We start from the raw sequence: 279,895 nt of genomic DNA on the forward strand, positions 1-279,895 counted from the left end.
GGCCGCAGCTAACTGCAGACTAGGCTGAGAAGTGTATTCTGGATAGCCAGGTGTCCAGCTCAGAACTGAGGGTTTTATTTCTTTGGAAGTAGTGAAGAATGGCTATTGAGATCCTGCTGGCAGTCACTGCCACAGCCACAGAGCTCTCTTGAAAGGAAGTGCCTTATAGTCCAGGGTAAGCCAGATAGAGTGGGGAGAGACTTCTTTCATCCTGGAATCAACCTCTTTCTACCCATAGGTGACCATGTCTGAGTCTGGGCACAGTCAGCCTGGGCTCTATGGGATAGACAGGCGGCGGCGGTGGAAGGAGCCCGGCCCTGGCGGCCCCCAGAATCTCTCCGGGCCTGGTGGTCGGGAGAGGGACTACACTGCACCTTGGGACAGAGAGAGACGGGTGAGTATCTGGGCCCAAGGGCAGCATTCATGTGTCCACTCATTCCACCAATGTTTATTGAGCACCAGCTAGGCACCGGGCCCTCATCTAGATGCTGGGGATATAACTGTTGACAAAACGGACTGCGCTCAGAGTGATAAAGGGGCTGTCTTAGATGAAGCAGTCAGAGAAGGCTTCTCTGAACAGCTGACTTTTGAGCAGAGACCTGAAGGAGGCAAGGGGACAAGTCCTGACAGAATCTGAGTGAAGAGCATTCAAAACAGAAAGAACAGCAAATGCGAAGGCCCTGAGGCCTTATATCTGGTGTGTTCAAGGAGTAGCCAGGAGGCCAGCGTGGCTGCAGTGGATGAAGAAGGGGAAGTGATAGAAGATGAGATCAGAGAGGAAACTGGGGCCAGATCATGTGGGACCTGATAGGCCTTGGAAAGAACTTTGGATGTCACTGACTGGAATTGGCATGGGGGTTTGAGCTGAGAGGTGCCAGAAGCCCCTGTTTTCCAGAGTTGTGTCATAATAGCAGCCTTTTTTGTTTATTGAGCAGTGTGCAGTGTGCTGGTGCTCTGCAGAGTGCTTTCCATCCTTTGGGTCTTGCTGAGCTCCTGCAGCTGTCCCATGAAGTAGAGCCTATGATAGATGCAGTTTTCACTAATGAGGAAATGAGTCTTAGAGGGGAAGGGACCTACCCAAAGTCACAAGTCAATAAGCTTTGGGGCCAGGCCTTGAACCCGAATCCAAGTGAGCCTCAGGCGCAGCACCACTGTGTCTGCTGTAGAGTGTCCTGGACCGGGAATCGGGAGTCGGGAGCGTCGTTGTGGGCCCGGTCCAGCCTTGCTCCTCTCCTGTGTGTAGGTGACTCACTGCCACAGCCTGCCTCCCAGGTTCTTTCTCCAGGGCCCTGCCCACCTCTAAGGGCTGTTTATTTGGGGGGGGGGGAGTGGAAGAAGATAATGGTTGGGACAGTTTCTGAGCCATAAAACTGCAAAAATCATGAAGGAAATTTATTCACAGTGAGCTTGGCTCTTGCTTACTCCTTCCCTTGGGCCACAGCATAAATGACAACACGCAGTCTCTCCTCCTTCCACACACATCTTTCTGGGGAATGTTACCATCCTCCTGCACCTTCAGCTTCAGTCCCTGAACAAGCAGCTCCCAGATGTCTTGTCTTTGAGACCCTGGCAGCCTCCTAACTGGCCAATGGACTCCTCACGTCCTCCATGTCTCCTGCTGACCTCAGCGTCTTCCTGCCAATTCTCTTCCTCCCGCTACTAGTGACGGCCCATCAGGTCTCATCCTGGTCACCCCCACGCCCATCGGGCACCAGTGCTGTACATGGTGCCTCCTGACTGTATCTCCTATCCATCCTCATCTCTTCACCCTCACCTGTTCTTTGCAAAGCACGTTCACATCCTTTGGTTTGTCCTTCGTCATAGGCCAGTGAGTGAGCAGGATTTAAATAAGTATCCTCAATATGTAGGTGAAGAAACAGACCTACTGAAGGGTCAGGACTCTCCCAGGGTTACTCAGGGTACCACAGAAGGAACAGGATTCAAACTCAGGTCTCTCCCCTTTCTTAGGCAGGTGGGGGTGAGACAGAAGAGGCGTGAAGAGGGTAAGGCATGGGAATCAGTCCGCTGACTTGGCGAGCCCGGGTGGGGCTGAGGAGCGGAGGTTGGGACAGCAGGGCTGTCAGGAGAGCAGCTCTAGATACTGTGCACCTGCCACGTGCCCAGTGCTCCGTGGACGGTTTGTGAGTCCTGTCTACTTTCAGCCTCTTAACAGTCCTGTGAGGAAGGAATTCCTATCCCCATTCGCCAGATGAGCAAATGGGCCTAAGTGAGGGTGATTCCTTATCCGTGTTCTCACAACCAACAAAAGCCAAGGCCAAGTTCAAATGCAGATTTCTCTCGCTCCAAAGCCCCAGCGCCTTCTGCTTGGGCTTGTCTAGCAAAGGCAGCTGAGTGGAGTGGCTGGCAGCGTGGTTCTGGAACCCGGCTGTCTGGCTTCAAGTCCTGGCTCCACTGCTTAATTGGCTGTGTGGCCTTGGGCAAGCCAGTTAACCTCTCTGGATCTCAGTTTTTTCATTTGAAAAATGGGGATAAAGGTATCTCTCACAGGGCTGTTGGTAGGATTGGAGGAGTTTATGTCTGAAGGCGTTTAGAATGATACTTGACACTTAGAGGGGTGTCCAGGGAGCTAGGGGAGTCACTCCTGAGTAACTGCCCTCCCTCACCACAGGATGGCAGCGAAGAGACAAGCACGGCGGTCATGCAGAAAACCCCCATCATCCTCTCAAAGCCTCCAGCAGAGCGGGTGAGTGGGGAAGACTTTGGAAGGGGAGGCTGGGAGCAGTTAGGGCAAGGATCTCTCCACTGACCGGAACCTTCTCACGCCCGTAGTCAAAGCAGCCACCGACTCCAACGGCCCCTGCCGCCCCGCCTGCCCCAGCCCCTCTTGAGAAGCCCATTGTCCTCATGAAGCCACGGGAGGAGGGGAAAGGGCCTGCGGCCACAGCGAATGCCTCCACCCCCGAGGGCACTGCCCCACCACCCCCTGCAGCCCCTGCGCCACCCAAGGGGGAGAAGGAGGGGCAGAGACCCACACAGCCTGTGTACCAGATCCAGAACCGGGGCATGGGGACTGCCGCGCCGGCAGCCATGGACCGTGAGTTGGGGCCGGGCGGGATCTGGTTGGGAGCCGGAACCCCCTCGCACAGACCGTCAGCACGTCCTTGTCTGCAGCTGTCGTGGGCCAGGCCAAACTGCTGCCCCCAGAGCGCATGAAGCACAGCATCAAGTTGGTGGATGACCAGATGAATTGGTGCGACAGTGCCATTGAGGTACTGGGGGGTCAGGGCTCTCTCCCTGCTCGACCTTCTCCGGGCCCCACACCCTCACCTCCTCCCCGCCCCCCAGCTCCTTGGCAGGCAGCACCAGACTAGACAGCTTTCGGGCAATGGCAGCAGTGAGAGAATGGATCAGAACGTTCTCACCTAGCCGGGCCGAATTTCAGTGGCTTACACTAGCTCAGCTGTGCTGGTTGCTAAAATGCTGAAATACTTTGATACTGGTTGGCGGAGAGGGACCCATTACCACCGCAGAGGCCCTGGGATCTCCTGCCCGCTCTCGCACGCAGCAGGGCAGCCTCCTGGGCCTGCTCCAGTCCTCCTCCTGATTGGTCAAGACCCATGCAGTACCAGTGTGAACTGGTTTGAATGTTAGCCCCCGGAGGTTCGCCTCCATCCCAACAGCCCTCACTGTAGTCCACACCTCACACCTCTGGACCATCATATCTACTTCCAGTGTCCCAGTCTTCATTTCCCCCCGTCCTGTTTTTTCCCTCCCAGGCTTGTCACATTACTCAGATTCTCCCAGGTATGCTCCCTCTCCTTCTCCAACAGCTTGGATTTACTAACAACATAACCAGGCCCATCTGTTACCACTCTCATGTTGATATCAACTGGGAAGCTTTAAAAAAAAAAAAAGAGCCGCTGTCCAGGCCCTGCTATAGAGCACTTACCCACAAATCCCCAAACGTGGATCGTATAACTGAGGAACTCATTTGTAGTTTTGTTTAATTTTAATTAATTTAAATTTAAGTAGCCACATGTGGTCAGTGTCTACCATATTGAACTGGGCTAGCCCTCGATAGTCTGCTTTAGTGGGTCTAGGGTTCAGCCCAGGATTAGAGGGGTTTTTTTAGAGCTCTCCAGATGATTCTAAGGTGCAGCAGCCACATTGAGGACATGACTCTTTTCCTTGAGGAGTGTCTCTTATGCCCCCTGGTGGTGAAAATCAGCAGAGCTGGCAGCCCGGAGGTGAAGGTCTCAGGATTCTGTAGGACTCTTAAACCCCACAGACAGAGCCAGGACGGGCTGGTCTCCCCTTCCTGCTTACTGCTGCCTTTATCACGCTTTCCCATGTTTTCCCAACCTGCCTGAAGCCCAAAGCCTCCCAGGAGTCTGCTCCAGTGGCCCTCAGTTACCCAGTCCTGGCTTCTTCCACCCATCCTTTTGTTCCTATGCCTCTCCCCTTCTCCCCAAAGTCAGGCGCCCCTTTTCCTCTGTGTTCCAGCCACTCTGACTTCCTAGTACCTTCTTGACCAGGGAGGCTCTTTTCTGCGTTGGAGCTCTCACAAATGCTGTTCTTTGTGCCCAGAACGTTCCATATACCCCCCTTCCCCCTCCCTTTGCCCAGTTGAGGGGATTTGGAGCACAAACGTTTTTCTTTATATCTGAGAAGGTAGGTGGGCGAGCCATGGAAGTCTTTAGGGCCCCTTCCTCACTCCCACTCCATCAACCGACAGATTTTTGAGGGTCTCATTCCTGCCTCTTCCCGCAGTACCTGTTGGATCAGACTGATGTCTTGGTGGTTGGTGTCCTGGGCCTCCAGGGGACAGGCAAGTCCATGGTTATGTCGTTGTTGTCAGCCAACACTCCTGAGGAGGACCAGAGGTGAGGGGGACGTTGGGTCTGCAAGGGAGGTGGCACCCACCTAGGTCAGGGGAGGGTGGGCCTGGATATTGCAGGTGGTGTGTGGTGTTCCCCTACCTTGACCTCAATGTCTCTGTCAGATGAGGATGGTGACCAGTCTGGACCAAACTTTCGTGTAGCTCCAAGGACACCAATCCTGTACCTCCCTCCCTCCCTCCCTTCCTCGTTCCAGCAAATGGACAGGACCAGCCAGGAGCTGGCATGGCGCATCCGTTAAGTCTTTGGATTTAGGTTCACCCCAGTCTCAGCCCTGCCGCTCACCAGCTGGCTGGTCTTGGGCAGGTCCCTTCACCTCCTGGTATCTCACTTTCTCATCTGTAAAGTGCATTTTTGGAGGATGAGACAAGATCGGGAAGGCAAAAGTTAACAAGAACTTGGCACAGAGCGAGTGCTCACAGGATGTGGCTGATGTGGCCTGGGAAACACTGGGACAGGAGACCTGGGTGAAGGGCGTGGGTTCTAGACCAGCCTCAGTCCTGCCTTGCTGAGTAAGGACAGGGTATGATTGTGAAGGTAAAGGAGGGAGTCCTTTGGGGGAGGAGGGAGCTTGAGCACTAGAGCCCCAAACTGAGGGCAGGGAAGGAAAGAGGGAAAGGCAGGGATTGGGGAGTCAGGTAGGGAACACAGACAGTCTAATTAGGGAAGAATCAAGGTGGGGGGTGAGCAGGGGTTGTGGCCACTTAGGGTTATCTTAAAGCATAGGAGTTTGGTTTTTATAAAGTCGGTGATGTCACCCTGGACACCATGGATGGGCCTCAGGGGTCCATGAACCCCCGAACGGTATATGCAGGATTCTACACACATTTACAGTCAGGCTTCTCTTCTAGGGAAAGTGTCCATAGTTCCCACCAGCTCTCAGAGGGGCCTGAGGGAAACCCGGAACAGGTTAAGAACCCCTGTGGTGAGAACGTACATCACCAGACCCCGAGCTGCGGTGCCCCGCCTCCCAGGTCGGCTCCGTCCCCACTCTTCTCTGCTCACTCATGACCTCAGCTCAGCTGGGCCCCGCTCTGGCACAGCTGCAGCTCTCTTGGCCGGCATCCTTTCCATCTCAGCTTCCACCCCCAACTAGCAAAACTTCCCTGTGGCCGTCGGCTCAGATACTTGAGCTAGAATCCTGTCGGCCTAATGTGTCCTTCTGAGGCAGGTCCGCCTGTGACATGGCAGACGTTGGTACCAACTCTTGTCACCAGGTCTCATAAGTTTTACCTCCTAATTATCTTGAGAATTCATCTGCTCCTCTCCTCCACGCCCATCTCCTGGTCCAGGCCACTGCCATCTCCCCTGGAGGAGGCCAGGAGCCTCCTAACTGGTCTCCCTGCTTCAGTTCAACAAATATTTATTGGGTGTTTACCACGGGCTAGGCCCTGTCCTGGGTGCTGGGGCTACAACAGTAAACAAAAGTGGCAAAAATCTCTGTCCCCGTGGGGCTTGCATTTTAATGGGGAGCTAATAAACAAGCACATTAGAAGATGATAATCAAACAGGAAGGGGTTATGGGGAGGTGGCTGGGGCCAGGTTCCTGTATAAATCAGCTGGTCAAGGGGCCATTTGAGAACAAGCAGACGCTGAGGAGGGGGAGCAGGGAAAGCGCTCCAGTCAGGGCAAGAACTGGGAGCCTGGATGCCCCGCACCCTCTCACCATGGGGTGGAGAGTATTCAGTGCTGTGTGTCCCATACCTGGCACATGGCAGGTACACTTGATAATTAATAGCTAGCTATTTTATATCATCGTGTATCAGGCACTCTTTTAAGCGCTTTATGTATATTAACCTCACAGTCACTCTGAGAGATTGAGACTATTGTTGTCCCCATTTTACAGACGAGGAAACCGAGGAGAAAGAGATTAAGGAACTTATTCAAAGCCACACAGCCAGGAAGAGGCAGAGCTGGGGTTTGAATCCCAGCAGTGCAGCAAAGTCCTTGCTCTTAAACACCTCAGTCTATTGATTTTGTTAAGACTTAACAGGTCTACCTATGGGTAGGGGTAGGGATGAAGTCATGTGATATAAAACACAGCCCCCTAGGCAGCAGGGGCCATGAATGGAAGGCTTTGCGGGCAGGCGGGGAATCACATCTCATGGTCTCACTCACAGGGCCACACTCTGGAGGCGGCAAAGGCCAAGAACCTGACCTCTAATGCCCCCACCTGCTCCTTTCCACAGGGCCTATGTCTTCCGGGCCCAGAGCGCCGAAATGAAGGAACGAGGGGGCAACCAGACCAGTGGCATTGACTTCTTCATTACCCAGGAGCGGATCGTTTTCCTGGACACGCAGGTGCTGACCCCCACTCACGCCACCCTGCTGCGTGCAGCACTCAGCTTCATCCCCAAATGTGTTTAAGCCAGAACCTTGCTTGGATTCCATGGGGCTTCGGCCAAGCCACGGACATGCTAGTGCCTTTGGGCAAGTTGTGTCTCTTTTTGGCCCTTAGTCTCTTCTTGTCAGATTTCACCCCCTCTCCACTCCCATCCATCCGTGTACACAGGAGCCTAAAGAATCTTATAGCATAGCAGTTGGAAGTGTGGGCCCTGGAGTCAGTCTACAGCCAGAGCTGGCCTTTAAGTAAGTTTTAACCCCCCCACCTCCATTTTTTCATCTGTAAATGGGGGTGATAGTTTTCTCAGCTTCATAGGAGGGTTGCAGGGAGTCAGTGGAACAGTCCAGGCAGAGTGCTGGGCACGGGATGGTGCGTGGCGAGCCTTCAGGCGCCTCACTGTCACAAGAGCTGGCCTGTCCTGCGTTACCTGGCAGCTTTCCTCAGCTTCTCCAAGATCCCTGTTCCTTAGCTAGGCAGCCGGGGCCTGTGCGGCTCGCCTGTCAGACTCCCTGGACTCCCCTCTCTGATGTAGACACGGGCCCCACCATACACACCTCCAAGCCTTGCCATAGTCTCGCTCCTGAGCTCTGCGACCTTGGCCAAGTTGTTTAACGTTTCCACTCCTCGGTTTTCTTCAGTGGGAAAAACAACATTGCCTCCCTCGTGGGGTTTCTGTGAGGTGTCAGTGAATTAACACAGGTGAAGTCCTGGCATGAAGTGGGTTCTCAGTACTCTTGGCTGTCAGCATCGTCACCATTAGAACATTCTCTCTCCCCTTGCTTTGTTGCTTGGCTGTTGCCTTCTCCTCCCTGAAGACTCCACAAGGGCATTGCCTCCTCCCGGAAGCCTCCCCCTCCTCTGAGCGCCCACCGGTGCCCATGTGCACCCATGTGCACCTCCCAGCGCAGCACGTGGCTTACCACAATCTGGTTCTTGCATTCTGTGCCCGCTCCTATCCGGTCTGCAGCTCCTCAGGGAGAGGCCTGGCCCACAGCTGATGCTCAATGAATGTTCGTGGAACAAAGTTCTGGCCACCGTACACATTGATGGGTGGAAAACCTTCCACAAATGTGGTGTGAGACCTGTGTGCCAGGCCCTGTGACAGGACCACCGAGACCTTGTGCCGAGCTGAACCAGCTGCGGGCTGGTCCGGGGCCCCCATGGGGCAGAGCAGAAGTTAGAACAAGACAGAATGGAAGGGACTTCCCTGGTGGTGCAGTGGTTAAGAATCCGCCTGCCAGTGCAGGGGACAGAGGTTCGAGCCCCAGTCCAGGAAGATCCCACATGCCGTGGAGCAACTAAGCCCGTGCGCCACAACTACTGAGCCTGTGCTCTATAGCCCTCGAGCCACAACTACTGAGCCCATGTGCCACAACTACTGAACCTGTGCTCTAGAGCCTGCGAGCCACAACTACTGAAGCCCTTGCAGCTAGAGCCCGTGCTTCACAAGGAAGCCACCACAATGAGAAGCCCGCGCACCACAAGGAAGAGTAGCCCCCGCTCGCCGCAACTAGAGAAAGCCCACGAGCAGCAATGAAGACCCAATGCAGCAAGCAAACAAGCAAGCAATAAATGAATGAATGAATGAATGAATGAAAAAAGACAGAATGGAACACTGCAGTGTTTGGGGTTTTAGAAAGTGAGCCATTGGATTGATGAAAGAGCAAAGAGGAAAGCCTCTTCTTTTTTTTTTTTTGCGGTACGCGAGCCTCTCACTGCCACGGCCTCTCCCGTTGCGGAGCACAGGCTCCGGACGCGCAGGCTCAGCGGCCATGGCTCAGAGGCCCAGCCGCTCCGCAGCATGTGGGATCTTCCCGGACCGGGGCACAAACCCGTGTCCCCTGCATCAGCAGGTGGACTCCCAACCACTGCGCCACCAGGGAAGCCCCAAGCCTCTTTCTTAAAGTTAATTCCATCCAGGGCAGGAAGAAGTGGATAGATGATCCACTAATTTAACCTCTTGTATTTTTAGTGGGATGTTCCTTTAAGAAAAGGTGATGAGCTCACAGATGACTCTTTTACACCCACTGATGCAGTTCTTTGTTTGTTTGTTTGTTTTGGCTGTGTTGGGTCTTAGTTGCTTCGTGCTGGGTTTCTCTAGTTGCAGCGAGCGGGGGCTACTCTTCGTTGCGGTGCGTGGGCTTCTCATTGCGGTGGCTTCTCGTTGTGGAGCACGGGCTCTAGGCGTGCAGGCTTCAGTAGTTGCAGCACTCAGGCTCAGTAGTTGTGGCACACGGGCTTAGTGGCTCCACGGTATGTGGGATCTTCCCAGACCAGGGCTCAAACCTGTGTCCCCTGTACTGGCAGGTGGATTCTTAACAACTGTGCCACCAAGGAAGCCCTGATGCAGCCTTTTAAATCCTCACTAGTCTTCACATTAACCATTGTTATTTGACCTGAGTGATTATCCTAGTGAAGTTTTGAAAGCATTTGATACTTTTTTTTTTTTTTTTTTTTGCGGTACACGGGCCTCTCACTGTTGGGGCCTCTCCCGTTGCGGAGCACAGGCTCCAGACGCGCAGACTCAGCGGCCATGGCTCACGGGCCTAGCCGTTCCGCGGCATGTGGGATCCTCCCGGACCAGGGCAAGAACCCCTGTCCCCTGCATCAGCAGGCGGACTCTCAACCACTGCGCCACCAGGGAAGGCCTGACAGCATTTGAAACAACAAAATAAGGGTGTCGCAGGGACATGACTCATTCAAGTGGATGTTCGATTTTCCAGCACTAGGAGCGCTCTTCTGGGGCACGCAGCACTTGGGAGCAGTGGGGACTTGTGAGAGGGCTGGGGAAAGTGTGTCGGCTTTGAAACTCTTTTTCTGTCACCTCCTCTCACTGACTAGTTCTTTCCTAATTAGAAACTGCCCGTGTATCTGACATTATTTTGTCCTGAGAGGTGATGTATCTGCAGTCATCGGGTGGAACTTGGTGGCCGTGTCCCCTGGGATCCTGACCCGCGGCCCTTCCCTGACACCTTGCTGTCTTCCTGCTCCAGCCCATCCTGAGCCCCTCCATCTTGGACCACCTCATCAACAACGACCGCAAGCTGCCTCCAGAGTACAGCCTGCCCCACACCTACGTGGAGATGCAGGTGAGGGGGCCGAGCCAGGCCTGGTGGTCCAGGATGGAGCGCTAGTGGATACGGGTTAGGCTAGTTTCTGCTTCATAAGAGCCCTGGGTACCCCAGAGCTGGAGGGAGAGGACGGCACCAAGAGTCAGACCTGACTCAGCCCCTGGCTCTGCCTCTCGGCAAAATCATCCCCCCTTCAAGCCTCCGTATCCGCCTGTGTAAAAAGGGGCTGATCATTGCCACCTGGCCCATTTTAGGGATGGCCTGGAAGGGAGGTGCCCGTGCAATCTGGGCGCATAGTAGGTGCTTATAGGCTCAGAGGCGCTTTTGCCCTGTGGCCTCCTCAGCTGAGTCCTGAGATCAGGGACCTCAGTCTGGGCTGAGGGAAGCTTCAACTCTGTCGTCCCTTCCTGCCCCCCTCAGTCACTCCAGATCGCTGCCTTCCTCTTCACTGTCTGCCACGTGGTGATTGTCGTCCAGGACTGGTTCACGGACCTCAGCCTGTACAGGTGAGGCGCTGTCGGGAGCGGAGCCAGGCTAGGGACGGGGGCCCCGAGACTCAGCCACTTGCACAGCTCTCACCACTTCCACACGGCAGCCACAGGGACCCTTTGAAAACGTGAGTTGGAGAGGATCACTGCCACCTAATCCTCTCTCAGCACACATACACACTTACCACCCTCCACGGACTGTGCACATCACTCAGAGTAAAATTCAGGGTCCTCCCCATGCATGGCTAACAGGGTTCTACGTGATGTGGTCCCGGTCACTGCCCTGACCTCCCCCAGCACTTGCCTCACTCCTTCCATCAGAAGTGTGGTGGCCCCACGGCTGTCCCTCGTGGCGCTTAGGACCTCTGCACGCCTCACCTCTCGGCTGGAAACACTCTCCCCGCGGCTGCCAGGCCCCCTCCCTCATGCCCTTCACGTGCCCCTGAGGCCTCCCCAACCTGCTAACTGCCTCTCCTGTGACTCTCCCGCTCTTACCCTGCTGTGTTCTCCTTCACTGCACGTATCACTCCCTGACAGGATGGTGTGGACCTTTTTATGGTCTTGTCTCCCTCGTTAGAATGTAAGCCCCAGTGGCTCACACAGTGCCTGGCACAAGGTGGATATTTAACAAGTTTGTTGAATAAATAGCACGCTGAGGAACTGCTCCTTAGAGCCTTGTGGTCCATCTCCAGGCGTAGGTGCCATTCCCGCGGGTCCCTGGTGGGCAGGGAAGGGAGGGAGTCAGGATCTGGCAGGAGTACTGCCTGAAGCAGCTGGAGGTTCCAGAAATGCCCCCAGATAGGACTGGCTCCGATCCTCTTGGCCTCAGGCCCCAGGAGGTAGCTGTGGGGAGGCCAGCAGCCCTGGGCACGGGGCCCAGACAGACAGATGGAAGGAACGGGAGCTTGTGGGGAGGGGAGAGCCGAGCTGAAGGAAGCAGATGTCTCCGGAGTCAGGCAGCCCTGTGTTTGAATCCCAGTACTTGTTAGGCGAGCGGTTGCTTTTTCCACACTTCCTCATAGGCAAACGGTGTCCTGCAGATGAAGTGAGTTAAAGAATGTAAAGCATTCAGCACAGCACCTGGTGCCTAGTAAGCAGTAGATTAAGTGGGAGCTTAAGGTTTGTGTTAGTAACTCTGGGGGTGGGTGGGAGCTGAGGGTCTGGCCAACAGTAAAAAAACAAGCTGCTGGGGGAGCCGGCTGTTGTGACCAGATCTAAGTGACTTCATTCTGAAACACCCCCTCCTACCACCGTCGTCTGTTGGAATTCATTCAAAAGACAAATATATTGGGCATTTACATAGGCTGGTCTCTGTCCTGGGCTCTGGGGATACAGGTGTGAACAAACAGGTAACACAGGCTGCCCTGTGGAGGTCACATTGTGGTGGGGTGTGGCCTCAGGCTGGCCCTTGCAGAGCCTCGGTTTTAAGCCAGAGTCTACAGGTGGCCTCCCCAGAGCAGGTGAATCCCTGGAAATTGTGGATACCATATTTGTGGCCGATTTAGGGATGGCCTGGAAGGGAGGTGCCCGTGCAATCTGGGCGCATAGTAGCTGCTTATAGGCTCAGAGGCGCTTTTGCCCTGCGGCCCCCTCAGCTGAGTCCTGAGATCAGGGACCCCGGGCTGGTCTGAGGGAAGCTTCCACTCTGTCGTCCCTTCCCGCCCCCCTCAGTCACTCCAGATTGCTTTGTGTACGTGTCTGTACGAGGAGAAGGGCCATAGTTTATCAGATCCCGTTAGCCCTTATCTCAGGTTTATTTTATTTACTTTTATATATACTTTTATATATTTGGAAGAATTACTTTAAAATAGCATAAACTGGAAACTTATATCCATACAAAAACCTGCACAGCTTTATTCATAATTGCCAAAACCGGGGGCAGCCAAGATGTCCTTTGGTAGATAAACGGATAAATAAGTTGTGGTACATCCACACGATGGCATATTATTCGGTGTTAAAAAGAGATGCGCTGTCCTGCCATGGAAGACAATGGAGGAGCCTCAAATGGAGATTATTAAGTGAAAGAAGCCAATTTGAAAAGGCTTCATACTGTATGATTCCAACTCTGTGACGTTCTGGAAAAGGCAAAACTATGGAGACCAGTAAAAATATCAGTGGCTGCCAGGGTTGGGAGGGGGAGGGAGGGGTGAATAGGTGGAGCAGAGAGGATTTCTGGGCCCCGAAACTACTCGTGTGATACAAGTGGTGGATTTATGTGGTTTTTGTCAAAACCCATAGAGCATACACCACCAGGAGGGAGCCCTAATGTAAGCCACGGACGTCGGGTGGCAACGGTGTGTCACTGGAGGATCATGGGAATGTTGCCAAGCGGGAAGGCTGTGTGTTGGGGGCGGGGGGGAGGGTCCGTGGGAATTCTCTTTGCTTTCCACTCAGTTTTGCTATGAACTTAAAACTCCTCTAAAAAGTAAAGTACTTTTCTTGATGGCATAAACTCGTTAAAAAAATACATACGTGTTGACATGGGTCCAGGGATCAGTGTCTGAGAGGGTTGTCTCTGGGTTCCCTAAAACTGTGTGAGGAATACGGTATGTATGTGGCATTTTTCTGAGTGTGGCTGTAGCTTTAATCAGATCCGTGAAGGGAGCCCCCTCCTTCCCCAGGCTGTGGGATATGGGGGGGCCGGCAGCAGAGCACCAACCTGTCACCCCAAACCCCAAGGTTCCTCCAGACAGCAGAGATGGTGAAGCCCTCCACCCCGTCCCCCAGCCATGAGTCCAGCAGCTCGTCAGGCTCCGATGAAGGCACTGAGTACTACCCCCACCTGGGTGAGAGGCATTCCGGGGGCTGCACTGGTGGGCAGGGGAGAGTGGGGGGCGGAAACCGGGAGTACTCTGCGGAGGGGGCGCTGGGAGGAGCACCTGTGGGGCTTGTGAGGAGAGTCAAAAAGGATTAGCTGCCACTTCCTCTGAGGGTCCCCCTGGCCATCAGGGCGTGACCCCCGAGTCCAGCTCTGGCCCCTCGATCAGAATGGGAGCCCCTTGGGGGCAGGACCCTAGTCTGCCTGCTTCTGGGTCCATGGCACGGGGCTCAGGGAGTGTGGCGTCGGCCCCAGTGGCGCCACGCACCCTGTTCACCCTGCTTGGGCCCCTACTCGCGCATCCTTGGTCCGCTCTGTCCTTGCCCTGCGCTCTGACGCACTGCTCCTCTGCAAAGATCCGGCTCGTTTATGACACCCCAGGCAGGGTCTTCCCTGCTTCCTCCACCTGGCCCAGCCCCTGGTCTTTCTGCCAGGCTCCTGAGCAGGTGGCCATCAGACTGGGGACTTCCTGAGGGCAGAAACAGACTGACTCATTTCTCTGGGTCCCCAGCGCTGCCCAGCACAGGGCCTGGTACTAAAGGGAAGTTACTTATCATGTAAATACAAGTGATCTGAACTCAGGGGCAGGGCTGGTCTTTGGTGTGAGAAGGGGAGTCTGAGTGGCGAGTGGCGAGTGGCAGTGGCGAGCGCGAGCTCCCCGTCTCCTCCCACCCGCAGTCTTCCTGCAGAACAAAGCTCGCCGGGAGGACTTCTGCCCTCGGAAGCTGCGGCAGATGCACCTGATGATTGACCAGCTCATGGCCCACTCCCACCTGCGGTACAAGGGTGAGGGTCCCCCAGCCCCCCCCCCAAGCTGGCCAGTGGCCTTCTGGCTCCCAATCCAGTCCCAAAGCCCCGGCCCCCAGACCCATCCCCTGACCCCAGCTTGACCACCCTGCGCATACCTCCCCCGGCCCTGCAGCACTGTGCCTGCAGCCTCACGGGTTCCCTCCGCCAGGTACGCTGTCCATGTTACAGTGCAACGTCTTCCCTGGGCTCCCACCCGACTTCCTGGACTCCGAGGTCAATCTGTTCCTGATGCCCTTCATGGACAGCGAGGCAGAGAGTGAAACCCCCCCAAGAGCAGGTACGGTTCCGCCTCGAGGGGATCTGGTCCGTAGGGAGACACGGCCCACCTGGTTGGAGGGAGACACAGGCTGCCCCGGTCTGGGGGTGACAGGGACCCGCCCTGGTCTGAGGGGAGACTCAAGCCTGTCCCTAAGGTGCTCAGACCCTTCCTTCCGTGGGAGCACGTTTCCGAGTCACGGAAGGACGGGGGGACCTGGGCCGGGGCTGAACTCAGGCGCTCCTGGCAGGCCAGGATGCTGTTGACGGGGACGAAGGGCCTCTCTCGGCGGGCTGTCCCCCTTCGCCTCCCCTCCTAACTTCTGACTTTCCAGGACCCAGTTCCAGCCCCCTCTTCTCCCTGCTCCCTGGGTACCGAGGCCACCCCAGCTTCCAGTCCTTGGTGAGCAAGCTCCGGAGCCAAGTGATGTCCATGGCCCGGCCGCAGCTGTCACACACGATCCTCACCGAGAAGAACTGGTGAGAGCGCTCGGCAGAGGAGTCAGTGTGAGGGCCCCACCTCCACCGTGTTGAGGGTCTCGGAGGTCTCTCCGCACCTCAGCTTCCCTTCCTGGAGCACTGATGAGTGCTACCATCTTGTTGCCGTTCCATGGGATTTTGAATCCCAATCAGCCGGGAGGGCGTAGATCTTGTCACCAGTTTTACTAGTGGGGAGGTTCAGCCTCAGAGAAGGAAGTGTCACGTGGCAAGGTCATGCACTGTGGTTGGGTGTCCCTTGACTGCAAGGAGTAGGGCCAGTGAGCCCAGTCAAGTTTAAAGATTTATTCTGAGGCCCTGAGTGCAGAGAGCATAGCTGCACCGGAGAGGAAAGCGGAAAGCTGTCGGGAACCACGGGAGCCGCGTTCTCCAGGCCCCCCCTCCCCCGACTAGCCCCCTCCACTGGGAGCCTCTGCCTCTGGCTTTCTCCACCTTCCTTCACAAAGCCCTGCGCTGCCTCCCCAGCCACGACTCTACGTGGCTCTCTATGCCCAGAGCCCACAGCAGTGCTGCCACAGACCCGGGGCTGCCTCATCTCATTTTCCAGAGAAACAGAAACTTGAGAAGTAGCTGCAGCTTGGCTCCCCTGGGTCTGTCTGCAGTCGGCTGTGGGCAGAAGGGGCAGGGAGTGCAGACACAGCAGGAAGCCACTCTGGAGCTCTGTTTCTCTCTTTGGTCTAAACCAGGGCCCAGCGGGGAGGGGAGAATTTGGGAGGTGGGGGGTTATGCAGCTGCTAGACGTTTCTGATCATCACAAGACTCTGGAGGGATATAGAGATAGACCCCTACCCACAAAGGCCAGCACTGAGTGGAGCGGGAAGCCGTTTGGGCCCAGAGGTGGGCGCTCGAGGACTTCACCTTCGCTTCCCCTGGGGGAGGTGAGGGGATCAGGTCACCTAGCATCGGCGTTGGCATCTTCCCTGTATCCCAGGCGTTACGGTCATGAGGGGGCCACAGCCAGGGCAGCTCTGACTGTTGACCTCCCCTCACAGGTTCCACTACGCCGCCCGGATCTGGGACGGGGTGAAAAAGTCCTCCGCCCTGGCCGAGTACAGCCGCCTGCTGGCCTGAGGCCAAGGGGAGGAACGGCTCGCAGAGAACCCCCTTCCGGGCCCCCAGTGGGTGGCGAGGGGCACCCACGTCCTCTCCCCGCGGGGCGGAGAGCGGCAGCAGGCCTGATGGACAAGGGACCGTGACTTCCTCACCCGGAGACACGAGGTGTCCAGGGCCGGTCCCCCATCCTCAAGGGAGCGTTGTTCAGGGGGTGACTTTGAGATCCCGCCCCCAGCCTGGACGAGGTAGCCCATCATCAGCCCCCACAGGGACAGGCGGCGGGAGGAGCCTGAGTGGTCACCAGGAAGCCCAGACTCCGTGTCGGCCTCCTTCTGCAGGGACAGGAGCAGCAGGTCCCTCTGCCCTGACTCCAGGCCCCTGCCTGGAAGGTGAGGCAGGGTCTGGGAGCTCTTTATTGGGGCAGATCTGGTGGCTGGAATAAAAACAGTCATGCAAGCCTGTTCTGGCGCTCATCTTCTTCTCCCTCTCCAGTGTGCTGTCCTGGGAATCCCCCCAGTTCTGGGTCCCAGCCCTTGGGGGCAGGTTAGCCATGGCCTCCCATTGGAGCCTGAATGAACTTCCCGTGGGCACATCCACTGTAGGTCAGAGAGTTGCCAGGGGTAGTTAAAGACCAGTCTTTGCTATGGAGGAAGCCTCTAGAAAGGGGTATTCTATTTCCTGGGGTGATGTCAAGCCTCCTGTCTCTGTGTGCCATGGAGAGGAAGGTACAGGGCCCTCGTTTTCTGCTCACTTGAAGACGGTGCCTTCCCTTTGGTGAAATGCCTAGTTAAATGCAATGCCTAACTCAATTCGTTAAAAAATAGAACACGTCCTTAGTTAAATACAATTAGTCAATATAGTATACTGTCACTCGGTATCCACAAGGGATTGGTTCCAGGACCCCCCGTAGATACCAAAATCCTTAGATGCTCAAGTCCCGTATATTAAACAGCACAGTATTTGCATGTAACCTACGCACATCCTTCCATCTACTGTAAGTCATCTTCTAGACTGGTTAAAAAACCTAATCCATGGGCTTCCCTGGTGGCGCAGTGGTTAAGAATCCACCTGCCGGGCTTCCCTGGTGGCGCAGTGGTTTAGAGTCCGCCTGCCGATGCAGGGGACACGGGTTCGTGCCCCGGTCCGGGAAGATCCCACATGCCGCGGAGCGGCTGGGCCCGTGAGCCATGGCCACTGAGCCTGCGCGTCTGGAGCCTGTGCTCCACAACGGGAGAGGCCACGACAGTGAGAGGCCCGCGTACCGCAAAAACAAACAAACAAAAAAGCCTAATCCACCAGTCAGTGCTGTGTAAATAGTTGTAAATACAACGTAAATGGTATGTAGATAGTTGCCAGCACTTGGAAAAGTCAAGTTTTACTTTTTGGAACTTTGTGGAATTTTTTTTTCAAATATTTTCAATCCAAGGTTGGTTGAATCCACGGATGTGGAACCCTCGGATACAGAGGGCCAACTGTACTTCCCCTTAGTCAAAACAGGTTCTACCCTTGTTCAAATACTCATATGTTATCCTTACACATGATGTTACCCTTACACATGGTGGCTTCCTTCCTCTCTAAACCTCAACTGCTCTTGCTGAGAAATGGTCCCTCCCTTTAATCCAGAACCTACCCTCAATTAAGTACACCATACAGTTCAATGTAGTACCTATCCTCACCTGCTCAGTTAAATATGGTACATCATCCTAGTTTAGTGTTTCCCAAAGTATGTCTCCAGATTGGTCTGTTCACCACACCCTAATCCCAAACTAGTCCTGGCCCTCAAATCATACCACTCCACCCTTCAGTAAAGCAGTTGGTTCCAGCCCAACCAGCTGATCTGGTCAGTCCACCACCCCCCATGCCACTTTGGTCTCCCTGGCTTCCCCCTGCCCTCTGACATACCCTGTATACAGTCCTGGTGTCCAGGTCATGGGAATCCCGGGGTCTTTTGAGAAAAAAAGCACAGCTGAAGAGGGTAGAGTGGGGGTCAGTAAAGAAAGCAGTCAGGCCAAAGAAGGTCTGGCCAGAAGTGGGGAGTCTGCAGACCCCAGGTCTGGGAGGTACGAGGCCCAGGGCAGGCTCTGGCCCTGCCACCACTGGCTGAGACCTTAGGCGGGAACCTCCCTTCATGACTCCCCAGGCCCTTGAGAGCTGTTCACTGCCCTCTTATGGAAATGCTTCTGCATCCTTTGCCGCCGTGCCCGATCTGCGGGGACACCTTTCTGGCCACTCTCTCCAGCCTGACAGCTGGCTCTTCTCTGCCTTATCAGAACTTAGCACTCCCGTGTGCCGTTCCCTCCCCTTGCTTCCCAGGGGAGTGCTGGTTGGTATGTGGGTTCACCAGAGTAGGGAAGGTGGGGGCAATGCCAGCGAGAGCGTGAGACCCAGAGCACAGAAGCACGAGAGAACACAGGCGCAGACAGGAGAGTTGCTGCTGAGTTTCTTCCTTCCCGTCCCCCAGTGCCACCCAGCCTGGGCACAGATGGAGCCTGCGTGCTCCCAGCCCCTCACTGCCACCTCCAGCTGGCCCAGGCTCAGGGCTGGGATCCTTGACTGGATTTATCTGGGAGCTTGTGTTCAGGGTTGTCGAGGGAGGCCTCAACCAGCACGCTCTAGGTGTCCACATCCAGGGAGGTGCAGAGCATCGGTAAACAGTGGCGAAGGAGAGTCCGCAGGCGGCCAGGGAGCCCAGGATGGGCACGTTGAGGGGCTCCTGGCTGAACGCCGAGGCATCCCCGGAGGCCTGGCCCAGCAGTGCCGCCACCAGCGCCTCGGTGGTCTTGGTCTTCGGGCCCTGTAGCGCCTCCAGGATCTTGTGCACGGGCCGGCCCATCTGCTCCGCCAGCCTGACGAGGGAGTCCTCGTCCAAGCTGAAGCTGTGGCGGTAGCCCTCCAGGGAGTGGGTGAGCGTGTGTGCACAGGTCACAGGCCACTTCCGGCACGCCCGGCACGGGACTCGGGTTGGCCCCGCAGGCCACCATGGCCACCAGCCAGATGTGCTGCCGTAGCGAGGCCGCCTTCCGCTCCAGCACGGGCTTGGGGACGTTCGTTGGGCAGGGCCACCAAGAACGTGCGCCGCCTGTGGCTCTCTAGGCCCCTCACCGTCGACTCCTCCAGCAGGCGGAAGGCGTACTCGCCCAATTCAAACATGGACAGCAGGAAGACTTTGGGGTCCTTGAGGCCCTCCGCTGCAGGAGACAAAAGCACTTTCAGTGGGTCCCCGCGCCAAGCCGACCCAGCTGTCCTGAGAGCTGCCTGGGTGCAGGCTGGCTTAAGACCGTCAGCCCTGGAGCTAGGCTGCCTGAGTTCAGATCCCAGCCTCGCTCCCTACGCCCTGTGTGGCATCAGGCTAGTTACCAGACCTCTCTGGGCTTTCCTGTACTTACCTGTAAAACCAAGGGATGCTTGTAACCTACCTCCTAGGGATGGCATGGTGGTGAACTGAGCTGGTGAAGGTGGTCCGTGGCCGCTGGTGAGCCCTCAAGAAACAGCTGCCGGCCGCGACGCGTTGCCAGCATCCGCCTGGGCACGGGCGGATAGCATTTGCACTGCTCTCACTTGGCCAATACATAAGCCAGTACCTACCCTTTTTTTTCCTTAATGCAAGTGACTGGTCTCCATCACAGGTGACTGAAATGGCAGCTGTAAGCAGCATTTCACCATGGGGGCCATGTGACCATGGGCGACCCCTCACCCCACTGTGGGCCTCGGTGGGAAGATGAAGGGGAAGGGGGAGGCAAGCCCTCAAGAATCCAGCCCCCCCCAAAATAAATAAAAATTAAAAAAATAAATAAGGAAATAGATAGGAATTTCCTGGCAGTCCTGCGGTTAGGACTCTGCTTTCACTGCCAAGGGCCCGGGTTCAATCCCTGGTTGGGGAATTAAGATCCCGCAAGACGCTCGGCCAAAAAAACCCAGAGCGAATCCAGCCCTCCAGAGCCTGCCCCTCACCCTCCAGCCTCCGCACACAGTCGTTCCGAGGCTGGATGAGCACCCTCTCCTCCGAGAAGGAGCTGAGGCGGCGGCTGCACGAGGCGGCGACGTCCACATCCACCTTGGAGTGGTTGCGGTAGAAGCGCTCGCCCCGCCGCCCCGGATCTCAAGGGCCAGCTGGGCATGGTCAGCGGCGAAGCTCTCCAACGTAACGATGAGGAAGAAGTCGTACCGGCCCAGCAGCGCCCGCTGGAGGTATTTGTCAGCCCGGAAGGTGTGTGCGCCTATGCCCAGCAGGTCCCAGATGATGATGTTGGGGTACTTGGGATGCGGGTATGGCGTGGGGTCCACGGTCATTTCCACCACTCCCGTGCAGACCGAGGTGGGGGTCCTCGCCCCCCCAGCCCCTGGATGGCGTTGACAAAGGTCGACTTGCCTGAGTCCGTTCCCCCGGTAACACCAATGTCCAGCCCGACGTTCTCCAGAGGATGAAGCGTAGATTGTAACGTGGCAGCTACTGCTGGCGGGTCCCCCGCCTCCTTCAGAGCCCTGGTGCCCTGCGAGAGCTCCAGTATCTTGGACTGGCTGAGGCATGATTGGAAGACTTTGCTTGCCATGGGCTACCTGACCCCCAGCTCTCCGTCTTCAGGACTTGATGACCTTGGACAGGACAGGTAAGGGAGTATTTTCACTCTGAGTTGCCTTCCCTTCTCTACTTCCCTCAGCTTGCCTGAAGTATTTGCGGCATCACCAGTAATAGCACTGAGCGTGTTACAAGATGCCAGGCCCGGTGCTAAGTGCTTTATTTAAGTTCGCATTTATTCATCACCACCAGCTTCTCCTCCTGGAGTATCTCATCAAATCCTCAAAACAGCCAGAAAAGATTCCCTCCCTTCCTCTCCACATTTGGCACTGAGACGATAGATCACTTGCCCAAGGCCTCCAGCTGATTCCTGGGGATATCGGGAATGGGGCTGAAATCTTTTGGTCCTGGAATTCAAAGTCTTAAATTTGGGGGGCATTTACCATGCACCAGGCACTGGGATCAACCATAAAGGGCAGTGATTAAGAGCTGGAATCTTCGTCATTGCTGGTAATCATAGATCAGGTTTATTTGATGTTTACTCTGGGCCAGCCACTGTTCTAACCATATACATGATTTCATCAAGTGCCCATTCTACAGAGCAGAAAACTGAGGCTCAGGGAGATAAAGGTCCCTTGCTAAACGTCTTACTGCCTGCACCAGAACCAGGATATGGGCCAGCTCCCTCTGATCCTTTAGTCATACAACCTCCCCCCACAAATCTTTGCACAGCTAAGCCCTCAGTATGTGCCAAGAGTGCTGCATTTCCAGCACTAGCAAAACAGACGGGTCTAGTGCATTTGTGGAAACATTACTCATCCTCGTTGCCTGGCTCCTGAGTACGTGCATGTGCTCGGGAGCCACAGGGCACACCTAGGCAAGCCCCGTCCTGCCTCTAGGCCTCCGAGGCCTCACCGGTGTGATGGATGGGGCAGCCACGTTCACATCCTGGGATTGCGTGACGGCGTCTAATCCCAACCGTGCCAGGGACTTGTGGGGTGACATGGGGCAAGCCATATCCCCTCTGGAGCCTTCATTTTCCCCTCTGTGAGGGGGGGTGGTGTCAGTTTCCTCACCTGTGGAGTGGAGAGATAACTCCTCCGAGCCCTCCCAGCTCTGCTGTTCTAGGAAGACTCGGGGTCTTACTGCTGGCGAGGTTCAGGAAGAGGCCAGCTTGGGAAGGGCTTGGAACATCGGGCTGGGCTTGATCTTTATCTGTGGGTAGCCATGGAAGGGTTCTGAGCAGGGAAGGGAGGGGTCCGAGGTGGACCTTAGAAAGAGCCCTCCTGGGAATACCCTGACGGTCCAGTGGTTAGAACTCCACGCTTTCACTGCCGAGGGCCTGGGTTCGATCCCTGGTTGGGGAACTAAGATCCTGCAAGCCATGTGGCGTGGCCAATAAATAAATAATAAAAATAATTTTAAAACGATCCCTCCGTGGCCTTACGGTGCATTAGACTGGGGCCTGGGAGACAAGGTGAGGGGCTGGGGCAGGACCTAGGTGTGGAGGGGGAGGCCTCAGCTGGAACAAGGGCTGGGGGTTGAGATGGGAGGTGGGAAAGGGAATGGTGGAGGCAGAAGGGACAGGACGAGGCCACTAGTTGGAAGCAGAAGACAAAAGTCACCTAGGCTGTCTCTCTTAACCTTAGGCCCAGTGTGGTGAGAGCAGGCCTGACCTTTCCATCTCAGCCATTTGGGGTTGGTGAGTCCTGTGCTTAGGATGATTTCTGAGGGTCCACAGGTATAGGGATGTGGGCTGTGTTTTTGAGAATGGATTTGGAAGGGACCTTCTTTCCTGTGCCTCTAAGGGAACCTACCATGGTCCCTCGCACCTCCTTTGGTGCCAAAAGGTCCACATGAACCCCAAGTAGTCCTTGCAGAGCCAATGGGAGGCCTTCTGGGAAGAGGGGAATCTTTTGCAAAGCACAGAGCTCTTCAGCAAAGAAAACTGGCACCGCCATTAACCCTCCAGGTAAAAGTGGACCCTGTTAGTCTGTTTCCCAGAGTCAGGGGTAGTTTGAGGCCCCCAGATGGGGCTAGAACCATCACCAGGTCCTGGAACACCCTCAGGGAGTATTAGTGAGGCCAGCTTCACAGCACCAGAGCTGCCTTCTGAATTCCCGGAAACTCGCCCTTCTCTGCACCTAAATCCCACCTTTCCCTGACCCTCATCCAAGCCCACAGATGCTCTTGGGGCAACCCCTGTCCTGTCCAAGCCCCCCAGTCTGGTGGTCCGTTTTTAAACATGCATGACCCTTGACTCGGCATGTGAGTTTTGGCTTGAGCAGATAAGGGTGTCAGATTTCCGTCTGCATCCAGCCAAAAAGCCAAGCACAGAGCCAGAGGATGTGCCAACCAGTTGGGTTCCCAGGGTCTCCTGCGCCAGGCTAATACCGTCACTCAGTGCGTTACACACCCTCTGTCGTTCAAAGCCTCGCGCAGAAATCCCAACAGGCACCCTCCCTGTCAGACCCGTGGCCTTTCAGCATCATCCCCAACATCTGCGCCCAGCCACGCAGCCACGCACACACAGACCCGGAACCCCAGTCTCAGCCAACTATTTACCATCTTAGACCACAGCATCCAAATCACAGAGACATACCAAGATTCCTCCCAATCACAGATACACCAGCAAGCTCACCGCCACACACATCCACACGCGGACCCACTCACCATATTTCTGAAACGAGACTCATTCTAGGTGGCCGGTTGCGCCCCTGCCTCTTCCCTCTTTGCATGCTTACAGAATTGCCCACCTGCCCTCTCACCACCTCCGCTCTCATTCTGTTCCCCCAGGTTCCCCACGGTTCCCCGTGGCCACCTGGCCTCCCCTCTCCCTGCCACCCCCCCCACCGTCACTCACAGGCAGCAGGGCTGGCCCAGGATGTCCCATCTCCCCCTCCTCTGTTTAACCCAGTTGCTAGGCACCATCGTGCCGATTCCGGGCACGCGTTGGCCGCCCCTCTCCCACCAGAGCAGGCCTTTGGGACTCTGGGGTTCTCAGAAAGGGACATGAGATTGCAGGCCCCAGTGCCCACTCAGCCACCCATCCAAGGTGACAGTGGGCTCCTGTCCTGGATCCAGGCCGGGCTGTCCTGTCGCCCCCAAATCCCTCATGGTCACTTGGCGACCAGGGAGAGAGAGACTATTAAAGAGCCCTGACCCCCCACCCCCCGTCCATACCTTGAACCTCTCCCTCCCAAGGTCAGTTCCTATCCCAGGTTCGGGACCTGGACTTGGGCCCACCTGCCACCCTCAGCCCTCCACACCCTGCCCCTCAGCAACTGCAGCTCTCATTTTCAGCCTTTTTTGTCTGGCTGGTAGGTTTCGATAAGGCTTGGTTTGTGGGTGAGGCAGGGGGTTGGGGGCCGCACTTTCATTTGTCTTCCGACAAATCTCGCTTCTTCCAGCTGTGGAGAATGTACTTGAGGAGGAGGCCGAGCTTCTGGCAGGTCGAGAGCGGGTCTTCCTCGCTGCTCCCCTCCCCGGATCCCCACTTTTCCATGCCGTTGTCACCAGCCGCCTGCAGGCTGACCTCAGGCTGGGACCCCTCCTCCTCCAAGGCCTTGATGCGGACCTGCTGGGCATCCTCGGCCATCTCGTTGAGGCAGCCCCGGAGCATGGTGTAGACGGTGCTGAAGCTGATGCCCCCCGGCCACCAGCGTTCCGAGCAGGGGGATGCCCTTCTCAAAGGCCCCGGCCTCCCTCATGGCACCGTCGGACGACTGGGAGTAGAGCCGCAGGACAGTCTCGGGCGAGACCTCGTTGGCCAGCGGGGAGAGGATGTCCGAGCGCAGATCGCCTGCCTGTTTGCCCACCTGCTCGGCCAGCTTGGCTAGCGAGTCGTCGTCCAGGCCGAAGCTGCGGTGGTAGCCGCGCAGTGAGCGGACGAGCAGTGCATTGTCGTAGCGGCCGCCGGCTGGGCCCGGGCAGAGCCTGGATGACGCCCAACACCAGGGCCGTCTTGAGCACCTGCTTCTGCAGCACGTCCGTCTTCTTCCGCAGGGCCTCCAGCAAGATGTCGGGCAGCGACAGCAGGCCGGCCTGGCGACGGGGCGCGGGCAGATCGTGCTCCCAGGCGGACACGAGCAGCGGGAAGTCGTGGTGCGCGGGCGAGAGGTTGGACACGAGGAAGACGCGCAGGTCGTTCACGCCGGCCCCATGCAGCCGCTCGGCGCAGTGCTCGCGGACCTCCTGCAGGGCCGCCGCCTCGCTGACGCCCGGGGGTCGCTGGGTGCGCGTGCGCACGAAGTAGAACTGTTTGCCCTGGCGCAGGATCTCGGAGGCCAGGCGGGTCTCCACGGCGCCGCAGCGGCGGGGCGAGACCAGCAGGAAGAAATCATAGCGGCCGAAGTCCACCTGCTTCAGGTACTTGTCGGCCGGGCAGCCTGGAGGGCCGGCCCCCGGCAGGTCCCACAGGGTCACGTCTGGAAACTGCGGGTGCGGGTAGGGCGAGGGCTGCATTGTGGTCTCTATGACGCCAGTGAGGGCCGCGCCGGGGTCCTCGGCACCCAGGCCACGGAGGGCATTAATGAGGGACGACTTGCCTCCCCGGACTCGCCTGTGACGCCCACCTCCAGCCGGGTGCTCTCGAAAGAGGCCAGCAACTCCCGGAGGCAGGAGGCGGCCTGAGGGATGTCGCCCGACTCGAAGGCGGTGCGCAGGGCCTCCAACTCTTCCTTGGCCATGAGGATGGTGTTCTCCTCCTCCCCGGGCACCGCTGGCAACTTCGCAGTAGCCATGGTGACCGGCGGTTCAGAGGGCGTGGGGGCTGGGGGAGAGTCTCTGACGGACGCGTGATCCTCAGCGTCTGCGGGGGAGCGGGGAGAAGGGAGCCATTCACGCCTCCCGGGCCTTGGCGTGGGGCAGGGAGAGAGACACACCGAGGATATAAGGGGAGTCCCTCTGGAGCCCCGCCACCCTCTCCTTCTCAAAAACCCGGGGTACGTTTTGGACACGAGGTAGGGGGCTTTGGAGTTTGGTAGGCCCAGGTTCCCATCCCATCTCTGCCATTAACTTGCTGTGTGGCCTGGGGCAAAACGAGGCACCTCTCTGAGCCTGTTTGTTTCACCGCTTAATGGGCGTAATGACTGACCTGCCTACTGAGGGGCTGAAGAGTCTTGGGGATAACCTAGGAACTCGGACCGTTTCATGGGCAGCTTGAGACCCATGAAGTCACACGGGGCTCCACGCTTAAAAGGCCCAGCTCTTTGCTTAATACTCTGATGTCACTGATGAAAATTGTAACTCTTTGAAGCAGGGGCCCTGCATTTGCATTTTGCACTGAGCCCCGAAATTTACTTAGCCAGACCTGCAACGGAAGGGGCTTCAGCCCAGCTCCTGCCGACCAGGCAAAGAGAGCAGCTGCTCTCCTGCTGCTTCTACTGTGATCGGAAGCAGTGTGAAGTGATGGCCACGGGGACCCAGACCCTGGAACCACACTGCCTGGGATCCAATCCGGGGCCAACCACATACTGACTGAGAGATTTGGGGCAAGTTCCTTAGCTCTGCCTCACATTCCTCATCTTACACATGAGGATCATAACGATCATAGCAGCAAACCACCTCCTAGGGCTGTTGAAAATGAAATGAGTTCGTACATATAAAGCACTTAAAACAGTGCCCGGGGAATTCCCTAGGGGTCCAGGGGTTAGGACTACGAGCGTCCACTGCAGGGGGCCAGGGTTCGATCCTTGGTCGGGGAACTGAGATTCCAAAAGCCTTGAGGTATGGCCAAAAAATAAAATAAAATAATAATAAAATAAAATAGTGCCCGACCCAGAGCAGGTGGTCTGCGTTATCCGCATCACCGTCATTGTTCTGATCATTATTAATATTCTGAGCTGTGTGACGTCCCTGCCCTCTCTGAGCCTCACCTGCAGCATCTGCACCATGGAAGATAACCTTGCCCACCTCACAGGGCTGCTGTGACCATCGTAAGCCTCATCATCTGTGTTTCTGTAGGCCATCTTTGAAGACATTCTCGGGTGCAGCCGGGCACGGGAGGTGGTGCCCCCCCACACCGGGCGTCTCATTAAACACCCAGCCCTGTTTGGCAGGCCTTGCTAGGCCAAGTCCCCTCCCACCTCGCAGAGCCCGTCATGATGGTCTCTCCTGTGACCCCATCCTCCTCACCCTGGAGTTTCCCTGGCCTCCCTCTTCCCAGTCACACGCTCTTCTTGTCCATCGCCTCTAAAATACACTTCCTCATTGACTAAGACTCTTCAGAGAACCCTGGGAGAGACGCTCAGGTCAGGGACCACTGTCTCCATCGGACGGAGACGGACTGAGGCTCAGACTAGACAAGGGATGTCCCCACTCAGAGGCACAGCTGGGACTCAAACCCAGGTCGCTCTGAAGAGCTGCTCTCCCTTCAACCACACGTCTTTGCCTCCCCCTTCTCTCCTCGGCTGCCCCTGTCCCCAGCCGCACCCAGCCTCCTACAGAAGACCGTCCTTATTCCATTGTTCCCTCCAGGTCTGATCACCCAGCCCAGGTGGGGGCATTTCCCCCAGGCTATACCCAGTCCCTCCTGTGCCCTGTCCCCTTAACCCATCCCAGGGCATGGCCTGGGTAGAGGAGAGGGGGATCCTGGGACAGGTCCCAATGCAAGGGGCGGACAGGCCAGTGGCCCCTGGGGTGGGCTTAGGGTTGAGGGAGCTGGGACTGGGATTGGACAGGGCCCAGCTGGAGAGCCCTGCCCTCGGGGAACTCACCTGCCCTGCAGGCTCTCTCTCCCCTCTCACTCTCCCCGCTGCTGGGGCCTCCCCCGGCCCCCCGTTAGCACAAGGTCAGGACCCACCCATTATAATAGCAAACCGCAGCTTATTGGTCAGCCAGCCCTGATACAATAATGTGAGGGTGATGTCAGAGGACCCCCCAGCTGCTCACGGGACCGCCACTCCACCACACAAACACAGAGACCAAGAGATGAAAAAATATTCTCAGAAATTCCCAGACAGCAAAAACACAGACTAAGTTTCCTCCCCAGAATCCACAGCACGCAACCCTGGCCCGAAAGGGGAAGGAAAGACACAGACCCTCAAATACAGAGTCATTACAGAAAAGCCAAACGCAGGCAAACGTGCAGATATAACAGCCACGCAAGCAACACACATTCAGGCACACACAGACTTGCAGACCGGAAGAGACACAATTACACACGCAGACAACGTATACAGATGGCATCCCCTGAAACCCACCACATCCATTCATTCTGCTCCAGCTCCTAATCCGTGTGGCCGGCCGTGATCCGGGGCCCCGGAAGTACATCAGGCTAGGCTCGGCCCTTGGAGGCTCCAGGTTGGAGGAAAGGGGGATGGCAGCAGCCCAGGGTGACTGTGGGCCAAGACAGCTGCCAGGCACCTGCACAAATGCATCTAATGCAGGCTGGCACGCTGCCAGGGGCGCTTCTCCCAGCTCCTGAGAGCACCAGCCAGAGAGAGGCTGAACCCATGCCTGTCTGCCAAGTCTCCTCTTCTCTCTTCATCCATCAAACATTCAGCACCTCTCCAGGCCTCATCCTGGGCTAGGTGCTGGGAACGCAGCCATGACCAAGACAGCCCCGGCCTCTGTCCCCACAGGACTCACAGTCCAGTGGCAGAGTCAGATCCATCCTCACACAGTGATGGCCCAGACGGGGCCAGACTGGGATGGGGGACCCCAGAGGACTGTGGGAGTACCAAGGGGCCACCTGACCCAGCTCAGGATTCAAGGAGGGCTTCCTGGAGGAACAGTCATCTGAGCTGAGATCTGAAGGATGAGAAGGAGTGAGCCAGATCGCCTGCTAGGGAGTTGCGTCCAGGCTAAGGAACCAACCTATGCAAAGATGCTAAGCTGAGAGGAAGCTCTCATTTGCCCAGTAATTCACTCAGTTATTTGGCCATTCCACAAACATTTGTTTAGACCTGACCAGTCCCTGTGCTGGTCCAGAGATGTGACTCACACTCACCCCTGCTCCTACACACCTCCCGGGCTGGTGGGTGCGCTGAGTCGCTCACACGCTAAGGCTGAGTGTTCGCTTACTGGCATTTATGATGCGCCAGGTGTGTGAAGCCTGTCAGATGGAGTAACTCACTTAACCCGGTCTAGAATTCTGTTCTCCCACCTGAAAAAGAAAGAATATATATATATGTATAACTGAGCCACTTTGCTGTACAGCAGAAATTAATGCAACATTGTAAATCAACTATACTTCAATTAAAAATATTTTTAAAAACGAACAAAAATGAACAAAAAAAACCTTTACTGCTAAAACTGCTAACCATCAAAAACAACAAAAAAAGAAAAGGCTGCTCCATGATGACACCCAGGCAGGGCCAGCTGCATCACAATGGCCGCCTGTCTGTAAAGCGCCATTGACTGGGTGGGACTCTTCCTGATTTCAGAATTGCTAAAATGCAGGGGGGATGAAAGGGGTGCATCTGAGAATCGATGAAGGTGTTTCCTGAGTGCTCATGCTGCGTCTGCCAGTCCGGGAACACAGCAATGACGCAGACGGTATTTCCCGCAGGGAGGAAGTTTGTGCAGTATACGTTTACTATGGGCCAAGGCCCATTGGTCAATGTTCGGGACCCAGCAGTGGCCAAGGCAGCCCCAGCCCTGTCCCCACAGGACTCAGAGTCCCGTGGGGAACACAGACCCACCCCCTGGCCGTGACAACCCACAGCGGGTGAGGTGGGGATGGAATGGCCCACAGGGCTGCGAGAGCCAGGGGGTGCTTGACCCAGCAGTGTTGAGGTGCCAGGTCAGCGAAGGGTTTTTGGAGAAAGTTACTCAGCACACGTTTTCTGAACACCTGCTGTGTGCCAGGCCCTGTGCTGGTCAAGGCTGGAGATACAGCCAGGACTAAGACGGTCCCTGGTCCTTCCTTCCTGAAGCTCCCGGTCCTCTGCCGCCTCTTCCTCCTCCCATCCCTCCTTCCCGCTTCTCATCTTCCTTTCCTCTTTGTCCTTTCTCTGTGTGTCTCTGAAAAATCCTAAAGCACCGCCTTAGAAATATCTACACATTATGACCTTCACCTTCCTGCCATTTGCCATCACCCTGGGGAAACCTGAAGCTTGTCCCCAGGGATTCCTTCCTTCATTCATTCATTCAAATACGTATTGGCTGCCTTCTGGATCTGGACACAGTTCTGGGCACTGACACACTGGTGAACAAGACACAGATGGCCTTTGCCCTCATGGACCTTATATTTTTGGAAAGATACAGGTGATAAACAAAAATAAGGTAGTGTCCGATAGTGATAAGAAAAAAGAACAAGATAGCAAGGGTACAGGATGGGGCGGAGGGTTGGTGGATCACCTGTAACTATGGCTGCCAACAGTTTCTCCCATCTCCTTAGACACATGCCACCCTTCCCATCAAGAGGGGGAGTCTCTGTCCTTTCCAGGATCTGAGCTGGCCTTATGACTTGCTTTGATCAACAGAATGTAGCAGAAATGACATTCTGGGATTTCTAGGCCCAGGCTTTAAGAGGGAACCTTCTGCTTTCTCCTTCTCAGAGCCCTGAGCTACCATATAGAGGTCCTGCTACCCTGCTGTAGAGACCCCATGGAGAAACAGAGACCATGTGGAGATGGGCCTGAAGCCATCCAGGATGTTCCAGCCCCAGCTGAGCTCCAGCTGAACGCACAGGAGTGACCCACAGGAGTGACCCTAGCCGATACCATGTGGAAGTAAAAGAACCATCCAACTGAGCCCAGCCAACCCTCAGACTTGTGAGAAATATTAAATCATTGTTTTACGCCACTTAATAGCCTAATGATTTGGGAGAGGGAGTGTGCTAGTTTTGACAGAGTGGTCTGGGAAGTCCCGTCTAAAAAGGTAACATTCTTCTATCTTAATAAAGTAAGGAAACAAGCCTTGTGGACATTAGGAGGAAGAGCATTCCAGGCAGAGGGCATGGACGTGCAAAGGTCCTGAGGCAGAAGTGAGCCTGGTGTGTCTGGCGAGAATCATGGTGGCTGGTGTGGCTGGAGCAGAGTGACAAGGGAGGGAGTTCTAGGACATGAGGTCTGAGAGGTGGTCAGGGCCCAGGTCTCATGCTAGGCGGTGAGGATTCATATACCTTTTACCTGTGGGGGAATCCAAGGCTTTTGGGGGGATGTCACGAGGGGGCCAGAAATGAGGTGGGGGATCCTTCTGCACTCAGTGACGCAGTTTGGTCAGAACTAGTCAGGACTAGGGTCAATAAGCTGGCATTGGGTGCAAAATTTAAGGGGGTGCCAAAAAACTCAGTTATCAAGATAAATGATCTTTTTACTGCAATTTTTTTTAATTTATTAATTTTTCATAAATTTATTTATTTATTTTTGGTTGCGTTGGGTCTTCATTGCTGTGCACAGGCTTTCTCTCATTGCAGCGAGCAGGGGCTACTCTTTGTTGCGGTGCACGGGCTTCTCATCGCGGTGGTTTCTCTTGTTGCGGAGCACGGGCTCTAGGCGCGCGGGCTTCAGTAGTTGTGGCACGTGGGCTCAGTAGTTGTGGCTTGCGAGCTCTAGAGCACAGGCTCAGTAGTTGTGGCGCACGGGCTTAGCTGCTCCGTGGCATATGGGATCTTCCCAAACCAGGGCTCGAACCCGTGTCCCCTGCATTGGCAGGCAGATTCTTAACCGTTGTGCCGCCAGGGAATCCCTCTTCACGGCTTCTTGACTCCAATTTCGAGTTAGGTTTCCTTAACACATTTTCACATTTCCTCCTTTTGATCAAGATCTTTCTCTGAAAGCACAGCTGATCAAAAGTTGGGTCATCTGTTCCTTATTAGAATAATTTTTGTCCTTTGGTACCAGGAAGGACCTTTCCTGGGTGTCATGTCCAACATCAGAGGGAAAGCGCATATCGATCAGAAACGATTTGAGGCCACATTTGAGTAACAAGGAAGATAGAAGGGGTGACTCTCAGGCATTCTCACTCTACAAGATCATACCTAAGCTTATAAGCATTAAAATTCACTGCAAAGCACTGAGCCAACATTATTCTATCTGGTGCATTGTTTCTGCAGAGGTTTGACAGGCAACAGATGTAAAGTTTTAAAGTAATTATGCAAAGCAGAATTTAAAGTAGTATGACAAATCCAGTTTGTATAATCATCCTGAACCGTGAACCCAGACCTGAGGGTAGTCAACTGAACAAGTTAAAGGACCATGGACATTCACATGAAATTTGTTGTAACCAATGCACTTGTTCCCTGATCTTGTGTGATTGAGTTTCTACTTCTCCAGAGACATTTATCCATGTGAAAAAGGTACTTGCTATTGCACAGATGCCTCTTTCTTCAGCAGGTAGGTAACCAAGGGCTATGTGATTGTCCAAAACTATTTTAGTTAACAAGTCAAGTAATGGTTGTTGGGCTGCTGCTGCTTTAGCTGTGGAATTGGCCAGTTTTCCTAATGTTAGGGAGAGATTGCTGATCATGTGTTTATTGACGCTAAGTCCAACTCCAGGGAGAAAGGCTCTCCCTAGGGAGGCAACCCCAGAGGCATGTATGTCTCCAAGTTGTTCATGCCTGAATCTGTGGCTCAGGACTGGAAAGGTGACAGCCACGGAGGCCAGTAAAATCTTAATGGTCTCTAGACCAAACAGGGAGTTTCATTCTTGTTATTCTTTCCTTATGTCCATTTCTTTACACAGAGCCTGGACAAAAATTGACCCATGTTTGGGTTTAACAAGAGAAAAGGAAATGGACCAGGGGGGTCTCTAGAATCACGGACAGATCAGAGTTTTTGATGACAAATCCAGCGGTCCGAAAAGTTATCCCCCTTAACAATGGCCTGAGAAAAATGGAGAATGGCATTATCTTTCCAGACCAATGCCAGAGTAAAGGAAAGAAAGGGAAGAAGAATGGAAGTGTTTTATATTTTGCTAAAGTAAGAAGTCTTTATCCGGCATCAAGGGAGGAGGCAGTCTACCTCAATGTCAGCTATATCTCTTCCTAGTCAAGTTGATTTGGAGGTCTCTGGCATTTGTACAGGACTGGATGCCAGGCAGAGCCTTTTTCAGCTGTGAGATGTATATCCAAGTTTCAAGTCCCTGAAGTTTGGCTGCCACCCAGGTAATGAGGAAGATATGGTTAGTCTCTTCCTAGGAGACCCAAGGGCAGTCTTTGTTCCTACTGACTGAAACATTAGTGTGGAGATTCATAGCCAGATATTTGAGGATACTAGAAGACTTCAGGATCCAGTCCGGTTTACAGGTATATAACAAAATCTCAGAGACTATTAACAGGATTGAAATATAGACAGATGTCTCTCTCTACAACTGCCGCCATTTTAATCAAAGATACACAGTAAAACTAAATTTATTTGCATTCAATTTGCCCTGATTATAAATGCAGCAAGAACAGTGATTGACCATATAATCTCTTTTTAAGACTGCTTTGTTGGAACTTTTTATAAGGAATCTCAGATTAAATGCTAGAAACCCCTCGAGTCCAGGAAGTCAAGACAAACTTAAGGCAGTTCCTTAAAGCTGTTTGGTCATATTTGACTCCATGCATATCTCTCTTGAATATAATATTCCAGTCAACACCTTGGTAATACAGCCAGTGTTTCTAATGGTCCTGTTACAAGGAGAACAGATTTTTATTGAACTTATGTAAATAAGTAACTATATTGCCATGAAAATAATATGCAAGAATTTCCAAATTTTGGAGGGATCAGGTAGGAAGAGAAAGTAAATGTTTCATTTTTGTTTACAAAGGTATACTTTGCCAAATTGGTATAAGTCATAGATAACTTAAGACAAAAGGTTTCAGACTTCCCTGGTGGTTCAGTGGCTAAGACTCTGTGCTCCCAATGCAGGGGGCCCGGGTTCGATCCCTGGTTAGGGAATAAGGTCCCACACGCTGCAAATAAGAGTTCGCATGGCAACTAAAAGATCCCACGTGCCGCAACTAAGACCCGGCGCACTCCCCTGGTGGCGCAGTTGTTAAGAATCAGCCTGCTAATGCAGGGGATATCGGTTCGATCCCTGGTCCGGGTGTATCCCACATGCCACGGAGCAACTAAGCCCGTGCGCCACAACTACTGAGCCTGCTCTCTAGAGCCCGCGAGCCACAACTACTGAGCCTGTGTGCCACAACTATTGAAGCCCACGTGCTTAGAGCCCATGCTCTGCAACAAGAGAAGCCACCGCAGTGAGAAGCCCACACGCCACAACGAAGAGTAGCCCCTGCTCTCCATAACTAGAGAAAAGCCCATGCGCAGCAATGAAGACCCAACACAGCCAAAATATACAATTAAAAAAAAAAAAAGACCCAGAGCAGTCAAATAAATAAATAAAAATAAATATTTTTAAAAAGACAAAAGGTTTCCTTAAATATGAAAAAAACAGGGACTTCCCTGGTGATCCAGTGATTAAGACTGTGCTCCCAGTGCGAGGGCCTGGGTTTCATCCCTGGTCAGGGAACTAGATCCCACATGCCACAGCTAAGACCTGACGCAGCCAAATTAATTAATTAATTAATTAACAAAAACACACAAAATCTTTCCTTTCTAGGCATATTGCTTAAAAAGTAAGGAAAAACCTTTTACAAGCTCCTCTCAGAAGCAGACCAATAGTAGAAGCAAACTTTGTCATTTTAGCAGGTGGAAGAAAGTTAAGTTCCAGTTTTGTTCATAAGTACACTATTGATATTAAAGCTTATTTTTTAAAAAAACCTTTATAGCAAATTTTTTCAATCTTATCCAGCTTGATCACACCATAAAATTCCTTTCCCAAGAGTCCTTTTCCACGAATCTTCTACAAATATCTATGTTCATTTTAGTTTCTTTCCCTTTCCAAAATAACCAGCTTTACTTTAGGGCAAAATCACTTTCATCTTCCTCAACAAAAATGCATCTCCATACCTCACACCCTTTCTAAAACAATAATAACAATTAAAAAAAAAACCCATATCCTAGTTTTCTTGCATACTGAGTTATTTCTCTTATTATTTCCAGTAGCTTTAATTGCATATATTAATTAGAATTCTTAACCCTTAGAAACCTTAATTTTTAGTGAAAATAAAAGAGTAAACAATTCTGAACTGTTTCTTCTAATTAGCATTCTGTGGCTTGGCAAATTTACGAATACTTTTTGTAATTTCTAGAAACAAACTTTCTCATAGAAAATTTTCTCAGTGTGGCATAAAACATGTTTACTAATAAACCCAAATGTCTAAAGGAAGCCCAAAATGGATAAACCTATGTTCCATATTTAATGTTTCACAGACTTCCCTGGTGGTACAGTGGTAAAGAATCGCCTTATAATGCAGGGGACGTGGGTTCAATCCCTGGTCAGGGAACTAGGATCCCACATGCTGCGGGGCAACTAAGCCCGTACGCCACAACTACTGAGCTCACGCGCCTCAACTAGAGAGACAGTGTGCAGCAAACTACAGAGCCCACGCACTCTGGAGCCTGCGCGCCACAACTAGAGAGAAGCCTGCACACTGCACAGCTAAGCCTGCACAACTAAGACCTGACGGAGCCCAAAATAAATTAAATAAATAATAAATAAATCTTTTAAAAAATATTTAATGTTTCAGTGTCTTATCTATTTGGAGATGATTTGGATATTCAGTGAATTCAACTTAACTCACTATTTAACTGAACTTAGCAAAACTAAGGTTTCAGGTTCCAAAAGATTTGGGGAAACTATTTTTTAAATTCACCTAAACACTTTTTATCCTACTTACATCTACTTAATTTACTCATTTTTAACAACAATGTTTAGATTACTTATGAAAATTTCATCATACCAAGTTACTTTTCTTGCTGACAAATTTTGTAATATGAACTTATTTGACTAATAAGCCCAGGTTGAATAAAAGTTGTATGTTTGCATTACATTCCATGTTTATAACTCTAAGACATGTCCATTTTAATCAAATTATTTTAACCGAACAATATTTTCCCATATCACATGAACCTGAAAAGCATTTTGGTGGAGTTCTACTATATTTCTTGAAATTTTATGAATACTTAATTTATACAAGCTCTTTATTTTCTTTAAGCCAATTAAATCGAACTACACATTAATTTTATTGATTTATTTATTTTTATTTTTGGCTGCGTTGGGTCTTTGTTGCTGCATGTGGGCTTTCTCTAGTTGTGGCAAGAGGGGGGCTGCTCTTCGTCGCGGTGCGCAGACTTCTCATTGTGGTGGCTTCTCTTGTTGCGGAGCATGGGCTCTAGGAGCTCGGGCTTCAGTAGTTGTGGCACGCGGGCTCAGTAGTTGCAGCTCATGGGCTCTAGAGTGCAGGCTCGAGAGCTGTGGTGCACAGGCTTAGTTGCTGTGCAGCATGTGGGATCTTCCTGGACCAGGGATCGAACCTGTGTCCCCTGCATTGGCAGGTGGATTCTTAACCACTGTGCCACCATGGAAGTCCCTACACATTAGTTTTTGTGATACCGTCCAAAGGTAGAAAATCCCACACATCTACAACACATTTATTGACACACATAAGCACAGAGACAGATGCAAACAGAGACCTTATAGTTTCATTTTAAAATTTACGCCATGAATCAGGTACAATCATACCAAGCACACTAGTTATAAAAGGACAGTTGGAACAAGTTAAGTTTATCTTCTCAGATGGCTAAAGCTCTCCTCCACCACCCAGGTATATTTTAGCTTAAAGGAAAGGGTCTAAAAGAAAATTCCTATCCGGATCTGTATATTAGCTTCCAGATTGGCCAAATTTCTGATCATGACGTTACTAAATCCTTTCAAATATCTTGTCAGGTTTCAGCTGGAACAAAGAGTAAATATTTCTGGCAGTATTAAATAACTCCATGGACCCAAGAGGTGTCCTCAAAGAAGGTGCAAAGGTTATTACCTTCCCGAGATCCAGAGTCACTCCTACAGATAGCCAAAAGGAGGAACCAACAGCTGCTTGTCCCGGGCAGGTAGAAAGCCAAGTCAAGGTCTTCAGATGCAAAACACGACAAGCAAGAAGGCAGTAGCTATCTCTAGGAGAGAAAGGATCGATAATGAATGAGTCTGGACCTGGAAAGAAGAGGCAACGTGAAATTTTATTTTGCTATCCAACTGGCCACTACAGATAGAGATTTGGGAGAGCTGATCTTAGTAAGAATTTTCACCTTTTGTTGGCTTCTGCCAGATTTTTTAAGGATTGCATCTACAGGTTCTAAGTGGGGTTTCAAGTGGATAGTGTAGCTCCAATATTTACCAGAATTTGGCAAGGTTTTCTTATTAATTTTTAATTTTAGTTTTCCCTTAGCAGTTTAAGGGAATAACGTAGCAGTTTACCAGGAAATCCCTCGGAGTCTTGTCAACTTTAGGAGAACCTATAGGTCAAGAGAGGAAGTGACAGCTGGAGGTTCAGAGAAAAGGGGAAGTTCAGGGAGAGGATTAGAATGGGGAAGTGGAGGGTACAAAGGAGATGGGGCAGGTACAGTAGCCAAAGGGGAAGTTAGTGCAGTGGGGTAAAGGGGATGAAGAGGCCTCTGATGCCTTTTTATTTTCTTTCAATTGTTTATTTACCTCAATTTAGAATAGTATTTTGTAAAGAGATAGGCGTCCCATTCCATTTGTTTTATTTTAGATCCACAGTCTTCAAATTTAGTTTTGAGAAAAACAAGTTTGGGGAGATCAAAAAATGCCCCGTAATGATCATTGAAGTTCTAAATTATCTTTGGTTAGGTTAATCCACATAGTTAAAAATGCGCATGACGAGGGACCATAGTTTTTAAATATAAAGCTGGCCAGGATCCCAGAAGGAGGACCCTCCTGAGATAATTTAGAGGATTGGGATCCCATACTTCAAAATCAGAGGTTCAGAAAACAAATAAATACTCACCAAAAAGACGATGCCTTCGAGAAAAAGAATCCCGAATAAAGTTAGAGAGCTCAATCAAAAGGAGGGAGCGCGAATCCAAGAGAAGACTTACCAAACCAAAAGGAAGGAGATGGTTCACAGAAGCAGAGAGCACAAGGGGCTTAAATGGGTAACGCACATGGTTCTGGGGGTTGCTAGTTCCTCAGGAGTTTGTTTCCTTCGGATCCCACTTATGACACGGATACCGAGCAGGGCCCTGTGGGGTTCCTGGGCACAAAGCCTTTCTGAGTCCCCCATTTCTTTGATTACAGGAAATAGCCTTCATTCAGCCTCCGTGACCTTCCCGGAGTTCCAACGGGCAGATTCAAGCAGCTGTTCATTAGGGAAGGGAGGGGATGCGAGAAAAGGGAGAAACAGTGGAGAGAAACAATAGTGCAGCCTTGGGGCAAGGTCCTGCTTCCCCATCAACAGATACACACAACATCTTAGAGCTGTTTTGCAGATACTGAAACCCCCTCCAGGTGGGAGAAGTTAACAATTAATGATGGTATGCCACAAGCACGTAGACACCAGACCATTTGGAACCTGAAGGTTGATGATGCCGACTCCTACTTACTCTCCAAGGGGGGACCCATAGTTTTTCAAGGCAGGAGCCTGCTGTGTCCCACTTTGCCTGGCAAAGTAATAAAGCTATTCTTTTCTACTTCACCCAAAACTCCGTCTCGGAGATACGATTTGGCGCCACGTACAGAGAAGCTGAGCTTTCGGCATCAATACCATGAAATATCAACCTTAATCAGAAAAAAGAGCAATTTTATTTAAGCAGAAATTGAGGTTATTCAGGAATAGCTGAGGAAGTGCAATTCAGAACAAGCAAACCATGGAGAACCATATGTAAATCCAGAAAACAAAGGAGGAAAGTATTCTTTTACAGAAGAAAAGAGGAAGTTGGGGAGGGGTTGTTTTGAGCAAAAGTTCATTGAAGGAAAATGAGAGTTTGAAGTGGTGGTGGCTCCTCATTGACTGCAGACAAGGGCAGCTCGCTGTTGTCAGGCACCTGCAGCTTGCTGTTGCCAACGAAGAGAGGAAATCTTCCTTCTTCCTGTTGGACTATACAAGCTGCAACACGTGACGTGCACGAGAGCCCTCCCTTTGTGGCTTCCCAGCTCCAGTTTTGAGTTAGGTCTCCCTAACACATTTTCACAAAGGTATTTTCTCCACTTTTGTCTATGTTGACATTTCCTTAGTGTTTAAGGTAGAAAAAACTTTATCTTCTGGAGTCAGACAGATGTGGGTTCGAATCCCATTGCTGACACTTATTAGCAGTCCTTTATCCCACCTGAGTCTCAGTTATGTCTTCTTCACAATGCAGATAAATAATAGTACAGTTATCATGATGATTAGCAACCACAGGAGATGACTACTTCCATCTGTTGAAAACTTAGACCGTGCCAGTCCTTAAGCTTTACATGCCTTACAATAATGGGAGGTCAAACTCTAAATATCTCCCAATTACAAATGGGGACACAGAGCCTAGAGAGGTTATGAGACTTGTCCAAAGCCACACAACAGATAATCTGTGAATCTGCACTACAAACCCAGGTCAGGACCCCAGGTCTCCCAGGTCCAGAGATCTTAACCACTACCCTACCCAAGGCAACAACGTGAGATATTTGGTTCTACCCCCAACTCTGCCTTTAATTACCTTGTGACCTTTGTACTAGTCAGGATAGGCCAGGTGAAGCTACAGTAACAAACAGCCCCACAACGCTTTGGTGGCTTACAACAACAAGAGTTTATTTCTCACTCACATCACATGTTCATGGTGGTCAGCCTGATGGACTCTGCCTTGGGGTCATCCAGGTAGAGAGAGCAGGGATACGGCAAACCACTCTTAAGGCTCTTAAAACTTCTGTCCAGAATTGACTCCTGTTGCTTCTGCCCACATTTCAGAGGCTCTGCAAGGACATCCCCATTCTTTCAAACTAGGCCTGATGACACTTCAACCCACATGAATCAGTAATCATAGATGAGTCCAGCTACTTGATGGCTGACCTTGAGATGGAGACTCAAGGACTCATCTCTCATTTGCTAAATGAGGGTCTGTAATGCCTAACTCACAGGGCATTAAATAAGATTAATTATGTTTAACACCCACACAGTGCTAATCAGAAATATTACCTCCTTCCCTCTTTCCTTTAAGTAATGTTAGGGACTAAATGTTTGTGTCCCCTCAGAATTAATATATTGAAGCTCTAACCCTCCAATATGATGATATTTGGAAGCAAGTCCTCTGGGAGATAATTAGGTTTAGTGAGGCCATGAGGGTGGGACTCCCATGATGGGATTAGTGTCCTTATAAGAAGAGGAAGAGAGACCAGAGCTTGCTCTCTCTGCCATGTGAGGACACAATGAGAAAACAGCTGCCTTTAAGCCAGGAAGAGGGTCCTCACGGGAACCCAATCATGTTGGCACTCTGATCTCAGACTCCCAACTTCCAGAACTGTGAGAAAATAAATTTCTGTTGGCTAAGCCAGCCAGTCTATGGTTTTTTGTTTTGGGTTCTTTTTCTTTTTTCTTTTTTCTTTTTTTTTTGGCTGCGCTTTGTGGCTTATGGGATCTTAGTTCCCTGACCAGGGATTGAACACAGGCCCTCAGCAGTGAGAGTGCAGAGTCCTAACCACTGGATCACCAAGGAATTCTCCAGTCTATGGTATTTTGCTATGGCCGCCTGAGCCAACTAAGACAAGTAGCCTAACAACTGCCATCTAATGAATGCTTATTAACTACTAAGTAGTTAATACTAAGTAGTTAATACTAAGTAGTTAAGTACTAAGTAGTTAATACTAAGTAGTTAAGTACTAAGTAGTTAGTACTAAGTAGTTAGTACTAAGTAGTTAATACTAAGTAGTACTAAGTAGTTAGTACTAAGTAGTTAATACTAAGTAGTTAATACTAAGTAGTTAAGTACTAAGTAGTTAATACTAAGTAGTTAATACTAAGTAGTTAAGTACTAAGTAGTTAAGTTCTAAGTAGTTAAGCACTAAGTAGTTAGTACTAAGTAGTTAGTACTAAGTAGTTAATACTAAGTAGTTAGTACTAAGTAGTTAGTACTAAGTAGTTAATACTAAGTAGTTAAGTACTAAGTAGTTAGTACTAAGTAGTTAATACTAAGTAGTTAATACTAAGTAGTTAAGTACTAAGTAGTTAATACTAAGTAGTTACTTATTAACTACTAAGCACTCTATATTCATTCGCCTTTTCAGGAACAGTTACTACTCCCATTTTACAGATGAAGGAACTGAGCAGGAAGGGACCTGTTTAATGTCATTGTTATTTACCTGTGGTCCCTCAGTTCCATATCTACCCTTCTCTGTCCTGTAATGCTGGGGCTGGGGGATTTTGAAAACTACATTTCCCAGGATCCCTTGCCACCTGACTCCTGCGAAGAGGAAGCACTCCAGGTCAGAGGGTAAAAAGAGCCTCCTCCGCCCCTGCTTGTAGCATTATCTATGGAACTGTGCCTGTGTGTGGTGCCTCCTCTGTGGCCCCAGCCCTTGCCACACAGCCCCCCACCCATGGTTCCAGCACAAGTTGCCCTGTAGTACAGTAGCAAGGGGCTCTTAGGTGTGCTAACACCACCTCCTCCCTTTGGTTTGCCTGGCGTTAGCGGTGGGACCTGCTACCTGCAGTTGCTAATCAGTGGAATACTCCCTATGGCAGATTGTATTTTTCCAAAAGTATTTCTGATCCTACATGCTCTTTTAGAGCCTTGTCACTCCTCACTCCCCATCAAGAGTGGAGTCCAGCTCCCCTTTCCTTGAGCCTGGATGAAGAGAATATGGCAGAAGTGATCCTGCCTGTCTTCATAGGCTAGGTCTCTCTCTCTCTCTCTCTCTCTCTCTCTCTCTCTCTCTCTCTCTCTCTCTCTCTCTCTCGACGCTCACCCCAGGGACTGACTCTTGATTAGGCAAAGTCATTCAGAATAATCTATCACCATGCCAGGGGTTGGCAAATGGGACGTAAGAGATGTCTGCTAGGTGATGGGGTTTCTGACAAGACAAAGATGGGAAGCCACCTCTTCCAGCTTTGGATATGGTTGTAAGAGGGCTTGATGCTGGAGCTCTGGCCGTCATCGTGCAAACACCAACATGCTGAGGACGGCAGGACAGCAAAGTATGTTCTCAATGACTCCTTGGAACGGCTGAATTAATGACCCATGGGTATGTCCATCTCCATTCTTTCTGTTATGCTGTATAATATTAGGTATTCCTTACTGCTCCTACCCCAAAGCCTTTGTGTTTGCCATTCCCTCCACCTGGAATGCCCCCCACTCACTCCTCAGACATCTGCACTGCCCTCTCCCTCAGCCCCTTCAGGTCATTACTCAGATGTCACTCTTAACCCACCCTGCATAAAAGTGCACCCCTTTGGAAGTATCCCCACTTCTCTTCCCTGCACTGTTTTCTCCAGAGTACTCATTACTATCTGGAATATCATATGAGAGGTTTATCATCTCCCCCACGAAAACATAACCTTCCTGAAAGCAGGGGATTTTGTTTACTCTGTACCCCTGGTGTCTAGAATTATGTTGGACGCATAGTGTTTTGATCAATACATGCTTGTTAAATGAACGCGGAGTGAATTGCTTCAGTTCTCCTCCTTGGACTTTCTATTACTTTCAGCTGCAAGCAAATGTTCCTGGCATTCTGCCTCCTGTGGGTTCCTCGATGTTACCTCTCTGCTCAGTCCTTTGGGTCCAGGGCTTGCTCTAAAATGACGCTCACTCCAGACTGAGCATTTGATCTTATGCCCACTCTGGCCCCCAGACATTGTCCTCTGCAGGTCCCCGAATCCCCAGAGGTGAGAGTAGACCCCATCCAGGCCCCACTTGAGGCTGCAATGTCAGAAAAAGGAAACTCAAACTTCTCGGCATGGTGCAAGGCGATTCATTCAGATGTGTGCAGCTGGGAGACTGAGCCCAGACAGAAGAGGGCCCATGGCGGGGGTGGAATGGGCTGCTCTAAAAGACTGGTGGGGGAGGTGGTATTTGGTCCTCAAGCCCCAGGTTGACTGCCCAGGACTTTGCTAGACCCTGAAGAGGGAGAGAGAAAGAGGAGTTGTTGCCCAATGTTCCTGAGAAGAGATGCAGCCCTAATCTGAGGGAGTAGCCTGGTGATGGGGACCCCCTTGTTTGAATAAGGATGCTTAGTCTTTGGGGCCCCCAATCTGAAGGAGAATGTGTAACCATGGTGGCTTCTCTTATCTGAGGAAGAAAAACAGCCTAGCCTGAGGGAAGAGGTACAGCCTTTGGGGTCCTGGCGTGAAGAAAGAGGACTAGCCTTGGGGAAGCTCTTAGCCTGAGGGAGGAGGCCCACCCCTGGTTTTTGACTTTCTCAGCAGGAGCTTCCAGGCCCCTAGAGATGCCCTAGCAGAGGGTAGCCAGGGCGCCATCTAGCGGGACAAGCAGGCGGGCTCCAGGGAGGGGGTCGGGGGTCCGGGTCGGATGGCTCAGGAGCGGGCCACGGTGCCCAGGGCGACCATCAGCACAGGCAGGGCAAGGCGGGGGCCAGGCGCTGCGCCCGAGTGGCACTCGGAGTCCAGGACGGCGCGTTGGGAAGTGCTGCAGACCGGCCAGCGCGCCAGCCGGTGGCCGGGGAGCGTCGGGAGCCCCCCGATCTGGCACAGGTCGCGGGTGCCGCAGCCGCGCACGCTCAGGTTCCGGCCGCCTGCGGAGACGCGGGTGGGGAGGGGGACGTGAGGATGCGCGCTGGCAGGTGTCCCCCTGCGCGCGCGCGCCTGGCACACGCACGCCAGCACTGGCACCAGCCCTGCGTCGCTGTCCCCAGATTCCGGGGGTTCCTCCAATCTAGCAGATTGCCCTGAAACTCCCTCCAACCCCGCGGGGTCGCCTTCCTAAAAGACTTCGACACATGGAAAAGGGAACATGGGAGCCAGCCAACCTCGGAGGGACAGCGAGGTTGGGGAAAACTCACCAAGAATGTTCTGATCCTTGATCTGGGGCTGGTCACGGCCGTCCCTTTCGTCATTCTTTATACCTTACACGTGTGTTACAGGTGTTCTTTTACTTGTGTTCAATATTAATAAAAACTATGACACCTGGAGGCCACTCAGCTTCACACATCCCTCCAACCGGTTTCCCAAGTATTTCCTATGCGTCCTCGGAGCCATCCATATACGGTATAATATGATAGGATGGGATATATTTATATATAAATGTGAATATACCGATGTAACCAGTTTGTGGAGGACTTGATGGGAAATGCTAAAGTGAAATCGTGTTATTTTACCAACAGAAAAACACCTCACCACAACTCTTGGTTATTTTCAGGTCCTTAAGTTTTAGCCATATGTGGAAATACTTATTGTCAAGTGATAAGATATCTGTGTGTATTCAAAATAATATGGGGTCAAGGTGGAGATGAAACACGATCGGCCATGAGTGGATAATTCTCAGAATTGGGTGAAGGGTACCTGGGGCTTATTAAACTGTTCGCTCTTTTATTTGTCTTTGAATTTTTCCATAATACCAAAGTTAAAAAGAAATGTAAGCCTCACAGCACTGTCTGTATTTGTCTCATCTTGACCTGGAGTATGCTGGAGTATGCTTCCTCCATAGAGCCATGTTTGTGAGTCATGGTCCCACACCCACTATCATGCACACCTACCACACGTGTACACACACACACACATCTCAGTCACAAACAGCTCCCATGATGCCCCAGAGACCAGAACACAATCCACACCAACGTGCCCAGCCTCCCTGCCCACTGTCATATCACCCCTCCCCCAGAAACACACACACACACACACACACCCATTGTGCACACAAACACAAGTTCCCCAGCACATCCGTTCGCTGGACAGTGATTGATTGAAGGTCTGTCCAGTCCACATAAGCCTTATACACACATAACAATGATGACCACTAACACTGAAAGTCATCAGTTCCAAGACTCACATTCACATCCCCCAACACACACACACACACACACACACACACATTTTAACATTCCTGAATAGAGCTGTCTTCCTGTCTTCCCATCGGTAACATCTTAGATTTGCTGAAATGCCATACACAGTCCTAACTATGTTCAAGAATTAAACTGTTCAATGCAGTAGCCAGTAGCTGTATGTGTACCTGAGCAATTGCCATGTGGCTGATTTGAACTGGAACAGGCTGTGAGTATAAAAGCCACACCAGGTTTCAAAGACTTGGCAGGCAAAAATGAATGTAAGATATCTCATTTACGAGGTCTTATATCATTTGCATGTTGCAATGATAACTGTTGGGTATATTGGGTTAAATAAAATATATTATTAAATTAATTTCACCTGTTACCTTTTACATAAGGCTAGTGGAAATTTTTAATTTACGCATGTGAACATTGTATTTCTTTTGGACAGCACTCACCTAGAAGCTTCATGGATTATCTTATTTAATTTTCACAGCAGTCTTGGGGATAAGAGACTATAATTATCCCCTTTCTCAGATGGGGAAATTGAGGTACAGAGAAAGAAAGTCCCCTGCTCAAGGTCACCTGGCTCATAAGAGCTAGGATTTGAACCCAGGCAGCCTGGCCCCAGAGTCCTGCTTTATGCCCTCCACTCCATCACCTCTCTCATGAACTAATTTCATCCTCACAAAACCCTGTGAGGTGTTCTTCCAGCATTCCCATTTATCGTAAGGGAAAACTGAGGCTCGAAGAGATGAAGTGGCTTGGGTCACACAGAGTCAATGAGGGAGATGGACCCCCAAACCCAGGCATGCCTGTATCCAAAACCAGTGCACCCAGGCTCACTTGTGCACACGTGCACACACACATACACACACCTTACCTTCTTCAGACACCAGGTTCATCTGGACACACTCTGTCTCCCCACTGGGACACTGCATGTAGAGGAAGTGGTTGCAGGGCCCTGAGTGGCCCCCAGGACATGTAGGACACAAGAACTTGCTCAAGGTGCCTGAGGCCGGCAGGGTGGCTATGTAGGGGAGAGTGACAGTCAGCCGGGAGGACTCTGAGGACCTCCCAGGGCCCTTCGTGCGCTCCTAGGCTCTACTACAAGGGAATGACATTAACGGGCTTTCCCACTGAACTGGGGTCAGGGCGCCTTAGGATAGCCTGGCTGGAGAATGGGTGTTGAGTGCACGCCCTCTTCAACGCAGGACAAACTCTCCTCCAAAGTCACCCCACCACCTCCTTGGCCACCCATCTGACTGCTTTCTGGTGGCAGCGTACCGAGAGGAGGGGGCTCTTGGCAGTTGCCTTGGCAACAGGTGGTGTTGACCCGGAAGCCAAAACCAATGCTGTAGGTCAAGGCAAAGATGGAGTTTTCAGATGTGCAGTCCTTGGAGGCCACACAGGAACCATTTCTCCAGGAAACAGAGTTACTCGCACCTAAGACTGGAAGGATATGGAGGGCAGGCTCATGAGGAGAAGCAATTACCAGCCACCACCCAACGGAGGCCCCCACATCCCTCTGGGTGCCATTGTTGGCATGCACTCTGTCTGAGATTCCCCCTCATGGACTTGATGTCATTGAGCTTGAGACATATAATCCTCTTGAGGACACAGTGGGGGGGAAGACAGAGACAAAGTGAGAGAGTAGCACTGACATATATACACTACCAAATGTAAAATAGATAGCTAGTGGGAAGCAGCCGCATAGCACAGGGAGATCAGCTCGGTGCTTTGTGACCACCTAGAGGGGTGGGATAGGGAGGGTGGGAGGAGATACAAGAGGGAGGGGATATGGGGATATATGTATACGTATAGCTGATTCACTTTGTTATACAGCAGCAACTAACACACCACTGTAAAGCAATTATACTCCAATAAAGATGTTTAAAAAAGAAAAAAGATGCAGAGTCCCCTGCCTTCTCCCCTTAGGGTTTCAATGAACAAGGTGACTCTGCACCTGTTCATTGGCGATGAACAGGTACACCTGTTGGCGATGTCTCCCCAGCCTGTCCCTGAGTCTTACATAGGCTTAGCCACAAACTTCTCTAGGACCCCAGAAACGCCCAGCACTTGGTCTGGTACATTATCCTTACTATTCCTAATTATATTGCTGGAATTCCTATCTCAGCTATTCATGTGCATCTTGGAATTCATCCCAGAGAAGAGCTGGTTTCTAATTTAATCCCTCTTCCCATTTACAGAAGAGTCCAGTTTTTCCCTTTATGATGCAGATCGACAGGGAACTTTGGGGGCTCCCTGCCCGGAATGTTGCAGTAGATGCCAAGATGGCTACAACTGTTTCTCCCATCCCACATGCTTTTTCGCAACATGACTTTTTACCACTCCCCCATCAAGAGGTGGAATCAATTTCTTCACCTCTTAAATCTGAACTGGACTTGTGACTATTGTGATCAATAGACTGTGGCAGAAGTGACAGCGTGCCAGTTCTGGGCTTATCTCTTAAGAAGCCAGTGGTTTCCACTTTTCCCTGCTCAGAAGCCAGCCGCCATACTGTAAGGAAGCTCAACTAGGCTACAGACTATGAGAGACCACATGGAGAGAGGCCTCGGAAGGTGAGAGGCTGTATTGAACATTGCAGCCTCAGTTGAGTTCCCAGCTGAGTGCAGCCACACCCCTTGGACCTCAGCCTCCACCCCTGGAGCAGAAGAACAGCCCAGCTGAGCCTGGTCAACCCACTGAGGGGTGAGAAATAATAAATCATTGTTTTGGGTTTGGGTTTTGGTTTTTTTGGCCTTGCCGTGTGGCTTGTGGGCTCTTAGTTCCCCAACCGGGGATTGAACCCAGGTCATGGCAGTGAAAGCGCTGAGTCCTAACCCCTGGACTGCCAGGGAATTCCCAAAATCATCGCTGTTTTAAGTCACAAAGTTTTTTTTATCACTGTAGTAAAAAAATACATAATATAACATTTACTTTCTTAACCACTTTTAAGTGTACAGTTCAGTACTGTTAACAGTATTCACATTGTGGTATGCTAGATCTCTAGAAATTTTTCATTTTGCAAAACTGAAACTACCACCATTCTACTTTCTTTTTGCATGATTCTGGCTACTGTAGCTACCTCCTGTAAATGGAATTATACACTATTTGTCCTTTGTGCCTGGTTAAACCTCTACATCTTGAGCTGCTTGGTTACTCAGGAATAACTATGACAAACGTGACATCGGATTTTAAGCTCACGTCCTCCACTGCCACCAGCTTCTGTCCTCCATGGCCAGAAAAGGGCTACCACGGCTGGAGTCAAGGCAGCAAACACAGGAGGGCAAGGAGAGGTCTTGGGTGTCTCAGGTCCCATTTCTTCCTCTCCTGCCCAATCCTGTCCACAGGGGCACCCACCTGTGATGCCCGCTATCTGAAGGCAGTAGTTCCTATCTTCCGTGCAGGGGAGAGGATTGCAATGGTGGAGGTCTGAGCAGGTGAAACAGACGGTGACCTTAGCCTTGGTATGGGTCACAGGTACATGGGGACCTGGGGAGAGAGGAAGATGAACTGGCTGGAGGACAACATGTGTGTGTGTGTGTGTGTGTGTGTGTGTGTGTGTACATTTCTGGGCACACAGCTATATGCCTGTGACCGTGCTGCATGGATGTACTGCTGCGATGATGCAGTTTGCGTGTACGAGCATGCAGGTCTGTTTCTCTGTGTGCACATGTGGTCACGTGGTTGTGCATGTGTACGTGTGGAATTGTCTGAGGAGGGCTGGGGATGTTTGTGTGTCTGCTTCCGTGGGCCCCTGTGTGTATAGGTATCTATGTGCATGTCTGTGTTTACGCATATATGTGGCAGGCTTGTTTGGGGGGGTCCGTGTTTCCAGCAAGGTTTGGGGTGCTTGGATATATATGTTGGCGCACAGACATGGATGTTAGTAAAGTGTTTCAGTATGTCTGTGTATATTTTGTACTTTTGTATGTTTGTGTGTTTGTACCTGTCTCTTTCCCTGTCCACGTGTCTGGATCTGACAACCGATGTGTCCCTGCACAGATATGTGATATGCCCGCAGGGACTGTATACACGAAAATTCCAAGTCCCATCTTCCAGTGGTTAGTAATCCTATTTTGCCCTTTTTCCCTTTCCACGTCGTAAATTTTAGCTCCCAAGTCTTCCTTTTTTTTTTTTTCTTCATCGTGATCATTCATTTAATCCTCTGCTTAGTTTTGAAAAGTAAACCGCCTAGCAGCTGGTAATCCGAGAAAGTGAAGGTGAGAATGTTCCTGCTTTGCCTGCAGATTCAGCAAACAGATCCCCTTCATCACAGAACTTGTCCTTGCTGTGCGGGTTTCTAACAAGAGCATCTTCTACATCCCCGGAGCTGAGGGGATACTGCTCTATCCACGTTTGAAAATTTTCTCTGCTGGTCTGAAATGGCTGTAATTCTGGTCAGTTGTCTCACTTAAAAAGCTGTTGCCCTGGTAAATACTATCTCAATTAACATCTCTCTTTTCTGGAAGATGAAAATTATTGTCAATGTTCTTTGTTAAGCTGAAAGAAGACTATTGGCAAATCTGGCTTCTTTCACAAGCAAGGAAGTGAAGAAAAGGGAAAGACAGCCAGATTTCTTATCTAAATCGAGTCTAGATGTCTAATCTCACTTACACAACAGGATGTTCGTGTTTTGAAGTACATGCTCTTCTGTAGGTGTGTTTTGGGTGCTGGGATGTAAATGTAGATGTCTGTGGAGGTGTGGATATATGCCAATGGGATTTTCTGCTTCCAGGTGTCAAGTGGTATGAGTCTGTACGTGTGTGTGTGCACGCGTGCACGCGCATATGGGTAATTGCACTCCCTGGGAGCATGATGGTAGGGGGAGGGGATACCCTGGGAACACATAGGATCGGGAAGGGCATTTGGGATCCAGAGAGGGCAGAAAGGGTAGGGTCTCAGGAAGTCAGGGTTCAAAGCACCTGGGTGGGTGGTAGGAGCCACGTGGTTGCATTCAGGCTTGGCGGTGAGATGAAATCCAGATGCTTCCGGGCCCAGGGTGGTGTTCGCCTGCAGGTGGCAGACCTCCGGTGTAGCACAGCCCTTCAGGATTTGGGGGCCCCCTGCAGACACAGGGGGAAGCTTGAGGGGGGAGACTCAGAGCTTGAGCCTTCCCAACTTGATGTCTGTCTTTCTCTGTCTGAAAGTTCCCAGCTCACTTGATCGTTCTGTAGGATTCATTTTCACATCTATCTGGTCATTTCTTACAACCGCGTGTTGCCTGCTCAGTTGGAGGATTCTAACTTTATTCCTTCATGTATGTCACATATAGCTGTGCTATGTTCTGTAGCTGCTCATGATAATAGCTGAGTTCCTCGTGGACCTCTATCTGTTGTTTGTGGCTTCTGCTATCGCTCTTGGTGGCTTGTTTCCTTACGCATGTCATCGTCTCCGGATTGTCAGCTCCCATTTGGTTGATGTCAATCTGCGGGAGTCCTGGGGGCTTTTCCCTGGAGACGATTTGCCTTTGCTTATACTGAGAGCCAGGAGGTGCTACCAACTTGGGATCATTTCAGCCTCCTTCCACGGTCCCTGGCTTATGTGGGGATTAAAGAGTCAGCTACCCAACCGTGCTGTGGACCCAAGACCTAGTCACTTAAACCAGACTGTTATCAGCATTCGCTCTTACTGCGCCTTTCATTTTCACTCACTGATCTCCTTCCTGATTTCTGCTCACATATTAGTTTAATTTGGGAAGCCGTGGAAATTTCCCTAACTTCCCATAAGCCCCCAAAATCATGGAAAAACATTTTTGACAGCATCTAGTTCATCTGTAAACGGTACCAAGGGGGATGGGTGGTGGGAGCAATCCGTCCTGGAAGCGGGCTATAAGAGGGTGTATTGTCTGCAGAGCAGTTAAAACAGTAATAAAACGAACTGAAAGTCAATCTGCTTTTTATTATCACCATATACCCGCATTTCTAAACACTGGTGGTGATAAAATACCTCTCTCCACTGGAGTGGACCACTCCCCCCATTCTTGTTCCTCCCACCTCCACCTTTCCAGCATGCCACTGTTTGTAGAAGAAAGACCCTTCCGAGAATCTAGTCTGCCAGACTAGACTACCAGGAACAGAAGCCCAGGCCATTTCTCTCTTTCACTTTGCTGCCTTCATAGTTAGTCTGTTCTCTGATCAGTTTGGTTCTATGCTAAGACTTTTGTTCAAAAAGCCTCTGCTCTAACCATTTGCAAGCAATAGTGATGATTTAAAAATACATCTGCAAATTCTTTAAGACCAAAAGGTGAGGGTCTATACCTCCTCTCCATGAAATCAGATGGACTTTTGTGACCATTTCAACCAATAAAGCATGACAGAAGTGACAAGGTGTGATTTCCAAGGCTAGGTCATAAAAGACCATGCAGCGGCCCCCTTGTTTGTTGGAATACTTGCTCTTGAATTCTTCAGCTGCCATGTAAAGATGGTGGCAACCATGATGTGAGGAAGCCCAAGTTGACCGACAAGGCGAAATCACACAGAGAAGCTTGGAGATTACATGGAGAGAGAAGGGGGCCAACTAGCCCAAGCTGCTGCCTTGTTTCTGTATTATTCAGTGTATTGGAGTCTCCGCCACCATACAAAAAGCCCCAAGGCAGCCGTGCTGTGAGGAAGCCCAATCTAACCAATGTGGAGAGAACACGTGGAAAAGCCTGGATTCTACATGTATGAGATGCTCATCTAGCCCCTAGTTGCCCTCAGCCCTGCAGTTCTAGCTCCAGCAACCCTCTGACTGTAACTATATGAGAGACCCAGAACTGTCCAGCTGAACTTTTCCTGAATTCCCAGCCTAGAGAAACTGTAAGAGTTCGTAAAATGATTGTTGTAGTTTTAAGCCACTACGGGTGAGAGTGATTTGTTAAGTAGCAAGAGGTAACCAGAACACACATGCAGATAAACCTCAACACTGATTTGTGCAGGTGGGAGGGAGGCCAGCCATGCAACTGACCTCCTGAAGGGAACCCTTACCTCCACGCCATGTCCCATTGAGAGTGAAACACACAGTCTCGTTCCCGGTGCAGTTCATGACCGGAAGGGAGTCACATGGGGCCAACTTATTCCCAGAAGAGTAGGAACACTTCACCCCGTTGGGCTGAGCTTCGGGTCTCGCTTCTGGAGGGAGCGGTCGTGGTGAGGGTAGGATGGGGCTGAGGGAGACCCCCCTCTCAGCCCTCTTTTCCCCCTCCAGCCCTCTGTTCTTGCTGTTTCCACTCACAACAACCCAGAGCAGGACTTCCCTGGTGGCGCAGTGGTTCAGAATCCGCCTGCCACGCAGGGCACGTGGGTTCGATCCCTGGTCCAGGAAGATCCCACATGCCGCGGAGCAACTAAGCCCGTGCGCCACAACTACTGAGCCTGTGCTCTAGAGCCTGAAAGCCACAGCTACTGAGCCTACAAGCCGCAACTGCTGAAGCCCGCACACCTAGAGCTCGTGCACCGCAACAAGGGAAGCCACCACAATGAGAAGCCCACGCACTGGAACAAAGAGTAGCCCCCGCTCACCGCAACTAGAAAAAGCCCGCGCACAGCAATGAAGACCCAATGCAGCCAAAAATTTTTAAAAAAAACAAAAATAAAAAAACCCAGAGCATTTTCCTCCAAAGTGGGACCAGCCCGGTCTCAGACACCCTTCTGGCCCTTGAAGATTTATTCCGAGGAGCAGAGTGAACAGAGCCAAAGGTGGAGCTGGCCCCACTCTGTTCATTTGTCCTGCACAAACCTTCAGGCTGAATCCCAAGGCTTCTTGCATTCATTACACAAACATTTCTTGAGCACCTACTGTGTGCCAGGCCCTGTTTTCAGGACACAGCACTGACCACACAGACAGAAGGTCCCCCTCAAAGACCCCAAGTTCCAAATGTGACGAAAAGGTGATCCTGTTATTTTAGGTTTTAAGATATTTTGGTGTTCTACAAAAGAGTGGTACTCCACTACCTGATTAGTTTTCAGAGTTTTCTTAGAGATCTGAAACATTTACGAGGAAGCCATTTAAGCATGTTTTTCCTGAGTCAAAACTAAGCCACATGGGCTTCCCTGGTGGTGCTGTGGTTGAGAGTCCGCCTGCCGATGCAGGGGACACGGGTTCGTGCCCCGGTCCGGGAAGATCCCCCATGCCTCGGAGCGGCTGGGCCCATGAGCCATGGCCGCTGAGCCTGCGCTCCCGGAGCCTGTGCTCCGCAACGGGAGAGGCCACAACGGTGAGGGGCCCCCGCACCGCAAAAAAAAAAAAAAAAAAGGAAAAAAACAAACAAACCAAAAAACCCCCAGAACTAAGGCACATATCGTTTTAACATGGGTTTATACTGAAACATTGGCAGATATAGAAAGGTAGAGAACTGTGCTGATTAATACGTGGCTGCTGTCTACACATGGCTATTAAGTAGTTAAACTGTGGCTGGTTCCCTTGGGGATGCGTCGTGAGTATAAACACACTCTAGATTTCAGAGGCTTAGTTTGGGGAAAGAAAGTAAAATATCTCATTAATAATTTTATATTGATTATCTCCATATTGAAGTAATAGTTTAGATATGGTACCTTAAATAAGGTCGATTCTTAAATTAATTTCGCCGGTTTCTTTGTGCTTTTGAATGTGGCTAATAGAAAGGCTTTCATTCCCTAATATGGCTCACGTTGTATTTCTACAGACAGCACTGCTCTCAGCATCTACCAAGAGACAATTACTCTAGTACACCTGAAACTAACACAATATTGTAAATCAACTATAGTCCAATATAAAATAAAAAGTTCATACAAATTTAAAACTTCCTGGTAAATTGGTCTTGTTGATATGAAGTGTCCTTGTTTATTTCTAGTAACACTTCTGCTTTCAAGCCTACTGTATCTGTTATTATAAAATTTCCTTTTGGTTTATATTTGCACAGGATATCTTTTCCAACTTTTTTACTTTCAACCTTTTTGTACCATTATGTTTTGTTTTTTTAATAAATTTTTAAAAATTAAAACAAAAACATCATGCTAAGAATTTTTCATACTAAAAAAAAATTTTAAACAGAACAAAAAATAAAATAAAAATGATCAATAGAAGAATCTGAAAGAGAATGGATATACATATACATTTATTTTAAAATAAAAAAAAATTAATAATAATACAAGAGTATTCCGAGGTTGTCCCTTCAACCTTTCTTTACACGTAGGAGTTTTGTTTGATGCAGTTATGCTCATAATTGGCATTTTATATGCTGAAAAGCATGCCCACCTCTCGGCTTGGACTTGGCTATTTTATTTGGTTGACGTGCACAGTTTAGGAGGACGGAAATCCCACGTGTCTGGAAGGATGGCTAGTAGCCCTGAATGTGGAGCTGTCTCAAGTCTCCCCACCGCTAGACCTGCCAAATACAAAATTCCTTCTCTGGAAGAAATAACCAGGCAACCAAAAGTGATCTTTATCACCACTCAGAGACAGGTCTGGAGTGAGCCAGCAAGGAGATGTTCATTGTCAAGGTCGAACAAGTGCAAAGTCAGCACCTGAAAATGAGCACCTCCCCTTACCCTAGACCAGAGCCCATCACCACCCATGACATTTCTCGTTCTGCTTGACTATCCTCCGGGGCAGCCCCTCTCCTAAGGAGAAATAAGAGTCTGGGGCTTCTCTCCAGCCCCACCGCCAATAACTGGATAAGCACAGCTACAATTTATAGAGTGCCTACTATATGCCAGCCCTGTGCTGGACGCACCCCCTGCCAAAGTTATTTCACACCCATTTTCCAGATGAGAAAACTGAGGTTCTTCCTGTCCCAGGCAGAGCCGGAAACCAAGGCCAAGTTCCCATGTCACCCCACCCGGGTGTGTGACCCCCAGGTCCCGCTGACCAACCTTGTCGGGTAAACCCGCTACAGCTGTTTTCACAACAGGCTGTGCTGATCCAGAGACTCAAGTCAGGGCCGTAGGTCAGGGAGTAAACATCTCTTTGGCATTCCCCAGGGGCCACGCAGGACCCATTCCTGACGAGAGTCCCATTTGCTGGCGACAGAAGTTGAGGAGGGGAAGTTAGAGACCACCCCCCAAGCCCTCCCAGACCTCTGCCCCTCTGCAGCAATGCCCAGAGGTCAATCTGGGGCCTCAGCTGGTGTTGAGAGCACCCCATCCCCCAACCCCCCGCGGCAGTGAGCTGAGCTACCGGGCAAAGTTTGGAACCTTCAGTCCCAGGACGACAGGTCCAGGCCTCTTCCCTCTGACCCCTGCCCACCCACTTTGGGTACTTTGTCCATCCTCCCTGCCCACCCCCTGGCCGATCCCCCACCCAGCTGCAACTGGCTTAACAAGCAGGCGTCCCGGGCTGAAGGACAGGTTATCTCCGTGCAGTTTCCTGGTAGAGAGCAGACGGGACACATCTTGGAGGTCCCTGTGGAGAGAGAGAGGTGATCAGAACTTGTGATTTGAGAAGGAAAAAAAGGGGAACAAACACACACACTCTCACGCACAATTCAAGAACAGAACCAAGGGGGAATATTCCCTGGTGGTCCTGTGGTTAGGATTCGGCCCATTCACTGCCAAGGGCCTGGGTTCAATCCCTGGCTGGGGAACTAAGATCCCGCAAGCCGCTTGGCACGGCCAAAAAAGGATAATAATAAAAATAAAGAATAGAACTAAGGGCTGGGGATGGGAGGACTGTTGGGAGAAGATCCAGGAACATTTTCCTGGTGCTGAGTAAATGGCATTCCAGGTGCGCGAAACAGTGTGGGCAAACCTTGGGAGCCGGAATCGCAGCACCTCCAAGCTGGGGCTGAGGAGAGTCTCCGTGTAATCTATCAGTTCTCACCGTGGAACTCTTTCTCGCAACGTTTCCCCCCTCCAAGTCCAGAAGTGAACAGTTAAGAGTGTCATTTCCCTTCATCATTTCTCTTTATCAGCTGGGCTGAGGACAATGTCTAGTGAGTCTTCATCTTAACCCCCAAGAAGCCCCTGAGGCTCTTCCAAGAAACCTCAAGGCTCTAAGACACAGAATCTGAAAAGTTCTGACCTTGACTCATACCTTCCTCTTACAGATGAGGAAAGTGAAGCCGGAGAGGTGGGGGGCGGTACTTAGAGTCTCAAGCAGCAAGGTCCTGGCTAGGTTTTGACCACTTAATTCCCAGCCAAAGCGGGTAGAACTAGAACCAGGGGGGAGATAGGCAGACGAGGTAAAGGAATAATAATAAGTTATGAATAATAACTCACCTTCAGGCAGGCCCACTTATGACCTGACACTGTTCTAAGCTCTTAAAAAGCTCCTCAAACAAAAGAATTTTTTTTTTAAGTTGAGGATTATGTTTTATTTCAGGCATTCCTGAGGACTTAAGCCTGGGATACACCCTCTCAGATAGTTCTGAGGGACTGTTCCAAAAAGGTAGGGGAGGAGCCAGGGTATATAGGAGTTTCTGCAAAGACAAACAAAAAACCCCACAGGTAGTCGAACATCAAAAGACTACTGCTAATTAAAGAAAACCCAGGGACTTCCCTGGTGGCGTAGTGCTTAAGAATCTGCCTGCCAATGCAGGAGACACAGGTTCGAGCCCTGGTCTAGGAAGATCCCACATGCTGTGGAGCAACTAAGCCCGTGCACCACAACTACTGAACCACCCTCTAGAGACTGCAAGCCACAAGTACTGGGCCCACGTGCCACAACTACTGAAGCCCACGCACCTAGAGCCCGTGCTCCGCAACGAAGAGTAGCCCCAGCTTGCCGCAACTAGAGAAAGCCCGCGCTCAGCAACGAAGACCCAATGCAGCCAAAAATAAATAAATTTATTAACCCCCCCCAAAACCCAGACATCTCAAGTTAATGAATTTAACGCTTTTCTATCTCTTCAAACATAGTAATTCAGTGAATGCCCCCAAGAGCCCCCTGAGGCAGAGTCATTATCACCCTCATTTCACAGATGGGGAAACTGAGGCACAGAGAGGTTAAGTGGCTTGCTCAAGGTCACACAGCTAAGAAATGGCAGAGCCAGGATTTGAACCCAGGTAGCCTGGCTCCAGAACTACGTTCTCAAACACTCCCTGCAGCTGCTTCCATTAGACAAAAAGCCAATATACAAGAAGCTGGCACTCAGACTCTCACCACCCATGTGGCCTTGGGGCCCACCCTCTCCCTCTCTGAGGGACCACACACAATGCGCCTACCTTGTGAGGCTGCCAGCGCTCCCAGGAGCGCCAGAGGAGAGAGAAGCCAGAGCATGATCCAGGCCAGAGAGGAGGAAGCAGAACCCAGGTGCCCTGCCCTTTTATTCAAGGGCATTGGCTAGGGTGGCAGCCCCAGAAGAGGGAGAGCAAATAGGCTGGGGAGATAGCAGGCCCACCCGCCATCCTGGCCACTGGGAGTGGGGGAAAGGGCTTAGGGAATGTGGAGATGGGGAAACTGAGTCCTGAGGGGCATGTAGGACAAGCTGGAGGCTACTCAGCGAAGCCAAAGAAGAATGATGAGCATGTTCTTGTTGTTATTATTATTATTATTACTAATAGGTTTGCTGGTCATTCCATAGAGATGTTAACTCACTAGATCCTTACAATAATCCTACAGGCTATCACCATTAACCCCAGGAGGCATATTCAAAATATTTTGAGCATCAGTCAGTATAGGCCTGGCTATGCAGCAGTAACAATTCGGCCCCATCACTAGAGCAATGTCCTGGTGCCCTCCACTGACCTGGTGTTTCCCTTTTAGTTAGTAGAACCTGGGGATGTCTGGGAGGACCCAGACATGCCATAGGTTAGGGGGCAACCAGGGTCTTGGGGGAGCGGATTTTTACCAACCAAAGCTGGAGGTATCTCAATATTTTTACAACTGGTACAGTTGAAATCAGCCCTGAGTTTCCGCATCTAACAGAGAAGGAAACTAAGGCTCGGAGCAGTCCAGGGCCTTGCCCAAGGCCACAAAGTGAGGACATTGGCACAATCAGGATTTGAACGCAGGCCCCACTGAATTGACATTGGGTTTCACCAAGAGGGGAGAGGGAAGACAGCTCCCTTCCTCTGGATGAGGCCTGCATTGCTCTCTTGCCCCGCCTCTGCTGGGCAGCCTTGATTTGCACATCTGTTCAATGGGAATAAGGTCCATCTCAACCACCCACGAAGGGCCTTCCAGCCCGACGCTTGGAATGTCTCTTTACAAGCTTTGAGTCCCCACCGGCCTCTCCTTTGTAGAGTAACCCTGGGGCTATCCCCTGCCTTGATTGGGGCCTTGTGTTGAACACTGAGATCCTTTTCTTTCGATTCTGGATTTTTTTTTTTTTTAATTTTTGGCTGTGTTGGGTCTTCATTGTTGCACGCGGGCTTTCTCTAGTTGCGGCAAGTAGGGGCTACTCTTCGTTGTGGTGCGCGGGCTTCTCATTGCAGTGGCTTCTCTTGTTGCAGAGCAGGGGCTCTAGGTGCACAGGCTTCAGTAGCTGCAGCACGTGGGCTCAGTAGTTGTGGCACATGGGCTTAGTTGCTCCACGGCATGTGGGATCTTCCCGGACCAGGGCTCGAACCCATGTCTCCTGCATTGGCAGGCGGATTCTTAACCACTGCGCCACCAGGGAAGTCCCAAGCCCTATGATTTTAAATCAGAATTGTTAATCCTCAATGGACAGTTCCATTCTTCTGCAAACTCAGGCTCTGACCTCAGAGGTTACGTCAGGGATCCCTGCCCCGCCCGCAGGATCCATATTAGATCTTAGGAGACCACAGCTTGGCTAGCACTTCCCAGGAAGGAAACACGTTAGGTCATCAGGCCTCCACCAGTCCCTAAGCAGATAAGATGAGTGATATGTCACTGCCCTGGTGACATTAACTGGCATCAAGCCAGGGCGTTCAGTAACCGCTCCGTAAATGTCGGCTACTCGACGGTTGAGGTGACTCACACTAGTGATGTTCAGGCTGCAAGGAAACCTCACACCCATGCAGAGGCGGATGAGCACCACGGAACCAGAAGGCCTGGGTTCAAATTCCAGTTCTGTTGCTTCAGGCTGGGTGGTCTTGGACCTTTCACCCCCCTGAGTCTCAGTTTCCTCATTTGTCAAAGAGGGCAAATGGGAAGACCTACATCCCAGGGCTGCTGTGAGGATAAAATGAACTGATGCATCAGAGAAGAGCACTGAGAACAATAGATGCTCTGTATCACCATCATCACCTTATCATTATCTCATCATCATCCTCTCATCGTCATTACCTCATCATTCTCATCGTCGTCATCTTCATTGTCTCATCATCATCATCATCATCCTCATCCTCTCATCGTCATGACCTCATCATTCTCATCGTCATCATCTTCATTGTCTCATCATCATCATCATCATCCTCTCATCGTCATTACCTCATCATTCTCATCGTCATCATCTTCATTGTCTCATCATCATCATCTCATCATCATCCTCTCATCGTCATTACCTCATCATTCTCATCGTCATCATCTTCATTGTCTCATCGTCATCATCTTCATTGTCTCATCATCATCATCTCATCATCATCCTCTCATCGTCATTACCTCATCATTCTCATCATCATCATCATCATCATTTAGCTGCGGGTATGGCAAGGCTGGGATGGGCCTACCCCCTTGGCTGAGACAAGAGAGCCCAACTGAGAGAAACGACCAATCCAAGGTCACTCCGCAGGACTGTCAGGCTTCCCAGACTCTGGGGAAGGGCCCTCAATCAGGGCGTACAGTCAAGGAGCTCTCTCTGGAAGGTGCCAGTCCTAAGGGGGAAAAACAGGAGGCTGGGGGTGGCTCTTCCCGACGGGGTGCTGTAGCAGGGACAAGTTTGTGGAGGAGGCCCACCTCCTTCCCAGGTGGGTCTTGAGCCCCTTGGTCCAGGAGCAGTGGGCAGAAGGGAGAACAGTCCCCAGGGAGCCTGGAGTCCAGGAGGAGGGAGCGGCTCCTGGGGCTTCGTGACTAGCAGCTGCTCTCGTCAAAGGTTAACTGATAACTCAGGCTGGGTAAACAGGCCATGAGCTGCACAAACATGAGGCTTTCAGGGTAAAGAGTGTGAAGGGCAGGGAGGCAGGGGTGGACGTTTCCCTGCCCTTAATTTGAAACCTGGAGGTGAGGGGACATCAGAGCAGTTCGCTAATGCATGTCCAAGTAAATATGGGCATATGCATACCCCCCTTTAATGTACAAACAACAGGATATGATACACACTGTTCTGCCCCTAGATTTTTCCACCTGACAATCATGTAACCTGAATTACATAGTTCCCTCTTTCTTTTTTCCATTGGATAATTGTACCTCTTGTACAATTTGGTGTGTTCCCATCACTCGGTATTGCAAACGATGCTGCCGTGAAAGAAGAACATAGATGCTGAGTTCCCAGAAGTGGTTAAGTGGTTTTGCAACATCAAAAAAGTTTTCTACATTTATAATTTTGAGAGCAATTGCAAAATGACCATCCATGGGGTTGTACCAATGTACACTCCCACCAGCAGTGGGGGAGTGTCCGTTTCCCCACAGACTGGCCAATTCTGTGTATCATCCAACTGTTTTATTTTTGCCAATCCGTAGGTGAAGGCATGTGGTAGGACACTGGTGGCCATCAATTCTGTGCGGCTCCTTCCATCAAGAGGCGGTCCTTGCTTCCCTGGTGGAGTGGTTACGACTCCATGCTTCCACTGCAGAGGGCGTGAGTTCGATCCCTGGTTGGGGAACTAAGATCCCGCATACCATGCAGGGTGGTGTGGCCAAAAAAATATAAAAAGAGAGAGAGAGATGGAGTCTATTTCCCTCTCCTCAACTCTGAGCCAGTCCTGGAACTTGCTTTGACCATAGAATGTGGCAGAATTAACATTGCATGAGTTCTGAGCCTCTGCCTAAGGGGAAATTGCTGCTTCTGTCATCACCTTGTTGCTGCTGAGAACCCTTTTGCCACTGTGCGAACCAGCTTGCCTCCTGTAGGATGGCAGAGGCTCTGGGCATCCCAGCCATTCCAGTTGACAACCTACAAGTGAAGCCATCCAAGATCAACCAGGCCCGGCTGAGCCAGCCTAGACCAAGATGGGCCCAGGCAAGCCACAGAATCTCAAGGCTTAATGTTTGTTGTTTCAAGCCACTCAAATTTGGGGTGGTGTAATCTAGCAAAAGCCAGCTGATGCAAATGGTATTTCAGTGTCATTTTTACAAGAGTCATTGTGTTTCTTCTTCCATCCTTTCCTAATTTTTCTATTGATTCATAGGCGCTGTTTCAGTGTCCTGTGGTTGCCACAGCAAAGTACCACAAACTGGGTGGCCTGAAACAACAGAAATGTATTGCCTCACAATCTGGAGGCTGGAAGTCCAAAATTCAGGTGTTGGCAGGACTGTGCTGTCTCTGAAACCCATCAGGGGATCCTTTCTTGCCTCTTGGCGCCTTCTTGTAACTGGCTGGCAGTCTTTGGCCGGCAACCCATAACTCCAATCTCTGCTTTTAGCATAACGTGGCCTTCTCCCTGTGTCTCTGTCTTCACATGGCTATCTTCTTATAAAGACACCAATTACATTGGATGAGGGGAACACCCTACTCCACTGTGACCTCAGCTTAACTAATTATATCAGCAACAACCCTGTTTCCAAATAAGGTCACATTGTGAGTAGGTGAGTTAGGACTTCAACATATCTTTTTCTCTTTCTTTCCTTTTGTTTTGGAGGCGGGGCACACCCTTCAATCCCTGATACGAGCTTTTTATCTATTAGCAACATTAGCCCTTGGATTGCAATGGTTATTTCTGCTATTGCAGCTAAGTGGGGAAACTTGAGCTGCTAAGTGCTAGAGGCAGGAAAACCTTTCTTTGCACAAACTCAGCACATTTTTTCCCTCTGGCTCCCCTATTCTCCCCAGTTCACCCCAGCATCATGAAACCAGAGGGAGGCATGGCAAAGAGGACTGGTGGAGGACGGGATGGAAAAAGGCTGCGGGCTTCCAGCTCCTGGTTCTTGTCCCCCGAAGGCAGAGATACTCAGTATGGTAGTTATGAGAGCAGGTGGTAGAGACAGACTGCCTGGGTCCAAACCTGACTCTGTACTTACAAGTCATCACAGGCAAGTGATTTAACCTCTTGTATTCATTTGCTATTGTTGCTGTAATATATTACCACTGACTTAGTACCTTAAACGAACAGAAATGTATTCTCTTACAGCACTGGAGGTTGGAAATCTGAAATGAGTCTTTTTTTTAATATAAATTTATTTATTTTTATTTATTTTTATTTTTGGCTGCCTTGGGTCCTCGCTGTGCGCCGGCTTTCTCTAGTTGCGGCAATCGGGAGCTTCTCTTCATTGCAGTGTGCGGGCTTCTCATTGTGGTTGCTTGTCTTGTTGCGGAGCACGGGCTCTAGGCACATGGGCTTCAGTAGTTGTGGCTCACAGGCTCCAGAGTGCAGGCTCAGTAGTTGTGGCACACGGGCTTAGTTGCTCCATGGCATGTGGGATCTTCCCGGACCAGGGTTCGAACCCATGTCCCCTGCATTGGCAGGCAGATTCTTAACCACTGCGCCACCAGGGAAGTCCAGGTTTTTTTTTTTTTTTTTAAGTCTTCTACTGAATTTGTTACAATATTACTTCTGTTTTATGTTTTGTTTTTTTTGGCCACGAGTCATGTAGAATGTAGAATTGTAGCTCCCTCACCAGGGATGGAACCTGCACCCTCCGCACTGGAAAGTCAAGTCTTAACCACTGGACTGCCAGGGAATTCCCTGAAATGAGTCTTAAGGGCTCCAAACCAAGGGGTTAGCAGGGCAGCACTCCCTCCGGAGACCGTAGGGGTGCAGTGATCTCCTTGCCTTTTTTCAGAAGCTCGAGCTGCACATCCTGCATTCCTTGGTTCGTGGCCCCTCCCTCCATCGCCAAAGCCAGCAGCAAAACATCTTTCTCTGACCCTGCTTTCCTCCAGTCTGTCTCTGGTCACAGGTCCACCTACCTCCCTCTATAAGGACACTTGTGGTTACAGGTAGAGCTCACGCACAACATCAGGATAATGAATGTCCCATCTTAATCTCCTTGACTTAATCACATCTGCAAAGACCCTTTTTTCACATGAGGAAACATTCACAGGTTGCAGGGCTTAGGACCTGGATATCTTGGGAGGCCACGGCTCAGCCTACCACACCCCTGTGAACCCCAGTTTCCTCCACTGTAAAACAGGCGACCGTGAGAAGTCACCGAGTTATAGAGAGAAAGCACTCAGACCAGTGTCTTGCATAGCCCTGGCATCCAGTCAGATTGAGACAGGGAGAGCCTCATTGACAGTCTCCCCTTTGGGCCTCAGTTTCTCTGTCTGGAAAATGATGGGTGCAGACCTCAGGGGTCTCCCAGCTCTGCTGCTCCTGAAGGGGAGTCCTCTTCTGTCCCTCGTTTGTGCAGAGGAAAAGCCAAAGCCCTGGGAGGAGATGTCCCCCAGGTAGGAGGCGGCCAGGCCAGGCTGGGAAAGCCCATGAGTGTTACCTGGCAGGCCTCCTGGAGTTGGGGAGGTAACAGCTGAAGCCCCACCCCCACTCTTAGCCCAGGCCAGAGGGGGTCACTTCCTCAGGCAGGTGGCAAGAGGCTGAGGGGGTCTTGGATGTGCGCGCGCGCACACACACACACACACACACACGCACGCACGCACGCACACACACACACACACACAGTATCTGTCAATCTGTCTCTACTTTTCTCTCAGTAAAGGCAATTGGAGGTCGTTCTCACTAACTCCATCTGTCAGTCTCTCTCTGTCCCTCTGTTTCTTGCTTGGCTCTCAGCTGCTGTTTTCTTTTTTCCTTTTTTTTTTTTAATGAAAAAAAATTAATTTGGGGGGCTTCCCTGGTGGCGCAGTGGTTGAGAGTCCGCCTGCCGATGCAGGGGACACGGGTTCGTGCCCTGGTCCGGGAGGATCCCACATGCCGCGGAGCGGCTGGGTCCGTGAGCCATGGCCGCCGAGCCTGCGCATCCGGAGCCTGTGCTCCGCAACGACAGAGGACACAACAGTGAGGGGCCCGCGTATCGCAAAAAAAAATAAAATAAAATAAAATAATTTTGATAAAATGCATGTAACATAAAATTTACTATTTTAATCATTTTACATGTACAGTTCAGTAGTGTTAAGTACATTCACATTGTTGTGCAACCAATCTTCAGAACCTTTTCATCTTTTTTCAAAAATTTTTATTTTAGGGCTTCACTGGTGGTGCAGTGGTTGGGGGTCCGCCTGCCGATGCGAGGGACGCGGGTTCATGCCCCGGTCCGAGGGGGATCCCAAATGCCGCGGAGCGGCTGGGCCCGTGCGCCATGGCCGCTGGGCCTGCGCGTCCGGAGCCTGTGCTCCGCGGCGGGAGAGGCCGCAGCAGTGAGAGGCCCGCGTACTGGAAAAAAAAAAAAATTATTTTATATTGGACTATAGTTGATTTACAATGTTGTATTAGTTTCAGGTGTACAGCAAAGTGATTCAGTTATACATATACATATGTCTATTCTTTTTCAAATTCTTTTCCCATTTAGGTTATTACAGAATATTGAGCAGAGTTCCCTGTGCTATACAGTAGGTCCATGTTGGTTATCTACTTTTTTTTTTTGGCCGCGCAGTCTGCGGGATCTTAGTTCCCCGACCAGGGATCGAACCTGTGTCCACTGCAGTGGAAGCGCAGAGTCTTAGCCACTGGACCGCCAGGGAAGTCCCTGGTTATCTATTTTAAATAGAGTAGTGTGTATATGTCAAGTCTCTGTCTCTCTCCCTCTCTGATTTCCCCTGAGTCTGTCTGTCTTGGGCCTCTGGCTCTATCTCTCTCTCACTCTCTCTCCTTCCTGTCTGTCTCTTTCTCTGTCTCTGTCTCTCTCGATCTCTCTCCCTCTCTGTCTCTGCACGAGATTCTCCTTTACTCAGCCCCGGGAAGCCCCCGAAACCCATGGGCCTCGCCCAGGACCCAGCAGGCAGGTAGGAGCTGGGTGAGGCCCAGGTGAGTCACGGGGAGGAAGGAGCTGACATTCCTGCCGCTTTTCTGGGATTGTGCACGGCCCAGCCCCCTGCCTGCCCCCTCCTGTAACACGTCACTGGACCTCACAGTGTGTGTCATTTGAGAGGGAGAGAGAGAACAAGTCAGAGACAGAGACAGAGAGACAGAAAGAGACAAAGAAACAAAGACAGGCATTGAGAGAGACAGACAACAGAGGCAGAGAGACAGAAAAAAAGATACAGAGACACAGAGATAGAGGACAGAGAGTCAGAGAGATAAGATGGAGAGAGACATAGAGAGGCAAAGAAAAGGAGCAAGACAGAGATAGAAAAACACAGAGAAACAGAAAGGGAGAGACAGATGGACAGATCGGGAGACCAGAGCAGTCTGAAGTTGGGATGGGAAGGCTCCGAGTTATTTCTCTCATTCTTCAAATAAAAGAGAAAATCGTGGGGCTTCCCTGGTGGCGCAGTGGTTAAGAATCCGCCTGGCAATGCAGGAGACATGGGTTTGAGCCCTGGTCCGGGAAGATCCCACATCCACAGAGCAACTAAGCCTGTGCGCCACAGCTACTGAGGCTGTGCTCTAGAGCCCACGAGCCACAACTACTGAGCCCTCATGCCACAACTACTGAAGCCCGTGCACCTAGAGTCCGTGCTCCGCAACAAGAGAAGCCACCGCAATGAGAAGCCCACACACCACAACGAAGAGTAGCCCCCGCTCGCCGCAATGAGAGAAAGCCCGCGTGCAGCAACGAAGACCCAATGCAGCCAAAAATAAATAAATAAATAAATATATTTAAAAAAGAGAAAATCGTGGTCCGGAGCAATGAGGCCATCCGGCCAGGAAGTGGTTGTGCCAGACCACACAGCTCCATGTGATCCCAAACTTGAACCTACCTTTCACTGAGAGATGCCTCCACCCACCCCAGATCCATGTCACAGCTGGGAAAAGCAAAGATCTGTGGTGTGAAGCCATCTGCCCAGGGTCGCCCAGGAGCAAGTAGGTGAGCTGGGTCTCAAGCCTACTTGGACCAACACCCCGACTTTCTATCTCCCCACGTCATATGCATTAATATCTCATTCAGTCTTCAGCCGCTCTTCAAATATCACCTCCTCAGGAAAGCCCTCCTGGATTACCTGGCCTAAAACCAACCTTGCCTCACTTGTACCCTTGCACCTCCTTCAATCTGGTTTGTTTTTCTGCACTTTACTTATCACAGCCTGACAGCAATAGATTAGATAACATATATTTACTCCCTATTGTCACAAGGGCAGGGACTTTCCTGCTGTGTCCCCAGCTTCTGGACCAGTGCCTGGCACAAAGTAGGTCCTCAGTAAATGTTGACAGAGATTGTTGAGCCCTCCATGTGGGCCAGTGACTGTTTCAGGCATTTAATTCAACTGCATTAAATTGTTCTGACTGGGAGGGAGAGACTATGTTACCTTTGGCACTTTATTTTCCTTTTAAAAAACTTATTATGAACCTTTACAAACACAGAGGAGATAGAATGGCATATAAATTACCTCGATATAATTGATACAGCTATTTTGCTATTTTGCCTTTCTTTTTTCCTAAAATATTTCAAGGTAAATGCAGACACCGATGACATTCAACCTCTAAATATTTCATTGAGCATCTCTGTAAAATATAAGAAAAAGTTTTCCACATAACCACAAAACCATGGTCATAACAGCAATATCTACTTTTTGGCTGAAGTGTTTTAAGGTAAATGGAGACATTGTATTATTTCATCCCCAAATATTTCAGCGTGCAGCTCTAAATGATAAAGACATTTTCCCATATAACCACAATACCATTATCCTTCCTAACAAAACTAAAGAAAGACCTATATTATCTAATAATAGGCACATATTTTCCCTCGTGACAAGTTTTAATCCGAGGGGTGAGGGCCCTTGCCCAAGGTCCCATGGCAGGAAGAGAGAGAAATGGAATTTGCACCCAGGCAGTCTGGGGAGAGCTGTGACCACGGCCGGCCAGCGTGAGTCAGAGCAGAGCCAGCCCCCCTACCCCTCGCTGGCGCGTCCTGGTAAAGGAAGTTTTTGAGGAAGGTGGGTGGGGGTGGATGACCCACGCATCTGGAGCTGACTCGCTCTTTCGCAAACCTCTGGGAGGAGCCCCCAGGGCCACATAACTGTCTCCTCCCGGAGGCCAGACTGAGAGGTGCAGGGAGACCGCGGAGAGGAGCCGCCGCCGGACATGGGCCGCCCGCTGCCTGTGTTGCTATTGTTGGCTCAGACCTGCATTCCAGGTAGGGGCTGGGTGCCCGAATCTCTGCGCTGGGGACCGGGTCAGACCGGAGGGAAGGGAGGCGGGAGAGGAAGGGAAGAGAGCTCAGAGTCTGATGACTTGGAGGAGGGCTCAGTCCCCAGCCCCTCCACCCACATTCAAATAATAATTCTCCTGCTGTCTGCAGCCTCACACGGCACGGTACCAGGCACACAGTAGACGCTCAGGAAATATTCGTAGAGCGAAGGCGCTTAACAACAGCCGCCATGTAGTGAGTACGCTCTTTAGTCCAGGCACTCTTCTAAGCTCCTTCCTTGCAACTGCCAACTGGGCGGGCGGAACTATTTTAACCTCGTTTACAGAGAAACTGAGGCACAGAGAGGTTAAGTAACTGGTCCAAGGTCACACAGCAAGTCCTTGTAAGTGGGATTCTGACCCGCAGGGGGCTCCTACAGCCCTCTCCCCTCTATCAGATCACCCCCTCCCCCCCTACACACACACACACACACACACGCACACACAGACACATTTGCAAGACAGGGAGGACACCGTCTCATTTAACAAAAGGTCTAAAGAAAGTCAGGCTCAGCGTCGCGGAGCCGGGGGCCGGGGACCCAAGGCTCGTCCTTCGAGGTGCCTTCCCTTTCACTATCCTCTAGCCGACGAGACCTCTCACCTCCTTTCTCTGGAAAATCTAAAAAGGGTTGGAAAATGAAAGGAAGTTGAGAAGGAACTGCTGTCAGGGCGCGGCAGGGCCGGGTTGGGGGTAGGGGTTGGGAGATGGTTCGGTAATGAATAACCGGGAAAGCTTTCCGGACCGCGGGAGGCCTAGAATGAGTAACGACTTGGAAGGGGACTCCGAATTTGGAGCGGGGAAGGGACCGCAAGGGAGACGTGATGGGCAGGGATAGGCCTTGGGGCGGAGCTAGTGGGCGGGGCCAGAACTTCGGGGAGGGGAAGTGGGAGGGGCTAACAGTTCCGGAGCAGCTAGTGGGAGCGGGGAGAACTTCTGGGGAGGCCACGGTAGTAGTGGGATTAGAATCTCCGCACGGCTGATACGCGGAGTTAGAAGTTCGGTGTGGACTGTTGGGTGGAGAGAGAGAACGCTGGGGAGAGGCTACGGAGGGGAGGAGAGCCAGTGGGCATTAGTGGAGGGCACCGGGAACGGGGGTAGAACATAAAGACTAGCTGGAGTTGGTGAGGCTAGAACACCCCTAGGAGAGCTCGCGAGGCGGAGTAGGCCGAGGCGGGCGGGGTGGAGGAAAGGACCTAATTGGGAGCCGGGCTAGAACGTCCACACCCGCGGAGAGGAGGGGGGTTGGAGTTTCAGGATGGGCCCGGCGCTCAGACAGAGTGAAAGGGAAAGCGAGCGAGGGCTGGACTTGGGAAGGACCTGTGGACGGAGAAAGAACTTTAGGGTAGAGGGTGGAGATAGAACGTTGGCCTAAGGATGGTATAGCGGTTTGGAAACCAGCCTTGGAACCCAGGGGCGGGCAAAAGTGGAGTCCGAACCTGAGTGCACCTGGCCTGGAGAATTGGTCCAGGTGTTGGGGCTTAACGGGGCGAGAGCGGGATCCTGGCGCAGAGCGATAACACCTCTCCTCTCCCCCCTCTGCCCCCAGTCTCCTGGGGCCTGCGGTGCATGCTGTGTAAGACTACCGGGAGTTGCAGGGTGGAAGAGTGTGCCCCCGGCCAGGACCTCTGCAGGACCACGGTCCTGCGCATATGGGAAGGTGAGCTGGAGCAGGGAACGGGAGTGACAAAGAAACCTTATTTCACGAGCCATCGGGGAAATACGCATGAAAAAGACACGGAGACCGGTTACAAGCCCCCAGATGGACAAGCATTTAAAACTCTGACAGGGACTTCCCTGGAAGTCCAGTAGTTAAGACTCTGTGCTCCCAGTGCAGCGGGCACGGGTTCGATCCCTGGTTGGGGAACTAAGATCCGGCCTACCACTTGGTGCAGCAAAAAAAGAAAAGAAAAATCTGACGATACTGAGGTCGATGAGGCTGTGGAGATGCGGGCTTTGCTGTTAGGGGGTAAATTGGTGCATCCACCAAACAGAGCCACGTGGCAATAGGCAATATCTGGTTAAAGATGAACATACCCTACAACAAGCAGTTGGACTTTAGGAATGTAGAGACCCCAGAGAACCTTGGCCACACTTGCCCAGAGACACCTGTCAAAGAATGTTCTTAGACTGAACGTTTGTGATATGGAAAACTGGAAAGACTGAAGTCAGTTGTCAGCAGAGGAAAAACGTTACAGTATAATCACGCATTATACCCCACAGCAGCTTAAATGAAGGAGCTAGGGCTGCAGGTATTAACCTGGATACGTGTCAAAAATGTAAGGTTGAAAGAAAAACAAAAAAGCACGTTGCAGAGTTTGACACCTTTTAATAGAAATAGTATCTAACAATCAAAATAAATAAACGATATACAAATAAACAATAATAAATATTCTGCATACAGAGGTGTTAGAATTACCTACACCTGTGGTTGCCTCTGGACAGAGCGTAAGGGAAGTGGGATTTGAGGGAGGGAGGTAACCAGGAGGCTTTAACTGTCTTTTAAACTTGGTTTCTTTTTTTAAAAAGATCTGAAACAAATATAGCAAAATGCTAATATTTTATAAAGTTTGGTGATGAAAGCACAGTATTTATTACATCATTCTCTTATATTTTTGGTAAGCTCGAAGCATTTTCCTTTAAAGGTTCCTATCAGAGGCATCTCCCTGCTAAGATCACCAAGCTAGGAGGGAGCGGGTAGAAGGATCCAGAAGGTCCCAGGGATGGTGTTATCACTAAAAGAAAGTAGGCTTCCAGTGTAGGGGGTTGGGGGGAGGGTGCATAGCTCTAGAACAGAGAGAGTTGGACTCAAGCAAGAGGAGAGGCCTGGCAGGGATCAGCCCTGGGAGCGAGTGACCTTGTAACCAGGAGTGTCAGAGGCTGGTTGGGCCCAGGGGAGCCTCTGCGGTGACAATGAGACATTCCTTATTGAAGGTGATGAGCTGGAGGTGGTGGAGAGAGGCTGTACCCACCCAGAAAAGACCAACAGGACCATGAGCTATCGGACTGGCACGCAGATCATCACCCTGACAGAGGCCGTGTGTGGGTCAGACTTGTGCAACAAGCCCAGTCCTGGTGAGTAGGGCAGCCCTCACCATCCCCAACCCCAAACCATCCCCAGCTCAACCTCCATCATCATCCTGGTCCTATCCCTCATCCTAGGCCACCCCAACCCCAGCTCCATGCCTTACCCCGGCCCAAACCTTTCCTTATCCTAAACACATCTCCAGCCTGGCTCCAACCCCAACTCAACCTCACCTCCAATCCCGTCCCCAACTTCCTTTTATCCTCAACACGCTCCAACTCAAACCCATCCTCCTTCCAAAGACATCTCTCATCCTATCACCTAATCAACCCCACCTCATCTCAACTGTCCCCAATCCCACTGCCATCTACAAACGCATCCCATCCCTAATCCTATCCCATCTCATATGTGTTTGTGGGGGTGTGTGTATGTGTGTGTGTGTGGTTGTTATTTATAAGATGCAACACCTGCCTTTAAGAAGCCACACACACACACACCCACTTGAGAGGTACGTGAGGTATCTCACTGATGTTTTCGCCATGTAACTTTTTTCATGGGACAGGAGATGATTCAAGCAATAGATGCTCAGCAAGGGATACAAAGACCAGAGATACCAAAGACTCAGAGTTCTTAAAGGAAGTCAGAATAGGAGGGAATCAGACAGGCTGCCGTGGGCTTGGAAATTTCCCTAGAATCGATGATTCTTAAGTTGGGCAACAAATAAGAATGTGAAGAAACTTGCATAAGGCTTTTTGTTGAGTTTCATGCCTTTAGGCTCTGGTCAGCATAAGAAAAAGACTTAGAAAGGCTCAAATTCCCCAAGTTCTCACAGCAGAGGAAGGTTGGGGAGCGAATGGACCCATGGTGCACAGTCAGACAGATTCCTCTTTCTGGCCCTGGTGAGGAAGGAAATGGGTTCAGGCCAGTCTAGTCACAATGATGTCAGGAAGCAGAGCACCTGCCTCTGCACTGGGTTTTTTCCCTTGTTCTTCATCCATCCCGATTACACTAGATTTTCATTTATCCTGACCTTGAACTTTCATCTGTTGGTGGGGACTGAATCAGAGATTTATTTTCAAGGAAATGACAAGAGAGGATGCTGGCTTCCTCTCTCTGTTAGATGGCTTCCTCTCTCTGTTAGATGTGCTGAAGGAAAGCACTTGTAATTGAGTCTAAATAATACTCGTAATCAGAGATAATAGTCAAAATATTTAACCATATTGGTCAGTGCCGCAGAATAATATTGACCAGTCAGAACTGGAGGCCACTTGCTGGGCCTGGTGTCACCCCTTTAGTGGATCTTGAGGACATGAGAGTTCTAAAGCCAGGTTTGCAGGGAGTTCCCTGGTGGCCGAGTGGTTAGGATTCTGGGCTTTTACTGCCGTGACCCAGGTTCAATCCCTGGTCGGGGAACTGAGATCCCACAAGCTGTGCAGCGTGGCCAAAAAAATAAAGTACAGAGAGGGTTGGGAGCGGTCAGGGGTCCTCTTGGGCAGCAGCTGTCAATTCAGTAATTTAATAACTAATATATCTATATCAGCTTCCCCCCTTTTATCTTTTTGGCCGTGCCACGCAGCATGTAGGATCTTAGTTCCCTGACCAGGGATCGAACCCATGCCACCTGCATTGGAAGTGCTCAATCTTAACCACTAGACCGCCAGGGAAGTCCCTATCAGCCCCATATCTAACACCATTTTACCCTGTTTGTGATGACTAGAATAGTTGGTTAAACCACATCCTGTTCTTCTGTGATACTGGGGACACAGGAGTGACCAAGATAGCCTTGGGCCCTGCCCCTATGGGGCTCATAGTCTAGCGTGTATGTGTATGTGGGCGGGGCTGGGGGGAGGCGGACGGACCCATCACCTGACGGTGACTGCCCTGATTAGTCGCAGCTGGGATGCGGAAGCACATGCAAGGGAGTCAGGACCATGATAGGGGAAACAGAGACCAGAGAGGTCAGAGCTGTAATAGGGAAGCACAGTCCAGAATTGTCAGGGCTGAGACAGGGGAAACAGAGGCCAGAGTGATCAGGGCTGAGATAACTAAGAATCAAGAGATACTTGACTCAGGTCAGGGAAGGTTTCCTATACAGGAAGCAACAGCTAAGCTGGATCTTGAGGGATGAAAAGGAGTCAGACTGTTAAAAAGACAGTAGAAAGGCTTTTCCAGACAGAGGGAGCAACAGATATAAAGGCCCAGAGGAGGGTGAGAGTAGCATGGCTGGAGGAAGGGCGAGATGGGGCAAGAGGAACTGCTGAAATTGGCAAGGTCACATTATACAGGGCCTTCTAGGCTATGGTGGGGCATATAGACTTCATCTGGGAAACACTGGGAGGTCATGAAAGCGTTTCAAGTACAGAGCATCACTATCAGATTTTTTTTTTTTTTTCCTGTACGCGGGCCTCTCACTGTTGTGGCCTCTCCCATTGTGGAGCACAGGCTCCAGACGCGCAGGCTCAGCGGCCATGGCTGACGGGCCCAGCCGCTCCGTGGCATGTGGGATCTTCCAGGACCAGGGCACGAACCCATGTCCCCTGCATCGGCAGGCGGACTCTCAACCACTGCGCCACCAGGGAAGCCCTCAGATTTGTGTTTTTTGACATGTTATTCTGACCTCAGAGTGGAAGAGAGATAGGAGGGAAGGAAGGATGGAGGGAAGGTAGATGAGGTGAGACCAACTTGGAGGTGCGTGAGGTTGTCCAGATAAAGAAGAGAGTGTAGGGATTTCCCTGGCGGTCCAGTGGTTAGACTCCGTGCTTCCACTGCAGGGGACGCGGGTTCATTCCCTGGTGGGGGAACTAAGATCCCACATGCCGCGTGGTGCAGCCGAAAAAAAAAAAAAAAAAAAGAAGAAGAAGAAGAGAGTGTCTGCTGTGCAAATGGAGAGAAGTGGTTGGAGTTACGAGCTATTTAGCAGGTAGATGAGCAGAGTGTGATAATGGATTAGATGTAGGGGTGGTTATGCAGTTCTGGTCATGTGGAGTCACCTGTATCAGACCAACCCCCCTGCCAATGACAGTTATAAAAGCTGGACAAATTATAAACAATGATTAAAGTCACTCAAGAGCAAGCAAATGAAGAGAGGAAGTTGAGGTGCTCCAATCTTCGAAATAAGGGGAGCACAGAAGTCGAATTCCACAGACAAGCTGGCTTTTTCCTTGAATGCACTTGCCAATTCACTGCTCTGGAAGGGAACTAGAACGCAAATAGAAAAGAGATCGTCGCTAGACTGACAAGGCAGAGGTTGGAGTCTGGGGTTGCCAGAGTGTCTGGAAAATGAGAAGTAAAATCCTGGAATGCATGGAACTACAGAAAAGGGAGTCCCCAAATCTGCAAATTTCCTTCAAGTCATTGGCAAGCCGTGCATGCATAGGGTGAGACTCCAAGGAACTCTACAGAAAATAGTATCTGGGAAGCTACAGCACTGAGCAGGAATTCCAGCAGGCATATGACGCTGGGGGACCGAAGTTGCCACGCTGGAAAGAGAGGTCTCAGGCTTTCCCCTGGGACCACATCCTAGGAGTAAGGGCAAAACTGAAATAGACCAGCCCTAAAAATGCATACGTCGGATCTTAGACAGAAAGAAAACCTAATCCTCTCTGGCAGAATATAACATCATTTAGAGCTTTTACAAATAGCCGTCTGTGTCTGGCATCTAGTCAAAACGTACAAGGTACCCTGAAGAGAACAGAAAGGACCAACTGACCGGAAACCAAGAGAAAAATCCCACAATAGAAACAGACTTGTCATGAATCATATTTTTTTTTTTTTTTTTTTTGCGGTACGCGAGCCTCTCACTGTTGTGGCCTCTCCCGTTGCGGAGCACAGGCTCCGGACGCACAGGCTCAGCGGCTATGGCTCACGGGCCCAACCGCTCCGTGGCATGTGGGATCTTCCTGGACTGGGGCACGAACCCGTGTCCCCTGCATCGGCAGGCGGACCCTCAACCACTGCGCCACCAGGGAAGCCCATGAATCAGATATTGGAGTTACTAGACAGGGGAACTTTAAAAGAGCTATGATCAATATATTCAAGAAAATAGAGGAAAGGTTACTTTTTAGCAGAAATCTGGAAACCAATTTTTAAATGATTCCAACAGAAATAAAGAACAGGCACTAAATAAAACCAAAAAAAGAACAGGAACTAAAATTAAGAACTCAATAGATGTACTTACTGGATATCAGAAACAGTAGAGCAAAAGGATTACAGAACCAGAAGACAGGGCAGTGGAAGTATCAGATGGGTGCCTAGATATGGAGGATCAAGGAGTCTGCCAGGATTCTACCCTAGGGGACCAGATGGGGCCATCTCAGAGATGTGGAATTCAGGAGAAGGAGCAGTTTGGAGAAGATGGAGAGTCTTGTTGGGGGCAGGTAGAGATTCAGGTGTTTGAAGGGCCTCCAGGAGGCCCTTGGGTATACAGCTATGGAGCTGGGAGAGAAGTCTTACCTGGAGAGAGATTTCTGAGTTCCCAGCAGATAGGTGGAGATAAAACTCTGTCAATGGATAACATCCCATGGGAGAGAGTGTGTACCATGAGAAATGAAAAAAGGGCCTAAGACAGAGCCTGAGGATCACCCACATTTAGAAGAGTGACATAAGAAGAAGAGCTCACAGAGGAGACCCACGCGTGGTATGAGCTATTTTGACAGTGATGGCAGCTCGTGTTTTCATTTTCATGGTGGTTCATATTAGAAGATGTGGGCTGTCAGCCTTCTAGTTATTTTTCTTTTGGGAGAGGGTGGGAAAGATCTGGCTTTGGAGGTAGGTGATTCGCCTAATTACAGCTGCTGGCCTGCCCGTGGAGAGCCTTGGCTCAGAGAGCCCTCTCATTTCTCTAAGACTTGGCCCAAACTCAAACTCGGGTATCTGGGGTCACGAAGGGAAGGGCATGCCAGGCTTGGGAATGGTGTGAGCCAAGGCCTAGGCAGAGGGATGACTCTGGTGTTTCCAGGGAAAAGTAACTCATCCACTTGGCCTGGACTGGAAGGTCCGTGTGAGAGGCCAGTTTATCACAGATCGATCAGATGAGGCTTTGACCTCTGACATGATTGGGTAGTGTATTAAATATCTATCGCCGCATTAAAGATTGCCCCAAAGCTTAAAACAAAAGTAAGCATGTATTCTTTCACAAAGTTTTTGAAGGTCATGATTCTGGGAGTGGCTTAGCTAGGCGGTTCTGCGTCTTTCATCATGTCGTAGTCAAGATGACAGTGGACTGCAGTCATCAGAAGGCGCCCAAGGTAGCTTCATTCACACGGATGACCAGCTCCCATGGCTTTGGCAAAAGTCTCAGCTCCTCACCATGTAGACCTCGCGGTGGGGCTGCTTGAGTGTCCTTACAACATGGCAGCTGGCTTCCCCCAGAGCAAGTGGTCCAAGAGAGAGCCGGGAAGAGATCTCAATGTCTTGTGTGATCTAACACAGAAGTCACACACCATCATTTCCACAGTATCCTACTGGTTCCACAGGTCAGCTCTATTCTTTATGGGAAGGGACTACACAAGGGACAAATACCAGGAAGCAGGGATCACTGGGGGCCATCTTGGAAGCTGGCTACCACAGGGAACAATAGAAGGGTTTTAAGTAATTGTTCATTCATTCATTCATTTAACAAATATTTATTGAATATCTTCTCGGGCCCCAGCCTTGTGCTGGGTTGTGTTGGGACATAATAATGACCAAGATAACCCTGGCCCTACCCTCCTGGGACTGAATCCATAGAAGGAAACAAACAAGCAAACAAACAAAAAGAGTGAAAAAAAGAAAAAACAGGGAATTCCCTGGCAGTCCAGTGGTTAGGACTCCATGCTTCCCTGCAGGGGGCACGGATTCCATCCCTGGTGGGGGTACTAAGATCTCAGAAGCCATGTGGCATGACCAAAAGCAAACAAACAGTGAGGGAAACAGACTTGTCACCAGACGGGGATGACCCAGAGTGGGCAGGGCTGGGATTAGGGAGCCCCGAGAGGCACCTAATCCAGCCTGGGAGGTCAAGGAAGGCTTCTCGGAGGAGGCAAAATTGGAGAAGATGGCCTCTGAAGAATGAGTAGGAGATAGGGAAAATAGGGAGCAGGGATAGGGTTCTAGGCAAAGACCACAGCAGATGCAAAGGCTGGGCAGGAGTCAGCATGTATACTCAGGGACTGAGGAAAACCGGTGTAGAGTCTGAGTGGCTGGTGGAGGGAGATGAGGCAGGAAAGGTGACCAGGACCCAGTCTTTGATGGAACTTGAAAGCCACGCTGAGTTTCTTGGATTTTATTCTGAAGGCACTGGGGACCCATGGAAGAGTGTTGAGCAGAGGAGAGGCAGGGTCAGATTTGCGTATTAGGAACATACTTCTAGGGCTATGTGGGATGCACTGGGGTGGGAAGGGCAAGAATGGAAACCAGGAGGCCAGAGAGGAAGCTGGTATTGAAGGAGGTCTGACCTGGTCATGGAGCTGGAAAGGAGGGGATGGATTCTAGAAAGATTCAGGCGGTGGGATGGACAGCACTTGATGATTGGCTGAAGGGTGGGATAAGGAAGAATTGATGCTGAAGTGAGTCCTCAAGGAAGCTGGGTCTCCAGGACTCTCCCCATGGAGTCTCACCCTCCTAATCCTCCCTAAACAGGCCAGGTTTCTAACTTTCCCCGAAGCCGTTACCTCGAATGTGCTTCCTGTGCCTCGTCAGATCTGAGCTGTGAGATGGGCCGGGACAAGACCCTGCAATGCCGCAACCCTGGAGAACAGTGCCTGGATGTGGTAACCCACCAGAGCCTGGAAGGTGAGCCCCAACCTGCCAGCAACTCCCCCTCCCTGCTTTGCTCCTCCCCAAGGCTGCACTTAACAACAACCCCCAAATAACCAGGATTTAAGCAAGGTAGAAAGTTAGTACTCACACAGAAAGTCCAGTGATGGGAAGTCCAGGGCCACTAGGACAGTTCCACAGTCACCAGGAACCCAAATGTCTTCTCATTTCTTACATATTGCTTCCATTCTCAAGATTGCCTCATAGTCCAGGATGGCTGCCTGAGCTCCAGACCTCATGTCCAAGTTCCAGGAAGAAGGAGGGGAGAAAAGAAGGGGCAAAAGGGGGGCACCCCTCCTTCTGTAAATGTTCTCCTTTCTAGAAGTCCCATAAAATCTTTCTACTTAGATCACGTTGACCAGAACTTAGCCACTTGACTCTACCTATGGAGGCTGGAAATTGTGTCTTTTGGCTAGATATATGGTTGCTTCCAATAAAATGAGGGTCCTATAATGAAGGATGAAGCAGAGGATGGACAGAGGACTGCTACCATGGGCAAATCCAATCTCAGCCCCTCATCAACAATCTGACCTCCTCCTCTGCCCCCACAGAGAGTCCAAGGGATGAGCGCCACTCCCGAGGCTGTGGCAACCTTCCTGGCTGCCCAGGCCCCACTGGCTTCCACAACAACCACACCTTCCACTTCCTGCGGTGCTGCAACACCACCAAATGCAATGGGGGCCCAGGTAAGGGGCAGGGGACCTGACGTGAGGACTGGGATTGGGGTGGGGAGGTGCACTCAGGCTGACTGCTGCTTGCTTGAAGGGAAACCCTCCTCTCTGTTTCCTTCTCTGAAAAGTGGACCTATCAAGCCCTTTCTCAAAGAAGGATTTTGTGGGAATTCAATGAAACTAGCAAAGCTTCACCAAGACCTGTGCTTTATGCTTCTATATCCTCTTGAATCCTTCCACTGCTCGCCATCCTGGTGCAAGCCACCATGGCTGCGCACCTAGATTCTTGCAATGACCTTGCTTGTCCTCCTGCTACCCTACAGCCAATGTTCAACACAGCAGCAAGAGTGATTTTTTTTTTTAATAGATCTTCATTGGAGTATAATTGCTTCACAATACCGTGTTAGTTTCTGTTGCACAACAAGGCGAATCAGCCATATGCATACACATGTCCCCATATCCCCTCCCTCTTGAGCCTCCCTCCCATCCTCCCTATCCCACCCCTCTAGGTCATCGCAAAGCACCGAGCCAATCTCCCTCTGCTGTGCTGCTGCTTCCCACCAGCCAACTATTTTACATTCGGTAGTGTATATACGTCGATGCTACTCTCACTTCGCCCCAGCTTCGCCCTCCCACCCCATGGCATCAAGTCCATTCTCTATGTCTACCTCTTTATTCCTGCCCTGCCACTAGGTTCATCAGTACCATTATTTTTTAATTCCATATAGATGCGTTAGCATATGGTATTTGTTTTTCTCTTTCTGACTTACTTCACTCTGTATGACAGACTCTAGGTCCATCTACCTCACTACAAATAACTCAGTTTCGTTTCTTTTTATGGCTGAGTAATATTCCATTGTATACATGTGCCACATCTTCTTTATCCATTCATCTGTCAATGGACATTTAGGTTGGTTCCATGACCTGGCTATTGTAAATAGTGCTGCAGTGAACATTGTGGTGCATGTCTCTTTTTTAATTATGGTTCTCTCAGGGTATATGCCCAGTAGTGGGATTGCTGGGTCATATGGTAGTTCTATTTTTAGTTTAAGGAACCTGCATACTGTTTTCCATAGTGGCTGTATCAATTTACATTCCCACCAACAGCTTACTGTAAATCAAATCATGTCACTCTTCCTCAACCACTTCAACGCCTTCCCCTTGCTTTTAGAATGCAATGCAAAGACTCTACTATGCCCTCTCTAATCCAGCATGTGTCTGTCTCATGGCCTTTGCACATGCAGTACCCTCCACCAGGAACACCTCTCCCCCAGGAGTTCACCTGGCTGGCTACTTCTGATTCGTTAGGTCTCAGCTTTAAAACATTGTCCTCAGGGAAAATTTCCCTAACTCTGCCCTTCAATATAATCTAGATCCTTTGTGTTATTCTGTCTCTATAAATCACTACTGTCCAACAGGACTTTCCATGGTGATGGAAATGTTCTGTATCTGTGCTGTCGGATATGGTAGCCTCTACTATATATGGCTTTTGAGCACTTGATACTTGGAAAATGTCTCCTTTTTATTTTTTAAAAATATGTCCACATGTCGTGAGTTTTCAAGTTTTCTTTTAAAATGAACTAATACATTTTTTTTTTTTTTTTTTTTGCGGTACGCGGGCCTCTCACTGTTGTGGCCTCTCCCGTTGTGGAGCACAGGCTCCGGATGCGCAGGTTCAGTGGCCATGGCTCACGGGCCCAGCTGCTCCGCGGCATGTGGGATCTTCCCGGACCGGGGCACGAACCCGTGTCCCCTGCATCGGCAGGCGGACTCTCAACCGCTGCGCCACCAGGGAAGCCCACCAATACATTTTTAAAAGTCTCTTGGTTTTCATTTCCAATGCAGTAAATATCCATAGATATGACTAGCATAAGCAATAATTTTTTATTATTTAATATTAATTTCAATGTCAATGTAAACAACCACATGTGGCTAGTGGCTACCATATGGGACAGTGTAGCTCTAAATCGTAAGTTCTCTGAGGGCAAGGACTGTTTCGTCTTACCCTGTGTCTAGGCAGGTGGGGGCTCGTGGGGAGCTGAGGGTTGGAATTTCTCTCGCAGACCCTAGAGAACCCCCCCAAAAGAGGATGCTGTTCCAATTCCTGACCACAAGAGGGCTCCACGACATCTAGGGCTGAGAGTTGGGAGTCCTGGGGATGTAATGCTGTGAACCGCTCATGCTAATTTCTTTGGTGTCTGTGTCACTTGGTCTTCTTCCAAGTCCTGGAGCTTCAAAACCTGCCACTGAACGGCTTCCAGTGTTACAGCTGTGAGGGGAACAGCACCCATGGATGTTCCTCTAAAGAGACTTCCCTCACTGACTGCCGAGGCCCCATGAATCAATGTCTGGAAGCCACTGGCACTAATGGTGAGCCATTAGGAGGCTGGGAGAGGATACTTATGGGGGGGATGGGGGGTTCTGCAAGAAGTAACTTCCCATGAAGCTGGACTTAATTGAGGTGGATCATCCTGTTGGAGAAGGTGGGACTTCCTTCAGGAGAGTGCAGAGTGCAGTAAGAAATTAGGACTTGTTCATTAGGAAATGTATACTTGGGCCACAGAAATGTGGATTTCTTTGGGGGTGGGACTTCCGTGGGTGGGTGGGACTTCCGGTGGACCTCCCAGGATCCTATCCTGTGAAGTTCTGGGCAGGTTCCTTTATTCCAGAGGTTCTCAAACTTTGGGCTCTCAAAATTCCTTCTCGCTCTGAAAAATTATTGCTTACATCAGTCATATCTATAGTATTTGTTCATTTTAAAAGAACAATTGAAAACGCACGACATGTGGACATATTTTTATGAAAGAAAAAAAGGAGATGTTGTCCAAAATGAAAAAATTGAACGAGAAGACTGGCATTGTTCTACCATTTTGCAATCTTTTTAATATCTGGCTTAATAGAAGACAGCTGGACCCTCATATCTGCTTCTGCGTTCAGTCTGTTGCAAGATCACATGTCCTAGGGTTTCTAGGAAACCCCTTGTGAGAGCACAACATATTTGTGAGAGCATGAAAAGGCAAGTGAGGTTTTAGCATTATTACAAAAATAAGCTTGACTTCACAGATCCCCTGGAAGGGTCTGAGGGAAGGAGCCCCAGGGGTCCCAGGACCACACTTAGACCTGCTGCTTTCTCTGGGGGTACCCACCACGAGGTAGTATTCTACCTGGGCAATTCTCACTGGGTACCAGTATTCTCACTGGTACCCAGTGAGAATTCCAGTCCCAGGCCCGAGAGCTGGGAGTCTCACATGGTCTTCTCTCTCCTCAGGACTGGGGAACCCAAGCTACACCATAAGAGGCTGTGCCACCCCCTCCTGGTGCCAACGCCTCCCTGTGGCTGAAGCTTTCAGCCTCACCCATCTCAACGTCTCTTGCTGTACTGGAAATGGCTGTAACCATCCAGACCTGGTTACCCAGCCCCACACGGGGGGTGCCCCCCTGCCTGGCCCTGCCCACCTCAGCCTCTTTGTCACCCTGCTTATAACTGCCAGACTGTGGGGAGGTACTTTCCTCTGCACCTGAACCCCAAAATCCCACTGCCCTGGCTGGATTCAGGAGACCCCTTTGCCCTTCCCTTAGCTCCCAGACCTACTGACTTGCTGTGTGACCTCAGACCAGTGTGCTCCCCTCTCTGGGCCTTAGTTTTCCCAGCTGCCGAAACACCTATCTCAGAGAACTGTGAGAATCAGAGGAGAAAAACTAGAGGAAGGCTACGGGCCAGCAGGCGAGAGCTCTTGTGATATTAATATTGTTGCCGCTGTTATTATTAATTAATATTTGTTTTATTTAATATTTTGTACTTAAATAAAGATTTTTGTATCAGTGAACAAAGCCAGATCTGCCCTTCTCCAGAGAGGACGATTGGGGGACACGTTTCCTCAGGCTCCTGGAATTAGGGGTCATATTGTAGGGCCCAAGCACTCGAGGTCCCAGCCTTGGGAGCTGTCCCATGCAGGCTTCCACCCTAAGCCACTTCCACATCTATTTCTGGGCTCCAAATGCAACCTTCCAACTCACTCACCCAAGCACTAACCTTCCAGTCTCTTCTCCCACATCCAAAGGTCCAGACTACTTTGTTGGTCTAAGGAGACATGTCTGCATTTCCTAGGGGGCTCTGAGATAGGAGATGACTAGGAGATGACCCCTGGATGCCCTGCAGTGAGGAGTAGAGACTGGACCTCATTCCCCTGCTGCCCTGGGGGCAGGAGATAAAGGCTGGGCTATATTTCCTAGGATACCCACAGACAAACTGAGAAAAAGACAGAACTACCATTTCAGTGGGACTGAGTACCATGGCAGAATTCATGTTTTCCATGGTTCGCTGAGGCAAGCCCACAGACACAAAATTACGTTCCCCTGGGGCCCTATGGCTGATGAAGAAAAAGGGCATTTTCTGTGGTATTTGGGGGCAGGTGAAGGACAGGGTTTCTTTTCTTTTCTTTTCTTTTTTTTTTTTTTGCGGTACGCGGGCCTCTCACTCTTGTGGCCTCTCCCGTTGCGGAGCACAGGCTCCGGACGCGCAGGCTCAGTGGCCATGGCTCACGGGCCCAGCCGCTCCACGGCATGTGGGATCTTCCCGGACCGGGTCACGAACCCGTGTCCCCTGCATCTGCAGGCGGACTCTCAACCACTGCGCCACCAGGGAAGCCCATCTTTTTAAAATATAGTAGTGTGTGTATGTCAATCCCAAACTCCCAGTTTTCCCTCCCCCCCTGAGGGACAGGATTTCTTTTTAGGATCTCCTCAAATCACATATCAGCAACTGTCTCTGTGGTTGCCTAAAGGGATGGGGTCAACGTCACCACCCCTTGAGCATGACTGGCTCCGTGACCGCTTTGGCCAAGAGAATGTGGTGGAAGTGACGCCATGCCATGCTCTGGGCCGGGGGTTTCAGAAACCGTCCAACCCTGGGGAAGCTCGTTGCTGGGTCAGAGTCCTCCTGCACTGAGACTGCCATGCTCTGAGGACACCCAAGCTACTCGTGCTTGGATGCCACTTGAAGACAGAGCCCCAGATGTTGCAGCCATCTCAGCCCACACACCAGCCAAGTGAGTGAAGGAGCTACCCTGGACACGGCAACTCCAGCAGATGTAATGTGCAGGAGACCTGAGAAACCCAGCTGTTTTCATTTCCTAGGGCTGCCATGATAAATTACTACAAAGTTACAAAGGCAGTGGCTTCAAACAACAGAAACTTATTATTCTCTCGACTTCTGGATACTAGAAACAAAAAAATCAAGGTGTTGGCAGAGCCATGCTTCTTCTAAAGTCTCTGGGGAAAAATCCTTCTGGGCCTCTTCCTAGCTTCTGAGGGTTGCCGACAATGCTCGGTAGTCCTTGGCTTGTGGCTGCATCACTCCAGTCCTTGCCTCTGTTGTCACGTGAACTTCTTTCCTGTGAATAGGACTGTGTGTCTCCAGATCTCTCTGTCCTTATAAGGATACCAGTCATTGGATTTAGGGGCCCACCCTAACGCAGTTTGACCTCATCTTAACTTATCACATCTACAAAGACCCTACTTCCTTATAAGGTCACATTCATGGAACCTGGGGGTTAGGATTTCAGCATATTCTGGGGGGACACAATTCAACCCACACCACCAGCCAACAGTCAGCACCAAGGTTTCAGATGTGAATCAGCCCATCCATCTCCAGCTGTTCAAGCCAGCCCACTTTGGCCCCGGTCCACTGTGGAGCAGATACGCACTGATCTCACTATGCCTTTTGCTCAAATTCCCAACCCACAGAAACATAAAATAAAGAGGTTGTGGTTTTACATAGCTGAGTTTTGGAGTATTCTGTTATGCTGCAGTGGTTGGCTGAAACAGTCACTTGTTTGTCTGTTTTTTTGCTCACTCTCCCCACTAGAATCTCCCTAAAAGGCAAGCCCTTCTATTTGCTCTCTACTGTATTCTCAGTACCTAGATTAGCGCCCAGGACATGGCAGGTGATGAAGAAAGGAGGGAGGGAAGGAAGGAAAGACTACATCTTCTGTGGTACCTTACGACAAAACCTGGGCTAGGGCTATATCTCCCATGATGCCCTAAGGCAGAGATGAGGCTAAGATGACATTTTCTAAGATGCTTCATAATTAAAATTGAGGCTAGTTTCACCTTTCCCGTGATGCCCTACAGCAGAAATTGTGTTACTGAATTAGATGGGAGGCCCCCCCATCGTGGGGCCCTAACGGAACCAAAGCCCCGCCTCCCACCCGACCTCAACCCCGTCCTTCAGGAAGTTCTTTCCCGCTCAGGTTCTGCCAATAACGAAATTGAGTTTGGCGCGAGCAAGACAGGTTTTTATTCAATGGCCCAAGAATGGAGAAGGGAAGCTCTGATTACAACCGGGGACAAGCTTTTTATAGAAAAAGGTGAAAAAGGTTATTGGGGGTGGAGGTCTTTTGTCATCCTGATTCATGGAAATGGGTGGTGATTTCCCAGAATGCAGTTCATGCCTTTTTATGCCCTTGTTCGGCCCTCGAGTGTCTGGGTGGGAATTGGGTTGAACCAATATGGCCCAGTGGGCAGAGATCTTATTGTTACAGTGAGATGGTAATGAGCTGTAGAGCAACCTTTATCCCAGTTTTGAAGTTCAGTCAGCTTATACCGATGTCTTATGGTTAACGCTCTCTTGTTCCTGTCTTGTAAACACAGCTAGAAAATACAGATACAGTCAGGTTTTTTGCAAGTTTGCCCAGAGTGAGGTTTTTATTAGAAATGGGAGGGGTGGGGGGTGGCTTCCTTACCTCCTTGTGTAAGATAGGTGTACATGTTTTATAGAGAGAGTTTAAGTGTGGGTTAGGGACCCTCGGATTGCTCCCCTGGGTGACAAGTGGAGGCTAGGATTGCATTCATCATGATACCCCACGGCAGAGATTGGAGGCTAAGGAATACATTTCCCGTGATGCCTTACAGCAGAAATTGAAGCTACGGCTGCATTTCCCAGGAGACCCTATGGCAGAGATTGGAGTCTAAGATTGCATCTCCCATGATGCCCTACTGTGGGGATCAAAGGTTGGAAATACATGTCCCATGGTGCAGATATTGAGGCTAGAGATAAATTTCTCAGAATGTTCTACACCAGACCTTGTGATCAGGACCTCATAGTAAATGGCTCCCAAGTTTTTGTTCAGGGATCTCTGTTGCAAGAAATAAAATCTGTTTAAGCTGACTCAAGCAAAAACGACAGCTTTATTGGAAGTTTAGATCCGAACAAGAGCTAGGTCTCTGGGCTGCACCAGGGACAAGAAACAGAATTGAAAAGCTGTGTGAAATCAATGTTGTCTCTGTTTTGCAAAATCTCTCTGTCCCTCTGTGTCACTCTCTCTCCTACCCTGAGTGTGTGGTTTCCCTCATGGGCTGGGCTTTCACTTTATTTTTGTCTCTTCACAGACTACCTTCTGCTTCAAGCATAGTAGCCAAATATGCCCTTGAAATGTCAAGAACTACTTTTGTCTGGTTCTAAAATTTTAACGGACAGACTCTTCTCTGGTGGGGTCCAGTTTGGGTGAGGGCTCTGCCTACGACCTCCACGGCTATGGCCAGGGAAGTTTACGTCAGAGCCACCACATACAGTTGTTCAGGTTGTAAACAGGCATCCACTGGTCAGGCAATTCTCATGATAAACAACCCACTTGGCCAGAGCTGAGAAAACCACCTCTGTGAGAGAGATCCTATCACAAGGATGGGGGAGCAATCGAAAAAGAAAACTACCACTTACAGTGTTTTAATCTGCAAGCAGGGCTGCCTCCATGTATTCTATGTGAATCGCAGGCAATATGGTAGCCAGGGCTGTATTTAAGAGTACACCCAACTCAAAAGGGTTGAAACAAAGAGGAAATTGATTATCTCACAGAACAAGAGCTCAGGAGTTAGGGCGGTTCTTGGGTTGACTTATTCAATGTTTCCATTATGTCCTGAAGGATCCATTCAAGCTTATCTACCTCATGGCCTTAAGATGGCCACTGCAGTTCCAGACATCACACCCACATTCAGAAGCAATAACAAAGGGCCATCTCTTCTTGGGTGTCTTTTTTTTTTTTTTTTTTTTTGCAGTACGCGGGCCTCTCACTGCTGTGGCCTCTCCCGTTGCGGAGCACAGGCTGCGGACGCGCAGGCTCAGCGACCATGGCTCACGGGCCCAGCCGCTCCGCGGCATGTGGGATCTTCCCGGATCGGGGCACGAACCCGTGTCCCCTGCATCGGCAGGCGGACTCTCAACCACTGCGCCACCAGGGAAGCCCTTGGGTGTCTTTTTTAAAGCAAAGAAAGCTTATCCCAAAACTTCCAGGCTGACTTGCTCTCCCCACATTTTATTCACCTGATTTGTTTCATACCCCCATGCCTATAGCATTCACAGAAAGGGGCATGGAACCACAATATTTGGTGATGTATATTCAGACCCTACTCCTAGGGCTTCCTACACATCATCTGGCTATTAAAGAAAGGTTGATGCCTGAACAAGATCAGGATTCTTTTAGGAAGCAACAAAGGAGGAGGGAATGTGTATTAGGAAAAAACACCTACCCAGTCTTCCTCCTGTATAGGGAACAACTCAGTTCTTCCCTACAGTGTCTTTCTCCTGTGTGTCTCCTTTATTCTCACACTACTACCACACTCACAACACTTCTGGTCACCAAATGTGGGGGTGGGGTTCCCCCCCCACACCAAGCAATTCTCTGTGACACCTTCTGGTCAATTCTGACACTACCTACCTGGAAATAGCATCAGATCCCACAGATTAAGGGCTCAGTCCCACAGTCCCCACTTCAGATGACAATTGAAAGTCCAGATTGTGCTCCTGACCAATCAGCTACAAATCAGAAGTTCTCATGACCCCCCTCTTCAGGTTTGATTAACCTGCTAGAGGGGCTCACAGGACTCAGGAAAACAATTACTTACATTTACCAGTTTATTATAAAAGGATACGATAAAGGATACAGAAGAACACCCAGATGGAAGAGATGAATAGGGCAAGGTATGTGTCAGGGGGCACACAGCTTCCATGCCCTCTCTGGGCATGTCATTCTCCCAGCACCTGCACGTGTTCACCAAACTAGAAGCTCCCTGAACCCCATACTATTGGGATTTTTATGGAGGCTTTATCATGTAGGCATCATGGATCATTAACTCCATTTTCAAGAGAATGGGGATCAGGGCTGAAAATTCCATGCTTGTAATCACAGTTCGGTCTTTTCGGTGACCAGCCCTCATCCAGAAGCCCACCAAATATCACCTATTAGAACAAGAGACACTCTTATCACCCAAGAAATGACAAGGATTTCAGGATCCTTGTGTGGGGAACTGGGGTCAAAGACTAAATATTAGAACAAAAGATTCTCCTGGTGTTCTTATCACTTAGGTAACTACGAGGGTTTCAGGAGCTCCGTGCCAGGAACCAGGGGCAGAGACCAATATATATTTTTATTATCTCGCAGAATAATGCTGAGAAAACAACTAACAAAATCCCTGGACCTCAAAAACTCAAGAATAGTCAACGCACGGTGTGCAGCCCATCCCCCCAGAAGAGCAGGCACAGCAGTTGTCTCCCCAATGTCTATTTCTGCTTGAGAAATCTAATTTCACCTCTGACCTCATGGTAGGGGGAGCCTGTGGCTCATATCTAATTTAACCAGCTTAATCTCATCCCCTGGCCAGTGATATTGGTTCAGTGATAGGCAGGTGGCATCATCTGGACCAATGAGACACAATGGAAGGTTTTTGGGGGGCTTCTAAGGAAAAATGTTTCCTCACTCTGCTGAGGGAGCTTCTTCAAGTCTCTCCTCTGCTCAGTCTCCCACAGTCTGACTCTCTCAGTCTGTCTTTTTCTCTCTCTATCCCTCTCCAAATGTGAGGGAAAAGTGTGGCCCCAGAGGTATTTGCCAGCCATCCTGCAACACGAAGGGACTATTTACCCTTAGGACAGACCATTTTGAAGCCAGTCATACCCAAGAATTTTTTTTAAATAAATTTATTTATTTTATTATTTTTATTTTATTCATTTAATTTTTTTGGCTGTGTTGTCTTCGTTGCTGTGCGCGGGCTTTTCTCTGGTTGCGGTGAGCGGGGGCTACTCTTCGTTGCAGTGCGCGGGCTTTTCATTGTGGTGGCTTCTCTTGTTGCGGAGCACGGGCTCTAGGTGTGTGGGCTTCAGTAGTTGTGGCACGTGGACTCAGTAGTTATGGCTCATGGGCTCTAGAGCACAGGCTCAGTAGTTATGGTGCACGGGCTTAGTTGCTCCGTGGTATGTGGGATCTTCCCGGACCAGGGCTCGAACCCGTGTCCCCTGCATTGGCAGGCGGATTCCCAACCACTGAGCCACCAGGGAAGCCCCCCAAGACTTTTTTATATGTGAAACAATCCTCTTTTTCTTAACCCAGTTGGGTTGGATTTTCTGTCACTGGCATGAAAACCCTAATGGATAAAGTACCCTGAAGTAGGATAAGGACAGGACCACCTCAGGTGGAAGAAAAGGTGGAACCAAAAAAGACAGATGAGGGCTTCCCTGGTGGCGCAGTGGTTGAGAGTCCGCCTGCAGATGCAGGGGACACGGGTTCGTGCCCCGATCCGGGAAGATCCCATATGCCGCGGGGCGGCTGGGCCCGTGAGCCATGGCCGCTGAGCCTGCGCGTCCGGAGCCTGTGCTCCGCAGCGGGAGAGGTCACAGCAGCGAGAGGCCCGCGTACTGCAAAAAAAGAAAGAAAAAAAAAAAAAAAAGACAGATGAGAACCAAACCAACATCCCACAGGGTGCCCTGCAGCTGCAGCAGGAGACATTGGTTAGAGCCATGAGCAGGGGACCTATAGGTTCTTGGGAGGAAAGATAACCCTTAGCTAACCCCTAACCCAGTATCCCAAATCCAGGTTGGACACCTCTTTCCCACTTATCTTAACACAGAGAACATGAGCCATGGGAAGATTAGAGATTATCCAGCACGACACCTCTTTCCCCAGTTTACAGAAAGGTAAACTGAGAATTGAAAAGGAAAGGAATCACTTGGAGCTGTGGCCCTGGGGACATAGAGGTTGATGGGAGCTTGGCTCCCAAGGACAGAAGGGATGCTGGGAGCCATGGTCCTGGCGATACAGAGGTTGACAGGAGCTTGGATCCTGAGAACTCGGCACTGAGGACAGAAGAGGTGCCGGGAGCTGAAGTCTGTTGGAGGACCTGGATATAGGAGTTTTTGGTAGTGATGGAGATAAAGAGCAAGGATTTTCATAGTTGGCATATCCCAGTTTCCCTGATTGTCAAATGGTGGTGGGAGAGGTTGAGGGCTCCTACCTTCCATGGTTTCTCGCTCTTCCTGGGTCCTAAGGGTGATATCCTGCACCAGGTCTACAAGGTCCCACAGAAGTGGGCTCAGGGAGACTAACGTCCCAGGAGGGAGAAGGGACTCAAGTCTGGAGAGGTGAGTCAGCACCAACAATGGAAGAGAAGCAGGGAGAGCACATAGAGAGACAGGGACACAAAGAGAGACTGGGGCTGGAAGAGCAGAGAAGCAGGTTGGGGAAGTTAGACGCTCGGGCCTGGGAGGGGTCCACCGGAGCCTCTCCCTCTGGGGAATGATGCAGAAACACGGAGTTTCTGGTGAGGACAGGAGGGAGGGTGAGACCTGACCCCAGGGCAGCCTAGCCCTGCCCTGGGAGATCCTGGACCTGCCCAGACAACAAGCTGCTGCCTCCCTCTCAGAGTGGCTCAGCTCACAGCCTGTCACATGACAGTTTCACCCTCACACTCACCTGTCCGCAGAATACCTCTCAGAGTCACCTTTCCCATAGCCCACTCCCGTTCCCTCTACGCTCACACCTTCACCTACACTCCCCCTCTGGAATATGTGCACGCCCCCGCCTTCACCTCCACCCACCTGTCCACGGAGCACCTCCACCTGCCCACTGAACACCTCTCACACTCACCTTTCCCACCAAACTCCCCCTCCCTGGACACTCAGCCTCACACACATCCTCACTCAACACTCTCCCCTCCACACACACCCGCACCGTGGCGCACCCTTCCAACAGCACCCTCACCTTTCACGTGACACACTCCCCCTCACACACCCCCTGCACGCGCTCCCCTCTTCTCCATCACCCACCCCCTCTGCCGTCACCCAGCCCCCGCACTTTCCGGCCACGAGTCGAGCTCGCACACGCCTCCTGCACGCCTCCGCCTGCGGACCCCCAGCTCTCCGGCGCCTCCCCTCAGTCCGGCTCCCCCAACCCTCTCGCGGCGCCCTCTCCCCCATTGTCTGGGGTCTCCCCGCGTCTCCCTGCCCCTCCCTGCGCCGGCCCCGCCCCGGCCTCGGCGCCCCGCCCCCCGGGCGGGCAGGGGGCGGGGCGAGGGGCGCGGGGGCGGGGCGGGGCGGGCTGCGCGGGAGGTGCAGGTGCCGGCCGGGAGCGAGCGGCGGCGGCGGCGGCGGCACCACCATGGGCCGGGCCCGGCGCTTCCAGTGGCCGCTGCTGCTGCTGTGGGCGGCCGCGGCGGGGCCAGGTAGGGTCAGGGGCCGGGGCGGGGGGCGCGCCGCAGTGACAGCCCGGCGGCCGCGGGGCCGCAGAGGCGGAACAATGCGCGCGGGGCCGGGCCGGGCCCCCTCCCCGGGACAAAGCGCAGCGCGGGCCGGGAGCCGCGAGCCGGGAGTCGCGAGCGGGGGAGGGGGCGCGGGCCCCGGCCGCCGTGCCGCAGCACCCCCCCACCCCGCACAGGCCCTGATCCCGGCGGGACAAAGGGCCCGAGACCCCCAGTCCAGCCCCAAGCCAGCCTTCTCGGGGCCGGCCCCGCTGTCCTTCTGTCCGGTCTCTGGGTCCCTCTGTCCGCCTATTTCTGAGTCCCTCAGTCTCTCTCCTTGTCCCCCTACCCTTGTCCTCTGTCCCTCAGTCTCCAAGGCTGTCCCTCTCTGTCTGTCCCCCTTTCTCCTTGCCTCCCTGTCCCCCAGCTCTCTATCCTGTCTTTGTCCCCTACATCTGTCCCTTGGTCTCTGTCCCTTTTTACTGGGTCACTCTGCCTGCCCCCCATCACCCTCTCGACTCCCTTCTCTGTCCCCCTGTATTTTTGCCCTCCCTCTCTGCCCCCATTCTCCTTCTCTGTCCCTGTCTTACTGTCACCTCTGGTTTTCTGTCCCCCATCTGTCCCATTCCCTTGTCTCTCTGTCCTCTTTCTGTCATTTCTGTTTCTCTAGCCCCCTCTATCACCTATCTCCCTCATTCCCCACTCTCTCCCCTCTCTCTGTCCCACTGTCTCCCTGTTCCCTGTCTCTCCGCCTCTCCTTTCTACCCTTGCCTCTCCTTTCTACCCTTACATCCTCCATCCTGGGCTCCCCCATTGCCATCTTTCGTTTCTCCATCTCTCTATCCCTCTGTGCCCCTGAAGAGGAATTGAGTCAGGGAGGGCATCCTGAAGGGCCCTGGAGGGAAAATGTGTATGGGGAACCTTGGCATGTGGACACACACGTGGATTCAGCAAATGCCTTCCAAACGCTGCCCCTCCCCACCCGTTCACACACCCAGGCCACGACCTACAGAGACGCCCCCTCCAGGACCTCCAGGGAGCCCTCCACATACCCTTATCACGCACAGTGAAAAGCTGGAGACCTCCAAGATAGGGTGACCCTGAGATCCAGGACAAGGTCAGGAAATGTCAGCCCCACACTCACACTCTCACACTGTGTGTGCCTGGTACCTGCCACAGGTCACCCTGTCCCCGGTGCGGGAAGCCACTCCTGGGGGGAATGGATGACTGGGAGGTGGCTGAGCAGAAGTGGGAGGGCCGTATGTCCTGTAGAAATTTGGGAGCTGTGACCAGATGGCACAGGGCTGGGGGCCTGCCTGGGTTTAAATCCTGCCTCTTGCCATTTGCCAGGGTAGCCAATGGCAAGCACCCTCCTCTCTTGGGGCCTCAGTTTCCCTTTCTGTAAAGTGGGGATGTTGAACTCGGTGACCTGAAAGGAAAGGAACTGCAACTTGGACCCCTGAAGGGGTTTCTGGCAAGCTGGGTGCAGTGACACCTTCCCCACTCGAGTCTGAGGCAAAGCCTCCCTCTCCTCTCCTCGGGGCAAGGTGAGGGGCAGAATGGACCTGTCACCCTCCACCTTGCTTTCTTTTATAGTCTTCTGCCATCGCTTCAAAACTTTCACCATTACCTCCTTTCTTTGTGGCGGACATGCCACAATTTCCCAGATGAGCACTTTGGTACCTTAGCTACATCTCCATCCAATTTTGTCTTTCTTTCTTTCTTTGTTAGGCACTAAAACCCAGGCTCATAGACTCCTAGAACCAACGAATCCAGTAAACAAAGAACCTGAGGGTATTTTAGAACCGTTGACATCTTTAGGCTTCCAGAATCCCAAAGTCTTTAGAATCTTGACACCTTTCAAGTTCCAGATCTTTGCTGGCATTAGCATTCTAGCCTCCTGATATCTTCACAATTCTGAAACCTTGACCTCTTGGAGATCCTGAATCTTGACACCTCTGACATCTAGAATCTTGACGGCTTAGAATCGTAGGAATTTGGATTCTCAGAATCAGAGTATAGCCTAAGATGACCACCTTCCCAGTTCGAAAATCCTTTCTCCAGCACTTCTTGTGGCTTGTCCGTTGTTTGGTTTTAAAGTCACTGCTTCCTGGTACACTAATCCCTTCTATAAACTTTCTCTAAATAAAATGGTGTGGGACTTAACAAGTTGGGAGAGAGCTAGGTGTCATGGGAAGCACTCTGGAACCAGGCCTCCCTGATGTAATTCTGGGTCAGCCCCTGCCCTTTCCCGCTCTGAACCTCACTTCCCCTTCTGTAAAGCATGGAGTAGGCAGCTGGAGTACCTGATCTCAGAGGACCCTTCATGCTTTCCTTTTCTCTGGTTATCTCTGAATGGCTTTGGCCCCCAGATTTTAGGAGTTGTCCATGGTCCCCACGTTTCCCTTTTAGTCGCTCCCCTTCCCCTCTCACCTTGCCCAGCCAGCAGGAGTAGGGATGGAAGATGGGGTTCATTTACACCCTTTCAAAACTGTATTCTCTTTTTCCTGGCTCCCTCATCTACCAAGAATACCAGCAGAGGCTGGTGAGATTTATGCCAAGAGAAAGAAGGGGTCCAGGGTGGGTGGGCGAGAGGAAGTGAGAGAGAGATGGGTTGCCTGCCCAAAGATACCCACGGGCAGAAACAGAGACCCACAGGCCAGGAACTGGATGGAATAGAAAGGAGCAGAGGAAACAGATCTCCAGATCCAAAGAAAAGGTAAAGAAGCTATGAAGAGTTGGGGGGCTTTGTGGAGGGAGCGTTTGTTGATCCCGAATCGTGTTTCCCTCCCAAGTGACTCAGTCTTCCCTCCCTCCTAAAGCTCTGCCCAGCCACTCTGAAAACAGGCTTCTGTCACTGATCCTTACCCACCCATGAGCCGAATGCCGGAGTCCCCAGAGTGGGGGTCAGGTTCCGTGATGGATTCCAAGACCTTAGACGCAGCGGGGCTGGGGCCTGGGGTGGGTTAATGTCGTGTGAGCCTGGCCTGTCCCCGTCTTGGGGAACACAAAGGCAGCTTTCTCTCTCTGGGTGGGGTGAGGGGCGGGGGGTGCCGGGAGACCGTTGGACTCGCCAGCACCCATTGGCCTGTGGCACCAGGACACAAGCACCCACTGGTTCCTGCCTGTGCAGACCCCGGGCCCGTAGGTCCTCTGGGAACCGGGCACCAAGGCTCCTCAGCCGGCACCCAGTGGGGCAAGAGGGCGGCTGCAGAGCCCGGGCTCCTCTGGAAGGGGGCAAATAGAGGGCGCTGGGGGTGGAGGAGAGGACAGTGGGTGCTCAGTGCAGGCTCACCCCCTTCCTGGAGCAGGAATTCTTCCCCTGACCCCACACCCAGGGGGAACCTCTGGAGGACTCCCTTACCCCCTGGCTGGGCTTGAGGCCCGGAATCCAGGGAGCTCTAAGTATCCCAGGAACGTGAGGACCACAGGGGGAACTTTGTGTGTGAGCTGCTGACTCACCCCTACGCCCCCACCTGATGCTTGCTTCGCAGACAGGAGGAGGACAAGCGCGCTGCGGAGCCGGGCTGTGTTCTAGGGGTTGAGGACTGTGGAGCTGGAGTCAGAAGTTCCCAGGAGGGAGCTGGGGGCCTGGACTCTGGGTCTGAGCGGGGAGGGGCGGGGGGCCTGGATCCGGAGTCTGAGGGGGGAGGGGCCGGGGGTCTGGACTCTGGGTCTGAGGGGGGAGGGGCCGGGGGCCTGGACTCTGGGTCTGAGGGGGGAGGGGCTGGCGGCCTGGATCCTGGGTCTGAGGGGGGAGGGGCCGGGGGCCTGGATCCTGGGTCTGAGGGGGGAGGGGCCGGGGGGCCTGGATCCTGGGTCTGAGGGGGGAGCGGCCGGGGTCTGGACTCTGAGGGGGGAGGGGCCGGGGGTCTGGACTCTGGGTCTGAGGGAGGAGGGCCTGGGGTCTTAGACTCCTGGATCTGAGGGAGGAATGGAGCTTGAACTCCCGTGTCCAGAGGGAGAAGGGGGCTGGGGTCCCAGACTCCTAGATCTTGATGGAGGGTGGGGTGGGTACAGACTCCTGAGTCCTGAGAGAGGAAGGGGCTGGGGGTCCCAGTCCACGTTTCTGAGGGAGGAGGGGCTGGGACCCTGATGCCTAGGTCCTTCGAATACAGGCGCCTTCACAAGGCTGAGTTGGGGAAGAATTGATGCTTTGTGCGAGGATGTTCGGACTCCGCCATTGATGGGGGGCTGAGGGGGGGTTCGGTCAGGACGCAGGGATGTACCACCTCCCTAGGGGAGGATGTGGGGGAAGGAGGCATGATGCCACGATCCCCCTGGGGAGAGGATATGGAGGTGGTGGCTGTGACCTTCCCGGAACTGTGACCTTGAGACTCCCTTGGGTATTCGCTGACTCAGGACCCAGGAAGTACTCCCCCCACTCGGCTTAGTCTCCGTGGAAACATCCACCAGCTGTGTAGTCTGGACCCCTGACTCCTGGGTCCTGAAGGAGGAGGGGGTTGGAGGCCCAGAATCCTGGATTTGAGGAGGGAGAAGGCTGAGGGCTTGGGGCTTCAGGATTCGAGGGAAGAAGATGCCGAGGACCCCGATTCCTGATCCTGATGGAGGAGGGCACTAGAAACCAGGGCTCCTGGATCCTGGGAGAGGAGGCAGCTGCGGGGGCCGGATTTCCAGGTCTAAAGGGGAAGAGTGCTGGATTCTGGGTCTCTACATGTCACCTGTTCAGCCACTCTTCCCCAAACCCCCCCCAGTCCCTTTTCCAGTCACCATCCCCATGACGACTCCAGGCTGTCAACACAGTTTAAAGGGCCAGTGCCCCAGTCCCCAAGCTCAGCCCCTCTCTGACCAGAAAGTCCTGCCTCACCACCCCCCAACCCCGAAACAAAAGCTCCTAGGACATTAATATTCCAGGCACAGACACTGTTGGTTACTGACTCCTCAGGAGGGGGAGGGAATAAGACAAAAGCCCCCCACCCTAACCCCATGTGCACCCTCAAGCAGAGAGCAGGGGACACATTTGAGGGGGGCAGACCCAGAGGTCCTGAGGGCTCCCAAGAGATGTTGAGTTTCTGCCACTGACTTGCCTGGGACCCCTGAGCCTCGTTTTCCACATCTATAAAATGGGGGCTAGCATTGGGCTAGTCCTGAGGTCTAGGATCCATGGATAGGCTTCAAGATGTTTTTTTTAAAAGTACCAGAATGTGCAGGCAGGCCAGTTCTCAGGTGGATGGGCATGTTTCCGGAGGTTATGATAACAGCAGCTTTGCACAGAGGGCTCCCTGAGCCTCAGGTCCTGGGCTAGTCCTTGTCAATCAGGCATTGGCATCATCCCCACTTTACAGACAGGGCATCTGAGGCTCAGAAAGGTTAAGCCAGTTGTCCCAGGTCACACAGATGGCAAGTGGTCCAGCTGGGATCCACCCAGGTGTTTAAGATGAGAATAATGTGATGTCACAAAGTTGTTGTGAGGATGAAATGAGATCCTGCCTGACACGTGCGATTCATGCATCAGTCTCCCCAGAGACATCCCCATGCATGTGCGTCCCCAGGCACACTTCCAGGCGCCAGGGTGCAGCAGTAAACCCAAGGGGATTACATCCCTGCCTTCATGGGGTGTATGTTCGAGTGATGAGGGACAAACAGACAACAAACAAGTATGCAAATTAATAAAATAAGTTCAGTGAAATTTCCATAGAGGAAATAAAACAGTAGTGATGAAATAGGAAGTGTTCTGGAGGGAAGGCCCAGGGAGTGAGCAAAGGCGTCTCTGATCTGAGGCACAGAGGCCTGAATGAGAACAGGAGGCAGTCCTGGGATGATCAAGGGGGAAGAACATTCCTGGCACATGGAAGAGCCAGTGCAAAGGCCCTGAGGTGGGAACAAGCTCAGCATGTTTGAGGGACATCAAGGCCAGTGGGCCCAGAGTGAAGGGAGTAGCAGGAAGGTGGTCAGAACTGTGGTCAGAGAAGGGCTACCACCAAGCACCTTGAAGACCCAGGGAAGGGGTCTAGATTTTATTCTAAGGACGGCCTTCGGAGTGTTGTAAACACTCTGGCTGTGTTGAGACTTGCCTGAGGGGAGGCAGGTGGGGAAGAAGGGAGACTCATGAATAGCTCTTGAAGGACCAGGTAACAGATGGTGTCCTTGGACTAGGTGATGGTAGGTGAGGTAGCCAAAGGTGAACAGGTTTGGGATATATTTTGGAGATAGAATGGATAGATCTTGCTGATGTTAGAGGTGAGGGAAAGGGTGAAAACTTGCATGACTTCTAGGTATTTTGGTCTGAGCCACCAGGTTGTGACATTTACCGAGACTGAGAAAACGTGGGAAGGAAAATATTTGGGGCAAGGATTGGACATGTTAAAATTGATATTCTGGGAAGGACTAGATAAACCCCTAGTAGTGGCTTAAATTCACGAAGCATTATATTCAAAGATAAAAGAAGCCAGAAGTAGGCATCCAGGCCTTTTATGGCAGCTCCACATCATCACCAGAGACCCAGGCACCTTCCAGCTCTGGGTTCCAGAATTCCATCACATCCTAATTCCATAAAGGTGACCTGGTGGAAAAAGGACTTAGCCCCTTTCTTTAGAAAGTCCTCAAAATTATCACATGACACTTTTCCTGATACCCAGTCGGACAAAATTTTGTCACATGGCCTCACTTAGCTGCAAAGGAGTCTGGGAAATTTCTCTTTCTGCTGGATATAGGGCAACCGTAAAATACAACCAGGGTTCTTTTTCTAAAGAGAAAGGGAAGAATGGATGCTGGGTAGGAAGCTTGCTGTCTCTGCCTCCTCTCCCCAGAATTAATCTTTTCCACCCCTCAGCCCCCAAAATCAGGTTACCTGTCCCTCTTACAGGGACCATAACACTTCTGATGGGATTTTACAGTGATCTGTGTCTACCTCCCCATAAATATTGAAGGCCTTCCAGGACAGGGACCTCATGTGACTCATCTCTGGGCACCCAGCCCCTGAAAACCTCCCCGCTGCTCAAATGAATGAATGAGACCGTATGTAAGAGACATGAAGCGATAGTTGTCCAGCATTTAAAGGTAAATAACCAGATCTGATCATGACTCCTTCCTGCTTCAGTTGCTCCACTGGCCTTCAGGATAAAAGCTAATCTCCTAGCCTGGCATTTGAGGCCCTTCATAAGCACATCCCACAACCCCTCACCAATGCTGGACACTTTTCACCCAGAGAACCAGGAGTGGATGTGGATGCAGGTTACGGAATCAGAAAGATTTGGAGGCAGACCCTGCCTCTGCCACTCTCAGGCTGTGACCTTGGCCAAGTCATTTTCTCTGGACCCATCTTCTCATCTATAAAATGGGAACCGGGAAAAAAACAACAACTGGAGATTGATAATAATGCCTCCCTTGTTCAGGTATTGTGATGATTAAACGGAAATTATATAGGTAATGCCCCTAGCACAAAGCCTGGAACAGGAAGTGCCTAATAAACAGAAGCTATTTGGTTATTGTTGTTTTGAAGATGACGGTGACAATGATGCTGTTGATGATTAATCTCAGCTTTGAGCTTTACGCTGTTTCCTTGGCTGGGAACACCCCCTTACTAACCCCTTACCTTGTCCCTCTGTTGGATTAATCAGGGTCAGTTAACTGCTATAACAACAGCCCTGAAATCTCAATGGCTTAACAAAAAAGTGTATTTCTCACTCATGCTACAGTCCTGTGCAGGCAGGTCACAGGGGGCAGGAAGTCAGGGCCCTGGGCTCCTTCCAGCTTGTGATCCTGTCCTCCTCTGGGTTTTTGGGAGTCCTCTCCATTCAGCCAGTATGAAGGATTGCAAGTGAGATGAGCCAGGCTGGAAGAGGGGTTTCTCTCTTCTGCCTACAGCCCATCGGCCAGAAATCAGTCACATGGCCCCACCTAAGCACAAGGGATCCTAGGAAATGTAGCCTAATAGAGTGTGGTACCAGTTAACTTTAGCGGTGTTCAGAGACCCTCCAAAACATAGGTCTTTAAACAGCAATTATGTTTTTTGCTCATGACTCTGGGGGTCAGCAGTTTGGACTGTATCAGTCGGGTATCTCTTCTCTTGGTCTCACCAGGAGTCACTCACGTAGCTACGGTCGCCTGGTGGTGCCACTGGGGCTGGGTGGTCTGGGATGGCCTCACTCACATGGCTGGCAGTTGGTGCTGGCTTCCGGCTGGGCTTCTCTCTCCATGTGGTCTCTCATCCTCAAGGAAGCTGGTTCGGGCATGTTCACCTGACAGTGTCAGGGCAGCAAGAGGGCATGCACGGAAGCTGCAAGGTCTCTTGAGACCTAGGCTCCAGAACTCATACAATATCACTTCTAGCAAAGTGATATTCACTTCAAAGCAAGTCACAAGGCCTCCCCAGATCCGCAGGGTCAGAGTGCTTCATTAATGGGAAGAGCAGCAAAGTCAGCTCACAAAGGGCACATACAGGGATGGGAAGAATATCGTGGCCGTCTCTACAGACGAGTTACCACATGTGCTCAGGTGTGAAAGACGGGGTTTGGTGAGCACATAGCAGTTTCCCGTAGCTGGTGAACTCCTGTGCATTCTTTAAAATGTGGATCCAATGGAGCTTTCTTGTAGAGCCTTCCCTGATCACCCCTCTCCCTGGGTGGTCTTAGTCTCCACTTCCTCTGGGCTCCCGGCGTGCCCTGTGCTACCCCCATTAGAGCATATTCCGCTGGATCTTGACTGCACCTCCTCTAGAGCAGGGGGCAGGTTTTCTCCATCTCCCGGACTCCAGCCTGCAGGAAGTGTTGGGTGGAGGGAATGAGAGGGAAAGGAGGGAACTGAATGAGAGGGAAAGGAGAGGGATTGGAGGTTTGGATGGGCGAGGAACAGAGGGAGAGAGCAAAGACTGAATTGCACCCCTCAATGAGTCTCCTATCCTGTCTCTCTGTCTGCTGGTCCAGGGGCAGGACAGGAAGTACAGACAGAGAATGTGACAGTGGCTGAGGGTGGGGTGGCCGAGATAACCTGCCGTCTGCACCAGTATGATGGATCTATAGTTGTCATTCAGAACCCCGCCCGGCAGACCCTCTTCTTCAATGGTACCCGTGGTGAGTGCTGGGGTCTGGAATCCTGAGTCTTGAAGGAGGAGAGGGCTGGGGCCTGACAGAGGACAGAGCTGAGACTCTGGACTCCAGGGTCTGAGGGAGGAGGGGGCTGGGGGCCTGGACTCCTGGTCCTGTGGGTGGGAGGGCATGAAACGTTCTGGGTACCCAAGGGAGTAACTAGGTGGGCACCTTAGACGCATGCGTATGGTTGGAGAAAAGAGGCAGAGGGCTGAACTCGAAGCTCCTGGAGAAAGGGTGGGACTTCTGAGGTCAGGATTCCCCAAGTTCACTCTTGTCGTTCACTCTCTAGCCCTGAAGGATGAGCGTTTCCAGCTTGAGGAGTTCTCCCCACGCCGGGTACGGATCCGGCTCTCAGATGCGCGCCTGGAGGACGAGGGGGGCTACTTCTGCCAGCTCTACACGGAGGATACCCACCACCAGATTGCCACGCTCACTGTACTGGGTAACGGCCTCCCCCTCCTCAGACCCATCCCTTCTCCTTTCTTCTCTGCTTATCCCTTATCCTGAGACCTGACCCTGGCTGTTTTTAACCTCCTGGACATCTGGTCCCAGTAAATAAGGCCGGCCTTCCTGACCTCTGGCCTCTGTGTTTGACCCCTGCCACCTGAGACCCTTGTTCCCTTTGGTCCCTGGAATCCCGCAGCCTGGTTACTTTGAGCCCACCTTGGTGCCTCCCTTGATCTCCTCCTTGCCCCCTTCTCCCTGCGGCAGTGGCCCCGGAGAATCCTGTAGTGGAGGTCCGGGAACAGGCGGTGGAGGGCGGCGAGGTGGAGCTCAGCTGCCTTGTTCCACGGTCCCGCCCGGCCGCCGTCCTGCGCTGGCACCGGGACCGAAAGGAGCTGAAAGGTACTACCTGGGATCAGGGATGCGGGTGGGCGGGGGAGGTGCCAGCGAAGGGCGGGACTTAAGAGGAGGCGGGGTTCCAGGAGGCATGGCTTGGGAAGGGCTGGTTTATACGTGGGCGGGGCCTGAAGAAGAGTGCACAGGTTTGGCAGACACTAGTCACTCAATATATAGCTATTGAATGAACTGATAGATGAGAGGGCGTGGGGTGAAAGAGGGGTGAGCTTTGGGAAGAGCCACGTGGGGTGGTGGGCCTCTTTCGAGGACGGCGTGGTTTGGAGAAGTAGAGGCGAGGGCTGTGGATGAGGGGCGGAGCTTGGCAAATAGCCTGCTTCGGGACTGGCTTGGGGGTGGGGTGCTCCTTCGGTGGGCGGAGCCATAACCCCGACCTGACAGTGTCTGGGCGGGTCTTGGCAGGAGTGAGCAGCAGCCAGGAAAATGGCAAGGTCTGGAGCGTGGCGAGCACAGTGCGGTTTCGTGTGGACCGCAAGGACGACGGCGGTATCGTCATCTGCGAGGCGCAGAACCAGGCGCTGCCCTCCGGACACAGCAAACAGACGCAGTACGTGCTGGATGTGCAGTGTAAGTGCCTGGCGGGCCAGCACCCGGGGGAGGGAGTGTACCACCCCGCACCGCCTGTCCCCGGGGGAGTTCCTAGTCTGCATGATGACCCGGACAACCACTCTCTCATCTCACTTCTGCCCACAGACTCCCCCACGGCCCGGATCCATGCCTCCCAAGCTGTGGTGAGGGAGGGAGACACGCTGGTGCTGACATGTGCTGTGACGGGGAACCCCAGGTGAGCTCTGGGGCCCGAGACTTCAGGGTCCTGAGGAGAATAGGGCTGGGAACCTGGACACCTGTGTCTCAGGAAAGAGGGGACTGGGCTAACAGAGGGGGCTACGGCCCAGACTTCTGAGTCCTGAGAAAGGAGGGGTCTGGAGCTAGATCGTGAGGAAGGAGGCCGTGGGGTCCCGGACTCCTGGATTCTCAGGGTGGAAGGGGCTGGGGGAAAGGCTGGGATTCCTGAGACCCTGGTGATGGGTGGAAGCTGGGTCCGGGACTGTTGGTTTTCTAGGAAGGAAAGGGCTAATAAGGACCCTCTTATTTGGAGATGCGGCATGTCTAGATTCCTGAAACGTCAGAATCGGGTGCTGACACCTGCGTCCCTAACTCTCATTATATACCCCCGCCCAGGCCAAACCAGATCCGCTGGAACCGCGGTAATGAGTCTTTGCCAGAGCGGGCCGAGGCAGTCGGGGAGACGCTTACGCTGCCCGGCCTGGTATCCGCGGATAATGGCACCTACACCTGCGAGGCGTCGAACAAGCACGGCCACGCGAGGGCGCTCTATGTGCTCGTGGTCTACGGTGAGGACGTGCGGCGGCAGGCCTGGGGGCAGGGCTCAGGGTAGGGGCGGGGCCTCCCGGGGTCTCCGCACTGTCCTGTGTGGGCAAAGAATGATTCCAGGGGGTCAAAAGCCCACAGAGTTCTTATAGTTCTGGGGCCAGACTGATCGTCTGGGTTCAGATTCAGTTCTGCAGCGTCCTGTTGCGGGTAACTTCGTGCCTTAGTTTCCTCATCGGTAAAGTGGAAATAAACAACAGCACCTACCTCATAGGGTTGTTGTGAAGACTACATGAGCTAAATATATAAAACGGTTGGAGGCCCCTAGCACAAAGTAAGTGTTATGTGTTCAGCTCCTATGACGGTGGGGCAGGAATTTTGGAGTGGTTGGGCCCTAGCTCAGCATTTTAAATACCTGGAGCGTTTCAGAAAAGATGGGGAGGGACTTGGACCTGAAGACAAAAGAAAAGGGATGTGTTCTTTCTGTTCTCTGGGGGGTGGGGTGGGGCGGGGGGGAGGAGGCAGGTAGATATTAGCGAAATGACTCGGGGGCCGGGTCGGGCATTGTACAAACCTACACGCATTCCTTGAGGAACCGGAGCATTAAGAATGGCACCAGGGGAAGGGGCCACCAGGTGGCAGTGATTTGAGGGGCGTGGCACATAAGGGGGTACGGTTGGACGTGGCGTGCAGAATGGTTTAAGAGATTGGCAGCGATTGGCCCGGGCTGGGACCGTCCTCTGATGACCTGGGCCTGCCCCCCTGTCCTTTTGGCAGACCCTGGTGCGGTGGTAGAGGCTCAGACGTCGGTGCCGTACGCCATTGTCGGCGGCATCCTGGCGCTACTGGTGTTTCTGATCATCTGTGTGCTGGTGGGCATGGTCTGGTGCTCAGTGCGGCAGAAGGGTGAGTGGGGGCGGGGTCTCAAATTCAGCGAGGGGTGTGGTTGGTTGTGGCGTTCGGAAAGGGGTGGGGCCTAAAACCCGATTCGAAAGAGGGCGGGCGTAGAGCCGGGAGGGGGAGGAACCTAGATCCAGGATTTGAAACCTGAGGCCCAGATCCCGAAAAGGGGCGGGTCTTTTGCTCCAGGACCCTAAAAGAGGTGAAGGGTTGAAGCTGAATTAAGACCATGCGTTTGAATTCCTAATTGCTGAGTTCGTTGGGAGCAGAGCAAGGGGATACTATCAAGAGAACGGATAAGGGTTGATCGTTCCGTGAACTTTGGGAGTCTTCCTAATTCTGCTTTTACCTCTTCCTCTGCCCCTGTTTTGCTCTTCCCTGGACTTGATTCCCTCTCCCTGTATGTTCCGTCTCTCTCTTCCTTCGTCTGGTATGTCTTGTCGGCCTCCCTGTCTGACTCTTGGGTCCACACATATCTGTTGCCTCTGCCCCGGGGTCTGTCACCCCTCAGGCTCCTATCTGACCCACGAGGCCAGTGGCCTGGATGAGCAGGGAGAAGCAAGAGAAGCCTTTCTCAATGGCAGCGATGGACACAAGAGGAAAGAAGAATTCTTTATCTGACCCCACCTCCACCCCAGGCATGGGCCTGGGCTGGGGTCCACCCCACTGCCAGCTGCAAAGACATTTACCGGAGTCTGGGATGGTGGGCTTCTCCCCCCACCACTAACACCTCAGACGCTTGGGCAGGGATGGGGGTGTCGGATGCCTGGGTCTCTGCAAGGGCCAGAAGCAAGGGCCCAGAGGTCTGGGTCCCCCAGGGGGGCAAGGGCCAAAGGTCCAGACCCCCAAGTCCAGGGAGGGCGGTAGGGATTGGGTTGGGGGAAGATAACTGGGGGAAGGCCAAGGCCCCTAGGCTGCAGAACCAGGTCTTGTGGGGAGGGGTCAGATTCTGGGAAGGGTGGGGTGGGCAGGGAAGGGGAACAGAGATATCTTTGGGGGTCCCAGACCCCATGCCAGCCATTGGAGGAGTTCCACAGAGCTCTGGGCACCTCTTTGCAAAGCCATGTTTGCACGGTGGGGGTAAGGGTGGGGGGAGGGTGTGGAAACAGGGATTCTGTGTCTTTGTGTCATAACTTTGATGGGGGCGATGAGGGAGACAGCCCCAACTTTTCTCCAATCTCCCCTTCCCCAGGCTCCTGGGCTCTCCTTCCCTCTACCTCCTTCCCCCACATCTGTCCCTTCCATATTTGTCTCTCTGTCCACCCACTCCTTGGGGGGCCTTCCCCATCTCTCCTCCAGGCCCCCCGGGGAGGGAGAAAGGAGTCTGGGGGGAGGGTGCGTTGCTCTCTATGGTTTTATATATAATATATTAAAAAAAATCAAAAATCTGTATGAAAATATCAGATTGCGCCCCCCTCCCCCCATTCCTGGCTTTTGCCCCCTTTTTCTTGTTTAAAAAAAAAAAAACACACATTTTGTACGGGGCAGGGAGGGGAACGGGGAGGGGGTTTGGCAATCCCACTAACCACCATTAAACTGAGGAGAGAACAAGTGTTTGGGGTGGCTGTGTGTCTGTCCCTCTGCCCAGAGCTGTACCATGTTGGGAGGGGTGCTGAACTGAGGGAGGAGGGAGGGAGGGTGATGGTTGCTGGTGGACAGTGTAGGCCAGTAGAGGGTCCTTACTTCTCCAAGGGCACCTCCACCCTTCCAAGAAACCTGTTTTTTTCCTGGTTAGTCTTTCAGCCAAAAGTCACCAAGTCTTGTCTCTTCAGTAGCCAGTGAGCTACCCCATCCCCACCCAATAGCCTGGATCCTTCCCCTGGCTTACCCCCACCCCTAACATCAATCTCCAGAGGAGCTTTCAATTACACCTTGCCCTGTCAAAACCTGTCCCTGCCCTGCCCAAAAATCTTTCCCTAGCTCCCCTTCATCTCTAGATCAAGTCAAAGCCCCTTAGCCTGGCATTCCAGGCCCCTCATTCATTCATCTAAATTTTAGACAAGTGATTCTAATTTTTGAGTCAAAAATATATTGACCTTACTTGAGTGCCAGTCACTGCTCAAAGGGCTGGAGATGCCATGGTGAATAAAACAGGCAAACGTTAGGGGTTCCAGACAGCTTAGCACTAAGCGCAAACTTGATCCTGTTCTAGGCACTGAGGACCCAAAGTGAAAAAGGTTGACTCCAGTCTTAGCTTCACAAAGCTTTCATGAGGAAACCAGACTACAGCAAGGACAGAAAAAACAAAACAAAACAAAAACTTAACTTCAGATTGCCATAAGTACTATTAATATAAAATACAGAGTAAGGGGATGTGGGTATTGTTTTCTTTTAACTTGTTATTATGGAAAACATCAAACATACAGAAGTAGACAGAACAGGACAATGAAGCCCCATGCTTCTGTCACCCCAGCTTCAACAACCATCACCTCATAGCCAATCCTGCTTTATCCCATAACCCTTTCACTTCTCTAAAGCCAATCTGGAGGTGCTATCTTAAAAAGATCAGAGGAAGCCTGTCACATTGACATCTGTGCCAAGATATGAATGATGAGCACAAGAGCAGCTACTCAAAGATCAGAGGGAAAAGCATTTTCAGGCAAAGGGAACGGCAAGGGCAAAGACCTGAGATGGTAAAGAGATTGGGGTGTTAGAGGGGAAGTGGAAGTAGATAGGATTGGATGGGGATGGGGGTTGAAGTCAGAGATGAGCAGGGTTAGACCATGTGTATAGCTCCTGGGCCATGATAAAGGGTTTGGATTTTTTTCTAAATGTAACGGGAGCTCATTGGAGAATCTTAAACTGGAATGTGAGTCACGTCCAGGAAGCCTGGAATTCTGCAATAGCTTCCTATACCTTCATCGTAAAGTCTGAGCTCCTAACGACGCTTGTAGGAGACTTTCCCCTCTCTGACTCTGTTCCAGGTACACTAAACTGCTTTCACTTCCTCCAACCAGGCAATTTTTTTTTGCCCCTAGGCCTTTGCCCTTGCTGTTCCCTCTGCCAGAAAGACTCCCTGGGGCAGGCGCCTCCTGTGGCTCCCACAGCTTCCTCTGCTTTATTCATCCCCAAGTCTGACCACTCCGGGTTGTGGTTCTGATTATGTGTGAATCTCCTTCCTTTGACTGGGGGGCCAGCAGGATAGAGGCCGGGTATGTTCACTACGGAAACCATAGTGCCCTCTAGCACAGGGCCTGACACACAAGAGAGCAATAAATATTTATCCTGGTTATGGGGAGAGGGTTGCGAGGGTTGGTAAGGTTCTTGTTCGTTGTGCCCCCTCTCCGGATGCAAACTGATTCCGACTGAACTGAGGATGCCCGCTTCGCGCTAGTCCGCAGTCCCTGTGCGCATGCGCTATTGCCCGGCGTTTTCCATCCCCCCCCCCAAGCCCCTCATATGCTAATCAATGCGCTCCGGAGTATGGCCCCTCCGGGGAATATGCAAATCAGCTCTTCCATCGCCCGAGGCCTCCCATTGTCCCGCGCTAAGGTTATGCAAATGACCAGGCCTCAGGTCCAGGATCCAGGCAGAGCTGGTACCCCCACCCCACCCCACCCCCAGCGCATCCCATTCTCTGTAAGGCGCGTTCACGATCGATCACGCACGCGCAAGCCTTGCAGTTTCTCGTTCAGTCCGGCTGCGGACTGTACCAAGTAAATCCGGACAGCGAGGGGCAAGGCCCGGAACCCCCTGCGCGAGCCTTGTCGATGGCCCGACTCAGCCCCTCTTCCCACTATGCTACAGGAATGGTCTATCTCGCCGCGCAAGCGCCCTAGGCTCTTCACGCCCCTCGCACTCCCTCCTACCCCACTTGCAGCGCAGGCGCAAAGCCGGGGCGTGCAGCCGCTGCCGCCGAGCCGCAGCTGGGGCCGCCAGCGCCGGTGAGTGTCCGGGATGGAGGTGCGCGGGGCATGCTGGGAAGCGGGCACTACGGCACCGCTGCATGATGGGAGTGACGGCTCCCGTCACGGAGGAGCCGGCAGCAGTCTTGGGCCGTGACGGCTTGAGCGCGAAATCCAGGCTCCCTTTTCTCCCCCAACTCATCTCCGTGCCGTCCTGGGGCATCCTGGGAAAATGGGACGCCGTGCCCTAAAGCATTGTGGGAGTCTGTCAGCTAGTCGTTATGAGCCTGCTGAATTCTGGGATTATCCTAGCTTCTTGTGGGGAACCGTGCCTTTTGTCATACACCTTCCGCTGAGCATCCTGGAAGCTTGGAGTGCTTCGACGAAGAGCGCCTTGGAAGGTGGTCATTATAGGCCCGAGGCATCCTGGGGAAAACTGCAGGAGCAGGGGGGACTGGGCCTTATGGTCCTGTCTAAGGTTTTGTTCTTGCCTCCTCTCCCTAGCGTTGTGGGAATGGGTGCCTATTATGTTCGCGCATGGCATCTTGGGAGTTGGTTGCTGTAGGCTCATGACACTGTGGGGTCTCCGGCACGGTTTGCGTTATGGTAGTGAGAGAACCTCATTTATGCCCCTCTCAGATCGTAGAAGCCTGTCTGGCCGCCATGTTCACTGTAGGTATGGGACTTGGGCACCAAGGACTACCTCCATTCCTGACATCTGGAATACTCTGGAAGGGGCTTTGTGTGATGTGGGCTTGGGGAAGGGTAGGCTGCATTGGTGAGCAATGTCTCCTGCTAATCCCATAGGAAGTTCTGATTGTCCCTGGTGTATGGTTGCCAGTTACAATATAGAACGCCCAGTTAAATTTGAATTTCAGGTTAACAACAAAGAACTATTTAATATACCCATGTTCCATGCAGTATTTGAGGTGTACATTTCTAAAAGACTCGATCTGGAATTCAAATTTAACTGGGTATTGTATACTTTTATTTACTAAATCTGGCAACCTATCGTGGCATAAAGTAGAGTTCCCAACTTAAATGGAGCCCTATAGGCAATAGGGTATTATGAGAACTCTCCTCTGCCAGTTATGAATCCTCTCTGTCCTTAAAGCCCAATCCAAGTGTCTTTAGAAAGCTCACCTGCCATTGATGCCAGCTTTCCCGTGCCCCAGCCTCCTCCAGGCTTCAATCCTAATCTTTTTCTCTTTAGTCCCCGGCATTAAACTCGACACCTAGAGTTTGAAGGGAATCATGCGTTTTCCACCATATTAGCCAGTGCCCAGCACAGGCATAAGAAGTGCAGCTGAGGCTGCCAGCCCCTTCATAACTTGCTCTGCCTGGCTCTCTACTCTCAGGGAGCACAGTGGGAGAAAAAGAAGTGCTGTGTGTGTGTGTGTGTGTGTGTGTGTGTGTGTGTGTCTGTGTGTGTGTGTAGGGAGTATTGATGAAGAGGGAAAGAAAGGAGAGGAGTCAGAAAAGGCTTCTTGGAAGAGGCAGAGGTGGTGTTTGGCTGAGGAGAAGTATAGAGGTTCTTGTGTTTGAGGTGGGCTTTGGAGAGAGAGTAAGAGTTCTCCAGGCAGACATGGGGGAAGGAGCACATTCTAGACAGCAGTTGTAGGATTTACTAAGACCCACAGATGTGAAAAGTCCTGTTGTGCACAGGGAGAGGTGAGAAGTCTGGAATGGTGGGGGTTTATAGAGGGTTGGGGTTGCGGGTAGTAATAGCCACTGCTAATGGAGTACCTGCCACATACCACCAATTTATATCAACGAGCCTACTGAATCTTCAAAAAATCTTTTCCACTGAAGGATCATTTTATGAGAGGTAGGATGACATGGCTTCAAATCCTAGTTCACCCACCTACCAGTTGGTATGATAATTCTCTTTGTGCCTCAATTTCCTCATCTGTGCAAAGGAGATAATAATGTCTCAATGTGGTTACAAGTATGTAAGTTAAGCCCTAGAAGCCCTTTTTGTACCTAGAAGGAAACAGGCTAGAGAAGAAAGGTCCTTTGTTTGAAGCTACGCAGCTAGAATGTGGCAGATTTAGGATTCAAACCTAGGCATCATCTTGCCAAGGTGTAAATTGATGAAGAATTAGGGCAGGGGCTTCCCTGGTGGCGCAGTGGTTAAGAATCTGCCTGCCAACGCAGGGGACACGGGTTCGGGCCCTGGTCCAGGAAGATCCCACATGCTGTGGAGCGACTAAGCCCATGTGTCACAACTACTGCGCTCTAGAGCCTGCGAGTCACAACTACTGAGCCCGCGCGCCTAGAGCCTGCGCTCCGCAACAGGAGAAGCCACCACAATGAGAAGCCCGCGCACCACAATGAAGAGTAGCCCCCGCTCGCCGCAGTTAGAGAAAGCCTGTGTGCAGCAACAAAGACCCAATGCAGCCAAAAATAAATAAAAACTAAATTAAAAGAAAAAAAAGAGGGCTCACATTCACAAATCAGTGCAACCGTACTAGTTTTTAAAATATAGAACTACTTCTAGACTGGTTGGTATATCACCACTCTTCCAAGTAATCCCCACCCCCAGCTGCCATTTTGGACTCTTCCCCCCGCCCCAGGCTTTCCCACAGCCTAGCAAGCAAAGGGTTCATGCCTGGCATGGGCCCACGTTCCCCTCTCAGTTCTGACTGGTGCCCATGTTGGTGCTCGCTGTCAAATATTTGGAATATCACCCTTCCCCACCCCATTGAATGAGAACCAGATGGGGAAATTAAGGCCTGCGGCGGGGCAGAGCCTGCAGTGAAGGCTCTGTAGGCAGTCAAGGCCCTTCAGGCAGTCAAGGACAGGGTTGGGGTCTGAGCACACTGAGTCCCGGGGAGGCAGATGCTATGTAAAAGTTTATTGAGTCATCACAGGCCTTTCCTTCCCCTGTCCAGCATCCCTCTCTACCTGCTGACATCCTGCATCAGAGGACTCGTGGCCGACGTGTGGCTGTGGAAAGCTGGCCAGGGAGGGACACTGCCCAGCTGCTGCTCTGCTCCTGTCTCCTGTCCCCTCCCCTGGCCATGACAGAAACCCGTGAGCCAGCTGAGACTGGGGGCTACGCCAGCCTGGAGGAAGACGATGAGGACCTCTCTCCAGGTGAGATGGCCTTCGAGGTGGTGGTGTTGGCTTGACGATCTTCCTGGTTTGGGATTGGGGCTCCGCTGAGAAATCTTGATGGGGAGTGGCTCCTTATCTCGCTAGGTTTTCTGTTCTGATTAGGACTCTGTGCCCTGCTAGGGGATCCCTTCCTGCTGAGACTTCTGGGGGTTCTAGATTGGCTGGGATCTTTCTCTTTTCTGAGGGTTCTAGATTGGCTGTGATCTCTTTCCTTGCTGGAGGTTCTGAATCGGCTGTGATCTCTTTCCTTGCTGGAGATTCTAGTTCGGCTGTAATCTCTCTCCGTGCTGGGGGTTCTGGAGTGGCTGCGACCGCTCTCCTTACTGGGGGTTCTAGATCGGCTGTGGACTCTCTCCTTGCTGGGGCTTCTAGACCATCTGCAACCTCTCTCCTTGCTGTGGGTTCTAGATCGTCTGTGACTTCTCTCCCTGCTGGGGCTTCTAGACTGGCTGTAACGTCTTTCCCTTTTGGGGGTTCTAAATTGGTTATAAGTTTTCCCCTTGCTGCAGATTCTAGAGTGGCTGTGTCTTCCCATCTGACTGGGAGTTCCCTTCCGGGTACGACTTCTTGCCCTGCTATGATTTCTCTTCCAGCTGTGACCTCTCACCCTGCCGTGGGCCCTCTCCCTACCGCGACTTCTTGCCCTTCTAGGCATTCTAGACCAGCTGCGACTTCGGGGCTGGCTGGGGTGCTAGACTGGCTGTGACTTTGGGGCCTGCTGGGTGCACTACCTTGGTTGTAACTCTCGACCCTGCTGAACACTTCAGTAGGGCTGTAACTCCATCCCCTGCTGGGGGTGATCTTCTGACTATAACCCTTCACCCTCCTCGATGATGCTGGAGACGGGCAGTGACCTTTCTCCTCGAAGGGAGTTCTAGCGGGGCGATAACTCTTTGCCCTACTGGGGGTTCCAGCCAGGCTGGAGCTCTTCCCCACATCCAAGGCTCCTGGGGGGCTGCAGCTCCTCTTTCTGATCACATTTCTAGGCTGGCTGTCACTCCTTTCCCGGTTGTTGGTTCTCAGCTGGCTGTAACTCTTCCCCCAACTCTGTTTTCGCTGGGAAGTAGGAGTTCTCACCCTGCTGGGCACACCTGGTCTGGCACCATTAGTTCTTCTCCTGCTGGGAGTGCTGGCCCTGTTGGCTGACCTCTTGGAGCTGCGGCTTCCGCTTCTGCCGGGAGTTCTGCCTCGGCCGTGGGTGCCTCTGCGCCGGGGGTGTCTTACCCTGCTGGCCTTGCTGGCTTTGCTGGTCCTGGCGTCAGTGCTGGCTTTGCTAGGCGTTCGGGCCGTGCCGTGGGCTCGGGACTTGTTGCTGGGCTGGTTAGAAGGGGCTGCCTTTGTACTTGCCCATTTGGGAGATTCGGACATGCTTGGGCTCGTGACCGAGTTAGGGGCGGTCACAGGTTTGGTGGACACAGAGGGGCTGTTGGGCATGGCCGATTTGGTGGTCTTCAAGGAGGCAGGAGGATTGGGAGACGCTGCGGGCATCAAGGGTCCCACGGACGCCGGAGACATGCTGGGCTTCCAGGCTCTCGCAGGTGGAGAAGGCAGGGTGGCTGCAAAATGGCCTATGGTCCAGGAAGTCACGGTGGACACAAAAGGCCTGGTGGCCGTGGGTGACCACCTGATTGCCTTTCCCAGGCCAACTTCATGAAGTCGCAGTGGGCAGTGAAGACTCCGGAGGGGAGGTGGTGTGAAGTCAGAGATGGGAGGAGAAAGAGGGGTGGAGCCCCAGCTCAAAGCTGGAGGTGCTTCGTCTGTGGTTTGCAGCCATTCAGCAAATGCCTCCCCAGGCTGCCTTATGCTCAGCATTGCTAGGGACACAGAGATGGGTCAGACCCAGGTCCTGCCTTCCAGGAGTCTCCAGACCCAGACCCAGACCGTCACCGTCCAGGCTGTCAGGGTGTGTTAGGGGGCAGGGCGACCCCAGACGAGAGAGGCACTGACCGCCTGGGCAGTCAGGGAGGACCTCACAGAGGAGGTGACGTGGAGCTGGCACCTTAAAGAGGAGCAGGAGTTTGCTAGTCGAGAAGGAGAGGGTCGCTCCAGGTGGGAGAAGAGCAGACGCGAAGGCCTGGAGGAGGGAGAGCAGGGCCACCCTTGTTCATTCAATCCACACATCCCGTTGGAGACCCCAGATGAGTCAGAGCTGCCCCTGAGGGGTTTCTAGCCTGAAGGAGGAGACATTCTGGGGCCCAGATGGCTACAGCCTTTAGAACAGTGACAGGGGAGATGGAGCCAGGGTGGAGGGAACAGGGGAGAGACCTTCTGCCTGAAGTCATCGGGGGTGGTGACTTCATGGAGGACAGAGCCTGTGCCGGGCCCTGAAGGATGAGTAGGAGATCGCCAGGCAGATAGAGTGGGGAACAGCGTTCCAGGCAGAGGGACCAGCCCACGCCAAGGCCTCGGGAAACATTTGTTAAATGGCAGACAGACAGCAGGACAGAGGCAGGAACACGTAAGAGACAGAGAGAGCTGCAGGGAAGGACGGACCCTCAGCAAACATAACCTGTTCTCTGAGCTGGGTGATGCCGGGGACCCAGCGCTGAGTCAGACCAGGCCTGCCTGCTGGGCTGGTGGGGAAAGGACTGGAACACAGGTGACCACAGCCTTGCAGGCTCGGGGCTAGGACAGCCAGGGGGCAAGAGCAAGTGACCGGCTGCCTGGGATTAGGAGATCTGGGATGCTCTCACCAGGGAGGAAAGCCTCCTTCTGGGTCCTTAAAGGATAACGGGAGACATTCCCAGCAGAGGGAATGGCATGTGTGAAAGCCGCAGAAAAGCCTGTCAAATTGAATGCCAGGCACAAAGAAAGTGTTCTAGATGCTAGGGACGCAGTCATGAGCCAGACGAAGTCCCTGCTTTCAGGGACAGGCAGTAAACGTATAAGCAGGTGTTACATACAATACCTTGAGGAGAAAAATAAAGCAGAGTTAGGGGCGTAGAGAGTGCTAGGGAGGGACTGCTGGCTAGACGGACTGACCAGGGTTTCACCGAAGTGACACTTGAGCAGAGATGTGACAGAGGGGAGGGATCAAGCCTTAGTCCCTCTGCAGAAAGGGTGGCAAAGGCCCTGAGTTGGGTGCTGGCCCGGGGAGTTGAGGGACGTGAGGAGGCAGTGGGGCTGGCTCAGTGGTAACGGGGTCCCTGTACGCTGCCAGGGGAAACTGAGGAAGGGGGGCCAGTGGGTACAGGGCTAGGCTGTCACAGTCCTAGGAGATGCTTTGGGCAGGCTTCTGCCACCACGTCTGTAGAAGCCGGTATTTTGCTGCCGCCGTAGTGGGGGCTCCCCTCTCCACACCCCCCATAACAGTTGTTGCTGTCACCCTTCCTGTACAGTGACTTTCCATTTTTTTTTAAACCTAAACTTGTCCTAGGCATGTCCTTCATACCCATGAAATCACAGTAATATATCTATATTTACAAATAAATATTTTAACTCACTTAACTAGATATTTATATATATATATATTTATATATATATAAAAAACCACATATATCAGAGTATGGGTATGTGTATGTGTTTTAATTTGCTGAAGTACCTGTTCACGTGTTTGTCTCCCTAAAATGATCCAGTGTAGGCCATCACCCACATTTAGCTTTTTCCCCGTTTAACTGTGTGACTGGAGGCCAGTGAGTCACCTAACCTCTCTGTGCCTCAGTTTCCCCAGTTGTCACTTAGGGATAATAGTACCTCCCTCAGGGTTGTTGTAAGGATTAGTTGAGTTAATATATAAAAAACAAGGTTCTTGGGCTTCCCTGGTGGCGCAGTGGTTGAGAGTCCGCCTGCCGATGCAGAGGACACGGGTTCGTGCCCCGGTCCGGGAAGATCCCACATGCCGCGGAGCGGCTGGGCCCATGAGCCATGGCCGCTGGGCCTGCGTGTCTGGAGACTGTGCTCCGCAACAGAAGAGGCCACAACAGTGAGAGGCCCGCGCACCGCAAAAAAAAATAAAAATTAAAAAAAAAAATAAAAAACAAGGTTCTTAAAACAGTAGTGGACACTGTCATTGTTGTTTTTATTACTCCTACATCTCCTCCTTTGTTCTCTTTAAACCCCTAAGATGCAGTTCTTGCAAGACGTTCATTTGCTTGACACACAGATGCTGCCTGTTCTGCACGATGGGGATCCATCTGTGGGGAGCGCAGGGTCGGGCCCGGGCTGCCCTCTCCATACTGTGGCGAGTCTGAACAGGGCTCAGGGAGGGGACAGCCGGGCACAGCGCTCTGTCCCCTGATGCCGCCGTCTTTCCTCTTCTGCCCCCTTTAGGCCCGGAGCATTCCTCTGACTCCGAATATACTCTCTCAGAGCCGGACTCCGAAGAGGAAGAAGATGAGGAGGAGGAGGAAGAGGAGACCACTGATGACCCCGAATATGACCCTGGCTACAAGGTGAAGCAGCGCCTGGGGGGGGGCCGGGGGGGCCCATCCCGTCGGGCCCCCCGTGCAGCCCAGCTCCCGGGCCCCCCAGCCCAGCCCTGCCAGCTCTGTGGCCGCTCCGCCCTTGGGGAGGCCCCACCGGGCACCCCACCTTGCCGGCTCTGCTGCCCCGCTACAGCCCCCCAGGAAGCGCCAGCTCCTGAAAGCAGGGCCCTCGGGGAGGAAGAGGAGGAGCCGCCTCGGGCTGGGGAGGGCCGACCAGCTGGGAGGGGGGAGGAGGGGGAGGGGGAGGAGGGGGAGGAGGAGGAGGAGGAGGAGGGCGGCGCCTACCACTGTACCGAGTGCGAGGATTCCTTTGACAACCTCGGGGAGCTGCACGGGCACTTCATGCTGCATGCCCGGGGTGAGGTGTAGGGAGCGCCCAGACCTAGGGAGCTTGGCAGAGGGGTGGGGCGGGTGGGGTGGGAGGAGGGGGCTGAGGACATCGGGGTGGTCGCGGTGGTCACGGGGATGGGGTCCCACTGATCTGTGTCGTCTTAGCAGTAGTTGTGTGAAAGCCAGAATAAAAGCCAAATTCTGTGTGTCGGCCGAGTGTGCATTTGAGGTCTGTGTGTGTGTGTGTGTGTGTGTGTGTGTGTGTGTAAGCTCGAGTGTATAAGGCATGCGCCTGGGCGTTTACCTCACCATCCCTGGGCTCCTTGGGGAGAGCTAAGGATCGTTGTTGCTGAGATAATTAACGTTTACTAAGTGCATATGTTCAGTGTGGTTCCCATTATTTCATCATGGACCCCGTGATGCACAGGCTCACACACAACAGAATTTTTTGCTCACGTCATAGTCCAGGATGGGTGTTTCAGGTTGGCAGGTAACCTCCATATGGTGATTTGGAGACCCAGGCCATCCTGTAAGCCTTTTGGCATTCACATGGTCATGGCTGGGTGTCCATGGCCTGGGTTCTGCCAGAGGACAAGGAAAGAGAGCCTGGACAGGTACACATGTTCTCTTAGAAGCCCCAGCCTGGAGGGGGCACATAGTGCTTCCACTTACGTCCCTTTGCTGAGAGATTAGTCACATGGCCACAGCCTGCTGCAAGGGAGTCTGGGAAAGGCGGTCTAACCAAGTGCCCAGAAAATGGTTTGTGGAAGACAGCCCGTGCTCTCTGCCACTTCATCCAAGAACCTTCACAAAGAGGACTTTAATTATAATCACAGCTCCGCTTCCTGAGTGCTTCCTGGGTGCCAAGTGCCAGTCCAAGAGCTTTATGTATATTGACTTAGAGAAGTTGTGCATCTAGGAACTTACAAAAATAGAACTTTAATTATAATTACAGCTGCCATTTTCCCAGCACTTACAGAGTGCTGCATTTTATTTACATGAGATCATCGGGTCCTTAGAATAACTGCGAGGTAGGGACTGTGATCCATTAATTCACTTCACAAATATCTTTTGAATACTTGCTGTGTGCTAAGCATTGGGAACACACCAGTGAATAAAATAAAATCCTTGTCCTCGTGGAGCTTACGTGGAGGTGGGAGGGGGCCACCGGTGGGGACAGATAGTAAACAAAAAGTAAGCAAGAAGGATGTGACATATGCTGGATGTAAGTGCTGTGGAGAAAAATAGAGCAGAGAAGGGGGACCAGTTCTGGAAGAGGGTGCAGTTTTAAATAGTGTAGTCCTCCCTGAGGAGGTGACAGAGACCTAAGCAGAGACCTGAGAAAGGGAGGGAGGGAGCCTGGCACACGGGTGGGAAGAGCGATCTAGGCGAGGGGGGGTGGGGCAGGAGCCTGCCCCACGTGTCAATTAGGCAAGAGTGGCTGGAGGGGATAAGGGATGGCAGAGCTGGAGGGATGAGGTCAGAGGGGAACAGAGGGTCAGCTTATTACAGCCTTGTGGAAACACAGGCTCTTGCTCTGAGATGGGAAGTACTAATTCACAGAAGCTTGGCACTGAAGCTCCTTTGAAAATAGAAGCCTAATTATAATAATAGCTACCATTTACTGAGCATTTACTGTGTGCCAAGCTCTGTTCTAAGGCGCTTTACATGTGTTAACTCATAGAAGCTTGGCAACTAAGAACCTTCAAGAATAGAACCTGAATTACCATAATGGCTCACAGCGGACCAGGCCCTGGGCTAAGCGCTTTATATGGACGATCACATCGGATCCTTATGAGGTAGGGACTGTTACTTATTACTCATTCATTCAGCAGTGATTTATTGAATACCTAGGAGATGCAGGCACTATTTGGGGAGCTGGGAGTAGAGTGGTGAACACAATGAACAAAAATCCCTGCCTTTGTGGAGGTTATATTATAAAGGGGAAAACAGATACTTGAATATTTAAGTAAAATGTTTAGAATGTTAGAAGGTTATAAGTGCTGTGGAGGAAAAGAGAAGGGGGACGGGGAGGCTTGTGTGTGTGTGTGTGAAGCAGTTTCAAATGGGGTAGCCAGGAAAGGCTTCACTAAAAAGGTGACATCAAAGCAGAGATCTAGAGGAGGAGGAACGGGCCATGTGGCTGTGGGAACAGCAAGTGCAAAGGCCCTGAGGTGGAACCTGCTTGGGATGTTTGTTGAAGAGCACTTGGGGCCACAAGGCTGTTGCTGAGGAAGGCAGGGGGAAGACTGGTGGGAACACAAGAGCAGAGACGGGCAGAGAAAAGCAGAGGGGAAGAGGACCGGGTCACACAGGCCATTAATACCGACTCTGACTTTCTCTCCGAGTGTGTCGTCATCATCATAATTCTTAGAGGCGTAGGGGCTGCTATCACGACCATTTTACAACTGCTACAGCCAGGGCACAGAGAGGTTGAGTAATCTTCTAGAGGTCACACAGCTGGGAAGAAGCAGAGGCAAGGTTTGAATCCAGACAACTAGGGCTAAGGCACCCATTCTTAGCCATTAAGCCACACACCAGAAATGGCTGTCCACAGCCACCATCTGACTTGCAGGAGTGTATTTGGTCTCCAGAGTTATTGAGGTTTTTTTAATCACGTTGGTTACCAACATTTAAAAATGGGCAGGTTTGACACAAAAATGGAAGTTTCTGGCTTCCTTGTGAGATTGATTGCTGAACCCACAATCCCATGGGGCAGTAGTTTGCTGGAGCTGAGTAGGGGTCACCTCCTATTAATGGGGCATTCCCTCCCGCATGCCCAGTCCCCACTGCCTGGCATCTGGGCCCCTTACACCCTGCTTGCCTCACTGATTTATGGTACCTGCCTGGCCCCAAAGAGCATTCACACTGACGCCTGTTACAGGACCTTGACCAAAGCATCTTTCAAAACCCATACTTTTCATCCTAGAAGCTCAGAATCTTATACTTATGCACTCTTTGAGACTTTCATAACCACTATAGCTTAGCATCACTGAATCTCAGAATCATCACAGCAGAAATCCACAGCTCCTTAAAACCACATGGATGCATCTTTTTTCCTGGAGCAGCATGCCTAAGCCCTCTTCTGCCCTCAGACGGGGCTTTCTAAGCACAGAAGTAGCAGATTATCCATTCATCATCAGAAGTTCCTAAGGATCTCGAGAGACTGGGAATCAAGAGACCTAGTCTCCTGCCAGTGGGGTCATTCAGTTCTTCAGGGCCCAGGCAGGGTATGGAGACCAAGCTAGGAATTCCAGAGGATTCAGTACCGGGAATTGGTTACACAGGTACTAAAACACTGAGAGCACAAACATGGAAAAGTGAGGTAACTGAGAAATTAGTGTCTGCAAGAAGGTCCCACCTCTAGGACTGGGATGCAGAAGGAGAAGCGCAATGACCAGAACCCAGTGGGAGCTTGGTGGGCAGGCCACGCCACGTGTATGGCTGGTGCAGGGGCTGGCTGCCACACGGCTGCTGCTTAAACCCCAGGAGGGGCACGGTGCCTTGTGCTGAGAGTGTAGACAGGTATTGGAGCCTGAACTGCTGCTGGAGGGGTTCCAGCAGGAGCCTAAGGCAAGGTGAGTCCCTTCTCCCCTCTTCCGACCTTCCTTCTTCCCATACCTCTTGTGGGATGAACTTAAGGAAGCCAGCTTTCCAGGGAGTCTGGGAAGCGTAGCTGCAGAAAGCCCAGCCTCATGGAGCAGCGTGGAAGGGCGGGCTGAGGCTGAGAAACAGGTAAACGACTGGGCGCAGTCAAGTTCTTTCTTGAGCCTCCACGGTAAGCGCTGTCCTAGGTGCTGGGGATGAAGCAATGAGGGAGACAACCCACTTGCCCTCAGAAGCTTGGCTTCTAGAGGAGGGACACAGATGATGACAGAAACACAGGTGTGATAATTCCAAGTGTTGAAGAGTGCTGGGAATAAACTAAATCAGGCTAAGGGTTGGAGGTGCTGTCCTCTGAAGTGGCAGGTATCGAGACCTGAATAATGAGGAGGAAGCCTTGCAAAGTTCTGGGTAAGAGGGAACAGCAAGTGCAAAGGCTCTGAGGCAGATGCCAGCCTGGCACGTGTGGCTAGAGTGTAGTGAAAAAGACAGAACCGGGAGGGAGTTGAGATTGCTTAGTGGGCTGGGATCTCGTCATTGTTGGGTTTTGTGGGCCTGGGTAAGGCCTTTGGATGTTACTTATGGGATGCTGTTGGAGGGTTTTGAATGAGGAGTGATGTAAGCTGACTTACATATACACAGGGGGTGGTCTGTCGTAGAGAGACTGGAAGGGTGGGGGAGCAGTCGTGGTAGCAGACCCAGCCCCCTGCTGTCTCCTTGCTCTGCCATCCTGTTGTCGCTCTCATGGTCCAAGATGGCTGGATACCATGTCCACGTTCCAGGCGGGAAGGTCGAGGAAGGGCAGGTTCCTTTCTGAAGCTTGAGGACTCTACCCAGGAATTTAGTCAGAGCTCAGTCACATGGCCACATCTAGCTGCAAGGAAATCTGGGAAAGGCTGTCTTTGTAGCCACCGTGTGCCTAGCTAATAAGTGGGAGATAGCTCACTCTCTACCATATCCATCTCACCTGTGGGCTTTCAAAATATCCCTCAATTCAAGCAGAGTCTGTGATTGTTGTATGCAGGGCTGTGATTATTGTATGCAGGGCATTGACCATCGTCTCTAGGGGCAGGGCAGGTAATGCAAGGGAGTAAAACTGGTCCAGTGGAACTCAGCCCAGGGTTGGGTCTTTCAAGAGCTGAAAATAGGATCTTAATGGAATATCTCCCTGTGTTGGCCAAATACAACAGGAAACAGAAGGTATCTCTGTTTGACTCCAAACCAGTTTCCCCATAGGGCCAGGCCAGGTCTGCCCTGAGCTCCCCACTCCCCATGCCCTTATGTTCTCTGGGAATTCCTGCTCAAAAGCCAGAGTTCCTTGTTTAGACATTTTATTATGGACCTTTTGTTTTCAGATACTACTTCTGTTAGTTTATTCATGCCATCTCACCTACACATACAAAAAATATTCCGTGACCAGAATGGTACATAAAATTATTTCAATGAACAATAAATTATCTGGGGGGGAGGAAGGCAGAGCCATCCAATGCCACGGCCCCACCTTGAGTGGGAAAGGCTGGCAGGGGGTGGGAAGAGACAAGGGCCCAGTTTGCAACCCTCACGTGACTCAGTGCCGCCTCCGACTTTGCTGTCCCATCCCCAAAGGCTCAAGTTGCTCCACGTGTGGGACCCATTCGGTGGCATTACAGGCAGGCAACACCTCACTTTCCCTCCCCGATTCAGGCCCAGATCCAGGCACTTGGCTCTTGCAGCCCCATTGCCTCCATCTGGGAAGAATTAATGGTGATAACACAATCTGCAGCTAGTTATGATTTCAAACTATTTCATTGGGAATGAGGAAGATACAAATAACAAATTTCTCTCTTTCTTTCTTTCTCACTATTGTTTGATTTTACTGTTTCCCTGAAGGCTTTTGTGTCCTCCAAAGACGGAAGCTCTAAATGAGCATCTTCTGGGTCCTATTGATCAGGAGTCCTTTGCCTTTCCAGGGAGGAAAGTAAATCCCTCCCATCCCATATCAGATGGGTGTCCCACCAGCCACAGAGCTTCCATTGCCCTAGGGAGGGCTGGAGCCACACTCAGAGCTCCCCCCGGGCATGCCGGATGTAGTGCTGATGCAGCCCTGCTTCCTGGGCAAAGTCCTGCCCGCACTCAGTGCAGGCGAAGGGGCCAGGAAGGGGGTGGGCCTCGTGCGCCTGGCGATGCCGCCTCAGAGAAGCGGCCTGCCCAAAGGTCTTGCCACAGTCGGGACAGGGGAAGGTGGGTGGCGTGGTGGTGGGCGCAGCCGGCTGGGAGGGCCTGGCCGCTGGACCGTGGCTGCGCTGGTGGGTGATCAGGGCCTTGGAGGAGGGGAAGGAGCGGGCGCACGTGAAGCAGATGAAGAGGACCCCCTGCAGCTTCTGGGCCACGAAGTCCGCTGGGTGCTCCCGCTTCATGTGACGCTCCTGGAACTTGGAGTCTGCGAAGGTGATGAGGCAGCGGGTGCACTGCAGGGCCCCCAAGTGGCCTGAGGGACATGAGGAGAGGTTGGGGGAGGCCAGCAGGAGTCTCGAGGGCCTCTCCCAGCCTCAGAATCGCACCAACAGTGAGCATGCAGGGCTTACTATGTGCCAGGTGCTATGCCGGGCCTGGACAGCAGACTTACTGGACCTGTTTTACGGATGAGCAGACTGAGGCTCAAAAAGGTTAGGTAACTTGCCGACAGTCATGAAGCTAGGAAATGAAATGGCGGAGTCGGGACTGGAACCCGGGGAGTCCGCCCTTCCTACAGAGCCATGTGATTAGAGCACAGCCTCGAGCCAGACCGCCTGGAACTGACTCCCGGTTCTACCACTTCCGAGGCAAGTAGAAACGGCGTTTTCATCTGGAAAATGGGGTAACGACCATATCAGTATCTACTTTACAGGGCTGTTGTAAGGAATAAACGAATTAACGTATAAAAAGTGCTTAGAACAGTGCTACACAATGGTTTGCAATAATTATCGTTGAGACAGAAAAGAAGCCCCACAGCTAGGAGCTGGCCTGGCACTCACAGCTAGGCCTCGGTGTTCTGTTCAGCATAAACAATTTCACAGAACATCGTCAGACAGGGCCATGCTGTGACTGAGACGAATCAAGACAAGACCATGCCATGATGCCTTCTACACACAGACAAAACGTGAACACTGTCCAAGCCACGAAGATGGCCAGACACCCTCCCCCGGCCCGTCATGGCTAATATGAGTGCCTGCTGCTGCTTTGCCAATTACACCTGGAGCCTTGCTTTGTTCCTCCCTCCTTCTAGGTATTGAGATAGCCAGCCATGTAACTGCCCCTGCTTCCTGGCACCATCCATCCACAGCAAAACCCCTTTCTTGAACCCTTCCCCAAATCACCTACCACAGCCTAAATCCTGTAATAAGTCCTTTCTTATTACTGAGATGCCCCACGGTATGTGTGCTTCCTCAGCGCAGTGAGCAATAAGCCCAACTTGGTCAACTCCAGGTGTGTTCCTGGTGGTCTCTGGCTGGAGAGCATTGACACTGTGGCTTTCATCGTTATAAATACTTAACCTCTCTTTGCCTCGGTTCCCTCATGTGAAAGTGATAATTACCAATTTCACAGAGTCTGTTAGGAGGACGGAATGAGATAACAAACGTTAAACTCTTAGAATGCACCTAGCACATAATAAGCATTCAGTAGAAGCTGTTGCTATTATCCTAGGTCAAGTTGGCTGCCTTCATTAACATTAAGCGTTCCCCTTTTCTGCCGCTAAACCCCATACCAGCCAGCCCCATGAGGTGAGTAGTGGCAAGCCCTTTTGACGGATAGGGAAACGGAGGCCCAAGTCACACTGAAAGTCTGGGGCAGAGTTGGGACTGGGGCTCTCTGCCCTTTCCCAGCCAGCTCTCCCACCCCAAGCCTCTCTGGATGCCACTCTGTGCCTCTGAACTGCATCCCATTCATGCTTATGTGGATAGAGCAGGATGGGTACGTCAGAGGGTAATAAGGGTAGGGGTAGGGAGTAGCAGGTCCTGGGAGAGCAGCTCAGGGACCATTAACAGCTCCTTCCCAACAGGCAAATCCCCGCAACGCCCTGGACACTGAAATGCTATAGAAATCCTTTTAGCATCATAGCTCCTGCACCCCACCCATCTCTGGTCAGCAGTACTCACAGATGTCACCTCCCGGACTTTGGGGACTTCTCTCCTTGGACGAATCCTCCTGCTCCATGGTCTCTTTGGGGTGCCGGTCCTCCATGGTGACTGAGACCCCTCTGGTCAAGAGAGGAGCACGCATGACAGAACAGTAAATCAAGTGAAGTCGCTTATCTACAGCGAGGCTTAGAGGGCCCGCCAATCCTATGACCTTTGACAGGCTTGGCTTTGCCAGCCTTTGGCCGACCCCCCACGAGATAACATCTCCTTGAATTCTAACCTGATAGAGCAGCTCGCTAGAGAAGGTTCAGTCCTCCCAGAAGATTCAACTACCCCGGTTTGTGACTCCCCTTAGAGCCTTCTCACTTGCGTGAGACCTCTGACCTATGCCTCCTACATCAAACTAACTCCCTGAACTCAGAGCGCGGGACCCTTGATCTTTGACACCAGCCTCATCCCCTTCTCTCCCACCTGTCTTGAGGCAGGTAGTGGTACCCACGCTTTAGCCTGCCTCCTTCCGGGAGACATCTTTCTCTGACATCCCGAAACTCTTATTGCACCTAGAACCCCCGCTTCCCACGCGCGCTTTCAGCCGCTGTGACCCGCTGCCCCAAACACTGCCCTCAGCTCCCTCCCGAGGCTGGTAGCCCAGGCCTCTGCTTTTCTCCAGACAGCAGAGGGCTGCCTTTCGTTGCGCCTGTCAGTTGCTCGTCACAGCGCCGTCACCCGAAGTGAAGCGGGGTAGGGCCCACCGAGTCTCAAAGTCCCGGTGGTTTCCACGGCCTTTCGCCTGATGAGCCTTTCGAAGCCCAGATCTCGGGTTGCCATCCGACTGCAGTGATTCAGTCGCGCCAACCCGGTCCTCAAAATAAGGGGAGGGGTCCTTCTCTGCACTGGGGTGCGTAATGATGACGTTGCAAGCCTCCTTTGCAGTGCAGACCTAAGCTTATTGCGCAAGTGTGTTAGGCGCTCCTGACGCGCACGCGCTTTGGCTCCCTCATTGTTCAAGGTTCGGCGACCGCCGAGGAGAGAGTGCCCTTCGGCCGTTCTGCGCAGGCGCTGCAAAGGGCCCTGTCCCCGAGGTTAAGCTTTCGAGACACACCCCCTCCTAAAAGGAATGACGTCAGGTTAGAGCCCCCGGAAAGGGTCTGGACATCCCCAAATCCCGGCGCTTTAGCCTCATGGGCCTCCGTCCTCGGACCCCAGAGGCAGAGCTTCTCAGCGGCTGACCGACTGCTACCGACTGCGCAGTCCCGTGTGCCGGCTGTTTGCTCGGTCGGTGATTTGGAAGGGAGGAGTGAGGGGTAAAAACATCTGTGTCCCTGAGGGAGGAGGGGGCTAGAGGGCGATTTCTGAGTTTCTGAAGCGTAAAGGGAAAGGCATCCAGAAAGAGGGCGGACAGGACTCCCAGGTCCCTGGGGAATAGGGCCTGGGCGCCAGATTTCTAGGTGCCTGTCAGTGATACCCGAGAAGGAAAGAAGTGGTCAGGGTAAAAGGCTGAAGTCTGAGACCAGAGTGGGGAAGCTACGAAAGAAAAAGGTTGGGTGCTGCGTGACCCGGGTCTTCCTCTCTCCCCACTTTCCAGCCATGCCTCCGCCGCGGGGTGACGTGACCGTCTTATTCCTGGGGCCTCCGGGCTCGGGAAAGTCTGCTGTGATCGCAGCGCTGTGCGACAAGGATGTGGAGACGGTAGAGATCCCCGACGGACGGCCGGATTCCGGGCTCCCCAGCCTGAGAGCTGCAGGCCCAGGCCTCTTCCTGGGCGAGCTGAGCTGCCCACCCGCAGCGCCGGGGCCCTGGGCGGCGGAAGCCAACGTGCTGGTATTGGTGCTGCCCGGCCCTGAGGGGAATGAGGAACCCCTGGCCCCAGCGCTGGGGGAGGCAGCGCGGGCCGCCCTGGCCCGAGGAACACCCCTGCTGGCTGTGCGGAACCTTCGTCCCGAGGAGTCACAGAATGTAGCCCAGGCTCGGGATCAGACCGCAGCCCGGCTGGACAGCGCCGGGTTGGGCGCCGCGACTCTCTTTGTGCTACAGACCGACTGCCGCAGCAGCGACGGCTGCGAGGAGCTGGAGCGCCTGCGGGCGACGCTGCGGAGTCAGGCGGAGGCGCTGCAGAGGTGAGCGCGGCGTTTCAGGGTGGGTTGAAGAGGACTGGTGCTTTATTTAGTCTGTACCTCCCACCCCTAAGGTGCTCTTTGAGGTCTGCGAGACCCCGCCCTCAGCGAGTTTGGGGCCAACCTTAACGGGATATCTGCTGAAAGCCCTGCTCCCTCGTCCAAATCCCGACCCTCAGCGCAGGTTTTGAGGTCCACGAGGTTCCACCTCAAACTAGCGCTCTGTGCTTGACCCTTTTCTATCATCTAGGCCAAGGGTCAGCTAGAAGTCTGGACCTGTCATTCCAGGTTCCGCCTCCTGCGAGCGCTCTGAGGTCCTGAGCCCCCGCTCCCTCGCGAGAATTCTAGGAGGGACCGGGACCTTGCGCCCAAACACTGCCCCCAGGCCAACGTGTGAACGAGGGCTCACTCTCTCCAGGCAAGCTGGTGGTCCCCGCGAAGCTTTTACCCGAAGACTCCACTCTCCAGTCTTAACCCTCTTGCTCACCATCTGCTTGGTTCTCAAGCGACCCCAGTCTCCGGAGAGCCACACCCTAAGCGAGCTTTGTCGTTTCGGGGGCCCTCCCCCACTTCCTTTTTCTAATCCCCTTTCGCTTCTGTGTCCACTTGCTGGCTACCTCGTGAATTTTCTCCCCCAACCCCAAGCGGCCTCCTTTTATAGACGTCAAAACGAGGCTCAGGGAGGGGCAGCCTCTTCCCCAGGCCCACCACTCGTCTTTCTTCCTTAGCCACACACCCTTGGTAAGAACTAGTAGATGAGGGTTCTCCCCTCACCTGTCTTTACAGCCCTCCTAACTCCTAGTCTCAGGAAAGAGCGCCCTTGGTGACCTTGCCCTTGTCGAATAGGGCTCGATTTTCGTTTAGTCCTCAATACAGTCGCCATTCTTTCTTTGCTCTAAACTCCACTCTCTATGAGTTTTGCCCCGCCCAGCAGGGCTTTTTCTTAATCCTGCAGGTCTCTCCGAAAGACCCGCTCCCGCAGAGTGTAACCCCGGGGAAGGCTTAGCCGGGTCCCCATTTTCGACTCTGTTGGCAACCTGATTTCTGATTTCAATCCAGCCGTCCCACCCCTTCTTTAAGCCCCTCCCTTTTCTTCATAGCCTCAGATTCTGTTTCTGTGCCATTAGTCTGGCCCCTCCCTTTCCTGATTATTCAGAAAGCTCCGCCTTGTCATCATAGCCCAGTCCTGTCCCCGTAGCCCAGCTCGCCAGCATTTAGCCCCTCTTCTGCCCTTGACCCCATCCCTCCCTTTCCCCGCAGGCTCCTGCCACCGGCTCAGGATGGCTTCGAGGTGCTGGGCGCTGCAGAGTTGGAGGCTGTGCGCGAGGCCTTCGAGACGGGTGGCCTGGAGGCGGCGCTGTCATGGGTTCGGGCCGGCCTGGAGCGACTGGGCAGCGCGCGCCTGGACCTGGCCGTGGCCGGTAGGGCTGACGTGAGCCTTGTGCTGAACATGCTACTCGGGTTAGATCCTGACGACCCAGGTGCGGTGCCTGCTTCGGCGCCCGCGGAGCCCATGCCCTACCCGGCCCCAGAGCGCCCCAATGTGGTGCTCTGGACCGTGCCTCTGGGCTCCGCGGGCACTGCTGCCGCCCCCCACCCAACCCACTACGACGCTCTCATCCTCGTCACCCCTGGGGCCCCCACTGAGAAGGACTGGGCCCAAGTCCGGCCCTTGGTGCTACCAGATACGCCGCTGGTCTGCGTGCGAACAGACGGCGAGGGCGAGGATCCGGAGTCCCTGGACGAAGAGGAAAAGAGCGGCGAGAGCTTAGAGAACGCAGGCGGAGGGGGGTTTGAGAATGCACGCAGTGAGGGGAGGGAGAAACGTGGCCCTGGATCGCAGAAAGCAGGCAGTGGGGAAGGTTCAGAGGATACAGGCAGCGAGAGTTTGCAGCCGGTTGGCGTCGGCGTGAAGAAACCGGGTAGCGGGGACTCAGAGCGCGCGGCCGCACTGAGCCCAGAAGATGAGACGTGGGAGGTGCTGGAGGAGGCGCCGCCGCCGGTGTTCCCGCTGCGGCCGGGCGGCCTCCCGGGGCTGTGCGAGTGGCTGCGGCGTGCGCTACCCCCGGCCCAGGCCGGGGCGCTGCTTCTGGCTCTGCCACCCGCGTCTCCCCGCGCGGCCCGGACCAAGGCTGCGGCGCTGCGGGCCGGGGCGTGGCGGCCGGCCCTGTTGGCTAGCCTGGCGGCGGCGGCGGCCCCAGTACCGGGGCTGGGCTGGGCCTGCGACGTGGCGCTCCTGCGAGGTCAGCTGGCCGAGTGGCGGCGGGCGCTGGGGCTCGAACCCGCGGCGCTGGCACGACGCGAGCGCGCGCTGGGCCTGACGCCGGGGGAGCTGGCCGAGCGGACACGCTTCCCGGGTCCGGTGACGCGCGCCGAAGTGGAGGCGAGGCTGGGCTCGTGGGCGGGCGAGGGCACCGCCGGGGGCGCGGCGCTGGGCGCGCTCTCCTTCCTGTGGCCGGCGGGCGGCGCGGCGGCCACCGGGGGCCTGGGCTACCGCGCGGCGCACGGCGTCCTGCTGCAGGCGCTCGATGAGATGCGGGCCGACGCTGAAGCAGTGCTGGCACCGCAGGTGCCCACGCAGTGAGGGGATGGGTTGAGGGCCGGGGCTTCCGGGGTGCCCCGTGTCCCGGCTGCTCGGCTTGGTCAGGGGTTGAGGACTGCAAGTTGCCGTAAGAGGGAGAGGGCGTGGTGATCCAGACTCTGGCATGCTAGTATGGGATGTCTGGGTTTGTGAGGTCACAGAGCGGGAGGCGGGGGGCGGGGGGCGGGGGGGGGGTGGGGCGCGGGGGCCGCCACTCAGAATCCTGGATGCTTGAAGGCGATGAGGGTCTGACCACCGATTGGAATGTGTGACTTCTCGTCACCAGGATTCCTGGGTCCTGAAGGGGAATAGAGTTCGGGGGACATGACTCCTGATTTCTCTGGGGGACCAGAGGGTGTGACCCTCAGACTCCTAGACTCCTGAACTCCTGAAGGGAGTTGAGGGTTTGGGACTCCTCTAAGGGGATATATCTTGGTCTCCAAAGAGTAGAAACTGGATCTATTAGGTGTCTAGTCCTCCACGGGGAGAGGAGGTGGAAGCCCTGATTCCTGATGAAGGGGGTCTGCATCACACCGGGGACTCTAGCATGGAGGAGGGGGTCTGGGTTCCCCAGGGAGCTGGAATCCTTGGGCTTCTGAGCCACAAAGGGGTATAAGGTCTGGGTTTCTGCGGGGTGGGGGGATAGGCCTGCATATAAAGGGGGCTTTGAATTTTCATTGGGGGGAGGAAGGATCTCTGGAGTCTCAGAACTCCTGTCTCCCAAGAGGGCTGTGGACCTTGGTTCCTAATTCATGGGTGGTGGAAGGTCTCCATCTAGAGGGGGGAATAGAGGGCTGTGTAAGAGAGCTGGAGACCTTTGGTTCCTCTTGGGGAATAGAGGGGTCTCTAAAAGTTGCTCCACCAGGGGCCTGGTGACCCAGATTTCTTTCCCAGTTGTTGTGGGGAGAATGGTACCACAAAAATGAGAGGAAATAAGCGTTCTGGGCATGGTGGGCTCTGGGGGGTAGCCAGGGACCGGGAATGAGGCCTTCTGGGTGTGGAAGGACAGAAACGCCTCCCTCAGAGGTATCTCCCCAAAGTCCCTAATGGGTTTGGATCCTGGTAACTAGCTACCTTTCTCTGAGTTGGACTGGAAAGGGATATGACAGCCCCCATTTTATAGGTGCTGAGCGACTATGGGGCTCTCTGGGGACTCTGTTCGTCTGTCCCTCTCTCCTTTAGGGGTTTCTATCTTTTTTTGGTCTTGGCTTTGGTCTTGGTCATTAAACCTTAACCCTTTCTGACCTTGGTATTATATACACCTGCCTTTTGGGAAAAGCAACCGTACTGCTGCACTGATCCCAACGCTTCTGTGTTGGCTACCTCAGGTATCCCCGAGAGAGACACAGAGAATGCCACAGTGAGCAAGGGACCCACGGAGCAGCTGGGCAGGTGTTCCAGACCGTGGGAATGTGCCACAGTGGGGCAAAGGCAGAAACCACAGTGCCTGGAATGTTCTAAGCTGCCAGCTACAAGTAGAGGAGAAGCCACAGGTCACAGAACTCTTCAATGCCGAAAACAGAAAGGGAGAACCTGAGAGGCCATCCAGCAGAATCTCTGTTATGTTAGATGGAGAGAGCAAAGCCCAGAGAGGGCAGGCTCTAGGCCCAACAGCACGCAGCAAGGCCCCTGCCTGTTCTTATTTCCTGCCCCCTCCCGTCCCCCCAATCAACCTGATCTTCCTTCTGATGCTTGAGTGGGCCACCTGGGATCCTGCCTCAGGACCTTTGCACTTTCTGTTATTTCTACCTAGAATGCTCTGCTCCCAGATCTTCCCACGACTGGCTCCTTCTTGTCAATCAAGTCTCAGCTCAAGTGTCCCCTCAGAGAAGCCTTCCCTGACCTCTGTAACTGAAGTAGCTCACACCCCCACCCCTATTATTTGTCTTGGCCGGTTATTTTTCCTTGTAGCAATTATTACTGTAGAAAATTACCTTATTTATTTATTTACCTATTTATTGGCTATTATCCCCATACCTGTCCTGTTCTCTGCTGTACCCGCAGCACGTAGAATAGTGCTTGACATACAGAAGGTGCTCAGTAAATATTTAATTCATTAATCAGTGGCAGAATTAGGGCTGGAATTTAGGTCATCAGCCTCTTGCCACAAGACAGGGAAAAGGTGTGAGATGGGGGAGAAACAAGTATCTCGTGGGAGAGGAAGCTTCTGTCTGAGGTCGGGGGACCTGGGAAGCAAACACAGCTTTGCCACTGTCACTCCAGGTGACTTGGGCCAGTGCCTTTTTTTGCCTTTTCCCACCTGTGAAATGAAAGGGCTGGACAAGAACAATAAACACTTCCGAGATCCTGTTTCCTTGGACAGCTGAAGGCAAGGGTGACCAATCCGAGGGGCGGTTCCACCATGTCTACCTTGAACTCCTACCACCGGCACAATCTGTCCCATCAAAGTTGAGATGGCCAAGATGGGGAAAAGCATTTGGCTCTATACTGAATGGCTCCAAGCATCGTCCTCAAAGCTCTTCTGGCCTTAGGAGAATGTCCCTCATCCATATCTGTAATACCCAGTACAACACTGTCCCCTCCTCAAGTCCAGCGTTCAAGCATCTGCATTAAGCCTGCCTGCCGCGTGCAGAAGCAGGAGACGCGCAGAGCAGCGCTGTCCAATAGAAACAGGATGTGAGCCACACGGGTAGTTTCACATTTTCTAGTAGCCACGTTAAAAAAGGAAAAGGAAACAGGTGAAACTAATTCTAGTATGTTTTACCTCAGTATATCCAAAATATTATCATTGCAGCATGTACTCAGTACAGGAAACTACTAATGAGATATTTCACATTCTTTTGATGCTAAGTCTTTGAAATCTGCTGTGTATTTCTCACAGCACATCTCAATTCAGATGATAGATTTTCATCAGAAATATCTGACCTCAATTTAGATTTCAGAAAACTCATATTTGGAGAAGTCGATTCATATACCCAAGTTGTCCTAATTATATTGGATAGTTTTCCAATAACTGAGATGAGTAGCAATTTTTTAATCAATCAGAAGTAACTAAAATGTAAACTGCAGTTTCCCCGTTGCACCAGGCACACGTGGTGAGTAGCACTGCCCTAGAACACTTCCCATTATCAAAGAGAACTCTGTGCACACTGCTCTAGGGTCAGACAGCCCTTTGACTGACCATGGGGGTGACCTTGGGCAAGTCACTCAGCAAATGGCATCTACCTCACAGGGTTATGGTGAGAATTCAGTGCATGCACGTATGTGCATGCATTCTCTCTCGTGCACAGCAACGAACTTGCAGCCCCTCCTGGAAGCCGGCACACTGGGAGCCCGAACGGTCGCCTCACCCCCATGCCTTTGCTCGGAGTGCCCTCCTCTCTTCGTGCTGCTTTGCCACCATCTCTAACTTGGTCCCGTCTGATATCTCTGCTCTCTACGTGCCTCTGTTCCAAATTCCCTCTTCCCTCATGCCAATGGGAATCATGCCTGAGATCAAATCTGAGAAAGCAAGACCCAGTTTTGTTTTTGCGTGTTGCTGTCCGTTGTGGAGTGTGCTGATTGTGTTTATGTAGTTGTATATTGGCGCCCTTGGGTGTCACGACTATCTTTTAGAGTGGTTGCCTTTTAAATCATGACTTTTAAAGGGATTGAATTTTAGGCTCTGTAGAGGCAGCAAGTTGCTAGTGAGGCATCTGTCTCTGGGAGCATCCAAGCAGAAAAGACTAAGGCTCCCTTTTGGATGGATTGCTGACTGCCATCAGGGTGTGTCTACAAGGCACCTGCAGGCTGGAAGGCCCTTGAAGGCAGAAATTCAAGGAAAAGTATGGTGAATCTTGGCGTTGCCATCGCCAGAAGCAGAAGAGGCACAAAAGCCTCATTACCTTAGCTGAGTTTCATACTTGTCTGCATAATGATGGAGAGACGTGTATCCACTGAGGTAGGAAACCATGAAGGCGGGTGAATCAAGGGTGGGTTGGCCTGTGGTGCTTTTTGGAGGAGTGAATAAAAAGGTAGAAATTCCATTGTGTGTCTGTTCTTTCGGGGTTTAAAGGGAAAAAAAGATACTTGGGATTTTGACTGGAGCTGGAAACCTAGACTCCTGGGTCCCCGGAGAGGAGGGACAGTGGGAGTCTGTGCAGCGTAGAATCCATTGGGCTGGAATTGAGAGACTTTGAGTCTTGCCACCCTGGAGGGGCTGGAGCGGACTATTAATTGTTTACACCTTGGGGGCTGTGATGGTAAACATCTTAGCTCCGGAACCAGCTTGGCCCATGCATGCCCCCAGTCTGTTCAGCTTCTCTGCAGCCCTGCCCTTGGTTTGTCCCTTCTCATCCTGACTCTAGACCTGGTCATGGGATCTGCTTGGCTACTGAGACAACAGCAAAGATGATGGGCAGAGGCTTGAAAAGTGCTCATGCATTGGGACTTCCTCTCTTGCTACCCGGGGGACCCCTGTCACTGCCACCACATCAAGAAGTCCAGGCTAGGGAATTCCCTGGTTGTGCAGTGGTTAGGACTCGGCGCTTTCATTTCTGGGGCACGGGTTCCATTCCCGGCTGGGGAACTAAGATCACACAAACCCCACAGTGTGGCCAAAAAAAAAAAAAAAAAAAGAAGTCCAGGCTAACCTGCTGGTGATAAGAGACATGTGGCCCAGTCAGCCCTGACACCCCAATCAGTGTCAACCCTCTGGAAGAGAGCTGCCTAGCTGACCAGCAGCTGAACCCAGCAGACACCAGAAGAACCATCACCCAGCTGATCCCAGACCACATTGCCAACCGATTATTCTAAGCCTCTGAGGTTTGGAGGGGCTTGTTACGTAGCAAAGGATAACTGATACAGGCTTGTCCGCTCTCTCTGTGATGTGGTCTCTTTCTCCCCTCAATGTGACCCAATGACTAAACTCTTAAGCTCTGCCACTTTTTAGCTGCTACGACCACCAATGTGACATTCCTTCTCTGAGCCTCAGATTCTTCTGAAAACAGGGATGAGAATACTAGCGCCTATCACGTGGAGTAGTTGTGAAGACAAAATGAGACCCTGCCCCAAAGGTCATGGTGGCCATTCGTGCTGGTTATGAAATGTGTCTGGCCAGGCGGGGGCTCAGGTGGGGCATTTGGGGCCCAGACTGTGCTTCCTCCTCCTCTCCCGGTGGGGTTTGGTAGGGTCCTGTGACCAGCTCCACCCAGTGAATTGTGTCAGGTCACTTCTGGGTGGGCAGCATTTAATCATCCACGTGAAACCTTCCTGGGCTCTCTCCTGTGTGCAGAAATCGGCATTAAGTTGGTGACTGCTCCACGATTATGATGAGCAGAACGCCCTGTGGACGGTGCTAGACATGGAAGGTCAAGGATAAATCAACCTTTTTTTTTTTTTTTAAAGATTTTTGGGATGTGGACCATTTTTAAAGTCTTCATTGAATTTGTTACAATATTGCTTCTGTTTTATGTTTTGGTTTTTTGGCTGCGAGGCGTGTGGGATCTTAGTTCCCCGACCAGGGATCGAACCTGCACCCCCTGCACTGGAAGGCAAAGTCTTAACCACTGGACCACCAGGGAGGTCCCTTAAATCAACCTTTTGTGAATGGGTACTTCTTCAGCAAATACCACTCCTCTCCCTCCCACTGGAGGGGGAGTATACGTCCCTGCTCCACTGCTGTGGGCTTTGACCATATGATTTACTTTACTCCATGGAACGTCAGCACCCCCGACCTCAGCCGAGGACCCCGTGATCTGCCATGAGAAAGACATCAGCCAGGGAGCCGCTGATCCCAGAAGACTGTGAAATGTCATGGAGGAGAACTTGAATCCCCTCCCAAACGGGACCCAAACCCATCAAAGCACAGCCAGAAGGAGAGCTCCTCCAGCCACCTACAAACCCTTAGAAGAATGATTGTTGTTACAATCTTGGCTTGGGGGTGGTTTGTTACACAAGCATTACTACAGCATGAATCGACTGATACAACTTCGTTGCTTTAAACCACGGAGATTAGGGACTTGTTTGTTACTGTAGCATAATCGATTCTGTCCTGACGGATGCCAGGGTCCAGCACCTGCCAACTAATGGCCGCTCAGTAAGTGGCAGCTATTAGGACGATAACTATTTGGCCAGACACATTGTCTCCAGAACCAACATTGTCTTAAAGGTGCTGGGCACTGCACTAAGTGCTTTTTCAGTTTTCTTTCATTTGACTCTTAAGACAGCCCTTTGAGGTTATGGCTATTAATAGCCACAGTTTACACACGTGAAAACGGAGGCAAAAGAGGGAGAGGTTAACCAGGAGAGGTGATCACGGACTCTGGAGTCTGATCTTCCCTAGCTGTTTGACCCAAGCCAAGTGACACCGCAACCTGTGCCTCAGTTTGTTCCTCTGTAAAATGGGGACAATACTTTCAACTTCACAAAGTTGTTGTGACTATGCAATGAGGTACCGCAGGAAAACACTTAGCATGGGGACCCAGCAGGGAGTAATCCCTTAACAAAAGGTAGGGTCTTCCCGCTCTTCCTTCCAAAGAGGGGGTTCCCAAAGGTTGAGACCCCTGCTTTTTGCATCCCACCTCCCTGAAATGCATCACGTCACCAGGACTCAGGCTTGTTCTGGTAAGTTGTTTAATAATATATTGGCCCATGGGAAGCTGTAGCTGAGAACAAGTCAAGACCAAACGTGGCATACGCCTCGGTTCTTCACTTAGTCTTGCCAGGAGGCTGGGGGCCTGGAAGACAGTCGGCCTGGGTGATGGTGTAGACACGAGAGGCCGCGGGCACCAGGGTCCCAGGCTTGGTGTGGCAGGCATTCTCCGTAGCGCAGCCCCGAGTAGCAAATATGACACCTGTTGGGGGAGGGGTTTCAGCCTGGAGTCAGGACTTCCAACCCCTCCCTCCTCATGACCCGGGGTCATGCCCCTGCCACCTCCTCACCCAGTTCTCTGGACCCACTCTCTCCCCTAGAATCTGGAAGTATGAGCCTCCCGTTCTGGGAACCTCCCTGTCCCCTCCCCCAGAAATCTAGGTGCCCCTCACCAGTCTGCACTTTGCCAGCGCAGGTGATACAGTGGCTTTCCTGGCCAACACAGAGTACTTTCTTAGTTGAAGAGCATGTTTCCTTGAAGTGGGTGATGCAGGTAGGGCACTGGAGGCCATTCTCCGTACGATTGTTCTCAGGAGCTGGGGAGGAGGGTGGAGTGTAAGGTGTAAGGGACGTTAAACCCTTTCCCAACCTCACAGCAACGCTGGGGACGCCGGTTGCTAATGGACACTGCATTTTACAGGCGAGGACCTGAGGCTCAGAGCAAGGAGGATGCTTGCCAAAGGTTACAGCGCGGGTCAGTGGCGGGTGCTCACAGCAGGCTCTCAGGCGGGGCAGGAAGGGACTCCAGTTGTGGGGCTGAGCTGGCCCTTACCGGGCAGGGGATCGTGGTTGCAGACGTCACTCTGGCAGCAGCGTGTGTTGGACACCATGTAGTTCTCAGGGTCCATGGTGATGGAGACGAATCCTGAGCTGCAGGCGCTGGATTTCATGCACCCCTTATAGGTGTTCACCGACTGGTGGCCCTCTGCAGGATGGCGAGGGAGGGGAGGGCTCAGGGGCCCTGGCCTGGACCCTGGCTTCCAGGTCTCTCCCAACCTTACAGCTGCCCCAGCCCGCTGCTGTCTAGGGAGTTCTCTTCCAGCCCCCCAGAGTCATACCCCCTTATCTGCCTGGGGCATGGTCTGGACTGTTTATTAGGTCCGCTCCACCCCACCCCCTCCAGACTTTGGTGGTCTCTTGCAGTTCCCATCGGCAAGCCCTGGTGCCTGCCTGAGTGGTCCCTTCCGCCCCACGCCACCCCACTGCCATCCTCTAAGGGTCACACCTGTAGTGGTCTTTTTCAGGCCGCCTATGGCTATCTCCATGGCGGTGTGAAATGGTCTCTTCCAGCCTTTCGCCCTCCCCTGACCCTTGGAATCCCTTCCACCAAATACTGGAATGCCACCCTCGCCGCCCCCCCCCCCCACCCCGCACCCTGTAACACCCATATCCTTCTCTGTCTAACGTGGTCTCTTCCAGATTTCCCCAGGGTCACTCCCCAGACCTCCCACCGATGGTCTCTTGCTGCCCTCCTTGGGTACTCTCAGGTCTTGCCTGAAGTGGTCTCGTCCAACCTCCACAGCCTTCCCCCTCCCCCTCCCCACAGTACGGTGGTCTCTTCCAACCCTAGGGTTTCCCCTCTTTACCCCACAGAAAGGTGTTTTTTTCCCCCCAACTTCCTCCTGCGGTCCCAGGGTCCCATCTCCCTCCCATATACTCCTGGGTGGCCTCTGCAAGACTTTCAGGTCCTTCCCCCACCTGCCCACTCTTGCTAGGTGAGTAGGGCAGCGTGCAATCTTCTATCCCACTTACCTTACACATCCCCTCCGGTCGGAATGGTTCCTTCCGTACTCAACATTGGCCTTACCTCCCGTCACATCCTTCCTTCTCCAGTCTCACGCCGTGCCCCACCATGTTCCTTTAACTAAGGGTTTCTGGGTCTCTTTCAGCTTTGAATGAACACCCCACCCCCCGTGGTTTCTTCCTTTGCGCCCCTTCTCCCCCATCCTCCCTCAGGCCTGGGAGAGTCCCTTCCATTTAAGTCTTGCCTCTCCTCTCCCATTTTACTCATATGTCTCCCCATTGCCGCAGCTCCACTTCTTTGTGATAACTTGCTCCATGCTTCAGGAATATCTTCCCTCTCCTGTCTGTTCTTTTATATCTCTCCCTCTACCCCAATATCATCTCTCCTCTTCTTGTCAGGAATGGTCTCTTCCAACCTGCATCCCTAGGGGATCCCTCCCACCCCAAATGGTCAACCTGGTCACATTCCTTCCAACCCACCCCAGCCCCTTCCTTCTCCTCTACACGCCCCCCTCCACCTCTTGCATATTAGATTTTCCCCCTCTCGCGATTTCTCTCTTCCCCCTTGTCCTTTCCTTCCCTAATCCCCTCCTGCCTAAGAAAGTCTCTATATCTGCCCCCCCCACCCCCACCCCATCAACTCTTTGGAGTCTAATTTTCAGAAATCCCTGACAACAGTGGTTTCTGTCGTTCCATCGGATTCCCTCCCCTCCATCCACCTCGAGATTGCCTTTCCCTCTTTCCTGCCTGCTCACCACTGGAAGGTTCCTCCCCGCGTGCTGGTATCTGCTACCCCGAAAGCACAGCCCCCTCCCCAGGATCTGACGCCACGCCCTGAGCTCTTACTCCTGTTGGTGTGAGCCACGATGACCACGCAGGAGTCCTGGTCGGGGTCACAAGTTTGCACATTTCCACTGCACGTGGGTCCGGAGCCTGTACACACCTCACAGCTCAGTGGGTACCCTGCAGTGTAGAGAGCAGGGCTCTAGTCAAGGGTGGTGTGGTCTGCGGACCAAGACTTCGGACGGAGTCCAGAGGGGGATGGGGGGGGCGGTCTGAGGGAGGAGGGAAAGGTATCTCCCTGATTGTTCTTGGGCGGGGCATTGGCGCCTGTCCAGGGAACTGTCCAAAGCTCCCGCAGAGACGCGGTGGTGCTCCAGCAAAGCTGCTTTCAGGGGTGGGAAGCGACTCCACCAGGGAGCAAGTTTACCTAATTACAAGGCTGGGGACTTTGGATGCTAGGGTCCTCTGAGAAAGTTTGGGGACAGGGAGGGGTCCTGGTGAAGGTTTCCATGGACTTTTGTGAAGCTTCAGGTCGAGCTGGTTCTCGGAAGTGAGATCCTCTTCCTTGTAGGTACCACGCGTAGGTCTTGTAGACAGTAGGAGCCCAGGCAGGGGTACCTGAGGCTGGGATCTGCATCCCAGGTCAAGAAGGGAGAGCACGGACCAGGAGGGCAAGCGCATGGACCCCTTGGTACTGAGAGAGGAGGCAACTGGGGGCCCAGACACTGGGCAACTGCATCCTGGGGAAGGTGGGGCTTGCCTGAATTCCTGCATCTAGGGGAGGACACCAGGGGTCTGAACTCCCTAGAGTTCTGGGAGAAAGAAAATCTCTCCCCCGCCCCATCATTTTTTTAAAAAAAATTTCCCTTTCTAATCATACTCTGATTTTCTAGAATTCAGACGTCTTTTTTTTTGGCCGAGCTGCATGGCATGCGGAATCTTAGTTCCCCAACCAGGAGTCGAACCCCCACCCCCTGCGCTTCCCCCAGTGGAAGCGCAGAGTCTTAACAACTGGACCGCCAGGGAAATCCCCAGATGGCTTATTTTGAGACCTTGCCTGGGGGACAGGGGATTCAAACCTCATCAAATCCCCTTCTTTCTCAGGGATTCACACACACACAAGTTTCTGAGCTATTCTTCCCTTGGGGCCCCAGTCTTTCTGTCCTTTATCCTCTGCCTTTGCCATGAATCTGAATTCCCAGGACACCTCCTCTTTCCCCCTCCCCGCTGAAGGACCTTGCTGAATGCCCCTCTCATACAGTCCTCTTTCCGAAGGTCCCAGGATTCCAGGCCCCTAGTCACTTACCCAAACCCAGGAGGGTGCAGAGCAGCAGGGAAGCCAGCAGGAAGGTCTGGGGTTTCGTGGAAAGCCTCATGATGGATGAGTGAGTGAACCTGCAGTCCCAGGTCCCCAGCTCTTCTTATAGGAAGCTGAGGAGGGGTGGGTCTGGACCCACCCTACCCCTAGGGTGAGAAAGAAGTGACGTAAGATCTGGGGGCAGGTCTCTGTAGCTCTGGGGTGGGGAGGCAGAACCAGAATCCGAATGCGACATGGGCATCTTGTGCCCAGCCCCCTCCTCCACGGGGACCCCAGGTGGACTTCCAGCCTTCTCTTCCGTCAGGACCCAGAAGATCACTTCCCTATTTTCTCACATTCCCAACCCCACCCCCCCACCCACCACCCCCCCATCCCCGCTTTTCTTTTTTTTCTGACCTGAGGCCCAAGATCAGAATCTCAGAATCGGGTCATTTGATTCCCTGCAGGGTAGGGCGGCTGCTAGGACTGAGATACCCTTCTTTCTCTTCCCAAGGAGGTGCCCAGCGTGGGTGGGCCCCTACCTGGGAGTGTCAGCATGTTCTGTAGGGGCACGCTTGGTTCATACTCACTTTTCCGTGTTTGGGTTGTCTCTAGCTCCGACCCCACCCCAAGATGCCCTTCTGGGTCTCTCGGGGACGGAACAGAGGGGTGCTTGTCACCGGGCAGGGGTGGGCGTGGTACGAGACAGATGCCCATAGGTCACATTGGAAAACTGAGGCATGGTTGGAAGAACTCAAGGCTGGATGTGTGTTTGGGCACATGCATTGTGTTTTATTTAGGTTCTTTACCCACTCTCTCTGCCGCAGGCATAAGCTTGAGAGATCAGAGATTGTGTGTGCGTGTGTGTGTGTGTGTGTGTGTGTGTGTGTGTGTGTGTGTTGGTGGCGGTCATGGGGAGGGTAGCCAGCAACCGGTGGAGGAGATCCTGTTGCGGTAGGCTCCAGGCTCTCTGCAAAAATCCACTCAGATTTGCTGGCCTCTTGCTTTCCAACTGAAGTTGGGGTGGTGAGGATGGCGAATTTCTTCTGGGGACCAGTCCTGGAGGCCACGCCGGTTGCTAGGCGCCCGGAAAACCTAGTGTGAAAGTCACCGGAAGGGGGAGCTAGAGAGCGGTTTGGCCAGAGGGAGGCGGGAGAAGCTCGTTACTAGGCAACTCAGCCCCTCTCGCCTCTCTCGGGAGAGACGCACTGGGCTTGCGCAGTGTTGACGCGACCTCCGGCGCGCCGCTGTTTGAAAGGCCCGAGCCTCGTGCGCTTGCGCAGTTAAGCCCGCGCAGGGCCCCCCAGCTGTCTGCACCCTAAACTCAGACCCTCCAGCATCTTCTTGGTCAGGCGAAGCCCACGACGTTGACATGCCGGAGATCCGCCTCCGCCATGTGGTATCCTGCAGTAGCCAGGACTCGGTGAGGGACTGGCGTGGAGGAGGTTGGAAGAAGTAAAGGAATTCTTGAGGGGGCTCTAGGAGAACTTTTGGAGCCCAAAAGGGGTTGAACAATAATCAGTTTCCGGGCTGCGAAGAAAAAAGAACTTTATTTGGGGTTTTAGGAACTGATATTAGAGAGACACAGATTTCCGTAAAACCGAAAGTGTGTTGGGAGAGAGAGTCAGGGGCTTATGAGGACAAAGGTCACCAGGTGGTTAAAGTTGCCTAGAGAGAATTGTAATTGCCTCTGATACAAGAAATATTTGGCTTTAAAGAATAGGGTGTCATGGGTTACTTTACGGTAAGTGTCCGATAAGTATCGAGTTTCTGGTAGATGTCTTGGATGCCTGTGTTGAATGCAATAAGTGGTCAAAAGGTCACATTCCATCCAGGCTGAGACCTGCGTGGTCCCAATTCCTCGGTGGCCACCCAGCTCCATTTTAGAGAGCCCTTTTAGCAATACCGACTTCATTTTGATTTTCCTTTCACAAAAGGGACTTTATGGAATTCTAAGGAGGGTCCTGGGAGAATTTCTCAGAGGTCATAAGGGAATTCTACAGAGATGTGGGATAGAGGAACTTTCAGAGAGAAAAGGAGGCATAGGGGAGCTTCCTTCGAAGGCCCAGGGGAGAATTTCCAGGGGAAAATGCTGTAGGGGACTCAAGGCAGAGTGTGTGGGGATTAATAGGGAAACTTAAATCTGGGGGATCTCAATGGAATAATCTGAGAGCTGGGGACCTAGCTGTCATCTCTGTACCCTAACTTGCCCTTTCCCACTCTTCTCTCCAGACCTACTGTGCAGAAAACCTTCTCAAGGCAGACACTTACCGAAAGTGGCGCGCGGCCAAGGCGGGCGAGAAGACCATCTCTGTGGTGCTCCAGGTGATTCTGCCCTCCCCCCATCTCCTTAATAGGAGTCTGGAGTTAACTGGCAGTGAGTTGAGGCACTTTCCCTAGGGGCCTCAGCTTCCTCACCTGGAAAATGGGCAGTGTGATCCCTGTGCCCCCTAACAGGGGAGAAATGTGATCCAGGCACTAGGCCAGGGGTGAATCAGTGTGTGGCCTAGTTAGGTTGCTGCTACTGTCGGGGCCTCAGTTTTCTCAGCTGGAACAGAGTGAATCATTGCCATGTATCCTGCCTTCTAAAGTCTCTGGGCTCAGGGCTGGAAGTTGTCTCATATCATCTAAGCCAATCAACCTCATTTTATTTTTTTTATTTAAAAAAATATTTATGTATTTGGCTGCGCTGGTCTTAGTTGTGGCATGCGGGATCTAGTTCCCTGACCGGGGATCCAACCCGGGCTGATCTGCGTTGAGAGTGTGGAGTCTTAACCACTGGACCACCAGGGAAGTCCACAGTCAACCTCATTTTAAAGATGAGGCAACTGGGGCATAGGGCAGGGCGAAGTGAAGTGGCCAGTCTAAGCTACCATGTCTGGAATGCTGAGCGCGTTGGTACATTCTCTGTGAAGTTGGAGGGAGGCAAAGACGAAAGGGTAGTTTGACCCAAGATGGTTACAGAATTCCAAACAGGCTGTTCCTCTCCGGCATAAGAAGCTGGTGGGAGAAGCGAGCTAGGTGTGTTGCCAAGCATCTGCTCTTTGCCTGGTGCCGCCGGCCTGGGTGTTTTACCTGTGTGACCCGACTCTTCATGGAGTTGGATAATGTAGGGGCTGTTATCACCACTAATAAATGGCGGTGCTAAGACCTGAACCTACTGTGGGTGTTCTTAGCCACTTTGTCCTGCTGCTCTGTGTTCATACCTTGGCTTTCTTGATTTTGGCCACATTCCTCCCTTCTGAATGTAGGGGGTGTTTGGGGAGGGATGTTGGGGGCAAGGCTTACCTGATTGTGTTAAAACATATTATTGTCTCTCTCTTGCCCAGTGGTTCTGAAAAAGTTTTGGTTCACAGAACCTTTTGAGAATTAGGGAGAATCTGAGAATTCTCTTCCCAGGAAAAATACACAGACCCACAAGATTTTCTGAATGATTTTAGGAATTTAAATATCTCCTAGGTCCCTAACATAGTAAGAATAATGAGAGCTAACATTTATTCAACGTTATAGCTGCCTGGGAATTCCCTGGTGGTTCAGTGGTTAGGACTCTATGCTCCGAGGGCCCGGGTTCAATCCCTGGTCAGGGAACTAAAAGGAAAAAAAATTACAACTTCCGGTCACCATTCTAAACACCTCACGTGGGTTAATTCATTGAATCCTCATAAAAACCCCATGACCTCGAGTCCTTTATTATCCCCTTTTACAAGGAAGAAACTAGGCCCAGAGAGGTTATACAACTTGCCTAGAGCCAATGTTTTTTTTAGTTAGTCTTGGGACATGGATTTAAGACCCCACATGTCCCTCTTACTCACCCTGTGACCTCAGGCAAATGGTTTCTTTTCTCTGAACCTGTTTTCTCATCTGCCCATTGGGAATAATGTGATCTGAGCCCAGGGTGCTGTGAAAATCCGGAGATGTAATGTTTGCAAAAGTGCCCTGTCAGCAGGCAGGTGTTTGTGTAAAGGGAGGGATTCATGTGTTAATTACTGGGCGCTGAGTCTGCTGGGCTCTCTGGTCAGGAGATGATCAGGAACATCCCATTTGGGTCTGCACCCCGGTTGCACTGGGAACAAGAAGAAACTGGATATGGGGAGCGAGGGAGCCAGACAAGCCACAGGATTCTCCGCCCTGGGAGACCAAAGGGGGTATTGCACCTGTCACCAAAGTGGGAAACCTCGACAAGGGGCAGCTTGAGAAGGTGACACATTGGTTGGGATGTCCGGGTTTGCTACGACTTCGGGACATCCAGGGGACAGCTAGCGATTGGACACGGAGCTGGAGATAGGGCTGTAGGAGTTGTCAGCACAGGGACAGGCCCTGGAGACTTGGGAGTGGATGGATTCATTTGGTCATTCATTCATAGAAGCGCCTTGAAGCTTCTATGAAGCTTCAAGCACTGTTGTACATACTGGGGCATAGTGCAGTGGACGGCACAAGACAAACGTACGTCAGTCCTGTGGAGATTTTACGTTGGCAAGGAAGGACTGACCGATTAATAAGTAAAACGTACGTATGTCAGGTGATGAGTGCTAGGGAGGAAATTACATGGTTAAGAGAAGTGGGGAGGGACTTCCCTGGTGGCACAGTGGTTAAGGCTCTGCGCTCCCAATGCAGGGGGCTGGGGTTCGATCCCTGGTCAGGGAACTAGATCTCACATGCGTGCCGTGACTAAGAGTTCGCATGCCACAGCTAAGGAGCCCACGGGCCACAACTAAGGAGCTGGCGAGCCGCAAGTAAGGAGCCCGCCTACCGCAACTAAGACCGAGTGCAACCAAATAAATAAATAAATGTTAAAAAAAGAAAAAAAGAGGAATGAGAAATGCCTCCAGTGGAAGATGAGGCAGTGGCAAGAGGTTTTTTTCTAAATAGGGGGTTAGGGAAGGCCTTCCTGAGTTATGCAGGTACCTGGGAAAGAAACAGAGTCCAAGGCAGGCTGGCGTCTGGTAGGCCGGTGCCTGGTAGGCCGGTGCCTGGCTGGTGTCTGGCGGGCTGGAGGGACAGCAGCAAGCCCTGTGTGTGGGTGGAGCGGAGTTGACAGGGGAGAGGGGTAGGTGCTGATAGGGTGGGGGTAGAGGACCCCTAACCTACGTAAGGCCTAAAAGCCATTGTAAGGATTTAAGCATTTACTCTGCATGAGATGGGAGCCGTGGAAGGCCTCTGAGCAGAGGAGGAATAGAATGTGACTTAGGTTCTCACAGAATCTTTTATTGATTGATTGATTGGCTGTGTTGGGTCTTCGTTGCTGCGTGCGGGCTTTCTCTAGTTGCGGGGAGCAGGGGCTACTCTTCGTTGCAGCGCGAGGGCTTCTTATTGCGGTGGCTTCTCTTGTTGCAGAGCACGGGCTCTAGGCGCACGGGCTTCAGTAGTCGTGGCTCGCGGGCTCAGTAGTTGTGGCTCGCGGGCTTAGTTGCTCCGCGGCATGTGGGATCTTCCCGGTCCAGGGCTCGAACCCGTGTCCCCTGCGTTGGCAGGTGGATTCTTAACCACTGAGCCACCAGGGAAGCCCCCTCTCCCAGAATCTTCTGTGAGGTTTCCAGGTTGAGAATAAACTGCAGGGGAAAAGTGCTGGAGCAGGCAGCACTGTCACAGCGGTTGTCGATTTATTTCGCGTTGGAGACCCTTCGGAAAATCTGATGGCGTTTGCCAGCTGCCAGCGTGCAGGGTGACTCCAGCCTCACCGAGTGCTAATTTCGGTTCTTTTCAAGCAAGTGATGAGAGGAAACTTCAGGACACCAAGACACGTAGATTGATCTGTGGATTTTCCTACTACTGGGTATTTTTTTCCCCTCAAATAGCACCTCACAATATCTCTGTATTACCATCTGGGGTTCAGCCCTCTGCTTGTGGTGACAGCCCCACACGCCTTTTTCATTTGCGGTGGCCGAAAGAGGCTCTATCGCCAACCCATCACCTGCCCCCAGGAGGGCAGTTCCAGCCTCTTTGCTAACCGCTCCTGGGCCAGTGGGAATGGCTGAGAGGCAGCCCAGGTGTAACTCCTCCCGTCCCCCGCCCCCCCACCCCATGCTGAGGCGTGTTCTTTAGAAAAAATGTTCAGTAGCAAGGTGGACACGTTCTGTTTCTGTTTTTCAGTGGTTTTCTCATCACCCAGTTTGCCATTGTGATGTTTTGAAATTTTTTACCTTCTTTTGACATGACACGTGCGTACAGCAAAGCATACAGTCCAGTGAATCATCACCAACTGCAGCCCGTGTACTGCCAACCAGATCAAAGAACAGAACACACCCCCCTCCCACGCCCCCTTGTGCTCCTTCCTGTCACTGCTCCCCCGCAAGGGTAACCATGGCGTAGATTTTTAACAGCATTGATTAGCTTTGGCTGGCTTTGAATTGTTCATAAATGGAATCACAGAGTATATAGTACTTTCACCTCTGGCTGCTCTTTTCTTTCCCAGCATTGTTTGTTAGTTTCATTTTGTTAGTTTCATCCTCCTTGCTGGGTGGGGCTGCCTAGTATTCCATTGTTGGAGATAACCACTGAGATTTTATTAACTTTACTTATCAAATGGCTGTTATATGCGTATGGTGGTTAACTCAAAAGGCACAAAAGGGAGGGTATACAGTGAAAAGGAAAACTCCTCCCCACCACCTGCTTCCATTCCCTACCCCCGCCCTCCCGATTTCTGCTGCCCAGGTCTTCCCTCCTGTGGCAGCCACTGTGAGCTGTTTCTCATGTTACCCCCTGGTCACTCTGTCCATGTACAAGCGTATATATCCACCCCTCCCGGCCTTTTAAAAAGTACACTGTATGTAAACAGTCCTCGCCCTTGTTTTCTTCCAAGAAACTGTATCTTGGAGATCCATTGTCATGGCATCAAGTTCTACCTTATTCTCGTTAATGGTGCATCAAGTTCTATCTTATTCTTTTTAACGGCGCATCAAGTTCTACCTTATTCTTTCATGGATGTGGAACAGTTTTTTTGTTGTTGTTATATTGGAGTAGAGTTTATTAACAATGTTGTGTTAGTTTCAAGCGTACAGCAAAGTGATTCAGTTATACAAATACGTGTACCTATTCTTTTTCAAATTCTTTTCCCATTCAGGTTATTACAGAGTATTGAGCAGCGTTTCCTGTGCTGTACAGTAGGTCCTTGTTGGTTATCTATTTTATATATAGCAGTGTGTACATGTCAATCCCAAACTCCCAGTCGGTGCCTCCTCCCAACCCTTCCCCCTGGTAACCATAAGTTCGTTCTCTAAGTCTGTGAGTCTCTTTCTGTTTTGTAGGTAAGTTCGTTTGTATCTTTTTTTTTCTTTTTTTTATAGACTCGGCATATGAGCAATAAAATATGATGTTTGTCTTGGAACAGTTTTTTTAATAAGATGTCTCTGGGACTTTGCAAACGTTCCATGTCTCATTTCTTCCACTGTCGTGAATTCTGTCTTCCTGGGAAAGGCGCACACAAACCCGGGCCACAGATGACTCATCCTGTGCTTAAGCCTTTCTCCTCACAGCTGATACTTACTGAACACTCACGTCTTTTTTCTTGAGGTAAAATTCACGTAATGTAAGGGTCTTAACCATTTAAAGTGTACAATTCAGGGTTTTTTAGAATATTGACAATGTTCTGCATTCATTACTGCTGTCTAATCCAGAGCATTTTCATCACCCCAAAAAGAAACCGAAAACCGTTAAGCGATCACTCCCTATTCCCCTTTCCCCAGGTTGCTGCTGGCAACCACCGATGTACTTTTGTTAAAATAGGGAATTCAATTGTTTATTTTATTTTAATTTTTTTCACTCAAGTGAATTTACTGAATTAATCTGCATTTAACACTGCTGATGTACATTTAAATCAACACTTGATATTAATCTTATTTTTAATTTTTAAATCTTCAAGAAAAAATATATTACTATTTTAGTTTAAACTTAAAAAAAAATTCATTTATTTATTTTTATTTGGTTGTGGCAGGCGGGCTCCTCAGTTGCAGCTCGCCGGCTCCCCATTTGCAGCACGTGGACTCCTTAGTTGAGGCCAGTGAGCTCCTTAGATGTGGCTTGAGGGCTCCTTAGTTGTGGCATGTGAACTCTTAGTTGTGGCATGCACACGTGATCTAGTTCCCTGACCAGGGATCAAACCCAGGCCCCCCGCATTGGGATCATGGAGTATGAACCACTGCGCCACCAGGAAAGTCCCTCCAATTTTTTTAAATTGAAGTAGAGTTGATTTATAATGTTGTGTTAGTTTTAGATTTTTTTTCAGATTCTCTTCCATTATAGGTTATTACAAAATAGGAAGTATAGTTCCCTGTGCAATGCAGTAGGTCCTTGTTGGTTCTCTGCTTTATATATACTAGTGTGTACATGAATCACTGCTATACCTTTTGTCTCTATGGATTTGTCTATACTGGACATTCATATAAATAAGACCATCCAACATGTGGCCTTTTGTCTGGCTCCTTTCACTTAGCATTAGGTTTTCGGGGTTCCTACATGTTGTAGCTTAGATCAGTGCTTCGTTCCTTTTTACAGCTGAATACTGTTCCATTGTAGGGAATGTCATACAGTGTGTATCCATTCATAAACTGATGGGCATTTAGGTTGTTTCCATGTTTTTATAAGAGATTTTTTATTTATCAAAAGAAAGACAGGGGAGTATATGTGTGTGTTTAAAGTAGAAGTAGTCGTATATGAAATAAGAACCATTCATTAAAAAATATACATATATACATCCTACTAGATGGAGGGCCCCATACTTTAAATGTGGGAGAGGCAGAGGTTTTTTTTGTTTTTTTTTTTCAGCCACGCCCCACGGCATGCAGGATCTTAGTTCCCCGACCAGGGATCGAACCCTTGCTCGCTGCAGTGGAAGCTCGGAGTCTGAACCACTGGGCCACCAGGGAATTCCCAAGCTGTTGAGTTTTTATGTCAAGGATTGAAACTGGGGAATTGGGAAGCAGTGTTGGCTTGTCATCAGGCAGTTGGGTCTGAATTTCTCTTCCAGTCACTAGCTATGTGTGACATGTGAGCCATTTATTTACCTGTCTGAGCCTCCGTTTCCCCATCTGTGAAGCTGGGAGAGTTACAGACCCTTCCTTCCAAGGTGGTTGTGAGGATTCAGTGATGCCTGGCCCAGGAAGAGCTTAGCTAAGTGTGGTAGACAGAATAATGCCCCCAGTAGATATCCACATCCTAATCCCAGAACCTGTGAATATGTCCTTTACGTGGCAAAAGGGACTTTGTGGATGTGATGAACTGAGTATCTTGAGATGGTGAGATTGGCCTGGATGATTGGGGTGGGGGTGTGTGTGTGCAGCGTAATCACAAGGGTCCTTATAAGGGAAGGAGGGAGGCAGGAGAACCAGAGTCAGAGGAGATGTGAAGACGGAAGCAGAGGTTGGAGCAATGCCATTGCTGGCTCCAAAGATGGAGGAAGGGGCCACAGCCGAGGAATGCAGGGGCCTCTAGAAGCTGGAAACAAGACAAGGAAACGGGCTTCCCTGGTGGCGCAGTGGTTAAGAATCCCCCTGCCAATGCAGGGGACACAGGCCCTGGTGGCGCAGTGGTTAAGAATCCCCCTGCCAATGCAGGGGACACAGGTTCGAGCCCTGGTCCTGGAAGATCCCACATCCCACATGCCACGGAGCAACTAAGCCCGTGTGCCACAACTACTGAGTCCGCGAGCTTAGAGCCCGTGCTCCGCAGCAAGAGAAGCCACTGCAGTGAGAAGCCCGCGCACCGCAATGAAGACCCAACGCAGCCAAAAATAAATAAAATAAAATAATTTTTTAAAAAAGCTTTAATAATAATTAAAAAAAAAGACAAGGAAACGATTCTCCCCCAGAACTTCTAGAAGGAATGCAGCCCTGCTGACACCTTTATTTTAGCCCAGCCAGGCTGCCTGGGCGCCAGCTGTGTGACCTCAGGGAAGTGACGCAACCGCTTCCTGCCTCCATTTGCTTACGTGTGAAATAGAGATAATAACATCTCCTGTCTCTCGAAGAGCTGTGGGGCGGAGAGAAGATACAGCTATTATGGGTCTGCCACGTCTGAGCACTTAGACGTCCGCTGCAGTGGCTGTGGGCTGCAGTGGTTAGTATGTGTCATCTAGACTCCCCTCGGAAGGAGGACTGTTACGATGACCCTCCCCTTCCACTTGTGAGGAAACTGCAGCTCAGAGAGGTTATACGCCCCCCAGGGCTGCACCGCTTGGCAGTGGCAGGGCTGGATTTGAAGTCAGGCTGACCTCCCCACAAGCCCAGGCTCCTTCCTTTCCCGGAGGGATGTTCCTTCCTGCTGCAGGGTGCAGTCAGTGTCCGGGCCACCTCCCGACAGGGAGGTGACAGGGCAGATCGGACCGTCGGATGATCCTGGTGTAGGGTGGCAGACTAGGTACCTTTGGGGGTCGTAGTAACGTGTCATTCTAGGAGCCAAATAAAAGCTCCCCAGAGTGGAAAGCAGGAGACTTGCTTCAGCCATTCTTAACTGCCTTCCACCCCGACGTGGCCTTTACTGTCAGACAGGAATGGCAGAAACTTTGGGGGCAAAAGCCACCCTACAGTCTGCTCTTTCCTTCTTTTGACAAACGGTCATCGAGCAGTGACTAATACTGCCTCCTGACTGGCAGTGGCAGGGTGCCTGCTACATGCCAGGCCCTGAGGCCGTAGTATTTATGCGCATAATCCTAGATAGGGTGACCATCCCCACTTTACAGATGAGGAAACTGAGGCTCCAAGAGGTGAGCTGACAAGGCCACATAGCTAGCGTGTGGCAGAGCCGGGACTCAAACCCAGGAATCAGTGGTGAGCCAAACCAGACTAGGCCCCTCCCCTCAGGGAGCTTCCCCGGAGCCCTGTGTGATTGGGGTCGGGGGTGACAGATGTGCCGTTTGTCTGCATAGCGCCACCAAGGAGAGCTCCGTGGTGGCGGGTTAGCGGCCCATCCGGCAGAGTCTGGCAGTCAGGGAAGTGGGTGTGGGAGCTTATGCAGTCGGTCGGTGAACATTTTCGAGCTCTGACTCTACACCCTGTGCTGCGTGCAGGGGACGCAGTGGCCCCACTCAGCCCTGTCTTCACTGTCACCGAGTTGACTTTGCAAGGAGACGAGGGGGCCCGGATGGGGGTCATCCCTCTTCCGAGGTCCACAGAGAGCTGAGGGAGGGGGGCAGAGCGGCACTGACAGTGCGCTTTCCCTCCCCTGCAGTTAGAGAAGGAAGAACAGATACACAGCGTGGACATCGGGAACGACGGCTCGGCCTTCGTGGAGGTGCTGGTGGGCAGCTCAGCCGGAGGGGCCGGAGAGCAGGACTACGAGGTAAGCCCCCTGCTGATCCCTGCCCCAGCTGCCCCCGTTGAGGCCTCAGGCCTCCCAGGCGCCAGGCCAGGGTGGAGGCGAGTCACACTGACGGTGGCCCTCCGGAGGAGCCCAGCGTTCCCGGAGACAAAGAGCAGACCCAGGTGATAAGCTGTGTGCAGCAGGGATTTGGCTGAAATTACAACATGGTTGCAGAAACAACCAGAGGCACCTGTTCGTTTTACGATTCAGTCGCTGCTTGAGAGCAAAACTCCTTTGCTTCTGGTCCCAGAACTTCTCAGAGATGTCGCAGCCAGTTGAGATTCCGAATTGCTTGGGGTGCCTCTCTTAGTTACTTTATTTGTGACAAATGTTTACAAGCCTTTTGCTCTATTACAAATACAGTAAGTCCCTTACATATGAATGAGTTCCGTTCCGAGAGCCTGTTCGTAAGTCCAGTTTGTTCGTAAGTCCAACAAAGTTAGCCTAGGTACCCAACTAACACAGTAGTATAGTACGGTACTGTAATAGGTTTGTAATACTTTTCACACAAATAATACATAAAAAACAAACACAGAAAATAAAACATTTTTAATCTTCCAGTAGAGTACCTTGAAAAGTACAGTAGTACAGTACAACAGCTGGCATACAGGGGCACATTCGCATCTTTGAAAGTTCGCAACTTGAAAGTTTGTATGTAGGGGACTTACTGAATTTTAAAAATCGGCCCAATCCTTTTTTTAACCAGTTGAATGAATTCAAGCCAGAGTGGTGAGATCATAACGAGCCAGCTGGTCAATCAGCAAAATGATTTGGGGTAAAAATAAACCTACTGTGAAAAAGAGAGGTTACAATTTTAAGTGAACAAATCAGTTTTCTACAAATCAGTTTTCTTGCAGTGAAAAATTTTTTTCAGTTGAGGTATATTTCTCATATAATAAAATGCACAGGTCAGCGTTTTGACAGATGTACACACCTGCGTAACTGTCCCCCAGATCAAGACGTAGAGCATCGCTGGCCTTCCTGAAAGTTCCCTCGTGTCCCTTTGCAGTCACTCCTCCCACCCTCATCTCAGGCTGCCACTGATCTCTTTTCTTGCCTGTCCTAGAATTTCACATAAGTGGAATTTTATAGCATGTGTTCTTTTTTTGTGGCTGGCTTTACTCAACGTACTGTTTTTTTGGTGTTCTAACATATCCTATACATGTCAGCGGTCTGTTCCACCTTATTGTTGAGCCGGATCACTGTAAGCGTAGATCCCAATTTGTTCATCCATTCTCTTGTTGACGGGCATCTGGGCTGTTGCCACTTTTTTTTTGGCCATGCTGTGCAGCCTGCAGGATCTTAGTTCCCCAACCAGGGATTGAACCCAGGCCCCAGCAGTGAAAGTGCTGAGTCCTAACCACTGGACCGCCAGGGAACTCCCCACCACTTTTTTTTTTTTTAAATAAATTTATGTATTTTATTTATTTATTTTGGGCTGCATTGGGTCTTTGTTGCTGCGCGCGGGCTTTCTCTAGTTGCAGCAAGTGGGGGCTACTCTTCGTTGCGGTGTGTGGGCTTCTCACTGTGGTGGCTTCTCTTGTTGCAGATCACGGGCTCTAGGCGCGTGGGCTTTAGTAGTTGTGGCACGCGGGCTCCGTAGTTGTGGCTCGTGGGCTCTAGAGCGCAGGCTCAGTAGTTGTGGCGCACGGGCTTAGTTGCTCCACGGCATGTGGGATCTTCCCAGACCAGGGCTCGAACTCGTGTCCCCTGCATTGGCAGGCGGATTCTTAACCACTGCACCACCAGGGAAGTCCACCACTTTTTGACTATTATGAAAAAAGCTGCTGTGAACATTCTTGTACAAGCCTCTGTATAGAGATCTCTTTTAGGTAAATACGTAAGAGTCGAATTGCAGGGTCTTCAGGTAGATATATGTTTTAACCTTATTAGAAATGGACAGTTTTCCAAAATGGTTGTACCAGTTTATATTCCCTTCAGCAGTATATGAGTTCTTTTTGCTTCCCATCCTTACTTATACTTGATATTGCCAGTCTTTTAAATGCATATGTGTTGAATTTTATCAAGTGCTTTTTCCACCTTACAAGGTACATTTTAACCAGTGAGGTTTTCCTTGAACACACATTCTTATTCTAAAGGTTCTAGGGAATTCCCTGGAGATCCAGTGGTTAGGATGCCACACTCTCATTGCCGAGGGTCCAGATTCCATCCCTGGTCGGGGAACTAAAATCCCACAAGCCATGTGTTGTGGCCAAAAAACTAATAATAATAAAATAAAAGTTCTATAAGTTGTAAAAAGGCAAACTAAGGCACATTATGTTTTGAAGAGTTTATTTGAGCAAACAATTCAAATCAGGCAGCCCAAACTGAAAAATTATTAGGGGTGCTGTGTCAATGGGCTAGGACAGAGATTTTTAGAGAGAAAACAGGGAAGCAAAGCAAAGCAATTATTTAATTGGCTAGAGCTTAAATGGTTCCCTTACTTGGGAAAATCTAGTGACTTGGCTATTCACGATTAGTTGATTTCATTTTCTTAGATTCGAGTACACCAACTCTGGCTTAGATTTTGGTTGGTTTACTTAGGCTACCTAAAGCACTAGAGTCACTGAGTCTAATGGCCTCCTTGTTTAAAATTTTAAATAAAATCAACCATCTTTGGGACTATAAAAAAAAAAGTTTTCTTTTCTTCTTGGCAAACAGATTTAGATCAAAATTCTACTTTATAATTATGGAAACAGGGTAAGTGCATTGTTAGCTAAAACTTTATCTAATCGGGCATGTGACTCTTTATTATTCTTATCTTATCTACCTAGAAAGGTGGAGTGGTTAGCTTAGGGCTTGATCTTTTCAGAGTCTGAAAACCCCTCTGTCAATAGTCTCCCATTCTCTCAAGGTTTTTTTTTTTTTTTTTTTTTTTTTTTGCGGTACGCGGGCCTCTCACTGCTGTGGCCTCTCCCGTTGTGGAGCACAGGCTCCGGACGCTCAGGCTCAGCGGCCATGGCTCACGGGCCCAGCCGCTCCGCGGCATGTGGGATCTTCCCGGGCCGGGGCACGAACCCGTGTCCCCCGCACTGGCAGGCGGACTCTCAACCACTGCGCCACCAGGGAAGCCCCTGTCAAGGTTTTTAATTAAACTTCTGCTGGAAGTTTTGTTATAACTGCTAGCCAAGACTGAATTAAAGACTCTGGGACTTATAAGGTCTGGCTTCTGCCCAGAGACTAGATACGGTTGGAAGAGTCAAGAAAGAAAAGGAAAAAGGGCCGAGCAGGGCTGGTCCGTGTTGATGTCACCCATACAAACGAAGCCAAAGGCACGTATTTTAATAACTAGTGACATTTTCTACAAAATCATCAACATTAAAAATATATATTTGTTTATTTATTTGTTTGTTTATTTGGCTGTGCTGGGTCTTGGTTACGGCATGCGGACTTCTCAGTTGCGACATGTGGTATCTAGTTCCCTGACCAGGGATCAAACCTGGGCCCCCTGCCTTGGGAGCACGGAGTCTTAACCACTGGATCACCAGGGGAGTCCCAACATTTTTTTTTTTTAACCCCTCCAAGTTCTGCAAAGGGGATATCTAAGCTTGCAAGGTTAGCACAGTCTAGAGAATAAAGGTTTAATCCTAGAACCTTAAAGACAGTATTGGATAATAAAACAACTGGAGTTGTTTTCTCTTCACAATGAGTGGGAGGAGAGTATATTCAGAGGGAGGCTCCCCCTTAGTGTGGGTGGCAGCTGCCAACCACAGCTTGTGTTGCCCCTTCATTTAGTCACTAGATGGTAATTCAGCTCTCCCATCGGCTCAGAATCAGCCCTTTTATAAACAAGTGTAGTCAAGGCCAGGGAGCTGGCTTCCCTTCTGTATAATTTTTGTCATCTTTGCTGTTTCCTTTTCATAATCAAGAGCTGAGCACAAAGAGATATCTAGTTACAGTCTCTGTTTTTCCCAGCAAAAAGCTTTCGTTTTCTAATTTCACAGCATGTCAGTTAGAAAAGAGACTAAGTAACAGATTACACCCAACTAAAGTTGGCTTACTGCCTAAGAATATATATTGTTTCCTTAGGAGGGAAGTCCAGCATTAGGCAGACCCAGAGTTGATTGGGCAACTGAACAAAGTCAGGGTGCTTGGTTGGGCACCTCTTGATTCTTTTGGGCTTTGCCCACATGGTCACAAGGTGGTTGCTGTGGCTCCATCCATCACCTAGTAGCATCCAAAGCAGAAAGCGGAGGAGTGGAATGGCAGAAAAGCAGTGGTTTTCTTCCATCCTCTGTTTCTCTTTAATGAAGAAGGAAAATCTTTCCCAAAAGCTTCCAGCAGCCTTCCTCTTAACATCAAATTGCCCATCCTTGGACCAGCCACTGGCAGAGGAAACCGGACCACTTGGACCAATCATGGTTCATCCCTTAGTGTTGGGCACGCAGCTCTTCCACTGCTTTTCAAAACTGCCTGGTCAGTTTTTGTTCCTTCGTCATACTGTTAATAGCTCCATTTATTTCTTTAGACTGTTAAACACAATTACTTTTATATTGTGTGTTTGATAATGTCAATATGTGCAGTCTTTGTGGGTCTGAGTCTGCAGTTTATAGTTTCTGCTGACCCTAAATCATGGCAGCCTGTTTCCTTATGCCTCATGGGGGTGTGTGTGTGTGTGTGTGTGTGTGTGTGTGTGTGTGTGTGTGTGTGTGTGTGTGTGTGTGTGTGTGTGTGTGTGTGAGATTGTTGATTCTGCTTTTGGGGAATGTATCTGTGGGAATTCTTTGAGGGCCTGGTTTGAAGTACGTTCCTCCGAAGAGGATTTGCCCCGGCACCAGGTGATACTACATACATGGGACCACTTAAAATTTTCACCTTGGGTTTTTCCACGCAGATAACTAGTGTGGATTTTTACTGCAAATCCTTGAGAGTACAGACCTGCGGTTAGGAGTCTCCAGAGAGAATTTTTCAGCTTTTCTCTGCTGTCCCCCCAGAGCTAAAGCCTCCCACTGACTCTTCCCACAAGGCACATTCCTCCCTAATTTACCCACGGAGGGTGTTGCCCTTTGGAGAGGCCCAGCTCTCTGCTCTGTGGCACGGTCCCCAAGATGCCTTTCTTCCTGACTTGGAGCACAGGCTTTCTTTCTTGGTCTCTCCTGCTACCACCACCTAGAGCCCTTTAAAATCAAGCTCTGTGCCACCGGGAATCACCAACATCAGTGCCACCCACTGTATCAGTCAGGGTCCCACCAGGAGACTGAAACCACACCAGTTAGTTTAACAGAGAGAATTAACGTAAAGAATTAGTAACAAGGTATTGAATTGAAGAGGCCAGAAGACTAAGGCAGGACGCGGAAGCAACTGCAGGGGGCAGTCACCGCCCTTAGGGTTGGAGGAACAAAAGGAAGAGGTTGGCATGACTGAAGGGTAGATGTTTCCAAGCTTGGAGGTGGGGCCCTTGGAGCTGAAACTCAGACCCTGAGGAAGGGGAGCTCCCTGGCTGGTTCTGGTATGTCCCTGAGAGGGTGCAGTGAGGCCAGTTCTGCAGGTGTTGGGAAGCTGCAAACTGGATTCATCTGCCGCCCCGGGGGAAGAACAACAGCTGCAGACGCAGGAGCGAAGCACACCTGGGTGCTGCTCGGGGGATCTGCAAGAAGGCTCAGGTCCCGCCTCCCTCCTCCAGCCTGTCTCTCTAGCTCCCCCTGCTGGCAGAGCCTGACAAGGAGCAGCTGGAGATTAGAAACGTCCCCAGCATCCCAGAGCTGAGCTACCAAGGGTGGGGTGTTTTCTTTTCTTTTCTTTTCTTTTCTTTTTAAAATATTTTTTGTTTTTTCTTCTTTTGTATTTTTTCTATTTTATTTTATTATTTATTTATTTATTTTGTTTGTTTTTTGAGGGCGGGTTTGAACTGAGAGACAGCCACTTAGTAATGGGTGCAGCTCCCCTACCTCTTTGGATTCTGCACTGTAATTTCTGGCCTCGAATAATTCCCTTCTGCTGACTCAGCTGTGCATTTCAAAAAGGTGTTTGAGGGAATTCACTGGAGGTCCAGTGGTTAGGACTCCACGCTTTCACTGCCAAGGGCACAGGTTCAGTCCCCGGTCAAGAAACTAAGATCCCACAAGCTGTGTGGTACGGCCAAAAAAAAAAAAAAAATACAATAAGGTGTATGACTATTGTGCCAGTCATTGTGAATATCCTCTGCTGGTGAGGGTTCCTGAAGCTCCCTGTCCTGAGGGTTCCCGCCATGTGGCCAGATATGGAAGACTCTGGAAGAATTTAGAGAAGGGTGGTTCAGATCTGGCACTAGAAGGACCCCTCTGGGGCCTGTGTCAGGGAAGGACTGACTGGAGGCCCAGAAGTGAGAAGGGTCTAGAGGCCCTGAGGCAGATTGAGGTACAGCTAGATCTGGCGACTCCCTGGTCCCTGCTCAGGCCCCTGCCCTCTTCCAGCCCCCAGGAGGTGTCACTGAAACCAGCCAGGCCTGGTTCTCATCCTCTGTGCCTTTCCCCAGGTCCTTCTGGTCACTTCGTCTTTCATGTCCCCTTCCGAGAGTCGCAGTGGCTCAAATTCCAACCGCGTTCGCATCTTTGGGCCCGACAAGTTGGTCCGGGCAGCAGCAGAGAAGCGCTGGGACCGCGTCAAAATTGTCTGCAGCCAGCCCTACAGCAAGGTACCCAGGGTGGGAGTGGGGTCCTTGGTCCCAAGCCACGAGAGAGACGAGAGGCCGATGTTGAGTCCCAGAGGGCTGGGAGGACCGGACAGTTGGTCTCCCCGTGGGATTCCAAGGAGGCTGGGTCCCTGCGTTCTCTGAAATTTGTTTGAGGTCCTCCCCATATAGGAATCTTCGCTTCCTGGAGGGAGATGAGGAAGGATGACCTGCAAGACCTCAGGGGAATTGGGAGAGGGAGCTGCTGACTTGTTGGAGATGGGGCCTCGTAGAATTGGGCCTCAGAGTTAATATCACGAGATCTGGAGTCAGAACGCTGGTTTAAAACCTGGCTTCTCCACTCCTTAGCTGTGTGACCTCTGGCTTCAGTTTGCTGATCCTTATGGGGTTGCTGTAAGTTAGGGATGCTAAGCTGTGGTGACGAGACCCGAGTATGTAATGACAGCACACAGTAAAGGTATACTTCTTATACCTCTGGATCTGTCCCGGGAGGTGTTTGGCCAGTCATCCCGGACCCAGTCTCCTTCCATCTCATGGCTCTGCATCCACCCAGCAGAAGGGGAAAGAGTCTGGAGCATTTCTGAGTTCCAGAAGTGATACCCAGGCCTCCCTCCCATTCCACAGGCAGGAGTTTGGTACGCAGAGTGGATTTGCTTAGACACCCAGCAGCCTTTGCCAATTGGTCTGAGGCTTAAGGAGCTGGTGCATGTAAAGGGCTTTGCACCGAGCCTGACCCCAAGTTAGGGCTCAATGACAGCTTGCTGTTATCATCCTTGTCATTATCATGCGGTCACTTCCCCGCATGTGTGTGTCCATAGGAGGGAAAGAGCCAGAAAGGGGTTTCTGTAAATAAAAGGGATTGGGGCCAAGCCTTAGTCCTTGGCCACACTCCCTGATTCCCACCCCTCCTCTCCCAGGATGCCCCCTATGGCCTGAGTTTTGTAAGGTTTCACAGCCCCCCAGACAAAGAGGAGGCCGAGGCCTCATCCCAGGTAAGCTCTACCTGCCACCGCCCAGAGCCTTCTCCCCACCTCTTCACCCCACCCTGCTGACAGCCCTCCCACTGCGCTGACCTTGTGGGACCTTAGAAAGTGACCAAGCTCGGCCAGTTCCGCGTGAAGGAGGAGGATGAGAGCGCCAGTTCCCTGAGACCCGGGGCTCTCTTCTTCAGCCGGATCAACAAGACCCCTCCAGGTGAGTGCGGGAAACCTGGGTCCTGAATGAGTAAAGGCCGGGGGCCTGGACTCCTGGGTCACTCTCAGGTCTTGGGAACAACACTCTGTGTCCCATGGATAGGAGCCGAAGGATCTGAGGGTCTAGCCCTCTCGACCTGGCTCCACTTTCTCCCTCTGCAGTCGCAGCCAGTGACCCAGCAGGACCCAGCTATGCAGCTGCTACACTGCAGGCCTCCAGTGCCGCCTCCTCTGCCTCTCCGGCCTCCAAGACAGTAGGCAGCACCTCCAAGGTGAGATCATCGGACCTGGTGGGGTGGAAAGGGAGGAGGTGAGCTGGAGGCCTCGGCCCATCCTACCCCCTCATCCTCAGGAGTCCCCCAGAGGCAAGAGGAAGCTGGATTTGAGCCACGAAGAAAAGAAGACCCCCAGCAAACCATCCGCCCAGCCCTCACCACCCGCCCTCAAGAGAACCAAATGTGAGCAAACTGGATTCCTTGTTCCCACAGGGGCCTGGATACTGGGTCTGAGGGGGAGGGGCCGGGGGTCTGGATCCTGGGTCTGAGGTGGGAGGGGCCGGGGGCCTGGATCCTGGGTCTGAGGGAGGAGGGGCGGGGTGTCTGGATCCTGGGTCTGAGGGAGGAGGGGCCGGGGGTCTGGATCCTGGGTCTGAGGTGGGAGGGGCCGGAGGTCTGGATCTTGGGTCTGAGGGGAGAGGGGTGTGTCTGGATTCTGGGTCTGAGGGAGGAGGGGCCGGGGGCCTGGATACTGGGTCTGAGGGGGGAGGGACCGGGGGTCTGGATCCTGGGTCTGAGGTGGGAGGGGCCGGGGGTCTGGATCTTGGGTCTGAGGGAGGAGGGGCCTGGGGCCTGGATCCTGGGTCTGAGGGAGGAGGGGCGGGGTGTCTGGATCCTGGGTCTGAGGAGGGAGGGCCCGGGGGCCTGGATCCTGGGTCTGAGGTGGGGGGGGGGTGTCTGGATCCTGGGTCTGAGGGGGAGGGGCCGGGGGCCTGGATCCTGGGTCTGAGGGGAGAGGGGCCGGGGGCCTGGATCCTGGGTCTGAGGTGGGAGGGGGGGGTGTCTGGATCCTGGGTCTGAGGGAGGAGGGGCCGGGGGCCTGGATCCTGGGTCTGAGGGGAGAGGGGCCGGGGGCCTGGATCCTGGGTCTGAGGGGAGAGGGGCCGGGGGCCTGGATCCTGGGTCTGAGGGGGGAGGGGCCGGGGGTCTGGATCCTGGGTCTGAGGGGGGAGGGGCCGGGGGTCTGGATCCTGGGTCTGAGGAGGAGGGGCCGGGGGTCTGGATCCTGGGTCTGAGGGGGGAGGGGCCGGGGGTCTGGATTCTGGGTCTGAGGGGGGAGGGGCAGGAGGTCTGGATCCTGGGTCTGAGGGGGGAGGGGCCGGGGGTCTGGATCCTGGGTCTGAGGGAGGAAGAGCCAGGGGCCTGGATCCTGGGTCTGGGTAGGGAAGGGCTGGGGGTGTAGCCCTACAGCTACTGACTGAATCCACTCCTTGGCCTCCCCAGTGTCAGCTCCCACCCCTACCCCAGCCACTGCCCCTGTCCCTGCCGCAGCACGGGGGGCGGCGCCAGGGAAGCCCCGAGGAGAAGTTGCCGAGCCCAGGGCCCCCCGCGCCGGCCCGCAGGAGCTGGGGAAGATCCTCCAGGGTGTGGTGGTGGTGCTGAGCGGCTTCCAGAACCCCTTCCGCTCGGAGCTCCGGGACAAGGCCCTGGAGCTGGGGGCCAAGTATCGGCCAGACTGGACTCCAGACAGCACCCACCTCATGTAGGCCTGCGACCCCTCCCCACGCTCCCTGCTGCCTCTCCTCTGCCTCCCTTCGTCTCCTCTGTGTTGCCTTCTCTCTGTTACTTCGCCTCTCTGTATCCTCTGCCTCTTGTTCTCTTTCTCTTCTTCCCTCTGATTCTTAAAGTCTTCCTTCCCCTTGGCCTCCCTGTGTCTTTTCTGCTTCTCCCACATCTGCCCCGTGTCTCTCCCTGTCTCTCTCTTTCTGTGCCCCTTGTCCCTCTTTGCCCTTCACCTCTCAGATCACACCGGGCTGACACCCTCCATTCCGCTCTCTGCCAGCTGCGCCTTTGCCAACACCCCCAAGTACAGCCAGGTCCTAGGCCTCGGAGGCCGAATCGTGCGGAAAGAGTGGGTGCTGGACTGTCACCGCATGCGGCGGCGGCTGCCCTCTCGGAGGTGAGGCCTCGCTGCGCGCATGTGGTTTACACACGCACACCCCGACCCTGCCCCTTGTCCCCATGCTGGGCAGTGTCAGGGATCTGGAGAGAAATCAGGCCAGGCCCTTCTGGCCCAGAGTCAGCAGACTTCCCAGAGGAGGAGGGGCAGGGTGGGGAGACACAGTGGGGGGCAGGGGGGGCGGTCCGTGCAGGGCTCTGGGAAGTCTGCTTAGCGAAGGAAAAGGACACTGCAGGCTGGAGACACAGCATTCCCAAGCCTCAGGGCAGAGAGCGCCCGCCCGTTCACATTCCTTCACCCGAAGCCCCTGCTTGGCGCGAGGCTGGGCTGTGCAATGCTGGCCCCCGACGTCGGGTCCTGCCCTCGAAGGCCTCTGACTTTGATGAGGGGCCGGACTTAGCTCTAAAATAGTTTGGAGGCAGGCCCAAGGGGAGGACCGCAGTGAGCTAGGGGTCTTCAAGGAAGAGAACAGGTTTGCCAGGCTGAACAGAGGCGGAGAGCATGCCTGGGCGGAGGAGCCGGGGTTGGAGTCAGCCTGGTGTCTGCCCAGAGGAGCTGCAGGGGCACTCAGCGCCTAATGAGAAACTGACTTTGATTCTCAAAGGGGAGAATTATTTCTGATTTTTTTTGTTGTTCCTTTTCTGAAATGAGTCATTTCTTCCCAAAGAGGGAAGGGAAGCCAGGAAGTGCTCTGGTCTCCGGTGTGGGTGGCTGGGGGTCTCTGGGGCCCTTCCGGAGCTGGGAGGAGGGTGGGCTAGGAGAGGAGCCATGATTGCCACCCTGAGTATTTAGTAAATACTGAATGAACAGCCAGTGCCTGTTGCTTCCTAAGCCCCCTCCCCACCTCCCCCGGAGGACACATCTGCTGTTTGTCTGAGGCCTGATTCCTCCCCCAGGTACCTCATGGCTGGGCCAGACTCGAGCAGCGAGGACGAGGGGGGCTCTCATGGCGGCAGCAGTGAGGATGAAGCCCCCAAGCCTCCCGGAAAGGTCTGATGCCCCCGGCCCGGGCGGGGGAGGGTGGAGTGGGGGGGGGACATGGGTGTGTCATGGTACCCAAACTCTCCACTCCTGCCTCCTGCAGGCGCCCCCCACGCTCACACCCGCGCTGCCCCTTCCGTCCTTGCTGACCCACCCTCCCTCCTCAGCGGCTCCAGACCAAAGCCAAGCCCTCTCAGGCAGCAGGACCTAGCTCACCGCAGAGACCCCCAACCCCAGAAGAGACCAAACCACCCTCACCAGGGCCCCAGGAAGATACTGACACCAAGGGGGAGCAGTCAGGTCAGAGCCTGAGGGAGGAGGGGCCGGGGGTCTGGATCCTGGGTCTGAGGGGGGAGGAGCTGGGGGCCTGGACTCTGGGTCTGAGGGAGGAGGGGCCGGGGGTCTGGATCCTGGGTCTGAGGGAGGAGGGGCCGGGGGTCTGGATCCTGGGTCTGAGGTGGGAGGGGCCGGGGGCCTGGATCCTGGGTCTGAGGGGGGAGGGGCCGGGGGTCTGGATCCTGGGTCTGAGGGGGGAGGGGCTGGGGGCCTGGACTCTGGGTCTGAGGGAGGAGGGGCCGGGGGTCTGGATCCTGGGTCTGAGGGAGGAGGGGCCGGGGGTCTGGATCCTGGGTCTGAGGGGGGAGGGGCTGGGGGCCCGGACTCTGGGTCTGAGGGAGGAGGGGCCGGGGGTCTGGATCCTGGGTCTGAGGGGGGAGGGGCCGGGGGTCTGGATCCTGGGTCTGAGGGGGGAGGGGCCGGGGGTCTGGATCCTGGGTCTGAGGGGGGAGGGGCTGGGGGCCTGGACTCTGGGTCTGAGGGAGGAGGGGCTGGATTCCAGGCAATGGATCTGGGGTAGAGGGTGGCTGTCCCACCCCCCACAACCCCTAACTGGATTTGGAGGGCCACTGAGCCTGCGGGTTGGAATGCCTGCATCTGTGCTCAGGCATGAGACTGGGAGGGAAGGTTACCGGTCTTCCCAGACGAGAAGGCATGGGCCTTGCATTGACTAAGCTTCCATTCGCAGAAGGACAGGACAATGGGGCAGAAGATTCTGGGGACACCGAGGACGAGCTGAGAAGGTAGGGTTTGGGCTGGGGGTCAGGGTGGCCCTGGCCTTGCGGGGAGGGGCATCTGGTCTGCATGCTCCTACCCCACCCCTCTTGGCCTCTCCAGGGTGGCTGAGCAGAAGGAACAAAGGCCGCCCTCTGGCGAGGAGAATGGCAAGGACCCGTACGCAGGATCCACGGATGAGAACACGGACAATGAAGGTCCCCCGGAGTCTCCCAATCTGCCGATTCCCGAGCTCCCAGGTGGGAAATCCTCCCTCCTGATGTGGGATTTGGCCCTGTTACTTCTCTGCCGTGACTTGCCCCAGCCGGTCCTGGGCTGGCTGCTGCCCCCTGTGACTTGTCTTTCAGGCTCCTCACCCCCAGTCCCTGGCCTTTGCTACCTCCTTGTCCTCTTAGGCCTGTTCCCTTCCTTTCAGCATCCTCTCCTGACTTCCCTCTCCGTCCCTGTCCTGACTTCTGCTGTGACCGCTTGCATCACAGCCCAGCCCCAGGCGAGACCCCCTTTGGCTTTCCGCTCCCTCACGCCGGGGGCCTCCCACTCCCTAGGCTTCAGGATCACCCAGGGGCTTTTAAAATCTGCAGGTGCCCAGGCTCCACCCCCCAGGTTCAGCTTTGTCACTGTGTGGTGGGGCCTGGGGAACACAGGTGCTGTGGGCGTGGGCGCTGATCTCTGTTGGGACCTACATGATGCCAGCATTGTTATTCGTCACCCCAGACATGATTGCGGGGGGCGTGGGTCAGGGCCAGGTCAAGAATGAAAGGAGAGGGGAACTGCCCTGGCGGCCCAGTGGTTAAGACTCTGGAGTCTGTGCTTCCATTGCAGGGGGCGCAGGTTCGATCCCTGGTTAGGGAACTAAGATCCCACATACTGCGCGGTGAGGCCAAAAAAAACAGAGAGAATGAAGGGAGAGCCGGGCAGTCAGAGGGTCTGAGCAGAGGTGAGGGTCAGTGGCCACTGGAAGAAGCCGTTTCTGCTCGGTTCCTCATGGGTGATGGGCAGGAAAGTACTTTGATCCTCCAAAGCCCCAAACACGGCATTGGCAACTTGATGGCAAATCATGTCAAACTGGAACGAAGAACCACCCTGAAGGTCAGAGCCAGAGAAGGCGCTGATTAAAAAGGAGTGGGACAGCCATGGCGAGGAAGCGGCAGGATGTGAAATTTCCAAGCCAGGCCAAGCTAATGAAGTGATTGACCTGGTGTAAGAAACATGTTGCAATAATAATAATTGTGTCTTTTATCATTCTTGCAACAAAACAAAGCAAAACTCCCCAGAGGCTCAGATGGGCCTGGCCGGGAACCACTGCTTGTCATGGATTATTCCCATGCCAGGCTGTACACGGACACCCCTTTCCCCCTCCGGTGGCTGCGCCGGCCTTGCTGTCCTGCCTCTGCGTGTTCTGTGGCTCCTGGCTGGTGCCCTGGGACTCCAGGGGCCTCACGCTCGGCTCTCCTGCCATCTCCCCTGCAGACTTTTTCCAGGGCAAACACTTCTTCCTGTACGGGGAGTTCCCGGGGGATGAGCGGCGGACGCTCAGCCGTTACGTCACAGCCTTCAACGGGTCAGTCTCCGGGGACAGGGGAGGTAGGGGAGGAGGTGTGGTAGGTCGTGGGGAGAAAGGCCTTCGGGAGGATGGAGAAGGTCGTACCCCCAGGCTGGGCACAGGCTGTGGAGTTCTGTGCCAGACCTGCTCACGCCGCTGGGCAGCCCTGGATGCGTAGCTTCCCCTCGGGTTCCTCTTCTCTAAAGCGAGGCCGCACAGTGCCCTTCTGAAAGGATTGGCGCCTGCGGGAGCTGTTGGCTTCGGGGCTGTGGCGAGCCTGGCACGTGGGAGAGTGGGGGACCCAAAGGCGGCCTATAGGGGACACAGGTGGGGATGGAGAACGGCCTCTGAGGATGGCTGGGGAGTAGGGTGTCAAGAGAGGGGACACCAGTTCTCTGCCCCTTTTCTTCTCCTGCCAGGGAGCTTGAGGACTATATGAGCGACCGGGTCCAGTTTGTGATCACGGCACAGGAGTGGGACCCCAGCTTTGAGGAGGTGAGTCCTGAAGGGGCAGGGAGAGGGAGCCCAACCTGCCCTCGCATCCCCCGACCCCTCCTGGCTCACATGCTCCTGCACGCCCCCCGCCCCCCCCTGCAGGCCCTGATGGACAACCCCTCCCTGGTGTTCGTCCGGCCCCGGTGGATCTACAGTTGCAACGAGAAGCAGAAGTTGCTTCCCCACCAGCTCTACGGGGTGGTGCCCCAGGCATGAAGTACGTGCTCTCACACACGAGTTTATTAATAAAGGTGACGTGGTCTGGAGCAGCTGCCCCTCTCACCTGTGTCTCCCAGAACCCACAGCAGGTTCCCAGCTTTCTGTCTTATGTTTGGTTTTGCTTCCCCTCTGAAGGCCGGGTCTTTGGGCTGCCTAATGACCCCTGTGCTGGGGTCCCGGAAAGAACGAAGGGCTCTCTATCTGGGGTCTGGTAGGGAAGGAGCTCTTTGTCACTTCTTTGGGGCCCCTCCCCCCTTTGGTGGCAGGTGGCAGGGAATTAGGAATCTGATAGCACCACCCTCAGCTGGTTCTGACCCCCCTGGAGCCCATTCCTGTGTCTCGGTTGTCCCTCTGGGGGTCCTGGACTGGGGACTGGCATATTCATGGGATAGGCCTCTCTCTCTCTCTAAGTCTCAGCTCTCTGGGCCAGGGACATCTCCCTTTCTCCAGGGCTCTCAGAAGTAGCTGTGAAACTGTCACCAGCCTGGTTTGATATCACCTCATTTGGGAGGTAGAATTGGGGGAAGGGGCATTTTAATCACCCCCCCCAAATCCTGAACCCCCTTCAAGGATCCACCACATTTAAGGTGGGAACTGAACTGGGCGTTAGAGAATCAGGGTAGAAGTTGGGATGGGGCCATGGTGTGGGTGAAGGCCGGGAAGTGGGAGCCAGCCTGGTGCCCAGGGGGCAGTTGAAGGAGCACGGCCCCTCTGGTGACGAGGCTTTAGGGGCAGACCTAGCTGGAAAGGTGGGCACAGTCCTGGCAGCTGTGCCGTCTAGTGCAGTAGCCACTGGACACAGGTGGCTATTTAACCTTAACAACAGGGACTTCCCTGGTGGTCCAGTGGTCAGGCCTCTGTGTTTCCACTGCAGGGGCCCCGGGTTTGATCCCTGGTTGTGGAACTAAGATCCCACATGCCTCGCGGTGCGGCCATAAATAAATAAATAAATGAATGAATGAATAAATGAATAAAATAAACTTAAGGACAGTGAAACAAAAGGAAAAATTCACTTCCTCAGTTACACTGGCCACAGTTCAAGTGCTCACTGGCTCCTGGGCTGGACAGCACCGATGGAGAGCCTTTCCCTCGCTGTAGAAAGCAGGACAGGACGGTCCAGAAGCACTGTGAACGGCAGGCTGAGAAGCTTGGACTTCATCCTGGGGAGGTCAGGAAGGGGTCGAAGGGCAAAGGGCAGGGTCAGAGCTGGGTAGCAAATGACCACAAACTTAGTGTCTTAAAACAAAAGAAAGGTGTAACCTTCTAGGTCTGGAGGTCTGAAGTCCAAAATGGGTCTCGCTGGGCTAAACATAAAGGTGTAGGCAGGGGGACTTCCCTGGCGGCGCAGTGGTTAAGAGTCTGCCTGCCAGTGCAGGGGACACAGGTTCAATCCCTGGTCCAGGAAGATCCCACATGCCGCAGAGCACCTAAGCCCGTGCGCCACAACTACTGAGCCTGCGCTCTAGAGCCCGCGAGCCACAACTACTGAGCCTGCGAGTCACAACTGCTGAAGCCCATGTGCCTAGAGCCCGTGCTCCGCAACAAGAGAAGCCACTGCAGTGAGAAGCCCGCACACCACGACAAAGAGTAGCCTCCACTCTCCACAACTAGAGAAAGCCCACACGCGGCAACGAAGACCCAACGCAGCTAAAAACAAATAAATAAATTTTTTTAAAAAAAAGGTGTAGGCAGGGATGCGCTCCTTTTGGAGGCTCTGGGAGAGAATCCGTGTTCTTGTCTTTTCCAGCTTCTAGCAGCTGCCCACGACCCACGCCCCTTCCATCTTCAAAGCCAGCAACGGCCAGTCGAGTCTTCTCACGCTGTGTCACTCTGACACTGACTCTTCCTGTGATTACACTGAGCCCAGCTGGATAACCTGGGATAATCTTCCTGTTTTAAAGCCAGCCACTTAGGAACCTTCATTCCTTATGCTGCCTTAATTCAACCTTTGCCACATAACATATCTGTAGGTTCCAGGGATTAAGATGTGGGCATCTTTGGGAGGCCGTTTTTCTGCCAACCACACCCACCATGTGTGAGACAGTGGGGCTGCAGAGTGAAAAAACAGACACGAGTCTCCTGCTCTTACGGGGCTGACATTCTGCTGGGGGAGAGAGAGGCAAGTGTCCCGCATTGTGGGGTGGCGATAAATGCTGTGTGAGCAGATAAAGCCAGGCAGTGTTACACAGTGATGAGAGTGATCGGGTCATCAGGGAAGGTGTCTCAGAGGACTCGCCTGTCTGCAGGGACTTGGGAGAAGTAAGGGAGGTTCCAGGGGAACCATTCCAGGCAGAGGAAAAGCAAGTGCAGAGGTCTTCAGGCAGGACAAGTGCGAGGAGTAGCAGGGTGTTGGGCGGGGTACCAGGAAAACCCAGGATCCACCCTGACTCAGCACTGTCCCTTGCTTGGTTGCGGGCAAATCCCATCCCTCCTGCACCCAGCGTTCCCATCTGGACAAAGTAAGGTTGGGCCGGATGGACACCCCCAAGATGAGTTTGTGTCCTTGAAACGTTGATGGTGGTGGGGTCGCTTTGGAGGAAATCTTCCGGGGCAGCTCCACGGTAAATATGGACACAAGCCATACTGCTGGCTTTGGGGGAGGGAGCCTGCCCCTCCGCTGCCTCTCCCCCTCCCCCGAGGGCCTTGCTGAGCAGCCTGCAGTCCTGCGGCCCCCTGATTTCCATTTGTCTGCTTGGTTCCAGCCTCATGCTGGAGATTCCACAAACCATCTCTCATTCCATCCTCCACAGCTTTCAGATCTGAGCTCTGAACAATAGCTCCTCAAGAAGGCCTTTCCTCACCCTCTATATCTAACCGTATTTGCCAGGTCTACCCTCATAATACTGTCTCTCTATCATCGTTGTATCTTGGTTTGCTTATGATCAAATTTACCAGTCTTTTCCTCTACGATCTGTACTTTTTGTGTCTTAAAGATACTTTCTCTGCCTCTGAGGTTACTAAGGGATTCTCCTTTATTTCCATCTAAATGCTCTAGAGTTTTGTGTTTCAGACTTAGATCTTAAATCACTAGAAACTTCCGTGTATGCTGTGAGGTAGAGAGCCTCATTAGTTTCTATGTTGCTGTAACACATTACCAAAATCATAGGCTTTAAACAACACAAATTTATTTTATAGTCCTGGAGGTCGGTAGTCCAAAATCAGTCTGAGTGGGCTAAAATCATGGTGCTGGCCAGGCTGTGTTCCTTCTGTCTTTTAAAATTATTTTAATGTTATTTTTTATTTTATTTATCTACTTATTTAAATTTTTATTTTGCTGTGTTCCTTCTGGAAGCTCTAGGGGAGAACCCATTTCCTTGCCTTTTTTAGCCTCTAGAAGCTGACTGCATTCCTTGACCCGTGGTCCCACATCACTCCAGTCTCTGCTTCCATTGGCACACCTCCTCTGACTCCTCTGCTTCCCTCTTTCCCATGTAAGGACTCTTGTGATTACACTGGGCCCACTGGAATAATCAGGATAACCTCCCATTTTAAGAGCTGATCCTTCATCACATAAGCAAAGTCCCTTCTGCTGTGTGGAAGCCAACACACTCACAGGTTCTGGGGATTAGGATGTGGACATCTTTGGGGGACCATTATTCTGCCTACCACAGGGTCTCATTTAATTTTCTTCCCTATCTCTCAGCTCATTCACAGATTAGCTATCCTTTCCCCACTTATCTATAGCTGGGGCTGGCGAACTACACTCCATAGGCAGAATCCAGCCCACCTACTGTTTGTTTGTTTTTGCATTACGAGGGCCTTTCACTGTTGTGGCCTCTTCCATTGCGGAGCACAGGCTCCGGACACGCAGGCTCGGCAGCCATGGCTCACGGGCCTAGCCACTCCGCAGCATGTGGTATCTTCCCGGACCGGGGCACGAACTCGTGCCCCCTGCATCGGCAGGCGGACTCTCAGCCACTGCGCCCACCAGGGAAGCCCTCACTTACTGTTTTTGTAAATAAAGTTTTATCGGAACACGGCCACGCTCGTCCACATATCACAATGGATGTGTCTGCCTTTGCGCTACAACAGCAGTGCCGGGTAGTTGTGGCAGACGCAGTATGGCCTGCAAAATCTAAACAGATCTACTGTCTGGCCCTTTATAGGAAAAGCTTGCCAACCTGTGATCTACAGGTGGGGACCACCTCCTATTAGCACCTCGTAAGCGCAGGTCTGTTCCTGAGCTCTCAGTGCCCTCCCACTAGCCTATTCCCAAGCCAGCACCACCGTCCTATTACTACAGCTTTGTAATAATTCTTGGTATGAAGGGAGGCAAGGCTCCCCTACTTGTTGTTCAAAGTGGACTTGGCTTCTTTACTTTGTGTTTGCCACTACTTGGTTGGTGTCCACCTCCCTCACTAGACCAGGTCTGTCTTGTTCACTGCTGTGTTCCTAACACCCTGTGCAGGGCCCGGCACACGGTACCTGCTTAATTCCTATCTGTAGAACGAAGAGCAGTCCCATGTTCGCTCAGTCATCCTTGTTTTATAGCTGGAGAAACAGGCTCCAAGAGGGGAACCATCTTTGCCTGAGAAGTTGCTTGTAAAGGGCTTATAATACTCCCATTTGGGAATTCCCTGGCGATCCAGTGGTTAGGACTTGGTGCTTTCACTTCCGAGGCCCTGGTTCGATCCCTGGTCGGGGAACTAAGATGCCGCAAGCCACAGCCAAATTTAAAAACCCGCCGCATCAAACAAAAAACCTCCCATTTTATAGATAAGGCATCTGAGTTCAGAGAAGCGACAAGCTCGTCCAAGGCCATGCGGCTTTTTAGTGGGTCAGGGCTGGCTCCAAAGCTTGGCCTTCAAATTGTTTTTACTCTACTGGTATACACCCCTTGTTCTTGCCTTTATGATTTAGCTTATCTTGGGAATACTTCCACATCAGTGCATGTAGAGCTGACTTTTTTCCCCTACAGCTACATCTTCCATTCTCTGGCTGTACTGTAAATTCGTTAGCTGGTCCCCTATTGATGGGCACTCGGGTTGTTTCCCATCTTTGGCCACTGCCGTCGCACTGCAGTGAACATCCTTAATCTTATACCTTTTTTCACGTGCTTATCTATAGGATAAATTCCTAGAAGTGGAATCGTTGACACGAGCATGCGTGCATTTAAAATTTTTTATACATACACTCAATGGCCAAAGTGGAGGCACTAGTTTAAACTCACAACATTGAGGAGAGCCTGTCTCGCCACACTCCTCAGCAGCACAGGATGCTAGCAGATGTTTAACCTTTGCCATATGAAGAGGTGTGAAAAACCAGAGCCAGGGCTTTCAAACCACACCTCCAGGTCCATGGTTTGGGGCCCCGTGCTAACTCTGTGGGTGATGTTTTCCCCTCCCAGAAACGAGTTCCTCCTGCTAAGTCTGAGTCCAGCGCGGGGGCCAACCTCCCTTCCGGCTACCTGGAAGAGGCAAGTCCATACAGCCTGGCTCAGAGATGCCACCTCTTTATTGACTGGGGCTGGCAGCACAGGGAGACAGTGAGCCAAAGGGAGGGTTCACTCCCGCTCCCCTGGGCTCTCGGCCTGGTGGCGGCTGCGTTGGTGAAGGAGTAGGAGGCGTCTCTGGCCAAACGCCTGGCCGCAGCTGGAGCAGCGATGCCGGGCAGTGACCTGGCTACCCGGTGCCGTCGGGGGGTCGTGACATAGGCGATGGGCGGCCAGTTTGGAGGGGAATGAAAAAGCCTTGGGGCAGTGCGGGCAAGGATAGGGACGGGCGTCGGTGGCATGGTGCGTATGGCGGTGGGCCGCCAGCTTGGAGGGGTAGCAGAAGGACTTGGGGCAGTCGGGGCACGGGTAGGGGCGGGTGGGCGCGTGGGTCCAGAGGTGGGCTGCCAGCTTGGAGCGGTGGCCGAAGGCCTTTGGGCAGTGCGGGCACGGGTGTGGACGGGCGCCGCTGTGCGTGAGGCGGTGGGCTGCCAGCTTGGAGGGGTAGGAGAAGGCCTTGGGGCAGTCGGGGCATGGGTGGGGGCGGGCGCCGCCGTGTGCCAACCGGTGCGTGGCCAGCTTGGACGGGTACGAGAAGGCCTTGTCACAGTCGGGGCAGCGGTGCGGGCGCTGGGGCGGGGGCCGCCGGCGGGGTCGGGAAGGCGCCCCCGCAGACGTGGCGGGCCCTGGAACCAACTGGCTGGGCTTCTGCGGCGAGCCCTGGTAGGGAGCTAGGGGACAGGAGGGTTGGTGGGCTCCAGGAAGCAGCCAACGCCCTGAGTCTACACCAGGCTCCCCTTCGACCTTGACATTCTAGTGTGTCTGGACACCTGAAGGGTCATACTGAGATTCCCCAAATGGCGTGTTCCTGCTTCTCACCCCTGCCATGCATCATCCTAAGGGGCTCCAAAGGGTTACCTCGCTGGAACCCCAGAGCTAAGGCTTCCCCAAAGCTACTAAACTGTCCGTTTCTAGTATCTTCCCAAGTGATCACCCTGAAATCCCGCATGTCATCTCCCCTAGAAATGAGGGGTCCCTCCAAGACAACCTGGAGGATTCCCCAGAACTTGGCGCTCTTGGGGATCCGAAATGGTTATCACCCTGGGCTTTCAAAACTTCACCCTGAGATTCCCTCAACATACGATTCTCTTGGCCCCAGTTCCTGGAGAATGCCCCCTACTCACCGGTGGAGCCGCCCTCACCTTCTCCTTTGGTCACAGGCTCCTTGCCAGTGGGACTAGGATCGGTGCCCCGGGCCACAGACTCAGCGTCCCGCTCCAGCATCTTGCTGGCCCAGAAACCTAACGGGAGGGCCTAGGGTGGGAGAGGGGGCGACGCCGGTGTTTATCAGGCTGTTGGGGGAAGGGCTGAGAGCCTAACAATCAAGGCTCAGTATGTTTAGGAGCAGGGTCTATTTAATTCTGGGGTCCTATAAGGCGAGGGTGGGCGGAGCCTAAGGGCACAATGGGCGGGGTTATGCAAACCCGACCCGACGCAGTCTATTTGGAACCTAGCCTCAGCGTTTGAGCCTTCGAGCGGAGTGGGCGGGGCCTCTATAACTAACTCCCAGCCGCCCCAGAGCGCGGAGCAGGCGGGGCCTATGTCCAGAGTGGGCGGAACCGGCCGAGGAACCTAAGACGGGGATGGGTGGAGCTATACTAATAAGACCCAAAGTCGGTTGCTCAGCAACTCTGTCCCAGGGGAGGGGCCTACGAGCTCAGTGGGCGGGATTCACATTGACGCCGCTTGAACTGCCTTCTTCTTGTCACTAAATTTCAACCCCTGCGTGGAGTTGGAACCGTGGAGGGTAGAGGGGAGACCTGGAGGAAGACACAGAAAGAGCGTGGCTCGTGTGTTGCGATTCTGAGACCCCCTAATGGACTTCTCCCTCGAGGTCCCAAGCCTCCGAGCCTCCACGCACCCCTTGGGATCATGGCATTCGGGCACCAATGCACCCTCCCAAGGTTCAGGCGCCCATGCAGCCCCTCCAGAACCTATGCATCAGGACCCTCCCCCGTTCCGGGAGTTCTGGCGATCAGCACCCCCAGTCTACTTCCCGAAGACCCTGGCGTCTGTGCCCAGACCGCTGACCCCTCACCTGCGGGCGGCTCCTCCCTGGGGGCGGGGCTCCGGGCCCCTCCCTCGGGGGCCGCGGCCACTGCGGCGCTGCCTTCGGACTCTGCACCGCCCGGCGCGCGCCCTGAGATGGGAGGGCAGGGGAGGGAGCGCGCGCTAGCTGCTGGGCCCAGCCTCATTTCCATTCCCTCCTCCTCCGCCGGGCCGGTGGGGGCGTTAGTTCGCATGCGCGGTCCGGCCCGCGGAGGCTGCAGCGGGGGAGACGGGATGGAAGGAGGGGGTGGGTGCGCAAGGCAAGCCAATTGGTGAGCAATACCGGCTGAGGGACCGGAGGAAAGTGTGCCGAGGCTTGCAGGGCCTACGGTGGCTGACTGGAGTCAAGCACGTGCAGGAGTTAACACGGGGAAACCTAACTCAAGAGATTTCTTGAGACAACTTCCCTTTTGTATGTCCCCGTTCTTTTCGAGAATTCCGCTCGGAGCTTGAGTTCCGTCTCCCGAATCAGTTTCAAGAGCCCGCTGCCTATTCTACCCCTCCAGGCACTGGCAAGTAAAGGCTAGCTTTTTCCTCGAGAGAGGGAGGGAGCGGGACGGGTTCAGAGCGAGCTGATGCCCAGTAAAAGTCACGTTATTTGCACAGCGCCCGGCACTCTTCGCTGCTGGGTGATTCTGGATTCTCCGCCCCTCCCACCCTAATACTACGACCCTGGGGCCGGGAGGGCGGCGGTCTCCAGGTACCCGGGCCCCCTTGTTCCCCGCTGGAGCTCCTGGTGCCAGGCCCGGGGTGGCTTGCTTGGCACCCTTCCCCCGGGAAGTGATGGTGCACCGTCCCGCCCCGTACAGGAATGACCGTGAAGTGCCCATAAACCACCCCCGCATGGGTGGGTCTTCAGTCTGATAGTCCACAAGGTCTGGCGAACCCTGGGAGCCGTGGGAGTTATACGGAAGGATTATTTGGGCTCATTTCCCCACTCACTCCTCCCAGATGATTTTGAAGCTATATACCAGACCTCATATCCCATAAAAATCTTTTTATTACACTTGGTTTGTTTCAGTCAGTACTTAAACAAGACCCACAAGTTGAATTTGTTTGCTTTGACTTTTCAGTGTCTTCATTGACATTTTAAAAGGTTCACTGGTTGCTGCGTGGAAAATGGATTACAGGGAGGTAGAGTGGAAGACAGAAGCCAGTGAGGCGGCTGTTATATATTAATTATATTAGTAATTATTAAAAAGTACTATTATAATTATATTATTATATGATATCGATAATTATATTATATGATAATTATGTTATTAATTACAGCATCTGATATATGTCAGAAGCTGTCTTGAGTGTTTTATGTATGTTCATTCATTTAATGCTGACAGCAGTTTTTCAAGAGGAGGCGCTACTATCATCTCCATTGTACAGAGATAAAAATGAGGCACTAAAACTTATCCAAGGTCACTCAGCCAGGAAATAGCAGGGCCAGGATTTGAACACTTGCAGCCTGACCCTGGAATCCATGTAATTTGCATCTATGCTTTGCTGCCTCTTTGACTGGGGCAGAGGGCGTGATGAGGGAAAAGTGGTCTGGTTGGAGAGGTTAATTCATCAGGGCTTAGTAATGAATTGGGAGGAAGTAGCAAGAGGAGGAAGGAGTCACGGATGACGATGAAATAGTGATAGCCACCTCCCTGAGAGCACAACACCTGAGCAATTGTTCTGTGCCAGGTCCTCTCCCAAACTCTTTGTATGTGTGAACTCATTGGATCTTTTCTTTTTTAAATTGAAGTATAGTTGCTGACAATACTATATAAATCACACGTGTAAAATCTAGTGACTCACAATTTATAAAGGTTATACTCCTTTATAGTTATTATAAAATGTTGGCTATGTTCCCCTGTTGTAAGATATATCCTTGTAGCTTATTTTATACCTAGTAGTTTGTACCTCTTAACCTCTTACCCCTATCTTGCCCTCCCTCCCCACACTGGACCCACTAGTTTGTTCTCTATATCTGTGAGTCTGCTTCTTTTTTTGTTATATTCACTCGTTTGTTGTATTTTTCAGATTCCACGTATAAGTGATATCATACAGTATTTGTCTTTCTTTGTCTGACTTATTTCACTTAGCATAATGCCCTCCAAGTCCATCCATGTTGCTGCAAATGGAAAAATTTCATTCTTTTTTTATGGCTGAGTAGTATTCCATTGTATATATATACCACCTCTTCTTTACCCATTCATGTGATGGACACTTAGGTTGCTTCCGTATTTTGGCAATTGTAAATAATGCTGCTATGAACATTGGGGTGTGTGTATCTTTTTTTTTTTTTTTTTTCTTTTTTGGCTGTGCGGCATGTGGGATCTTAATTCCCCGACCAGGGATTGAACCCGTGTCCCCTTCAGTGGAAGCTCAGAGTCTTAACCACTGGACCGCCAGGGAAGTCCCCACATGTATCTTTTCTTAGATCTTCACAGTGAGGGAGGAACTATTTTCAACCACAATCTACAGATGAAAAAAGAGAAGCCCAGAAGAGTTTAGTTTTGAGCCTGAGGTCACACATTTGGGAAGGGTGATACCAGTTTCTAACTCTTAGGGTAACTCGCAGCTGACTCTACAAAATCCCCAGAGGGTGTGCACGCCTTCAAGGGACAAGTAAGCGTCTACCAATCCTGCAGAAACAATTAGAAATGGGCCCCAGGGTGGAGAGGTCTTATTTGGGGGACCCTCAGAGTGAAGTGTGCCTCAGAGTCCCTGTTTTCCTGGCTTCTCTCTCCCCTGAGCTCCAGGCAATCCCTGTACCTCTCCTTGTTTTAGCCCTGATGTCTGCACCTCTTTCCCCCACCAACCAGACCAACCAGACTGAGGACTCACCTCTGGGCGTCCAGTTTCGCTCAGCTTGAGCCAGACGTTCAGGAGACCTCAGTGTGAGGAATAACTGAACCAAGTTCTCTCCTTGAGTCTGAGCTTTTCTTTCTGCCTGTTTCTCCCCTCTCTTGGTGTTTCCCTGTTCTGAGAGATTCTGTCCTTCTCCCTGTACATTTCTCCCCTCTCTAATGCTCCCTGCTCCCCACATCTCTTCCCACCTCCACGATCTCCTAGAATCTTCGAGTGTATCTAAGTGACCATATTTCTTTGACAGACACCCCATTTCAATTCTGTATCTCCCAATGTATCTCTGAAAGTCTCTCCAGATCTCTCTCTCTCTCTCTTTGTTATCACTGAGTCTCAGCATCTTCCTTGTCTCTGAGTGGCTCCCTGAGTCTCTCCCCTGATAAAGCCCACCAGGAATATACTAGAAGTCTGGCAAAGTTGGGATTTATTGATTTGCTGTAGCTAAGGGTAGAGGACTGCAGAGGGAGTACGGGCTGTCTCCCCAAACACAGGGAGAGTCACAGTCTTCCCTTGGTATCCACAGGGGGTTAGTTCCGGGACCCCCATGGATACCAAAATTGGCAAATGTGCAAGTCCCTTATATCGAATGGTGTGGTACAGTTGGCCTTCTGTATCTGTGACAAAGTGACTTAGATCCTCCAGACAAGAGTGGGATGCCCTATTCTCACTACTGATATGATTCCAAAGAGCAAGCTTTCAGACAGCCCATGACTAGACATTGTCTCAACTCTAGGTCCTTGGTGTAAATGAACAAAAGCCATTTTTAGAGGTTCACATTCCAAGAGAAGCCAAATGATCCCCAACCTGATTTTACAAGACATTGTGGAAAATTTTTTTTTTTTAATGATTTCTTCCTGGGAAGACATAAACATTCCTGGTAAAATACTTAAGTGATTTTTAAATAAAGTTTAATGGGATAATCTCTTCTTCTGGGACCAGGCACTCAACCAACAGCCCCTCAAGACACTAATGACATTGAACCAAACTTTTTTTCTTTGTAACAATGAAGGTCCAACCACCTGCTTTTCCTATAAAATGGCCCTGGGGCTATGAGTGTATTGGGGTCTCTTGTTGGGTTTCTCCTTCTCCAGGGAGAGAAGTCTGTGCTTCTCCCAGTGTGTCTCCCTTGCCCTTTGAATGTCTCCCTGTTCTTTGTTTCTCTGGTTTTTTAAAAAATTAATTTTTATTTTATATTGGAGTATAGTTGATTTACAATGTGGTATTAGTTTCAGGTGCACAGCAAAGGGATTCAGTTATACATATGCACACATCCATTCTTTTTCAGATTCTTCTCCCATATAGGTTTTTACAAAATATTGAGTAGAGTTCCCTGTGCTATGTAGTAGGACCTTGTTGTTTATCTATTTGATATATAGTAGTGTGCGTATGTTAATCCCAAACTCCTAATTTATCCCACCCCACCCCCACCTTTCCCCTTTGGTAACCATGAATTTGTTTTTGAAGTCTGCTTCTGTTTTGTAAATAAGTTCATCTGTATCATTTTTTAAGAGTCCACATATAAGTGATGTCATATGATATTTGTCTTTCTCTGTCTGACTTCCTTCGCTTAGTATGATAATCTCTAGGTCCATCCATGTTGCTGCAAATGGCATTATTTCATTCTTTTTTATGGCTGAGTAATATTCCATTGTGTATATATATCACATCTTATTTATCCGTTCCTCCATCGATGAACATTTAGGTTGCTTCCATGTCCTGTCTACTGTAAATAGTGCTGCTATGAACATTGGGGGGTGCATGTATCTTTTCAAATTATAGTTTTGTCCAGATATATGCCCAGGAGTGGGATTGCTGGATCATATGGTAGCTCTACTTTTAGTTTTTAAAGGAACCTCCATGCTGTTCTCCATAGTGACTGTACCAGTTTACATTCCCACCAGCCTTTAGGAGGGTTCCCTTTTCTCCACACTCTCTCCAGCATTGTTTGTAGACCTCTGGATGATGACCATTCTGACTGGTGTGAGGTGATTGTTCTTTGTTCCTCTGGGTCTTCCTGTCTTCTCCGTCTCTAAAGTCTCCCCATCGGTCCTCAGCCTGGTTCCGTTCCGCTCCGCTCCGCCCCTCCCTCGGCCCCAGGCACTTGTGGCCCCTTTAAGGCGGGCCCCGCCCATGCCCCCGCCCCGCCCCGCCCCTCCGGGGTTCAGCTTTGGGTGCGCTCGGTTTCCGCTGGCACCGCTCCGTCTCCAGCCTCGGGCGCTATGGCGGGGTCTGCACTGAGGGTCGCTGGGCGGCAGCTCAGTCAATACAGCGAGTCTGGAGCCCCCATCCTCCTACGTCAGGTTCGCAGTGGCTGGACCGGGGAGCGAGATTACTGGATCCTGGGTGGCGGTAGGGGTGGAACGCCTGGGTCCTTTAAATCCGGAGAGATACCCGGGCCCTTACGCCTGGATCTTTGCGGAAAGGGGTGTAGGGCTAGACTCTTGCGTCCTTTAAAGGGGAGTGATCTGGGTCCCAGATCTGGGACCCCGATCTGGGCTTCGGTCTGAACTCTTGCTTCCATTACAGAAGAGGATGACGGGGACCCAGGTTTGGGGATGGATGAAAGTTGGGACTCATTGGTTCCGACGGAGTAAGGTGCTGGGGTCCCAGACTCCTGACTCCGGGCAGGGGGATTCCTGTAATGGCTGCTAACTTGAAGGCGCTGTCACGTGGAACCTCTTAAGCCTCAGCATCCTGAACTGATAGAATTAAACAAATACCGCTTTCTTTGAAACCTTTAGCCTTTAAGAACCAGTCACCTCAAGATCTCAACATCATGATCTTAGTTTCATCACAATTGTTCCCAGTCCTCTTTTCATTGCTTTTGGTGCTGCCTGTTGTTGAAGCAGTAGAAGCCAGAGATGCAATCGCTCTCGTTCTCAGTATTACAGGCATTTATGCTTGTTTGGGGGTATATGCACGAAGGAGAAATGGACAGATGTGACTTTGAAGGACCTCCTGAATCAAACCTTGTCCTGAAAACCTTTGTGCTGTTGAGGTTCAGAACTGAGTTTTGGTGTCTGAAAGTTCCCAAGAAACAGTAAATAGGGTAGTTTCATAGTCTTGGTTTCCCTATAAATAGGAACAAATTGGTATACTATATTAAATGGAAAACAAAACGTTTTCTTCACAACAAATAATGCACTGAAAAATGCCATCTGTAATTTGCATTTGCTAGTTAGAAAGAAGGTCAAAGAAGTGAGAAGGCTGAACTTTGCAAAAGTAATATTTCATAGTTTAAGAATTCTCAATAGGAAGAAGAAAACTCTTGCCCAGAATCCTAGGAAACTGCCACTGTTTAGTTATAATCACTGCCTTCTGCAACACTGAGGAGTCTTTTCTCCATATTTTTTTTTTCCATTTGATTTTCACGACAGTTTATTATTATTTTTTTTATTTATTTATTTTTTTTAACTCTCCATATTTTTAATGGATTTTTGTTTCGTTATCTCCCAAGTTAATATTGTACGTAGATATTAAATACAGTTGGTCAAAAATTAAAACTTATCTCTTGGTGGGGGAAAAAGTTTAGAAAATGTATTCGTTGTACCTAACGTTGAAATGGAGAAAAGATTTAATGTAAAAAAATACTTTATATTGACATTGAAATGGAGAAGAGATTTAATGTTTAACAAAAACAAAAAAATTTTTATATTAACGGGTAACATCTCCATGGTGAGAAGTACTATATTAAATATAAACCCATTAAGTAAAAAACAAAAAAGGGGGGGGGGACAGGGGCTTCTGCTTCTGGATCTTAGGAAGAGAATGGAGTTGAGGCCTGGACTCCTGGGTCCACAGTAAGGGGGGGTTCTGAATCTGTGCTCTCACTTGTCCCCACCCCCTTTCCAGATGTTTGAGCCCAAGAGCTGCACCTACACTTACCTCCTGGGTGACAAAGAGTCCAGAGAGGCCATTCTGATCGACCCGGTTCTGGAGACAGCGCATCGGGATGCCCAGTTGGTCAAGGAACTGGGGCTACAGCTGCTGTATGCTGGTCCGTTTGGGGGCCGGGCTCCTGGGCCTGAGGGAGGAGGGGGCTGGGGGCTGGGAATCCTGCGTCCTCTCTGTGCTCTCCTGAACCTGGCTCTCTCCTCTCTCTCCCAGTGAATACCCACTGCCATGCGGACCACATTACCGGCTCCGGGCTGCTCCGGTCCCTACTCCCCGGCTGCCAGTCTGTCATCTCCCGCCTTAGTGGGGCCCAGGCTGACATGCACATTGAAGATGGAGACCCCATCCGCTTCGGGCGCTTCGTGAGTTGGATGCTGGGTCCCCGAGAGGGTGGTGGCCTGGAGTTTTTGGACTAAAGGGAAGAGGGGCTTGGGGGCCTGGACTCCTGACTCCTGAGTTTCTGTCTCAGGGAGAAGGGCTCCATAAACCCAGGTGAAAAACTGAGCCAAGAGGCTCTGGGCAGGTGTGTCTCTGGCCCATCCCCTTAAGTCAACAACATCTATGGCGTTTCCTATAACCTGGGGGCAACTCCTTTGGCCTGGAGTCTCATAAAATTTGACTGGGAGCTGGAATTACAAGGTCATGGCTGAGGGAGAGACCCAGCCCTATCTTCCCAGAGCCACTGTTGGAGGAAGGCGCATGCAGTTGCCCAGAGCCCAGAGCCGGGACTAGGGTGAGGCAAGAGAGGAATCCAGGGTGCAACATTTAAGGGGGCGCTCATTCTCAGGGTGGTGCAAAGGCAGGGCTGGCACCTTCTAGTGGGCGCCTCCTTAAATGTTGCTCCCTATAGGAGCCTGCTTGCCTCACCCTAACCCCAGCCCTGCTATTGCCTCACACAGGAAAGGTCTGAAGGTTCCTACCTCCTCTCCTTTCTTTGCCCCAAGCAGAATCAGCAGGTTTCTGGCCAGAAGTTCAACCCAGGGAAATACGATGGGTGAGGAGGTGCTAGGGTTGCCCTCAGAGGGAGGGGAAACAGCTGGCAGGACTTTTTCCTGATCAAAGTTGCTAAAGACTTAGAGAGTTTGGCTGGCTTTGGGGACAGAATGTCACTTGGACTTGACCTCCAAGTTAGAGGGTTTTACTAAACGAGGCCAGTTAAACTGAGTCAGATGGTTTGGGGAAATAAAGGCTGTGGGTGGGATCAGAGGGTTTAGCTCCACTGGTTACAGCCTCTTTATTTCAAGCCTTTTTCTGGAAGCAGGTAAAAAAGAAAATGCATTGTACATTTAGGTACACTGTACATAATAAGCAGGTGCTAACAAGCATTTCTTGGGTTGAGAAGCCTTAGAGGTGTTAGAAATGGTTGGAGTTTTGTGTCAAGAAGAGCCCTTTGTTAAACTGGATGAGTGATGTTTTCAATGAATCAACATGGAAGGGCTTAGCTGTGGAAGATTTAGCTTTAGTGCTTGGCTTATTTATTTATTTATTTATTTTAAAATTTATTTATTTTTGGCTGCATTGGGTCGTTGGGTCTTCGTTGCTGCGCGTGGGCTTTCTCTTGTGGCGTCGGGCGGGGGCTTCTCTTGTCGCGGAGCACAGGCTCTAGGTGCGTGGGCTTCAGTAGTTGCAGCACGTGGGCACGTGGGCTACTAACCACTAAACTACTTTCTGTCTCTATAGATTTGTCTATTCTGTACATTGCATAGAAATATGGTATCATATGTGGTCTTTGTGACTGGCTTTTTTTTTTTTTTTTTTTTTTGCGGTACGCAGGCCTCTCACTGTTGTGGCCTCTCCCGTTGCGGAGCACAGGCTCCGGATGCGCAGGCTCAGCGGCCGTGGCTCACGGGCCCAGACGCTCCGCAGCACGTGGGATCCTCCCGGACCGGGGCACGAACACATGTCCCCTGCATCGGTAGGTAGACTCTCAACCACTGCGCCACCAGGGAAGCCCTTTGTGACTGGCTTTTGCCACTGACCATAACGTTTTCAAAGTTCATCCATGTTGTAACATGTATCAGTGTTTCATTTCTTTTTATTGCTGAATAATATTCCATTGTATGGATATATCACATTTTATTTATTCATTCATCGGTGGATGGACATTTGAATTGCTTCCACTTTTGGCTCTTATGAATTATGCCACTATGAATATTCATGTGCAAGTTTTTGTGTGGACGTATGTTTTCATCTCTCTTGGGTATATACTTAGGATGGAATTACTGGATCGTATGAACTCTGTTTAACAATTTGAGGAACTGCCAAACTGCTATCAAAAACTGTTATTCGGGGGCTTCCCTGGTGGCGCAGTGGTTGAGAGTCCGCCTGCCGATGCAGGGGACGCGGGTTCGTGCCCCGGTCCGGGAAGATCCCACATGCCGCGGAGCAGCTGGGCCTGTGAGCCATGGCCGCTGAGCCTGCGCGTCCGGAGCCTGTGCTCCGCAACGGGAGAGGCCACAACAGTGAGAGGCCCACGTACCGCAAAACAAAAACAAAAACAAAAACAAAAAAAACCTGTTATCCAAAGTGGCCATACCATTTTATGTTCCCATAACCAGTTGTGTGAGGGTTCCAGTCCCTCTACATCCTTGTTACCACTTGTATTATCTGTCTTGATGATTGTTCAGCATTTTGTTTGGTTTTCATCCGAGTTCTTTATAAACCTTTGGAGATGGGCACTTTTTTTCCTTCTCATTTTCCTCCTCCCACTTAAAAAATTTGAATTGTAACATGCATATTATACAGTAAAAGGGGCACATATTACACATGTACAGCTTTGTAAATTTTAACATATGTCTATACTTGAGTATCCACTGCCCAGATCGAGATCCAGAACGTGCCCATCGCCCCAGAAGTCTTCCTTGTCCCTCTTCCTGGCCATTGACAGCCCCACCAAGGGACCATTCTTCTGACTTACTTAATCGTAGATTAGTTCTGCCTGTTCTGGACCTTATAAACAGAAACCAGTGTGTACTCTTATGTCCACTTCTTTCACTCTACCTACTATTGTATATAATTGTAGTTCTTTCCTTTTTTGCTGTATAGAAGTGGTTGGCCACCTTTTTCTGTAAAGGACCAGATGGTAACTATTTTCAGTTTTGCAGGCCATATGGTCCCTGTTGTAACTACTTAATTTTCCTATTGGTGTGAAATCATCTACAGACAATGAATGCATGAATAAGCATGGCTGGGCTCCAGTAAAACTTTATTTATGGCCACTGAAAATTTAATTTTAATAATTTTCATGTGGCATGAAATGTCATTCTTATAAAAGCAGATGGCAGGCCAAATTTGGTGCACCGACCATAGTTTGCCAACCCCTGACGTAGAGCATTTCACTGTGTGAATTGATGACAATTTATATCCATTCTCCTTTTGATGGTTGATTCTAGTTTGGGGCTATTGTGAATAATGCTACTTTGAAGATTCTTGTACAAATCTCTTGGTGGACATTCCCCTCAATTCCAGGGAGTGGGCTTGCTGAGTCTTAGAACTGACACATATTTAACTTTAGCAGAAACTGCCACACAGCTTTTTTTTTTTTTTTAATATACAAATTTATTTATTTTATTTATTTATTTTTGGCTGTGTTGGGTCTTCGTTGCTGGGCGCGGGCTTTCTCTAGTTGCGGCGAGCGGGGGCTGCTCTGCATTGCGGTGCACGGGCTTCTCATTGCAGTGGCTTCTCTTGTTGCGGAGCACAGGCTCTAGGCACGCGGGCTTCCGTAGTTGTGGCATGTAGGCTCAGTAGTTGTGGCTCGCGGGCTCTAGAGCACAGGCTCAGTAGTTGTGGCTCGCGGGCTTAGTTGCTCCGCGGCATGTGGGATCTTCCCAGACCAGGGCTCAAACCCGTGTCCCCTGCATTGGCAGGTGGATTCTTAACCACTGTGCCACCAAGGAAGCCCCAAACATCTTTTTGAACTGGTTTTACATTTTATATTCACAGTGAGCCAAATTTGTACGGTTTCACTGTAGAATGGATTTACTGTTTTAATAAGCAATGATTGAGATTCGAACATTCTAACTCCCAAGAGGGTTGGCGGATTCCGAAAGTTAGTGTTGCCTGTTAAATACAGTGATATAGAGGGGGTGCTGCTCAAGATACTAATCCCAGGTCCCCAGGATTCCTTAACCCTCTTAAACATTATGGAGGGCCCTAAAAAGCTTTTGTTTACCTGGGTTCTATCAAGGAATAGTTACTGTATTAGTTACATGTCAATTATATCTCAATTTTAAAAAGAAATGGGAAATTCCCTGGTGATCCAGTGGTTAGGACTCTGTGCTTTCACTGTGGAGGGCCTGGGTTCAATCCCTTGTCAGGGAACTAAGATCCCACAAGCTGCGCGGTGAGGCTAAAAAAAAAAGAAATAAAAAATAAGTATTTAGATATGCAAAACATATTTACTGTATCAGAAGTTGAAACTGAGACTTTTTTTATTTTTTATTAATTTATTTTTTTACATCTTTATTGCAGTATAATTGCTTTACAATGGTGTGTTAGTTTCTGCTTTATAACAAAGTGAATCAGTTACACATACACATATGTTCCCATATCTCTTCCCTCTTGTGTCTCCCTCCCTCCCCCCCTCCCTATCCCACCCCTCCAGGCAGTCACAAAGCACTGAGCTGATCTCCCTGTGCTATGCGGCTGCTTCCCACTAGCTATCTACCTTACGTTTGGTAGTGTATATATGTCCATGCCTCTCTCTAGCTTTGTCACAGCTTACCCTTCCCCCTCTCCATATCCCCAAGTCCATTCTCTAGTAGGTCTGTGTCTTTATTCCTGTGAGACTTGTTTTAAAACACAAGAATACACAAGCACACATTCCATCAGCTGTCAGAGTGATGACATCATCACAAGTCATGGAGCTTCTGGGAAAACTGCACTGAACTCTCAGGGGAGAATGAGAGTGAGAAAGGGCAAAAGACCTCTTCACACTATTATGAAAATAGTTTTGATCTTGCAGACCCTCAGGGTTCCCTCGACTACACCACTTGGAGAACCATTCTTTTTACAAAATCTTTGTCACATCTAACGACATAGACAATAATTCTTAAATTGTTCTGAAATCCAGCCCATGTTCAAATTTCTCCAGGTGCTTAGGAATCATTTTTACAGCTGCTTATATGAACCAGGACCCGATGGAGGTTCACACATGGCATTTGGCTGTTAGGTCTATTTAGTCTCTTCTAATCTAGAACAGTTTCAGACCCTTTCTGCCCCATGACATTGACTTTTGAAGCTCCCAGCCTGTTGTCTTGCAGAATATCCCACTTTCTGGATGTGTCTGGTTGTTTCCTCCTGGTGTTACTTAACTTGTTCTTTGAAAACTTCTCTTTGCTGTTAACAGAAGTAGATTGCAGATATTTCTGTATTGGATGATAATAATAATAAATAACTTAATAATAGTTAAGAAATACTGAGTGTTTTGTTTCTCACTTAGCATTGTGAGAAAGTGCATTTTCTCAGCATGTATCTCACACAATTTTCAGAATCAAATATCACTTCCTGGGAGCAGGGAGAGGTGGGACCCGTGGCTAGTGGTGGGGTGTGTGCCCCATTTATGGAGGACACTCACTACATAATTCAAGTTGATTATTCATGCTTGGGAATGTAGTCTGTCTACTTTAAAGCCTTTTTTTTTTTTTTTAATTAGAAGCTGCAAATATACATTTTTTAAAAATCTTCCAAATGTTAAGGGTAAACAACAAATTCAGACTTTTAATAACTACCGAGCAGTCCAGACAAAACATTGCTATGGCTGAACCTGGTTCTTGAGCCTCCACTGTGTCTTTTCTGACAGATAGATCTCATTAAACCTTCCTAACCACATAGTGAGATCAGAAACATTTTCCCCATTTTACAGAGAAGGGGGTGCAGAGAGGGAAAGTGACTTGCCCAAAAGTTATACTGAGAAAGTGGCTGAGCGAGGAATTGAACCCAGGAGACCTGGTGGTTCCACGAGATCAGTGTTTTTAGAATTTTAAAACATTATTATTTTTATAATATAGGAATTATTGTGTTGGGCTTTTTTTTTTTTTTTTTTTTTGGCCGCATCACGCAGCTCATGGGATCTTAGTTCCCTGACCACGGATCGAACCTGGGCCTAAGGCAGTGAGAGCTTGGAGTCCTAACCACTGGACCTCCAGGGAATTCCCTGGGCATTTTTTAAATGCTTTACATACGTGAAATAATTTAATCTTTATAATAGCACTATGAAGTGGGGACAATTATTATGCCCATTTTACAAATGAGCAGAGAAGCCCAGAGAGGTGAAGTAACTTGCCCAAGGTCACACAGCCAGCAATAGCAGAGCCAAAATTCGAACCCATGTCACCCGGCTCCAGAAACTGCTCCTAACCACTAATCCATGTGTCCTCACCAAGAGAGAAATATTTTACATCTGGATTCAGCACTGAAACCTCAGCTGCGTGAAATACCACTTACCCTTCCTGTGTACCAGGCACACTGAGATTTCCCACTTTATCTCACTCCTCCCCACTCCACTCTTTATGTCTAGCCCACTTTTTTTTTTGCTCATGGTTACGTCTGTGAGAGTCATCCATATTGTCGCATATAGTTATAGTTTGTTCATTCTCATCCTGTGCCTCAGTTTCCTCATCCGTAGAATGGGGACAGGAGTGGTACTTACCTCATAAGGATGTGTGTGGCCTGAATGAGTTCAGTCATGTAAAGTGCTTAGAAGAGAGCCTGGTACAGGAAAAAGGGTAATCAATGCCAGGCTTCTAAAGAGTAGGTAGACAGGACTGATGGGAGAAGAGGAAATTGCAGGGGCAAAGAGGTGTGGAGAAGTGTGCTATTTTCTGGAAATGACTCTGGGGTTCAGAGTAGCTGGGGAAAGGAGGATGTTATAGGACATGGGGCTAGAAAAGTGAGCAGGCACCAGAGCAGGGGCTGAGGAGCTGGAACTCTGCCCTGGGGGCAGTGGAAGCTGGGGAAGGGTTTTGAGCAGAGAGGGACAAAATTGGATCTGGGTGATAGAAAACCCCCCCTCAGGGTCATGTAGGAGGTGGATTAGAAGCTGGTAGGCCAGGGAGGAGGCTGTCAGTTGGCCCAAGCAGGAGAGGCCTGAGATGGGCAGGATTATGGGGGTTGATAGAGGGTAAATTCTAGATATTCTAGAGAAGGGAAAGATAAACAGGGAGGCTGATAATCAGCAAAGCCACTTGAGACACAGACGCAGTCACTAAGGGCCTAGGGGATCTTGATCTATGTGGCAAGCTGGATTGTGTTCAATTGATATTAAAATTTTGTTCAATTTATACACATAAGACAATTATATATACCATATACCATTGACCCTTGAACAACCTAGGAAGTTAGGGGCACTGACCCTCCCCACATTCAAAAATTGGGGTATATTGGGCTTCCCTGGTGGCACAGTGGTTGAGAGTCCGCCTGCCGCTGCAGGGGACGGGGGTTCGTGCCCCAGTCCGGGAAGATCCCACATGCTGCGGAGCGGCTGGGCCTGTGAGCCATGGCTGCTGAGCCTGCGCGTCCGGAGCCTGTGCTCCGCAATGGGAGAGGCCACAACAGTGAGAGGCCCGCATACTACCAAAAAATAAATAAAAATTGCGGTATATCTTCCAGTTGGTCCTTCTGTCTGTGGTTCCTCTGCATCCACAGATTCACCAAACCAGATCGTGTAGTACAGTAGTATTTACTACTGAAAAAAATCTGTCTATATGTCGACTTGCACAGTTCAAACCTGTGTTACTCAAAGGTCAACTGTATATACTCTAACTACTGGTTGTTTACAACTGACGTCCTTCTGATTGGCCAATACCCATGCCATAACTATGGTTAAATATTTTGAACATTACTCCTGAATATCCATCCCCCTTTTTAGTTCAAAAGACTCCCATGCTTTTTGTTTTTAAAAAAAAAAATTCAGAGAGTATGGAAACATACAAAATAAAAAGTGAAAGATCATCCCTCTACTACAAAAAGGTAATGTTAATTTTGGGGGCCAGGGGATGTGATTTTTCCCACAAGATTTTGCAAGATTTGTGATTTTGCTTTGCACTTGTTTTGCATTGCCCATATATTTCTATTGTAGATGAGCTAGGAAGGTGTTTGGCAGAAAGTAACAGAAAAACCCATACAGTGGCTTAAATAAATAGTTTATTTTTCTCCTATAACAGGAAATTTGGAAGAATGTAGCTATTCTCTTAAATTTGGCAGCACCATCATTTGTGGGATTCTCTTGGCTTTTTTTTCTTCATGGTTGCAAGATGGCTGCTGCAGCTCCAGCCATCACACCTTGTGTTCAGAGCCAGATGAAGTGGAAAGGGCAGGTGCCAGTCCCTTTTATCAGGAAGGGAAAAGCTTTCCCAGAAATCCTCAGGAGACTTATCAAGATCTCATTGGCCAGAGGACTGTGCCAGAGGCCACCCAAGCTGTCAGGGAGGCTGGGAAAGTGCTCGGCGGGGCACACTGATGCCCCAGACCAAATTGGAGATCTGTGAGTGGGGAAGGTTAGAATGGATACTGGGTGTCGAAACAGAGTCTGCACATGGTGTCCTTCAACAATTAGCAGATGACTGACCTGGATGAGGATGCTAATTGGTGGGAGGGGCCTCTATTAAGAGAGGAGGAGTGATATGTGAGTGGGAACTAATCTTTTAAGTGATTGTTAGATTTTTCTGACAGTTGCTTCCCTGAACTGAGCATGGGAATTTAGATAATCGGGATTCCCTGGATGGTGTTTTTGTGTTCATGTGTCAGGCGTTCTTAACAGCAGAGTCTTTTTTTATATATATATAAATTTATTTATTATTTATTTATTTATGGCTGCATTGGGTCTTTGTTGCTGCTGCACGGGGCTTTCTCTAGTTGCGGCCAGCGGGGGCTGCTCTTCGTTGTGGAGCGCGGGCTTCTCACTGCGGTGGCTTCTCTTATTGTGGAGCACAGGCTCTAGACGTGGGCTTCAGTAGTTGTGGCACGCGGGCTCAGTAGTTGTGGCTCGCGGCCTCCAGAGCACAGGCTCAGTAGTTATGGCACACAGGCTTAGTTGCTCCATGGCATGTGGGAATTTTTCCAGACCAGGGCTCGAACCCGTGTCCCCCAGAGTTTTAGAAGTGACTTTGAGGGGTCAGGAAGTATGTGCATTTACGATGTTGCTAGACGCTGCTAAGCTGTCCTCTAAAATGGCTATACTGAGTTGTACTCACATCCCAGGGGATGAAAGGGTTTGCCTCAAGCACCCTAAGCAACTCTGACAACTGCCAATCTGTTAGGTGAAAAATAGGGCTTTTAGATATCTCCTTCCCTTCCTTTCTTTTAAGGAAGATCAAACATCTTATCAGATGTTTTTTGACTATTTGTTCCCTCTACCATGAATTGCCTGGTTTTTTCTTTTGCCCATTTTTCTTTGGGGGTTCTTATTGATACTTAGGGGCTGTTTATATATTATGACTATTCACACTTTTTAATACTCTCTTATACATGTGCTAATGTTGTCTCTTGAGTTTTTTCGTCTTGTCACTCTGATTTTTGTCTTTTTCTGTAATGAAGTTAAACTATGTGGTCACATCTGTTCCTGTTTTTCCTTGTGGCCTCTGAATTTCCTATCATGCTTAGAAAAACCATTTCTACCTCAAGATTTTATATATATAAATATATATGTATTTATAAATATATATATTCTTCTATATTTCCTTCTAGAATTTTTTGGGTTTTCTATGTTTAGATCTTTCATTTATTGTGAATTTTGTGTTTTATTTTTTATTATAAAATGACGTGTTTTAAAAATACATAAATAAATAAAATGACATGTTTACTGTAAAAAAAAAGATGATACAGGAAAAGCCTAAAGAAAAAAAATATTTTGAGTTAATGAGTAAAATTTTTTTTAAGAGATGACATTGTATAAGTTGCTTTGTAACCTGTTTTTTGCACTTACGGGATAGTAAATATCTTTTCCTGCCATTAAATGTTTGTGTATAGCATCATCGAATTTTATTTCATTGACAATTTGAAATGACTGTTTAGTATTCCATATTTATATTAGTGTGCTCATCTTTTTCTTACTGATTTATAAGATCTGTTTGTACATAAAGTGCACTGACTACTATGTGGTGTGTTTGTGTTACAAATATATTTGGCCACCATGATGATTCCCTTTAAATTTTGTTTATGATGTTGTTGCCATTCAGAAACATCAAATGTATTTAAATTCAAACCATTGATCTTTCCCTTAATGATTTATGACTTTTGGGATGGATGTTCTTCTCTAACCAGAGATCATATATTTATTTGTATTTTTGTTGTTGTCACTGTTTTATGATTTTATTTTCTTGCTTTAAGTTTTTAATTTTGGGGGAGTTTACTCTGGAGTGAGGTTTAAGTCCGGGATCTAACTTCAGTATTTTTTTTATCAAAAAGAGGTTATCTAGATGTGACCCTGGGATGGGATGGGGTGGGGGGCTTCTGAGGCCAGTTTCACCATGAGAGTGAAGCCACAGCCTTATTGGTGACTCTTTGTACTCTCCTTCTCTTCCAGGCCTTGGAGACCCGGGCCAGCCCGGGCCACACCCCAGGCTGTGTCACCTTCGTCTTGGATGACCACAGCATGGCCTTCACTGGAGATACCCTGCTTATCCGAGGGTGTGGGCGGACAGACTTCCAGCAAGGTCACAGGCCCCTTTCCCCAGCCCGAGGTCTTAGTATGGTTATGTGGGTGCCAGGGTTTTAAGTGTCAGTTGCAAGAATGAATGGATGAATGTTAGACTTTTAGGGGGTCAGGATTAGATTCAAGGAGTTTACTGCCGGAGTGGAGGAGAGTTGGGTTCAGAGGTTAGTGGTTGGGGGACAGTTAGAGTCAAGAGTGTGTGTTAGTTATCTATTGCTGTAAAGAACTTAGTGCCCAGAACTTAGTGCCTTAAAACAATGATTAACATCATCTCACACAGGTTTTGAGAGTTAGGACTCTGGGAGAAGCTTAACTGGATGGTTCTTGCTCAGGGTCTTGTGTGAGGTTGCAACCAAGCTGCTGGCCAGGGCTGACTGAAGGCTCGACTGGGGCTGGAGGATCCACTTCCAAGGTGGCTCACTGACGCTGGTTGTTGGCAGGAGGCCTCAGTTCCTCACAATGCAGACTTCTCCATAGGGCTGCTTGAGTGTCTTCATGACATGGCAGCTGGATTGTCCCAGAGGGAACAATCAGAGAGACAGGCAGACAGAAGACCTAATTTTTTTTTTTTTTAATGAGCTTGTCTCAGAAGTTAAACTCTGTTAGTTCTGCCATATCCTATTTATTAGATGCAAGTCACTTAGTCCAGACCACTAAGTCAAGGCAAGGGGAATTATGTGTCACATTTTCAAGAGAAGAGTTTCAAAGTGTTCATGGGCATATTTTTAACCCCCCATAAGGGGTTTAGCTGGTGCAGGGAGGGGTGTGGAGTTTGATTCAGGGGTTTAGCTGCTGGGGGAAGTTAGATTTGGCAATTTAGCTGCTAGAAGGTTGCTAGATTCAGTGGTTTAATTGCTAGGAGGTGGTGTTACATTTGGGGTTTAGCTGCTGGGGGCAATTAGATTGAGGGGTTTCGCTGCGGGAAGGGTGTTTACTTTCACAATATCAGGGTATGAGATTTGAGTATGTGTGTGAATGTGAGGTGGACACTAGATTGGGAGGATTTAGCTGCCTTGCAGGAGGCCAGCAAGGCTGGACGAGAGAGAAGAGACAGAGCCACAGCGAGCTGAGCTGGCCGTGGGTAACCAGATCCCCAGGCTGCCTCTTTCTGCCTCTTTCCTTATCTCTCCGTCTTGGTCTCTATCTTTTTCTCTCTGAGGCTCCTAATCTTCCATTTATCCATCCCCAACACAGTCATGAGATCGAAAGATTTAGGCTGAAAGGAAAGGTGGCAGAACGTTCCAGAGAGGTTTGTCCCTGTCCCAACTTAGGACTCAGAGCTTCTTGTCAGAACCATGGCTCTATCCTCCTCTTTGGCCTAATGTCTTCAGTTTCTTATCTTCCCATCCACTTTCCCTGCCCAGAATCCTTTCTTGGCATCCCCAGAGTGAGGGAATTTGGTGCTTCAGGGTCATATCCTAACCTTGTTTACAGTCATGCTGGATTCTCACCATTTCCCAATTCTTTGCACATGCTGTTCCACCTGCCTAGAATGCCCTTCCCTCTCCTTCTCTACCCAGTCAAAGGACTACTGGCAGAAAATGAGGGAGACGGTTTAGCTACAGTGATTTTTATCCTCTCCTTTTCCCGAAGGGAAGGGATTTGGGAGTTCCTCTCATCCTGTTGCTCCACTGACCTCTGAGTTTTCCCTCCCCAGGCTGTGCTAAGACCTTGTACCACTCAGTTCATGAAAAGATCTTCACACTTCCAGGAGACTGTCTGATCTACCCTGCTCATGATTACCATGGTGAGGGCTTCCTGGAGGAGGTGTGGGATTTACATAACCTACTATTTGAGAGGGAGCACCAAACTGCTGTGGCTTGCAGACTACAATTCCCAGGAACTCCTCTGGCCCAAAAGATCAAGTGCTTAGGTGTACTGAGTGTGGATGTAGAAACTACGATGCCTAGAATCTAGAAGGCATAGGCTTTCCTGGGACTTCCTTATAGAACTTAGGGAACTGTGGGAAACTACATTTCCCATAGTGCCCGTTGAGGAGGGAAAGCAATCTGTTAGTCCTGAGCCAGAAAGGTACCCTGAGGCCTCCTGGGAAATGTAGTTCTGGGAGGCCCAAGGCACTGGACGGCTCAACATTCCTCCCCCTCTCTTGGCCACTAGGACTCACAGTATCCACTGTGGAGGAGGAGCGGACTCTAAACCCTCGGCTCACCCTCAGCTGTGAGGAGTTTGTCAAGGTCATGAGCAAACTGAACTTGCCCAAACCTCAGCAGATAGGTGAGCAGTTGAGGGGGAGGAGGGTGCTGAGGTCTGGATTCCTGGGTCTGAGGGAGAAGGTGCTGGGGATCTGGACTCCTGGGTCTGAGGGATGGAGGGGCCTCAGGGCCAGAACTCTAGTTTCCCAAAGAAGGACTATTAGGATTTCTGGGTCCCCAGTGGGGGCATAGAGAGAGCGGGAGGGTCTGCCTGGGCCCCTTGGTTTCACCCTTAGCTTCTTCCTTTCAGACTTTGCGGTTCCAGCTAACATGCGCTGTGGGATCCAGACACCCGCTTCCTGACTCTCAGGTGCTCATATCCAGTTAATAATGCACTAGGTGGGGTGAGGGGCACAGTGCCATCACCAGAGCCTCTCTTATCTTCCCCTCCCTTACCAGACTCTCAAGCTTCTTAAATAAAAAAAATATATATTTTTTTCCCTCTGAATCTGACTTCTGTTTTCTGGGGGACCCAATGGGTTTCTGGGCTGAGATGCCTGTGGTTAGTTGTGGTCCCTGGATAGGCCAGGGAGCAAGGCCGCGTAAAGGTCCTGGGAGCCTGGAAGGAGATTTGCTAACTCATAAGATAGAAGCAAACAGATATCTGGGGCAGGGTTCCTCAGCTCCTTGGATTAGAACAGTCTTAAGTTAAACTACTTGCCCCATGAGACCCAGAATAAGGTACTTCACTTCTCCAAGCCTCAGTTTCCTCATTTGTAAAATGGGAATAATAGTAATAATAATAGGGTGTTGTGATGATCCAATGAGTCCATATGTATGAAGTGCTTGGCACACTGCCTGCACAGCAGACTTCCTATCAGTGTTCACTATTACTGTTACTATCATTTGAAATGAGCTCTGAGGCACCTCCTGGCTTGAGTGACAGGATGCCTAATGGTAAAGACCATGGACTTTCGAGAGAACAAATATGGTGTTAACATTAACATGTGTAGACTTTGCGGACACTTGTCCCCCTCAGCCTCAGTTTCCTAACTATAAAATGGAGATAGTAATCCCTTTCTCTACTGTAGGCCGCTGTAAGGATGAAATAAATTAATGCGTGTAAAATGTTTATACTTTATACACATAGCTCCTGATATCCAGTGATCCTTTCTCACATACCAGTTATTTTCCTGTTTTTGCCCAGAGAGGAAAGGGTCTGGCTGAGACCTTTAACCTCGCCCTCCACCCATAGCAAAGTGGTGGTGGGGGGAACATACTTCCCCCTGTCTCTGGGCGGGTCTCTGACTCAGCTCAGGGCACCCCCCCTCCCCTTGCCCAGCTCCCCAAACCGGTCGGGGCCCTTCTAAAGGGCTCGTTAGAGGGGAGAGGCCCCTATCTCCATTCCTCTCTTCCTTTCAGGATTCCCAGGGTCTGGACATTATACATAGGTGACCAAGGCGCTTGGCCCTCCAGGGGGGAGGAATGGGGGTGCTGGAGGCAGAGTTGGGGGGTCGTCATGCTGGGCTTTCCGAGGGTGGGGCCGGGATGGCCGGATGCCGCGGCTGCGGGCGGGGCAAGCTGGTCGCTCCCTCCTCCCTCGAGAGCTGTTGGACCTGTTGTCCCCATCCACTTCCGGGCTGCTGGGAAGGGGGACAGAGCAGCCTCTCTCTCCTCCCTCTTCTCCAGCCACCTGTCTAGTGGGCAGAAATTGCAGCGCCGGAGCGCAGAAGGGAGCGCGCCGAAGCCTGAGCCGGTGAGGGGGCCAGGGCTTGGGTGGTGGAGGGGGCTGGAGTTCTGGAATCTAGCTCCAGGAGGAGCCGAGGATTCAAGGCCCCTGGTTCGTCCAGAGGGAGACCAGGAGCCCCGACTCCTGGATCCCTCGGTGAGGCGGCAGGGGGCCCGCTCCCTTGCACAGTGGGGTCGGAGCTGAGATTACTGGGCTCCAGAGAGGACGCGGCGGAACCCGACTCCTGAGTCCGCGAAGGAGAAGGTGTTGGGGTCCCTCTAAAGTGGTCCAAGGGATTGTGCGGGGCTGCTGGGAGAGTACAAGGCTCGACACCTGGATAGCAGGGAGAGGCCGGTAGGGGGCGGACTAGGACCCCGGACTCAAATTCTGGTCAAGCCTCCGAGGGAGTGACGCCCTAGGAGCCATCGAACCCCGCCCCTAGAAACTCCAGGCCGAGCCTCAGGAATGCTCAGTCGCCTCCTTTGAACTCTTAGGCCCCGCCTCTGGAGCGCTCTCCAGAGCTTTCGGGCGGGGCCTTGAGCCCTCCTGGGCCCCGCCCCCACGCTACCGGGCCACGCCTCCCGAACTCCAGGCTCCGCCCACCCGACAGGAGTCCGCAGAGGCCATGGAGACACGGAGCAGCCCGGACGAGGGGACCCCGCCGCCCGCGGTCCCCGAGTGCGACGCGGAGGTCCGATCTCAAGGGGCCGCCCAGCCCCGGGAGCTCCCCGAGGACTCCCGCGAGCAGGAGGTGCCCGAGGCCCCAGCAGAGCTTCCGAGCGGCCAAGGGGCTGAGCAGCAGACGGAGGAAGAGGAAGAAGCGGGAGAAGGCAGCAGCACGGAGAGCAGCCGCGATGCGGTGAGGGACCCGGAGGGCGAGAGCCACGGGGGGACCCAGAGAGACAGACCCAAACGGGTGACAGAGACACAGAGAGACAGGTATAGAAAAACCAGATAGACAGAGACCCAGAGACAGGGAGACTGAGAGACAGACCCAAAAGAGTTAGAGACACTGAAAGACCAGAGACAGAGACTCAGAGAGATGGGGATAGAGACACAGACTCAGAAACAAAGATGCTCAGAGAAACAGAAAGAGAGACAGAGAAACCTTGAGAGACGGAGATACTCCAAGGGAGAAAGAGAAATAGCGATTCAGAGACGGAAGACAGATACTGGGTCAGGAAGATGAAGCCCAGATAAAAGGGGGAAAGACTCAAGGAGACCCGGGGGGAGAGAAAGAGATGCAGGACCTTCGAAGACGTGACGCCAAGAGTATGGGAACTGGATAAAGAAAAAGAAACACCATCCTTGTGTCGGCTCTGTGCCCCTGGGCACTGCGAGCCCCTGGGCCACCTCCCGGGGCCGAGCGATCCCTGGACCTGCACCTTCCCCTCCTTGAATTAAAAGAACTTGGTGGTAGAGTTAAACGCCGACTCAGACCGCCTGAGGGGATGTTTGGGATGGAGAACAGACCTATTTAGTGACTGCAGGGGGCGAGTCCTCCCCAATTGACCACGCCCTCTTCTACCGCAGGTGGAGGCTTCGCCTTCCGTTCAGATCCCGGCCACGCCACCCGCAGCCTCTCAGGCTGGGGAAGGGGTGCGAGGGGCGGCGCGGCGGCTTAGAGCCCAGCAGTTGGAGGCACTGACTCGCGTGGCTTTGTTGGAGCAGCGAGTGAGGGAGCTACAGCGTCAGAGGAAGGAACTGAGGATCCAGGTGAGGCTGCAGACCTCTTGGGAATTCTGCCCCCAACTATTGGGGAACCCCGCAGGGCCAGACTCCCGGTCCTTTCCAACTGCGGGAGCCCAGCTCCATCCTCTCTCCGAATCCAGGAGTTCAGATTCACAGGTCCCTCGTTCAGACCCAGGCGTCCGAGCCCCCAGCCCCCTCCTACTCAGACCCAGGCCTCTGGTTCCCAGGCCTTATATTCTCTCCGCAGATGGAGGTGGAGGTGGCCCTGCTTCGGGGTGAACTGACTGGGGAGCGAGTGGCCGTCTGGCGCAAGGAGGAGCAGCTCTGGGAACTGCTGGGGCAGCAGGTGGACTCAGAAAAGGGCGTCCAAGAGCAGCGGGAACAGGTCTGTTTGCCCTGCTGGGTCTTCCTCCTCAGTTTTCTTCCTTGTTGGATAGACATTCCTTGTGGTGCTTCTGGGCCCTGGGCCCTGAGGTTATCCCCATTCCCCAAACGGGGATCCTTGGGCTGGGGGCAGGGCGCGGGGAGTGGGCCTATGCCTCTTCCTGTTTCCCTCCTCCCTCCTTGTCCATGACTTTAGGACCTGACTCACTGCTTCATCTTCCTTTGCCCCATCTCTCTCTGCTCTTTAAATGTCATGTTGTGAAAAACATCAAACCAACAAAGATAGAGGAGTCAGATGGGCTGCCAGGTGGCGTGCTCCCCAGCTTCAGCAGGGATTAATCCTCCGTTCCTGTTTCCTATCCCCCAATTGGCTTCCCTGTCCCTAGTTTTGAAAGCCAATCCCAGACATCATATTGCCTGTAAATGCTTTAGTTCTTATCTTATAGATAAGAACTCCTTTTAAAAAACATTATCCCCATATCATTGTCACACCTGAAGAATTAAAGTTCTTAACACCGTCTCATTTCCAGTCAGTTTTCATGGGTCCGAGGTTGTCTCAAAAACAGCTAACAGTTGGCTGTTTGAATCTGGTCCCCCAAAGGCCAGTATATTGTAGTTGGTGAAATGCCTTGTGTGTATTGTTTCACGTCTAATGGTCCCTGCTTACTGTACTATTTGCTGGAGAAACCAAGTCTTCTGTTCCATGGTCAGTGTGTGACCGGTTGCATGCCTGGGGTGTCCTTTATCTCATTTCTCTTCCTGGAAGCGGATGGTTGGTTAGATGTAGAGGCTGGGTCAAATTCAGATGTGCTGTAGTGCTTCCTGTGTGCTGGGTCAGGGGGACATTGTCTCTGGTCCTCCAGACCTCAGTGAGGTCAGTCTGATCCCTTCGTAATAGTTATTTACCTAAAGGCTTTAACATCCATTGGTGGTCATTGCTTGGACCAGCACTGGCACTATAGGTTGGAAAATGGTAACTTTGTAATTCTATCAAACTCTCTCTTTGCCCTTATATATTGGAATTTCCTGGGGCTGGGTCCTGAGTCTTCGTTTACTTCAAAGAGCCTATATTTCTCCCAGCCCTGATTTCCCTCTCAAAATGTAGACCTACGTGTCCCACTTCCTAGGATACTGGTTCCTAGAAGCTCCTTCCTCCCCCAGGACCTGGGATTCCAGACCCCAGCTCCTCCTCCCTCTAACCCAGGAGTCCAGGCCCCCAGCCCCTCCTCCCTCAGACTCAGGAGTCTGGCCCCTTCTCATTCACCTTATCCAAAGCTGACCTCAGCAACTCCCTTTTCCACACTGTCCCTGTCTCACTGTCCCTTTGGCCACCAGGTCAGAGTCCTGAGCCTCGCTCTGCGTGCCTCCTTATCTCTCACCCCAAGCCTGTCAGTCACCATGTCCTGTTCTTTGTGCTCCCTGAACCTCTCTTTCTAATCTGTCTCCTTTACATCTGCACTGCTCAGACCTCACCTCACTCATTGCTTGGAGGACTCATGAAGGAGCTGGTCTCAACCCCTCAAGCCTACCTCCCAGAGGGATGATTCCACACCTAGATCCTTTCAGTCCTTCTATGACTCCCCGTTGCCCCAGGATAAGGGCTCCTCAGCCTGGTGGGCCAAACCGAATGTGGGTGCACCTTGTCTGCCTTTCCACTGTCGTGTCCCACCTGTGCTCCCCATCTCTTCCCTCTACCCCACCTTCTCCCTTCTTGACCAGAGTTTGTCCCTACACTTCCTGTACTTTTCAACTTCCATTCATTTGCTCCATGCTGTTCCCCTCTATCCAAAATGCCCTTCCAGCCCCCTCTGTCTCCACTAGTCTAAATACTCCCTGTTTTTTGGGGTTTTTTTTTCCGGCCATGCCACACAGCATGTGGGATTTTAGTTCCCTGACCGGGGGTCGAACCCATGCCCCCTGCAATGAAGCATGGGGCCCTAACCACTGAACCGCCAGGGAATTCCCAGATACTCCCTGTTTTTTTGAGACTCACCTTAAAATCCTCACATCCAGGAAGCCTAGGATTACCCCAGTAGAAATTGCTCCCCGCGTTCTGGGTTCCCACAGTCTCTGTGTTTCACTGCCCTGATTGTCCCAGACTGTAACTGGCTGTGTCCCCTGCTGGAGCACAGGGCCCAGGTCAGACCCCCTTCTGGGTCCCCAGTATCAATCACCCAGCCTGGATATATTTTGCACTCATTCCCTCATTCATTTTTTTAACTTATTTAATTGAAATATAGTTGATTTACAATGTTGTGTTAATTTCTGCTGTACAGCAAAGTGATTCAGTTATATGTATATATATATACATTCTTCATCATATGCTTTTCCATTATGGTTTATCACAGTATATTGAATATAGTTCTTTGCGCTATATAGTAGGACCTTGTTGTTTATCGATTCTGTATATAATAGTTTGCATCTGCTAACTCCAGCTCCCAATCTATCCCTCCCCCATCTCCAACCCTGGCAACCACAAGTCTGTTCTCTATGTCGGTGAGTCTGTTTCTGTTTCGTAGATTAGTTCATTTGTGTCATATTTTAGATTCCACATATAAGTGATGTCATATGGTATTTGTCTTTCTCTTTCTGACTTCACTTAGTATGATAATCTCTAGTTCCATTCGTGTTGCTGCAAATGGTATTATTTCATTTTTTAACGGCTGAGTAATATTCCATTGTGTATATATACACCACATCTTCTTTATCCATTCATCTGTCCCCTCATTCATTTCTTAAACAGCTGTTTACTTGACACCTGCCCTGGGTGGGCCTGTGTAAGTGTGAACCAGTCAGACAGGGTCCCTGCCCTCATAGAGCCAACACCCCAGACAGGGAGGGATTTGAGATCTGGCTGGCCTGGCCCCCGCTGGCCTCTGTTTCCCTCCCTGGGCTCAGGCTGAGGCTAAGAGCCTGGTTGTTCATTCAGGAACAGAGGCACCTGAGCCAGGAGCGGGATCGTGTGGAGGGTCTTCGCCAGAGACTCCGGGAGGCCCAGGGGCAGCTCGACTTGCAGCCGGAAGACCAGCGTGAGCGGCTTCTGCAGGGAGTGCAGGAGGTGAGGGTCCACTGGACCCACTCAGGGACCCGGTGTCCAGGCCACTCAGGACCCAGACATCCAGGCCCTCAGTCCTCTGCTTCCCACCCACCTAGTAGCTCGGGCTCCAGCTCCCTAACCCCCAGGACTCTGGAATCTAGATCCTCAGCCCCATCCTCCCTCATTGCCCAGGATTCCCGGCCCCAGCCCACTACCCTCCTGGTTCCTAGGGGTTCAGGCCTCCAGCCTTTTTGTGTTTCCCCCACAGATGAAGGAACAGCTGGATGTGGCCCAGCGTGCCTATGAGGACCTGGAATTCCAGCAGCTGGAGCGGGAGAGCCAGTGGGAGGAGGATTGGGACAGTCCCAGGGCCCGGGCACTGGACCCCAAGGTCCAGGAACTCCAGGCCAGCGTGGTGCAGCACAGGGTGAGTCGGGCTGGGCTAGCCCTGCCTCCCTCGCCGTTGCCCTCTGTCTCCTCTGCTCCCTTCTTTGGCCTCGTGTCTTCCCTGTGTCACGTACTTCAAAATAGTAATGACAGTTGCTGACATTTATTGAGCATCTACCATGTGCTGGTCCTAAATGTTTCACGAGTATTGAGTCATTGAATCCTTACAACAATCCTGGGAGACACGTCTTAATACTTTTTCCCATTTTATAAGTGAAGAAACTCAAGGTCAAGGTGCTCAAGTAATCTTTTCCAAGGTCACTTAGTTCATAAAGGACAGAGCTGGGATCTGAACCCACTAGATCTTCGCCACTAGGCTCCCTGCCTCTCAAGCCCTCATCCCAAATGATGCTCTCACTAGTCCTTTCTGGGGGCTTCACATTCAAGGGTCTGACAAGTCCCAATGGAAAAAGCAACATTTTGACTGTATTTAATACAAAGGTTAAAAAAAAAAAAATACAAAGGTTCCCAGGGTTTTGGCTTAGAAAGTTCTGATGTGGGTCTCCTTTCCCACCTCTATTTCTGGACCTTCTTCCTGTCACTTTCTCTTTTCCCATTTCTGTCTCACGGCTTCTGTCTGTTTCTGTGCTGTTTCTGTCTTGTCTCTGCATCTCTGTCTTTTGGGGTCTGTCTTGGTTCTTTTCTGTATCTCTTCTGGTTTGTCTCTGTCTTTCCCTTTCTTTCTCTCTCTGTTCTTGGCAACGGTGACTTTCTCTGTGTCTCCGTCTCCCTCGGTCTCTGGATTTTGGATCCTCCATCCCTCCAACTCAACTTCAAGTCTCTCTGGACCCCCCCCAAAGGGGAGGAGGACACCACGGAGGTTAAGTCTAAGTCCCCCACCCCCTCCCAGGCACCCAAATGCCAGGGTCTCTGTTACGGGGTGGAACAAGCCCCAAGCTCTCAAGGAGGACCTGATTCTGGGGGAACCAGCCTGGGGACCCTGGGGCAGCTGAGTAACCAGGGCTCTGGGGGTGCCCTGCAGCGCCGGATCCAGGTCTTGGAGGAGCAGCTCAAGTCACTGGGGGAGCAGATGGCAGCTGAGAGCCGGGGGCTGAGCCAGAAGAAGGAGGAGGCCCTTCAGGCCCTGACCCAGGTAAGTTCACCCCAGGCACCTGTCCCACTTGCCTCACTTCCCCCTAGGGCATCCCATTGCCTCCCTGCACCCCAGGTGTCTCCTGGCATCAGGGAGAGCTGCTGGGATGGCCCTTTCCGACCCTGAGGCGTGGCAGCCCTTGATGTCTTGCTGTCCCCTAGGAACGGAGCAGACTTCTCAAGCTTAATTGCCTTCAGGGAACCCCTGGCGAGGACTTCTCTGAGCCCAGCCAGGCCCTCACCAAGGTATGGGGATTTCATGCGACTGTCAGCCCCTTCCTCCCTCAGACCCAGGAGTCCAGGCCCCCTGCCCCCTTCTCCCTTGGGATCCACGATTCTCAACCCCTAATCCCTTTTCCCCCTGGGACGCAGGAGGTCCAGCCTCCAGGTTCCTCAGGGAACCAGACATCTCTGCCCATAGTCCTCCCTCACGAAGACCACGTTTCAGCTCTCTTGGGACCTTGAGCCTTTGTTTTTCCATCCAAGAAATGGGCTGGCTCTGGAGGCTTGGGCCAGAGCATCCTTCCAGTGGCCAGCCACCCCACCTGTTCTCCTGCAGCTCCTGTTCACCCAGAAGACAAATCGCCAGTTGCTGGTTCTCCAGGACCCCACTGCTCACGCTGCCGCCGCCACCTCTTCCTGCCTCTTCTCCATTCACAGCTCCATCCAGGTGCCCCCCCAATGCCTCGTCACCCCGGGTCTCACTGGTAACTGTGGCTTTCTCTGCGGTGCACCTGGGGGAGAGGGAAGGCCGATCAAGTGGTATTAATGTTTATCAGCCTCCAGCTTTATTATTCATTTTCTTTCTTCTGCCTAACACCCCACCCCTCCCCTGGAGAAATGGGACTGTGCCTACCCAGGTGTAAATTTTAAAAGCCACCCAACAGGGCATATTGAGAAGGCCTCCTCCCCCCACCCCACTGGCCCCTGGCTCCCTCCCCAAAAGCAGGGCAGCTACTTGTTTCTTGAATATCCTTTCCTCCAGATCTTCTTAAAGCCGGGGATCCCAGCTTATTAGTGGGTTAAAACATTTATTGAGTATGTTGCTACCAACTTTTTTTTAAATATTTATTTATCTATCTATCAATCTATTTATTTATTTATTTTGGCTGCGCTGGGTCTTAGTTGTGGCCCACGGGATATTTGTTGCAGAATGTGAGATCTTTTTTAGTTGTGGCATGAGGACTGTTAGTTGCGGCATGCGGGATCTAGTTCCCCGACCAGGGATGAAACCCAGGGATGGAACCTGGGCCCCCAGCATTGGGAGTGTGGAGTGTCACCCACTGGACCACCAAGGAAGTCCGGCTACCACCTTTTAAAATGAAATAGAGTAGACAGTGGCAGAGTGCTATGTGTGAGGTAGGGGTGAATAGTCAATGAAAAGAGTTTTGTTTCAGTCATGTGGATAGGGGGCCAGCGCTTAGAAATTGGGAGCTCTTTTTCTATCATGTAAATGTTTTTTTCAGAAACATGTCTATTAGCTACTAGTTGGCTTTTATTTTCTAGCTTAAGACTCTGTCGTGGAGATTGTTTTCCACTGAGACATTTAGAGCTGCTGTTTCCTTTTCAATGGCTCTGTAATAATGATATAAACAATAACAACCATAATGACAGTTAACATTTGTGGAGTCTTCATAGCATGCCAGGCACTGTTTTAAATGCCTCACGTGGATTCACTCATTTAGTCTTTGCAACAACCCTACAAGTTGGGTTCTTCTTTCCATTTTATAGATGAAGAAACTGAGGCAGAAAGGGGAAGTTTCTTAACCAGCTAGTATGCGGCAGAGCTGGGATTTGAACCCAGGCACTCTGTTTTCAGAGCCTATGCTCTGAACCACTCTGAGCTTCTGTGTGGCACACACTTCTACGTGGAGGCACTGAGCCAGCCCTCCCTCTGAGGACAGTGATTGGAGTTTTTTTGCAGTTTAAGCAATGCTGTTAGGAAGATCCATGTATGTGTGTCTTTGTACCCACAATAATAATAACAAATTAATATCAATTATTATCTAATTAATGTTGTCTGTTATAATATTTAATTGTTTCTATTGTCTAATATAATATGCAACATTATCTTATTAATTAATATTAACAATATTCATATTAATATTAATTTTAAGAGCTTAACGTAGGCCAGGATCTGCTCAAAACCATCTTATGCCTTCGAGCCACATGAAGTTGCTATTATTTGGAGGTGAGAAACAGTCAAATACTGACAGTTTGAAGTGCTTCAACCTCATATATATTATATTATTATATACTAATATTATATTATATAATTATTGTTTCATGGATATACAATTCAATAATATACGTTACATATTCATGAAATTTTATGTATATATAATTTTATTTTTTGCTCAGAAGAACCTGCAGAAGTAGGTCTTGTTATTATCTGGGTAAAGGGTTAGCAGAGCTTTTGTAACTTTCTAGCTGGAAGCTTGATAAAGGTGGACGGTCAGCTGTGTTGCCAGGCAACGTGACTTAGGGTAAATATGACCCTTATAAGTAAATTGCATATCTATAAATACTTGGTGGGAAGCTGGGTCCATTCCTATAGAGGTGTTACCTGAGTCATTGGCTCCTGTGTACATGGAACTTCTAAGGCCAGGTGGACCCTATACCCACCGGCGTGGATCCCACACCCACCTTGCACCTGGGTGTCACCTGGGGGCCAGACACTGACCCCTGGACGCTGGTGGCCGTGCTGGGCACTCTTTTGTGTGTTTTGCATGAGGTCACTCGTTGAATCCTTGCATCAGCCCTGGCAGGGCAGCGGGACGTTGCTCACTTTACAGAGGGGGAATCTCCCCGAGAAGAGCCGTGACTTACCAAAGTCACACACCCAGCTAAGCAGCAGAGCTTAGGTTTGAAGCCAGGCTGCCTGTTTCCACAGCCTGTGCCTTTCGGGAGATGAGGATTTCTCAGGGATCCTTCAGAACCTAAGTGGGTGACTGGTTAGCACCAGCTCAGAGGGAGCGACCGGGGACCTCGGGATACATGAGGAGCCCAGGGAGTGTTTATTTACTCAGCCAGATAAACCGTAAACAAGTGGATAAATGAATGCAGGGATTAACAAATGACTCCTCCTTGCCCCTTCCTCTCTCTCCCTCCAAGTCCTATTAAATCCTTCTCAAATTCTATACCTTCTTGCCAGGATCATGTGATGACTAAGAGTACCTTGGGTTCCAGTACCTGTTCTGCCACTTCCTAGCTGGCTGACCTTAGAGACAGCTCTGTGCCTCAATTTACTTAGCTGCAAAATGGGAATAATAACAGCATTCATTGGTTAATGCATTAAAACTCTTAGTGTGATTGATGCCTGGCACATAACAGGTGCTCAGTAATGTGGGCACCTGTTGCTGTGATTAGAGTTATATTGATTGGTATTATTGTAATTTTATCACTCTTATTCCACCCACTCCCACCCTCGTCTCTGGTTTTAGTGACCCTATACCAGCCTCCTCACCGGTTTTCTCTATTTTAGTTTTTGTCTCCCAATAATTTATTCCCCAAACAACAGCCAGAGTGATCTTCATCCCTCCTACTTCAGCCCTTCCCACCAAAAGCCTTCCATGATTCCCCCAGTCTCCTCACCATGGCCCACAAGTCCCTGTGTGGTCTGACCCCTGCCCACCTCTCACCATCCCCCTCCCTGTACTGACTGCTCAGCTGTAGGAGCACTGACCCACCAGCACTCCATACTTGTTCCTGCCTCAGGGCCTTTGCACTTGCTGATCCTGCCACCTGGAACACCCTTCCCCTCAGTCTCCCCTGGCCAACTTTTTTTTTTTTGGCCCCACCACAGGGCTTGTGAGATCTTAGTTCCCTGACTAGGGATCGAACCCAGGCCCTTGGCAATGAAAGCCCAGAGTCCTAACCGCTGGACTCTCAGGGAGTTTCCCCTGGCCAGCTCTTATCTTTTGGGCCTTAGGTCCAGCGTTCAGAAGGCTGTTCCTGGTCTTCCAGTTGGAAGGTGATCCTTTTTTATATCACCGTTTTATAACACACTCTTCACTCACAGCAATTTCTGATGATACACTTATTTATATGATGGCTCATTCAGTTCCTACAATGTGAGCGCCATGGAGACAAGGCTTGGGTCTCTCTTACCCACCTTTTCCCTCAGTGCCAACAATCTAAGGTCTCTCGGCTGGGGAATGCTGGGAATATCAGTTGAAGGAAGGAAAGAGTGAAGAACCACAGGAACTTGGGACTCGGTTTCCTCTTTGTGAAGCAGAGCGAAACTTTCCCGACTCCCAGGGCTTTTATAAGCTGAAATGGTCTTCCGAGGGCCAAGTACACTGTTAGGCACTTGATAAATGTTAGTCACTATTCTAAAAAACGTTTTAAAATAATACGAATCTAGAAAATCACATCCAGGGGGTCCCTGGCGGTCCAGTGGTTAGGACTCTGAGCTTCTACTGGAGGGGAACTGAGATCCCACATGCCGGGTGGTGCAGCCAGAAAAAAAAAAGAGGGACTTGCCTTCATTAATTATTTGGTTACCCAGGGATATGGTTTTTGTAAGACATGCAGGGAAAATGCTTAATGGTTTCACTTCATTCTCCTGTCTTCAGAATAGAGTTGGTTCTCCTGCATCCTCCAAGGTGACCAATGCAATTTTTATTTTAGTATTATTATTAACTTGTGGATTACATATATTTGAGCAGTGAGTATCCCTACTGGTGTTCAAATTATGCCACTTATTTATTTTTATTATCCACACAGAGTTTTTGCTCTTTTTTTCTTTAAGAAATTATTTCAGTTTTCTGTCTTGATTACTCTCAAATAATTTTGTTTTCATTTTTTGGTAGTTTTTTTTAATTTTGAAATGATTTAAGACTTACAGAAATTGCAGGAATAGTAGAAAGAATTCCTGCATACCTGTCACCCAGATTCTGTGATTAACGTTTTACCACATTGGACATTTGCTTTCTTATTCTCTCTCTGTACACACCCACCCACATACACACACACAGTTTATTTTTCTTTTCTGAAGCATGATTCCTCTTTACCCCTAAATACTTCTACTTTTATTACCTAAGGTCAAGGCCATTCTCGTACATAACAACAGTACAGCGATCACATTCAGAAGCTACCCTTGAGACAATATTATTCAAGTCCACAGATGTGATTCATACTTTTGCCAATTGTCCCACAAATTTTTTTTTAAGCAAAAAACAAAAAAAGAAAAAAAAATTTTTTCTGATCTAGGAACACAGGTTGCATTTGGTTATCATGTTTATTATTATTTTTTGAACTAATATTCCTTTTGTTCCAAGTTCAAAGGTCATGGGAGGAGAGTCAGAGAAAAGACCTTTCCCACCATTGTTTTCATCCACACAGTTCACCTCCCAGGGGTGGCCAGGGTTACTAGTGTCTCCCGTCTTCCCAGAGATCCTCTGTATTTAAACAGTCATGTATATACTTTCCCCCTCTTTTTGCTTTTGTTTTTGCGGTACGCGGGCCTCTCACTGTTGTGGCCTCTCCCGTTGCGGAGCACAGGCTCCGGACGCGCAGGCTCAGCGGCCATGGCTCACGGGCGCAGCCGCTCCGAGGCTTGTGGCATCTTCCCGGACCGGGGCACGAACCCGCGTCCCCTGCATCAGCAGGCGGACTCTCAACCACTGTGCCACCAGGGAAGCCCTGTTATTCTGTCTGATATAAACAGCATCCTCCTCCTTTTTATATGCTTTGGAGTTTTCCTCCATGCAGATGATCCCTAGTTTATCCCTGCCTCCTTTTGACGGGCACTTAGGCGGTCTCCGGGCATCTTTGGGGATTAACCTTGAAATCAGGTCATTTTGCACATGTCTGAGTGTCTCCACATAGTCCTAGAAGTGGAATTGGGGCTCAAAGTTACCTATGCATTTGTCATTTTGATTTTCTTTTCTGTTTTTGTTTGTTTTTCTTTTCCTTTTCTTTTTTTTTTTCATTGACTTTAAAAAAGGAGCCAAACTGGCCTCCATAACGGTTGTTGCAATAAAACGGCCCCCAGCATTGTGGGAGCACACCTGGGTTTTGCACACTCCCATCAACACTGCGGGCTTTTGGGGTTTTCTTTAACAGTTTTATCGAGGTATATAGTTCACCCATGCTACAATTCACCCGTTTAAAGCGTACAACTCAGGGGTTTTTAGTCACCGAGTTGTGCAGCCATCACCACAATCAATTTGAGAACATAGTCATTATCCCTAAAGAAACCTCATACCCTTTAGCCATCACCCCTCAGTTCCCCTCTCCTCCCAGGCCCTGGAAACCGCTAACCCGCTTCCTGTCTCCCTGGATCTGCCCGTTCTGGACGTTACACTGTGTGGTCCTTTGTAACTGGCTGCTTTCACTCAGCATCACGTTTGCAGTGGCTTTTTGATCTGTGCCCGTGAGACGGTGGTTTTACTTGGCAGTTCTCCAGCTTCATGGTGGAGCCTGAGCATCTTTTCTTGTGTGCGTGGGCGTTGTGTGTTTTCAGGGCTCCATTGGCCTCCAGGGGACTGGAAGCCTGCCCCGGAAGAGGGGAGAGAGAGTGAGCCAGAGGGGATCCCCCCGGCCCCTGTCCTTCTATTGTACTGGTGAGTACGTACCCCTCCCCTGCGTAGGCTCTTCCCCCGTTAACCACCCTCCTGCAGCACAGGATGGAGGAACCTGGTTGCCTCTGTTGGGGTAGAGGTGGGGGGGCTTAGACACGGGAGCATCCCAGCCCCCCAGCCCTTTTCCCCGCAGGAGCCCTGGAGGCCTCGGCCCTCCCGCCCTCAGCCAGAGACTCCGGGAGACACCCCCTCTATCAGCTGCTGAACTGTGGCCCCAGAAATAGGTGAGACATCAGGGAGAAGGTGGGGAGATGGGGGGAAGAAGTCGGGCTGCTGTAACCTGCGCGTCTCTGTTCTCTGCTCCCAGTTGTGGGGCCCTCCACCCGGACATTGCCCGTATGGAACACCTCCTGCAGCAGGCTGTGGCAGAGAGGGAGCGGCTGCTCCAGGCCAGGGTGAGACGGCAGCCCCTCCCTCCTCCCTCAGCCCCAGGATCCAGACCCCCGGCCCCTCCCCTCTCAGACCCAGGATCCAGGCCCCCGGCCCCTCCCCGCTTAGACCCAGGATCCAGACCCCTGTCCCCTCCTCCTTCAGACCCAGGAGTCCAGGCCCCTGACCCCTCCTCCCTCAGGACCCAGGAACCCAGTACGTTTTTCCCACTTATTATTGGTTAGCATTCTCGTTGATGTTTTCTTTCTGCACTCACAGGAAGGGACAAGAAGGAGCACGGAAGGTGCCTCAGACCCCCCTGTACCTGCTATCATGGTCAGTCCCACCCCTAACCCTCCCCAACCACTACTCCCCTGGTCTGTCTTGCTACCCTGGCCTCTGCCCTGTCTTATCTCACCCTGTCAGTCTCCTCCAATGGCACAGGAAGGTATCCTGGGCTTGGCAAGTGGAAAGGGAACTCGAAAGGCCTAGTTCCTGTTCCCATCAGGGTCGTCTGTATTCGTGGCGTGTCCTCGGGTGACACGCTCCATTCTCTGTGCCTGGGTCCCCTCTTCTGTAAGTGGGTGCCGGTGTCAGAGAGTCAGCAGTTGCCGCAGAATGAGGGTAACCATGTGCTGGGGCTTTCAAATATTATTTGAATTTTTGTTTTATTTATTTGATTCTTTTAAAAAACTTCTGATTATAGAAATATTCAAGCATATTCAAAGGTAATAAACCTCCATGTACCCCCCCACCACGCAGCTCTAGTGATCATCAATGTTGAATCTTGTTTTACTTACCAACTTTGTTGTACTGAATCCTCACCTAATTCCCACTCTGCAGTGGAATATTTTAAAGCAAATTCCAGACATTTCATTCATATCTCACTATGTATCTCCAATAGATAAGGGTTGTTTTTAACATAACAAAAATTCCACTGTCATAGTTTATGAGATTATTAATAATTCTGCAACTTTCTGATACATGATCCGTATTCACATTTCCCTAATTGTCTCCAAAATGTCTTTTTATAGTTGGTTATTTGAACCTGGACCCAAACAAAGTATGCACACTGCATTTAGTTAAAATGTCTTTTAAAACCCTGAGATAGAGTCCTCCCTCCCTGCTTTAAAAAATGCCATTAATTTGTGGGAAAAGTCACTTATCCTGTAGAATTTCTCACACTCTGGATTTAGCTGACAGCTCCTTATTAAAATTTTATTTCTACCTACACTAAGAACATGAATACCTTTTGTTATAACAGACACTTCAGAATTGGGGAAAGTGAAGTTCCCCTCATCTTACCTCCGGAAGTGCAGGTGTTTTCTATCGCGGAGAAGCGTTCAAATCTTTTTTTTTAATACTTTCCTACATACACCGATCAAACCATATTTGGTGAATTTATTTTCCTTGTAATCGAGCACATCATTCCCAACCTGCTTTTGGTTCTCTCAACCATTTGGCATATTCTTATTCCTTTCAACCCAGTATTTACAGAGGGCCTACTGCGTGGTAGGCCCTGGGTTATATAGCAGTGGCCAGAGTGACAATCCCTGCCCTTGGAGAAGCTGGCGTGTAGCAGGGGAGAGAGACAAAAAGCAGCATCAGTAAGTAAAATCAGTAGCACGTCAGGTGCTGATAAGAGTTCAGGAATAAAATAAATTGGGAAGGGCAGTGGGGCCTTCTGGTTTCAGGCATAAGCTCTACCTCATTAAAAATGAAGCACTCCTGCTGTGTAGCATCATCATTTATTAAACGGTTCCCTGTTGACTGCACTGTCCCCCCCACCCCACCCCCTTACGGCTCAAGCTGCCTTCTCGTGCCCGTGAGCAAGTGTGTCTCCGGGATTCGCACCTGGAAGTGGAATCACCAGGTCAGGGAGCCTGACAGCAGCGAGCTCATCCGTGAAACAGCCCCATGTGGAGGGTGCTGTGATCACCGCCGAGTTTCAGTGTAGTTTCAGTGTAGGGAAACTGAGGCTCCGAGAGGGGCAGGCGTTCCATGGAGGTGACACGGGTGGGCAGTGGGGGAGCTGACAGTCCCAAGCCCATCCCTGCTGTCCTGGATTGGGGCCCGGCTCCACCACATCCTACCTGGGTGACCTTGATGAGTCAGTTCCTCTCTAGGAGCCTCAGTTTCCTCGTCTGTCAAATGGGGGCAATAACGGGTTGTTTTGGAGAGGCAACAAGGTGATCACTTGGCATAGTGCCAGCCACAGAGTGGGACCTTCCATACGTGGTGATCAGTAGTGTTACCGTGTGGCTTTGGTGAGATGACCCAGTGGGTGCCTCACTGCTGTGGCCTCTCCCGTTGCGGAGCACAGGCTCCGGACGCGCAGGCTCAGCGGCCACGGCTCACAGGCCCAGCCGCTCCGCGGCACGTGGGATCCTCCCGGACCGGGGCACGAACCCACGTCCCCCGCATCGGCAGGCGGACTCTCAACCACTGCACCACCAGGGTAGCCCTGGTGGGTTCCCTTTTAACCACCCCTTCCCCTCCTGTGCATTCCCCGGCTCCTCCCCATTTCCCCTCCTCCTCATTCTCCCCTGTCTCCATCCAATGAGTCTCACCTCTGTTTCTCATCCATTCTTGCTTTGGCCTTGCTTCAGTGTTTTCAGCCCTTGATACTCAGAGTGTGGTCCACGGACCAGCAGCATCGGCGTCCCTGTTCCCTGGGAGCTTGTTAGACGTGCAGAACCTCACCCTCACCCCAGACCCCCACCCCGGAATGACTGAATCCCAGGCTGCATTTTAACAAAATCCCTAGGGGGTCCCCTTGCATGCTGAAGTCTGAGGCCTCAGTTTGACCACAGAGATCATACCATTCTTTGCAGGGATCATTTGGGAAGAATAGGTATGATCAGGCTGGGCCTTGTAACAGTAGACACTTTGATCACCTTCATTCTTCTCCCCTTTATGGCCTCCTGAGATGACACTCTGCCTGGGGAGTCCTGGCTCGTCAGCTCTGGCTGTGTGACTTGGGCCTAGTGACTTAACCTCTCGGAGTCTTGGTTTCCACATCTGTAAAATGGGGACAATGATGTACTTACCCCTTGAAGAGTGTTTGAGAGGACACAGATTATACCTATAAAGTGTTTTGTTAGCACAGGTAATAATCAGTAATTTCATCACAACAAGAATAATAACAATAATAATAATGATGGAAACAGTGCTCTCATTTATTGATCACTCACTGTCTGGTCCCTGTTTTACAGAGACAGTAGATGAGGGTCCCACCAGGGTCCATCACTTCTCTAACACATCTCCGGTGTTTCAGGGTAAGCGCTAGGGTCAGGAAGACCTGAGTTTGCCACCCAGCTCTGCTCTTCGAAGCTCTGTGTGACCTCGGGTGGATTATTTTCTCTCTGTACTTCAGTGTGCTCATCTGAAAAATGGGGCTCATAGTAGCCCTGACCCGAGGGTGGCCGTGGGGAGTCAAGGAACGGATGCTGGTAAAGCCCTGGGCAGAGTGTCAGTTCATCGCTTTAGCTGTTGGAAATATCATCTTGATCGTCATTGTTAATGAAAGGCTGTGCTGGGCCTTATACTCGAGCTACTCTGACCAGCACCCCTCGGGGGCGTCCAGGCTGCAGGACCTGCCCCCCCACCCCATGAAGTCACTGCCCCCTTCTCTTGCTTTCCCAGGCCCCGCCCACAGCCCCATCCCGCCCTCCTGGCCCTCGGGTCTTGGATCTCCGGCAACACCTGGAACGCTGGGGCCACAACCCGGAAAGCTGCCCGCACATACGGGTGTCTGGGGGCTACTGCCGCGGACCCCTGGTGAAGATGGGAGGCCGCATCAAGACCTGGAGGAAGCGGTGGTTCTGCTTTGACCGCCAGGCCCGCCGCCTGGCCTACTACACGGGTAAGCCCACCCTGGCTGCCTTGGGACCCGGGCCCCCAGGCCCCTGGAAGAAACCACAACAGACTTTCACCCCAGAAACCTAGGCGTCCCACCCTCAGCCCCCTTCTCTCTCAGGCCCACGAGTCTGGATCCCCAGCCCCTTTCCCCTTTAGTGAGCCAGCCCTCCTCAGTAACGTGGGTAACAGTTTTGTACCACTCTGGCTCCCCAGACCCCATTTTCCTAAGGTGCCCTAGAGGAGCATTGCCCGTGCCCAGCCCACAAATCTAGGTTCCAGGCCCCTCCTCCTTCCTCTCTAGGAGAATCAATGATGCTGAATCTCTCCTTGAGTCCCTGCCCTTCTCAGGGGCCAAGGCACTAGGGGACCTAGGATTCCAACTCCCCAGACCTCATTCTCCGGTCTTGTCCAGTCACCACACCAGTCTCCCTCCTAGTCTCCCGTCAACATGCACTCACCTCCCAACCACAGTACTTTAGGGACCTACAGACTCTGCCACCATGTTCCTCACCCCCACCCCAGTCTCGGGACTTGGGCCCAGTGACTCCCCTGCTCCCCCCACCATACACACCTCTCACTGGCTCTGTTTCTCCCTCACCTCCCTCCATCAGACAAAGAACAGACCAAGCTCAAAGGCGTCATCTACTTCCAGGCCATCGAGGAAGTCTACTACGACCACTTACGCTGTGCCTTCAAGGTGAAGCCCCTGCTTGGTGCTGCTCTGCCCTCCTGGTTGGAGCCCCGGCTGTCAAGCCTGATCTTATCCCTGGGAAAGGCCACCCACAGCCCCTACTCCATCCAGTGGTACTCCATCCAGCACAGGAAACCAACAGATCATTTCACTGCAGGGACCAAAAATCAAGAGCTTAGTCTTTGGCTCTCAGCCCACTGATATTTTTCTTGGAACAAAAGTTTTAGAGCAGAAATTTGGCAAACGCAGATGCCAAGTTGAGAATAAATGTCTGAATTGGGCAGGGTGAGGACTGAGGCAGCCTGGGAGCATCTAAAGGAGACGATCATTCGTTAGCATCTGCCCATCATTGCCAAATGGTGATGGGCCCCATGGTGTCATATCATATTTATTTTTCCCCAGAGAACGCAGGAATTGGGACTTCTATAAAAATAAAAGTGCAAAAAAATAAAAATAAGTAAAAAATAAAAGTGCAGTGCCAGAAACTGATACAATGTTTAGAAAGCTCTGGAGAGCAACTGTGGCTTTTTAGAGCTTAGTCTGGAATCCGAGCTGTGGGACATCAGGAAAGTGACTTCCATTCTCCAGCCTTAGTTTTCTCACCTGCAGAATCGGCACTCTTCAGCCCATTTCTTCAGAGCTGAGAAGGTTAGAAACAGATAATGGACGTAAAGGATTTACCTAATTCAGGGTTGGCAACTCGGTGCTCAGTAAATAGGTTGTAGACGCTAGGATTTTCCCAGTTACAAACCAGGGGGACCTAGATTTTGGGGGGAGGGGAAATTTGAGTGTCTGTATTTATTTCTAATATAGGAGAAGGTAGGCTGGGGGATTGGGACATGGGTCCGTACTCTTTTTTTTTCTTTTCTTTTTTCGGTACGCGGGCCTCTCACTGTTGTGGCCTCTCCCATTGCGGAGCACAGGCTCCGGACGCGCAGGCTCAGCGGCCATGGCTCACGGGCGCAGCCGCTCCGCGGCATGTGGGATCTTCCCGGACCGGGGCACGAACTCGTGTGCCCTGCATCGGCAGGCGGACTCTCAACCACTGCGCCACCAGGGAAGCCCCCATCCTCTTTTTGAATTCCTCTTGCTCCCATAATTCTAAGCGCCTTCCTGTGTTAATTCATTTAATCCTCATAACCCAACGAAGTAGGTAGCATCATTTAGGAAGACAGATGGGGAAACGTTCAGGGAGTGTAAATAACGTGCCCAACCCCACAAAGCCTATAAATAGCAAGGCTGGGATTCCAACTAGGGTGGACTCATAACCATCTCCACTCCGCTTCTTATTCCAGAGCCCGAACCCTCGCCTAACGTTCTGTGTCAAAACCTACGAACGCCTTTTCTACATGGCAGCGCCAAGCCCAGAAGCCATGCGCATCTGGATGGACGTCATCGTGACAGCGGCTGACGAGAACCACGACCCCTGAGTGAACATACCCTCTCAGGGGGACATCCCAGCGAGGCTCTGCCCCGCACGCGCTGCCTCGAAGCCACGCCCACTGCTGGAAATCCTGGGCCAGCCCCTTTGGAACTCTCCCGGGAATTTTGTGGGCTCGGCGGTTCGGCAGGTCTGAGCTGCGCAGTTCTGGGCTGCAGGTGTCTTCCCGGACCGGAAGCCAGCCGCTGAGGCTCTGCCCTGGGTGGGAGGAAGATTGCGGGGGCGGGAAGGAACTATTTATTGGTGCTCCTGTGATACTGAATTAAACTTGGAGGAAAAACAGTGGTTATTGCTGAGGTTCCCAGCACAGGCGTACGGGGCCCCTCGACCCCTAGGCAGGACATCTGAATTACGGGTACCTCGGAGACCATGCATCCTTTAGCTGTTCTACCCTTTAGGAATGGAGACCTTCAACACCAACGTCATGGCCGGGAGGGGCGGGGGTGTGGGGAGGCATGCGTCCTTAGTCTTGTGGCAATTTTGTTTTTTCAGTTTGTGGGCCCGCCTGCTTCCACCCTTTTGGACGTGCCTGGGCTATTGGCAATTTCTAGGAACTCCTAGGCTCCTGCCCTGCAGGCCGTGACATATGTTATTCCCTCTGCCCTTCCCTTAACCACCTAGCTCCTTATTCTTCGCGTCTTAATTGGGATGTCCCCTCCTTCAGGAAGCCCTTCCTGACTCCCTCAGCTGGATCAGGTACCCCCCTTTGAGCCCTCCTGTCCCATTCCTGAACATCGTGGGTCATCGCTGGTGATGGATCTATGTCCTGACGGACTGGGAGCTCCCTGAGGGCAGAGCCAGGGCTGTCCTGGTCATGGCTGTGTCCCCAGCACCAGAGGGCACATTTCATCCCATGAAAGTGGAAAAAAAAAAAAAAAAGCTATCCTTTCACCTGTGGGTCTTTATGTAACGTTCCCTTTGCTAAGTCACCTTTCCCCACTCCACCCTACTCGTCATTTAGGTCATAGCTCAGATGTTTCCTTCTCCAGGAAGCCTTCCCTGATTCTCCTGGCTGAGTCAGATGCTCCCTCTGGGCTTCCCATCCCAGCCTTGATCACTCTGCCTGCTCCTTCCCCATCATGGCTTTGACTACTCTGGGTCATCCGTGTGTTTGATGGGTGTGTTTCCCGTGCTGGGCGGGAGCCCCAGGAGGCAGGGGTTGGGCTATTTCCATCACTACTGAGTGCTTGGCACACAGCAAATGGCCTGTAGGCAAACTAGGTGTTGAGGGAATAAATTGATAAGAAAGACGCTGAGGATGGGGCGATGGTGAACGACAGGCATAGAACTTTTCATCATTTACATCTCACCTAAGGTGTCCCCTCCTTCAGGAAGCTCTCCCTGATCCCTGGTGGGCTTCCGCAGTCCCCTGAGCTCCCCGACTACAGGACCACTCCCTGACCACTCTAGGCTGTCACTGTGTGGTACAAGTCATTTCCTCCCTTAAACGTCTCTGGAACTAGGCATCCAGTCCCTCTGGTTCCCATCTCTTCAGGACCTGGGTGTCCCATCCCAGGATTCCTTAAGGATCCAGATGTGCTCCTGAAACCCCGGAATGCAAACACTCCAACCCCCAGGCCCTTGGGGACCCGAGGTGTTCCTTGGCCTCTACCTCCAGGTGTGAGGCATCTAGATTCTTGGATCATTTCATCCCTTCGCCCCTCTGCAAACTGTCCCCTTACTGGGGCCAGCTTCACGGGCATGTGACTAGTGCAGTTGACAGGTCCCATGTTCAGAAGAGCCCTCTCGGCTTTAATCATCTGTGATTGCCATCCGGAAATTCTTAATTTTGTATTTGAATTTGTGTTTTGTAAGTGAAGTCTGAAGGGTGTGGAGCTTGAGCTGGGGGGACTGGAGCCTCAGCTCAAATGAGGTCCCACACCTGCCATCTCCCACCTCCCCGGAATAGGTTCTGTCTGCCTTCCCCTCCCTGCCTCTGCCCTGTGACTTCCGCCATCCTCCAGCCCCGACAAGGGCCTGAGTGCTCACGGGAAATCCAGGCACTTGTGCCTCTTGGCATCTCAGGTGGGGCACGGTGGCGGGCGGCTGCTGGAAGGGGAACCCAGCAACCAGTTTGCTTTAGTTGTGGGGCAGGGTCTCTAGACACCTGTAAGAGTCTGTGCTCGCCCCACCAGTATCCCTGTGCCGAGGGAACATGACATTAGACACCGTATGGGGTCAAGAGAGATGCAGGAAGAAAGGAAAAGAGCATTTCTCCTTTAGTACGTTTCATGACACTCCTTCCTGCCTTTTGAACCAGGTCTCCATATTTTCATTTTGCACTGAGCCCCGCAAATTATGTAGCCAGCCCGGGCCCTGACCCCATCCCTTCTCTGACGCATCCCAGACATCACATCCCAGAAGGAGTGGGTCTGAGGCAGGCTGGGAACATCACTGGGCTCAGAGCCTGCCCTTCCCCAGGGGACACGAAACCCATAGTGGAAATGGCCCCAGGCTTGTCTGAGGCCCTGGCATGAACTCCGGGGCTGGGGACCAGGTGCCTCCACACTGACTCCTCTGTTCATCTCTCTGGGGAACCAATTCTAAACCTCTTTGCAGTGACCCCTGTGGAGGGGAGCTGGGGAGAGTCACAGAGTAGGTTTAAGTAGAGGTCCGGTATTTAAACCTCCCTCTGCTCTTTGGTCCTGGGCCAGGTTTGGGGTGGGGGGGCGGCGGTTGGTGTCAGCACCCGGGATTCAGCAGGCCTGAGCAAGAGGAGACTCTCCACCCTGGGTCCCACTCCCTCCCAAGACACCAGATCTTCTGGTCTGGCCAGTTGGGGTTCCTCCCTGAAACTCTCCCACACGGCTGGGACCTGAAGGGCCTCCTGCTCCTGAGTGCACAATAATAATAGAATTGTAGCCCTGCCTCACTCCATCCCTCTGGAGACAGGGGGTTTCAGACCTGTTTGGCAAAGGAGGCAGCTGAAGTTCAGAGAGGGAGATGGAGTTGCTTGAGGTCACACAGCAAGAGGATGGCAGAGGCAGGAGTAAAATTTCAGTCTGTCTGACTCCAGACTTAATACTTTGTCCACTGCCTCACTCCACCATGAAAGACTCTCCTCCCTTTATTATAAAACAGACACCTCAGAGGCTCAGAGAGGTGAAGACACTTAGTGGGTCACACAGCAAACCATAAGTGAGGCTGGGATTCCAAGGCTGGGAGGCAGGGAGGTAGGGGGAAGTGTTGAATGACTTCACAGCCACTCACTTTCTCTCTCTGAGCTTCAACATGATGACAAGCAACCCAACCTAGGTGACTGAGGTGCTAGTCATTATTGGCGATGGGGGTGCCCCATGGGGTCCGGAGAACAGATAAAACCTTTATGAACACAGCCGCTATTTTTCCTGCCATAGGTAAATCTTATCTGTGAGTCAGGAGAAACAAAGCAAGGCTAAAGCTGTAGTTTAAATAATAATATAATATAAATAATACATAACATTGGGTTGGCCAAAAAGTTCATTCGGATTTTTGTAACCTCTTACAGAGAACCCAGACGAACTTTTTGGCCAACCCAATACAAGCAATCACTTCTATTAGCTTATATATGTGGAAGCTTAGTCATTCTGTGGTTTGCACAGTGTTCTTGTTTTTTCCTGTGTTCAGACACAGAAGGCAGTGGTCCTGATTGTGTCTCACTCCATCGTGGTCACAGTGTGGCCGCATATGTGTTGGTGCAGGGGTGTAACAGAGCACCCAGACATCGCTGTGAGCCGCCAGCCAACTCCCAGCCATCAGAGGCTCTTGTTCCCTTACCCGGGAGACTGCCCTGCTCCCTCCCCGGTCTCCTGGCCTTCTCTTGCCCCTTCTACTCTTTTCCTTTTTTACTGAGGCCACAATGGCACTCCTCCCCCACCCTTTTCTTTTGGTAAGAATAGCTGAAGTTCAGAGAGGGAGATGGAGTTGCTTGAGGTCACACAGCAAGAGGATGGCAGAGGCAGGAGTAAAATTTCATAGTAAGAATAGTGTAAGAATAGTGTACCTTCAGTGAAGTGCATAAATGTAAAACGTACAGCGTACAGCTCGTCGATTCTTAACATGTTTGCAGTTACATGTGTAACTACCACCCAGATGAAGATAGTAGGGGTTCCTTACTATTACTCCTTTGGGGCAATGCCCTCCCCAAAGTAACCCCTATTTTGATTTCTATCACCACTGATTAGCTTTGCCTGTTCTAGAACTTCATAGAAATGGAGTCACATGGTATCTTCTACTTGTTTAAGGCTTTTTGAGCTCAACATAAAGTTGGGGGTTTTTTTAAGATTTTTTTTTGATGTGGACCATTTTTAAAGTCTATTGAATTTGTTACAGTATTGCTTCTGTTTTTTGTTTGTTTGTTTGTTTTTTAGCCGCGAGGCATGTGGGATCTTAGCTCCCCAACCAGGGATTGAACCTGAACCCCCTGCATTGGAAGGCAAAGTCCTAACCACTGGACTGTCAGGGAACTCCCAACATAAAGTTTTTGAGACTCACGTTGGCACCCAGGCCAGTAGTTGGTCCGTTTTCATTGCTGCATAATTCCCTGGGATTAGTGAATTCATTTCTTGATAAGTTTTTGCATCGTTTGCCAGATTGATAGTTTAAAAAGCAAATCTGATTGTGTCTCAGAGCTGATTTAGACCCCGTGAAACATTCTCCATCTTTCTCAGAATTAATTCAAACCTCTCCTCAGGGCCTGGAATGGCCTCTTTTGCCTCAGTTTCCCCCTCACTCCTGAGCTCCAGGTACAGGAGCTCCAGGTACAGTGCTCTCCTCTCTGTGTTCGAAGGGTCCATGCTGCTTCCAGCCGAGGTCTCTGCACGTGCTGACCCCTCTGCTTTGCAATGTGCTCTGCCCCCATCCCGACCTGCTTCACTGGCTAAACCTCCAAGTCTTTAAGATCGTAAGGCACCTGGATGATTTACATCCTCAGGGACGCTTCATTGACCAGCCCCCACTTTTAGACGCCACACCTCCTTGTAGCTCCCTACACTTCTTCCTTCGTTGTCCTCGCTGTAAATAACAATTTGTATGATTATTGGATTAATATCTGTCTCCCCCATCAGACTGTGAGCTCTGTGAAGACCAGCACTGGTTCTGTTTAGTCTCCAGCATCACCCGGCCCAAAGCCTGCACTCATTCAGCATTTACTGAGTGTTGAATGTTGAGTAGACCCTCTGTGTGAGCCTTATATCCTCTCCCCACCGCCACAAACACACAGACTTCCTCCTGGGAACTGCCAGGGAACCTTGACTCCCGCCCTTTCACTCCTTGGCAGTGGTGCGTGACGCATCCGGGGGCGGGTGTCACGCCCCACAGCTGAGGCTGATTTGGCCTGGTTGGGCAAGGCCAGGGTTGCCTGGGGCGAGGTTACTCATCCTGGGCTCACGTAAGAGGACCCGGGTTGGGAGGCGGCACAGCTAGAGTGGAAGCCGAGAGAGCAGGACGGAACCATGGACCCCGCCAGGAAAGCAGGCTCCCGGGTAGCGATCTGGACAACGGGCTGGCTGCTGCTGCTGCTGCCTCCGCTGCTGCTTCTAGAAGGTGAGTCTGCTGCCGGAAGGGGGCGGAGGGGATAGAGTGGGAGCTCTAGGGAGGGTTCCCCCACCCCATACAGAGCGGGCTTGTGGGAAGGATCTCCCATTCTGGGCAGAGGGGTCGGGGGAGGGGGTGGGCTGCGGGAAGGTTCCCTACCCTGGGCAGAGGGGACTGTGGGAAAATTTCTTCCATCCTAAGCAGACGGGGGGCTGTGGGAAGGGATCCCTCACCGAGCTGACTTGACTGTGGGTAAAATTCTCCCATCCTGAGTGGAGAACTGTAGGAAGAAGTGCCCCCACCCCCGTCTATGGCAGGGATCCCCCACCTTGGGCATAAAGGGCTGTGGGAAAGATGCTCCCACTGCAGGCATAGGACGTTTGACGGAAAGGGTCACAATGTATCTCCTGGCCTCAGACTTGCGGCTAGGTTTTCCTTACGCCGCCCTGGAAAAGGGTGTGCAATAGGATTGCACAGGGACAGAGGGAGTGGGAACGACTATTTCTCCTTTGGGGGTTGGAGGCTTCAGTAGGGATAGCTCAGTTCTACCTGCCTCTGTACCCCCAGGAGCGCAGGCCCTGGAGTGTTACAGCTGCGTGCAGAAAGCCGATGACGGATGCTCTCCGCAGAAGACTAAGACGGTGAAGTGCGCGCCAGGCATGGACGTCTGCACAGAGGCCGTAGGGGCGGTGGAGTCTAGTGAGTGGGGCCTCCGGGTCCTTGCGTACTCCTTTACGCTCCTCCATCTGGGCCCCTCCTCCTTATGGTCCCGCCCCTCCCTCTGAATTTGGCCACACCCCCTTGAACGCAGCCCCATCCTTCCCTTTCAGCCTGGCGTGGGCCCTTCAACACAACCACGCCATTAGGGCTTAGAGGGATGAGGACGGAGAGTTGCGCATGAGTGGCGTGAACTGGGAGAACCCTGATCTGGGACCTCGTCTCCTTCAAGGGCACACCCTATCCATTTGCCCTGGACCACTGAGATCTCCCTACCCACTTCTGTCCCTGCCAGAATCCTCTCCACCCCAGCCTCCCCCATCCAATGGGGCCCTTGGAGATGGAGATCCCTCTAGAGGTCTTCTCCTAAAATCCCTAGGCTGAGGCTCCGCCCCTCTGACCCGCCCCTGTCTGCAGCCACGGCTCCTAGGAGGCCCCATCCGTCTCTGATCCTGTGCCTTTTTTGTCGGTCTCAGCTCCTTCTGATGCTGCTCCCTGCGGTTCCGACTCCCTATGGTCGTGCTCCGTCTTAGCTCCACTCTTGGCACTCCCGCGTCGATTGTGTCCAGTGTCTATCAGCCTGTCTGTCCCCTCAGACTCCTCTCTTTCAGGTTCCGCCCCTCGGTCTGTTGTTCTTTCCCCTCGGATCGGCTCCTTCTGAGGCCCTAGCCCTCCCACCCTGGCCTATTCTCTGGTGCCGGTCTATTCCAGGCCCCGCCCCTCTGACCCCGCCCCCTCCCCTCTCCGCAGTCCACGGGCAATTCTCGGTGGCAGTGCGGGGCTGCGGTTCGGGACTCCCGGGCAAGAATGATCGCGGACTGGACCTTTACGGGATTCTGGCTTTCGTCCAGCTGCATCAGTGCTCCCAGGACCGCTGCAACGCGAAGCTCAACCTCACCTCGCGAGCACTCATCCCCGCAGGTCGGTGGGGGCAGCGCCGCAAGCTCAGGGACGGAGCCATGTCTGGGCTGAGCGGCTAGGGGCGGTCGCAAGAGGAAGGCGGGAGAACTCCGTAGGGGCTGGGGGCGGGGCCACGCCCTGGGGCGGGATTATAGGCTGAGCTGAGTGTCCGTCGAGGGGCGGAGACGTGGTCTGGAGGGACGCGGAGCAGGGCTGTGCTTCCTGAACCCTCTCGACCCCTTCCTTCCTCCCCGCCCCTCTCGCAGGCAATGAGAGTGACTATGAGCCTAATGGGGTCGAGTGCTACAGCTGCGTGGGGCTGAGCCACAAGGAGTGCCAGGGTACGGCGCCGCCCGTCGTGAGGTGCTACAACGCCAGCGACCACTTGTACAAGGGCTGTTTCGACGGCAACGTCACCTTGACGGCAGGTGAGTGAGCTCGAAGCACCGGGCCTTCACAGGTTGTGGTAGCCTTTCTGAGGCCTCATGGGTGGTAGGTAGACCTTTACCCAAAGGGTTCCCCCACCTCAGCGCATTCTGGGAACTGAAGGCCTAAGTTCGTGGCTTGTCCTAGAGCATCTTGAGAAATGCAGTCCTATTCCCAGTATAGCACAGGAATAGGAATGCTTTTGTCCTAGAGTTTTTGGGGAAATACAATTTTCATAGAGGCCTGCCAGGTGCAGAATGGGAGGATGTACAATGGGAAATGTATTTAAGCCTCCAAGCTTCTGCCCAGGCATCGTGGGTAGTGTAGTTCTGACTCCTTAAAACTGAAGGGTTAGTGTCCCCACTTGTCCCAAAGTATTAGGAGAGATGTAGTTCAGCCTCCTGGCCTCTGCTTCAGGGAACCATGGGAGATGTTCTTCAAATTCCATCCTCTGCCAGGTGTATTATGGCAAATGTAATTCTGACTCTAAGACTGAATTTTGGTGGGGGTGGTGTGAGGGGTGGGGGGAGAGAGGGAGGCAATGGTCTTCTGCTCTTTCCTCGTGTGAGAGGTGTTGTATCCCAGTTCAAACCTTTCTTCCAAGGCATTGTGGGACTTGTAGTTCATTCTACACATTTTTCCTCTCAAAGTACTATGGGAAATGTGGTCCACCGTGTGCCAAAGACAGTGGGACAGTGTTTCTCAAAGTGGGGCCCTAATTGAGACTTTGGGTTTAATGGATGCAGAGTCCTTCTGTCCCCTGTTTTGGGTCTTCTTGCTCTTGTCTTGCCCCTAAGTTTCATTCTGGCTGTGCCTACCCCCTCCCTCCAACCACGGACCTACCTGTGTCTCCCTCCTGCAGCTAATGTGACTGTATCCTTGCCTGTCCGGGGCTGCGTCCAGGATGAGTCCTGCACCCGGGATTCAGCGACAGGCCCAGGGTTCACGCTCAGCGGCTCCTGCTGCCAGGGGTCCCGCTGTAACTCGGACCTCCGCAACAAGACCTATTTCTCCTCTCAATTCCCGCCCCTTGTCCTGCTGCCCCCTCCTCGGTCCACCACTCTGGCTGCAAACAACTCTGTCAGTACTTCTGCCCCAACCCTGGCCTCCACTTCCACCACCAAACCCACCCCAGCCCCGTCCTCCACTTCCACCACCAAACCCACCCCAGCCCCAGCCAGCCAGACTTCTCCAAAAGAGGTCGAACCTGAGACCTCCCAGGTGGAGGAATCTACCTCGGCTGGAGGTACTAGTGGCCACCAAGACCGTAGAAATATTGGGCAGTACCCCATAAAAGATGGGCCCCCTAATAAAGGCTCTGCAGCTCCTTCAGTGGGGTGGGTGGCTCTTCTGTTGGCTGTGGCTACTGTCACCTTACTATGAACTTCTCTACCTCTTGCCCTACTTCCTTGGCCATGGGTACCCTCCCTTCCCATCACTCCCTCTTCCACCACTGGACTGGGCTGGCCCAGCCCCTGTTCTCCCTAGCTTTTGCTGCACTGGTTTGCGGCTTTGGGACAGAAAGTTACCATTGTATATATCCTGCCAGGGTGTTCCAGCTTTTTGAGGGCAGCAACTGTATCCCCCTCATCTTTGTCTCTCCCTGGTCTTCTCCTGGTGCCTAGGTCAGAGGGACGTCAGAGCTGCCCCAGGGAAGGTGGGAGAGACAGTGATAAGCTTCGTATTCGCTTTCTCACAGTCAACCTGGAGTAGGAGAGATGGGGTCTGAGGGCTCTGCCTCCTGCCCCTGAATCTTTGTGGGAATCATTTTTTGGCATCTTCTTTGTCTTCTTTTGTAGACTGTGAGCTCCTCAAGGGCAGGGACCGTGCCTTACGCCTCAGTGTGGTCAATGTCTGGCACATAAGGCTTCAATAAAAGTTTAATTACTTTGTATAGTGTTTTAAAGGAGTTATTTCTACCTCATTGCTGACCTACCTCAGTATAACCTACCTGAGATATTTCTACCTCCTGAAGCTGAGCTAGGGTGGGAATGCCAAGACTGAAACGGAGAAACTGAGATCCGGAGTCGCAGCCCCGGGGGACGTTGGTTTTGAACACGTTTCACCTCCTGAGGTTTAGCCGTGCTTATGGGTGATCCCACTGGTGAGGGGGAGACCGGGCGAGACCATTGAGCAGTATGAAGGGGTGAATGGTACTCTTAGCAATGTTTGGGAGCAGAGGGGAGCTTTGTTTCACAGGTTTGTACACGGTCCTCAGGCCCCACCAACTTTGCCATCGGTTTTTTTTTCTTTTAAATAAATGTATTTATTTTTATTTATTTTTGGCTGTGTTGGGTCTTCGTTGCTGCGCGCGGGCTTTCTCTTGTGGCGAACGGGGGCTACTCTTCGCTGCAGTGCACGGGCTTCTCATTGCGGTGGCTTCTCTTGTTGCGGAGCACGGGCTCTAGGCGCGCGGGCTTGAGTAGTCGTGGCACGTGGGCTCAGTAGTTGTGGCTCACAGGCTCTAGAGCGCAGGCTCAGTCGTTGTGGCACACGGGCTTAGTTGCTCTGCGGCGTGTGGCATCTTCCCAGACCAGGGCTGGAACCTATGTCCCCTGCATTGGCAGGCGGATTCTTAACCACTGAGCCACAAGGGAAGCCCCTCATCGATCTGGTTTCTTAAGAATCATTGTACAACACGGGGAATATAGCCAATATTTTTTTAGTAACTGTAAATGGAAAGTAACCTTTAAAAATTGTGTATAAAAAAATAGCCTAGCTTAATGATTAAAAAAAAAAAAAAGAATCATTCAGTGGCTTGGCCCCGGCATCCCACCTGTCCAGAGGGCTTGTGGGTGCCGCTGTCCACTTTTGCTTCCTCTTGGGGACTTCGGGCCTGAGTCCCACCACCATCTCCTCCAATCAGATGAAAGCTTGGGCGCCCAGGGAGGAAAAGCCTGGCTTAGGAAGACCGTGGCAGGCTTCGGGACTGCTTGATGGAGGGGAAGCAGGTGTGCAGAATGGTGAGATAATAGGAATACTGGGAATTCGCTGGTGGTCCAGTGGTTAGGACTCCCCGCTTTCACTGCTGTGGCCTGGGTTCAATCCCTGGTCCAGAAAATACAATCCTGGAAGCCACGTGGCACGGCCCAAAAAAAAAAAAAAAAAAAGTAATACTGCTGATATTACCATTCATAGTAGGGAGTAGTGTGAGTTAATAATAAAATAACAGTAAATAGTGATTATAGTAACAAAATAGGGAATAAGAGCCTGAGCAACAAACAATATCAGTATCAGTAATAGTAACTATAGTTATGGGAATGTTAATCATTTAAAAGAGTCTTACCAGATGGCCGGCTTGGGCTAAGGTTGTTTGCACCCATCATTTCACTTAATTTTCCATTTAAATTCTCAGATGGGATGATTGGGAAAACGCAGGCTCAGAATGGTAAAGTAATTTAACCCACAGCAAGTATAAATTTATTATGTGCCAGATACTGGTTTAAATGCTGTACTTGGATTAACATATTTAATCTACACAACCATCCTATGAGTTAAGTATTAATCATCCGCTTTTTATAAAGATGACAAAACCAGGCCCAGAGAGGTTGAGTAACTTGCCTCGGGTCACCCAGCTAATAAGCAACGGAGTCCAAATTGGAACCCAGGCAGACCGGCCTTATAGAGCATGAACAAGAGGGCTGTAACTTTCCCCTCAGCTTAACTAAACTTTAGATAGACTTGTTCTTGCCCCTAAAGTACTGTCCTCCCTCTCACCCTGGTCCCTGACAGAATCCAGATGACCTAACCACAGATGCCCCGGACCTCCTGTTTCTTAGAGCATTTGCTTTAGAAAACTTGTCATTGTAAATTCTTTCTCTGCTCTTTTGAGATGTATATGAATCTGTTTAAAAGCCTCTTGCCAGTTTTACAAGCCAGGAAATGTGTTTCACAAGGACCTGGGAGCTATCTCTTTGAAATATAAACGTCAAAGGAGATAGCACCTCTATCTCCCGGTTTCCCTAGAAGCCTGACTTCAATGGGGACCTTTCTCCAAGTTGTGAAACTACCCCTTGTCCGGAAGATGCAGGAAAGTTTCCTTTTCCTTCAGGTGAAGCCAATTCGCAAACATGACCTACTACCCCCTCAACCCCCACCCCAGTTCTTTTTTTAAAAAAAATTATTTATTTTATTTATTTTTGGCTGCGTTGGGTCTTCGTTGCTGTGCATGGGCTTTCTCGTTGTTGTGAGCGGGGGCTACTCTTCATTGCGGTGTGCGGGCTTCTCATTATGGTGGCTTCTCTTGCTGCGGAGCACGGGCTCTAGGTGCACGGGTGTCAGTAGCTGTGGCACGCAGGCTCAGCAGCTGTGGCTCACAGGCTCCAGAGCGCAGGCTCAGCAGCCGTGGCGCATGGGCTTAGCTGCTCCGCGTTATATGGGATCCTCCCAGACCAGGGCTCAAACCCGTGTCCCCTGTATTGGCAGGCGAACTCTTAACCATTGCGCCACCAGGGAAGCCCCCCACCCCAGTTCTTAAAAACCCAACTGCCTTGTGTTTCAGCTGCATTGAGTTCAGACTGAGTTCTGGCCTCTGTCTCTTTTTGGAACACTTTGAATGAAGACTTCTTGCCTGTCCAACTTGTCCCGTGCAGTTTTTGCTTTGACAAGCAGGACCTGCTAACCAGCGTGTTAACACTCTTCAGAGGTAACTCCGGTCTGTTTTTTGCCATCTTGGTGGCGTAGGTCAGAGGACTCCGGGGTTTCTGAGGGTGTTGAGGCTGGAAATCCTCCTTTTATTACCTGTCACTCCGTGAGGGTGTTTTCTCATCTTTGGAGGAGGTGCCAAAGTGGGGAAGCAGGTGAGGAAGGATGATATTTTTTTGGAAAGGAAAATCAGCTCTTATACAGATACAAGATGAACACGTGTCAAAGATTTCATTTCACTCATTTATGAATGAGGGGACCCATACAATGTTACAGCCAGTTCAAAGGAGAATTCCAAGAACACACACAGGTAGGAGCTCGGGAATGCTGAAATAAATTTATGAGTGGCTGTTGAACTGGTCAATAACCACAGGGAAATAATCAACTGTATTCCGCCAGGCAGGAATCTTTTGCATTGCTCTCAGCTTACCATCGGTTTAGTATTACTATCATAGTTTAAGACAGTGAAAGGTGGAGCTAACCCAGAAGGGTGTGCGAGACAGGACACCCAGTAATCCCTTCTGCCCATTACAAAGGCTTTTACCTCTGAAAGCCCCCGGTGTGTTGTGAAGGCCCCGACACAGTCTGTCCTGACACGGCGCCCTGTGAGTTGGGGTAGGGCATTTTGCGAGCACAGATGAGGGACGGAGGAAAGATGCCTTCCAGGTGTGGGTCCCATATTGCTGGTGGTACCCCTCTCACCTCCACATCCATGTAGCCGCCTAATGTTGTCCATTTCAGAGACTATGTTAGTTTCCTCGGGCTGCGGTAGCAAAGTATCACAAACTGGGTGGCTTAAGACGTCAGAAATTTATTGACTCATCGTTTGGGAGGCCGGAAGTCCGAAATCAAGGTGTTGGTAGGGCCATACTCCCTTCAAAGCCTCTAGGGGAGAACCCTGTCTTGCCGCTTCCAGCTTCTGGTAGCCCCGGGCGTTCCTTGGCTTCTTCTTCAATCTCCAGTCTCTGCCTTCTTCTTCACATGGGTATGTGCTGGTATGACTATTCTTCACATGTCCAAATTTCCCTCTTTTTCTGAGGTCATATTAGATATTAGTCATCTTAACTTGATAAAATATGCAAAGACCTTATTGCCAAATAAGGTCACATTCATAGGTCCTGGGGGGTTGGGACTTCAACATACCTCTTTTGAGGGGGGCACAGTTTCCCTCATAACAAAGACACAGTGTAGAATAGAGACTGAGAGGCCAGACTTGTGTCAGACATGTTTAAATCTCAGCTGTGTAACTACTCTATACCTTGTTTTATTCTGAGTGAAACTGAGCTGGGAAATTCTCTCGAAGTCCCAGTTTCCTTATCTCTTAAATGGGGATAATAGTTCCTGCCTTTAGGACTCTTCTGAGACTTGAACTTGTTCATGTAAGTCAAGTACAGTGCCTGGCATATAGTAAGTGCTCAGAATATAGGGAACCAGCAAGATAGTACAGTTAATTCAAAAGCTTGTGGATGAGATGAAGTATATTTAGTCATCGAAAGCAAGAATGCTGAAATAAGATTGAAAACTGAGATTCAAAATGAATTCTGGTCTTACAGGGTGATAAAACCTTAATTTCTGGGGCTTTACTGTTTACTGGGCAGAAATCATTCCATCAGAAAGCATTTGCCTCTTTACCAGACAAAAACCATTTGCAGCTTACCAATCTTCTTATCATTTGCAAAGTTAATATCTAAACTTTATAGAGTTTGGGCCCTAATCAATAATAAATAGTAAGACATATTCCTGTTACCCCCAGAGAATCAGATAATCCCTGAGTGGGTCTGTTATATGTGGTTCCCCTTTTATTTTATTTCTAAGTTTTAGATCATCATGACCTAACAGAAGTATATTGCAAAACATTTAAATTACATATGTAATTAAAAATTTTTTAGTGTTCACATCAAACAGGTAAAAAGAGAAGAAGCAATGAATTTTAATAAAATATTTTAATGCAAGTATTATTTAAATTTCTAGTCAGTATGAAAGCGTTATTCGTGAGATATTTTGGGGGGAGTTGTACTAAGTCTTTGGAGTCCCATGTGTATTTTATGCTTATATTACATTTCAATTCACACTAGTCACGTCTCCAGTGCTCAATATCTAAAGCTTCAGAACTTTGTATAAATGGAAATATACTGTATACTGTACTCTTTTGTGTAAGGCTTCTTTCACTCAACAGAATGTGGTGGGTTTTTTTGATAAACTTATTTATGTATTTATTATTTAATTTTGGCTGCGTTGGGTCTTTGTTGGTGCGTGCGGGCTTTCTCTGGTTGTTGTGAGCAGGGGCTACTCTTTGTTGCGGTGCACGGGGTTCTCATTGCGGTGGCTTCTCTTGTTGTGGAGCACGGACTCTAGGCGCGGGCTTCAGTAGTTGTGGCTCGTGTGCTTCAGTAGTTGTGGCTCGCGGGCTCTAGAGCGCAGGCTCAGTAGTTGTGGCGCACAAGCTTAGTTGCTCCGTGGCATGTGGGATCTTCCTGGACCAGGGCTCAAACCCGTGTCCCCTGCATTGGCAGGCGGGTTCTTTACCACTGCACCACGAGGGAAGTCCTGGAATGTGGTATTATCCCAGTTTGTTCATTCATTCTTCTATTGATGGACACCTGTTTCCAGTTTGGGGCTATCATGAATAAAGCTGGTATGACTATTCTTGTATACTTGTTTTTATGAACATAGGCTTTCATTGCATAAACACTAGGAGTGGAATTACTGTGTCAAAGAATGGGGGAATATTTAGTTTAATAAGAAACCAGCAGACCCTTTTCAAAATTGGTTATCCTATTTCACTGTCCTACACTATTTTACTAAAATTAGAATTCCTGTTACTCTGTGTTGTCATCAACATATTGTGTTGTCAGTAGGTCTTTTTTTTTAAAGTTGTACTTATTTATTAGAATTTTTAAAATTATTTATTTTTGGCTGCATTGGGTCTTCGTTGCTGCGCGCGGGCTTTCTCTAGTTGTGGCGAGTGGGGGCTACTCTTCCTTGTGATGCACGGGCTTCTCATTGAAGTGGCTTCTCTTGTTGTGGAGCACGGGCTCTAGGCATGTGGGCTTCAGTAGTTGTGGCACGTGGTCTCAGTAGTTGTGGCTCGCGGGCTCTAGAGCGCAGGCTCAGCAGTTGTGGCGCACGGGCTTAGTTGCTCCTCGGCATGTGGGATCTTCCCGGACCAGGGCTCAAACCCGTGTCCCCTGCATTGGCAGGCAAATTCTTAACCACTGTGCCAGCAGGGAAGTCCCAATAGGTCTTTTAAATTTTATCCATTCTGGTAGGTGTGTTGTGGTACCTAATTGTGGTTTTAATATGCATTTCCCTGAAGTCTAATCTTTTTTGTTTTGTCTTTTTTTTATTTTGGCCGTGCTTCATGGCCTGCGGGAACTTAGTTCCCTGACCAGGGATGGAACTCACGCCCCCTGCAGTGGAAGCACGGAGTCTTAACCACTGGACCACCAGGGAAGTCCCTAATCATTCAGAGTAATTTTTCACTAGTGTGGTAGCCAGTGGGATAATGGGAGGAGCTTTGTGGAGCATTGAGAAGGGATGAAATAGGAAAGCAGGCAAGTATATGGACCCAAAAAGTCTAGGCTGATTTCTAGGCAGAATTAAGGGCTCACTGGAGGTTATATACCACAGATTTAAAGTCAGACTTTTCATCAGGGTTGTGTGATTTTCCTCCAGTGTCAGAGGGAAATCAAAATGGAGCTGGTATTGCTAAGAGAGCTCTCTGGAGCCAGGAGGACGTTAAGGAAGTGTGACTTGTGCACATCTCAGCCTGGGTGAAATCTGATCTTTTGATCAGATCACCTGCCAGAAACTCAAGGTACTTATCAGACCCTACCCTAAAATGACTCCTGGCAGTCTATCTACTTATTGGACTCCTGCCCTAAAACACCTTGTGATTCCTTAAGGACAAACATTTTCTGACTCTCATTAGAGTCCATCACAATTCTCACCAGGCAACTTTTTTTTAAAATTAATTAATTAATTAATTTCCTTTTGGCTGCACACGGGCTTTCTCTAGTTGTGGCGAGCGGGGGCTGCTCTTCTTGCGGTGCGTGGGCTTCTACTTGTGGTGGCTTCTCTTGTTGCGGAGCAGGGGCTCTAGGTGTGCGGGCTTAGTAGTTGTGGCTAACGGGCTCCAGAGCTCAGTCTCAGTAGTGGCGCAGGGGCTTAGTTGCTCCGCAGCATGTGGGATCTTCCCGGACCAGGGCTCGAACCCGTGTCCCTTGCATTGGCAGGTGGGTTCTTAACCACTGCGCCACCAGGGAAGTCCCTCACCAGGCAACTTTCAACAGCCTCGTGGCTTTTTATCTTTATGAGCCCCTGACTTTTTCTCTTCCTTGGAACACTCTTTTGGGGTTACCTGAACCTGCGTCTCCCAAATTGCCATTCTTAAGACCCCCAATAAACTCTTTTCTTATTTGCAGCCTCCTGCATTCTTTTTTTTTGGTTGACACCAGCTCTGGTCACTTACATCACTCTGGTACAAGCATTGAGTGGGTAGAAAGTTGGATACTGGCAGATTGCCTTTCTAATAGGACAAAGCCAGGGACTTGAGAGTATATGGCAAAAGGTGTGATTACAATGACGAAGAGTGGAATTTAAGGTCGGAAGTTGGAAGGACCTGAGTGATATGACAAAATTCATTCATTTATTCATTTGTTCAACACATTTTCATTTAATACTTAACTATGGGTCAGACATCATGCTGAGTGATGGGGAGATGGCTTTGAACAAGAAGTCATGGTTTATCTGAAAAAGAATATATATACGTGTGTATCTGAATCACTTTGCTGCACACCTGAAACCATCACAACACTGTAAATCAACTATGCTTCAATTTAAGAAAAAGAATGCCAGAATAAATCCAAACGTGTGTGTGTATATATATTATATATATAAATAAATAAAAAATATATTATACATAAAAAATATATATATATAAGGGTATTCCCTGGTGGTCCACTGGTTAGGGCTCTGTGCTCTCACTGCCGAGTGCCCAGGTTCGATTACTGATCGGGGAACTAGGATCTCACAAGCCACACGGCACAGCCAAAAAAAAAAAAAAGTCATGGAGGCAACATGGTTGAGTGGTTAAGAGCTTGGATTCTGGAACACACTGCTTGCATTCAAATCTTGGTCCTGCCAGCTATCACCAGGATAACTTGGGCAAGTTATTCAACTTCTCTGTGCCTCGGTTTCCCCATCTTTAAAACAGAAGTGAGTTACAAATAAGGACATACTCAAAGAATGATGCGGGTGTGTCAGAGAGACACAGGAAGACATCTTAAAGAGGCTTCCTATGACCAAATCTGGAACAAGTTGAAGCTCAGATTAAATAATAAGAGTAAAGGATTATAACCCATTGAATAAAACAAGAATCCGTGACTACAAACTGATAGAAAATCAATGAAAATAAATAAAAAGGAGAGAGCGCATTCTTAGAGTAAAAACAATGAATGATGTGGAAGGAATGATGGAATCAAAACATCACCATTTGGCAACCTTTATAATGGTAATTAATTCAGGTAAGATTCAGTCATAGATGCTGTGATATTGTGATTTATAATAAGAAACATATTTGGTCTTCATCCTGGTTTCTGGCACAGAGCTCCTAAAGCCCTTGGAAATTTCCTAAGTTATGAGTGTTAAAGGTGTCTTGATACTCATAACAAACCCCTTTCAACCACACCTGAGGTTATGCTTAGGAGGTGACTTTCGGAAAACACCTAAGGATGGGGGATGGTTGCCTGGGGGATCAACCATGTAGTTAGAGGGTTGGAATTTTCAGCCACTCCCCAAGCCCCACCTCCCAGGAGGGGAGAGGGGCTGGAGGTTGAAATCAATCACCAGCGGCCCGTGATTTAATCAATGGTGTCCATGTAATGAAGCCTCCACCAAAATCCCCAAAAAGATGGGGTTCAGAGAGCTTCCGGGTTGGTGAACACATGGAGGTATTGGGAGGGTGGCACATCTGGAAGCTCCCCACCCCCTCCCGGTACCTTGCCCTGTGCATCTCCTCCATCTAGCTGTTTCTGAGTTACATCTTTTTGTAATAAACCAGTAATCCATTAAGTAAAATGTCTCTCTGAGTTCTTTGAATTGCTCAAGCAAATTAATCAACAGAGCGGGTTGTGGGAACCTCTGAGCTATAGCCGGTCAGTCAGAAGCACAGGTGACAAACTGGACTTGTGATTGGCATCTGCAGGTGGCGGGCAGGGGTAGGACTGAGTCTATAACCTGTGGAATCTGATGCTATCTCCCAGTAGATAGTGTCAGAATTAAGTTAATTGCTTGGTGGTGTTGGAGGGAACATACATCCATACACGTTAAAACTAGTGGGTTCAAGTTTGAGGAGTAACAGGATATTTCCCTGGTCACAAATTATCTCTCCACAAGATACTTATTAATTACACAGGGGGAAATAGTGACAAAAATAGGAAAAACCTGGCAGCCACCACTTTCACTAAGTGATCAAAGTTAACATCAATAGTAAGGGAGCAAACAGACATCACGGGCCTCTTGATATGATGCACTGAGAAAGGACACAGCATCGCTTCCATGGTCTTGGGCAAAATGCGCACAATCTGAATCTAATCACGTGGAAACATCAGCTAAGCCCAAACGGAGGGACATTCTACAAAGTAACCGGCCTCTGCTCTGCAGAAATATCGCTGTCATGGGACACAAAGAATGATGGAGGCTCTGTTACAGAAGAAAGATTTAAAGAGACTTGGAAACCGAATGCACTGCGTGAACAAGGAGTTTCTTTTGCTACAAGAGACATTACTTAAGCAGTTGACAAAAATCTCAAGAAGGTCCAGAAACTAGACACTTTATGTTTGATGTTAATTTCCTGATTTACATAAATGTACAGTGATTATGGAAGAGAATGTCTTTGTTTTTAGGAAATACACACTGATGTATAATTTAGAGGGAGAGTGGTCACCTGCCAGCCTCTTACTCTCAAACTGTTCAGGAGAGAAAAAATATTTCTATAGAGATAGAAAGAAATGTGGTAAAATGTTAACTTTGGGGAACCTGGTTGAAGGGTATATAGGAATTCTTTGTGTCATTTCTGCAGCTTCTCGATAAGCCTGAAATTATGTCAAACACTTCAAAAAGAAAAATAACAGAAACTAGTCATATTATACTAGGCTAAAAGTAAATGAATAATAACATACCTGCCTCAGAGTAGTTGTGAAGATTAAAAGGAGCATATATATCTATATCTATATCTCTCTCAGGATAGTACCTAATTTTTTATTTTGTGCTTTTGCGGTGTTTATAATCTCAAAACAAAACTAGACAAGAATGGGGGGAGAATTGCACCATCAGACAACACATGTCGGTCTGAATGTCAAGTGCAACAGAGCACTGACCTTGGCCATTGGTCTTGTGCTCATCTTTCCGGTAACTATTGCATCCTAGCCAAAAACATTCTTTATTATAGTAAGATAATGCCACTTTGGAGAGTCTCAAAGATGATATACTAAGGGAAAGACGACAAAAGCGTGCACTCTGTATGATTCCATTTATATGAATTTCAGGAAGAAGCAAAACTAGCCTCAAAGTAGTGCTTATATCTGTGGCATGGGTGTGGGTGGTGCACAGTCTTGACCGTGAAAAGATATGAGGGAGTCATCTGGGGTGTAATAAATACTTTATATCTTGATTCATGAAGTCATTACTCAGGTGAATAGAAATATAAATAATGTGTAGGAAATTTATATAACTTTACACTTGATTCATGTACTTTGTTGTATGTCTGTTGCTCTTCAATAAACATTTTTTTAAATAAAAAAAATGAGCTAGGGCTTCCCTGGTGGCGCAGTGGTTGAGAGTCCGCCTACCGATGCAGGGGACACGGATTTGTGCCCCGGTCCAGGAAGATCCCACGTGCCGCGGAGCAGCTGGGCCCGTGAGCCATGGCCGCTGAGCCTGCGAGCCATGGCCGCTGAGCCTGCGTGTCCGGAGCCTGTGCTCCGCAACGGGAGAGGCCACAACAGTGAGAGGCCCGCGTACCGCAAAAAAAAAAAAAAAAAAAAGAGCTAATATCTATAAAACAGGTAAGACAGTACCTGGCATCTAGGAAGTACTCACTGAACGTTATTATTTCTTGTATGATTATGTCTCTGATACCTTACAAAGAGTAGATATTTGCCAGATAAATGCTTGCTCAGTTTTTAAAAGCAACCATTGTTTCTATGTGCCAAGCACCATGGGAAGCACTTTCCAGGCACAGCTGAGTATTCAGAGCACTTTTTCTTGTAAAATAGTATTAGCATTTTGCTTTCCAACATTTATTATGAAAAATTTCACACCTACAGACAGGTTGGAAAGATCATGCAAAGCACATCCATTTGCCCACCACTTATTTTTTATTTTATTTTATATTTTTATTGAAGAATTGTTGATTCACAATGTCGTGTTAGTTTCAGGTATACAGCAGAGTGATTCAGTTTTTTTTAAATATATATATATATATTTTTTTTTTCAGATCCTCTTACCTTATAGATTATTACAAAATATTGAGTATAGTTCCCTGTGCTATACACGGGGTCCTTGTTGGTTATCTATTTTATATATAGTAGTGTGTATATGTATATGTTAATCCCAAACTCCTAAGTTATCCCTCTTTCCCCCCACTTTCCCACCTTTGGTAACCATAAGTTTGTTGTCTATGTCTGTGAGTCTATTTCTGTTTAGTAAATAAGTTCATTTGTATCATTTTTTCAGATTCCACATATAAGCCATATATATCATATGATATTTGTTTTTCTCTGTCTGACTTGCTTCACTCGGTACGATAATCTCTAGGTCCATCCATGTTGCTGCAAATGGCATTATTTCATTCTTTTTTATGACCGAGTAATATTCCAGTGTGTGTGTCTGTGTGTGTGTGTGTGTGTGTGTGTGTGTGTGTGTATCACATCTTTTTTAAAAATTGTTCACTTTATTTATTTATTTATTTATTTTGCGGTACGCGAGCCTCGCACTGTTGTGGCCTCTCCCGTTGCGGAGCACAGGCTCCGGACGCACAGGCTCAGTGGCCATGGCTCACGGGCCCAGCCGCTCCACGGCATGTGGGGTCTTCCCGGACCGGGGCACGAACCCGTGTCCCCTGCATCGGCAGGCGGACTCTCAACCACTGCGCCACCAGGGAAGCCCTATTTATTTTTTAAATTTCATTTTATGTATTTAGTTTTGGCTGTGTTGGGTCTTTGTTGCTACACGCAGGCTTTCTCTAGTTGCGGTGAGCGGGGGCTACTCTTCGTTGCAGTGCGTGGACTTCTCACTGCAGTGGCTTCTCTTGTTGCGGAGCACAGGCTCAAGGCGTGTGGGCTTCAGTAGTTGTGGCACGTGGGCTCAGTAGTTGTGGCTCACGGGCTCTAGAGGGCAGGCTCAGTAGTTGTGGCGCATGGGCTTAGTTGCTCCGCGGCATGTGGGATCTTCCTGGACCAGGGCTCAAACCCATGTCCCCTGCATTGGCAGGCGGATTCTTAACCAGGGCGCCACCAGGGAAGTGCCTATCATATCTTCTTTACCCCAGGGCTTCTTTATAAGCCCTGGGCTATTTTGCTGGAGAATTTGTCTGTCAATGGACATTTTTCCCTCCACTTAGATTCAAAAAGTTTTAACTTTTATTTATTTATTTATTTTTAACATCTTTATTAGAGTATAATTGCTTTACAATGGTGTGTCAGTTTCTGCTTTATAACAAAGTGAATCGCTTATACATATACATATTAGTTTTAACTTTTTGTGAGGCCCACTTATGGTATTCCATTTAACAGATGCAAACACTGAGGCACAAACAAGATTAAGTTGCTTCCTCAGGGTTTCCCAGAATTAGGATTTGGACCCAGGGAGTCTGACCCTAGAGGGTGCCCCCCAAAACAACTAGTTCTCATGTTAGGTTTTGGGGGACACAGATGGGAAAGCCATGCCCTAACGTCTACATTTCACCATTTAGTGCTGTGCTGTTCAGTAGGTGGCCGCCAGCCACATGTGGCTGCATACATTTAAATTTAAATCATTAAAATTAAATAAAATTTAAAATTCAATTCCTCACTGCTCCTCGAGTGCTCAGATAACCACATGTGGCCATTGTATGAACAGTTTCAGACATAAAGTTTTCCACTATTACAGCTGTCCATGGAAATAATCAATAAACAATCTATAATAGGAATAGAAAATAGTTTTTATTTCAGCCAAACTGAGGACTATAGCCCAGGAGACAAAGATTCAAGAAGCACTTGAAAAAAAAAGAAGCACTTGAATTCTGTTTCGCTGGACTGCAAAATGCAGGAGGCTCATAAAAGCAAAAACCACAGAATTACGTAAATTGTTTGTCAAGAGTCAAGACTGGAGCTGGCAGGAAGTAACGGTGCTTGTTAAGCAAGGATTGGTTGGGGTCGAAAATGGTTGCTTAGTTACAAGGGGACATCTTGAGACCATAAAGGTACAGCTGGCAGCTAGCAGACACTGTTTTGAGAACGGCTGGTGGTGTCCTTGGGTCTGATACAGTTCAGAAAATTCAAGTTCTGTGATGCAGGAACATGTCTGAAATCACATCCACGATGGCCAACTGGCGCCATTTTGAATGCCTGAACCACAGTTACTCCATTTTGATTTTTAAATGCATTCTTTTCTTTCATGGTCAAAGCAGATGTACAATGGATCTTTGATAGGCCACAAAACAGGCTGTTCTAATTAGCATAATTTAAGTTAGGTTAGAAATTCCCTGGTGGTCCAATGGTTAGGACTCTGTGCTTTCAGTCTCGAGGTCCCAGGTTTGATCCCTGGTAGGGGGACTAAGATCCCACAAGCCACACAGTGTGGCCAAAAAAAAAAAAAAAAAAAAAAGTTTAAGTTAGGTCATGTATAAGCCAGAATGACTTCCCCATACTTCAATATGTGAAAATTTCTCCCATCACAGCGCTGGACTCTAGTGGGTAATATGGAAAAGACCTATAATTTCAATCCACATGGTGGTGGTGATGTTGGTGAGCATTGGGGTCAGGTTAGAGGGTGTGTCAGCAACAGATTGGGAAAAAATACAACCAGCTGGGTGTTTCCTCCCCTCACTTTTATCTTTAATCTTTTTTTAAAGGCGTTTCATCTGCCCCCATATGGCTGTTATTCTTTCCTACTCTCCACCCTCCCTCTGACCTACCATCAGCATAAATTCAATTGTTAGTCTATTGTAACCCTAATTGCTTTGATCCATATCATGATGAACTTTCCAGTGGGCAGAGTCAGAATTCTTTTTTTTTTTTTTTTTTTTTTTTTGCGGCTCGCGGGCCTCTCACTATTGTGGCCTCTCCCGTTGCGGAGCGCAGGCTCGGGACGCGCAGGCTCAGCGGCCATGGCTCACGGGCCCGGCCGCTCCGCGGCATGTGGGATCTTCCCGGACCGGGGCACGAACCCGCGTCCCCTGCATCGGCAGGAGGACTCTCAACCACTGCGCCACCAGGGAAGCCCCAGAATTCTTTTTATGCTGGAATCAGTGTCTCTCCTCGTTTTGCTTTAGATTAGGTAAATCCACTCACAGGAAAAAGCTGAATGTGGAGTTCGGGGTGGAAAGATCTAAGTTCATAGTCTATATTTATTACCTGTGTGGATTTGGGCAGGTGAGTTCACCTCCTTGAGCCACCGTGTCTCATTTGTAAAATGAGCATCATCGCATGTGCTTCCTAGTGGTAGCGTGAGAATGATGATGATTAGGTCTGTAAGAGCCCTATAGCCCGACAGAGCGTTTAGTAATTGGTAGCTGCTGTTATTTGCAGACACTTTGTTTTCTGCTTTCTCCACCCGTAATTCTTCAGGGAAATGCATACCTTGTGTGGCACAGAATGCCCCATACAGAAGCAGTATCTGGGGTTTCAAGCTGATGGATTAGAAATCTACAAGGTAGGAGTTCACAAGCACTGTCAGGTATCATGGCCGTGGATTGAAACACAAATTGGGACTTGTGGGCTTTCTTTTTTGCCTTGTTTATTTGAAAAATCTGACAATGCCACTTCAATGAAAACACAGTTAAATGTGTTTAAGAAAAAATCTGATAGAATGTGCTCTTGCATATAATTAAAGAATACCTAGAATACCGCAGTCCCCCCTTTTGAAACAATAATTGTCGAGCCCTTGCAAAGCAATCTCTAGAGTCTACCCTGTCCAATAGAACCTCCCGTGACCATGGAAGTGGCCTGTAGTCTATGCTGTGCAGTGTGGTCACCGAGCTCATGAGTGCATGTTTAAAGGGGGTCGGTTGTGAGAAACTGAAGTTTCAATTTTGTTTAATTTGAATTAAATTTAACCAACCATGTGTGGCTTGTGGCATCCATGTTGGACAGCAAAGCTCTTGATCCACAGACTGAGTGTTGGTGCAAGTGGAATGCTGCTTCTTATAATTGAGTTTGATGAACAAACAGTGGTTCCTGGTTTGGGATCTAAGCATTGACATCATTTCTCCAAGTCTGTTCTTGGGGACTAGTCTCTGCTTTTCAGAATCAGCCCGGCCATGGACTGGCCATTTAGTTTCTCTGAGCCTTGGTTACCCAATGTGTCATATGAGGGATAATCATATTCCTTTTGCAAGGTGTTGTGAAGTCAGGCTGCAATTCTAAACCAGCTCCACCTTTTCCTGGCTATGTGACCTTGGGCAAATTAGTTAACCTTTCTCGGCTTCAGTTTCATTAACTTTAAGATGGGAATGAAAGTTACCTTCCTCATAAGATAGTTGTGAGGATTAAGCAGTATCTATAAAGTACTTAGAACGGTGCCTGGGGCATGATACAACCTATATATGTGTTTGCTCTTGTACTATGCTTGTGAAAAGACTGGACAAAAATCGTAGGTCAGGAAATCAATTTAGTAAGTCTCCACCAGTGCTTTTGAGGTCTGTTTCTTTACTGTGTCTCTTGGAATATATTTTCCTGTGTTATGTTAACCATTTATAAAACCATATTTGATATTACCTTTTTTAAAAAATTGAAGTTGATTTACAAAACGTTTCAGGTATACATTCTTTTTTAAAAAACTTTTTATTGAAGTATACTTGATTTACAATGTTGTGCCAGTCTCTACTGTACAGCAAAGTGACTCAATTATACACATGCATACATTCTTTTTTTAAAAAATTTGTTTATTTTATTTATTTTTGGCTGCGTTGGGTCTTCGTTGTTGTGTGCAGGCTTTCTCTAGTTGCGGCGAGCGGGGGCTACTCTTCGTTGCAGTGAGCGGACTTCTCGTTGTCGTGGCCTCTCCTGTTGCGGAACACGGGCTCTAGGTGCGCGGGCTTCAGTAGTTGTGGCACGCGGGTTCAGTGGTTGTGGCTCACGGGCTCTAGAGCGCAGGCTCAGTAGTTGTGGCGGACACGCTTAGTTACTCCACGGCATGTAGGATCTTCCCGGGCCAGGGCTTGAACCCGTGTCCCCTGCATTGGCAGGCGGATTCTTAACCACTGCGCCACCAGGGAAGTCCATGTGAGTGTATTTCTGTTTTGTAAAGAAGTTCATTTGTATTATTTTTTAGGTAACACATATAAGTGATATCATGTATTTGTCTTTCTCTGTCTGACTTACTTAGTATGATAATCTCTAGGTCCATCCGCTATTATCTTTTAAAAAAATTTATTTTATTGAAGTATAGTAGATTTACCTGCTATTATCTTTTTAAGCAAGGATATGTTTTGTTTCATGATACTTCTTTCTCTGGAAAGATCTCAGAGTTACAGAAAAGTTGCAAGTACTGTACAAAGAAATTATTTTTCCTAAGCCATGTAATAATGAGTTGCCAATATTATGCCCCGTCACCTATGGGTGTTCAGTGTGTTTCCTACAAACAGGACTGTCTCCTACATAACCGAAGTACAACCTCAAAACTAAAAAGTATTAGCATTAAAACATTACTACCATCTAATCCTCACGCTCCATTCAAGTGTCACCAGTTGTTCCAATAACGGCTTTCACAACAAAGGTTCCAATCTAGACTCTCGCATTCCATTTTGTTGTCACGTCTCTTTTGCTTCCTTTAGTCTGGAAAAATTCTTCATTCTTCCCTTGACCTTCGTGACTCTTGTGAACATTACAGCCCAGTCCTGGGGTAGGATGGCCATGGATTTGATATCTTCTCATGAGCAGATTCTGGTCGGGCATCTTGGGCAGGAGCGTCACAAAAGTGGTGTTAACATCTTACATCCCATCAGGATATTCTCATTAACGGTGGTGTCTTTCAGGCTCCTCCGCTGTAAAGTTCCCCTTTTCCCCTTTGTGATTAATGTGTTTTCTGGGGAGGTCTTTTGGGGTCATGTAAATACCCTGTTCCTTGTCAGACTTTTGATTTATTCATTTATTTAGTCATGTCAGGATAGACTCATAGCGTCAAGGGATTGTAATCTATTACAGTCATTGTCTATTTTGATGTTCCAGTTGTTTCCAGTTTGACCTGTGGGAGCTCTTTCCAGCTGGCTCCTGTGTCATTTTCGCCTGTCCCCATCATTCTTTTTTTGTTTGTTTGTTTTAGGAGAAGTTAACTGATTTTTTTAAAAAAAATTTTATTGGAGTATGGTTGATTTACAACATTGTGTTAGTTTCAGGTGTGCAGCAAAGTGAATCAGTTATACCTATACATATATCCACTCTTTTTTAGATTCTTTTCCCATATAGGCAATTATAGAGTATTGTGTAGAGTTCCCTGTGCTGTACAGTAGGTCCTTATTAGTTATGTTTTTTTATATATCCCATCATTCTTTAAACTTTTTTTCTGCTTCCTGGCACAATAAGATGTGCCAGGCTCGCCTAGTACTTTCCCTGTCCCAGTCCTGGAATTAGCCTTTTACTCTGGGAAGCCCTGGGCTATTTTGCTGGAGAATGACATTTAGAAACCAAGAGTTGGGAGTTACATGTGGCCACTGCTATTGGCTCTTACTGTACCCAGGCTCTCTCGGAGTGGGCAGAGGTAAGGAATGTATGTGTGTATATGTGTAGATATAGATTTACATCTATATTCCTTTTTTAAAAATTTTAACTTAAAACATACAGATATGGGTTTATTTGCCAGTCTTTTGATGAGAAGCCTAGGCTTTTCTTTTCTTTTCTTTTTTTTTTTTTTTTTTTTGCGGTACGCGGGCCTCTCACTGTTGTGGCCTCTCCCGTTGCAGAGTACAGGCTTCGGACGCGCAGGCTCAGCGGCCATGGCTCACGGGCCCAGCCGCTCCGCGGCATGTGGGATCTTCCCGGATCGGGGCATGAACCCGTGTCCCCTGCAGTGGCAGGCGGACTCTCAACCACTGCGCCACCAGGGAAGCCCTCTTTTCTTTTTTGAAAAAATTTTTTGGCCATGCTGTGCGGCATGTGGGATCTTAGTTCCCCCACCAGGGATCGAACCTGTGGCCCCTGCATTGGAAGCGCAGAGTCTTAACCACTGGACCACCAGGGAAGTCCCCTAGGCTCCTTTTTTTTAAAAAATTTTTATTGAAACACAGTTGATACAATGTTGTATTAGTTTAATGTGTACAGCAAAGTGATTCATGTACATATATATACATTCTTTTATAAATTCTTTTCCATTATAGGTTATTACAAGATATTGACTATAGTTCCCTGTGCTATACAGTAGGTCCTTATTGGTTATCTACTCCATATATAGTAGCGTGTATATTTTAATCCCAAACTTCTAATTTATCCCTCTTCCCCCCCACCACTTCCCCTTTGGTAACCACAGGTGTGTTGTCTCTGTGAGTCTATCTCTGTTTGGTAAATAACTTCATTTGTATCATTTTTTTACATTCCACATGTAAGTGATATCATATGATATTTGTTTTTCTCTGTCTGACTTGCTTCACTCGGTATGATAATCTCTAGGTCCATCCATGTTGCTGCCAATGGCATTATTTCATTCTTTTTTACGGCTGAGTAATATTCCATCTGTGTTTTTTTCTACATCTGTCTCTCTGTAGTGAAAGTCATGAGTTTACACTGATAACTCCAGTTCCAACCCAGCACTACAGGGCTTATTCTTGTTTTCTCCCTTTACATAATTGTAGCTCATTTCTCCAGCAGTGAGAAATCTGGCTCCCAGTGCCCTTAATATATTTACTTATTTATTCGATCCCCCTGAAAGTAACCAATCTCTTATGGCTGCCACTGCCTGCACCCCTGGCCCCTGAGGTGGAGGCCCTGCTCACCACATTTGGGTCCTGACACCCTATTCTGGGTCCTGTGTGGCCCCTACTCCAACCCCTCTTCCAGACACCTACTTGCTTGTGCTCAGGATAGGAAAGGAGAGGAAGAGATTGATGTGTTTAAAATAGAATAGATTACTGTTTTGCTCTTCCAATTTCTACTTTGAAGCTCCTAGCTATTCTTTCCTTTTCTTTTCTGTTCCTTGTTAGAAATGCCAGATTCTGCATAAGTTAAGTGTTCTTTTATTGAACTGGACATAGCTTAAAAATGTTTTCAGTGTAATGCTCACCATAACAGAGGTCACAATGAAGGAAAAGGAGGAGAAAGACGATGAAGAGCAGGAGAATATAGTTGCATAAAAAGCAACAGAGAGGGAAATGACGTAATCGCATTCCTGTATTTTTTCCAAGGTTTGATCTTTGAGGTCCCTGGTTTGTGCTTGAGAAATGGATTTCAACATAAGGCAGGGCTCGTTGGGGACAAGGAAGGTGTGACAGGGGACCTGTCACAGGGGAGGCTCTGCCCGAACTGGCCTTGCTGGTTTCTCTTCTTCCCAGGTTTGTGTTTTAAATGAAGGGCTTATTTAATTTTAATTACATAAGTAATACACGAATACCTCCCCACTGTAAAACATTCGAACAATATAGAGAGAGAGCAAAAAGCCCTTTTGAGAAACGGGAAGTCAACCAGTGACAAAGGGAGGAGTTTGGAGGGCAGTGTGGAACTATTTTTCAAAATGACAAATGCACATCACTTTTGACTTGGCAGTTTTCCTCTTCGGAATTTATCTTACAGGCATGGATCATATGGCCAGCATGAGGTATGCCCAAGTGATATTAATTACAGTAGTGTTCGTAATGGCAATAAAACTAGGAATCACCTAAGTGTTTATTAAAAGGGGTCTGGTTAAGTTAATGATAGTACATTCAGACAGTGTGATGCTCTAAGGGCATTAAAAAAAAAACGAGGTACAGCTCTATGTATTCATCTGGAGAGAGCCTGAAGAGAATCTTAAGTGAAAAATTAAAGTAAGATGCAGAATTGTGTGCTACCATGGTGTAAAAAACATGACCCGTGTGTGAATGCTTGTATATGCCTAAAATATCGCAGGAAATCACTGTATTCTTGCTTCTGGAAAGGGAATCGGGTGGCCACGGGATGGGGGTGGGAGGAGATTTTCCCATCCCTCCTGATGCATCCTTTATATCCTTCCTGTGTGATCTTGGACAAGCTATGTGTCTTCTCTGAGCCTCAGTTTCCCCGTTCGTAAAGGGAGGGTCATGACAAGGGAGACTGGAGTTCTTTTTCTGGAGCTGGCACAGCAGATGGGCCGTTAATGAGAGGCCCTACCTCCCCCTCAGTCTGGGTCTTCACAGAGAACTCACTCCAACTTTCTGCTTTATCTGACGATATAGAGACACATGCACCCCAATGTTCACAGCATCATTATTTCCAGTAATGCCAAGACATGGAAGCAACTTAAGTGCCCATTAACAGATGAATGGATAAAGAAGATGTGGTAAAAATATACAGTGAACTATTACTCAGCCATAAAAAGGACTGAAATATGCCATTTTCAGGAACATGGATGGACCTAGAAATTATTATACGAAGTGAAGTAAGTCAGACAGAGAGAGACAAATATTATATGATTTCACTTATATGTGGAATCTAAACTATGACACAAATGAACTGATTTATGAGACAGAAACAGACTCACAGACATGGAAAACAAACTTATGGTTACCAAAGGGGAAGCGGGGGGGAAGGGATAAATTGGGAGTATGGGATTAACAGATGCACACTACTATACATAAAATAGATAAACAACAAGGATTTACTGTATAGCACAGGGAACTATATTCAATATTCAATATCTTATAATAAAGCATAATGGAAAAGAATTGAAAAAATATAGATATATACATATATATATGTATAACTGAATCACTTTGCTGTACACCTGAAACTAACACAATATTGTAAATCAGTTACACTTAAAAAAAAAAAAAAGAGTCAGTAGCATTTGCAGCCACCAGTCTGCAGTGAGATGCACAAGGGGATTTTCCTAACTCCTTGGCAATCTCTGGCGGGTGAGAGGCAAGATAACCCAGTCCTTTCCCAGGCCTCTGCATTCCCAACCACACCCCCGTGCTTGGGTCCCCCTGTGGGTCTCCCCTTCAGGAGTCTCAAGAACCATGATCGTTCTCTCTCTACGGAGACCTCTGGTGAGTGGGGAGTGGGCTCCTGTGGGCTGTCACTCACCCAGCCTAATAAGTGACCTGTGTAGGAGCCCATCTTGGTTCTACATGGCAGGAGCTCCATCACCTGGTCCAAAATCCTGCTCCTCTGCCAGTCTGTGACTTTGGGCAAGTCCCTTCATCTCTTTGTGCCTCAGTTTCCTCATCCATAAAATGGAAACAGTTCCTACTTCCTAGGGCTGTTGTGAAGACATCCTAATTAGCTAATGTGACTAGATCTGCTCTGTCCACTAGGGTAGCCACTAGCCCCCCACGTGGCAACTGAGCCCTTGAAATGTGGCTGGTCTCAACAGAAGCGTGCTAGCAATGTAAACTACACACTGCATTTTGAAGACTTCGTATGAAAAATAAAAGAATGTAAACTAAATCATTCCTGATTTTTATGTTGATCCCATTCTAAAATGATAATATTTTGGATGTGTTGGATGAAAGCATGATTAATCTCCCCCGTTTCTTTTGCCTTTTTTTAATGTGGTTACTAGAAAATGTAGAATTACACGTGAGGCTCGCATTATATTTCTGTTGGATGGCACTGCTTTAGAAAAACTTCGGGCAGCCTCACATTAGCTGCTACTCCAAGCAGCCCTCAGAGCCCATGTTTTGTCCCCACAGCTACTGATTGCTTTTCTCCACAGCTTTATCGAGGTATAATTGACAAATAAAGTTGTATACATTTAAGGTGCACAAAATGATGATTTGACATACATATACATTGTGAAATGATTGCCACGATCAAGCTAATTAACACATCCATCACCTCCTGTAGTTACCGTGTGGGTGTGTGGGTGGTGAGAACATTTAAGATCTACTCTCTTAGCGATTTTCAAGTAAACAATACATAGTATTAACTATAGTCACCATACCATATGTTGTTAAATCCCCACAACTTGTTCATCTTATAACTAGAAGTTTGTCCCCTTTCACCAACATCTCCTCATTTTGCTCGATTGTTATTTTGATTGTGTTTTGTTGTTGTTTTTGTTTCGTTTTGTTTTTGTTTGTTTGTTTCGGCCGCACAGCATGTGGGATCCTAGTTCCCTGACCAGGGATTGAACCCGCAACCCCTGCATTGGAAGCGTGGCCTCTTAACCACTGGACCGCCGGGGAAGTCCTGGTTGGTTGGTTTTTCTTATTTTTTACTTTTATGTTTCTTTAAACTTTTTAGTTTATATTGGAGTACAGTTGATTAACAGTGTTGTGTTACTTTCAGGAGTACAACAAAGTGATTCATTTATACATATACATACATCTATTTTTTTAAATTAATTAATTAATTAATTTATGGCTGCGTTGAGTCTTCGTTACTGCGCGCGGGCTTTCTCTAGTGGCAGTGAGCAGGGGGGTGCGCAGGCTTCTCATTGCAGTGGCTTCTTTTGTTGCGGAGCACGGACTCTAGGCACGCAGGCTTCAGTAGTTGTGGCTCGCAGGCTCTAGAGCGCAGGCTCAGTAGTTGTGGCGCACAGGCTTAGTTGCTCCACGGCATGTGGGATCTTCCCGGACCAGGGCTCAAACCCGTGTCCTCTGCATTGGCAGGCGGGTTCTTAACCACTGCGCCACCACGGAAGCCCCATCTATTCTTTTTCAGAGTCTATTCCCAATTAGATTATTACAGAATACTGAGCAGAGTTCCCTGTGCTAGGCTGATTGGTTTTTTAGAATAAGAAATTTGGAGAGATCGCCAGCAGGTACAGAATTCTGTGTGACTCTTGAATATCTCTCAAATCTGTTCATGTCTTCTGTTTCTACTGCTTGAGTCCAGGCTTCCTCTTCTCTTGCCTGCTCCCTGCTGTTCTTTTTTTTTTTTAATTTAATTAATTAATTTTATTTTTGGCTGCGTTGGGTCTTTGTTGCTTCACGCGGGCTTTCTCTAGTTGCGGCGATCAGGGGCTACTCTTCATTGTGGTATACGGGCTTCTCATTGCAGTGGCTTCTCTTGTTGCGGAGCACGGGCTCTGGGTGCACAGGCTTCAGTAGTTGTGGGTCGCGGGCTCTAGAGCGCAGGCTCAGTAGTTGTGGTGCACGGGCTTAGTTGCTCTGCGGCATGTGGGATCTTCCCGGACCAGGGTTCGAACCCGTGTCCCCTACATTGGCAGGCGGATCCTTAACGCTGCGCCACCAGGGAAGTCCCCATCAGAGGACTTCTGAGAAGTGGGACGCTGTCTCTTCCGCTCTCTTCCCTTCATTTTTCTATGGGGGAGGGGGGGAACTTCCTTCTGATCCAAGACTTGACAGTTGTCATAATAATTCGTTCCTGAATGCTGCAGGGAAGTGGCTGTGGTTTCTGTGGAAAGTTCCAGAGAAATTCTTATTTTCTTGGCTCCTGTAACCAATTCAACCCAGATTTCTTTGCTGAGGCCACCGTCATCAACTTTTATTTTTACATTTTCCCAAACCTTTTTAATGAACATTTTCAAACAGAGAGAAAAGCTAAACTAATTTCACAGTGAACACTCGTGTACCCATCACCTAGATTTGACCATTCCCATTTTACTCTGCTGTTTGCTTTATCACACGTCCACCCGTCTTTCCATCTCTCTGTCTATCCGTCACTCCCTCTGATTTTTCTGATGCATTTCAAAGTCGATGTCACCACTTCCCTCTCAACGCTATCGCAGGTGTAGCTCTGTGCCAGCCAGATTCCTATCGTGAATCAGAAACTTACCATCATTTAGAGGTTTCCTTGCACCCCTTCTGGGTCCGTTTCTGGGTTTCAGAAAGGAGTAGGGGAGATAGGAGTAATGCAGTGGAAAGATGGGGGCTAGACCTTGAAGGCCCTCGTAGACCATGATGAGGAGTTTAGTAGTAAGATCACTACTATTGATGATGATGATGATATACTGGATATTTTTTTGTTTGCTCTTTCAGGTCCGCTCTCCACCTTTCCCTGTCATACTCTTAGGAATAGGATCCAACCTTGGGAGGCTGATCACTGTGGACTACCATGGGCTTTCTTGACCTCTAGTTTCCTGTGGGTTGTCCAGTGGGGACACTGACAAGAGATTGGAAGGAGGGGTGTTTATTTCCCCAACTCCCTCCCTGATACGGCGGTTGCCTCCTGCTGACTGTGTCTTTCCACCCAAGGCCACAGCTCCTGTCTGGAGGTCCACTCCACACACATCTGGGTTCTTTCAGGCCTGGGGGTAATCAAAGCTCCCATCTTTCTAGACCTGAAGTGCTGCATCACCCTTGTGGTTTCCCTGCTCACTGCTCCATCTTTGGAAATAGTCTTTTATTTTTTTTAATTGAAGTATAGTTGATTCAGAATATTGTGTAGTTTCAGGTATACAGCAAAGTGATTCAGTTTTGCGTGTGTTTGTGTGTGTATGTGTATTTTAGATTCTTTTCCATTATAGGTTATTACAGTATATTGAATATAGTTCCCTGTGCTATGCCCTAAATCCCTATTGCTTATCTGCTTTATACATAGTAGTCTGTATCTGTTAATCCCATATTCCTAATTTATCCCTCTTCCCCCTCCCTTTCCCCTTTGGTAACCATAAGTTTGTTTTCTATGTCTGTGACTGTGTTTCTGTTTTGTAGATAGATTCATTTGTATTATTTTTTTAGATTCCACATATAAGTGATATCATGTAATATTTTCTTTCTCTGTCTTCACTTAGTATGATATTCTCTAGGCCCATTCATTTTGCTGCAAACGGCAATATTTCATTTTTTTGTGGCTAATAGTAAATAATCATTTTATTAAACTCTCCCTAGTCGATCAGTTTGGATTTGCTGTTTCCTGCTTAGACTCTGAGTGAGGCAGCAGCTAACTGTACTGAGAACATCCTAAGAGACATTCTTCCAAGAGCTTTATAGGAAACAATGTATTTTTTTTAACATCTTTATTGGGGTATAATTGCTTTACAATGGTGTGTTAGTTTCTGCTTTATAACAAAGTGAATCAGTTATACATATACATATGTTCCCATATCTCTTCCCTCTTGCGTCTCCCTCCCTCCCCCCCTCCCTATCCCACCCCTCCAGGCGATCACAAAGCACCGCTGATATCCCTGTGCTATGCGGCTACTTCCCACTAGCTCTCTACCTTACGGGAAACAATGTATTTAATCCACCTGATGACCCTATGGAGAAACAGAGGTCTGGAGAGGTGGTCTCTAGCTCAGCGTTTCAGAACGAGGAAGTGGCTGAGCCAGGATTTGAACCAGCAGGAATCTGAACTGCTAAGAGTAACTAACTGGGAGCCACTGTGGGAGTTTTAAGCCAAGAAGTCAGGTTGGTGTTTCGAAAGCGCCCTCTGGTGGCCGGGAGGAGCACTGTCAGCTGAGTTAGCATCTACCCTGTCTCTGCAGAGAACTTCTATTTGGCTAATGTGTGGACAACATTCAACTAAATCCTGCACCGGAGACCCAGACAAATGGACTCTGCCTGGGTTCCAGGATGTCTTCTTGGAGGAGGTGACGTTGGAGCAGGTGACAAGTAGCAAAGGCCTGAGAGAATCTGCCTTGTTCTGGGAAGAGGGTGCAGCATTGTGTCCGGGAAAGCCCAGCGATGAGGCTGGGGAAATAGGTCAGGACTCATTTGGGAAAGTACCTTGGCTTTGGGACTTTGTCCTATAACTCACTTTGGAGCTTGCGAACCAGCAAATTTCAAAGACAAAATTAGAGGTCAGACATAGGGTGGTCAACTTTTTATTCTGCCAGTTTGGACTTAAAGAAAAAAGAGAGGGAGAGAGAGAGAGAGACCATTTTGTTAATTCTAAAAGCATTTATTGAGTACCTACTGTGTATTAAGGAATGTTCTGGGGCAGGGTCTGAGTTTGTTTTTCCCACTCTTGTACCCTCAGAGTCGAGAGTCACGGAAAGCCCCTAATAGAAGGAATGAGTAAAGTTAAAGGCATTTGCTAGGGTAAGGTCGGTGTGGGAATAAGCTGCTGGGAATGAGGTCAAGGCGTGCGAGGCTGTAGATGAGCTTGGAGATAGAAGGGAATAAATTTGGAAGTCTTCGGTCTTTAGGTTATTATCAGTTTTAAAACTAATTCATTTTATTTTTATGGTTATTTCCTGTATTCTGGGGATTTCATAAATAAAGATGAAAAAGATTTCCCTGGTGAGTCTCTTTCTTCTTAGTTGCAGCAGGGGCAACCATGCCATGGGGATTTTCCTCTTAGGGACTCCGGAACCGGGAGACACTGCATTTTGTGGGTGAAAACGCCAGCGGTAGAGTGAAAGCTGTCACTTGCTGAACACTCATCATGACCCAGGCGCTGTCCAGAGCTCTGTCCACGTATTAACTCATTTAATTGTCATGACAGTAAAATGCAAAGTCCTTACTCTCATGATCCCGTCCCTGCCCCGCTCTCACACATTACCTCCCGCCGCTCATATAACCTCCTGCCTCCTGCTTCCTGCCTTTTTCACTGCAGCCTGCTTCCCATTCTTCCTACACACCAAGCTCATGTCCACCCCCAGCCCTTTGCACCGGCCATCCCCTCTGCTGGGAAAGCTCTCTCTCCATCTTTGGACGGCTTCCTCTCCTTCATTCTCATGTCGGCTGGAGCGTGACCACCTTATGAGAAACAGCATCTCTTCTTCCACACCCCCAGCCCTCCAGCCCTCTACTCTGCTTTACCCCTCTTCGTAGCAGTTCTCTCTTCTGACATCCTATTGTACATGTATCTGTTTTTTATGCAACTGCCCCACATGAATGTCAGCTCCATGAGGGCGGGAACTTTGTCTCACCGTCCTTTCCTCCTCACCCAGAGCAATAGGAGCTCAATAAACATCAGGACCCTGAGTGATGGAAACAATCTGTCGAGGTAAAACTGCTATCATCCCATTTTACAGATGAGGAATCTAAGGCACAGGGAGGTTAAGTCACTCCGTTGACAAACAGCAGAGATGGGATTCAGATCCAAGCAGCCCAGCTTAAAGATTGGACCAGGGGCCTGCAGGTTTCCCATATCATTTAGCTTTTGCTATAATAATGCTGTGTAACAAACCACCCCGACTCTCAGTAGCATTTATTTAGCTCACGAAGTTTGTGGTGGGCAGTTTTAGGCTGGGCTTGGCTGGATGGTTTTCCTGGGCTCAGCTGTGCTTACCCACATGTCCGGGGATCTGGTGTTGGCTGATCTAGCCTGGTCTTGGCTGGGGTGGCTGGGAGACTTGGTTTTGCCCCACATGTCTGTCCTTTCCAAGAGGCTAGCCCAGGCTTGTTCTCATGGAAGCAAAAGTACAGGTAAAAACGTACCAGGCCCCTCCATTAAGACGTAGGCTGGAGATTGGCACTCTGTCATTTCCAACTCATTCTGCTGGTGAAAGCAAGTCACACAGCCAACCCAGAGTCATATAGCTACAAAGTTACATGGTCAAGAGCATGGATACAGGAAGGGGTGAGGAACTGGGGCCAAAAGTACAATCTACCATAGTTCCCATCCGCTGAAAGATCTTGGGCTCTGCTCCCCAGCAGGAGAGGTCAGAGGCCATTTGACAGAGGGTCCGAGGGAGCTCCCGTTTCATGCTTCTTTGAAGGAAACACTCAGGGTCAGGGTGGACAGGGTTTGTGTGGGGGGAAGGGAACGAGGTAGTAGAGAGTGGATGGGGGAAGAAGCTATTGTGTCTGCATTTCTCGTTTGGGTGTGGCTGCCTAGAGGAAGCTGGCTGGAAGCTTGGAAGCCATCCACGTTATCTGGTTGAGGAGTGAGTGCTTTAGTTGATCATAGTCATGGCATTATCTGATTTGAGGTTTTTCATCTAAATGGATTAATTTAGATCTATCTATCAATCAATTATACATTGGCTATGTTTTTCTGAATTTTTGTCTTTGGCTCAGTGAAGCCTGGGTTTGTAAATAATGGTGCAGATGGGGGTTTCATGCATCCTAAGATCTTTTGAGTCATTTCAAAACCTTTCCTCCTAGTTCTTGTGTAAGCTTTGGGCTTTGCAAACCCGCCTTCCATGCTGCATGCCCTGCAGAAGCCACTTAATCATCACAACAGCTCTATATAGCCAGACTACGATTATTTCCATTTGACAAGCCAGGAAGATTTAGTGGTTTCCACAAGCCAGTTTCCCAGAACCTTTGCTGCTTGTAAAAATGATTGGACCCAGATGATTCTAGAACTTCCCTGGATACAAAAAGCGAGGCTGGCTACGCTGTCACCAGCAGAATAGAGACAGCTGTCCTGGCACAGGGGCATGAGGCAGGGATTCAGACACACTCCTGTTGCAGGAGGGGGGACCCCTTCCAGGGCTCTTGTCTAACACTCGGAAATGAACTGTCCAAGGAGACACATTTGCTGACAAAGCACGAGACTTTACTGGGAAGGGGCACCTGGGCGGAGAGCAGCAGGGTAAGGGAACCCAGGAGGACTGCTCTGCCACGTGGCTTGCAGTTTCGGGTTTGATGGTAATGGGATTAGTTTCCGGGTTCTCTCTGGCCAATCACTCTGACTATAAGTCCTTCCTGGTGGAGCTCGCATCACTCAACCAAGATGGATTCAAGCGAGGACTCTGGGAGGCTGGTAGGACATATGGACTGGAGTCTCCTCTCTCCTTTTGACCTTTCCTGAATTCTTCCGGTTGGTGGTAGCGAGTGAGTTCCGCATTCCTTACCAGGACCTCCTGTTTAAGAAACTCATGCAAATGGTTACTGTGGTGCCTGGCCAGGGTGAGCAGTTTCAGTCAGTGGTTCCCGTAACGCTCCCATCTCTCCAGCACCACAGGATGTAGAATGGCAGGACTGGTCTCTCTGCAGCTGTCATTCTTACAGTAACTGTGGGTGTGTGTTTTTCCTGGTTCCTGGTCTGGAGTAACCTTCATATCCTCAGGGCTCATAGGCTTTGAGAAGCTCAAGTCCGTAAGAACAGTGATCCTTTTACAGCTCACCTGGCAAACCCAAGCTCAGTCTTCCACATTTGGTCCCTCATGGTGCATTTGGAGTGTTAATTAATTTCCCCGTGTTTTACCAATCAGAACTCAATTTTTTTTTCTTTTTTAAAATGTATTTATTTTTGGCTGCGATGGGTCTATGTTGCTGCCCTCAGGCTTTCTCTAGTTGTGGCAAGTGGGGTCTACTCTTTGTTGCGGTGCGCGGGCTTCTCATTGCGGTGGCTTCTCTTGTTGTGGAGCACAGGCTCTAGGCTGCGGGCTTCAGTAGTTGTGGCACATGGGCTCAGTAGTTGTGGTGCACGGGCTCTAGAGCACAGGCTCAGTAGTTGTGGCGCATGAGCTTAGTTGCTCTGCGGCATGTGGGTTCTTCCTGGACCAGGGCTCGAACCTGTGTCTCCTGCATTGGCAGGCGGATTCTTAACCACTGTGCCACCAGGGAAGCCCAGAACTCAGATTTTTTGGTTCTTGATCTCAGAGCACTGAGAGACACAGGTATGTCCCAGCCACTCAGAGATACTATTCTGGCCCAGAGCAAAGAACCTGGTCTAAGTGTTGGGCTTTTGCAACGCTGAAGATGCTCCCAGCTCTCCCCACTCTTATCACTGCATCCCTAAGGGCTTCTTCAGCACTGACCATCGCACCAGGAACAAATGTCCCATCACCCAGCGTGGAGCTGGAAGGACTTTATCAGCCCCACACTCTGTCACCCTCAGCCTGTGCCCATCAGCCTCCTGGGAAGGCTGCCCATTTGTTGGGACAGCCCAATGATTAGAAAGTGCTTCCAGACAGGGCCTTGAGGCAGCTGGCCTCTTGCAGCTTGAGTCCTGAGGGTCCCACATTTCCCAGCTGCCTAGGGGCAAGCTTGGCACCCCCAGGCTATACCCTACTCCTGGCTTTCTGTGTCTCTCACAGTGGATCCAGACTGCTGGGGTTCAAATTCTCGCTCTGCACTAGTAAGCATGCTTTAGCATCTTAATTAGACTTTTCTGTGCCTCAGTTTCCTCATCTGTAAAATGGGGCTAGTAAAAGCACTGCCTTCACAGTGTTGTTGTGAGGAAGAGGTGAGTGGACCCATGTAAAGTGCTTCAAACCCTGCTGTGGTCGGAAGCCCTCCATAAATACTGACTGTTGATACTTTTAACTATTCATAATGCATCATACTCTGCCAGGCACATTGATACTCACTCCTTCACGCTGTAAAGGGGAAAGATTCAGGGCCCAAGGTGGCTGGGTGTGAAATGCTGAGTCTTTATTTATCCATTCTACTGTTTACAGGCATTCGGATTGCTTCCAAGTTTTGGCAACGACAAATATTGCTGCTAGGAACATTCTTGTAGAGGTCCTTTGGTGGACATACCTGTGCACTCCTGTTGAGTACCTAGGCTGGGCTGGAAGTGCAGGGTTAAAGGGTATGCATATGTTTAGCTAAATACCGAGAAACAATTTTCCACGGTACTTGGATATACTTACTGAATTTTGAGAATTCAGTATTTGAACCATGAGATTGTATTTCCTGTTTGAATAAAGAAAATTCAGACGTACAACTGCAAACACCACCAAGTTGTCCAGACATTGCTTGAATTGAGTGTATCAGTTTCCAATTGCTGCTTGTAACAAATGACCACAAACTTAGTGGCATAAAATAACACAGGCTTACTTACAGTTCTGGAGGTCGGAAATCTTAAATAGGTCTTACTGGGCTAAAATCAAAGGCCGTCTTCCTTAAAGAGGTTCTAGAAGAGAATCCACTCCTTGCCTTTTCCAGTTTCCAGAGGCTGCCTGTATTCCTTGGCTCCTGGCCCCGTCACTCTGATTTCTGCTTCTGTTGTCACATCTCCTTCTCTGACTCTGATCCTCCTGCCTCCCTCTTATAAGGACCCTAGGTAGTCACACTGGACCTTTCCTGATAATCCAGGATAATCTTTCCATCTCAAGATCCTTAATTTAATCACACCTGCAAAATCCCTTTTGCTATGTAAGGTCACATAGTCACAGGTCCCAGGGATTAGGACATGACATTTTAGGGAGGGCATTATTCTGTCTCCCACACAGAGGCACACAAGTTTGGTACCTACAGAAAGATTCGTGAAACCCTCTGGGCCACAGATTTGGACCAGCACTGGCTGTGGTGGCTATGATTGGGCCATCAGGTTCTGGAAGAGAACATAGAAACCAGAATGGCATCTCCAGTTTAGCCAAGCTCCCCATACCCAGTTGGTCTCTGAAGAAGTGGGATGCCAGGTCTTCCCTTATTGGTTACTGAGATTTCATCTCTTAAGATTATTCAATTAATGACTTTGAGCTCTTCCTTTTTGCCAGGTAATGTTCTAAGAGCTTCATGAAGACTAACTCATTTCACACGAACAAAAACAACCACACCACAAGGTATGTAGTACTATTATTTCCACTGTATAAATGAGGATACTGGGGCACAGAGAAGTTAAGAAACATTCCCAAGGTCACACAGCTAGGAAATGACAGAGCTGGGATTCAAAACCTAGCTTTGAAAGGGCTACAGTCCTCTGTAGTGAGGCCGGCATCATTATACAGCATTCCCACCCTAGGCCCATGCTCTCTTTTCCTGGAGCACACAACCCTCCACCACCAGTGATATTTCTAAGTGGGCAATGTCATCTTCAGCTGGTTTTCCCTCCCAGAGACTTGGTCAGAGAGGCTTCAGGGAGGAGAGAGAGCCACCTAGTGGTGAGAGTGGGAATCTAAGAACCTGGGCCCAGTTCTCCATGTGTGTACTCCCCCGACCAGTCCTGCATTCTGGCATTTCGTGTCTTGAAAGTACCAGCATACTAGTCATTTATTCTATTCTATTTATTTAAAATTTAAAAATTTAAACTTTTTATTGCAGCATAACTTAGAGTACAAAATGTTCAGCTTGATGCATTTATATTTGTATACGTATGTGTTCATTCGTGTCACTGCCACCTAGGTCCAGATATAGAACATTCTACTCATTCCAGAAGGTTTCCTTGTGCCCTCTTCCAGTCAGTACCACCCAGGGGCGACCACTTTCTGATTTCTCTCACCGTGAGTTGATACTTACATAAAAGGAATCATTCAATGATGTACTCTTTTGTCTTCTTTCACTCAACATTGTGTTGTGAGATTCAGCCTGTTGTTGCATGTAGCAGTATTGTTATTTTTTTAATTGCTGTGAAGGGAATTCCCTGGTGGTGGTTAGGACTCGGCGCTTTCAGTGCTGTGGCCCGGGTTCGATCCCTGGTCGGGGGAACTAAGATCCCGTGAGCGGCACAGTACAGCCAAAAAAAATATATTGCTGTGAAGCATTTCGTCTTATGAACGTACCACACTTATTTACACTTATTTATGACGTGGGTTTTTTCCAGTTTTTAGCTATTATGAATAGAGCATCCTTGTCTATGGAGATATGCACTCATTTTTCTTGGGTATATACCCAGATGTGGAATTAACGAGGTCATAGGGCAAATGTATGTTAGTCTCAGTAGGTACTGCCAAACATTTTTTTCAAAGTGGGTACTGGTATTTTTCAACTCCACCATATAATTTTTTTTTTTTTTTTGCTGAGCCATGCGGCATGCAGGATCTTAGTTTCCTGGACCAGGGATAGAACCAGTGCCCCCTGCAGTGGAAGTGCTGAGTCTTAACCCCTGGACCGCCAGGGAAGTCTCCTATTATTTCTGTCTTTTAAAATGAGTCAGGAATCTGAGTCATTTGTCTTGAGACATGCTGAGAAAATCAAAACACTGCATTCAAAGTTTGTCTTGAACAAAGTTTGCTCATTTCTGACTAGTTCCTTCCCTTGTCTGGAAAGCTGCCACGGTAATTTATTGGTGTTTTAGTTTGCATTTCCGGGGTTCCCAGGGAGGGAAATTGAGCATCTTTTCCAATCTGCTGGCACACTAGATCATTTATGGGTAATGCCATTGTCTGAAGATGTGGGTCCACCACTGGGGGCCACCACCCCAGAGGCACCCTTCACAGTGTTCTGCTCCAGGGTGCATCATTTCCATGCACCGCTGTAGACTGCAGTGCTAAGGCCCTGCCTCTCTTCCGCTAGGATAATTTTTTAAAAATTCAAACTTGCTTTCCCAAGTATCCCATCTGGATTTAGCACCTAAATTTGAACACTGAAGGAATCGTGAAGTGGCCGAGGACACGGTAGGGAAGACAATAGTGACCAAAGTCATTGGATAAATATTTACTGAGCACCTGTTCTGTTCCAGGCACTGTTCCAGTCACTCGGGCTACTGCAGGGACAGAATAGACAGAAATCCCTGCTCATGTGGGACTTGTTTTCTAAGGAGGGAGACACTAAATACTGTAAAGTTTGACATATGATGGCGATGAGTGCAAAGGAGAGAAAACAGGTGGGGAAGAGGGAGTGCCTGGGTTGGGGAAGATGGTTGCAGTTTTATATAGGGTGGTCAGCGAAGGTCTCCTTGAGAAGGGGACTTTTGTGTGAAGACCTGAAGGAGGCACCAGAAGGAACAGCACGTGCAAAGGTCCTGAGGTAGGAGTGTGCCTGGTGCCTTAGCAGAACAGGAAGGTCAATGTGGCTGGAGTAGACGGGGTAGAGGGGCCCAAGGCATGTGTCTTAGGGGAAGGGGTCAGAGAGAAAGGGGTTGGTATAGAGACTGTAGGACCTTGTAGACCGTTGTAAGAACTTTGACCTTGACGCTTAGCCTTTTTTTTTTTTTTTTTGCCTCGCTGCGCAGCTTGGGGGATCTTAGTTCCCCGACCAGGGATAGAACCTGGGCTCCAGCAGTGAATGTGCCAAGGCCTCACCCCTGGACCACCAGGGAATTCCCTAGACTTATTTTTAAAAAGGATCTCTCTGGCTGCTGTGTTGAGAATAGAAGGGGATTGGGGAAGAGCAAAGGTTGAAACGTAGAGACCATTGCAATAACCAAGGCAGGAAAATGTGGTGGCTTGGACCAGGGAAGTAGCAGTGGAGGTCATGAGAAATGGTCAGATTCTAGAGGAAATTTGAAGGTTCGATATGCTAATAGGGTAGGAGAGGAAGATCCAGCATAGCTCCAATGATGTGGTTTGAGTAGCACACTTAAAAAAACTCCTGCAGGGCTTCCCTGGTGGCACGGTGGTTGGGAGTCCGCCTGCCGATGCAGGGGACGCGGGTTCGTGCCCCGGTCCGGTAGGATCCCACGCGCCGTGGAGCGGCTGGGCCCTGAGCCATGGCCGCTGAGCCTGCGTGTCCGGAGCCTGTGCTCCACAACGGGAGGGGCCACGACAGTGAGAGGCCCGCGTACCGCAAAAAACCCCCAAAAACGAAAAAACTCTTGGGGACTTACCTGGTGGCACAGGGAACAATCCACCTGGTTTGAGAATCCGCTAGCCAATGCGGGGGACATGTGTTCGAGCCCTGGCCCAAGAAGATCCCACATGCCGCGGAGCATCTAAGCCCGTGCGCCACAACTACTGAGCCCGCGCACCTAGAGCCCGTGCTCCGCAGCAAGAGAAGCCACTGCCATGAGAAACTCGCGCACCACGACGAAGAGCAGCCCCCGCTCACCGCAACTAGAGAAAGCCTGTGCGCAGCAGCAAAGACCCAACGCAGCCAAAAATAAATAAATAAAATAAATAAATTTATTAAAAAAAAAAAAAGTAACTCTCAACTTAAAAAAAAAACTTTTATTTTGGACGATTTCAAACATATACATAAGTAGACAAAAATAGTATAGGAAACCCTATGTAGCTACCAATGAGCTTAACAATTTTCAACTTATGGTCGATGTTATTTCTTCTATGCCCCCACCTCTCTCCATCCCATATTACATTGAAGCAAATCTCAGACTTTGTTTCATGAAATTTGTAAGTCCTTCAGTCTATTTCTTCAAAAATATGTCCCCCCCTTTTTTTTGTTTTTTTAAATTGAAGTATAGTTGATTTACAATGTGTTAATTTCTGCTGTACAGCAAAGTGATTCAGTTATATATATATGTATATATATATATGCATGTTATTCTTTATATTCTTTTACATTGTGGTTTATCACAGGATATTGATTATAGTTCCCTGTGCTATACAGTAGGACCTTGTTGTTTATCCATCCTGTATATAATAGTTTGCATCTGCTAATCCCAAACTCCTAATCCATCCCTTCCCAAACCCCCTCCCCCTTAGCAGCTACACGTCTGTCCTCTGTGTCTGTGAGTCTGTTTCTGTTTCCTAGATAGGTTCATTTGTGTCATATTTTAGATTCCACATGTAAGTGACATCACATGCTATTTGTATTTCTCTTTCTGACTTACTTCACTTAGTATGATGATCTCTAGGTCCATCTATGTTGCTGTAAATGACATTATTTCATTCTTTTTTATGGCTAATATTCCATTGTGTATATATACACCACATCTTCTTTATCCATTCATCTGTCAATGGACAGTTAGGTTTCTTCCACGTCTTGGCTATTGTAAATAGTGCTGCTATGAATTTTGGGGTGCATGTATCTTTTTGAATTACAGTTTTGTCCAGATATGTTAAGCCCCCCCCCCTTTTAAATAAACATGCCAGAAAAATATTATTATACCTGTTAACAGTTGGCTCTCACAAAGACCACAGAATGTCAGTAGTGCCACAAAGGGGAAAATTAAGTAAGGCTACTTGAGATGGATTTTTCAAAGCAAGGAACTGGATAAGATTAAGCAACGATTATGGCACAATAATGTAGGGTTGGTGAACACAACGAATCGATAGTCTTCAAACAAGCCTCTTGATAAGCAAACTGTAGTGTAATAAGTGAGCTCTTTGCCTACGTGAGCAATCTGTAATCCTGAAAGGGGAGCTGTTTGCCCAGGTGAATAAACTGTTTGCTTAGATAAATTGGTTCGCATGCATTTCCGGGGGTAAGTAATGAATTATTTTTTTTCAGACTTATCCTTCTAGGCAAGACTTTCTTGGAACAAACCATTAAGTCATGTTGAAATGCATAGTTTCAGTTCTCATGTCTAATAGAATTTAAAATGCCTCGTATGGTTAAATAGCCAATCAATGAATAAATTTCCTTACCTGTCTCATAAAAATATCTTTTCTTGTTTTTTCAAGTCAGGATCCAAGTGAAGTTTACACATTGCACTTGATTTTGTGTGTTTAAGTCTCTTTTAAGCTGTAGCTTCCTTCCTGTCTCTTTTTATTCCACTAAAATGAACTTTTGACAAAGCTAGGTCACTGTCTTTCAGAGTTCCTGCAGTCTGGATTTCACTGATCGTATCCCTGTGGTGTCATTTAACGTGCTCCTTTGCCCCACAAATTCCCTTTTACTTTGTAGTTAGAACTACTGATCTAAGCTGTTCAGCCTAAATAACTATGGCAAACAGTGGGAAGCTGGCAGAGTAAGAAGCACTAGGAATCTGTCTCCCCACCTGGACAACAGTTGCACTGGCACTGTCTGTCTGATATAACTGTTTTGGAACTCTGGAGTCTGTTGAAGGCTTAACAACTTCCAGAGGAAAGCTTGATGGTAAATTGCGGTTCATTTCAGTCAATCTCATCTCTCAGCACAGTAGCAGCTACCCATCCAACACCCCCAGCCGTGTGACAGGCTGCTATGTTGTGTTCCAGGAGCAATTTGCATGCAGCTTGTGGGAGCTAGAGGGCAGCAAGGACCCTGTCCTCCAAATGTCGGGGATCTGTGCTCTGATCACTGATTGCCGCTTTTTTTTTTTTTTTTTTTTTTTCCCCGGTACGCGGGCCTCTCACTGTTATGGCCTCTCCCGTTGCGGAGCACAGGCTCCGGACGCGCAGGCTCAGCGGCCATGGCTCACGGGCCCAGCCGCTCCGCGGCATGTGGGATCTTCCTGGACCGGAGCACGAACCCGTGTCCCCTGCCGGACTCTCAACCACTGCGCCACCAGGGAAGCCCTGATTGCCGCCTTTGATCGCAGACAAAGAGGTGGGCAGCTGAGGTTGTTGCACCTTCCCCCATTGTTGTGAGCCCCTCTCTCTCCAGCTAAACTGACTTCCAGGCGACTTACCTGGCTGGTACCTTTTCTCCCCCGTTCATTTTTACTTTTTCCTCTTTTGAGAGCCAGACATTAAAAACAAGGACATTGAAAAACAACTACACATATGGGGAAAATTAGGAAGCGACAGTGCATATCCAAGAAGAGGCTCAGAAAAGACCTGAGAAGAACTTAAGTTTACACCTCAGGCTAATCCTCTGCACAGAGACAGCCTACAACAATCAAAAAAAAAACAACAACCCGAAACTTCCATGAAAACAATAAAAACAACAAACCCTGGGGGAGGGGAAGAATCTGATGTGCAGAATTACCACTTCCTTAGATTCAAATGTCCAGTGTTCAACCAAAAAAAAATCACAAGGCATACAAAGAAACAGGAAAGTATGGCCATTCAAAGGAAAAAAAAATTAACAGAAACTGTCCTTGAAAAAGACCTAATGGCAGATATATTAGACAAAGACTTTAGAACAACTGTCTTAAAATTCTCAAAGAACTAAAGGAAGATATGGAGAAAGTCAAGAAGACAATGTGTGAACAAAATGAAAATATCAATGAAGGGATAGAAAACCTAAAAAGAAACCAAAAAGAAATTCTGGAGCTGAAAGGTACAATAACTGAAGTGAAAAATTCAGTTGAGGGATTCAGAGGCAGACTTGATCAGGCAAAAGAAAGAATTAGTGGGCTTGAATATAAATAATGGAAATTATCAAGTATGAGATACAGAAAAAAAGATTGAAGAAAAGTGAGCACAACCTAAGGGTCCTGTGGGATACCATCAAGGAAACCAACACACGAATCATGGGTGTCCTAGAAAACAGAGAGAGAGAGAGAGCACAGTGAGAGAATATTTGAAGAAATAATGGTTGAAAAATCCCCAGATTTCATGAAAGACATGAATATAAATATCCAGAAAGTTCAACAAACTCCAGGTAACATGAACTCAGAAAGAGCCACCCTGAGACACATTATAATCAAACTTTCAGAAGACAAAGAGAGAATCTTGAAAGCAGCAAGAGAGAAGCAAATCATCACATACAAAGGATGCTCAATAAGATATCCAGAAAATTACCCATCAGAAACTTTGGAGGTCAGAAGACAGAGGGTCAAAGGGCTGAAAGGAAAAAAAACCTGTCAACTAAGAATTCTATACCCAGCAAAATTGTCCTTCAAAAGTGAGGGAGAAGTTAAGACATTCCCACATAAATGAAAGCTGAGGGAGTTCCTGACCACTAGACCTGCCTTGCAAGAAATGCTCAAGTGAGTCCTGCAGAGTAGAATTAAGACACTAGATAGTAACTTGAAGCTGTATGGAGAAATAAAGATCGCAATAAAGGTAAATACATGGGCAATTATAAAAGCTAGTATTGTAACAATGGTTTGTAACTGTGCTTTTCGTTTTCTGCATGATTTAAGGAACTAATACATTTAAAGAGAAAAACCCCAATTATTAGTAAAAGCTAGTATAACTGTAACTTTGGTTTGTAACTCTAAGTCTTGTTTTCTACCTTATTGAAGAGACTAATCCATTACAAATAATTATTCGTTTATTTAGGGGGCACACAATATTTAAAAATGTAATATTGTGACATTAATAACCTAAAGGGGGTGGGGATGGAGCTGTCAACGCACAGAGTTTTGTGTGTTATTGAAGATAAGGTGGTATAAATGCAAATTAGAGTGTTATAACTTTAGGGAGTTAAATGTAATCCCATGGTAACCACAAAGAAAACAGCTATGGAATATACACAAAAGGAAATGTGAAAGGAATTTAAACATTTTACTACAAAAAATCAACTAAACACAAAAGAGGACAGTAATGCAGGAAATGAGGGACAAAAAAGCTAAAGAGCATACAGAAAACAAATAACACAATGACGGAAGCATGTCCCTCCTTATCAGTAATTACTTTAATTGTAAATGATTAAACTCTCCAATCAAAAGATAGAGATTGGTAGAATGGGTAAAAATATATGATCCAACTGTATGCTGTCTACAAGACACTTGAGATCCAAAGACACAAACAGGTTGACAGTGAAAGGATGGAAAAAGATATTTCATGCAGACAGTAAACAAAAGGGAGTGGGGGTGGCTATATGGTATCAGACAAAATAGACTTTAAATCAAAAGTTTATAAGAGACAAAGAAGGACATTATATATTAATAAACGGTTTACTACAGCAAGAAGATATAAAATTATGACATATGCACATCTAATGACCAACTATCAAAATATATAAAGCAAAAACTGAAATTGAAAGGAGAAATAGTAATAGTTGGAGATTTCAATAGTCCATTCATGCTAATGGATAGAACAACTAGACAGTGGATAAGTAAGGAAATAGAGGACTTAACACAAAAAAAACAACTAACTCTAACAGACGTATACAGAACGCTCTACCCAACAACAATAGAATACACATTATTCTCAAGTGTACATGGGACATTTTCCAGGATAGACCATAAGTTAGGTGGCAAATGAAGTCTCAACAGATTTAAAAGAAAGATACGTACAAAGTATTTATCTTATCTGACCATAATGGGGTGAAGTTAGAAATTAATCACAAAAGGAAAACTGGAAAATTCACCAAGTTGTGGAAATTAAACAACACTTTTAAACAAGCAATAAATCAAAGAAGAAATCGTGGGGAAAATTAGAAGTAGTGGAAGCAATGCTAAGGGGGAAATTTATAGCTATAAATGCTTACATTAAAAAATAAGAAAGATACTAAATCAACAATCGAACTTTACAACTTAAGGAACTAGAAAAAGAAGAGCAGACAAGCCCAAAGCTAACAGAAGGAAGGAAATAATAAATATTAGAGCAGAGATAAACAAAATAGAGAATAGAAAACAATAGAGAAGACCAATGAAACCAAAAGTTGGTTCTTCTAAAAGGTCAACAAAATTAGCAAACCTTTACCTAGATGGACTAAGAAAAAAGAGACTTAATTTATTAAAATCAGAAATGAAACTGGGGATATTACTACCGATTCTACAGAAAGGATTATAAGAGAGGATTGTGAACAACTGTACTCTAACAAATTGGGTAACCTAGATGAAACGGACAAATTCCTATAAACACAAAACCTACCAAGACTAAATCATAAAGAAATAGAAAATTTGAAAAGACCTGTAACTAGTAAAGAGATTGAATCAGCAATAAGAAAAATCTCTCAACAAAGAAAACCCTTGACCTGATGGCTTCACTGGTCAATTCTACCAAACATTTAAAAAAGAACTAATACCAATTCTTCTCAAACTTTTCCTAAAAAATTGAAGAGGAGGGAACACTTTCTAACACATTCTGTGAGACCAGCATTAATCAGATACCAAAGCCAGACAAAGATACTATAAGAAAAGAAGACTACAGGCCAATATCCTTATGAACATTGATTCAAAAATCCTCAAGAAAATGCTAGCAACATAATTTATCAGCATATTAAAAGGACTATAAACCAAGGCCAAGTACGAGATTTATTCCTAGAATGTAAGGATGGTTCACCAAATGAAAGTCGATCAATGTAATATATCACATCAACAGAATGAAAGAAAAAAAAACCACACATGATCATCTTAATTAATGCAGGAAAAGCATTTGACAAAATTCAACATCCTTTCATGATAAAACACTCAACAAACTAGGAATAGAAGGAAACTACCTCAACATAACTAAGTCATATATGAAAAATCCACAGTGCCATAGTCAATGGTGAAAGACTGAAAGCATTTCCTGTAAGATCAGGAACAAGGCAAGAATGTCTGTTTTCACTGCTTCTATTCAATATGGCACTAGGGAAGTTCTAGCAGACCAGTTAGGCAAGAAAAAGAAATGAAAGACATCCAAATTGGAAAGGAAGAAGTAAAATTATCTCTATTTGCATATATGATCTTGTATGTAGAACACCCTAAAGATTACACACCAAAAAAAACCTTTCAAAAAAAAAAAAAAACTTTCAGAGCTAACATGAATTCAGCAAAGTAGCAGGATACAAATTCAACACACAAAAATCAGTTTCATTTCTATACGTGAACAGTGAACAATCTGAAAAGGAAATTACAAACACAATTCTATTTATAATAGCATCAAAAAGAATAAAATACTTAGGAATTAACCAAGAAAGTGAAGGATTTGTACAATGAAAATAACAGAACATCGCTGAAAGAAATGAAAGAATGCTCTTGGCATTCCTTGCCTTATAGCTGCACCACTCCAATCTCTGCCTCCATCTTCACATGGCTTTCTTCTGTGTGTGTGTGTGTGTGTGTGTGTGTGTGTGTGTGTGTGTGTGTGTGTGTCCTCTCCTCTCCTTATAAAGATACCAGTCATTGGATTTAGGGCCCACTGTAATATTCAATATGACCTTATCTTAACCGATTATGTCTGCAAAGAACTTATTTCCAAATAAGGTCACATTTTGAGGTTCTGAGTAGACAAGAATTTGGGGGGGTGACACTATTCAACCCCACACAGCTACCTTGAGCAACTACTAATATCAAACTCATTTATGAATCCCTCCAGAATCACAACTTGGACTATTTGAAAGAGAGAGAGAGAGAATGCTTTTCACTGATGGGAAATATTTCATTATGCAATAACTTTCGGTGTTCTTTCATCTGAGAGGAAAATTCCTCTCTTCTCTTACCTAAGTGCTTCTGTCACTCAACTCCTTCCCATCCTCCAAAGCTTGACAGAGTGTTTATCTCTGGCTTTGATAACGGTGCAACTCACAGGACTTTATATTTGTTTCAAGAACATAGGGCAAGGGCTGTGGAGAAGTATTTCTCTGAGGCCTGACTGGTGTTAGACACAAGAACTGATGCTTAGGGTTTTGGATTGTCCTGAACCATTGCCGAGTGCCAGATCTGTGTGTGTGTGTGTGTGTGTGTGTGTGTGTGTGTGTGTGTGTGTGTGTGACACTCTAAAATGTGCCCTCTTGCCTAAGTCTTGCCCCAGAAAATTGTGAATGCTATTCTAAATTTAAAAAGCTAAAGAGGCGGGGCTTCCCTCGTGGCGCAGTCGTTGAGAGGCCGCCTGCCGATGCAGGGGACACGGGTTCGTGCCCCGGTTGGGGAAGATCCCACATGCTGCGGAGCGGCTGGGCCCGTGAGCCATGGCCGCTGAGCCTGCGCGTCCGGAGCCTGTGCTCCGCAACGGGAGAGGCCACAACAGTGAGAGGCCCGCGTACTGCAAAAAAAAAAGCTAAAGAGGCATAACAACCAAATGCAGTGCATGGACCTAGATTGCCTTTTAGTTAAAACACAAATAGGCTTCAGAAGACATTCTTGGAACATTTGGGAATATTCAAACAAAGATATATATTCAATGATATTATGAAACTATTGTTAACTTTTTGTTCTTTTTTAATTTGATGATTATGATAATTTTGTCCTCTCTTGCCATTTTATTTTTATAATGCTTATTGAAAGTAGTTTCTGCTACCAGGGATGGAAAACTTATTGCAAGTAACAGCCGTATTGTTTTTAAAGTAATGAAAGTGAGATGTACATTTTAACGAAACGTGTAGAGATTTGGGTTTCCAGAGACTTAATTTTCTTATATGTGATAATGGTATTGTGTCTCTATAGAAGATTGTCCTTATTCTTGGAAGATGCATGTTGAAATGTGTAAGGGTGAAAAGTCATGATGTCTAAATTTACTTTCAAGGATTCAACCACAGTACGAGTGGCAGGGTGGGGAGGAAGAGAGAGCAAGCAAATACGGCAAAAAGTTAATAATTGTTTGACCTGGGTGGAGAGTATATGGGTATGTGTTGTTCTATTCATTAAACTTTTCTATGTGTATGGAATTTTTTTTTGGCACGCAGCTTGTGGGATCTTAGTTCCCCAATCAGGGATTGAACTCGGGCTGTGAACCTAAAACTGCTCTGAAAAAAATAAAGTCTATTAAAAATTTTAAGGGGAAAAGTAGCAAAAGATTTAGAATTTTTGAGGACTTGATGAGTTCTCAGAGAGTGAATAGAGTTTTGATTGGAATGACCAATCACCGTTTATGAGATGAGCCCAGGTGGGCACCGTACACCTCCTGATTTTATGTAGTGGGCACTGATGCCTGCCCTCCCAGGCCTGAGGATGGGGGTTGAGGCGGGAAACATCCCTCACACATTAATAATAGAGAAGAAACACCTTGAGAATGTAAAGGTTTGTGCTTTTAGAATTTGTTAAAATGTGTTGTACATTGTTACTGAACTTGGATTTGGGTCTGCTCACCCGATGCACAGCAAAGCCAAGGTACTGACACCAGGTTGTGGTGAAGGAAAGTACAGTGTTTATTTGCAGGGCACCAAGCAAGGAGAATGGGCAGCTAGTGCTCAAAAGACCCGAACTCCCTGATGACTTTCAGGCAAGATTTGATTTGTTTTTTTTTTTAATTTTTAAATTTTTAATTTTATTGAAGTATAGTTGATTTACAATGTTATGTTAATTTCTTCTGTACAGCAAAGTGACTCAGTTATACATACATACATACATATAATATTATATATTCTTTTCCATTATGGTTTGTCACAGAATACTGAATATAGTTCCCTGTGCTATACAGTAGGACCCTGTTGTTTATCCATCCTATATATAATAGTTTGCATCTGCTAATCCCAACTCCTAATCCATCCCTTCCCAAACCCCCTCCCCCTTAGCAGCTACACGTCTGTTCTCTGTGTCTGTGAGTCTGTTTCTGTTTCCTAGATATGTTGATTTGTATCTTATTTTAGATTCCACATATAAGTGATATCATATGGTATTTGTCTTTCTCTTTCTGACTTCACTTAGTACGATAATCTCTAGGTCCATCCACGTTGCTGCAAATGGCATTATTTCATTCTTTTTAATGGCTGAGTAGTATTCCATTGTGTGTGTGTGTGTGTATATATATATATATATATATATATATATATATATATATATATATATATACCACATCGTCTTTATCTGTTCAACTTTGATGGACATTTAGGTTGTTTCCATGTCTTGGCTATTGTAAATAGTGCTGCTATAAACATACGGGTGCATGTATCTTTTCAAATTATAGTTTCTTCTGGGTATATGCCCAGGAGTGGGATTGCTGGATCATATGGCAACTCTATTTTTAGTTTTTTAAGGAACCTCCATACTGTTTTCCATAGTGGCTGCAACAATTTACGTTCCCACCAACAGTGTAAAAGGGTTCCCTTCTCTCCACGCCCTCTCCAGCATTTGTTATTTGTAGACTTTCTAATGATGGCCATTCTGACTGGCGTGAGGTGGTACCTCATTGTAGTTTTGATTAGGCAAGGGTTTTTAAAGGCAACTTTAGGGGTGTGGGTTGCAGGGTGCCTGATCAGCTGGTGGACATTCTTCTGATTGGTTGGTAGTGAGGTAACAGGATATTTGGGGCATCAACATCATCAACCTTCTGGTCTCAATTAGTCTGGGGTCCATGTGCTTGTAGTTAGCAGTTTCCATCTGGTGAAAGTCTGGTTTCTGTAAAAAACCAGTAATATGCATCAGACATTGTTATCTGTGTCCTTTAGGGGGGAACTAAAACTCCTGTGACTCTGCTATATGGCTGACCTACTGTTTAAATTGTTACCAGGTTCCTGGCCCAACAGTTTTTCTTTGTTACTACATGTTCACATTTTCCTAATCATTAACTCTTGAGCCAGCCTTTTGAGACTCAGGGGCGGCCTGAAGCAGTCTTTTACTTCAAGAGACAGGGGACATGGGGAGAGTCCCAAAGGGTTGTGCTTGGTTTCAGTCCCTATGAAAATGGTGTTTATTGCCTCCACAGCACCCCCAAATGCAGCACTCATTCATTTGTTTATTAGGTGTAAATTTCCCTGCTATACACCCTGAATACCCAGGTACCAATCCAGCAGTCTTTCCTCTCCAGGAGCTTATAGCCAGCTAACAAAAACAAGGCAGGTTGGGCTTCCCTGGTGGCGAAGTGGTTGAGAGTCCGCCTGCCGATGCAGGGGACGCGGGTTCGTGCCCCGGTCCGGGAAGATCCCACATGCCGCGGAGCGGCTGGGCCCGTGAGCCATGGCCGCTGAGCCTGCGCGTCCAGAGCCTGTGCTCCGCAACGCGAAAGGCCACAACAGTGTAGAGGCCCACGTACTGCAAAAAAAAAAAAAAAAAACAAGGCAGGTGAGTATATTAAAGGTATACTTTGGATAGATTGAAGATAGAAGTTACAAGAAAAAAGAAATATAGTGATGATGAAATCACACCCCTCTGAACATAATGTTAAAAGCTAAAAACTCCACCAACAAAAAGTAGTATTAATATTTTATCTTCTTTTTGAATGTTTATATATTATGCTTCTTTATTCTGTCCTAGTGAATTATGTCAAATTTCCTAAAGGTGGCGCCCTTGTTTTAGGAGCGTTATGTTTTGTTGCTTTTTGCTTTACTTGTGTTTCTCTTGTGTTTCACCATGACTTATGATGTTGGATGTGGATTTGGAAAAGATATTTCTTAGCAAGTTAAAGGAATATTTTGTTTCTATTTTAAGATGCTTTATTTAATAATGGGGAGTTATTTAAAGCTTATCAAATATATTTAAATAACTATTGAGATTGTGTGTTTGTATACATGTGTGTGTATATATATATATATATATACACACACATATATATATATATATTTTTTCCCCCCATTCAGGAATACTTATTGAATGCCTCCTATGTGCCAGGTGCTGTTCTGAGCACGGGGGCACAGGAGTAATCAAAGCAGCCTAACTGGTAGAGGTACTTTTAGCAGAAGAATTCAAGGTATGTTTCTTAATGATAACTATCAGTGTTTTTGCACTGCCTTAAGGGCGTTCACCCACAGTTCTGCTTTGTTTTATACAGAGGGTTTTGACATAAGATTCTATTTACGTGGGCCTCTCACTGTTGTGGCCTCTCCCGTTGCGTTGCGGAGCACAGGCTCCGGACGCGCAGGCTCAGCGGCCACGGCTCACGGGTCCAGCCGCCCCGTGGCATGTGGGATCTTCCCAGACCTTGGCACGAACCCATGTCCCCTGCATCGGCACGCAGACTCTCAACCACTGCGCCACCGGGGAAGCCCCAAGATGCTATTTTTTTAAAAAACAATTCTACTGCTAAAAAGCAAGAACAACAACAACAAAAAACTAGCTCAGCTACTTTACTGTGTGACCTTGGGCAAGTTATATCAACTCTCTGAGGCTTCATTTCCTTTTGTATAAAAAAGTTAATAAATAATATCTTGCTCAGAGGATTGCAGTGGGAATGAAAGGTTGAGTATTAAATGGATAATGCCTGTAAAGCTCTTGGCGTATTCCTGGCTCATTGTAAGTGTTCTGTAAATGTTAGCTGTTATCGCTGTCACTTTTAGTTCTGTGAGTCAGTGACACCAAATTAAAACTTCCCCTCAGCTGATGGAGGAAAAACTGAATCATGTTCTCTCGCGCTGCTGATTTTGTGTGATGTTTGTGTTTAATCTGTTGATGTAATTGCTAGATTTTCTAATGCTGAGCCCACATTTCTTTCCCTAGAAAAATTCAACTTGGATATGGTATAGTCATCTTTTAATATACTGTGGCATTCTCCTTTTCCAGATGATGTAATTAGTTATGCAGAAAATCCAATAGACTTTTTGTTTTTAAAGGGAGGTGGAATGAGAGAATTTGTGAAGGTGGTTTTCTCCCTTTTGGAAACAAAAGAAAGTGAACTTCCTCCAGCTCTTTTGTCTGAATCTGGGTATTTCTCTGCATTTTGTTTCTTGGTTTAATGTCTTTCTCTACATCAAAGGCTTCTCACTAATTTAACAGAATTAGATATCCCGAATGCCTATTGCTTCCTTCTCTGCACATCCTCTTTTGTGTCGCTTTGTTTCATTCTTTTATTAGCTGATATTTCTTGATTTTGAGTTTTTACCTTTAATCTGGTTAGAATTCTCTGCGCCAGAAGAAATCATCTTTGAAATGTCTCTTTTCTTTCCCTCGCTTAGGGTCGCTGTCCTGTGACTTGAAGGTCCAAATTTGCTCTCCCCCACCCATCCCAAGCCTGTCTGACCACAGGTCAAGTAAATACCACTGGAGAAGAAAGGATTTATTTATTGAGCACCTTATGAGCGTGTAGAATCCCCACCAACATCTTGCAAGGGGAGTTGGCTGCTCCCATTTACAGAAGGGAAAACTGAGGCTCATGAAGGATAATTTGGGGGGGGGCAGGATTGAGTTTGGAACAGATATTCTTACGATTACATCACATTATCTCTTTAGTGGTTGGCATCTGCATGGCTTGAATCCATCCTGAAGGGTAGCATAGTATAGAGTTAGGATTTGGAGTCTGATCTCAATAGCTGTTACATCCTGGGAAATTTATTTAACTTTTTCTGAACTTTTGCTCTCTTGTATGTAAAATGGTCCTATTTTTAGTCCTTCCACTAAAACTTGGTGAGACTCCATTAGGTGATTCAGTGTAAAGTTCTCACCACAGTGTTGGGTACATAGTTAATATTACAGCTCTTCTCTCTCTCCCGTTTCCTTCCTCTTCCCCCTCCCTCTCCCTTTCCTCTTTCCCCTTTTCTCCATCTCCCCACTTTCCTTGCTCTCACCCTCCTCTTTCCTTTCCATCTCCTCTTCCTTCTCTCCTTCCATCACCCATCACCTCCTCTTCTCCTTTTATTCCTCATCACTAACCCCCTTTTCACTTTTTTAAAAATTAATTTATTTATTTTTGGCTGAGTTGAGTCTTTGTTGCTGCGTGCGGGCTTTTGCTAGTTGCGGTGCGCGGGCTTCTCACTGCGGTGGCTTCTCTTGCTGCAGAGCACAGGCTCTAGGCACGCGGGCTTCAGTACTTGAGGCTCACGAGCTCTAGAGCGCAGGCTCAGTAGTTGTGGCGCACAGGCTTAGTGGCTCTGTGCATGTGGCATCTTCCCGGACCAGGGCTCGAACCCGTGTCCGCTGCATGGGCAGGCAGATTCTTAACCGCTGTGCCACCAGGGAAGCCCCTTTCCACTTCTTTTATTTTGTGAGGCTGCTAGTTTCCTTGAATAGGAGAAATAGTTAATAGGTGCATTCCTGGAAGGATTAGGTGTGGTTGGTGTTGGGTAGAAAGGAGTAACAGTGGTGCAAGGGAGAGAACATGATCAGCTGAAACAGATCCTACGTCCAGTGAAAGTATCAGTGACAGAATTGACTCAAGTTAAGGCAAGCAGCAGGGATATCTATTTCTTGTGTTAGGATAGGGGTAATAATTAACGAACAAACATGGCTTTTCCTTGAAGATAGGAATGTGTCAGGGTCCCATGCATTTGCCAAGGGAAAATGGCAAGAAGGAAACAGGGATAACGCTATAGAATTAGCTTCCCAGTTTTGCATATTTTATGTTTATAACTCTTTTATAGGAGTAACTTTTTACTCCTATAATGAGAGGACTAACGTGGAAATCCCACAGTACACACAGTGAACTTTGATCATTCAGGTTTTTTTAAATTAATTAATTAAAAATTTTTGGCTGCGTTGGTCTTCGTTGCAGTGCGCTGGCTTCTCATTGCTTGGCTTCTCTTGTTGCGGGGCAGGGGCTCTAAGCACCTGGGCTTCAGTAGTTGGGGCGCACGGGCTTAGTTGCTCTGCAGCACATGGGACCTTCCCGGACCAGGGATGGAGCCCGTGTACCCTGCATCGGCAGGCGGATTCTTCACCACTGCACCACCAGGGAAGTCCCGATCATTCCGTTTTGAAACTCACATAAAACCCATAATATTTGTGTTGTCACACTAAAACATTTCTACTGTATTCCCCTCCTAAAAAAAAAATCAAACACTGAAATTCCACTAACCTGAGATCCCCAATGAATCTTTTCCTAGAATCTTTGAGTGTTAAAAATAGCCTCTTGTGGAATTCCCTGGTGTGGTCCAGTGGTTAAGACACCGTGCTTTCACTGTGGAGGCCCAGGTTCAATTCCTGGTCAGGGAACTAAGATCCCAGGAGGTGCGTTCTGTGGCCTAAAAAAATGAAAACAAAAACAAAACAAAGAAACACCACCTCTTGCTTTCTGTGAAAGCCTGGACTCACTGAGAAATTTATGCCAGGCCTGAGAGATAGAAATAGATGTAGAGAGAGACAGAGATGAAGGTGGGGTGTGTGGTGGGGGGAGAAAGAAAAAGGAGCGATAAGGTGGTTTTTTTCTTTCTTTTTTTAGTGTGGGGTGTGGGAACAGAAACAGTGAGAGTCATAGCAGATTCCCAATGTTAGGAGGAGGATGGAGGTATGCAGGTTGCCAGAGAAGTGGACCATTGATTCTATCCCTTACAGTTCAGTAGTACCCGTAGGATCATCAGGGAAATAGCCATACTGTTCTGATCATCTTCTATTCAGCCCACCTTAAAGGGTATGAGAGGACCAAATAAACAACACCCAACACTGCACAATTGAGAATGATAGCAGTATATAAGCCACATATATTCACAGCCTGGGGGAGGAGGACATTGCACACCGCACAGGGCCACCCAGGGGTTGCACTTAGGTGCAGAGTGAATAAGCAGGGGCTGTAGGAAGCAGGCTTTGTAGTGATGAGGAGGAGGCGTGACCTGGTTCTCTTAGCTTGATGGAAAAATCGAGTCATGAAAATTCATGAGGTTGATGCAGGGGGGGTAATATGCATATAGATGAATCCCTGGGAGATGTCTAGGACTTTCTGATTAGTATCAAGAACATCCAGTCTCTAGAAGAGAAGAACTCATTGTCCTGCTGACTGAATGATAGTCCAGGCCGTGGGACACAGTGTAAGCGCCCAAGAAACTTCCTTTTATTCTTGTTTTTTAAAAGAGCTTTACTGAAGTATCATTTGCGCACTGCTCAAAAATCCACCTGTTTGGTGTATACAGAGCGTTGCAGAAAGAAATTAAGACCTAAATCAATGGAAAGGCATTCCATGTTCATGGATGCGGAGACTTAACATTGTTAAGATGACAATACTCCCCACGTTGATCTTGTTATTATTTCTGCTGCTTTCTTTCTTCTCCTTCTGGTAGTCCCACACTTGTACGTTGCTAAACCTGACAGCGTCCCACAGGTCCCTGATGCCCTGTTGAATTTTCTTCATTCTTTTTCTTTCTTTTCTTCAGATTGGTTAAACTCTATTGATCTAGCACCGAGTTCATTGATTCTTTTGCTAGCTCAAATCTGCTGTTGAGCCCCTCTAGTGAGTTTTTAAAATTTTTGTTATTATACTTTCAAACTCCAGAATTTCCATTTGGTCCTTGTGAAAAAAACAATTTCTGACTCACTCTCGGTGTTCTCTATTTGATGGATCAATATCATCAAACTTCCTTTTAAATCTGTGGCATGGCTTGTTTTTCGTTCTTTGAACATATTCATAATATACTCTTTGGAGTCTTTGTCTGGTAAGTCTACCATCTAAACCTCTGAAAGACAGTTTCTACTGATTGCTTTTTTTCCTGTGTAAAGTACCCTTTTCTGTTTCTTGGCATATCTCGTAACTTTTTGTTGAAATTGGACATTTTATTTTTAACTTTTAAAAATATTGAGGTATAGTTGATGTACAATATTATATGAGTTTCATGTATACAACAAAGTGATTTACAATTTTTAAAAGTTATACTTCATTCATAGTTATTATAAACTAGTGGCTATATTCCCCGTGTATACATAGTAGTTCGTGCCTCTTAATCCTCTGACCCTGTTTTGTCCTTCCCTCTCCCCACTGGTAACACTAATTTGTTCTCTGTATCTGTGAATCTGCTTCTTCTTTGTGATATTCAGTAGTGTGCTTTATTTTTTATTTTTAAAATTATTTATTTATTTATTTATTTTGGCTGTGGTAAATAAATAAATTTATTTATTTATTTTGGCATCATGTGGGATCTTAGTTCCCTGACCAGGGATCGAACCCCTGCCCCCTGCAGTGGAAGTGCCAAGTCCCAACCACTGGACCACCAGGGAATTCCCTCTTAGCTCACTTTTTTTTTTAAAGGTAATGGGGACTCTTGGGATGGTGGAGTTGTTAATATATTTTAATATGTTTTGTTTATTTATTTATTTATTTGGTTGCGCCGGCTCTTAGTTGCGGCAGGCAGGCTCCTCAGTTGCGGCATGCATGTGCGATCTGGTTACCTGAGCAGGGATCAAACCGGGGCCTCCTGCATTGGTAGCGTGGAATCTTAACCACTGTGCCACCAGGGAAGTCCCTTAGCTCACTTTTAAATTGGGTTATTTGTCATTTTATTATTGAAGTGTAAAAGTTCTTTATATGTTCTAGATACAAGTTCCTTATCTGACACCTGACCTGCAAATACTTTTCTCCCATTCTGGCAGTTTTCATTTTCTGAAAATTAAAGCATAAATTTTGATAAGGTCCAATCTGTAAACTTCTTTTGTCATTTGTCCTTTTAGTGTTATAAATAAGAACTAATTTCTTAACCCAAGGTCTTAAAGATTTACTCATATTTTCTTCTAAGAATTTTATAATATCAGCTCTTAAAATTACGTCTATGACCCACTTTGACTTAACTTTTGCATATGGTGTGAAATGAGGCATCCAACTTCTTTATTTTGCATGCAGATATGCTTGTTTCAGCACCATTTGTTGCAAAGATTATTCTTGCCCCATTGAACTGTCTTGACATGTTGTTGAAGATCAACTGCGAATGTGAAGGATTAGTTCTGGACTTTTAATTAGAGTCCAGTGACCTAAAAAATAAAGAATAATTATAAGGTTCATTTTTTTCTTTTTTTAAATTGGAGTATTGTTGCTTTACAATGTTGTATTAGTTTCTGCTGTACAGCAAAGTGAATCAGTCATACGTATACATATATCCCCTCTTTTTTAGATTTCCTTCCCATTTAGGTCACCACAGATCATTGAGTAGAGATCCCTGTGCTATACAGTAGGTTCTCATTGGTTATTTATTTTATACATGGTAGTGTATATATGTCAATCCCAATCCCCCGGTTCGTCTAAGTTTCATTTTTTTTCTATAAATTATTTTCCATTTTTTCTTTGTCATAGCAGGTGATATCGAATATGTCAGTTATTTAGCATGTATTGTCTGAAATGTGCTAACTTTTTTGTTTGTTTTTGGTAGAAGCATCTCTAGAGATTGGTTTTAAATCTTTTTCTGCCGATGCTTTAGTAAAAGGCTAAAGATTTATACAGTCTGAGAACCTGCCATTTCTCCCACTTCCTCCTCCATTTCTCTGCCAATGCTTTAGACTTTTCAGCATTCTTCAACTAGGAATGCATGTGTGCGTGCAGTGTGCAGGCGTGTGTGTGTGTGTGTGTGTGTGTGTGTAATCTTGCCCTTTTTCAGTTGTGTAAATTCAGTGCCATGAACAAGTATGTGGGGACTTCCCTGGTGGCTCAGTGGTTAAGAATCTGCCTGCCAACACAGGGGACACGGGTTCGAGCCCTGGTCCGGGAAGATCCCACATGCTGCGGAGCAACTAAGCCCGTGTGCCACAACTACTGAGCCTGCTCTCTAAAGCCGACGAGCCACAGCTACTGAGCCTGCGCTCTAGAGCCCGTGAGCCACAACTACTGAGCCCACGTGCCTAGAGCCCGTGCTCGGCAACAAGAGAAGCCACCGCAATGAGAAACCCGCGCACCGCAACGAACAGGCAAAAATAAACTAATTAATTAATTAATTAAAAAAAAACAAGTATGTGAAGGCTTTGGGATTACATTTTCCCCCAGGGTAATATTTCCTTATAATCTGTTCAGAGAGTCAAAAATGGAAACTTCTTTGGAACCACGAGAGACGATTTTCTGGTCCCCATTAACTGCATAGCCCTTACAGTGTCCTGGTTTCCTTTTATTTATTTATTTTTATTAAATTTTTTTAATTAAAAAAAATTAATTTAAGTATTTATTTTTATGTCCTGGTTTCAAGTGAGGCTCTGCGTTACTGGCTTTAAATCACAGGGGACAAATATTGTACCTCCTCCCTGCACGGTGATGAAAAGTCTGTGTATCTCTTCCCCAGATGGTGACTGAACGTCAATCGCCAGGTCCCGTGGATTTATTAGATGGGCACTGGGTGTTTCTGACCAGGATAACATTTAGTGATCAGTCTTTGAGGCACGTCATTATTTCTGACACCTGTGAATTTAACCTTCTTTGAATCAGGCCCAGTTAGTGAGGGAAATGACATTCGTCTAAAATTCCTGTTTGTTTTAAAAAGGAGAGTAGTCCTTTAGAAAAATGCCAAGGATGTGTTGGATTCCGTACTTAGGACTGAGGCCAGGGCAAACGCAGTCCATCCTGTTCTCCCCAAATTACAGTCCCCCAGGGAAAATGGACAGTTTAATTGTAAGTAAAGAAAGGATGAACTGGAAAGACACGATCGGGACTCCTTATACTGGGGAGTCAGAGAATAGCTCCAGGAAGAAATAAAATCTCAGCTAAGTCGGGACAAGACAAATCTTTTATGACAAGGACCAGCCCTCTGTACCCTCTGGGACCCTCCTCCCACCCTCACCTCAAGTCCCACCACCGAGGCTTCAGCTGTCAACCAAGCCCCCAGGAAGGACAATTGTGATGTGTACTTTTTTTTTTTAATTTTTTAACATCTTTATTAGTGTGATGTGTATTGATGTTCCATCAGGACCCCGAGGAAGGGAAGGGAAGAAAGAACATCCTGACTGATTAACCTGGGCACGCTGAGACCCTCCCATTTGCTACATAGGTTTCTTTGTAGGGGGGAAAAAAAAAGACCACACCTGCAGAGAAAGTGGTTGATCGATTGGATCCCCACACAGCGGGAACATGGTGGAGATGCAGGGAGAGGATTTCACCTGTCACTCACAGCATCACCTTGAGATTTCTTGATGTTCTTCACTGAGGTTTCAGAGGTTGACTGCATCCATGGCCACGGGCGGATGCACTGGACAGTAACTGAACACAGTCCTGGGGTCAGTGTTAATGAGTCTTTGTTTTTCCAGTCAGTCCCATGGAGGGCAAAGGTCTGTTTCTCCTTTGCTCTCTGCTCTTCCCATGTCGACTCCTGCTGTCTCATGCCTGCTCCAAAGACTGTGCTGTCCTCTCTCTGCCCCTCTCTCACCTTCTCTTGCCACTAATCCTTCCCAGATCCTCTTCCTTCCATTTCTCGTCCTGCAAACTCTCTGGCTTCTTCCCTCTCAGACTCTCCTCTCTTCATCTTTTACCTTTTGCCTTTGTCGCTTCTCTCTTTACATCTTTTCTCCCCTCTCTCCTCTTCTTCCTCTGTGCCTCACTCTTCCTCCTGTACATTTCTACCTCATCGTATCTCTCCACCTGCCTCATCCTTCCTTCTCACTGTGGCACCTGACCCCACCTCTTTATCCAGCTCTGTCTCTTCCCATCCTCCCCGGACGCTCTTACCTTTTTTATTGCTAGCAATACCTCCAAGCTCTATCCTGGTCAAAGTTTGGAGAGAGTGAGCACCAACGCCTCCAAAAAATACTCCCAGGGGCTTCCCTGGTGGCGCAGTGGTTGAGAGTCCACCTGCCGATGCAGAGGACACGGGTTCGTGCCCCGGTCTGGGAAGATCCCACATGCCGCAGAGCGGCTGGGCCCGTGAGCCGTGGCCGCTGAGCCTGCGCGTCCGGAGCCTGTGCTCCGCAACGGGAGAGGCCACAACAGTGAGAGGCCCGTGTACCGAAAAAAAGAAAAAAAACTACACCCAAGACAGTTAAATCTCCCGTATTCCATATCCCACTATTTTCTGGTTGTACCAAAACCAAACAAACAAGCAAACAAAAAACAACTAGCAAATGATTGTATGCTTTTAAAAGATTACACTTAACAAATGGGATGAGGTAGGATTCCTCTTTCTTTTTTTGGCTGCGTTGGGTCTTTGTTGCTGCGTGCGGGCTTTTCTCTGGTTGCGGCGGGCGGGAGCTACCGGTGCGCGGGCTTCTCATTGCCGTGGTTTCTCTTGTTGCAGAGCTCGGGCTCTAGGCACATGGACTTCAGTAGTTGTGGCGCACAGGTTTAGTTGCTCTGCAAGAGGGACCAGGGCTCGAACCCGTGTTCCCCGCATTGGCAGGCGGATTCTTAACCCCCTGCGCCACCAGGGAAGCCCGGAATTCCTCTTTCTTAAAAATGTTTCTAGAGCTACTAACAACTTGCATTTACAAAGGAGTTGAAAAAAGTATTCCTCTGGACTGTACAAGAAGGGAAACGGACCACTGGTAAGGCATGGTATATGATATTAATCAGACTTCTTTTTCTCCTTCTTCATCAGAGCCTGGATTCTCCTTGGTTTTAGTTTCTCCACTTTCTGCAGGTAACTCTTTAGTTTCTTGCTTAGGTACTTCAGCCTGCTTTCTCGCTGTTCCCCTTTTCCCTTTTGTTTGCACTTTTTTTTTTCCTGCCACCTTTTTGATTTCCTTTCCACTTTTGCAGCACCAGGTTTAGCAGACCACCCTTCTCATCTCCTCCTGGGCTTCTCCTTCATAGTCTTGGGCATCATGGCTGTGGGGAGGGTGTGTGCCCCGTGCCTACCTGAAGGGCACGCTGAGGTCCTTCCCAAGATGGGCTGCCTGGCCACTGTGCTTCTCCCACCACCCAAGCTGCTGGGACCCTTGGCCAAGTAGGGTGGTGGGAGAACCAGATGGAACTGCATTGGACTTGTTATTGAGTTTTTCTTCTTTTTTATTTTATTTTATTTTTTTGCTTTGCTGAGCAGCTTGTGGGATCTTAGTTCCCTGACCCCAGGGATCGAACTCATGCCCCCTGCAGCAGAAGAGCAGAGTCCTAACCACTAACCGCCAGGGAAGTCCCTGTTTTTGATTTTTAATGTAATTCCATGGTGGTATGAGAACATAACTTCTATGACCTGAATCCTGCCACATTTACTGTGACTAAAGTTTTGGTCCAGAATATGGCCTATCTTGATAAATGTTCCATGTATACTTGACAAGAATTTGTATTCTGCTCTTGTAGAGTGCAATGTTCTATACATGTCAATTATGTCAAATTGGTTGATAGTGTTATCCAGTTCTATTATATACTTGCTGATCTTCTCTCTGCTTGTTCTATCAGTTACTGAGAGAAGGGAATTGAAATCCTGAACTATAATTGAGGATTTATGTTTCACTCTGCAATTCCTTCCGTTTTTGTTTCGTAGATCTGAAATTCTATTATTGAGGGCATCCATGTTTAATAGTTGTATCCACTTAATGAACTGACTTGTTTTTCATATGACATGATCTTTATTCTTGATAGTGGTTTTTCTTTTTTTTTTTTTTCGGTACGCGGGCCTCTCACTGTTGTGGCCTCTCCCGTTGCGGAGCACAGGCTCCGGACGCGCAGGCTCAGCGGCCACGGCTCACGGGCCCAGCCGCTCCGCGGCATGTGGGATCTTCCCAGACCGGGGCACGAACCCGTGTCCCCTGCATCGGCAGGCGGACTCTCCACCACTGTGCCACCAGGGAAGCCCTTGATAGTGTTCTCTGATGTGAATTACACTTTGTCTTATATTAAAATAGCCATTCTAACTTTCTTTGAACTACTAGCATGGACATGGTGAGTTTTACCTTGTTGGGTGCTGGATCTTTTTTGTCTGCCTATACATATTATTGAGTTTTGTTATCAAATTCAGTTTAGCTATATTTGGAAACAGTTGGATCCTTTTCGTCTTGCTCAGGAATTACTGCGCTTTGTTGCTTGATGTCAGGTGTCTTGAAAACAATGTATTTTGTCTAGTTTTTGTTTGTTGCATGTAGGAGGATAAATTTAGTCCCTGTTACTCCATTTGGAGCAGAAGTGGAAGTGTATCATTTTATTTTTAACCTACCTGTATCATTGTATTTGCAATGATTATCTTGTAGACACCATATAGTTGGTTCATGTTTTAATTTTTTTATTTTTATTTAAAAAAAATATTTATTTATGTATTTTGGCTGCTCCAGGTCTTAGTTGTGGCACTCAGGATCTTTAGTTATGGCATACAAATTTCTCAGTTGTGGCATGCGGCCTCCTCAGTTGCCCGACCAGGGATTGACCCCGGGCCCCCTGCACTGGGAACGTGGAGTCTTACCCACAGGACCACCAGGGAAGTCCCTATTTTTAATCTCTTCTGATGATTAGTCTTTAACAATTTAATAATTGGTCTTCCATGGTGTTTTTAGCATTGTTCTAGGGACTCTAATACTCATACTTAACTCTTCACTATCTACTTATAATCAATATTTTGCCACTTCAAGTGAAATGTAGAAACTTTATGATCGTAGAGATTCCTTTACCCTCTTTCTTTATGTTATATTTGTTAATGGGAGAGGCATTTAATTGAGATTTCACGGTTGGTACAGTATTTCAATGGCATTGTGACAACAAAGAGGGAGACAGGAAGAAAAAGTCATTAGAGGTGAGATGGTTAAGGGTGGAGACCCAGTTACTGGGTAATAAGAGAAAGGATGGAGAGGAGGCAGTGACAAGGGTGAAGTTATCAACTGAGGACGGGACTTTTTACAGGGACTGGTTGATGCTGACAACAAGGAAGGGTACCATGTGATAGAGTCTGATTCTGAAGGCATAAAATCAAAGCAGTTGGGAGTAATATTGGACTAGGACCAGAGACTCAGCTTCCTCGTGCTAAAAACACAGATTGAAGGCTTCACCGGTGACGCAGTGGTTAAGAATACTCCTGCCAATGCAGGGAACACGGGTTCGAACCCTGGTCCAGGAAGATCCTACAGGCCGCGGATCAACTAAGCCCGTGCGCCACAACTACTGAGCCTGCGCTCTAGAGCCCGCAAGCCCCAACTACTGAGCCTGTGAGCCACAACTACTGAAGCCTACGTGCCTAGAGCCCGTGCTCCGCAACAAGAGAAGCCACCTCAGTGAGAAGCCCTCGCGCTGCAACGAAGAGTAGCCCCCGCTCGCCGCAACTAGAGAAAGCCTGCACACAATGAAGACCCAATGCTGCCAAAAATAAATAAAAAAAAATTTAAAAAATTTATTTTAAAAAACCACATATATTGAGATTTTGATTTTGGCTTAGGATGTGGGAGAACATGGAAGACCTTAACTTCTGCAATAACACCAAGAAATATCTGGACATTATAATATGTCACACATTGGAAAATTAAAGAGAAATGGAAAGGGAATTCCCTAGCGGTCCAGTGGTTAGGACTCTGCACTTCCACTGCAGGGGGCATGATTTCAATCCCTGGTCAGGGAACTAAGATCCTACAAGCCTCAGGGTGTGGCAAAACAAACAAATGGGGCTTCCTTGGTGGCGCAGTGGTTGAGAGTCCGCCTGCCGATGCAGGGAACACGGGTTCGTGCCCCGGTCCGGGAAGATTCCACATGCTGCGGAGTGGCTGGGCCCGTGAGCCATGGCTGCTGGGCCTGCGCGTCCAGAGCCTGTGCCGCGCAGTGGGAGAGGCCACAACAGTGAGAGGCCCGCGTACCTCAAAAAACAAACAAACAAACAAATGAACAGACAAATCCCCCAAAAACAGAGAAATGGAAATGGATACAAGAAAGCCCCTCTGGTTACCATAGAAGGGAGCCCTTCATAGGTGACTGGCAAGCCATGGCAGCTTCCTGAGGCAAATCCTGGGTCAGGGAGTTGGGAGGCGGAGGAGAATATCTGTCAAAGACAGAGAGATTTTACTGTGTCCACAGGAAGCCAGTTGATCTATTGGTGACAGCAGGAACAGATGGGATGGATTGGAGTCTGGCAGACCACCAAACACAAAATTAGTTTTCTCAATATAATAATTCTCTCCTCCATCTCTACTCCAATTTTATCAAGAAAAGGTAATTTTAGGTAATACTGAAAAAAACAGAAAAAGTGTTATCAGTTTGTGCTTTTTTTTACAGCTTCATTGAGGTATAATTGACATATAGTACACTGCATTTTTTTTTTTTTTTTTTTTTTGCGGTACGCGGGCCTCTCACTGCTGTGGCCTCTCCCATTGCGGAGCACAGGCTCCGGACGCGCAGGCTTAGCGGCCATGGCTCACGGGCCCAGCCGCTCCGCGGCATGTGGGATCTTCCCGGACCGGGGCACGAACCCGTGTCTCCTGCATTGTCAGGCGGACTGTCAACCACTGCGCCACCAGGGAAGCCCCATTCCTTTTTTTACTGAGTAGTTTTCCATCATAAAGACATGTCATAATTTATTTATTTTTACACTGTTGATGGGCATTTGAGTTGTTTCCAGTTTTTGGCTATTATAAATAAAGCTGTCATGAACATTTGTGTAAAAATCTTTGTATGGACATGTGCTTTTGTTTCTTTTGGGTAGTACCTGGGAAAGGAATGGCAGAATCTTATGGCAAGTGTATGTTTAATTTTTTAAGAAATTTCCTAAGACTGGGAACAAAGCAAAGTGTCCACTCTCACTACTTTTATTCATTGTACTAGAAGTCCTAACCACTACAATAAGAAAAAAAAAGAAAGAAAAGGTCGACATGCTGGAAAGAAAAAAAAAACTGTCCCTATTTGCACATGACATGATTGTCTACTTAGAAAATCTCATGGAGCCCACAAAAAAGCTCCTAGAACTAATAAATGAGTTTAGCCAGATTCAGCACACAAAAATCAGTTGCACTTATTTTCTATACCAGCAATGAAAAACTGAAATTTAAAAGTACCATTTACAGTAGCCCCGTAAAGGTGAAATAAGTATGACTCTAACAACATATGTTCAGGACCTGTATCCTGAAAGCTGCAAAACTAGAATTCTCATCCATTGCTAGTGGGAATAAAAAAATGATACAAGCGCTCTGGAAAACAGTTTCTCAGTTTCTCGTAAAGTTAAACACACTCTCGCCATATGACCCAGCAATCCTACTCCTAAGTATTTACCCGAGAGAAATACAATTTCATGTCTACATAAAAACTCGTACCCAAATGTTTACAGCAAACACTTGTACGCAAATGTTTACTTTATAACTTCCCCAAACTAGACACAACCCAGATGTCTTCAGTGAGTCAATGGATAAACAAACAGTGGTATGTCCATACAATGTAATAATATTTCACAATTAAAAGGAACAAGCTGTTGATATACACAACACGGATGAATCTCAGAGCCATCATGCTGAGTGAAAGTAGTTGGTTTCAAAATGTTCCATTCTGTATGATTCCATTTCTATGACTTTTTTGAAAAGAC

At 49.7% G+C, this 279,895-nt stretch overlaps 15 protein-coding genes across 31 annotated transcripts; 10 read left to right on the top strand and 5 right to left on the bottom strand.

Moving 5' to 3' along the window:
- The first annotated feature begins 238 nt into the window (after nucleotides 1-238).
- Nucleotides 239-16,646, top strand: SMG9 (SMG9 nonsense mediated mRNA decay factor). Its single transcript, XM_082676895.1, has 13 exons — nucleotides 239-394; nucleotides 2,630-2,704; nucleotides 2,791-3,055; nucleotides 3,133-3,230; nucleotides 4,732-4,844; nucleotides 7,049-7,160; nucleotides 10,197-10,292; nucleotides 10,695-10,780; nucleotides 13,442-13,548; nucleotides 14,259-14,366; nucleotides 14,539-14,667; nucleotides 14,981-15,125; nucleotides 16,136-16,646. The coding sequence occupies exons 1-13, from the start codon at nucleotides 245-247 to the stop codon at nucleotides 16,212-16,214; spliced, it is 1,563 nt and encodes a 520-aa protein (XP_082533021.1). The 5' UTR covers nucleotides 239-244; the 3' UTR covers nucleotides 16,215-16,646.
- Nucleotides 16,647-24,088: 7,442 nt separating this feature from the next.
- Nucleotides 24,089-25,454, bottom strand: IRGC (immunity related GTPase cinema; the record flags this gene model as incomplete). The annotated part of the gene is given in 4 exon segments (XM_082677130.1): nucleotides 24,089-24,364; nucleotides 24,366-24,630; nucleotides 24,632-25,262; nucleotides 25,265-25,454. Coding segments are annotated over 4 exon segments (1,362 nt in total).
- Nucleotides 25,455-66,497: 41,043 nt separating this feature from the next.
- Nucleotides 66,498-80,916, top strand: PLAUR (plasminogen activator, urokinase receptor). Of its 3 annotated transcripts, none has more exons than XM_082677748.1 (7): nucleotides 66,498-66,621; nucleotides 68,222-68,332; nucleotides 69,607-69,747; nucleotides 76,316-76,468; nucleotides 77,044-77,178; nucleotides 79,387-79,533; nucleotides 80,432-80,916. In XM_082677748.1, exons 1-7 carry the CDS (start codon nucleotides 66,570-66,572, stop codon nucleotides 80,683-80,685), a joined length of 993 nt encoding a protein of 330 aa, XP_082533874.1. In that variant the 5' UTR covers nucleotides 66,498-66,569; the 3' UTR covers nucleotides 80,686-80,916. The 3 variants fall into 3 exon arrangements, with proteins under 3 accessions (XP_082533874.1, XP_082533875.1, XP_082533876.1); XM_082677749.1 differs by having other exon boundaries at nucleotides 76,376-76,468; XM_082677750.1 differs by lacking the exon at nucleotides 68,222-68,332 and having other exon boundaries at nucleotides 66,545-66,621.
- Nucleotides 80,917-89,582: 8,666 nt separating this feature from the next.
- CADM4 (cell adhesion molecule 4) lies at nucleotides 89,583-102,650 on the top strand (the record flags this gene model as incomplete). The annotated part of the gene is made up of 9 exons (XM_082676788.1): nucleotides 89,583-89,646; nucleotides 98,514-98,693; nucleotides 99,001-99,153; nucleotides 99,423-99,557; nucleotides 99,972-100,136; nucleotides 100,263-100,353; nucleotides 100,752-100,924; nucleotides 101,679-101,807; nucleotides 102,313-102,650. The coding sequence occupies 9 exons, from the start codon at nucleotides 89,583-89,585 to the stop codon at nucleotides 102,420-102,422; spliced, it is 1,200 nt and encodes a 399-aa protein (XP_082532914.1). The 3' UTR covers nucleotides 102,423-102,650.
- A 2,839-nt stretch (nucleotides 102,651-105,489) lies between these two features.
- On the top strand, nucleotides 105,490-113,589 carry ZNF428 (zinc finger protein 428). Of its 3 annotated transcripts, none has more exons than XM_082676897.1 (3): nucleotides 105,490-105,685; nucleotides 108,541-108,745; nucleotides 113,036-113,589. In XM_082676897.1, exons 2-3 carry the CDS (start codon nucleotides 108,670-108,672, stop codon nucleotides 113,557-113,559), a joined length of 600 nt encoding a protein of 199 aa, XP_082533023.1. In that variant the 5' UTR covers nucleotides 105,490-105,685; nucleotides 108,541-108,669; the 3' UTR covers nucleotides 113,560-113,589. The 3 variants fall into 3 exon arrangements, with proteins under 3 accessions (XP_082533023.1, XP_082533022.1, XP_082533024.1); XM_082676896.1 differs by having other exon boundaries at nucleotides 105,671-105,704; XM_082676898.1 differs by lacking the exon at nucleotides 105,490-105,685 and adding an exon at nucleotides 105,872-106,047.
- On the bottom strand, nucleotides 108,847-110,578 carry SRRM5 (serine/arginine repetitive matrix 5; the record flags this gene model as incomplete). Its single annotated transcript, XM_082676714.1, is given in 3 exon segments — nucleotides 108,847-108,860; nucleotides 109,223-109,427; nucleotides 109,430-110,578. Coding segments are annotated over 3 exon segments (1,368 nt in total).
- Nucleotides 113,590-118,449: 4,860 nt separating the features above from the next.
- On the bottom strand, nucleotides 118,450-122,128 carry ZNF576 (zinc finger protein 576). Of its 9 annotated transcripts, XR_014298206.1 has the most exons (4): nucleotides 121,239-121,373; nucleotides 120,459-120,690; nucleotides 119,688-119,947; nucleotides 119,475-119,590 (listed from the first exon to the last, which is right to left on the bottom strand). XR_014298206.1 is itself a non-coding variant. In XM_082677345.1 (3 exons), exons 2-3 carry the CDS (start codon nucleotides 121,321-121,323, stop codon nucleotides 119,163-119,165), a joined length of 513 nt encoding a protein of 170 aa, XP_082533471.1. In that variant the 5' UTR covers nucleotides 121,324-121,339; nucleotides 121,973-122,128; the 3' UTR covers nucleotides 118,450-119,162. The 9 variants fall into 9 exon arrangements, 5 of the variants coding, with proteins under 5 accessions (XP_082533471.1, XP_082533470.1, XP_082533469.1 ...); XM_082677345.1 differs by lacking the exons at nucleotides 119,688-119,947; nucleotides 120,459-120,690 and adding an exon at nucleotides 121,973-122,128 and having other exon boundaries at nucleotides 118,450-119,590; nucleotides 121,239-121,339; XM_082677344.1 differs by lacking the exons at nucleotides 119,688-119,947; nucleotides 120,459-120,690 and adding an exon at nucleotides 121,947-122,107 and having other exon boundaries at nucleotides 118,450-119,590; nucleotides 121,239-121,339.
- Nucleotides 122,129-122,234: 106 nt separating this feature from the next.
- On the top strand, nucleotides 122,235-126,022 carry IRGQ (immunity related GTPase Q). 2 transcript variants are annotated; one of them, XM_082677491.1, is made up of 3 exons: nucleotides 122,235-122,347; nucleotides 122,806-123,337; nucleotides 124,595-126,022. In XM_082677491.1, the coding sequence occupies exons 1-3, from the start codon at nucleotides 122,338-122,340 to the stop codon at nucleotides 125,916-125,918; spliced, it is 1,866 nt and encodes a 621-aa protein (XP_082533617.1). In that variant the 5' UTR covers nucleotides 122,235-122,337; the 3' UTR covers nucleotides 125,919-126,022. The 2 variants fall into 2 exon arrangements, with proteins under 2 accessions (XP_082533617.1, XP_082533618.1); XM_082677492.1 differs by having other exon boundaries at nucleotides 122,293-122,495.
- Nucleotides 126,023-132,563: 6,541 nt separating this feature from the next.
- PINLYP (phospholipase A2 inhibitor and LY6/PLAUR domain containing) lies at nucleotides 132,564-136,409 on the bottom strand (the record flags this gene model as incomplete). Its single annotated transcript, XM_082676789.1, has 5 exons — nucleotides 132,564-132,709; nucleotides 132,861-133,043; nucleotides 133,280-133,432; nucleotides 135,097-135,213; nucleotides 136,340-136,409. The coding sequence occupies 5 exons, from the start codon at nucleotides 136,407-136,409 to the stop codon at nucleotides 132,564-132,566; spliced, it is 669 nt and encodes a 222-aa protein (XP_082532915.1).
- A 1,215-nt stretch (nucleotides 136,410-137,624) lies between these two features.
- On the top strand, nucleotides 137,625-161,948 carry XRCC1 (X-ray repair cross complementing 1). Its single transcript, XM_082676899.1, has 17 exons — nucleotides 137,625-137,753; nucleotides 138,563-138,655; nucleotides 147,491-147,601; nucleotides 154,077-154,235; nucleotides 155,150-155,224; nucleotides 155,321-155,426; nucleotides 155,588-155,697; nucleotides 155,778-155,883; nucleotides 156,925-157,183; nucleotides 157,484-157,600; nucleotides 158,497-158,590; nucleotides 158,749-158,881; nucleotides 159,606-159,660; nucleotides 159,755-159,891; nucleotides 161,123-161,213; nucleotides 161,615-161,690; nucleotides 161,793-161,948. Exons 1-17 carry the CDS (start codon nucleotides 137,703-137,705, stop codon nucleotides 161,904-161,906), a joined length of 1,887 nt encoding a protein of 628 aa, XP_082533025.1. The 5' UTR covers nucleotides 137,625-137,702; the 3' UTR covers nucleotides 161,907-161,948.
- A 5,464-nt stretch (nucleotides 161,949-167,412) lies between these two features.
- Nucleotides 167,413-169,472, bottom strand: ZNF575 (zinc finger protein 575; the record flags this gene model as incomplete). The annotated part of the gene is made up of 3 exons (XM_082676983.1): nucleotides 169,439-169,472; nucleotides 168,543-168,654; nucleotides 167,413-168,071 (listed from the first exon to the last, which is right to left on the bottom strand). Exons 2-3 carry the CDS (start codon nucleotides 168,622-168,624, stop codon nucleotides 167,413-167,415), a joined length of 741 nt encoding a protein of 246 aa, XP_082533109.1. The 5' UTR covers nucleotides 168,625-168,654; nucleotides 169,439-169,472.
- Nucleotides 169,473-174,463: 4,991 nt separating this feature from the next.
- On the top strand, nucleotides 174,464-189,508 carry ETHE1 (ETHE1 persulfide dioxygenase). Of its 2 annotated transcripts, XM_082677611.1 has the most exons (7): nucleotides 174,464-174,599; nucleotides 176,152-176,296; nucleotides 176,407-176,555; nucleotides 186,719-186,848; nucleotides 188,505-188,594; nucleotides 188,966-189,082; nucleotides 189,311-189,508. In XM_082677611.1, exons 1-7 carry the CDS (start codon nucleotides 174,519-174,521, stop codon nucleotides 189,361-189,363), a joined length of 765 nt encoding a protein of 254 aa, XP_082533737.1. In that variant the 5' UTR covers nucleotides 174,464-174,518; the 3' UTR covers nucleotides 189,364-189,508. The 2 variants fall into 2 exon arrangements, with proteins under 2 accessions (XP_082533737.1, XP_082533738.1); XM_082677612.1 differs by lacking the exon at nucleotides 188,966-189,082.
- LOC309836911 (small integral membrane protein 30-like) lies at nucleotides 175,076-175,243 on the top strand (the record flags this gene model as incomplete). Its single annotated transcript, XM_082677131.1, has 1 exon — nucleotides 175,076-175,243. The coding sequence occupies one exon, from the start codon at nucleotides 175,076-175,078 to the stop codon at nucleotides 175,241-175,243; it is 168 nt and encodes a 55-aa protein (XP_082533257.1).
- Nucleotides 189,509-190,648: 1,140 nt separating the features above from the next.
- Nucleotides 190,649-210,596, top strand: PHLDB3 (pleckstrin homology like domain family B member 3). 3 transcript variants are annotated; one of them, XM_082677880.1, is made up of 16 exons: nucleotides 190,649-190,756; nucleotides 191,340-191,588; nucleotides 192,263-192,445; nucleotides 192,669-192,806; nucleotides 195,735-195,863; nucleotides 196,111-196,269; nucleotides 197,272-197,382; nucleotides 197,544-197,627; nucleotides 197,941-198,051; nucleotides 203,851-203,950; nucleotides 204,087-204,192; nucleotides 204,276-204,363; nucleotides 204,617-204,673; nucleotides 207,983-208,202; nucleotides 208,810-208,895; nucleotides 210,185-210,596. In XM_082677880.1, the coding sequence occupies exons 2-16, from the start codon at nucleotides 191,355-191,357 to the stop codon at nucleotides 210,317-210,319; spliced, it is 1,941 nt and encodes a 646-aa protein (XP_082534006.1). In that variant the 5' UTR covers nucleotides 190,649-190,756; nucleotides 191,340-191,354; the 3' UTR covers nucleotides 210,320-210,596. The 3 variants fall into 3 exon arrangements, with proteins under 3 accessions (XP_082534006.1, XP_082534005.1, XP_082534007.1); XM_082677879.1 differs by having other exon boundaries at nucleotides 209,813-210,326; XM_082677881.1 differs by lacking the exon at nucleotides 203,851-203,950 and having other exon boundaries at nucleotides 204,113-204,192; nucleotides 209,813-210,326.
- Nucleotides 210,597-215,726: 5,130 nt separating this feature from the next.
- On the top strand, nucleotides 215,727-219,861 carry LYPD3 (LY6/PLAUR domain containing 3). The gene is made up of 5 exons (XM_082676985.1): nucleotides 215,727-215,853; nucleotides 216,412-216,543; nucleotides 217,312-217,482; nucleotides 217,728-217,889; nucleotides 218,750-219,861. Exons 1-5 carry the CDS (start codon nucleotides 215,763-215,765, stop codon nucleotides 219,268-219,270), a joined length of 1,077 nt encoding a protein of 358 aa, XP_082533111.1. The 5' UTR covers nucleotides 215,727-215,762; the 3' UTR covers nucleotides 219,271-219,861.
- Nucleotides 219,862-279,895: the final 60,034 nt, after the last annotated feature.

This window comes from Grampus griseus (assembly GCF_964374135.1).
Source record: "Grampus griseus genome assembly, chromosome: 19".
Classification (NCBI taxonomy): Eukaryota; Metazoa; Chordata; class Mammalia; order Artiodactyla; family Delphinidae; genus Grampus; species Grampus griseus.

Excerpts from the sequence above, each read along its gene's own strand:
- SMG9 (XM_082676895.1), top strand. The coding sequence starts at position 245 with ATGTCTGAGTCTGGGCACAGTCAGCCTGGGCTCTATGGGATAGACAGG. Across the intron at positions 3,056-3,132 it reads CGCGCCGGCAGCCATGGACC|CTGTCGTGGGCCAGGCCAAA; the intron begins GTGAGTTGGGGC and ends CCTTGTCTGCAG. Across the intron at positions 4,845-7,048 it reads ACTCCTGAGGAGGACCAGAG|GGCCTATGTCTTCCGGGCCC; the intron begins GTGAGGGGGACG and ends TCCTTTCCACAG.
- PLAUR (XM_082677748.1), top strand. The coding sequence starts at position 66,570 with ATGGGCCGCCCGCTGCCTGTGTTGCTATTGTTGGCTCAGACCTGCATT. Across the intron at positions 66,622-68,221 it reads GGCTCAGACCTGCATTCCAG|TCTCCTGGGGCCTGCGGTGC; the intron begins GTAGGGGCTGGG and ends CTCTGCCCCCAG. Across the intron at positions 68,333-69,606 it reads GGTCCTGCGCATATGGGAAG|GTGATGAGCTGGAGGTGGTG; the intron begins GTGAGCTGGAGC and ends TCCTTATTGAAG.
- ZNF428 (XM_082676896.1), top strand. Across the intron at positions 108,746-113,035 it reads CGATGAGGACCTCTCTCCAG|GCCCGGAGCATTCCTCTGAC; the intron begins GTGAGATGGCCT and ends TGCCCCCTTTAG.
- ZNF576 (XM_082677341.1), bottom strand. The coding sequence starts at position 121,362 with ATGCGTGCTCCTCTCTTGACCAGAGGGGTCTCAGTCACCATGGAGGAC. Across the intron at positions 119,591-121,238 it reads AAGTCCGGGAGGTGACATCT|GCCACTTGGGGGCCCTGCAG; the intron begins GTGAGTACTGCT and ends CATGTCCCTCAG.
- IRGQ (XM_082677491.1), top strand. Across the intron at positions 123,338-124,594 it reads CAGGCGGAGGCGCTGCAGAG|GCTCCTGCCACCGGCTCAGG; the intron begins GTGAGCGCGGCG and ends CTTTCCCCGCAG.
- XRCC1 (XM_082676899.1), top strand. The coding sequence starts at position 137,703 with ATGCCGGAGATCCGCCTCCGCCATGTGGTATCCTGCAGTAGCCAGGAC. Across the intron at positions 159,661-159,754 it reads ACCGAGGACGAGCTGAGAAG|GGTGGCTGAGCAGAAGGAAC; the intron begins GTAGGGTTTGGG and ends TGGCCTCTCCAG. Across the intron at positions 161,691-161,792 it reads GGGACCCCAGCTTTGAGGAG|GCCCTGATGGACAACCCCTC; the intron begins GTGAGTCCTGAA and ends CCCCCCCTGCAG.
- ETHE1 (XM_082677611.1), top strand. The coding sequence starts at position 174,519 with ATGGCGGGGTCTGCACTGAGGGTCGCTGGGCGGCAGCTCAGTCAATAC. Across the intron at positions 176,556-186,718 it reads CCATCCGCTTCGGGCGCTTC|GCCTTGGAGACCCGGGCCAG; the intron begins GTGAGTTGGATG and ends CTTCTCTTCCAG. Across the intron at positions 188,595-188,965 it reads CCCTGCTCATGATTACCATG|GACTCACAGTATCCACTGTG; the intron begins GTGAGGGCTTCC and ends CTTGGCCACTAG.
- PHLDB3 (XM_082677879.1), top strand. The coding sequence starts at position 191,355 with ATGGAGACACGGAGCAGCCCGGACGAGGGGACCCCGCCGCCCGCGGTC. Across the intron at positions 195,864-196,110 it reads TTCTGCAGGGAGTGCAGGAG|ATGAAGGAACAGCTGGATGT; the intron begins GTGAGGGTCCAC and ends TTTCCCCCACAG. Across the intron at positions 203,951-204,086 it reads CCTGTCCTTCTATTGTACTG|CCCTTTTCCCCGCAGGAGCC; the intron begins GTGAGTACGTAC and ends CCAGCCCCCCAG.
- LYPD3 (XM_082676985.1), top strand. The coding sequence starts at position 215,763 with ATGGACCCCGCCAGGAAAGCAGGCTCCCGGGTAGCGATCTGGACAACG. Across the intron at positions 216,544-217,311 it reads CGTAGGGGCGGTGGAGTCTA|TCCACGGGCAATTCTCGGTG; the intron begins GTGAGTGGGGCC and ends CCCTCTCCGCAG. Across the intron at positions 217,483-217,727 it reads GCGAGCACTCATCCCCGCAG|GCAATGAGAGTGACTATGAG; the intron begins GTCGGTGGGGGC and ends CCCCTCTCGCAG.